The sequence below is a fragment of the Leptodactylus fuscus genome, chromosome 1 (assembly GCF_031893055.1).
Source record: "Leptodactylus fuscus isolate aLepFus1 chromosome 1, aLepFus1.hap2, whole genome shotgun sequence".
NCBI lineage: Eukaryota > Metazoa > Chordata > Amphibia > Anura > Leptodactylidae > Leptodactylus > Leptodactylus fuscus.
The window spans coordinates 187045377-187305750 of NC_134265.1; the positions used below are offsets into that span (position 1 = coordinate 187045377).

Genomic DNA, 260374 nt, shown 5'->3' on the forward strand with positions numbered 1-260374 from the left:
TGGGCTTATTATTACCCTGCTGCCAGCTTTAGCTCAGTAAAAGCTTTTCACGCAGCCAGCAGCCACTGTGCCCAGTGAATGAGAGAGTGTACTGATCTCAGCAGGGTGAATGCCATCAGCACTTTAATAAATTCTGTAGACTAGGACACAGCACCCATAACACCCATGCAGGATGATGTATGACTGACCATAGCAGCCTGTGTCCAGCAGCTCTTCCCTGAAGTTTCCACCAGGGATAGTAGAGCTTTGCCTTTTCTAACCCTTTCACTCACAGCCCTCTTGCAGCTCCCTGCCCTCCTTTCACATCCCTCCCATGTGAACACACCTCCACAAGCTTAACTCTTTCAGCCACTCACTAAGCTTGAGTTGTCCATAGACAAATAGTGACAACTACCATGTATACAGCAGCAAAACAATGCAGTCTATAGATACTCTTTGCTTTTCCTTGCAGATAGATTGTTACAATGTATTTTTCAGTCTGTACGGGATGTATTAATACATAATACATAATAATAATGCATTTTATTTATATAGCACCAACATATTCCACAGCACTGTACACTTTGTAGTGTGCAAGTACAGACAAAAAAAGATACATTACAAAGAGATAGTTACTTCACACAATGGGACCGAGGGCCCTGCTCACAAGAGCTTACTATCTATGATGTATTACATTTAATAGAAAACATTCACATTTCTTACACTATAACTCTTATCTTGGTATACTGCAATGAAGTTGTCATATATGAATGCTCATCTAACCTTTGACAGGCAGCATTATCCATGTAGATGAATATGCACAGGTAAAAACTATTGGGAAAAAGAAAAAAAAAACAGTCTTATAATGTATGGCTGACTACAAAACAACACATCAAAATTCTGACAGCTGTGCCCATTCACATAGCCATTTAATGGGTGGCAAGTGTGGGATATTATCAAGCTAGTCCCATGAGATGTTTCTGGGATGTCTATACGATAGCTGAAAGGCAAAATAAAGTTTATAAACAGATAAGGGAGGAGGTGGCAGGCTCAGGTGTCTCTCAGTATATATATATATATATATATATATATATATACTGTGCTGGCTGGGACTAGGGCTGGCACAGAACCTGTATATGAGGCGCAGCATTAAAAAAAAAAAAAAAAAAACTCCCTGGGAAAAAGTCATAAATAGCAAGGAATCCTCAGCAGGGAAAGAGGGGAGGACAAGACAGAAGCAAGTGCTGGCTATGTAGCTGTGAGGTCTGCCTCTATAGACCTGAGAGGCGGATTCAGCTCCTTATTCCTTCCCCTCTCCAGGCACAGAGTGGGGAGGAGGGGGGATTGTGTGGATGGAGTGGCAGTCCTCTCAATGCTTTCTTGTGGATGTTGCTGGGTGTATGGGAGCTGGATTGGGGTACTCCTGGGAATCCCTCTTATTCCTGCTCTGGGTGGAATGGAGTGACACTTCCTTGTGTTCTTTCCAGCACGGAGCACTCTGGAGGGAGCAGCCTGGAACTTCTATGCGGCTCTGGGGTGTATGACCTGCTTGGCTGTCTGCTGGCATTATTCTGCCCACCTCGGAGGTGATGCCAGTCGCCTCTGCTTCAGAACAAGCTTCGAGTCAGGACTCCAGCTGCTTTACGTCCTGTCACCCGGCAGACAGGCTACGGGACCCCAAGCAGCAGCAGCAGCCAGTAGGAGGCGGTGACAGCGGGGGTGGTGGTGCTGCTGGTGCTGGAGGAGGTGGGCTGTTGCCTTTCCCGATTTGCCTCAATCCCAGCCAGGCTGAAACAGGGGCCGAGGCTGCAGCAGCCACCAGCAGAGAAGCTGGGCTCAGCAGCACCACATTGCTCTCCTCCTCCAACCCCCAGCACCCACTTCTTGTGCAGGTCACCCCGTCTTTCTCTTCCCCTTCCTCCTTCTTCCAAGCTCTGTCCTCTGCTTCCTCTCCCCCCTCATCTCCTCTACCTCCTGGTGCTCCTTCCTTTCTTTTCCCAGCTTTCCTGGAGCCCCCAAGGACTAGATCCAGATCTAGGTCTGGATTCATCATGAACCAACAACACCAGCAGCAGCTGCATGGCATGCCTGGGGTCCCCCACTTTCACCACCACCATCATCACCAGCTTCAGACGCCCCCACCACCTCCTCCTCACCTTATCTCAACTGCCCTGCGTGGGCCAGGCATGGACAGAAATGATAACAACCCCCCAGAGGGAGCAAGGCAACCTCACAGCCCGCCAGTAGTGACAAGGAGGAGGGTAAACAGTCCGACCACCAATGAACACCACCATCATCATTACCACCACCACCACATACGACCTCCGGCAGGTAGGAGCAGATCTTGCTGCATACATGAGCACAGTAAAGCAGACTTCTTGGATATGTCACTTACTGTATATGTTTACAAAACTTTCCACACTCACAGACTGTACAGTGTCACTTGTGACCAGTCTCGTTCAAAGTCCTCAGCATTGGTATCACTGTAAAAATATGGCTTGTACACAAGGGAGAACAACACCATGCACACTTATTAACCCTTGCCTTAGTCCTTGCCTTAGCTCTCCTCACAGTAACAACTCTGAAACTATGAAAACTATGTGGCATTGGCTGGGGACCCCACATGCTAGAAGCTTAGCCACCACCTTAAGAAGGTTACTGACTTGTGTTTTTTGTAACCTGATTTGGTCTCCAAAGAAATACATTCCCCCGCAAATTGACTTAAATTTGTCTGTGGGTGTCAGTGGTGGAAGTGAAGGAGTTAAATAATGGTAAATGTGGATAGAGAAAGACCATTAGGGTGCACTAGAAGTCAATGGTTGTGTTGAGGCTTTCAGGAGATATTGCATGACAGTAGAAACAAAGGGGTTAAATTAAAAGGGCACTGGCAGTGAGGATTGCTAAAGCTGCTTGGGTAAGGACAGTTGTGCAGCTGAATGGGTTAAGGTAGTAGCAAAGGCACAGTTCCTCTCCCTCCTGTCATACATTCCTGTAATGCTGGACACATGCTCTTGTAGGCGGGGGTGAGAAGCAACTTGTAAGGATTTTACTGCTGCTATATTTCCATCACATTCATTTATTATTCTTTATATCACTTTTTTTTCGGTGCCAGTAGGAGACCGTGCCTGCTAGATGTGACCATATCTGAATCAGATGACTAATAATATACAGCCTCTGAGGCTGTATATACCTGCTGCACAGCAAATCCAACTAAATCATACTGACCCCAAGACCTGTTTGGTCTGACTTAAATCAGCCATGCTTGCTTTCATGCAAATGAGCCAGATATCAGTGATGAGTCTGACCACCAACACTGTAATAAAGATCCATAAAGATGTGAAGGCGTACTTATATAGTGTGGACATATGCCACAGCATTATATAGAAAGTGGAGCAAACACATACAAACATACAAACTCCATACAGATGTGCATGGATGATTTAAAACCCAAGATCCAGAACTGAGCCATTGTGCTTCCAATTATAAGAACATCACAATGTGTTAAGAGTGGTTTTGCAGAGAATTTTCGGGTTCTCAGCATATGTGTTACATTGCATTTTTTATATACAAGCCCTACAAATAATATTTTCTTCTCTCAACTTCTATAATAATCATTTAAAACTAATGTTTGCTATTTAGCCCAACAAAAACATCTCCCAACCCTCCCCCCAATAAGGACTTCATTTCCTTTGCTGGAATGTGTAGATTGATATATTCTACTCTCCTAAATCCCCCTTTTTCAGTGTGGAGCGAACTTCATTTTATTTTGTATGATCAAAATAATGATCACATGAGGTTTCTATTGTTGAATTTGTTTGTATGGAAATTCTAATAAAAAAAAAAACTAAAGCAAACAAAGTCTCTCTGAAAACAATTTAAAATATTAATTGTATGGCCAGTTTATGGTTCTTGGCTGCTTTGAAGTAACTATGGAAATAGTCTTTATTATGTCGCCTTAGCTCAGCAAATCTGCTTTAGAAAAAGACACAAATTTGATGTATATAGTAATGCTACTGCTTGTTCCTTGCTCACAACTTCAGATCAGTTTTACATGGAAAAAAAACTTTAATAGAAAGAGCTGTAATTCGAAAGCCATATTCCCTTTTTGTGATTCAATGATATTGTGATATTGTTTGAGTCACAAAAATTGGCAAAGGGCTTGATATACTTTACATAAACTGGCTTATCTGCATTGAACAGGGTTACCCACTGTGCTAAGGAGGCTATATGACTTGATCACAGTCAATTTCTCTCCTGTATTTAGGGAATGCTTATTTGGGTGCTATGGAAAAAAAAAAAAGTAACCTCCACTGATTTCTATCAATCATAGCCCGAGGGGGTGGAAAGGTCGCTGTCAGTCAGTAACATTGGGGTTGTGACTGTCTGGCTGCACTACATTGGTGCTTAGCAAAGGCAATATGAAAATAAATATTTATTGTGTTCAACAAAATATACAGTGTATCTGTAACTTCTCTCTTCTTATAACACTCAACCAGGAAATCATGCCAGAAAAATCTCTTTTCACACGGATATGGTCAGTATATTCTTAAATACTTGATAGCCTTAAAGTGGCTATTCAGATTCTAGAAAGTAAAGTTTAATAGCAAATATATATTTATTTATTTATTTATTTAAAATATGCATTGTAGTCCAGATCTGCATAGTTTCTTCACTCTGATGTTGCATCACGAGATGTAGACAAGCAATGTTGTCTCTTCACTACCTGCTAGTGCTGGGGTGTACATGTACACTGTGCTTCTGTGATAGAACATTGTTGCACATAGAGATTAACATTGCTAGCCATAATTTCAGACAGTTATACTGTACGTACAGCTGAGGCATCACCATCAATCTATTGTCTTGCCAGGGCTCATCAGTAAACAGTAAACTAAATACCAATACCACCATGCAGAATCATATTACATTGAGCGACACCATTAATAATACTCACTAGCAGCACCATAAACCACAGTGCAGCGCAATATACCTCCCCAGAAGCACCACATACCACAGAGCAGCATAAGAATCCACCACTGAACACATGTATATCATGCTACAGCACTATTGTCCTTTCTTTCTACCCTTCCTTACTGGCAGGAGCATTGTCTGTCTTCTCTCCCACTTCCTCTGTTAGCAACATTGTCCCTTCTTCTTGCCCTCCCCATAATGGGCAGCAGCATTGTTCCCTTCCCCACTAACAGAGACATTCCCCCCCCCCATATGGCCGAAATGTTACCCTAGGCCCTTTATCAGCTAGAGCAGTCTTTCTCAAAGTAGGCGATAACGCCCCCTTGTGGGCGCTGGAGGCCTATAGGGGGGCAGTAAAGGGCACAGAGAAGATTGGGGGGCGTTGAAGCGGTTTAGGGGGGCGATGGCTAATTTAAAGGGGTGGTATCATAACAATGATTCTAACTATACTGCTTGTTAATGTGGATTTAAGAATAAGAATAAGTGCTGCTTTCTTATATAAAGCAGTCTAAATCCTACTGGGCTAAAGGACCTGGTCTCTCTGTTCACTAGGATAAAGCTTTATTATATAGAGCAGGCTGCTAGTGGGCAGAGGAGCCAGGTCCTTTAGGAAACTCCGTACAAGGTAAATCCAAGTCTACAGGACCTTTTGATGACATCACAGGCCCTTCAGTCATCCCATAGGATCTTGCTATGTGGTGGGCGGAGCTTCACATTAGATTAGTTTTAAAATTAAAATTGAAATGTTTGTTTTAATAACATGAATAAAAGTTTTCCTAATATTACAAAATGGTGTTTTACATTACCCTCATCAGAAAGTCTTATTTTCACATGACACACATAATTTAATTATTAACATAATGATTGCGATTGTGATTCTTAAGATGTAGTAAAGTAAAAAAAATAATTAATTCTCGAAGTGGGCGGTAGACAAAATAAGTTTGAGAACCTCTGAGCTAGTGCCATGGAAGCTGCACTAATGCATGCCTGCCATTATCAGTGCAGTTTTTCATTTGTGTTTCTACTTTGCGCCAAGGCCTATCACTGGTGAGACCTCACACTTCACACTGTGAGCACTCTCCTACTGTACATAACCAAATATCTCTTCTAGCAAGACTATATTTCATCCACCATCATTGCTAATGGATTTGTTAAACAATGCATGCAAGTATAGTGTGAACTGACAACACTACCAGAAGGGTGGGTCATACTGTATGCTCATTGATTTTCAATGTGGCACTATCATAGAATACCTTTCCTGACCTCTCAGCAGAAATATCAAGAAGCAACAAAAGCTAAGCAAGCCACACACAGTACATAGAAAGGCGTGACTGAATGCCAAAGCAAGTATTGAATAAAAATGATCTGTCCTCAAACTGCTCCTAGGGTAAGCACATGACACCCACTATAGCAGTGGGATCTTCATGGATTTGGTTTTTATGGCCAAGTAGCTCCATACATACCATGTAAAAACCCAGTGTCGTCTGGAATGGCGTACAGTACATCATCTTTAAAGGGGATGTCCAGGCTAAAATTTTAAGAAAAACATACTCACCAGTGCTCCGGGGGCCTCCGCATGGTCTGGTCCTGCAGCTCTGTTCTGGAGGAAGTACCTGCTGCAGGTGGGAGCTGATGCTAATCAGCCGCCTCAAGAAGGGAATCTGGGATGTCCCTACCTGTCACTACCAGGCCGCTGATTAGTCTTATCGGTCTCGTGACTGCTGAGGACAATCAGCGGCCTCAGCAGAAGGAAGCCGGGACATCCCAGCTAGTGAGAAATTCAGCAACAAGAAAGCAGTCGAGCTGCAGAACCAGGACGCCCTGGGAGGACACCGGAACATCAGGGACAGGTGAATTTTTTTTATTTATTTTTTGCCTCCCCGGCCTAATTAGAAAATATTATTTAGTCTGGACAACCTCTTTAAAATCTTATACAGTGCAAATTTATTTTATGACATGAAGAATCACATCTATGTGTCAGTTTGACAAAAAACTTAGGTTTGGTGAATGCCAGGAAAACTCTTCCTGTCTGCATGTGTAGCTCCTTCTGTGACATTTATTAAAAGAGGAATAATCGTCGTCAATCTTTATGCAACAGTGCACATTATTTGGTATTGTATGAATATAACTTGGTCGGAAGATTTTTGGAAGGCAAGCTTTTCTAGTTTCAGAGTGACAATGATCCTGTGGACATAATAATTAAGTGAATTTCGTGTGTTAGACTGCTTGCACAGACTCCTGGCGGGAGTCGGGACTCAAGAGGGAGCCAAATTTTATCCTTCCATACCAATGACTGATGTGTTATAACTCCAAACATAAACCCACCTCCACATTATTGGACAATGCCTTTTAATGAGCTGTAAACTAAGGCCTTATGGATGTGATACAATGTATTAGTAGGTTATAATTTGGAGGAGAACAATCTCCTCTTAGATTATAGAAGCTATTGTAAATTATGTAGTTCTTCACTATAAGGCCTTGTTCACATCTGCGTTGGTAATCTGTGTGGGGAAGTCTGCACACCGCTTGCCAGTGCATTCGATAGTCCGTTGGGGGGGTCCCCATGCGGACTCCCCTAACGGCTTACCGATGCAGATGTGAACTAAGCGTAAAAGATATGGCACTACAGACAACTTTTGTGTAAGAGCACAATGTATGTAGAAAGAAATTATCTCTGTGTATCTTTGTATATATGTCTTGGAAAATAAACAAATACATTTTTTTTCCTTAGTAATTAACTAACGCTTTTGCCCAGGAATGTGCTATTAACATACAGTAAATCAAAATTATGTTCACAATTCTATTCTGATTTACATTTTATGTTAAGGAAAATGGCATTTCTATCTATTTACTTTAAATTATAACCCATTTTTGTGACAATAATGATTTTATGAAGGGGCCACACGGTGGCTCAGTGGTTAGCACTGCAGCCTTGCAGCGCTGGGGTCCTGTTGTTCAAATCCCGCAAAGGGCATAAAACCATCTGCAAGGAGTTTGTATGTTCTCCCCGTGTTTGCATGGATTTCCATTCCATATTGCAAAGACATACTGATAGGGAAAAATGTACATTGTGAACTCTATGTGGGGCTCACAATCTACATAAAAAAAAAAAAGATTTTATGAAGATATGTAAATTATATGTAATGTCTGGTTCCCATTTTTCTAAATATAAATTTTACAGTATATTACATGCACAGAAAACAGCAGATTTACCTTTTTATCTATGTTTTTCATTTATTTTTAATTCCTTTTTATTTACTTTTTTTTATTTCAACAGGATCACAAGCATAAAACACATGTGTGAATACAGTATAAAGGCCAGGTGCAGATGACTGGGTGTCTCTCTCTCTCACACACACCAACTAGATAAATACATTACAGGCTATGGAGAGGTTGACTAGACTATAGTCTTGTTGTTGTTGTGTGTTTTTTTTTTTTTTTTTTTTTTTTTTTTTTTTTTATGGAATTATGGGTAGGAAGGCCAGAAAAGTGGCTTTTCACGTAATCCCTCCTACTATTTATATTTACCTACTGATTTAGAAAATAGTTGTAACGGCTATTTTACTTTATTTTACTATGAAGTTTAATGCTGAGAAAATACAAGACAAGAGAGTGATAAGATGCCCCCTCCTCAAACTGCCAACATTGTGAATACACAATCTAGGATGGGCATGAAGGAAGCGAAGGGAGGGCAAATCATTCTATACATAGGCGTACTTCGCTGTAGTCAGTGGTAATGGCCCGGGCTTATTACCCTGCTGCCTGGCTTGGTTCAGTAAAAGCTTTCCACTCAGTCGGCAGCCACTGCACCCAGTATATGAGAGTGCACTGATCTCTGCTCTCTGACTGTTTTTCCTGTCAGCCACCAATTATCCAGCGTTAGACACAGCACCCATAACACCCATGCATCCTGATATATGACTGTCCATGGCAGCCCCTGACTAGCGGCTGCACTGGTTTTCCACCAGGAGAGCTTGTGAGAGCCTTGCTTAACCTATTCAGTTATTATCTTACTATGCCTTAGTTTTGTAATAATTCCCAGTTTAATGCACTTCCAAAACCTTAACCTTCCCAGCCTCCAGCCAAGTCACTAGGCATGGATGCAAGATTTCTTTAATTCAAATCCAAAAATAACCCCATATTACGATAAACATTTTTCTTACTTGTTGAATGTTATTATTTCTGTGTGATATTTATCTTCCTACTAAAATAATTTCCTATGTATTTTGAATACTTCCAATTCGTGTTTTGGATCACCGTTTTATATTGTGATAACGCCAATAAATTTTTGTCGATCGTATACCTATGTGCTACGTGTTAGATTTTTTTTTTTCTTTTTAATCTTTACTGGTGATAATTCATTATTAAACATACCAGATGTCAATATCATTACAAAATGATTCCATTTATTTTCCAGGATTCCTAGGCCTTTCTTGTTATTTATATACAGTAGCACTGATACAGTAATGACACATTTCACTGTACTAAGAATGTATTGCTCACATCAGTTCATGTCCCCAGTGGGCTTCATAATCTAATCCTCATATCTCAAGCATACACGCAGGGTCTATGTCAACTTAATAGGATGCCAGTTAACCAACTATGCCTGCAGAGCGCCTGCAGAAAATCAATACAGGTACAGGGAGAACATACAAATTCCAGACAGGTATTTCCATTAGACTGGACTCATATTTTGGTGTAGATATGTAAGCATAAGTGAGTAAAAATGAGAAGTATCAATCTCCACATTATACATATTGTAAATTTGACTAAAAAAAAAAACTGAATAAAAAAACCTTGAAAATTAATGTCTAAATCCACCCTTAGATATAAGACCCTTCATTGATTTTTATTTTTTTAATGTATAATTATTTTCTTTAATAATTTGTGCGATTTTAGTCTAAGGCTGCCTTTACACGATGTAATGTGCCGCGTGATCTGGCACGTATAAGGCATGTGAGAGTTTGCACGCCATAAAAGCTCCCATTGATTTCAATGGGAGTTAGGATCATATACGCCGCGTTATTTTGCGGCCGCAAAATAATGCGGAGTATACGATCCTAACTCCCATTGAAATCAATGGGAGCTTTTACAGCACGCAAACTCTCACACGCCGTATACGTGCCAGATCACGCGGCATGTTACATCGTGTGAAGGCAGCCTAAAGGTACCCATACACATGCCATAACAGTAAAGTCAGCCAAATCCCATGTAATTCTCCAGGACTTAGTCTATCATATGTGTATAAGGCCGGGGCTCCACATGGCGTAAATGCCATGGTTTGCCTGTGTTTTATAGTCACAGCAAAGTTAATCCCATCCCCACTTTGTGGAAAAATATGCACAGTGGACACGCTGCAATTTCCAAAACCTCTGTGGACTGTGAAAAGTGCTGCGGAAAAAAAACGCGATGAGTTGTCACCTTGACTTTTCCCGCAGCATTTATTTGCTGTGGGGCCTTATCCTGGAGGTTTTCAAACTATACTCTGATGAATGATGTCTGGCAAAAGCAAAATTGCCATGTTGAATTTCAAAGATTACTTACAGGGTGTGACAGTTGCTTATTCCCTTCTCCCCACTGAGAACACATGCATACTCAGCCAATCCAAGTTTGCATATGGTTGGGGGTTATTAGGAATGACTGTTTGCCTGACAGACATTGAAGGTGTTTGGGTGCCTTATATAGGTCACATTCTAGATCTACATATAACAGATTTCACCATACAATAATTGTGAGGCCTAGAAGACTAAATGATTAAAATACACCTTTTAGCTAACAACCTCTAATATTGCTACATTACTTCTTTTAGCAAATAATTTTAGTAAGATTTTAGTTGGCTGCCATAACAAATTTGTTTATATCAGTGCAGTACGTATCTAATGGAAATAGCCGTCCATTAATGAATTATGAGCCTAAGTGGAGGAAAATCCTCACGTCTCAGCACAGTGTAAGAACTACTATAGGGGAAACCATGTATCAAACAGATTCTCTATTCTGTATATGAGAACAACGCTTTCTTTTTTTATACATTCTTTATTTATAAACACAAAGGAAAAAATTAAACAAAAAGGAAAACAACAAAAGAGAATGAACCAGTTAATAACAGAACAAAACATAACAAAGAGGGCCCAGAGAGCAAACAACGGCCCGTAAACCCAAAGCAGAACATGAAGCGCAAGGACAGGGCCTCTCTACCAACAACGAGAACAACGCTTTCTGTCCAGTGTTACCCTTTATGGTCGGTGAATCGGATGTATGTACGGCTAGCATCACATTAATTCTTAGGATGTATTCTAGAGAACAACTCTTTCTGTCCAGTGTTACCCTTTATGGTCGGTGAATCGGATGTATGTATGGCTAGCATCACATTAATTCTTAGGATGTATTATAGAGAACAACTCTTTCTGTTCAGTGTTACCCTTTATGGTCGGTGAATCGGATGTATGTATGGCTAGTGCCACATTAGTTCTGAGGATGTATTCTAGAGAATAACTCTTTCTGTTCAGTGTTACCCTTTATGGTCGGTGACTCGGATGTATGTATGGCTAGTGTCACATTAGTTCTGAGGATGTATTCTAGAGAACAACTCTTTCTGTTCAGTGTTACCCTTTATGGTTGGTGAATCGGATGTATGTATGGCTAGTGTCACATTAGTTCTGAGGATGTATTCTAGAGAACAACTCTTTCTGTTCAGTGTTACCCTTTATGGTCGGTGGGTCTGATGACAAACATCTAATGTAATGTATGACTAGCATCACATTAGTTCTGAGGATGTATTATAGGACCTGCCATGATCTAAGGGCAGAATATAGTCTTCTACCACAAACATGTCAGCTGATAAAAGCTCAGAGGAAATAAGGATGTGGCCCAGCAGTTCTGGCACAGGGGATGTAGAGCCTGTATATAGTCTGTATATAGAACCTGTACATGGCAGACTCACACCACACACAAGACAGCGCTGAGGGGGATACTTTCATTTCTCCAAGGCTGATGACGTCATAGAGAAGAACTCCCTGGGAACTAGTCATACATAGCAGGGAATCCTCGTCAGGGAAGGAGGGAGACGAGATGGCACACAAGCCAGTGCTGTAGCTGAAGTCTCTGCCTTTCTCCACCTAAGAGCTGGATTCAGCTGTGTAATTCTTCCCTCTTCTAGGCATAAGACAAAGAGGAGGGGACATTGTATGGGAGAAATGAAGTGTTGCTTTCCCCAATTAGCTCAGTCCCAGACAGACTGATACGGGCCGAGGCTGCAGCAGCCACCAGTAAAGAAGCTGGGCTCAGCAGCAGCACATTGCTCTCCCCCTTCCCCCAGCCAGCACTCTCGTCTTGTTCACATCTTTGCCTTCCTGATCCTCTTTTCAGGCTCTCTTCCCTGCTTGCATCTCCTCCTCCTTCTCCTCCTAGGGCTCCTTGCTTTGCTGCTCCCAGCTTTCCTGGAGCTCCCAAGGACTAGATCCAGATCTAGGTCTGGATTCATGATGAACCCACCACAGCAGCTGCATGGCATGGTACCTCACTTCCGCCAGCAGCTCCAGACACCTCCACCTCCTCATCTCATGTCTAATGGCATTCATGGATCAGCTATGGATAGGAACTATAACAACACAGCAGAAGGTGGAAGGCAACCCCACAGCCCCCCAGTAGTGACAAGGAGGAGGTTAAGCAGTCTGACCACCAATGAGCACCACATACGATCTCCAGCAGGTAGGAGCACATTGTACTGCTTGCGTGGTATGGGACCTTGACTTCTTCATGTGTCACCTATACAAAAGTTCACATACTGAGAACCGCCGAGTAAAATGGTGTATGACCTCATCCTTACATCTTATCATTGATCTATTCTAAAAACACCACATACAAGATTACATCAGAGTGTCTTTACTATCTTCTCCCTCATCTTTATAGCTCCTGTCTATTTAACTATGACATCAGCTGGGTACCAACCACATTATGGAGAGTAAAGAGTTGGAGTGTTTGCAACCTGATACAGTCTCCAAGGAAATACATTCCTTGGAAGTAGACTGATGGCAGCGAATTTGTGGGATGTGGTAAAGCAGGAGTTAATTAATGGTGAATCTGACTCTAGACAGCGCGGACCCTTGCTTATACGTTTTATTTTATAGACGCATGGACTGTAAATACTGATATGACAGCTTTATTAGATTTATTAAGTAGATAAGCCCAGCTGTGCTGCTGAATGGGTTAAATCAGAAGCAATGGCACTGTTCCTCTGCCCTCCCTCCTGTCATACATTTCAGTAAAGCTGGACACATGCTCTTGTGGGTTGGGGGCAGCACAGGCCTCATTGCTGTTTTGGAATTAGCACATGTAGTTTGCTCTCAATTACTACATTTATGAATTTTATGTAATGTAATGATGTACAATGACTGTTGGATGTGACAGTAGTGGATAACAAAATATATATTTATATGTCTACTATATATATTATACAGTATATAGTGTAACAATATCAACATTTAGTCTGACGGTATGAAATTTGAATGCTTATGGGGTATGGTGGCACTGTATGGAGTAGCAATTCAGCTAGCACCATTTTAGGGTATTAGTGGCTGGCACTGTTATAAAGTAATGTTCGGGCACTGGTATGGGGACATTGTGGCTTTCTTTGTATGGGGAAGACATCTGAACTGCTTCAAACCTTGCTTGGAAAGTCATTTTATTGAGTCAACAAGTGGCATGTATTACAAGGAATCGTATATACCATGAAAGCAAACCTCTATCTATCTATCTGTCTGTCTAATAATGCTCTCTCTCTTTAACTATTTACTTTCCCTGCCTGAATAAAAGTTTAGTTGCTAATATCTGATGGTTTTAATAGAATATATGGATGGATGTGGAGGTGGCACTATCAGCAGATGCATGTTCTGTAAATGATAGCTTATGCTATATAACATAGGCAATCGTAAAGAAAAACTTAGTATAATTTTAAGAGTACTGTAGATATCATTTGTAGATCTAATTAAACATATCTAAGAATGTTGTTTGATAAAAACAACTTTTATGGCTAATTTATTATGTACTTATTAAGATTAGAATTCTGTATACTTCTATTGTACCTGTATGTTAATATACAATAGTGTGTCGGTATCTTTGATGGTGGTGCCAGAGACAGCAGATGGTCTGTATAGGCTGGTCAACCTTTCCTACTTTAATTGTATCAGCCCACACTATAAATTAATCCAAAAGGTCAAATATTATTAATATTTCTCTATTCATGTTCACTTAGGAACATAAGGCAATAGCTACAGTTATGCATTTGTGGTGGGTTGGGTTTGCAGCTGTTACGTCATGCTTGTCTTTACTCTGAAATAATTTTTTTTTTTTTTTTTCTAACTTCTACGATGTTTAACTAAATATTGGTAAAATCATATCAGCTTTTTTAATGCAATACAAAACATAAAATGTCACTATTATTAATATTATCACTAAATTAATATCTGAAATTTCCACTTAAATTAATATCTGAAAATGTATATCTCAGAGGGAGTGTATTACATCTCTGAAGTACTTCTGAAGATTTCTAAGATACAACTAAGCTTACGTTGACATAGGGCTAGGGCAGAGGCCTAGGGGTTCAGCAAGGGGGGGGGGTGCAAATATCCAAGTGGGCCCCCAAGATTACCAATATACAGTGACCATATAGTGATATATAGCAGCTGTACACAGGGCTCTGCAGAGCATTTGAGTGAATACAGCACGAGAAAAATTTAGTTGCTTACAGGTGACATCTCTGACTGTAATCGGTCACATTTCCGATCTCTACCGTCTAGACTGCTATGACTTCTACCAGCAGTGACTTGTCTCTAAAGTTTTCAGCACAGACATCTTTGACTTCTCACTTTTCCAGGCACCTGACACACATTTTCCTCACCTGCACACCCACCCTGCTGATACCCACAATTATAAAATATATAATATAAAAATCCCCTGGAAATGAGTAATGCATCTTTAGATTAATAATACTTTGTGTGCCCCCTTAATTTATAATACCTCCTGTGTGCCCCCTTAAATTAGTAGAGCCCTGTATGCCCCCTCAATTAATACCTTGATAATTTTGTGCCCTTTAAATTATTAGCGGAACTAAATTAAAAATGCCCTCTAATTAATAATGCACACATGCCACCTTTCAGATTGATGCTGTCCAATTCCCCAGTGGTTAGTATCCCCTAATGCTTCCTTATATTATATATAACATACTGAACAATCTGCTCCCTCATGCCCCCCTTATATTGAATGGTTTGTCCATGATGTAAAAAATAAAAAAAGCATCTCTACTTACCTGAATCCCCTTTGTTCCTGCACTGGGCCAGCCATCTCTTCTGCTACTCTGTATGAATACAAAGTGTCAGTACTGGTGATGTCACATCAACAGGACCTCTGCAGCCATTCTGTTAGTGTAATAAGTGGAGGCCCAGGGGAGGTGAGCAAATATGAAAAACAGTGTTACTCACTTCTCCTGGGCTCTGGAGTGACTACCTGCTGTCTTCTAACTAACGTCAGGGACTGCTAAGGCCTGAAATTGCACAGCTGATCACATGGCATGACACTAGTCACAACTGCTGAGGGAAGCAGAATGTCACGCCAAAGCCCAGGAGAGGTGAGTAACACTTTTTTTTATGTTTGATCACCTCCCCTGGGCCTACCATTGTTATGCTCTGGATTCTTTGTGAGCTCAGAGTATAATAGTAGATTTGGTTTTTCCATGTTTGGTCCAAACGAAACAGCCAGGCGAACCAGGTTTGCCCAACACATACTCATACTGTAAAAGGGATGTGGTTTTAAAGGGACGTGGCCTAAATAATAGCAATTACGGTAATTGTAATCAAGGTAAAATGCTTGATTAATTGCGGTTTTCATTTAGTTCATGGGGGCTATTCATAAAGACACAGGCCATACTCTATTTTTGTCTGTAGACTGTATTGTATGAAGGATACGTGGAAACAACCACCTCTCGGGTGCAAAACAGATGAAAAACTGGACATTTTTCTCACCACGGTCTTGTGAATAATGGCTAAGCCATGAGCTTTTTTTTTTTTAAATTAACAGAAGCAAATTGTATGCAACTTTTTAAATGGTACGCTTTCCAATAAAGTGGAGAAGCGATTGTGTGCTGTAGACAAAGCCAGATTTCTGGTGTAAATGATGGTTGAAATTTATGCCATCTACTCACACAGTCTACCAGAGGATACTCCAAATTTTTGAGACATGTCCCTTGTCGTAGTTTAGACTGATCCGCTGGTGGCACAGGGATTATTAAAATGGGCAAACAATAAAATTGTGACAAAAAATCTGAGGTGCCTTAAATTCCTCTTCATTTTCCATCATCTGAACATATCCTAAGGGTATATTTACCTGCAGCCGATTTGTTGCAGAAATTTCTGCAATAAGAAATAAGTGCCATTCTGTTTCTGCAACATGGGAATGGATTTCTGCAAGCAACATTCAGATTTATGGAACAGAAATTTCAGCAAAAAATCTGCCAAGTGTGAATATATCTTGAAGGAGAACTTGATGTATATTCTAAAATTATTATAAAATCCTAGTGAAGACTGAATCAGAATTTTAATGAATCTGGAAAATCATGATAAGGATAAATTTCAAATCACCCGTGACTATATTAGTGGTCAGTGTTTCACAATCTGCTAAGACTCAGTTCACATCTGTGTCAAGGCCTTCAGTTTTAATGAAACCCCGGACACAGTAACCAATTCAGCGCATAACATAAATCTCCAACATCCAATGGACCTCGTTAATGTTGTCCATCAGTTTGGTAAGAAGAATCGGGCAAATGCAGTTCTATATACTGCTGGAAAGCTGACAGTGCGCTGAATTCAGTGCACTGTTGGCTTTCCCGATCTGTGCCCGGTGTAAAGTGCTATCGGTCCCGGGACCGTAGCGCTTTACAGTCAGAAGGGCGTTTCTGACACTTAGCCAGGGACGCCCTTCTGCCCAGCAGTGCCTATCGCGCTGTACTCTAAGACTGGGGAGGAACGCCTCCTCCCCTCCTGATAATACTCGTCTATGGACGAGCTGTGTGAGCAGAGGGATGAGGCGTTCCTCCCCGCTCACACAGTACAGCGCGATAGGCACTGCTGGGCAGAAGGGCGTCCCTGGCTAAGTGTCAGAAACCCCTTTTGACTGTAAAGCCCTACGGTACCGGGACCGATAGTGCTTTACACCGGGCACAGATCGGGAAAGCCGATAGTGCGCTGAGTTCAGCGCACTGTCAGCTTTCCAGCAGTATATAAAACTGCATGTGCCCGATCTGATGAAAGGTCCTCTTTAAATCTGGTAAAATCTAGTAAGGACAGAGTTTATATCATAAATGTGAACACTGCTTTAGTCAGCAGCCATTCCTGAATACAGCTATGCCTAGCACCATGCGTTTTATTGCTTTATATCAGGGATTCATAGCTCAGCAGTCACATCTTAACCTTTACCTTGTGAAGGAAATATTCTATAGCTGTAGCAGAGAAGCACTTCAGCCGGCAAGGATGTATCTGATATATCCTTACTGTTAAAGACTTGCTTGGGCTAGATCATAGTTATATGTGTGTTATAAGGCGTGTTTTAAACTGGAGCTCTTGTGTCCATTAGTATCCGTTATACGCCAAATCCGTCACTTCTGTTTTTTTCACAGAAAAAAAATCTGACATGCAGGACTTTTGTGTCTGTAAAAAAAACCTTATTTCATGACAGACTTCAAGCGTCCAGTATTTTTTAACATTAAAGTCTATGAGTGACGGTTGGGGTCCATTATACTGTCCGTTATTACTGTCCGGTTTTTTTCTGTGCACACTCAGACAGCAGAAACAAAAAAAAAAGCAAAAAATTGACAGTATAAAAACTGATCCATTAAATGTATAACATTATGGAAAAAAAGTTGAAATTCACAGAAATCACACACATGGTCATCTGCGTGGCGTCCATTTTTAACTGATCTTAAATATTGTTAAATATAGCAGTTTTGTTAAAATAATGGTTGATCCATTCTTCCCTGACATAACAATCCTATCAACCAATCAGGCTGTGCCAGTTGGGAAGACCCATTCCCCTAAAAACGCAAATAGAGCTAGTTCACACGGAGTTCCGCGTGAACACAACAGGATCCCGATGCGGTGCACTGGCATCCCATTGCGGCTTTCCACTCCGGATTAGGCCCAAATGAATGGTTTTTTTTAATCATGTTTTGTATGTTCTCTACTTTATTTTAAACGGCTGATGGGTTAAAAGTTAAATCTTAAATATACCCAAGTGCTGCGGATCCTTCTATCTTTCATTGGAAATTGGTTAAGGTTCGCTTCGTGGAGTCCAGAAGCACGGGTCGTGCACCTTGGGATACATGTTTGAAAGAATCGGTGGGCTATCTCATTTATCTATTTTTTTGTTTTCATCCAAATGAATGGGCCTAGTCCGGAGGATGGTGATGTAAGGTGGACGCCACGGCTGATTCAGCCGCAGAATCTGTCTGAAGAAAGGGCAGTTCGCTTCTTTTTTCCGCAAGCGGGAACAAACCTCTTCTGGAAAAAGGAAAAGACCATTTTCAATGAGAGGTGGCAGGATTTTGATGCGAATTCCGCGTCAAAATCCTGACCATTTTACCCCGTGTGAACTAGCCCTTAGTTCACAGTCTCACCCCCCCCACACACACACACACACATACACACACACACCACTGAAGTTTTGACATTTCTGCATAGCCCATATCCTGTCTATAGCAGCATACAATCCACTGACAGATTCCCTACCGATTCCTGTGATATGCTATATTAAAGCATTTATTGCTAGGGATGAATGTCTATTGCATTTATAGTGAATGGGAATGATTTCTGTCACTGAGAAAAGAGATTTGTCTAGACCTTTGTCATTAGACCTTTGATTGGAATGGGATTTTGAACTGAGAATCTTATACCATTAGCTTCTATTTTAAATGGTTGTCCAGTTTCAGCAAATACATGTTATTGATTGTGTGATATACAGTCCATGGTCCTGTGATATATAGTCCATGGTCATATGATATAAGAGATAAGATAAGATAATCCTTTAATAGTCCCACAATGGGGAAATTCAGTGTGATACGGCATCATGGATAGTACAGTAATATATAGCAAGAGAGAAACACGTACAAGCGCATAGCAGATACAGAGATACTAGGAGTCATAGCAACTAAAAAGAAAACAAAAGACACACTGCAGGATCATTTAGTTCTCTGTGCGAAGTGATGTTGATAATACAGCACAACTACAGTTTGAGGACACAAGGAGGGAGGTCACAGCATGTGGCATAACAGGCAGAAACAGTTTTTTTTTGCAGAGGTGGGGACATATGCAGCAATCACAATTGCATGTGCTAGTTCTTTTGGTAGGTAGTGAAATCTCATGCTCACAGCTGATAGTTCAAGATCTTGCATCAGCACTATTATTCCTTAAAGAGGATCTTTCATGGGTTTGGGAACAGGCAGTTTTATATACTGCTGGAAAGCCGACAGTGCGCTGAATTCAGCGCACTGTCGGATTTCCCGATCTGTGCCCCAGGCAAAGAGCTATCAGTACCGGTACCATAGATCTTTACAGTCAGAAGGGCGTTCCTGACACTCTGTCAGGAACATCCTTCTGCACAGCAGCACCAATAGTGCTAGCGCTGTGCTCTGAGACCGGGGAGGAATGCCCCCTCCCCTCCTGATAATACTCATCTATGGGCGAGCACTGTGAGCAGAGGGAGGGGGCGTTCCTCCCCGCTCACACAGTACAGCTCGATAGACGCTGCTTTGGAGAAGGACATTCCTGGAAGACAGTCAGGAACGCCCTTCTGACTGTAAAGAGCTACGGTACCGGGACCAATAGCTCTTTACCCGGGGCACAGATCGGGAAAGCCGCCAGTGCCCTGAATTCAGCGCACTGTCGGATTTCCAGCAGTATATAGAACTGCCTGTGTCAAAACCCATGAAAGGTCCTCTTGAACCACAAAAATGTCCCAAACATGTCCCATCCGTCGTCGCAAGCCCTCCTCCTATCTTCTTACCTCCCGAAGAAGTCCATGGTCTTGTGATATACCGTCCATAGTCATATGATATAGTCCATCGTCATATGATGAGCATACAGGTGCTCAGCTCGTTACCAGACAGATGTCTGACTACTGTGCTGTAAATGTAACAAGCTGTGCACCTGTGTATCCATCACATGACCATGTACTGTATATCACATGACCATGGACTGACGTCACAACAGATAGAGATCTAGAAAACTCTGAGAAATTGATACAGAAAGTATATTGGAAAATTGTACAACTTTTCAATATAGAAATAATAATATTTATTTGCTGCAACAGGATATCCCCTTATTTATTCCTGCACATGTGAATGTGCTGCTATATGACAGTGAAGTGAAATAACCTACTTGGAAACTGGATATTTTCCATTAAAACAAGCTTCCTTATCTTCTTCTTCTTCCTCAGTTTTAGATTTTTTCCGTTCCAAGCTAGCATCCTGTTGGCATTTTTTTCTCTGATTAGTAATGCTTGACTACATGAAGTAGTGACACACGACTTGAAATGGTGACACCCGGGTCCTTTTCATCTCCACTAGTTGACATGTGTCAGCCGACCATTTTACCAGTGGACCAATAAGAGACTTTTAAGACAGTTGACATTGCAGCTTCTGAGTGTTTCCAGTACCTGTGAGAATCAATGGCATTTTGATTTCTTTCACTATTTGGCAGAGCTCAAACCAAGTACTGTACATGTATTTCCCCCTTTTAAAGTATGGATTATGAATTATTATGGTCATATGATTGTACTGGATCTACAAAAATATATTAAAATATGCGTTCATTGAAATATTCCTACAAAATGCAGCACTGTATGTGACAGTAGTGCAGACGATAACACTGCTTAGTAGGTCATGTGCCATTTGTAGTCACATAGCAACAGAAAATTATGCATAATGTCTTCAATTAAGTTGTTTTTGGTTTGCACAATAATTTAGCTTTTCTTCATAACCAAGTTAACTATGTTAATTCTGAGAAAATGACAGAGAGAGATGCTGAGGCTTGGGTTGTGGAATATCACAGGCGAGTTTGCTGCCAATATTATTTAATTTCAATATGTGACTTTGGCCTCAACTGTAATTGTAATTTTCGCCTTATATCTGTTCTTTCTGTAGAAAACCAATCTGGCTGATTTAGGATAAAAACGACTTTATACCTTTTGAAAATATTTTGGAATTCTAAATATTGCATGGAAAGCAGAAACAGTATTATTGTGATTATTAGTAGCAGTAATATTATTATTATTATTATTATTATTGTAATAATAATGAACAGGAAAAACATTTGTATGATCACATGATTGTTGGTCAAAATTACCCATTTCAGACAAGTACACAACTCAAGGGTGTTCTGAACCGATATTTATAGAGCAAGTCCTATAAAAAAAAAAATCAGGTTGTACATTAGGTTGTGTGCATGAAGTCTTAAAGAGGACCTTTCACCGATTTGGGCACAGGCAGTTCTATATACTGCTGGAAATCCGACAGTGCGCTGAATTCAGGGCACTGTCAGCTTTCCCTATCTGTGCCCCCGGTAAAGAGCTATCGGTCCCGGTACCGTAGCTTTTTACAGTCAGAAAGGCGTTCCTGACAGTCAGTCAGGAACGTCCTTCTCCACAGCAGTGCCTATCGCGCTGTATAGTGTGAGCGGGGAGGAACACATAGACGAATATTATCAGGAGGTGAGGGGGCGTTCCTACTGACTCACACAGCACTGCACGATAGGCACTGCTGTGGAGAAGGATGTACCTGACTGACTGTCAGAAACACCCTTATGACTGTAAAGAGCTACGGTACCGGGACCGATAGCTCTTTACCCGGGGCACAAATCGGGAAAGCCGTCAGTGCCCTGAATTCAGCGCACTGTCGGCTTTCTAGCAGTATATAAAACTGCCTGTGTCCAAATCGATGAAAGGTCCTCTTTAAACTCTAATGTGTATGGATTGACACCTTTAAGAGTCCCAATTATTTTTTCCCTCTTTTCTTCCTGTCTTCTCTTGTGTGGTGTACAGGGTTGGTCTGGGTTGGATTGGATAGGGGATTGATCTTCTTTTCTTTTTCTTTTGTCTTATTTGTATCACTGGATCAAGCAATAACACAATAACAAATGATAAAAAATAGAGTTCCATTGAAACCATACATACTTTAGATGATAAAGAAGAAAGGTCCAAACAGGTAGTTTGAAGGATCCGCAACTCATGGACGTGTAAAATCCAAGTTTATTTCATAGCTTTTTTTAAAATTGAGCCACAATAGGCAAAAAACGCATAACAGCTTGACCAGAAGACATAGTGAAAAAGGTAGAAAAACGTGAATTAAAACCGCTTAGTTAAGCGGTGACACGTAGCCCTACTATAAGGTAACTCTTAAGTTAAATGAACTCTTCTGCCATCTCAGAGGTAGCTTGTACATCATGGGATCTGACAGTATATTGCTGCTTAATTGCCTGATTATTGCTTTCTAACCTATTAACAATTTTGCTTTTTGGTTACAAGAATGCTTGTTGCATATGTGTATGTATCACTTTTAGGCTAAGGTCCCACATGGCGTCGCGGAGCAAAAAAGCACTGCGGGGAAAACCGCAGCCGCAAAGCATCACAGTTCTTCTTGCAGCGCTATAGACAGAAAGTTCGCAGAGGTTTCCTCTGTGGACTACGGAAACCACCAGCGTTTCTGTAGGTATAATAGACATGCCGTGATTTAAAAAAACGCTAGTAGTTTTTGATATGGTTTTTGCAAAAAAACGCGTCAAAAACCTTGCCAAAATAAGTGTCACATTTTTTCTGCCTCCTTTTGACTTCAATGAGTTTTTCCAGGTAGAATCCGCCTGAAGATAGGTCATGTCGCTTTTTTCCCCCCGCTAGCTTAAAAAAACCGGTAGAGGAAAAAAACTGCTAGTGACTCCCATTGAAATGAACAGGAGGTGTTTTTTCTGGCGGATTCCGCCTCAAAATCCACCTGCATAAAACTCAGTGTGAACAGTCCCTAAAACGCAGCGATTTTTCCAAACCCAATTTTTTTGCAAATCGTGGTGTTTACATCCCGTGGGGCCCTGGCCTAAAGTAGTATTGCTACTGGATACAATGAAGACTTCAATGCCCATGAATAGAAAGTCTCTTGAAATGAGAGCTATTGAAACCTAGTATCGCCACCTAGTGTCCATATTTTCATGTACCAGTATTAAAAAACAAAAAGGGAATGGAGTAGTATGTAATCTTCACAGTGGAAAGTACCTAGAATTACTGCACCCCTTTTGTAAAAGTGACAACTCTGGATAATATTTGTGAAAAGTATTTAGTAGCTAGGTACTGGACAAAGGAAGCTGTAATAGGGTTCTTATTTTGGCATATTGCTCCTGGTTTGAGACTGCATTAAATGAATAGCTTCTAGGTATACTGTTCTGTTACTTTACATTAAAATCGCTTTAAAAGATCAATAAGATCTTGAAGACCTTTGACAGTTGTTTTTCAAGGACACATTTGTGGCACATTTTGCTGTACATATGGAGAAGAAAATGTTGCCAACATGTGCTCTCTCTATAAAGCATCTGGATTGCTTTTTTTCACATTTTCTTGTCTGACAGATCTCAGTTTGAGAGTGACGTCTAATTTGTTGGAATAGCCACCAATAAAGTATGTGCAACAATTTCTACACCATAAGACTATGTCATTGCATTTGCCAAGATAGACTGGCTATATACTATAGAAGTGCTCTGTGCCCCTTTCACATGCCCCTTATGTATTTGTCAGACATTATAGACATATTTCACTATTTTACCCTAAATATTGACCTACAGCAAAATGACACGTTTTATAATGTGGCCCATGGAGTCCTGCTATACAGAAAACTGCAGAAATCTTTAAAAAAAAACATCAAAGGGTTAGATTTCAAAGTGGTGAGATAGAGCTGCAAGTCTCATTCCGAAAATATGTCCTCCAGATCCTTGTTTTTAATTTGTTTTAATGAGAGGAAGCAGTATATTGAGTCATAGAATGAAACAAAAGAAAGCTGCACCAGGACTGGAATCTATTCACGGCAGAGAAATAAAGTATTAGATTATATTGAGACAAATTATCACACTGACTTCTGGGAAAAATTCATCTATTATTAATAATAACACAGCCAATTATGCTCATAATTTTCAGCTACAACCTTCAAAATGTCTAAAAACTAAAATCTCCATTCCTTAATATCTATCCATTTATCTCAGGGGTCAGCAAACTTTGGCACCTGTGCCAGAGTCAGCACTTCAGAAATATTTACCTGGCACAGGGACTTGCTCTTTAAACATTGCTGCTTCAGACGGTGAACTCTCAGAGAGGGGAAGTGAGGACGACTTACTGGGGCACATTTATTAAGCTACTTACACTTTGAGGTTTTTTGCATCATTTTCATCTATTTTCCTTGTTTTGTTTTTTTTTTTCCCTAAATGTAGATTGTGAGCCCCATATAGGGATCACAATGTACTTTTTTTTTTTCCTACCAGTATGTCTTTGTAGAATGGGAGCAAATCCACACACACGGGGAGAACATACTCCTTGCAGATGTTGTTCATGGCGGGATTTGAACTCAGGACTCCAGCACTGCAAGGCTATAGTGCTAACCACTCAGCCACCGTGTTGCCCCTTTCCTTTTGATTTTTTGTGCTGACCTTAAAGACGTATTTGTGGTATATTAATAACTTGTGTATTTTTAACAAAAAAGCACAAATGCACTGCATTACATGCTCAGAGTGAAGAAGCCCATCACATCACAGCTTTGGAATCACAATTCCAAGAGTTGCATTTTGCGCAATATTTATGAATCAAGTTTGCCTAAAATACCTAACACATGCCCAACAAGAAAGTGTGCCTACATAATAAATAGACACCACAATAAAACTAGCCTGAAAAAGTCGCACTTGCGAAAAAAGAGGTAAAGAAAATGATGTAGAGGTTTCTAGCTACGTATGGCCTGCATCATGGCCACTACGTGTGTATTCAGTGCTGATCATGATCCAGATATCCACAATAATAATCAGACATCTGCCTGGTAACGAGCTGTGCACCTGTGTGCTCATCACATGACCATGGACTGTAAATCACATGACCAAGGACCGTAAATCACATGATCATGGTCAGAGTTTTATCCACTAGAAGTAACAGAATGAATGACAGCAAGCCGAAATCTAAAAACCTGTGAGGAATAGATACAGAAAGTATATTGGAAAATTGTATATCTTTTTATTGTACATTTGTTGGTCAATATTGGTCTGAAAGTGGCCAACCCCTTTAATGATAAATTTTAATGCTCTTATCTTAAACACATTGGATCTCACTTATTAAAGGCACATATGTAAATATGTATGAGTGTATGTTCTGAAGGTAGAATTAAGAGGGCCATGCTTAAAAATCCTCTCCAAAAAGCGTGAAACCCGTGAAGAAAAGTTAATGCAGAGCCTTGGTCCTTTCCGCTGTGGTGGGTTTGCACATGTGTAAGCCTCATAATGGGGTTAAGCAGTGGGAGGCAATGCACCGTAGATTCTGCAGTAATTCAACTACAGAAACCACAGCAAGACCGAGCAAGAAGCTTCTTTTTTTCTGAATGGGGAACAAAGAAGTGTCCATCACTGTCTCCCATCAAAAACAATGGGAGGCAGATACCAGCTGGTTTTTGGGGAGTATTTTGAAGTGGAAGACCACCTGAAATTCCTCTCCAAATTCTACCATGTGCATATACTTTAAATGCACAACCACCTAAATACATCTTTTAATGTGGTCAGGGGCATATCTAAACTAAAGATGGGCAGACAACAGTGCTGAGAGCCTTAGGAATCCCCACTTTTTCTCTATCCTTGACTCTGTTCTACCCAGGATCTGACTAGAACTAGGGAAAGGTAAGGCAGTGGTCAGATGAGTAAAATCACATCTGCTTTTTTACATTGCTTGGATGCAAAGACACTACTGTCCATTGTTACATGTTATGTCCATGGGCAGTAGGAGACCTTTCAGTGATGTGCTGGAGTAAGGAACTGGTATAATAACAATCTATGTAACACGCCATAACATTTTATGCAATGTTAAAACCTTTACTGTAAAGTGACCGACCCCTTTAATAAGAAATAAAAATGAGGCCAGTGAAATGTTATTGAATAGTAAGCTAGAGTGGGATATCTCTCAGCAGTAATAAGTGCAGATGAATGTAGCATATTTCTTGTCATGTTTTTTTGGTATCATGCACATGGTTACATAATCATCCTCGACTCCTTTCATCCCCTGGGAACAGCTATTTGATTTGAAAGCATATTTATTTTTGGAATAAAGGATGAATTTCCTTACAGAGATCTACACCACATCCATTCAGAAACCTTCCCAGAACACATAAAAGTACTTGTTTTTTTGCTGTGGTAAATCATGACAGGTTTGTTTCTGCTTTGTTTTTCATTTATTATTACAGTCTTATAGATCCGAATGCTTTGTGGGCTTTATAACAGTTGGCAGCTTCAAGGCTTATGTTAACTTAGAATTCTATGGAGAAATTCTATTTTAGCATAGCTTTTTATTAATGTAATGAGACAAAAACAACTATATTTTATTGAAGTCTATTTATCTACTCTATCTATCTATCTATCTATCTATCTATCTATCTATAAGAAAATTCAGACAGCACCTCCTAATGTGAACTGGCTACTACGGTAAAATACATAAGTACAAAAAAGTATAGCAGTGCTCTGACATAGCACAAAGGATATAAAGAACAGAGATAAAAACTGCATTACAGCTATAAAAATACTAATATGGTCGATCTATATCTATCTAACTATAAAAATGTAGCATTCCAGAGTATCTAAGTGAAAAAATGTGGTGAACTTTCATGACCAGTGACATTTCAGTTCTAAATACAAGTATACCTAAGGAAAAGTTCACCTGTATTGCCGGTCATGGAATAAAAGTTCATCACTTTATTTTTTTTTTTCACTTGGATATCTTATATACATGGAGGATCTTCAGCCTTTTTCCTGAAGCTTGCACCCATTTATTTTCTTTCTTTTATCACATAGCGCTGATCTGGACTTTATCTGTCTATCTACAGGAGTGAAGAGCGAGCATACTTAAGGGCTCTGCTATGTCTACTATACTATGCCAATCCAGTACAAGTATACAAGTATTATGCAATCGAACGTCTACACAACTATCCCATCCTATCTGTCTCTCTATCTATCTATCTATCTATCTATCTATCTATCTATCTATCTATCTATCTATCCATCTCAAGTCTATTCATCTAATTTTTTTCTGTGTGTAAGATGTTATCCAAATACATCTGTTGCAGTGGTCTTAGGCCTGGTTCACATCTGCGTTCGGTATTCCGTTCAGGGAGTCCGCATGAGGACCCTCCGAACAGAATACCAAACACATTTACAAGCGGTGAGCTTATGAAAGCACATGGACTTATGGAGCCCGTGTGCTTTCATAAGTGACTGTAATGGGGTCCGTGTGTTTTCCGCGTGGTGTTTGCACCAAACATGTGGACAGAATAGTACTTCATGAACTACTCTCCTCTCCGCATGATTCATGCGGACACCACACAGAAAACACATGGACTCCATTATAGTCTATGGGGTCCGTGTGCTTTGATTGCTCACCACTTGTCAATACATTTGGTATTACGTTAGGGGGTCCCCATGCGGACTCCCCGAACGGAATACCGAATGCAGATGTGAACCAGACCTTAGAGTGAGTAGGCCAGTTTATGTAGTAGCTGGCACCTGTCAGAATGTGTGCAGCACCTCACATATATATTTTATATAATCTATGGAATATCTACATCAGAAATGGATAAAATTAAATTAGATCATCTGTTTACAGTATATGGTTTTCTCTTATTAATGGAATCTAAGGCAGTGCTGCTTCTAGCCACACACCAATGTCTACATGACATTTGTCAGAAAACCCCTTTAAGATATTCTGCACTAAATTCTCCGATGTGCAAAAATGTCTATTCTCCAGTCTGTAGCGGTAATCAGATTACTAACCACAGTGACGATTCTTATCATACAGCTAATTCGTTCATTTGATTCTTGGATATTACCTTGATGAGATTTTGGTGGGATTACATTGCATTCAGAGTATAATGAGATTTATGAAATTTGCACTTTTACTGCCCTGGAAGGAATATTACATTCTTTTCTAAGACATGTAAAATCTGACAAACGTAACTGGCCTAATTAAATGTAGCCAGATTCTAATAGAAAAGGGGTGACTGCAGGAAAGTCAACACAGAGTATCAGTTTTATGTCACATCTCCGTATGTGAATGTAGCTTTGCCCTTCACCCACATAAATGAGAGTTAGAATTAAGACATATGCACTCCGTAATGTGTCTGCTTCTAATAAGTTGTGTGTCACTTTCTTCATCTATTCCACACCACCACGAACAGTTCCGACAGGTGTTAATTTCACTGACTAAAAATGTGTGAAAATAATTTCAAAGTTTCAAGGCAGCTTCATACAGGATTACGTAATATATCACAACAAAGTGAGGATATTGTAGGCTTTCAGCACGTGCCCCTCCACATACACTCATTAACCTTTGTTTCTGATAATACATGAGGACAATGGCTTCTGAAAATGTGATTCCTATTATTTCCACAGATCTCCCAATAATATGTAACAAAATGAGCAGTGCAGTAATTGCTGTAAGCGTCCTTTATACTTTCCGCCGGTTCCTCCCTCTATATTTAGCCTTAAGATATTTTATGTGCTCAACGCTCATATGCTATAATTTACTGCTAGTGTAATAGAAAGCTGTAATAATAGGTAGCTCTGCGTGATCATCACGGTATTCATTCCCATCATCTGTACATTGACTAACGCAGCCACGTGGATGTTTAGAACTCATGGACAACCAAATTTCAGTATCAGTATTATGGTACAGGTTTCCCCGTACTAGATTCAAGTGAATACTGAAATGCTTCTTTTTGGCTGCATTTTGTCTCCTTTTCATCAGAATCTACTCTGCTTCAATGCTTCCATGGGCTGTAACAGGTAAGGGCTCGTTCACATCTGCGTTGTTCGGTCCTTATTGCAGGTTTCCGTTTCCTGCATAAAACAGATGCAGGAGACGGAAACCTGCAGGAGACTTTCTCACCCATTCATTTGAATGGGTGAGAAAGCTGTCCGGCCGTGCGCGGCAGTGAGCGTTTTGCGCTCTCCGCCGCGAAACCGGGTTTTATAATCCGGACACAGAGTCGGACATGCACTACTCTGTGTCCGGATAAAAAAATCCGGTTTCGCGGCGGAGAGCCTAAAACGCTCACCGCCGCGCACGGCCGGACCCGGTCTATGGTTTCCGTCTTCTGCCATGCAGAAGTCGGAAACCATAGTACGGAGACCCTGAACGCAGGTGTGCACCCAGCTTTACTGGTTTTGTTTTCCCCCACTGACTGTTATGTATTTTCATATGGAATCAACCTCTTATTTTCATATATTAATGCAGTCAACAGTTATTTAATGTTTAGGGGTAAATAAAAGGTATAGCGGTTGCAGACATGAGCTGAGATTCTACTGCAATGGCCAGAATTGTAGATTTCTCTGATTTTGCCATTTAACTACTTAGATGCCACTGCAGTATCCAAGTGGTACGACAGAGAGATGGTTCCATCTGTTATCTCATTGGTTCTTTGGACCTAACAATGGTCATAGGGCAGTGTCTAATAGACTGAGCCAGCTGTTCAAACTGTTGCTGCTAAAGAACACATTCACAATGTTTTAGTTTCCAACTATCACCAGTGGAGGGCCTGTTATGGCCAGAATTCACAGTAGAAAATTCATGGCATATGTTTCAGAAGTCTTTATTTATGATTTGTACATGATCCAGGCAGAAGGTAGTAGTCAGTAAATGAATTACTAAATTACAGAGAATAAGGCCTAATTCACACGGGCTAGTGACCGCGTATTTTGGTCTTGGTTTTGCCGCGTCAGAATCGGGACCAAAATGCGCCTGCCACGGCCTAGTTCGGAGGGATCGCCTCAAGATAGGGCAGCTCACTTATTTTTTCCGCGAGCGAGAACAAACCACTAGCGAAAAAGTGAACGCTAGCACAAAGACCTCTATTGTGAGTTGGATTCCGCGCCAAAATCCGCCCCCTCTTGTCCTGTGTGAACTAGCCCTAATACCTGAAATGTTTCGGTCATCATCACCTTTCTCTATAAGTACTCTGTAAGCTGAGGAATGGAGGAAAACCACTTCCTGAAGGCCATCAAATGTGCGCCTGGCGTCTTAGTTTCCAACTATGCCACTTTTTTATTTTTATGTAAATGTATCATCTTCATATACAATGTTTAAGTCCTGAAGCAGAAAAGCAGTCTCCCTTCAATCATCATTAATACCCTGGCATGCCATGGTATTTCAGTGGTCCTATTCCTTCCTGAAACACTGAACTTTCCCTAAACAGTTCAGCAGTGTGCTCTTAAAGTTTGCTGTGTTTTGTTTATGATGCTGATTTTGCTGCTGCTTTTTCTTCCATCTTTTTAGGGCTCATTCACACGGGGGCCGGTGGGGCGGATTTTGGCACCGATAGTAACACGGGGAGCCGCGGGAACTCTCAGGTCAAAACACACCTGACGGCTTCCCCCTCCGGAGTCGGCTCAAATGAATGGGTTGACACCGAAGTTTGCTGCCGCCAAGCGGAGCTGCGGCTTCCGCCTGATAGTGGGAAACATGACGACAGCGGGAAAAAAGAACGCTAGTGGTCTCCATAGACCACCATTGTATGGAGGCGAATTTTGAGGCAAAATCTGCTGTCAAAATCCGCCTCCATGCCCCCGTGTGACCTAGCCCTAAGTCACCCACATTAGGAGAAGACTCCCGTCAATATTTTCCACGCAGGGTTTTGTAGAACATTCAGGTTCCCCGGCCTCAGGAGTTCTCTGGCAGAAAGGTTCACTGTAAGGGTGCGTTCACACGGAGTAACGTGCCGCGTGATGTGGCCGCAAAATAACGCGGCGTATATGATCCGAACTCCCATTGAAATCAATGGGAGCGTATACGGCGCGCAAACTCTCACACGCCGTATACGTGCCACATCACGCGGCACGTTACTCCGTGTGAATGCACCCTAAAAGCAGATGATACTGGTCTCATTTTCAGCTCCTGCAAAAAAAATCCTGCCATGATGTTGATAGAACATTTAATATGTCTGAGGGATTTCATGTGTTTTTTTTTTTAACCTTTTTATGCCCTTATGTTAACTGTCGTTAATCATGCCAATATGGATGTGTAATGATCAGTGTGGTAAATCTGGCTTGGCTGCCATGGAAATGCTGAAGCAAAAAATGCAGCGTTTTACAGTACCTGTGAATCCATACATTGCAGAAAAATATAAGCAGCGATATAATGCTGCGATTTCCAAAACTGCTGTGTTTTTACAAATTGCAGCATCTCCATTATACCTACAGAAACGCTGGCAATTTTCCTGTAGGTATAAGGGTAAGTTCACGTGGCAGAAACCTTTCCCACTGTCTGACTTTTCCGTGCGGCTAGTTGTTGCAGTGCACAGGCATCCCGTTGCGGCATCCTGCTCCTGACTAGGCCCAGATGAATGGGCCTAAGCAGGAGTGTGTCTCAAGCCATGGCTTCCGCGTGAAGATTGGGCAGACCACTTTTTTTTCCCGCTAGCTGAAAATAATCGCTAGAATAAAACTGCGAGTGAGTCCCATTGAAATGAACGGGAGGTATTTTTGCAGGTGGTTTCTAGGCGGATTTCATGTAAAAATCCACCTGCAAAAAACTGTGTGAACATATCCTTATTGAAGCAGAAAGTCCGTGGAGGAAAACTCTGCAGACTTTCTGTGAAGAGCGCTGCGGGAAAAAACATGATGTGTTTCCGCCGTGTTTTTTCCTGCAGCGCTTTTTGGCTGCGGCCCGCTACATGGGGCCTTAGCATTAATTTACGTTATGCATGTTAGCAGGAGTGTTTCAGAATGGAAAAATTATTGCAACAATGCTGTCATAGATGACAGGCTAGTGTCTTGCATGTTCATGGTTGAGGCAAGAGAAATATCAGCAGAACAATCGAGCCAATAGCTATCTCAAGTCTATGGGTAGTTTTAGAATTATTTCCCCTGAGGAGAGTGATGTATCCCAGTCCTATACTTTTCGATACGCTTTACTTTTATCCATTTAATGCTGCATGCTTATCTGCATAAGGCAGGGTTAAATATAGACTCCCTATTACACTTCTGATCTTATTGCTTGTCATTAGTCTCAGAACGAAACAAAATATGTGTAGACTATTAAGGCATAGCCAGTGCCATGTGTATCAGGTAGCTTGAGGGCAAAATAGCGTTTAAAAGCAATAGTTCTGCAAATCTTATTGCTGCACGGAGGTAGTCTCTAAATGAACTCATAGGCGAATTCTACAACAGCATACTCACATTGGGTGTAAATGATTTTGTCATTGCATTACAGAATAGCAGAATACAAACTAAATCAATTTTGTCAGGCCAAGAAATCCCCAAGTCTTTGTGTACAAAATAGCCAGAGGCAATGTGTTAACACTTAAAAGATAATGTGAGAAGTAACTAGAGAGAGCCAGTGCTCTACTCACATAGACAGAAAAGAACATGTGAAGAATACCTAGCGCTGCTTCTTTTCCCATTCCTGCTTTGTTCATAAATCTGCTCTACTACATTAAAATCACCCCGTGCCCGGCTATCCTTCAGATTTCATTGCCATAAGTCAGATTCTCATGTTCAGAAATTAAGCCGTAGAGATCATAATGGTAAAATATACATTAAATATTTGGATCATAACATTTCTTCTTACTTTGTGCTCTTGTGTATAATATTACAGTATTCATCATGCACTTATCTAAAAAGGACGGGAATATTTTTGCAGGCTATGTGTGCCCTTGACTGGGGCCTTACTCTGGAATGGTGCAATCTGTTTAGCTAAAAATAGACTTTATAGTAAAAAAAAACAACCAAACAAAAAAAAAAGCCAGCTGTACTCCAGCAGTTTAGAATGGGAACAAGGTGTGCAATTGTAGAATTGTTCAGACCTTGACCTTGAAAAGAGGCTCCTTCTTGCTAAAGCTACGCAGTTGGCAACAAGGCCAGACGCTGGCATCTCGGTGGCATGCAATGCTTTGTTAAGTAGTTGGCAGTGTATCAGCTCTGGAATCTTGTACCAGGTAGACATAAAACTTTGGTTTATTTCTGAAAGTCATTCGAAAAACAACTACATATTCTATTAAAGGATAGGAACATTGTATAAGCAAAATTAGCCCTTTGCCACTCAATACATGAACATCCACTGGAGCATACCAAGAGAAAATTATTCTATATGCCTTCATATAAAATCAAAAATGGATGTACAGTATAAGCCCATGGCTTAGTGCAATATTATAGTCATGCACACAAATCCAAAAAAATTCACATTTTTTTTTTATCTCAATCATTATTATTTCTTTAGTAATAATTCTTTTTTGCACTTCCACTTGACTGCAGTACATCACCATATATAAAACACAATGGCAAGATTATTATTATTATTTATTCTTAGAGAACCATTATTTCCATGGAGTTGTACATTTGAAGGTTTACATACAAAACACAAAATTCACAAAACAAGTACAATAGTTACAGAGGTCAACTGGAAGAAGGGCTTACAGTCTATGAGGGAAAGGGGATAGAGACAGTAGGTAGAGACAGAAGCTGTTCAGATAATGGTGTGGTGGAAGTAGTGTTATTGAAGTTTGCCTTCTTAAAGATATGAGTCTTCAGGGTTTTCTTCAAGCTTGTGATTGTGAGCTATTGAGTCACCTTAGGCAGTGGACACATAAGGGAGTACTTCCAGAGGGTTAGGTGCTTCCAACTCACCAAGCCCTAAAATTCTGTGATCTACAGCATGGCCGACCACATGCTGCGACTAGGTCACTTTGCACTGAGGGATTTAAACACGCATGGAAATTACCCGCACCTTTCAACGTTTGTAATGGAAAGAAACTTTGGTAGACCTTCAGCAGTTTCTGCAGATGAGATGCAGCAAATGTCCCCCAACTTTGGCTGGCTTTTGACACAGTGTATTTCAGGGGAACTTACTGCCGAATTTCGTTTTGGCCCTAACCTTATGGGGGATTTAAGTTCAACCTAACTGTATCATGTTCGGTTGTAATGGTTGTTTATTGAGCCTAAAATGTAGCTGTATTATGGCCTACTCACACTTTATGGGATAAAATTCATGATTAATTAACAGGAAGTTACAGGATGGCCCCGATACTGGCACTGAAATGAACATGCTAAGGCTTCAGATGGTGACATCCTGACACTATATTGCAATGATGTTCACTGTGAACTTCACTGGCATGCTGACCCTAGAACCCCTGGGTATATTACTAAGTGCCAAAACAAGTACATTTTTTACATTTATCATTATCGTCTCCAGCATTTTCAGGTGCTGCTATTTAGCTGACAAGTGCATAAACTGTTTGGGTATGTACATATATAGATATATATTTATTTGCTTGGGTATATGACTAAATGCCAAAGCAAGTATATATACAGTCCTATGAAAAAGTTTGGGCACCCCTATTAATCTTAATCATTTTTAGTTCTAAATATTTTGGTGTTTGCAGCAGCCATTTCAGTTTGATATATCTAATAACTGATGGACACAGTAATATTTCAGGATTGAAATGAGGTTTATTGTACTAACAGAAAATGTGCAATATGCATTAAACCAAAATTTGACCGGTGCAAAAGTATGGGCACCTCAACAGAAAAGTGACATTAATATTTAGTAGATCCTCCTTTTGCAAAGATAACAGCCTCTAGTCGCTTCCTGTAGCTTTTAATCAGTTCCTGGATAAAGGTATTTTGGACAAACAATTCAAGTTCAGTTAAGTTACATGGTCGCCGAGCATGGACAGCCCGCTTCAAATCATCCCACAGATGTTCAATGATATTCAGGTCTGGGGACTGGGATGGCCATTCCAGAACATTGTAATTGTTCCTCTGCATGAATGCCTGAGTTGATTTGGAGCAGTGTTTTGGATCATTGTCTTGCTGAAATATCCATCCCCGGCGTAACTTCAACTTCGTCACTGATTCTTGAACATTATTCTCAAGAATCTGCTGATACTGAGTGGAATCCATGCGACCCTCAACTTTAACAAGATTCCCGGTGCCGGCATTGGCCACACAGCCCCAAAGCATGATGGAACCTCCACCAAATTTTACAGTGGGTAGCAAGTGTTTTTCTTGGAATGCTGTTTCTTTTTGGACGCCATGCATAACGCCTTTTTTTATAACCAAACAACTCAATCTTTGTTTCCAAAATGAAGTTGGCTTCTCCAAATGTGCTTTTGCATACCTCAGGCAACTCTATTTGTGGCGTACGTGCAGAAACGGCTTCTTTCTCATCACTCTCCCATACAGCTTCTCCTTGTGCAAAGTGCGCTGTATAGTTGACCGATGCACAGTGACACCATCTGCAGCAAGATGATGCTGCAGCTCTTTGGAGGTGGTCTGTGGATTGTCCTTGACTGTTCTCACCATTCTTCTTCTCTGCCTTTCTGATATTTTTCTTGGCCTGCCACTTCTGGGCTTAACAAGAACTGTCCCTGTGGTCTTCCATTTCCTTACTATGTTCCTCACAGTGGAAACTGACAGGTTAAATCTCTGAGACAACGTTTTTTATCCTTCCCCTGAACAACTATGTTGAACAATCTTTGTTTTCAGATCATTTGAGAGCGGGCTGTCCATGTTCGGCGACCATCTAACTTAACTGAACTTGAATTGTTTTGTAGAAAGAAATGGTCCAAAATACCTTCATCCAGGATCCAGGAACTGATTAAAAGCTACAGGAAGCAACTAGAGGCTGTTATCTTTGCAAAAGGAGGATGTACTAAATATTAATGTCACTTTTCTGTTGAGGTGCCCATATTTTTGCACCGGTCAAATTTTGGTTTAATGCATATTGCACATTTTCTGTTAGTACAATAAACCTCATTTCAATCCTGAAATATTACTGTGTCCATCAGTTATTAGATATATCAAACTGAAATGGCTGTTGCAAACACCAAAATATTTAGAACTAAAAATGATTAAGATTAATAGGGGTGCCCAAACTTTTTCATAGGACTGTATATGTATATATAGTAAAAACTCACGTCCATAAGTGTTGGCACCCCTGAAATTTCTCTAGGAAGTAAAGTATTTCTCTTAGAAGATTATAGCAATTAAACATGTTTTGTTATACACATTCAGCATTCGATTGCGACAATGCTTAATCTGTCTTTTATTCTATGTGCCTCTGATTCTATATATGTATTATTGTATGGTTTTATATGTTTGCAGATTCCCTATTGTTTTATTCTTTTTGCTTTATCCTCTCTGTTGGCTACCCCTCACTCAGGAAAGGTTTGGTACAACTTTGGACAATCACAGGCCACTGGGTGAGGTTTGGAGAGTCTAGGTCTCTAGAGAACCGTATGAGCCTTAGTTGAACCTTATGGTAGTCTGACGTGCTCTCAACCGTCCCTGAAGGAGAGGAGAGTCTTGGCTCATGACCAACACCAGACAGCTCTGAGAAATTAAAGATATATCTGTCATCTCACAAAAGACTGGGTGTCAGCCTAGAAGGAGGATAGCAGTCGTTCTTCCTAAGGAACTGTAATCCTGGATCCATTTGTCATTCAGGTATTTGGGCTCCTGGGACTTCCTTGTATTCAGCCCCCAGATGATAATACTAGGCAAACTTTATTACTAGTTTGGCGTGGAGTAAAAGGCTCTCCATCATCATTTATTGTTAATCTTCAAATTTCATGAAGCCTTGCACATAGTCAAGACATCCAGTGCCAGAGTCAGCAAAACAACCCCAAAATCTGTTTGAACCTCCACCATATTTGACTGTTGATACTGCGTTCTTTTCTTTGTAGGTATCATTCTCTTTTTAGTAAACAGTAGAATGATGTGCTTTACCAAAAAGCTCTATCTTGGTCTCATCTGTCAACAAGATGTTTTCCCAGAAGGATTTTTGGCTTACTCAGATACATTTTGGCAAACTACATTCTAGCTTTTTTATGTCTGTGTCAGCAGTGGGTCCTCCTGGGTTTCCTGCCATAGCATTTCATTTAGTTCAAATGTCAAAGGATAGCTCATGCTGACAATGATGCGGTCTGAGACTGCAGGAGAGCTTGAATTTCTTTGGAACTTGAATATGGCTGCTTATCCACAATCGCTAGAGAAGGACTTGTAACCTAGAGGTTGTTGATATTTTTCCACAATTTTGGTTCTCAAGTCCGCAGACAGTTCTCTTCTCCTCTTTCTGTTCTCCATGCTTAGTGTGGCAGACACAGACATACAATGCAAAGATTGAATCAACTTTTCTCCATTTTATCAGCTTTCAGGTGTGATTTTTACAATGCCCACACCTGTTACTTGCCACAGTTGAGTTTGAACGAGCATTACATGCTTGAAACAAAGTTATTTACCCACAATTTTAAAAAGGTGCTAACAAATTTTGTCTGGTCCATTGCTTAGTTTTGTGTGAAATGATGTCTAATTTACATTTTTTCATTTTTATTTTTTTTTTGTGTTCTTCCAATATACTGTATATACCCAAATAACAGTTTTTCTGCTGAAAAAGTCTCCCTCGACTAAATCACTAATTTCCCTAGAATACATACACTCACCGGCCACTTTATTAGGTACACCTGTCCAACTGCTCGTTAACACTTAATTTCTAATCAGCCAATCACATGGCGGCAACTCAGTGCATTTAGGCATGTAGACATGGTCAAGACAATCTCCTGCAGTTCAAACCGAGCATCAGTATGGGGAAGAAAGGTGATTTGAGTGCCTTTGAACGTGGCATGGTTGTTGGTGCCAGAACGGCTGGTCTGAGTATTTCAGAAACTGCTGATCTACTGGGATTTTCATGCACAACCATCTTTAGGGTTTACAGAGAATGGTCCGAAAAAGATAAAACATCCAGTGAGCGGCAGTTCTGTGGGCGGAAATGCGTTGTTGATGCCAGAGGTCAGAGGAGAATGGCCAGACTGGTTCGAGCTAATAGAAAGGCAACAGTGACTCAAATAGCCACCCGTTACAACCAAGGTAGCCAGAAGAGCATCTCTGAACGCACAGTACGTCGAACTTTGAGGCAGATGGGCTACAGCAGCAGAAGACCACACCGGGTGCCACTCCTTTCAGCTACGAACAGGAAACTGAGGCTACAATTTGCACAAGCTCATCGAAATTGGACAATTGAAGATTGGAAAAACGTTGCCTGGTCTGATGAGTCTCGATTTCCGCTGCGACATTCGGATGGTAGGGTCAGAATTTGGTGTCAACAACATGAAAGCATGGATCCATCCTGCCTTGTATCAACGGTTCAGGCTGGTGGTGGTGGTGTCATGGTGTGGGGAATATTTTCTTGGCACTCTTTGGGCCCCTTGGTACCAATTGAGCATCGTTGCAACACCAAAGCCTACCTGAGTATTGTTGCTGACCATGTCCATCCCTTTATGACCACAATGTACCCAACATCTGATGGCTACTTTCAGCAGGATAATGCGCCATGTCATAAAGCTGGAATCATCTCGGACTGGTTTCTTGAACATGACAATGAGTTCACTGTACTCCAATGGCCTCCACAGTCACCAGATCTCAATCCAATAGAGCATCTTTGGGATGTGGTGGAACGGGAGATTCGCATCATGGATGTGCAGCCGACAAATCTGCGGCAACTGTGTGATGCCATCATGTCAATGTGGACCAAAATCTCTGAGGAATGCTTCCAGCACCTTGTTGAATCTATGCCACAAAGAATTGAGGCAGTTCTGAAGGCAAAAGGGGGTCCAACCCGTTACTAGCATGGTGTACCTAATAAAGTGTCCGGTGAGTGTATAAAAGTAGAAAATTACTGTGAAACACATACACATTAGGTATCCCTGTGTCTACTGAATATAGGGTATCTGCAGTGCTCCTGTTCTGTCAGGAAGGGGTTAATAGGATCACTGCAGATACCCTATATTCAGCCAGGCTAAATTCCATGTGAGGGGGAAAAAAAACCCAGTCCTCCAGAACAGGGAAGGGGCAGAGACAACCAAAACACCCCCTCCCCTTTCCCAGCACCCAGCAACTACTGCACCCAAAAACTCCGACCATTTTAATTTTTTTAAATTTTCCAGTAGCTGCTGTATTCTTCCCCCCCTAGGCTTATACTCAAGTCAATAAGTTTTCCCAGTTTTTTGTGGTAAAATTAGGGGCCTCGGCTTATATCGGGTCGGCTTATACTCGAGTATATACAGTACTTCATTTTCTGTAAAATTTCAGACGTGCCTACACTCATGTCCATGACTGTATATATATCTAAATAAATGCAAAATATGTAGCAATCCAGCACCTTGGGAGTCCCACTGTTCCACTGGGTTACCTATTAACTACTATATGTTTTTTTATGTCATCATACCGTATTTATCCATCATTATTTATAGGAATGTTCATTTTGGGATATTTTTTTTTATGAAAGAAGCTACAAAAAATTACAATTTTTCAGCAAACAATGAACATTGCAAATTAAAATGTGTGACAGTGTATTAAGACCTGGCTATATATATATATATATATATATATATATATATATATATATATATATATATTTGGTGCTGTACATTTGAGGGTTTACATACAGTACACAAAATATACAATACTAACAGTGACCAACTGGCGCAGTGGGATTGAGGTCCCTGCCCACAATGTCTGACAATCTATGAGGGAAGAGGAATAGAGACAATTGTTGAGGGTAGAGGCTGTTAGACGGCAGTGTTGGTACAGTAGAGATATTGGAGGTTGTAGGCCTTCCTGAATAGGTGAAAGTTTAATGACTTCTTGAATCTTGTGACTGTGGGGGGGAAGTCTTATGTGCTGTAGTAGTGAGTTTCAAGGTATGGAGAATGCATTGGAGAAGTCTTGGAGACAGTTGTGTGAAGTACGGATAATAGCAGATCAGAGGACTTGGAAGGATTCGAGTTTACGTGTGGGCAGGTAGCAGGGGATTAGGTCAGAGATGTATGAGGCAGGAGGTAGGGGACAGGTTGTGGATGGCTTTGTATGTCATTGTTAACATTTTGAACTCTATTCACTGGGCCAGTGAAGGGATTGGCAGAGAGGAGTGGCCGAAGAACAGGGGGAGAGGTGGATTAAGTGGGAATGGCACAGTTTAAGGTTGACTGGAGGGGGACAAGAGTATTTGCTGAGTTAAAAAGTGTACCCGAATTTAGCAGTGTTTTGAGCTGTTTCTGGGTTTCTTTGGGAGCTCCTGACAACTTCTGTATTTGACTACATGGTGTAGCTTCCTGTTCTTTTATACTATTACCATGATGCATTGCACTCACACTACCTCCACTTCTCACTCACTCCCCCTCCCTCTCTCGCTCCTCACACCCCCTCCCTGTTTCTCTATCTCATCCACTACTAGCCCTTCCTAACTAACTCTGCATATACCTCCCCTCCGCCCCCTCCATCATACTTACTTGTCTTCCGGTCCAGATCTTCTAGACACGGGAGATCACACCTTTCTGTAGGGTTGGGTGTGGGAGGCTGGTAGACGTCAAGAGGTGGAGGAGCTGGCTCCCCAGAAGGAAGTGATCTTCCACGCCCAGAAGATCCGAACAGGAAGACAGGCATGTATGATGGGGTTGGGGTGTGGAGGGTTAGTACAGAAACACGGAAATGGAACATCACTGCAAAATCTGAAAATCTGTCTGGGCATATGGAGAGTTCACCTGATGGAACCAGCAGACCAGTACCAAGTGATCCATGGCCAAGTACTGGTTGGGGACCTCTGAGACAGCCTCACCAAAAATATTGATTCTCTTTACAGAGTTCCAACTAATAGATTGTTTTAAAAGCAGTGTCCCCTGGGAAAAGTATGCAAAATTTTTTTAAAAATTATTCTATTTTCATGTATACACCAAATGATGATCCGTCGAATTTGCTAAAACTGCTATTATTTCAACTATATTTTCAAGTGCTGACTGATGTTGCCAGCTGTGCTGTGACTTCTTGCTGTTAGAGTTAGTGAGCTGCTCCAATTAGACTATGAAATGATCACTATCAATGAGGCATCACATTGATGTTGTTGATATATAGTTCGATCAAGATCAGCAGTCATAGTACTGGCACAAAAATAAAATCTAAACAATACATATAAAAAAAACTCCCATAATTTAAAAACTGCTGTTTGTTCGCCGTTTTGCCTCCTATAAAAATTTGAAAAAAAAGTCATCAGACATTCTCTAAAGTGGTATAAATAAGAAGTAAGTACATCTGAGCCTGCATAAAAAATGCCTTATGCATCTTCATATAAGGAAATATAAAAAGGTTGTGGGTGTCAGAATATAATGACTCCAAAAAGGGGTTAAAAAAAACAACTATATAGATTTGGTATCCCTGGAATCATACCGATCCATAAAATACAGGTGACGTTATTTTGGCTTCACAGTGAACGTAAAAACAAAGCCTGTAAGAAAGTTGAAGAATTGCAGTTTTTCTCTAATTACACCTAATTCTGAATTTTTTTCCAGTTTCCCAGAACATCATATGAAATATTTCATGGTGCCATTACAACATACAATTTGTCAAACATTAAGCTAAGGCTATGGCTTAAAACAGAACAGAAAAATAACAAAGTTATGGGATTTTAAAGGCGGGGAGTCAAAAACGATAACTGAAAAATGCTTTGGCGGGAAGGGGTTAAAATTTCCATTTTGTTCTTAACATTTTGTTCATTATTAGAGTGAATGATAACTTCTGCATCCTTCATTCTATCAACTTTTGTTGTTCTGAAACTATGGTGGACCATAATAATGGACTAAACAAAGCCAGTGTGATCCTAGTTTCTTATTTGGCACTACATGTTATTGGGCAGTATTTTAACACTATTATTCTCTATTTGCCAGTGCATGTGTTTTGTGTGTGCGCCTGTTGGGTGTGTGTGTATTGGGTGTGACAAATATTGCAGACAACTATGACACAAATATCACATAAAGACAGCCTAGTTATAAACAACTCATATTGGTTTTAGAATTAAGTATATTGTGATATAAGAAGACCGTGTGAGAATACACCCTTTAAGGAACAAAAATGTCTCTCCTTTTTATTTGTTTGGGAATACACATGGCTTAGAAAACTAGAGCATACTATATTAAAATGGAACCAGATCAAGGCATTCTCAGAAATGACAAGTTAGAAATTGGCAGTAATGCAAACTATATAACATGACAATCAAGGGAGGAAGAGAATTAAAGAAGGAAGAGAAGTGCTAACATTAAAAAAAATCTTCAATACCTACTGTACCATGCCAGCTGTATTTACCAGAACAGCTTGTTGATGGCACAACTTCCAGGCTGATCTTCAGCTGTTCTTTTTTTTCATTTTTAATATAGTGCTTATTAAAGAGCTGCTTCACTAGTCTTTGAAATTATCTGCACATGGGCCTGACAGTGAACATATACTGTCGCTTGCTTAATATTTATATCAATTCATTTCTGCATGTACAATTTTGGTATTTGGTACAATGGTATTGTATTTAAACAGGAACGGTCACCAAATACAAAATGCTAAACGCCATACTTCATTTGGCTGCCGATATGTCTGACCAATCACTGCAAGGCTACAGTGCTGGAGTCCTGGATTCGAATCCTGCCAAGGACAACATCTGCAAGACGTAGTGATAGGGAAAAATGTAGATTGTGAGCCCTCTGAGAAAAAAGGTTACCGCAGGGGCAATATCTTTTGAAGGGGTGGACTAATTTACATTAATAAAAGCTACATTGTTCAGGGCCACAGCGGCAATGAAATAATGTGTGTCATTAAGCATGTTTTACTTCGTGAGAGGTCCTCTTTAAAAGCAGGACTGGCATTAGGTTGGATTGCGGCCTGTAGAATAACTTTTGGTGACACCCCATCTTTACTATACCCAATTGTATCCAAATGATATAGTGTACTACAGTTACCAGTAAATAAACTTAATAAAGCTGAATCGTGTGAAACTGCTAGAAAGGACAGAATTCGGGTTTGGGGTTGATAGTTCAGATCAAACGTTTGATACAGGTCTCACTTTGATTCTGAATCCCAAGTACAAACACATTGTTTAAAAAAGTTGTGTATAACACTGTAAGGGCTCGTAGGACCTTTTGTACCCCCTTTCTAGCTTTCTAATGCAAAAACAGCCTTAGTAATGTCAAAGTAACAACAATAGATAGGGTTCTGGTAGCTGGTCATAATAAACAGCCCGTTTTAAAACATACTTCACTATTGGATTTTTTTTGCAAGGAAAAAGCTAGGTCAAATTTTACAGTGCCACTTTTCTGTAAAAGATATAAATGAAAGAAGTAGTTTATATAACTTCAATGGGTTTTGTCATTTGCAAGGAAAAAATTGCCAAATTATGGCAAATATGTTTAGAAAAGGTGCCATGAGGTTTTACTAAATTGTATGTTCTGTGTTCTACAGTACAGATTGCACTAGAATATTTTGACTCTGAGAAATATGATTGAGATTGATATATCTGCCGCACACAGTAACACTAGCTCATCACTTTACTGACATACACACAGTCTGACAGACAGAGGGACTCATTTAAATCTTCAATTTAACTTTTCCTCTCCAGTCCAGTCTGAGATACTATCTCACTAATCTCTCCCCATGAATGGAATACCTTCTCTTTCTGCTGGGGCTTTTTATATTGCCTATGAGTCAAAAGTGATCTCTCACCTACAGTCCTTCATGATTGGCTTCCCCCTATCATAATAGCTGCTTGCAATGTATTTTGAAGAAGACAATCTAATCCCTGAGGTCACATGATTCTCTTCTATGCTTTCCCCATGCATACATATGGTGGCACTCTTTTAGCCAGTTCATGCAAATCAAACCACAAAAAGGCTCATCCATAGATGCTGCTCTTGCATAGGTTTGAGCAAAATATCTTAAGTGCACTCTCCAGGTGCACAGGACCAATGTATTCCCTTCCCTGTTCAGTACCACAATTTACACAATACTGCTGCTTTGGCTAGCCCTGTTGTCATGTAACAGTGAGCTCCTGGGTTCAAATCTAATTAGAACAACATCTGCAAGTTGAGTTTTTTTGTCATTCATTAGTTATACTTATAGATTCATTGGCTTTCTTTGACCCTACTCTATATATATGTAAGATAGGAAAATTAGTTTGTGAGACCCATTGGAGACAGTTATTGTGAAGAATGATGGTGTTCTCATTGCTACAGTGTCAATATCACTGGTATATAATAACAGGCTTTGGTTAGTCAATTAGTTATGATTGGAAAATATATAAAGAGTTCAAGATTGGAGACACAGTCGTCAGCCATGACAGTCCTACATGCATACATTTAGGATTTCCTTCATGCTTTTATCATTTTGTACAACAGTTCAGCCTGTGAATAGAAGTACAGTGAAGCCCATAAACTTTGGTTCCATGGTTTATACGACAATCACGGGTGTGTGTGTGTGTATATATATATATATAGATATAGATATAGTTAAACCAATATATTATAGCCATATCTCCAATGCATAACAGTTTAATGAGTAAATTATTGGTTGTCTTTAATTCTCTTCTGCAGTTTAGTATACACAATGTTAATGAAGCATCCCCAATGTCACAATGCAGGACATACCTGCCCATGTGTAGTATTAGCTAGACTGAATTCTCTTCACAGCATTGCACTTTATGTCTTCAGGTAGCAGTGGAGAATGCCGCAGAATACTACAAATTTCTTCTGTTTAGTTGACAATAAATTTTAGGGATGTGAAGAGCTACAAGATTTGTAGTAAATCTTAAGTGCCAGCTATGGTACTTTTTATCTGAAACTATCTATTTTTCTCCTCTTGAAATAACCAAGCGGCCATAAAGTCATACTTTTTGTTTTATTGTAGCTCGTGAACAATCAATGTTTTGCTCTTTTTATGGTACACAAATCATGAGATACTATAATTAAATTTATTTGCACATGATGGCGCCATCATTTTTATAAACATCTAGAATGACTGCATGCTGTGTCTTTAAGATCTGTCAGTACATTACATTTAAAAGAGTCTTTCTCTCTGTCATGAAGAAAAACTAAGCATGATGAAACGGTCTTAGTTACCTCTGTGAAATGTATTTGGGATTGTGCTTTTATTTCTAGATGTATTTTAGATGCCAGGATAACAAAAATGATTTATTTTAGTAAACCGTTCCACTCTTCTCCATAGGATGTATCCAGTGTGCAGTTTAGCTCCGTTTAAAGGGGTTGTTCAACTTATCTATCCATAGGTTGTGTGTCCCCATTTAAAGAGGACCTTTCACGCCCTCGGGCACATGCGGTGTAATACTCCGCTAGAAAACCCACAGTGTGCTGAATTCAGCTTTCCCGTTCTGTGACCCTACTGAAGAACTATTAATGCCGTTACCGTAGCTCTTCAGTGTCAGAAGACGGTGAAGAACACCCCCCCCCCCCCCAATACTAGTCTATGGACTCTACTGTCAGGAATAGGGGTGGTGTCCACTCAGCGTAATGGCTGGGCGGTAAAGAATGCCCCCTCTCACAGTACAGCGCAATAGACTGTGAGGAGGGGCGTTCCTGACAGACTGCCAGAAACTTCCTTCTGACATTGAAGAACTACGGTAATGGCACTGATAGCTCTTCAGTGGGGGCAGTGGTTCCCCTGAACGAACATTTTTTCCCATAGACTGTAATGGGATTCGATATTCGATCAAGTAGCCATATATTGAGGCTCTACTCGAAGTGAATATCAAATCTCAAATATTTCACTACTTGCTCATCTCTAATAATTATGGATGCATTCATGTTTTTATTGTTTTTTATTCTGTTTTTGGGATGGCATACAAGTAACAACCACTATTTTGGCATTTAAAAAAAAAAATAATATTTTACAACATTCACTGTAGGTTGTTATATATAGAGTAAAACCAGATGTTTTTTCATTAAAATTATTATTTTCAAAGCATAAAAGATAGTGAGAAATAGGGTGGGTTTTTTTCGTAATTTCTATTTAAAAATTGTTACAATTTTTTACATAATTTAAAGTCCCCCTAGGGTATTTTACCACTAGAGGTCTCAATTGTTAGTATACTACACTGCACTATATACAGTCCTATGAAAAAGTTTGGGCACCCCTATTAATCTTAATCATTTTTTGTTCTAAATATTTTGGTGTTTGCAACAGCCATTTGTTTGATATATCTAATAACTGATGGACACAGTAATATTTCAGGATTGAAATGAGGTTTATTGTACTAACAGAAAATGTGCAATATGCATTAAACCAAAATTTGACCGGTGCAAAAGTATGGGCACCCTTATCATTTTATTGATTTGAATTCCCCTAACTACTTTTTACTGACTTACTGAAGCACAGAATTGGTTTTGTAACCTCAGTGAGCTTTGAACTTCATAGCCAGATGTATCCAATCATAAGAAAAGGTATTTAAGGTGGCCAATTGCAAGTTGATCTCCTATTTGAATCTCCTCTGAAGAGTGGCATCATGGGCTACTCAAAACAACTCTCAAATGATCTGAAAACAAAGATTGTTCAACATAGTTGTTCAGGGGAAGGATACAAAAAGTTGTCTCAGAGATTTAACCTGTCAGTTTCCACTGTGAGGAACATAGTAAGGAAATGGAAGACCACAGGGACAGTTCTTGTTAAGCCCAGAAGTGGCAGGCCAAGAAAAATATCAGAAAGGCAGAGAAGAAGAATGGTGAGAACAGTCAAGGACAATCCACAGACCACCTCCAAAGAGCTGCAGCATCATCTTGCTGCAGATGGTGTCACTGTGCATCGGTCAACTATACAGCGCACTTTGCACAAATAGAAGCTGTATGGGAGAGTGATGAGAAAGAAGCCGTTTCTGCACGTACGCCACAAATAGAGTTGCCTGAGGTATGAAAAAGCACATTTGGACAAGGCAGCTTCATTTTGGAAACAAAAATTGAGTTGTTTGGTTATAAAAAAAGGCGTTATGCATGGCGTCCAAAAAGAAACAGCATTCCAAGAAAAACACATGCTACCCACTGTAAAATTTGGTGGAGGTTCCATCATGCTTTGGGGCTGTGTGGCCAATGCCGGCATCGGGAATCTTGTTAAAGTTGAGGGTCACATGGATTCCACTCAGTATCAGCAGATTCTTGAGAATAATGTTCAAGAATCAGTGACTAAGTTGAAGTTACGCCGGGGATGGATATTTCAGCAAGACAATGATCCAAAACACCGCTCCAAATCCTCAGGCATTCATGCAGAGGAACAATTACAATGTTCTGGAATGGCCATCCCAGTCCCCAGACCTGAATATCATTATTAATTAAAAGCTACAGGAAGCGACTAGAGGCTGTTATCTTTGCAAAAGGAGGATCTACTAAATATTAATGTCACTTTTCTGTTGAGGTGCCCATACTTTTGCACCGGTCAAATTTTGTTTTAATGCATATTGCACATTTTCTGTTAGTACAAAAAACCTCATTTCAATCCTGAAATATTACTGTGTCCATCAGTTATTAGATATAGCAAACTGAAATGGCTGTTATAAACACCAAAATATTTAGAACTAAAAATGATTAAGATTAATAGAGGTGCCCAAACTTTTTCATAGGACTGTATGTGCTGTAGTGTATGTTTGCTGGAAATGACAAAAAGGCATTTTATTAGATCTGCCTCAGATTTTAACAGAATTACTGAGATTGCAGTCTTTGGGGTTATTGTTAGGCCCCTGGCTAGTACAGCAACCCATTGGCACCTTACAATCACATTGTGCGATGTGTTGGAGCTATTAGTTGCACTCACACACCTTAGATTACACAGTCACTACTGTGACTTCAGAACCATGTTGTACAAATGCATTCAGGTCAGAATGCACTTCAATATTGTTGCTAGTATATGTCTACAGGGTGGCCAGGGCCTTTTTAACACATTGGTGGGCCCTGTGCAAGTGTTTCATAAGTGCCCCCCCCCCCTCCCCAATCACCACCAGTGAGAAATACCTTTCCTGCACAAATTCTAATGACCTGTCGATGGCCCCCACATAGTATAATGCCCCTTAGTGGCTAATGCCTCCCTAGTGGCCCCATAATTCCCCTCATAATGTCCCCCTTCCAGGTTGCCCATACATTTTCATGTCCCCCTCACAGATTCATGTCCTCTAACCCCCTGGTTGCCCCCACATTGTCATGCACCCCCTCAGGTTGCCCTCACTGTCATGTCCCTGTCAGGTTGCCTCCACAGTATAATGTCCCCCCAGGTTGCTCCCATAGTACGTTCCCCACAGTATCATGTTCACCTCCAGTTTGCCCTCACAGTATCATGTCCCCCACCCCTCAGGTTGCTGCCATAATATGTCCCCTACAGTTTCATGTCCCATCCTGTCCTCCCCGGTTGCTTCCACAGTTTCGTGTTCTCCACTGTATATTATAAAAGAAAAAAAACCTCATTACTCACCTTTCCCCATTCCCTGTTCACTCCTCTCTGGTCGCTGAGTCATTAAGGAGTAACAGGCGCGATCTACGTGAGTTGGAGTAGCTCGGTTCCAATGCCCTGGATAGCAGAACATTAAATATAGAATTGTTCCACTGTCCAAAGGGAGCCCTCGCTACCATAGGATCCGGTGCAAGTGCAGCCCTGAGTGTAACCATATCATGTTTTGGAGGTTTTTCTTTGTGACTACTGCATCTTAGTTTCAATAACTGCATTGTGAGTATGCAGTATGATCTTGCATAAGATCGCGTTCCAAAAATATTGCAAGCACTATGGTGGCATGAAGCCTCACCAATAATATGTCCCCTTAAATGTCTATCAATGCTGAAACTATGGCTCTGTATAGTGATAATGGAGCCATGTACATGAAGCCTATTATTAGAGTTTATCTATGTGTCTACTACTAATATTAGTCCTTTTACTTCTGTATTAATGAACCTGGAATTATGTTCCATTAACCTAAAATGATTACTTTATTTAACAGAGATTAATTCAGTCTCTAATACAGTTCCAGGTTATTTCTATATGCGATAGTAAATTAAATAGTTAACACATTTGGTAAAAATAATGGATCTCACAGAATAGACTGTCCGTGTTGTAATCTCCATTCATATAAGAAATGTAAGGAGGTGGTGGAACATCTCAAGATGCGTTTTGTTTCAGGTTTGGGTGGCCCAGATCCTTTTCAGATTGAATAAGTTTGGTACGAACCACAACTTAAATTGGCTTAAAGCATAGTGTAGAACAGGGGTGGGCAACCTTTGGCACTCCCCCTGTTGTAAAACTACAACTCCCAGAATGCATACTTGCAAACACAGCTGAATTTATGTCAAAGTAACATGTATGTCTATGGAACAACGGATGGTAAGCAATGGATGCAAACTTCGAGTTTAACCATACACTGCTCTGCCACTCACTTTTACGTATTTTAACATTTACAACACTCCAAAAATTACCCCTTTTGTCGAAAAGGTCCTTGTCTGTGGGTTTTAGACATGTATAGCAATTGCATTGCAAAAACTAATCGTTTTGTAGAAAAAATTTTGATGATGAAGGAAAATGAGGAAGTGGTGGTAGCTATTTTAGGAGTAGTGGGCAGCATCATAAATACAGTAAATGGAACATGATACAGGAAGATGGTGGCACGTCTATGCAGAGGCATCAGTCGGAGGTGTATGAAAATCCTCACGAATCCATGCAACAGTGTATACTGATATACTGCCCTAGAAACTGGTTGTACCATCACAGTATAAGCTATTTTGCAAGTCTTTAACCCTTTCCCGACATCCGCTGTACTAGTACTGGGTGTTTAACTATGGCCGCTGCTCGGGAGCCAGTATGAAACAGCAGACACCATGCGCTAATGCCCACGGTTGGTGCCCACACCGATTGTGGGCATTAACCCTTCTGGCACCTCAGTCACAGCTAACCGAAGCGCCATTTTCCCGGTGGCGAATGGACGCCGCCATTATGCCGGTGATTACCAGCACCTGGAGCAAGCTCCGGAGCCGACGTCACGTTGGCATGACAGCCGGGAGCCTTGTAAAGACTCCCCGGCCTGTCTGCAGTCACTTTCTTTTGCAGGCTGCTCTATGTAGCCTGCAAAAGAAACTATTTTTTTGCAATGCATTACAATACATTACTGATCAGACCCCCTAGGGGGTCTAATGAATGCAAAAAAAAAAAAAAAATGCAAAAAAAAAAAAAATAAATAAAATAAATTAAAAATGTAACTCACCCCCCTTTCCCTAGAACACATATAAAAGTACTTAAGTACTGTGAAACACATACACATTAGGTATCCCTGTGTCTGAAAACACCCGCTCTTCAAATCCATAAAAATATTTTTCCCATACGGTAAACGCTGTAGCGGGAAAAAAAGTAAAAAGTGACAAACTGCCATCTTTTCATTGTTTTGCCTCTGATAAAAATTTGAATAAAAAATCATCAAAGCAAAAGCAATTCCCCAAAATTATAGAATTAAAAAGTACACCCGGCCCCGCAAAAAAAGACGCCCCATGTATGCTCGTACATGGAAGTATAAAAAAGTTACGGGTGTCAGAATATGCCAGCTTTTAGAAAAATAAGATTTTGGCACAGTTTAGGCTGTTTGTTAAAGGGGTTAATATGTAAACAAAACCATATAAATTTGGTATCCTTGGAATCGTACCGATTCTTCAAATCCACCCCATTCTGAATTTTTTTCCATATTCCCAGTACATTGTACAGAATAATTAATGGTGGCATCATGAAGAACAATTTGTCCTGCAAACATTAAGACCTCATATGGCTCTGAGAGCGGAGACATAAAAAAGTTATGGGGTTTGGAGGGGGGGGGGGAGTCAAAAATGAAATATGAAAATCGAAAATTGCCGTTGGCGGGGAAGGGTTAATGCAGGTAAATGTCTTAAATGATAGCATTCCAATAACTACAGGAGGCTTGAATTCAGCTGTCTCCTTCCCATGTCTTGCTAACAGGAGCTTACCCGGGTTTCTGTAGGTTTTCTTACATGATATTAGTTTATTAAGTCATAAACCTCTTTATGCTAGCTATATTATGACTTAGCCCTTCCTTTCAAGTTCATTTCATTTTACAGTTCAGCTATACTGTGCTGCACTTTATTGGATTCCACAGGTTGAATGTTATTCTGTTGATTTTTTTCTTTTCTTGTCCTTCAGCTTTCCTGGGGATAAAGGTGCAATAACCGAGTCCTATCAGCATCCTGTGAAGGAGCATGCTTATGTTTCCTTATGAATACTGCTCAAAATGTAGCTGGGGCTGAATGCATCATAATATAGCACAAATAAAATAATATTCATTTTATAGACAGAAGTATAAAATCATGATCGCACATGCAAGAAAACAGAATGTCATTCTTAGAGAAAAACTATATTCAGTTTTCATTTGTGCTCACACAAAATCACGTGCCCGTGGGATACCTTGTGTGGTGAGATAATACGCTGCTGCTCATCCCTGGTGGTAATGTAGTGGTAAAGGAAAAGATAAATAAATATATATAGATATATACACATACAGTATGTATACTGGGATTTAGCAGATCGCTGCTTTGTAAGGTAATAGGCGTACAAATCCAATAGGAGTAAATGATCCTTTATTATAGCCACTTGAACTTAAAATGTAAAGAGATTTAGGCTCAGTTGTATTTTGCGCTAAGCCAAGTGCCTTCTTCAGGCCACCTAGGTAGTAACAACAGATATCTGTATATAAATAAATAAGTAAATAAAATTTCAAAAAATGCAGATAAAACCAAGTAAAAACAGAAATGGATAATGAAGAAGGAAAACCTGCATATATAGGGAAATCGTACATAAAAATGGACAGATAAGTGTATTACTCTGTATACTATGTAATAAAAGTTAATTAGCGTATATACTCGAGTATAACCAAATTTTTCAGCACAGTTTTTGTGCTGAAAAAGCCCCCCTCGGCTTATACTCGAGTCAAGTGAAAAAAAAAAAAGTATTTATTTTTTGGGGGGAGGGGGGTCTATGACCAGCCACAATAGTAATTTATAGAATCTCCCATAAAATAGTGGGGGAAAAAAGAAGCTTTTTAAAAAAAATATAATAAAAAAATAAAATAAATAAAGGTTCTAAATCACTCCTTTCCCTAGAATACATATAAAAGTAGAAAATGACTGTGAAACACATACACATTAGGTATCCCTGTGTCTGAAAGTGCCCGATCTACTGAATATAGGGGATCTGCAGTTCTCCTGTTCTGTCGGCAAGGGGTTAATAGGAGCACTGCAGATACCCTATATTCAGCCAGACTGAATTCCAAGTGGGGGAAAAAAAACTCAGTCCTCAAGCTCAGGGAAGGGGCAGACAGACAACCAAAACACCCCCTCCCCTTCCACAGCAACTACTGCACCCAAAAACTCCGACCATTTTAATTTTTGAGATTTTCCAGTAGCTGCTGCATTTCCCCCCTCGGCTTATACTCGAGTCAATAAGTTTTCACAGTTTTTTGTGGTAAAATTAGGGGCCTCGGCTTATATTCGGGTCAGCTTATACTCGAGTATATACGGCACGTTTCAAGGGAGGGGAGAGGACATGGTCCAAATGTTGCTTGTGGAGTGTGTAGGATGTGTAGAAGGGGATGAATATATAGTGGAACGCCATCTTTAGCTGTAGGAAAGTACAGATATGAGAGGGTTTCAATATAGAGGTCTATAGGAATCATTATATAGGGATATATATATATATATATATATATATATATATAAAATAATTATAGTACATAATAAATATATATAATATATATATAAAAAATAATTATAGTACATAATAAATATATATAATATATATATATCTAAATATACACTGGTCAAAAAAAAAAGGGAACACTCAAATAACACATCCTAGATCTGATTGAATGAAATATTCTCATTGAATACTTTGTTCTGTACAAAGTTGAATGTGATGAGAACAAAATGACACAAAAATCATGAATGAAAATCAAATTTATTAACCAATGGAGGTCTGGATTTGGAGACATCCACAAAATTAAAGTGGAAAAACGCACTACAGGCTGATCCAACTTTGATGTAATGTCCTTAAAACATGTCAAAATGAGGCTCAGTAGTGTTTGTGGCCTCCATGTGCCTGTATGACCTCCCTACAACAACTGGGCATGCCCCTGATGAGGTTGCGGATGGTCTCCTGAGGGATCTCCTCCCAGACCTGGACTAAAGCATCTGCCAACTCCTGGAGAGTCTGTGGTGCAGCATGACGTTGGTGGATGGAGTGAGACATGATGTCCCAGATATGCTCAATCGGATTCAGGTGTGGGGAACGGGCGGGCCAGTCCATAGCTTCAATGCCTTCATCTTGCAGGAACTACTGACACACTCCAGCCAGATTAGGTCTGTCATTGTAGGAGGAACCCAGGGCCAACCGCACCAACATATGGCCTCACAAGGGGTCTGGGGATCTCATCTCAGTACCTAATGGTAGTCAGGCTACCTCTGGTGAGCACATGGAGGGCTGTGTGGCCCTCCAAAGAAATGCTACCCCACACCATTACTGACCCACTGCCAAACCGGTCATGCTGAAGGATGTTGCAGGCAGCAGATCGCTCTCCACGGTGTCTCCATTGATGATTTTTGTGTGATTTTGTTGTCTTCACATTCAACTTTGTACAGAGCAAAGTATTCATTGAGAATATTTCATTCATTCAGATCTAGGATGTGTTATTTGAGTGTTCCCTTTATTTTTTGGAGCAGTGTATATTTATTTAATGTTTCTATATTTTTATTATACCTTGAAAAAGAAAAAAAAATTTGCAACCTATTGGCAACAATCCACAAATTCTATATGAAATATTAATAGTAACTTGTCTCAGGGGCCACTCATAAACATAATATATTGATTTCTTGATATTTTTCATAGAAAAGTTACTGTGCATTTCCAGGGATCTGTTTTCCTGCTTGCACGCTTCGCTGTCCTTCCTAGAGGATTGTGCAGCAGGCACAGCATTGCTTGTGAATATTTAGAGGCTTCCTTGAAGAATATACAAATAACTGTAAGTGGACAGAGCGCTCTGACCTTTATGTATCTAATGGGGCTTCACACTGAACCTGAGGTTATGGGATATCAATTATTAATACTTCCTTCTCTACCACTATTATAATTATTTTATTGCCCTGGAGCTCCGAGTTGTCCATGACCACACTTCTCCCCAAGTAATAAATTATACAGGTCTTGCACATTTTAATAAATTCCCCTTCTTTTTAACTCATTGCTCAAAGACACAACTCTCATTGTCTTAGGAGTTTTCCACACCAACAGAACATAATATGACCACAACTGTTAATGGCATGATCTTATGATTCTATGACTGGAACACTGCAGCGATTGGCTCAAAATATTAAGGGTGCTCTATGGTTTTTTACTAAATGTAGTTCAGTTAGAAAAGCTAAGCCTACACATAGTGAAACACAGCTAAAAACCTTTGTGAAAAAAAAAATGTATGTTTTATTTTTCATTTTTGCTCTCACATCATGTATGTCTATGGGTTGATTTACATCTGCTTTTATATTCCGTCCGGGGAGATTCCGTATCGAGACCCCCCGAACGGAATACAAAGGCAATTACAAGCGTTGTGCTGTAAAAGCATACGGACCCCATAGACTATAATGTTAGTGTTTGTTGATGTCACTCTACGACGGCAACGTACTGTGATAATGGTAGTGTGAACACACCCTAAGGCCGGGACCCACATAGTGTAAATGCTGCAATTTTGATACAGTGGAAATGGCGCTGCAAAAATCTCTGCGTTTTACATTAACTGCAACGTGGACAGATTCTGGCTAATCCCATCCATGCATTTCTGCAAATCGTAGCATGTCAATTGTACCTACGAAAACGCTGGGAATTTCCGTATAGCTGTAATGGAAGCAGAAAGTCTGCAGAGGAAAACTGTGCGAACCTTCTATGGAAAGAACCTCGGGAAAAACCTCAATGTGTTTCCTCTGCGTTTTTTCCCGCAGCAATGTTTGGTTGTGGCCCGCTACGTTGAGTCTTAACCTCAGAAAGGAAAAGTACAAGACAACACAGCATGTTGTGCTATTTTTACCCTTCTTGGCTGTTATGAAATGACCTGACACAGTATTGCTGATACAATACTTGATTGTTTATACGTTGTGAAGGAACTTGTTATTTCTGTGACTAGCTTATGTGTGCATAAAAATGGTGCATAAGTATATAGAAAATACTGCAATGATGGTGAATTTTAGTTCATATATCCTGGTCCAACAGACAAATGCTGTCCATCAAGGAACACATATGTAATCCAAGCTGTTCATGTGCTGTGGCATATAGGTGTAAATTTACAGTTTACACTAGCAGCAAGTCAGATTCCTGCCTTATACCTACAGTGCATGCAATAAATGCTAAATAATCCTCACTGTGATACTTGATTCTGTAAAATAAAATTATAAGCACCATTTCTTTACCTTATAAAGAAAAAAATTGCATATCTATAACTATGTCTGAAAAGTATATTAACCCCTTCCTACTGTAGGCATTTCTGAAATTATCATTTTGACCACAGAGCCATATGAGGGTTAATGCTCATGGACACATTGTACTTTGTAATGTGTATGTGTTACATATTATTATTTAACTTTTATATGTGCTCTAGGGAAGTGGTGGAGTTTTTTTATTCTATCTATCTATCTATCTATCTATCTATCTATCTATCTATCTAGCTATCATATTTTTATAACAATTAATGCAATTCATTACAATTACAATGTATTTGTACAGCTTGATGTATTTGTCTGTAAATGTGTAAAAACTGGATAAAATATCACAAAAATTGAAAGAGCAAATTTTGTGAAAAACAAAATTTGTGTTAGTCTCAAAAGTTTTGGCCATGAATTTAGATAGCTAGATAGTGGAGAGACATTTGAAGGCAGATAGATGTGTAATTGAAAGATATGCTAGACTGCACCAGAGATATCCTATATTGCACCAAAGATGCAGAACATGTATAATTTTAGTAAAATGATTTATTAGGCCTCATTTTGTTACACACATAAATTACCATTTCATTTTTGTAACATTTTTATTATACAGATATTATTTCTTTTTTTCATACTATATCATGTTATTTTGGCAGGTTTTTGTCCATTACGAGATTGTCAGTGCCGGTTATACAGTCTTGACACAACAGTGTGGCATGTAGAAGTACATCAGGACATTCGCATATTATATTATCAAGGCGTGGAAGGGATTTCAAATTACAAAGATTGCAATGGGCAGGAGAAGCAGGATGGCTCAGTGGTTAGTACTGTTGCCTGGCAGTACTGGGGTCCTGGGATCCCATAAAAAAAACAAGTGACCTTGACAAGCGTTTCACTGAATGACCTCATCGGAACAGCCAATCACTAGCAGCCATGTGCCCATATGTCAGCATCATCATAGATATGGATAGATGGGATAGATGGGATATAGATATGGATACAAACTAAAACATTGCGCATGTAATAAACTCCAGCCATTTTTCATGTTACTCCGGAGTGCTGCCTTTTTCTCTATTTACAGTTAGGGCCAGAAATATTTGGACAGTGACACAAGTTTTGTTATTTTAGCTGTTTACTAAAACATGTTCAGAAATACAATTATATATATAATATGAGCTGAAAGTGCACACTCCCAGCTGCAATATGAGAGTTTCCACATCCAAATCGGAGAAAGGGTTTAGGAATCATAGCTCTGTAATGCATAGCCTCCTCTTTTTCAAGGGACCAAAAGTAATTGGACAATGGACTCTAAGGGCTGCAATTAACTCTGAAGGCGTCTCCCTCGTAAACCTGTAATCAATGAAGTAGTTAAAAGGTCTGGGGTTGATTCCAGGTGTGTGGTTTTGCATTTGGAAGCTGTTGCTGTGACCAGACAACATGCGCTCAAAGGAACTCTCAATTGAGGTGAAGCAGAACATCCTGAGGCTGAAAAAAAAGAAAAAAATCCATCAGAGAGATAGCAGACATGCTTGGAGTAGCAAAATCAACAGTCGGGTACATTCTAAGAAAAAAGGAATTGACTGGTGAGCTTGGGAACTCAAAAAGGCCTGGGCGTCCACGGATGACAACAGTGGTGGATGATCGCCGCATACTTTCTTTGGTCAAGAAGAACCCGTTCACAACATCAACTGAAGTCCAGAACACTCTCAGTGAAGTAGGTGTATCTGTCTCTAAGTCAACAGTAAAGAGAAGACTCCATGAAAGTAAATACAAAGGGTTCACATCTAGATACAAACCATTCATCAATTCCAAAAATAGACAGGCCAGAGTTAAATTTGCTGAAAAACACCTCAAGAAGCCAGCTCAGTTCTGGAAAAGTATTCTATGGACAGATGAGACAAAGATCAACCTGTACCAGAATGATGGGAAGAAAAAAGTTTGGAGAAGAAAGTGAACAGCACATGATCCAAGGCACACCACATCGTCTGTAAAACATGGTGGAGGCAACGTGATGGCATGGGCATGCATGGCTTTCAATGGCACTGGGTCACTTGTGTTTATTGATGACATAACAGCAGACAAGAGTAGCCGGATGAATTCTGAAGTGTACCGGGATATACTTTCAGCCCAGATTCAGCCAAATGCTGCCAAGTTGATTGGACGGCGCTTCATAGTACAGATGGACAATGACCCCAAGCATACAGCCAAAGCTACCCAGGAGTTCATGAGTGCAAAAAAGTGGAACATTCTGCAATGGCCAAGTCAATCACCAGATCTTAACCCAATTGAGCATGCATTTCACTTGCTCAAATCCAGACTTAATGCGGAAAGACCCACAAACAAGCAAGACCTGAAGGCTGCGGCTGTAAAGGCCTGGCAAAGCATTAAGAAGGAGGAAACCCAGCGTTTGGTGATGTCCATGGGTTCCAGACTTAAAGCAGTGATTGCCTCCAAAGGATTCGCAACAAAATATTGAAAATAAAAATATTTTGTTTGGGTTATGTTTATTTGTCCAATTACTTTTGAGCTCCTAAAATGTGGCGTGTTTGTAAAGAAATTTGTACAATTCCTACATTTTCTATCAGATATTTTTGTTCAACCCTTCAAATTAAACGTTACAATCTGCACTTGAATTCTGTTGTAGAGGTTTCATTTCAAATCCGATGTGGTGGCATGCAGAGCCCAACTCGCGAAAATTGTGTCACTGTCCAAATATTTCTGGCCCTAACTGTATTTTAAAGGGACCTTTTCTTGCCAAGGACCTGGGGCTTACACCCATTTATTCACAGTGCTAGATAGATAGATAGATAGATAGATAGATAGATAGATAGATAGATAGATAGATAGATAGATAGATATTCTTTAGATTTAAATAATACTTTTTTCACTCAGTGTATTATATACACACATATACTTATTTGGGATTGTTAGAACTGAAGGTTGACTATTTCTTGCTAATTGTAGATAGATATTCTTTAGGTTAAATTTAGACATGTTCCCATATAAACTAGCACACTGTATTTATTGTACATGTTCTCATTTTCATGTCTCCACCCAGACGCCTGGTTGCTATGGTAGCACAGTATGCAGACTGTTCAGTAGATGGAATCGCCATTGTTTTAGCTCTTAATTTAGAGTGAAAGGTTGTGTGTCAGAGTGTGAGCCACTGTGTGTGTGCCAGTATGTGTCAGTGTGTGTGTGTGTGTCAGTGTGTATGCTACTGTGTGTGTGTCAGAGTGTGAGCCACTGTGTGTGTGTGTCAGTATGTGTCAGTGTGTATGCTTGTGTGTGTTTGTGTCACAGGGTGACCCACTGTGTGTGTGTCGGTGTATATTTTACTGTGTGTGTCAAAGCATGAGCCACTGTGTCCATGTGGCAGTATGTTTCAGTGTGTATGCCATTATGTATGTGTGTGTGCACCATTATATGTGTGTCAGTATATATGACACTGTGTGTGTCAAAGCGTGAGCCACTGTGCCTGTCAGTATGTTTCAGTGTGTAAGCCACAGTCTGTATGCCACATTGTGTGTCAAAGCGTGAGCCAGTGTGTGTCAATGTGTATGCCACTGTGTGTGTTTGTATCTGTGTGGTATTGTTTGTGTGTCAGTGTGTGCATCACTGTGTGTGTCAATGTGTCTGCCGCTAGGTGTGTCAGTATGTGTGGCACTGTGTGTGTGTCAATGTGTGTACCACCATGTCTGTCAATACACTGTCTACCAATAAGTATTTGGACATCTGTTGTCTGAGCAGCAATTACATCCTCAACTCTGTGGAGTATGCTTTCTACAAGTCCTTGTACGACAGCTAGTGGTATTTATTCCATTCAGCTTGGAGAAGACAGGTAAGTTCTTTCACCGATTTTGAACGGCTGCTGCACCTCTTACTTCAGCAATCCAACTCGGCCCAGACATGCTCGATAGGCTTCAAGTCTGGGCTCTGGGCAGGCCAGTCCAGTCTGTTAACCTGATTGTCACTGTACCAAGCCATGGTAGACCTCGCTACATGACAGTTGGCGTTGTCATCCTGGATGTAACATTGGTCCGACCCATAGAACCGCCATAATGTAGGAAGCACACTGTTATCTAAAATAGTGCAATAGGCGTCGGCGTTGAGTTTACCATGCACTGGGACCAATGGTCCCAGTCCATAATAGGAGAAACACCCCAGATTACCTCCACAGAACTTGGGTGTCCAAATACTTATTGGTAGACAGTGTATCAGTGTATATGCCACTGTGTCAGTGTGTGTTTCTGTATATCAGTGTGTTTAAGTGTGTATATGTCAGTTTCTGTGCCTATGTGTCACTGTGTGTGTGTGTCAGTTCATGTGCCACTGTGTTTGTGTCAGTGTGTTTTCCACTGTCTATCAGTGTATGTGTGTGTCTGGGTGGGCTCCTGTAAAAAAAAAAAAAACTAACCTCAATGAGCATTTCACCAAATGGCTTTCTCTGAAGGTACTGCCAATTTCTAGCCTCAGCAGCCTTGTAGACCCTTTGGCATAAATAATACATAGTATACTGACAATAAACCCTCTTTAGGCTAACCAACATATTGCAGACAAGTTGCATTTTTGTTACCAATTTTGCCATTTTTTTGAGCCAAAGCCAGGAGTGGATTGAACAGAAGGGAGAAGTACTTCCTTTATATTTTCCATTCCTTATATAGCTGCTCCTAAGTTTCCTGCAACATGTGGCGCTAGCCTTAGGCCAGGACCCCATGGGACGTAAACACCGCTATTTGCCCGCACCGGAAATGCTGTGTGAAAAATCTCGGTGATCTACAGTCAGGTCAAAGTGGATAGGATTCTAGCAAATCCCATGCCCACTTGGCGTTTTGGAAATCATGTCAATTATACCTAACGCAGGCAGTTTCCCCATAGGTATGATTAAAACAGCAATGCGGTGCTGCCACAGTTTTTCCCACAGCACTTTATTGCTCCGGGACATCCTGTGAGGCCTTAGCCTAAAACTGATGTAGAGCTGCACTCAAAATTCACCAAGTTGCTACTATATTCCGCCCACAACCTGTCAGCAGACACTATAATATTTTTGCCAATCTCAGTTTGTCTGTAGACTTTATCAGAAGGTACAGCCAATTATTAGCCTCAGGAACCTTGTAGACCCTTTGGAATAAATAATACTTAGTGGTATCTAGAAAAAAATCTGCAAAATAGGGAATAAAAAAGTGAATGCACACATTGCTTTTGTGTATCTCAGTTAGTATTCCCTTGTTGCCTATGGTCTCCCATAGTAATAACTGCTTGTGTAGTAGGTGCATAGTTTCTTATGTAGGACATATTCATTTACAATGTTTAGGACAGCCCTGGCAGGGGTAGTAACATATGGCGAATGCTGAGTAACACAAATAGATACATAATGTATATTCTTCACACATGCAAACTTTGATGAATGGCCTAAAAATACTTTTCCTATTTCATAGTTAGTAAGTGCTTCTATGCTGTACTATGGAACATGTTTGTGCAAGTATTGGCAAGGATTCTGCAAATGGAAGTAGCCTATAGCATCTTCACTAGCTTGTGTATTGACTTATGAGCCATGTATTAAGTAGCACCATACATTGGAGGGCTTAGTCCCAACAGCTGATGCTTCAATTTCAAGACAATTCAAAGCATTTTGAATGCTATGACAGTGAATTTTAGATCCACATAATACAAATCTATATTTGCTATATTTGCAATATAGAGGTAGTGATCCTTGTAAGAAGCTATTGCAGACTAAGAGAAATACTTGTTCTCTTCTTCTCTTAAAGCTAAGGCCCCAAGCTGCAGCCAAAAAGCGCTGTGGGAAAAACCATGGCAGAAATGCATCACGGTTCTCCCCGCAGAGTTTTGCTCTGCAGACTTTCTGCTTCAATTATACCTATATGGAACATGGCAGCGTTCCCATAGGTATAATTGACATGCTGCGATTTATAGTAAATTTTTCAGAATCCCATCCACTTTGCAGGTGTTGTAAAATACAATTTTTTTTTGCTGCAGCGTTTTCGCTACGTGAGGCCCCCGCCTATGGAGGTATTCTCATCTGGGCATCAGACGATTTTTGGAACTCATGTATAAATTCCCAGATGAGGATACTGCTTTAATTAATGAACATTAATGAAAGTATTTCCAAGATGACTATGTACCTGTTATCGAAACCCAAACCGGCTTCAATATTCTGATTGTCAAGTGGTGCCAAATTGTAATCTATCTATCTATCTATCTATCTATCTATCTATCTATCTATCTATGTTGTAGCTCACAGAGAAAAGAAGTGCCCCCCCCCCAATATGCCAATGAATGAGGAATGTAAGCTTCTTCTGTTAAATGCATCTTTATATTTTAGAAAGCCAAGCTAAAACTTAAAGAAACCTCATACTTCCATAGCATACATTACATGCTTACAGTCTTGAGGATCTACATAAATGCTACATACCACTATGTGTTGCATTATTGTCATTTCTCAACATTAGATTTGTTTTAGGCTAAGGCCCCATATAGCTAAATGTAGGTTTTGCTGAATTTGTCTCTGTATTTTTTTTTCTTTCCCTGTTAAATATATAGGGGAAATGCTTGCAGTTCTGCAGATAAAGTTAAAGAGGACCTTTCATGTCCTCATGCTTATGCGGTTTTATATACCTTTAGAAAGCCAACAATGCACTGAATTCAGCGCACTGTTGGCTTTCTCAGTATGTGCCCCAGAGCTGGAGATATCAGTGCCATTAGTTTCGGCACCAGTCTCTGCCCACTGTGAGAAGGGCGGGCTATACAGCCTAGCATCATTGCTGGCAGTACTTCTCCATAGACTTGTACTGGGGGTGGCGTTCCTCACAGTTCAGCATCATCACTGAGCGGTAAGGAACGCCCCCTCTGACAGCACAAGGCTATGTTACAGTACAGTCGTGGGGGCAGGGGGGGGGCTTTCCTCACAGCGATGACACTAGAAATTAATGGCACTGATATCTCCAGCCCTGGGCACATAAAGTGAAAGCCGACAGTGCACTGAATTTAGCGCACTACTGGCTTTCTAGCGGTATATAAAACCGCATGTGCCCAACGACATGAAAGGTCCTCTTTAACATGTGGCATTTTTCATTATAAAGCTTTTCTGTAGCTATCTCTCCCACAACATATAGATGAGAGTAAACAAAATCTCATTCACTATGCTGGTATTGTAAAAAATATATTCCACAGCTGTCAAAAACTGCATTTCCACATTGTAGAGAAAATCCAGTATTTACGCAGGTGAAACTAACATGTTGCCTTTTTCAATAGCGTGTGCACTTTTGAAATCGCAGCATTTTTTTCTGCAACGTGCGGATTCATTCACTTTTCTGGTACTGTACATTTGGACTGGTAATAAAGCATTTTTTTTTTTTTCGGCTACATCAAATATAGAAAGCTAGAGTATATATAAAAAAAAAAGTCTTGTGCTGTAAAGCTATATTTACAAATGGCAGATGATTGTTGAAATTGTGAAACATATTATTTCCTTTCCGTGCTTACCTTCCCCATGAAAGCGGTTATGGCTACTTTGTCACGGTAGGGCACAGCAACTAATGTGCCGATCATTTAACTGTTCTCTGAGGCAGCTCCTGAACAATACACATTAGTACGGAGAACATGAGTGCAAAGATTTTTAATGCTTCATAATGCATTTCACATTCAAAGCTTGGATTGCAAATAAGAACCTCGGGCGCTTGGGGACATTTTATATGTGGGTGCATTCAAAATATGTTCCTACTGCAAACTAAATTGTAATATGTTCTGCTAGTTTTACTTGTCCAGAGAGAGCGCGCATATTTTCATTATTTATACACAAGAGACAATATTATAGACTATAGCATTTCATCAGTATAATGGAGGACCATATCAATTATACATAAGACATAATGCCGCTCCAACACACTGTTAGTTATGAAAATATTAGAAGTTACCAAAGAGTTCTGTGACCATATAGAAGTACAAGGCTTCAGGCCTTGACATCTGATTTTCTTTATCACTATGTAAAGGTGATACATTATTACTTATATTACAATGTTCTCTTTCACTTGATGGACAAGTCTTCAGTATCCCAACTGTGTGAGGACAAAGCTGTGTCAAGTTGGAAAACAATATTATTATTATTTATTTATATAGCACCATTAATTCCATGGTGCTTTACATTTACAATTGGTTATTATTTTTGTAATTTTTATACTAATTTATTGTTGTAATTATTTGTCTTCATAGCATGAAATAGTCATTTCCAATGCAAAGCTGTTGGGTGGCATCTAATAGAAAGCAGATGTGTCTTCGTAAAAAACATTACAGATGGAGCCTTTCTAATCTGTCAATCCTGAGATTTGACTAAAAGCAGGTTAGAGAATGTTTATTAGAGAGGTCCTCTGCTTGAAGGGTATGGCAGTGTAGAGAATTGTGGATTTTGAGAGGTGAAAGGCTAAAGACTTAATCTGGATTATAATGTGTTGGACATTGGTGTTGAATGTGCCCACCATAGACGTGTTTACAGACTGAAGAATAAGTAAAAACCTGTGGTTTAAAATAACTTTAGTTTTTTCTGTATTAAAACAATCTAACCAGTTGATTTTGTTAAAGAGGTATTCCCACCTCACATACTCATCAGTCTTTACTGCTGTAAAATCTTCTTTCTTCCTGGTTTCTTGCATCATTTGGTGGGCGGGGTTTCACAGGCAACCTGCCGTTTAGCTCTGCCCCCAAATTCGCATGTAGCTCCGGCCACCCATATTGGACTATGAAGTACAGGCAGCAGCAAGTCCATTCTGTGTTACATCCAGAGACTGCCTGTCTCTGCCATAATGAACACATCTGAATTAGCTAGCCTGATAACTGGGAGAACAGAAGAAATGAAAGCAGCTCCTCTCCTCTATCTGCTAACAGGAAGCTAGGTCACGTGGTGTAGACACAGGAATAGCTAGATACACAGGCTCGCTCCCGTGCACTTAGCCCCTCCTCCCTGAGAGCAGCAGATACATCACTTGACTCATGAGCAGCTAAGTCAGGGCTGTGGCCACAAAAAATTGAATAAAGTGATATAGTGGACAAACAAACCAGTTTTGCTGAAGCAATGTATTTAGGAAAAGTCTTAAATCCACATTAACAAGCAGTATAGATAGGATCCTTGTGATGGGACAACCCTTTAATGTAACCATAGCACTGTGGTGATACAGAATCGATCATCTTAATATTGAAGAATCCAGCATTGAGTGTCCTATGTAACTATGTAAGATTTGGCTGCTGGTTGAACTCATTGGCCTAGATTTACTAACAATTAGGCCCCATGCACATGACTGTAGATATCCATAATCGTGGATAAAAGTATGGACCCATTCATTTCCATGGGCCCATACACATGACCACATTTTTTTGCAGCTATGTGTCCATGCTATATACAAGGGTCACAAATAAGGAAGTTTGCATTTGTGACACAGACACTTGTAGGGGATTATACAAGTATTTTTGCAGATCTGTGATTGTATATGACATGCTAACATGTTTTTTCCCTATCCATGTATGCAGACAGTAAAAACCACGATGGTTATGTGCATGTAGTTTAGACCATGTAAACTTAGGCAATCTGCAAATACACCAGATTTCTCACAGCGACTGATGCTGAATTATAAGTCTGGTGAAGATTTAGATAGTTTAGTATCAGCTTACACCACCTATTTGCTTTAACTCGGGACAGAATTAGAAGTTTTGATGCAGTTTGGTGCATTTAAGACATGTCCCTTGCTGAGTTTTAGATAAATAATTTCCCATTGCATATTATGTTTTTTGAGCACATATTAAAGTTGTAAGTCAGATCTCTTGAAGAGTGGATGGAGACTACGAGTTGATCTTCCTGTTCTTAGTGGGATCCTTTGGATCCACACTTCATACCAGTGCAGCAATGGATACTTTTCTAGTCGATGTATAATGCAGTTCCACAGACTAAAAGAAATTAATATTTTAATATATTTCCATCAGTGCTTTAGGCTTTTTGCATTGTTTATTGTTGTCAGATAATAGGTTTCTAGATACTTTAGCACTTATTTGTTCTAAAAAGTACTCTTGCATCATTTCCCATTAGAACAGCAAAGCATAAACTATTAAGAGAATGACATAATCTAATAGTTTGTTATCTTGTTTCCTGATAACATTTGATTCATGTGTTGCATATGTTTAATACATTTTATTTATACCATTAAGAGAGCCTTTTAATGCACAGGATTGTTAGACATATATTTGAAACTCTATTGTAAGTCATAACCTATGTCTTTTCCTTTAATATATAAAGATTGTGTACAAATGATCTAAAACAGTTCCTACAGTAGAAGTGAACCAATGTATGTTGGAATAAAATGTAGTTCATGCCTCCTAATATATTTAGCATATGGTAGAAACTGCTAATAGAAATTGTAAAGTGGCACTTCAATTGAAAGGGGTTGTGCCATTAAGGACACCTAACCCCTATCCACAGGACACAGGATGTGTCCAATCCCTGGGGAAAACTGAAAGTCCCCCTGTATCCTCTATGTCAATGGAGTGCCAGTGCACTTTTATGACTGACTCTCCATTTACTTCTATGTGGTTGTGGGCACTGCTGGAGATTACAGTGCCAACAGCCCCTTAAAAGTGTATGGAGCTGTTATTCTATGTGCGAGCCGGCCCGGGTTTTTCAGCCCGGTTCGCTTCCATTGTATAATTATTTATTTATTTATTTTTTGTATGTGTGTTTTACTGTTTCTGATTGTTGCTTTGTTTGGTTATAAATAAAGAATTTATAAAAAAAAAAAAAAAAAAATTGAATGGAGAATCAGTCATGCAAGTGCACTGGTGCTACATTCACAATTGCAATTTAGATCTCAAGAACATATCTTGTAGACCAGTGTTTCTCAACCTGCGGTGTGCATATTCCTGGCGGTACATCCTGTAGTCCCCAGGGTAAAGGCCATGGCTAAGAACCACTGTACTATATTATATGCTGCACTGCATGCAAGCCTACTCTGCCCAGGACAGGCACCTACATATCCTGCCCAGCACCAGCCTTACTATAGAAGAACAATCAGTGCTTTTATCAGTACTGACAGAGGTGTTCGTTGCAATTACAGGTGTACTGGGAGTGAGTGGTGAGCTTCAGTCATCACTCACCACTCTGCTCCCCACTTCCTCTCTGCTTCGGGCGTCGAGTGCTGAAGTCACAGCAGGGCCTGAAGCATGGACTGGGGAAGGGGCACTGTTGGGGCTATTATTACATGTGGTCACCATTGTATTACTTATGGGAGCAATGAAGGGGCCATTTTACTACATGTGAGGGCACTGAAGGGGCCATTATATAACTGTTGTAAGTAATTAATAACAGATTGCTACTTTGTGTGTAATTGGTTTTCCATGTAAAAAAGGCATGTGTACACAAGGATTTGTTCCTCATCCTTGGAAATGCCACTTAGAACCAAATATGATAGCTAGTTTCCCATCACTCAGAAGTCTGTACTGTATTTGCGTCCAGATAGTTTAAAGGGATCCTATCATACAACCCCTTTTTTTTCTGAGTAACACGTAGGAATAGCCTTAAGAAAGGCTATTCTTCTCCTACCTTTCATTGTCTTCTCCACACCGGCATTCCGAAGGAATCCCAGTTCTTGTCGGTATGCAAATGAGTTCCCTCGCAGCACTGGGGGCGGGCCCCAGCGCTCAAACAGCACTGGGGGCGTCCCCAATGCTGCGAGAGAACTCTCTCCAGTGCCACCTCCATCTTGGTCAGCAGCGTCCTCTTCATCCTCTTCTTCCAGCAGTGGCTTGTAACTTCTTGTCCTCGAGCCTCGGGCAGAACAGACTGTGCATGCCCACAGGCCACGAGAAAATGGCCGCTTACAATTCTGTGCAAGCGGCCATTTTCTCGTGGTCTGTGGGCATGCGCAGTCTGCTCTGCCCGAGGCCTAGAAATTACAAGAATAAAAGGATGAAGAGGACGCCGCTGATGGAGGTGGCGCTGAAGAGAGTTCTCTTGCAGCATTGGGGACTCCCCCAGTGCTGTTTGAGTGCTGGGGCCCATCCCCAGTGCTGCGAGAGAACTCATTTGCATACTGACAAGAACCGGGATTCCTACGGAACGGTGGCGCGGAGAAGACAACGAAAGGTAGGAGAAGAATAGCCTTTCTTAAAGCTATTCCGACGTGCTACTCAGAAAAAAAGGGGTTGTATGATAGGATCCCTTTAATGCACTACAGAATGGTTTTGCTATGTAGTTATTTCTAGTTGCGCAAGTTGCTGTGTTGTGCACCGACAATGTCATAATGAGGTTAGTTTACGTTTTTCCGTACAAAAGTTATATTGAGCTTATATGTCGTGTGCACCTTGTTTTTCTATATTTTTGCCTCTTTGGCTGAGTTTTCACACCAGTTTGGGTAAGTGTTCTGTAGCAGAGACTGATGTTGTTATGTATATTCACTGAGCTTTTTATTAGGGCACTTTTGTAGGGTGTCTTAGTAGAGCTTATCTTAAAAGATGCTAATTTTTCCATATTAACTAGGGAGTATTCTTGTTAGCTGTTTCCTAACGTTTTCGGTACTGCAGCCAAAAATAATATAGTCTACATGGTTTAAATTCTGGACCTGCATGTTTTTTTTCCGCCGCTCAGCAAGGTCAGCAAGATTCCTCTCATGCTATGCAGGCCAAGCTTAAAGGAGCAGTTTAGAAGGAAGAGAACAAGACTCCTAAATGAACATGTTGTACTGTATAAAAATAACATCGAAACTACAATCAAGAAAGTGCCTTTAAATTATATCTTGCAGAATTTTCTACCCATATTATTATTCTAGAATCATTGCTCTGGAATAGAGAAGGGCGAACCTCTCAAGATTAGTTTGGGGTTTGGCAGCTTTGGTCTTTGATTCAGTTGAACCACACTTTAAATTGGAGTAGGACACTCTTGGCGCTCCTAGGAACATTTCTTCTTAAGTAATGGCAGTGGTGGTAGGCACTAAGAAGCTATGGCAAATTGTGTGGCAGGGCATAATATGATAGACCAGGCCACAGTGGTGGTACAGGTAGCTATTTAGGAGCAGCAACAGTACAGTACATGGAAGATAATGATAAAGGGGGACAGTGACCACTATTCGGTGGGAATAGTTGGAGGTGTTTGAAAATCCTCACAGATCCATGCCTGATTCATTTGATTAAAAGTAATTGTTTCCTGTTGTGGCTCTGGTTGGTGCTGTGAGCTAAAACATGTTTGCTTCATCATCGTTCAGATACCATACTTGGCCTGGCTGCTTTTTTATTCTCTGACACTTGTGACACTGGCAGAGCAGTTGGAGGTGGGAGACTACCTGGGTACGTGCAAGACTGGCAGTACTCCATGAACGCTGCACGATGGGTATACAGCCTATCCAGATAACTTTCTAAGGGAGCATTCACACGGCGTAACGTCCCGCGAGATTTGGCACGTGTACGCCGCGTGACCCTTTGCGTGCCGTACACGCTCCCATTCATTTCAATGGGAGCGGGGAGCGTATGCGCCGCGCTAGTTTGCGGCCGTGAATAAATGCATGGCTGCAAACTAGCGCGGCACATACGCTCCCCGCTCCCATTGAAATGAATGGGAGCGTGTACGGCACGCAAAGGGTCACGCGGCGTACACGTGCCAAATCTCGCAGGACGTTACGCCGTGTGAATGCTCCCTAAGGCTGCCTTCACACGGAGTAACGGCGGGCTTGTAAAAATCCTCATTCACAGCCGTACATGCGAGCGCTGCGGAAGGCTCCCGAACACTTCCCATTTACTTCAATGGGAGCGCTCATAACGCCGGCTTTATGAGTGCTCCCATTGAAGTGAATGGGAAGTGTTTGGGAGCCTTCCACAGCACTCGCGTGTACGGCTGTGAATGAGGATTTTTACAAGCCCGCCGTTACTCCGTGTGAAGGCAGCCTAATAGTTCGCCCTTTAAGAAGCAGGCATTTTGTTTTTATAGCGAGGGTCTAAGAGCACAGCCATCCAGTACTCATCCCTTTGCTTGATGCTACTAATTGGCTTGTTTCTTTGTAAGCAGTGAAGCACACAGCCTGCCATGCTTTCCAGTGTATGCATAAACCCAGGGGCCTCTCATGATTGGTGGTTTTGACCAACATGGTCGTCATCATCATCATCATCATCATCACCATCTTATTCTTGAAACAGGTAAGGGTCAGTCTCCTCCCCTGACTGTGCCTGTGACATATCAAGGGCCACCTCTGCATCCAAGGGAGAGTCTTCCTCCTCTTTCAGTCTAGGAGTCCCAGTTTCACTACCATAATAAAGTGGACACAGATCCTCCTCCTCCTTCCAACACGGCAATGACATTGACTAAGGAGGTGGAAAATCTTCCAAGGGCTTGAGAAGCTGGCACACTTCCCTCATGACCTTGGAAGTAACACACTTATCTTGAAATAATAGATCGTTCCTGTCGCCTGGAGCATGCAATAATCGTTTACCATCTTCTGCTACTTCCACAGACGCTCTGGCATGTTTAAGGTGGAGTTCCACTGAGCATGTTAATTTTACCTGCAAAAACTCTGCATTTTCCCCATAGACTTGTATGAGGGGAAGCCAGAATGAAAAACGCAACAGAAAAGTAGTAAAAAAATAAGTGCTCCACTTTAGTCCTTTGTATTTTTTCAGTAGTGTTTTAGCGGCATTTTGCATTAAGCCTACACCTAAAGAATAGGATTTTTTCCCCTAATGTTTCTTATATTTTCTATTAAATGCATTTTTGCACAATGTATGGAAATGACAATTTAACATAATGTTTAAATGTACTGTAAATAGCATTATATATGGATAGAATTTTTTTTTACTGAGGTTTTTTTTGTAGAATTCTTTCTAACTCCCAAATGAGAAGTGATAATTTCAAACATATTTCACATTGTAAATTTTCAGTCACTCAGAATTTCTGCATTAATCCACTTCACACACCATAATCGCAAGTGGAATACTAGCTGAAACCTCATGGTTATGGAAGTATGGATCTCATGGGACCAATGTGCCTCGTAATTACAATTTTCGAAGATATAGCAAAAGCTGAAAAAAAAACAAAAGTTAGACATTTACATTTCTGGCATTTATTTCAAAGATTAAGATATACTGAAGAAAAACTACAGCAGTTTTTTTCTGTTAACTTAGTAGATGAATATCAGCATGAACTAGGGACCTACATATTGGTAATGTTTCATTTCCAGGGAGACTATACTTTTAGTCATTTTAATAAATATGTATACTATATGAAATGCGTGATTGATAGTATGGTGTGGAGCCCTAAAGGACCAACCAATGAGAAAATCAATGTTCAATCTATATAGATGGTGTAGGCCGTAAAACATTAATGTATGGAATCTCCCATAAAATAGTGCAAAATTTTAAAAAAATAAATAAAAGTTGTAAATCCCTCCTTTACCTAGAATACATACAAAAGTAGAAAATGACTGTGAAACACAAACACATTAGGTATCCCTGTGTCTGACAGTGCCCTGTCTACTGAATATAGGTTATCTGCAGTGCTCCTGTTCCATCAGGAAGGGGTTAATAGGAGCACTGCAGATACCCTATATTCAGCCAGGCTGAATTCCAAGTGGGGGAAAAAAAAAAAACAGCCCTCAGGCTCAGGGAAGGGGCAGACAGACAAACAAAACACCATCTCCCCTTCCCCAGCATCTACTGCACCCAAAAACTACGACCATTTTAATTTTTGAAATTTTCCAGTAGCTGCTGCATTTCCCCCCTAGGCTTATACTCGAGTCAATAAGTTTTCCCAGTTTTTTGTGGTAAAATTAGGGGGGTCGGCTTATATTCGGGTCGGCTTATACTCGAGTATATACGGTATTAACCGCCGAGATTTACTAAGCTAAATGTGACAAAATCCTGGCATATGAGTTGTGCATCACTCTTTTAGAAAAAAAATTTGGAGAAAATTTCATGAAAATTGAACTGTGATTGGTTACTAAAAGGCCAACACGGAAAACTTTTTAGAGATGGTTTTAATAGATTATGTCCAATTACACCACTGTTATTTAGAGAGGGAGACAGACTAATTGGCTGGAGTATAATAGGGCTGTGTGTTGTTGGAGTGATTTGGTAGTGGCAAGAATAACGTACAAGCCACGGGAGAACAGACTGTGCCAGCACTGTGACCAGGGGACCCTAGAAGACGAGGCCCATTGCCTGCTACACTGCACCAAATACTCAACTGTGAGGGCCGTCTACTACCAAAGACTCTCTGCCCACATCCCAGACTTCATATCTGCAGACGAGAAGAGGAAACTCTACATCCTACTGGGAGAAGAAGAGGCCACTGTGGAGATCGCTGTCCAGCTGTCACCAAACAAGAGGAAGATGAGACTCCACGGACTGTTATACCCCAAACCACCCACCCCACCTCACCTCCCCATATAGCGGTCACCAACTAAGAGGAAGATGAAACTCAACGGACTGTTATACCCCAAATCACCTCCCCCCCTCAACACCCCCATACAGCTGTCACCAACTAAGAGGAAGATGAAACTCCATGGACTGTTATAGCCCAAATCAGCCATCCCCCCCCCCCCATACTCTCCCCCTCGACTCCAACCCCCCCCCCCACTTTACTAGCTTTGTCAATGCCAAATATCTATTCGAATGTGCCAATAAAGCCGATTTGATTTGATTTGAGAACTGCTCAACAGAGGTTTTACATGTATTTTTAACCACACACAAAAATACATAGTAATACCTATGATTGTGTATTGTAAATGTAATGCAAGGAATCGTACATGGACAGGATTAGAATCTTATGAAACAGCTGCTGTGCTCTGCATGTTATTTACATGGTAAATATGCTGACAGTTCACAGATCTGCCTGGAAATTAACTCTCCGGCTGTTTTCATTTACAAGGACGAAAACCAATACCTTCTCATAGTGCCATATGTACCTGACACTGCCATATGCACATTGATGTTGCTGTATTCTTCTTTTATACATTTCCTGGGTAAGACGGCGCGTTATAGTCTGTAAAATGAATCCTTATCCTCAGCAGAAGGCTAAATACAGCAGCCCCCACAGTTTAGGAAAAGCTAATCAGGATAATTGACCACCATAACTGGATGTATGGCCACCAGCATTTTCCATGGTTCTGATTGTCATTGAAAAGGCTGTATTCTAAAAGGGGCCTTTGGGGTTTTGTTGCTATGGTGTTTTGTTTTTTTTTTGTTGTTTTTTTTTGTAAAGCAGAATAGAATATCAAGGCTAAATTCTGTCTGGTTGCTTTTGGCAATGAGGAAACTTTTTGTTCTGAAACCGTTCTGATACTGAAGTGTTTATTATGTACATATATGTGAGTATAATATATATGCATAGATATATATATATATATATATATATATATATTATAGTATAGTATATTAGTTGGCGTGTTTGTACCAGCAGTAAAGCCGGGTTCAGACAGGGTTTTTTTAACCGAATTTTAAGGTCGGAGGCCGCCTCAAACTCCGGTCCAAAAAACGTCTAGCCGCGACTGGATACCAGTGCATCCGGTGGCATTCTGCTCCAGATTAGGCCCAAATGAATGGGCCTAGTCGGGAGGAAGTGTCACGTCATGGACATCCGTGGCTGATTCAGTCGTGGAGTCCACCTCAAGAAAGGGCATGTCGCTTCTTTTTCCCGTGAGCAGCAACAAACCGCTCTCGGAAGAAGGAACCCATTGAATTCAATGGGAGGCAGTTTTTTGAGCCGGATTATTTATTTTTTTTGTGTAGATTGTGAGCCCCATATAGAGCTCACAATGTACTTTTTTTTTTTCCTATCAGTATGTTTTTATAGTATGGGAGGAAATCCAAGCAAACACAGGGAGAACATACAAACTCCTTGCTGATGTTGTTCCTGGCAGGATTCGAACCCAGGACTGAAAGGCTGCAGTGCTAACCACTGCAATCCTGACCAAAAAAAAACCCACGTGAATGGCTTTAGGCTGCCATATACTCACCAACATCTAATCCGCCACAATGTATAGTAGCAGCATAGTGATTTCACATTTCATCCACATGCTGTGAATAAAACCTACAGCACAAAGTGACCTGAGCTGTCAACCTGTTTTACCACCAGCTTTCAAGCTAAGGCCCCACTTTGCAGAAACACAGCTAAAAAAAAACAAAAAAAAAAAACATTGTGTTTTACAGTACCAGCAAAGAGAATAAGATTCTGGTTAGTTTCATCTACACTTTGTTGAAAAAAAGAGCAGCAGAAAAGCTGCATTTTCAAAAAAATTTATATTTTTGAAAAACACAGTATGTAAATTTTAGTATTTTCCCTATATATTAAATAGGCTACGAAAAAGAAGGTATGAGAAACACTGCAAAAGCTCAATGTAAAAAGCTGCAGTAAAGTAGTTAAAGGGGTTGGCCACTTTCAGACCAATATTGACAAACAAATGTACAATAAAAAGATATACAATTTCCCAATATACTTTCTGTATCTATTCCTCACAGTTTTCTAGATCTCTGCTTGTTGTCATTCATTCTGTTACTTCTAGAGGATAAAACTCTGACCATGGTCATGTGATTTACGGTCCATGGTCATGTGATGAGCACACAGGTGCACAGCTGATTACCAGGCAGATGTCTGATTACTGGGCTGTGACTATAACGAGCAGCACCTGTGTACTCATCACATGACCATGGACCATAAATCACATGACCATGGTCAGAGTTTTATTCTCTAGAAGTAACAGAATGAATGACAGCAAGCAGAGATCTAGAAAACCGTGAGGAATAGATACAGAAAGTATATTGGAAAATTGTACAGCTTTTTATTGTACATTTGTTTGTCAATATTGGTCTGAAAGTGGCCAACCCCTTTAAGGCTAAAGCCCCGTGTAGTTTTCCTCTGCAGACTTTCTGCCCTTATTATACTTATATGGAAAGTGTTTCCTTCGGTATAACTGACATGGTTTTTTTTTGAAAATGCGGCTTTTCTGCTGCAGATTTTTTTCTGCAATGTGTGCATGGGATTAGCCAGAATCCCATTCACTTTGCAGGTATTGTAAAACGCAGCATTTTCATAACGTGGAGCTTCAGCCTAAGAGGGTTATCGATCTTATCAAAAAAACTAAAATCAGCTGCAGTTGGCACGACATAAAAAAAAAATAAAGAACCGGTATTAACCTTTATGCAGCCCTGATAATCCAGCGCCGGCTTTCGAAGAGTCCTCTCAGGCCCTGGAGACATCGTGTGATTGTGGCAGCCATGGTGGTCATGTGCCATGTTACTGCAATTTAGGCTTAGTAATGGAAACCATGAAGCCAGTAGTACTAAGACTTGACCAGGTTTAAGGGGATATTGTCACTGCTTGGGGAGAGACCACCATATAGGTGTGTGGAGACTTATTAAGCCTTTAGCACTCCACTTCACAAGGGACCATGGGAAGAATATGCAAATCTGTCTTCCATGATGTAATTAGGAAGTCAGCTGCTGCCTCAGTGTTGCAAACCAATAGAAGGCGCTCACTGGAATGTGCAAGCCTGTCTTCCCTGATGTAGTTAGGAAGACAGAATTTCAGTGAAATAACCCAATAAAGGTTTGCTCCCTTTAGCATCATGCTCGACCTTCCAAGAGGCCTTTGTTTTGCAATGACACTGGGATTATTACCAGGTATAGTCTCTTATAAGGCTTGACCAGTAAGCATCGACCTGGAGGAATGTCAGAAAGCCAGAGCAGGATCACCAGGGAAACAGAGAGGTAAATACAAATTCTTTTTATGTTTTGCCAATTGTAGCAGATTTTATTTTTTAACGATGAATAATGCCTTTAAAGTATACATCCAGTATACACTCTGTATATACAATATACTGTATATCCAGTTGTATAAATAAATGATCTTTGCGATGGAGTGTATAGAGAATGTGCTTTGTCTTTTTTTTTTTTTTTTTTAAAGCATTGCATAACAGATTCTGCTAATACATAGCAGCACATGCAGCTTTACATAATGATCCATGTGCTCTGCCTAGAGCAAGCATCACAGCTTATTGTATAAAATCTTGTGCATGCACTATTCCAGGACCACAGCATGCACATAATGTCTTCCTTCTCAGCTGTGGCATCTACTACAACCCTGCACATCATCAGTATCAGTATACCCGTATCATTTATACTTGCAGAATCAAACACCATTGCTTTAGTCTGGCAAAAAACAGGAATCCAGGGCTCCTAGATAAAAGTGGGTAAAGGCCATGACCTCTTCAAATTTGTTATGGAGATTAATTGTAGAACAGATATTTATGGTACACTCTTCCATAGAATTAATGCTATCACTAAGTAGACAGACATGGCCTATTTGGCAAGTCACTTGTATATTTCCACAACTTGGATTTTAGTTCGCACCCATTGGGCCAGATCATTAGCTTATTGACCCAGAAACTACCTATATTATAAAACATCTTTCAGTTTCCCTAATACAAAGCAAAGTGTGCTACTAGACATTTCACCCCCGGATTTCCTTATCCTGAAATATAGAAGTATTTTTATTACACTAAATAATTTTTTCTATATCTCCCTACTGTTAAGGCTAACAAGTAAATGTAAAATTTTGTTGCATTACAGTGAAAGTACAACCTAGTGAAAAATATTACAGAATCATTGACTGCACGACTTTTGAATACGGTAATTCTACATGATTATTATTATTATTTATTTATTTTTATGTAGATTGTGAGCCCCACATAGAGCTCACAATGTACATTTTTCCCTATCAGTATGTCTTTGGAATATGGGATGGAAATCCACGCAAACACGGGGAGAACATACAAACTCCTTGCAGATGGTTTTATGCCCTTGGTGGGATTTGAACACCAGGACTCCAGCACTGCAAGGCTGCAGTGCTAACCACTGAGCCACCGTGTGGCCCCCTCTACATGATTATTTCTGTCCTGTTGTTATCCTTACATTACATGAATTTATACAGACTTGAAAGACTCTAAAGTTGGGATTAAAAATATATTAAAGTGGATCCATCAGATGGCTATCTACCCTATTTCATTTGCTTTTCATGTTAGAACCTGAACCGAACTGCTATTATTATACTGTGGAGTATCTGCAGACCCAGAAGCATAATAAGCAGAAGCTCAGGGGAGGTGATGAAACATAAACTGTGTTACTCATCTCTCCTGTTTTCAGCACAACTTCCTGTGCTCTTTGCATGTCAGTGATTGGACCTCAGCAGTCTTGTGATGACATAACGTATAGACACATGTGTCATGATACTGCGTGACCTATGTGACCACTGAGGTGATTCACACGCCTTAGCAGTCCCTGACGTCGGAAGAGAAAGGGTAGACGCACCAGAGCCCGGGAGAGGCGAGTAATTTCGATAGCCTTAATGACAATAGTGATAAGGAAAAAGTTTATAGTTTGTGCTATGGAGAATTTTACAGAATTACAACTATTATCTATCTGAAAAGAAAATTTGTTTGTTTTTTTTGTTTTATATAGAAGACAGCGCTGAAAATGCAGAAGCGTCTTCAGTTGCCACTTTTTTAAACATCACAATCTGTAATGTTAGTTATAAAACAGAGACACCTTTTCCTTTTATAATAGGAGTAAGACAACAATTATAAAGTTGGTAGAAGAGCGATATCAAAACACAGATCTCTCAATCCCCGCTTGCATTTCTTTTAACTGAAAGTCTTATGACATTGAAAGAGCTTCTATTAACAATCCTCGCTCATGAAACTAGTTAGTATGGCATTCATTTCCACAAATAACACTGTCTTCTTGTCATCCTGGTATAATGCTGATCACCTTTAGAGATTTCGTCTCACTCTGTGTTCTTCTCTAGTTGAATAATTTATTGTACCTTCATGCTATCAGATCACTTGTTTTCAGGAGAGGTTTTGCATGGAGAGAACATTTATCAAAGTTTAACTTCCCATTCTTTACCAGCCACAAAACTGCACCATGTCTTATCAAAGTTAAAGATGGTAATATAGTTTGTCAACAGGTAATGTCCTAAAAAATAGGAGATTCTCGAAGCACTGCTATTTGTATTCCTGATTCCTTGAATTGTATACTGAGGAGCAGATTTACTAATGAAAATGCACCCGAATTCTGGTTGAATCTGTGGCAAAAAATAGAATCTATAGAAGTGCTAGCTTTATAATCCAGCATCAGTTTCTGTGATAAATTTGGCACATTTTATAACTGTATAGTCAGGAGCACACCAGGCATGAGCTGGATGGCTTGAGGGAATAACAAGAAGTTTCATACTGCACCAGGGACTGGAAAGCACTATGTGAAGGAGCTACTCAAGATGGCACTGACTTTTGTCAGAGAACCACCACAATGGGAGACAGTAAATGACTGGCTAGTCCTAAATCACCACAACTTCAGTCCTTCTCAACCCACTAGTTCCAAACTCCTTTCCTCCTCCAATTCATTGGACTCCATACAGTCAGAAAGGGACCTGCCTCCTTGGGACTCACACCCAGTAAGGCATGCTTCTCTTAGGAACTGGCTACCAAAGTACCCCTCCTCACTGCTGACCCCTTAGACATGATACTTGACAATAGGGGCAGTAGGGATTGAGGCTTGCAGGCAGCAGGGATGATTGCCGATCCCTGCTGCTGATATTGTAATGTATTAGTTGTAAAATGTCAGCAAACAAACTATCATTTGTGTGGAGGATGGGGGGCACATTATGCTGTTCCCCCCATACAGTATAATGTCCATTTCATGCCCACCACTTAATATACTGCTCCATTAGTGCCCACTACACCATATACTGCTCCATTAGTGCCCACTACACCATATACTGGTTCATTAGTGCCCACCACACCATATACTACTCCATTAGTGCCCACTACACCATATACTACTCCATTAGTGCCCACCACACCATATACTACTCCATTAGTGCCCACCACACCATATACTACTCCATTAGTGCCCACCACACCATATACTACTCCATTAGTGCCCACTACACCATATACTGGTTCATTAGTGCCCACCACACCATATATTACTCCATTAGTGCACACTACACCATATACTGGTTCATTAGTGCACACCACACAGTATAATGCTCCATTAGTTCCCCCCACAAAGTAGCAATGTGAAGCTTACAAATGAGGCTTTTTCTGTATGTGCCCTTTATGAGCAGCAGGGTAGACTGTTTTGTAATAACCCCCTTTATCTTCCCTAGAATACCAGTTAGTGAAATAGACCCCTCTATTTGTCTACCAGGAAAGGTTAAATCAATATAATTGTTTTTTGTTTATAATTTTTCTTGTCTAATCCTGGGGAGCATTGTGTAGTCACATGCATCTTATCATCTGAAAAATATGGTAACTAATGTACATACAAATATGGATAGCTGACTCCCACTACTCAGAAATAAATTAGAGAAGGTTTCACTTCTGTTCTCAAAGTGACAAACAAGGGACTTTATTATATACTTATCCTGATGTGGGACTCCATACTCTTTGCTCTTCACCCTAACCAAATTGCATTTTCTGGCAGGAATTAAGCCATAACCTTAGACTTATTGGGCAGACTTTTGCACATTTCTTTTCTGATCTCTATTCCGCCAAGGAAAAGTTTCCTTTCAGACTAGAGTCTGATTTGATTGGCTAATCCAGGCTCTCTAAACTGAAACTTGAGCATTGGGATTTATTGGATAAAACATATTGTTGAAAAAGTTCAGTTGGTTAAATCTGTGAAGCCCTCTAAGGTCCCAGGCCTAGACGGCTTCTCTAACATAAATTATTGGAATTTCCAGACTGTTTTGACTAGTCTCTTGGTTGGTTTATTAATCCTCTACACCAGTTTTCTTGTTTGTCTTCCTATGCAATTTTAGCTTACATATATATTTTACGCAATAAAACAATGAAAAATATTGTCTCATTTACCTTATTAACAACTTGAAAATACTGGTTAAAATCCCAGCTATCCAACTTAATTTTCTTCACAACCTTATATAATAATCTTTAAAGGAGTTATCCAGTTTCTAAGATGGATGGCCTATCCTATATTCCGATACCCCATGCAGATCACCAGGACTGAGGCAGCATGGGAAAGCTAATCTGCAGCGACAAGTGTAGACACTACAGTACTGCCCCATCAATCTTAGAAACCAGATAACCTCAACCAAATATATTGACCTAGTTGATCTCTTGGGATTTCGCTCTTCTGTTTACGACAACTCAGACATCATATGTATTGCCATGGTAGCTAAAGAATAGGAATCTCTGGCTTAGAAGTCCATTTTGGAGCATGTTCTGGGCGGACCGGGCAATATCTCAAAAGTATATGGTCATCTGGTTTCCCCCCTCCATATATAACTAGATTGGAGCAGGAACTGGAGGGCAAGCAATTTTTGAGGAAGTGGAACAATGTAGCAGAGGAGTAGCTTTAAATTATTTATTAATGATTTTCATGTTCCTGGAGAAGGAAGCCTTCAGTTAACATGGTTAATAAGAAATGGGCATCCATTGCTTGGGATCGGGATAAGTTGTATAACACTACCTGGTCCTCTTCGTATAAGTATTTACAGACCATGTGATTGTGAATATCTCTAATTACAGAATGGTGGACTTTTTTTTATCTGCCCTATGTCTTTTCTATCCTTTTTGTTGATCTTTTTTATACTCTAATGTGTGGCAGTGGATGTCTTAATACTTCCAGTCTTGGATGTTGTATGTTTTATTACAGTTTGATATTTATGGTTCCCCTTTTTTCCCAACCGCTGACCCCTGTGTCAACTTATGCTAGGGGCAGTTACTGGCAATAGTTATTACTAGCAATGGCATAACTACCGCCGTAGCAGCAGAGGCAGCTACCACAGGGCCTGGGACATTAGGGGCCCGGCGACAGCCGCTACCGCTGCGTTTTTTTTTTTGTTTTTTTTTTAATAGGCCTGGAGTTACTCCAGACAGTAACGGGCACTATTTACTTACCGATCCTGGCAGTCAGTATAATGATCGGAGGCCAGGGATAGGTAAGAAACATAAAAAACACTGTTACTTACCTCTCCACAATCCGGACAGGCTTCAGGCCTAGTCGTCTGATGTCTCTGACATCACATAACCCCCGGCCTGTGTCCTGGGTCATGTGACGTCTGACGTCATAGAAGATGGACTACAGAGGAGGCCGACAGTGGAGGACTGCAGCGGAGCCGGGAGATAGGTGAATAACAGTGTTTGTTTTTTCTTTTTTTTTTTTTTTTAATCCCCCCTGGGTCTCCGATTATTATACTCTGGTGTCTGAAAAGACTCCAGATTATAATAATTGTTTATGGGTGTCCACAGTGGGGCATAATACTGTGTGTAGGGGCCACTGCGGGACATAATACTCTGTGCAGGGGCCACTGAGGGACATAATACTGTGTGCAGGGGCCACTAAGGGACATAATACTCTGTGCAGGGGCCACTATGGGGGATAATACTGTGTGCAGGGGCCACTAAGGGACATAATACTGTGTGCAGGGGTCACTATGGGGTATAATACTGTGTGCAGAGGCCACTGTGGGGCATAATAGAGCTCACAGGAATGCAGAGGAGGGGGGCGGTCGAGGTCTTCGGTGTCGGTCGGGGGGAGGCCCATGTCAAAAGATCGCCACGGGGTCCCGCCATTCCTGAATTACTGGTAAGGCTTGGTTCACACCAGCGCTTGGTTTCCTTTCGGGGATTCTGTCCCTGAATCTGCTTGAAAAATGTGGAGACAAAAGTCTTAAAAGAATCATTATAGTCTATGGGATCCGTGGATTCCCAAGTGGACCCAGAGAATGGAAACCCAAGCTCACGTGTGAACCTAGAGTAACATTAAAATGTTGGAACTTTTTATTTATTAAGTTTTTGTCAGTATTGCATTACAAGCTTTATTATTCATTTTATTTGAAATTTTGCCAGATAGAGAGATAAAAACACGAGACATTCCATTTGTATTCATCTTCGTGACTACAGTGTTAAGAAAAAGTGGAAGGTCTCTTTCATCGGCCTTCATTTTTTCTTAGATCAATAAAAGTAGAACATGCAGAACTATTCAAAACAAATGTGACATAAAAAATCAGCACAATGAGGTCATTATAATAAAAATAAAACTTAGGGCTCTTTGTTCCATCTCAATGCATCACTCAAACACACATGCTGGACTGATGTAGCTGTAAGTTTTCTTGCATGCTAGTTTCCTATTTTTGTATCTGGTGATTTGTCTTTTTTCCTTTTTTATGCAATATGTTTACAACAAATAAAAGTTAAGTTTCATTTTTATTCTAATGACCTCATTGTGCTGATTTTTTATGTCACATTTGTTTTGAACTTTTTACTTGAGCCAGGTAGGTCTTTTTCGTGCACATGCGGTGGACTGTGTACTTTTTGTTTTTGATGCAGAATTATTATCCATAAAAAAAAAAAAAAAAGTTAATGTAAGGGACTTTCTGTTTTTAATTTAACATTGCTGTCAATGAAGACGGAAAGTGTTTTGTTTGTATCCCTATAGGGAAACCGCCGCAGTTTGGTCTAGTTCACATGGGGATTCTTCTGTCGCGGCTGTCGCGATGCAGTGCACGGCATCCAGTCGTGGCTTTCCGCTCCGGATTAGGCCCAAATGAATGGGCCTAGTCCGGAGGGTGCTGTCGCGAGGTGAATGCCATGGCTGAATCAGTCGCGGAATCTTCCTGAAGAAAGGGCAGCTTGCTTCTTTTTTCCGTTAGCGGGAACAAATCGCTAGCGGAAAAAAGAACGCTAGTGGTCTGCATAGACCTCTATTGTGAGGGGGCGGATTTTGAGGATGATTCAGCACCAAAATCCGCCCCCTCTTGCCTCGTGTGAACTAGCCCTTTCTGTAGGTATAGATAAACAATAATAATAGGTATAATTGACATGCTGCGATTTCCAAAATCGCAATGGTTTGACGCATTTCCGATGCGTATATTTTTCTGCAATTTGTGGATGTGGTTTTTGCTGCTGCGTTTACGACACATGGGGGCCTTGGCCTAAAAGGAATTCAGTTCTCATTTGCTTGCCATACACAGTTCCATGCCAAAATAAAGGCACTCATAAAAGGAGAGCCACCCCCTATACATATGCCATTTTTCCCTTTGTGAGTGAGCTTTGTATTAAAACAGTATGGGGGTAATTTATCAATCGATTTCTGCTATTTTTTAAATAGCAGATTGCAAATCATGTCCCATGACCTATTTGCACAAACATATATGCCTTTATCACTGCTCACCACCTGAGAAAAGTGGACAGGGTAAAATAGAATATTTCCTGCAACTTCTTAACATAATTATTAATAACAAAGATAGAAAATGCCACAAATTTTGAAAGGGTTTCTGGATTAAAAATATTGATGGCTATCCTAAAGATGGATCACTAATATCAGATAGGTGGGGGTCTAACACCTACCAGCCTCCCTCCCCCCCCACACACACACCATCGATTAGCTGCTCTTAGCAGATGATACACAGAGAGACACAAACAGACAGCTGTATTCTTTGTGTAGTGAGTCCAATTGAAGTTAATGCGAACAGACCTGCAGTTACCTGGGAGGGCCACTGCACAGAGAGCAAAGATGTCTGCTTCCTACTCCATTCTCTGTGTATGAGCTGCTGTTACCATATTCTTGAAATGAATATGGCAACAATCACACATGTGAAAATGTCAGTAATCGAGTATAACCTATAAGCTACAATACCATATATTAACAATTGATTATTAGTAAAGATTATTTTTCATAGACTGAACAGTGAGGCAGGATGAGACTTGGGTTACTTGCATCACAAGAAAGAAGATTTATTTGCTGATTTTTTATTTTTTATTTTAAAAGCATGATTTCTGAACAAGAAAGCAACACATGCCCATAAAAAGGTCCCATTACAGTCAGTAGAAAGTGTCCTACAGTTTGGTGTATTTAAAGGGGTTGTCACCTCTCAAGGATCCTATCTATACTGGTAGCTTATGTAAATTTAAGCCTTTTCCTAAATATATTGCTTTAGAAATTCTGCTTTGTTTGCCTCTTATGTGAATTTATCCGTCCCATTGTTTACACTGCGTTGCTATAACCACGGACCTATAGGACAAGTGACGTCACTCACTCACTGCTCTTGCCTGCAGGGCAATCTGTTGAGATAATTGCAGTTATCTGATAAATCCGAGTCTGTTATCTCACTATGTAAATAGACAACACTTTGTTCTGTACAAAAATTTGCAGATTATCTGACCTGCAGAAGCTTCTGTGTCCCGTTCAGCAGGAGGGAGGGGGAGGGAGAGAAATACAGGAAGTGAGAAGCAGACACTACATACAGCCTGGCTTAATGGCTGACATTGGAAAACCCCATTAATTCACAATCGATGCTTCTACAGACAGGCTCCCTTTAAATTTAGGAAGCCACATTTGCCTTAAAAGATGAAATACCTATGTCCAAAAGATGTCTACCATAACACAACTTCACAAACAAGGCAAAGTTAGAGGTGCAGCAACACACAGAAGAGAAAGAAAAGACCTTGTACTTCATGAACTATAGAAATATAGTTTCATAGCTATAATTATGTCAGCGTGACATGTAATGGTTTGTCCTTGTCAGAGGCAGATATTTACAGAAATAGCGGGCTGGAGTAATATGGAGGTTGTCATGCTCACATTTTTAATGACCATCCCAAAATAATCTTACCTTGATGCGTTTTGGTTCTTTTTGCTGAGTCCTATTACGTTCCTATGAGACAAGCTCTCTAGTGGTTCTCATATCTCTGTCTTTCCCATATGTTTTTCTAAACAAGACACAATGCAACCGAATTATTCAAACCCTTCAGTGTTTCTAGTGTCAGATTTCAGCTTTGAGCTCATTAATTAGGCAGCAGAATCATTATGTCTTCTTGAGAGACTGGGGATTTTTGTTTGCCTTTGAGAAATCATTGAAAATCTCACAAAATACAAAAAAATAGGCATAAACTAATTCTGCCATGGAAGAAAATGAATGCTTTTGATTTCCATTATTTCTATGTACTTATTCTAAAGCACCGTATACATTGCCACTGAGTATATTGTAAGCAAATGTAAAGATTTTCACTTAAACAATACAAAACAATACAAATTAATGGTGTGCAAAAATCATAAAAGTGCATTAACCACTTGTGGACTAGTCCGTGTATTCCTGAACATCTCTGCAAAGTCTGTGACTTGAAATTGTACAGTTCCAGGAGAGAAGATTAAACCTTGAGAGATAGCTGGACAATCCAAAGAGAAGGCAGTGACAGCATGCTACCACTTCTGCCTTCCCTATTACTGAATTCATACTTCGCAGACCCAGATCCGCACAACATGCTGGATTTCCCTTGTGACTGAAGTTTATATGTCAGCCCATGTTACAGGAGAAATAATCAATAATATTAATAACAATAAAAAAGAGCATGCAGTCTGGCACCACCCTCCAGCCCACACCAATAAAATGTAGTAAACTCACTATATAGATGGGAGCAAATACACAACCTGATGCCACTAAATTATTACCCTTGGCCTCATTAACAATGAAATGTCCCAACCCTAATACACAATCATCACAACAATAGACAAAAAGTATCAACATATGACACCCATCTAGTCACTGAAATCACTGGAGGGGGTACCGATCACCTCCATGCGTGTTTTGTGTCCCATTCCTAGTGTGGTCTGAAGGGTAGTAATGATTTGTTCATCCCTGTAGTTGTCGGATGTATATATCTTTACTCATCCTGTGTATGATAAGTGGTGGTGGTTTTATTAACTACCAATAAAAAATCTCCAGGGGCCACACGGTGGCTCACTGGTTAGCACTGCAGCCTTGCAGCGCTGGAGTCCGGGTGTTCAAATCCCTCCAAGGGCATACAACCATCTGCAAGGAGTTTGTATGTTCTCCCCGTGTTTGCGTGGATTTCCATCCCATATTCCAAAGACATACTGATAGGGAAAAATGTACATTGTGAGCTCTACGTGGGGCTCACAATCTACATTTATAAAAAAAAAAAAAAAATCTCCAGTGTTTATTTGTCAAACATATATTAAAATAACAGATAAAATGTAAAAAATAAAATAAAAAAATTTATTTGTTTCTTTAATTGTCAACTAATATTAAATATACTAATAAAAAATAAGTAAAATTCAGGTATTAGTACAGTAAACAAAAACACCTCTATCCGGGGCATAGCTGAAGATGGGGCCCCGACCTAATGGTTACTTTTCCTCTCCTCCAATTTTAGTATAAAACTGGCAGAAACCTCAACGGACCCAATTATAGTCTATGGGGTCTGCTAGTAACCGCTTTTTTAGCGGATCGGCTCTCCGTTGCTGGGTCCCCATGTCGTCCGCAACGACAGAGAGACTAATGCTTGTGTGAACCTATCGTCAGTCTCACTGTGCTGAGGGAGGTCTGCAGGCACTTTTGGCTTATGGGCTCAGCTGCAACTGCTGTGATCCCTGTTAATACTCTACTGACTGCTATCATAAGATCCACCATTCACAACAGGTGGTGGTTACAGTTTATCTGCTCCCCCTCCTTGTACAGTGACCTCTGCATGTGTCAGAGAGCATATCTAGAAAACTCTCCCAATGACTCATATCGAGTCTACAGTACTTCTACCTTTGGTCCATGTGGATCAGTTTCTCAAAAACTGTTGATGACCTATCATTTTATCAGCATGTTTATACCGCCATGAAGTGAAATGAAAAGCAAATATTTTGGTTAACAGCTGTAAGGAAAATTGTGCAAAAGTATATTATAATGCGCGACTACTGCAAAGATTTCCAGCCATTCTAGGTTCCTTTTGCCATGCTTCAGAAATAATTTATGAATGATCGTTGCCACCATACAAAAGTACATAAGGAATTCTTCCCTAAAATTGTGTGAAATGTTGTCTGTTTGTACAAACAATATGGTGTATAATTGATCACCCACATTAGATTCTGTCTTTACATTATGCGTATGGATAGCTTAATCTCTATTCTTGTTCTTTCAATCCACTTTTGAATTAAAGAGAGTCAGACACCAGAAATCGTGATATCAAACCAGTCACAGTACATTGTAGGCGGCATCGTGCTGACCACCATCACACCAGATAGATTGTATAGATGATGCAAATGAGGCTCACGTGCAATAAGCGCATGTCAGAGCAAATACCAGGCACACATGTGGGAATTTAACAAGCAATATGATAGCTGCAGTTTAGGAAAAGGCTGTCAATCAAGTGTACAGGATTGGCACTGGGCAAAGGCTCAGACCTGGGGATGGAACCCTTGGATACTTTGGCACACACCCATCTCTTCAAATTACAGTTTACAAACTCATACCAAAATAAGTTATTTTGTATCAGTCGCTTTTACAGCAAATATGTTTAGTTTTGTGTGAATAGTCTAAATATGGAGATGTTTTGCATGGACATTTTTTTTCCTCCTTTATTTCTACTTTAACCCCCCGCATGCCGGCCGCTTCCATTCATTTCTATGGGAGTGTGCTGTGAGCGTGCTGTTCGGAACGGCTGTTCCAAACGGTGTTCGCTCATCTCTAAGTTGTATTTTTGTTACATAATATGTCTTCCAAGGGGTCATAGGAGACTTTTTAGGCTTTTTTACACTTTATTATTTTTTATCTTATTTTGCCATTTTCCACTGGAACTTGGGCATCCATTGGAGCCCTGGTGAAAGGAGAAAACAACGTTTGGGAACCCCAGATACAGGAAAAAAAAAATGCTCATTTGTCAGCACATGATGCAGATTATCATCAGCACCCTGTGTAATAGGAATTGTCTTCCAAGGAAACTGTATTGAGGAGGAACGATCATAGTATTGAACGTTTCTCACCAATGTAAGTTGCATCTTTAACAGGGCTGAAAGGTATAACTGTTAGGGTCAGTGCACACAGAGTTTTTTGACGGTGATTCAGCGTCAAATTCAGCGCCAAAAAACTCTGCGTGCACTGACCCTTAGCCAACCACTCATCTGAAGGTGTATAGTCACCTGAGAGTTCCAGAATAAAGACCCCTCTAAGTAGTTGGATATTGAAAACAGAAAAAGAATTATACGTAAGAAGTTGTACTAAGGTGAGCTAAGGGCCTTGTCTTGTAGTTATGCCGTGTTTATTTTGTGCTGTGTTAGTCTTGGCCGTGTTGAACCTCTTCTATGTTTCCTGTGTGGGCTGGAATGCTCTGCAGCTTGTCACACCTGTCTGTGATCATGGAAGCAGCCAGCATTGCAGGAGTTGGCGGTCTCCCAGCTACGTGAAACCTGGCACTACCCATAGGGGATCATACTTGACCCCAATACAAAGTAGACAGTGCCCTTTATCTGCCAGCTAAAACATAATGTACTATTTCCTGACAAACAGAGTTGCATCGTTGTATCAGAAGGATAGAAATAATATAACTTGAAGTAACCAATATGAATTGGTGTAATAATTTAATAGCAGGCTTCTGTGACGTGTTTGAGTAAGCAGCAGTAATCCTACTTCCCTCAACACATCTTATTAGCAACACTTGTGTCTTGTGTAGGCAGTGTACACTCAATAGACAAGAAAAGAAGTGTAATGTATGAAGACTGCAATCTGCCAAAACAGGCTGGAAAAGCCTTACTTATTAGATTAATATTGACAGCTTTCTAGAGACATTCAGCTACCCCACACTCATTAGATTGACAACAAAGTCCCCCACCATTAATATAATGTGAACAAAAAAGCTAAAGTGGATGCCAGGCTTAGAAAACACATTTTCAAATAAACTATGAGAGTACACTAAATAAATAGACAGACATTTGGGACCTCTATGCCAGTATAAAGACAAGTTCTTTTCTAGTCCCTTCTTGGAAGATGACATATGTCCTGATACACTTGTTTATTGTGTAAAGATGCACTTGTGCAGTGTTTTGTCTATTACAGCATGTGCCATACCTCCCAAATTTCAAAGGACAGAAAGAGAGACAAAATGAGTGGCGTGCTACACATACCATGACAAATTTAGCTCTAGCGCCTACATTTACTCCGCCCATTCTCACCAATTTTTCTTTGTACCTCCACACAGTATAATGCTCCTACAGTGACCCTAACATTATATGACCCCACATTATAATGTTCCCCTCCAATTGCCCTACAGTATGAAGTCCCTCTTCTCGTGCCCCAGTTTAAACTGGGGGGAAATAGAGGGGGACATTAAACTGGGGCAGCTGGAGGGGACATTAAACTGGAGGCAACTAGCGACAAACATGTCCTCCTCCAGCTACCCCATAGTTTAAAGTCCTCCTCCAGTTGCCCCTAATTTAATGGTACCCTCCATCTGCCCCCCAAGTTTAATGTCCACTCCTCCATCTGTCCCCAGTTTAATTGGCCCCCTTCAACTGCCACCAGTTTAATGTTCCCTCCATCTTCCACCAGCTTAATGCCCCCTTTCATCTGTCCCCAGTTTAACTCCCCCCCCTTCATCTGCCACCAATTTAATGTCCTCCTTCATCTGCCACCAACTTAATGTCCCCATTTATCTCTTCCCAGTTTAATTGCCCCCTTCATCTGTCCCAATTTAATTGCCCCCCTACATCTTCCGCCAGGTTAATGTTCCTGCTTTATCTGTCCCTAGTTCATCTGCCACTGGACATAAATGATTTGAATCCAGGACTTACCTCCTGTCAATTCCGGGATTGTCCCGGGATGGTTGGGAGGCATGGTATATGATATTAATATAGAATAATGTAGAGGCTTTTGTATATGCCTTCTATATACCTGTTTATTTGAGCTATTTATCGTTTGTCTTTTATCTATATTCTTTCTTCCCCTCTGATATGCATCCTATATTTTCCTCTGTGCTTCTGGATTTGCATCTCACTATATTTGATCTGCTCTGTGTCTTTTCTAAGACCAGGGAGTAATACAGAAAAGTGACACGGAACTTCTGTCCTCTAAGTCACACTGCAGAAGTTCAGTGTAGTCTATGTAGCTTCATACTGCTTTACACTGCTTAATGTTAGGTGTGATAAGTTTCTCCCAGTCAGCTCTTATGCACAGGAAGGCATGGCAAGCAGCGTGAAACTATATTTCATAGAGATTCACTGGAAATTCTGCATACAGCACACACCAAATTTTATAACTGCAGCTCGTCAGTGTATAGTCTCCTGTACTGTATCACTGCACTCTTGATCCCTTAGATAAGGTATAAGTTATATATTCAGCGGCAACTTACTCATGATAGGGATGTACTGAGGAACAAAGGCAGAGTTTGGTGAGGTGTCTGAAAGAAGGAATTAAATCAGCTATTCAATAAGATAAGATAATCCTTTAATAGTCCCACTGTGGGGAAATTTCAGCATGTTACAGCAGCATAGTAACATAGTAACAATAATCGTATACAATTTATGGTCTATCCTCAGGGAAAAGATGAAGTTCAAACCCATCCTTAAAAGCATACCTGTCATTTCAGGTGCCTTTTTGGGAACAAGCTGCCTTATGTGTGTACTCAAGGAGTAACATTGTTTATAAGATTGTTTATTGTATGCCATCTGCAGACTCTGCCTGTAGCTTGCAGTTATAATTGAGATTGCGGGTGGAGACTAGCGGCCACGCCCAGCAAACAGTAAGTAGAGGAGAATCTGTACTCTAACCTACTCTATTCAACTCTCCCAGGATCAAGCAAAACCACGTAAAAAAACACTGACCTGTATTGAAGCGAATAAAGGAAGTTTCAGTTTTATATGCTTAATTATCTACTTTCAGTCTCTGAATATCTTTAACTGAGCTCCTTCTCACATCCCCTCCTCTTCCCCTGTCTTCTCTTACTTCGATAGACATGTGCAATGTGATACATGTAACGTGCAGTCTTTCTCAAGACATATAGGAGAGATTTCAGAAAGTAAGTTTAGCAAGCATTTTTCTCTGAAAAGCTTCTTATATTTGCCTGTACGTTTTTTTGTTTTAATTAAAGATATCTTTTCAGAGAAATATTTAATTCAATTTGAATTTGCTAAAGTATATGTGGTATACAGAATTAGTATATAGTGTATAAGGACACAGATGTATGCAAGGGAGGCAAGCTACATAAGCAACAGCGCCATAAAATTGTACATCTACTCATATAATATTACGTTTGGCATACAGCTAAAGCTGAGCACAGCTTGGGTAATGAAAATTTATATTTAAACTATTTGTCACTATGAGGAATGTGCTGGGGGTCTGTTATGTGTTTGCGCGAGCGTATGCCCATATTACACATCTGTGCTGTACAGATCCACAGTCTGATGTCAGTCCATACTTCACATTTTGTGCTTCATATTTTATGCAGAAAAACACACATTTTTTTTTTTATTCATAGATATCATGAGCGTAAACAAGAAAATAAATTGAGTCATGATCCATCACATGCCATGTTAGGCATACATCTTACCCTATGTACCCACTCTCCCAAGCATATATTCAACTACTGCTGCCACCGCACTGCCGAGATAAACTACATACCTTTTTTATGTATGTTTCTTTGGTAGATTTGAAGAAAAGCAACTTTGAAGTCTTATGCAAATGAGACAGTGGGGGCATGAAGGGCGGGCCTTCAACCCTAGGAGCACTGCTCTTGCTGCTCAGGTAGGATGAATGATAACATAGCAATGGAAGGATCAACTCTCACTGTATAAGGTGGCAGAGGCAGAAGATGGAAGGGGTCTGAGTGGCAAGAGCAGTGCTCGAGTGAGCTGAAGGCCCACCCCTAGTGCACCAATTGCCTCATTTGCATAAGAATTCAAAGTTGTTTTTCTCCAAATCTACAAAAGTGATACACATAACAAAGGTATGTTGTTTATCACTGTGCTCTGTTCCAAGAGGGTGACAGTTGAATATGCTTGATGAAGGTGGTAGACTCCCATTAAATATGAATGTTCAACTTTAAAGGGGCGCTATCACTTGGAAATCATGTTTTTAGATCTTGATATGCCTGAACAGCCTTTAAAAAGGCTATTCAGGTGCTGCTACTTATATTCTGAAAAGACCCCCCCATTTTTTTTTTTTACATAAAATGAACTTCTCCGCACACCCTGGACGTTCCACAAAGCATTGTGCACCCCCCCCCCCCTCCATCATACCTTTGTAACTCCCCCTTCTTTGCTTGTACTCCAAGATGCCCTCCTCCTCTGTAAGTGTAACCGCCTGTACTGCGCATGCCTGTTTGGGACTGTTTTAATAGTAGCAAAATTATTATTTGTAGAGATGAACGAGTATATTCGAGCGAATACCTCTACCGTATAGCTCCCGGTGCCAGGGAAGGTGGGAGGGGCAGTAAAAATGTGATGCCCCGGAAGTGTTTTTGTACTGGGAGCTATGCAGCAGAGGTATTCGATCGAATATACTCGCTCATCTCTAATTATTTGTATTATGGTAGAATTTTGCGCTTTCCATTAAACAATAGCTGTCCAGCCATCTAAAAACATCATAATAGCAGTGATCAAATGATCACTGGGGCAGCTTGCTACTGTATCCGACTTTGGAGCAACTGTGATGTTCGTAGTAAAGTTTGAGCCTGGGATAAAACAAGGCATTTTACATGATATATGATATATTTTACATACAAAATAGTCAGAAATTAAAGTGGTATCAACATCTCGGTCAAACACAGCCAATATGGTAAGTAATGGCTCCTTCACTTGAGCATATATTCAGGAGTTACGTAAACAGCATATCCCACTATCCTACTTTGGTGCCATAACACCTACTTAACCCCAGAAAATCTCAAAGAGGCGGAGATAGGGCTATTCTAATCCTAATCTCACCCCTTAAAATACTATATTTTTTGTTAAAGCATAACTAAACTGGCTTTTGACTTTTTTCTGATGGTTATTGTATACGGGAGTACGGGACTGTGTAAAATGTGGGAAGCGTCACTTTAAACCATTATCTCTCTGGCGTTATAAAACGTACATATTTTTGGTGTCATAAATAGGAGTAGATTCTCTTCTTTCATATGACACTATGGATGCAGTGCTATCTACATTATTTTCCAAGATATCACTTGGTGAAAACACAATCAGGCTTGGGATATTTATATCATATATATTATACAGATGCATATCAATATTTCGACTGTGTTTTCAACCAGTGATATCTCTGGAAATACTATAAATAGCACTGTGAACGGTAATGTCATATGAAAGAAGAGAATACAGCGAAACAAAGTTGGAGTAGAATAATTTCCAAATATATTGTATTAGGGCGGATTCACACCAACGTCCGATCTCCGTTATGCAGGTTTTCGTTTTCTGTCAGCAGAAGACGGAAACCAGCAATCACTGTCCGCCAGTGAGCGCCTGTGAGTATCTTCTGCTCTCCGCGGCGAAACCGTTTTTTTTATTTATTTTTTTTAAACGGACACAAAGTCCTGCATGTCCGACTCTGTGTGCGGTTAAAAAAAACGGTTTCGCCCCGGACAGCAGAAGACGCTCACGGGCGGACACTTTTCAGACCCATTCAAATGAATGGGTTTGAAAACTGCCTGCTTATTTCCGTCTCCTGCCCAGTTTCTCGGGCAGGAAACAGAAACCTGTATAATGGAGATAGGGCGCTTGTGTGAACCCGCCCTTAGAGAAATATGGAGAGAACGTAAAATCATACTTAGGCATTATAGAAAAATATTCATCCAATATTCATCTGAAATATTGCTACAGAAACCTTTTCTGTCTTTTTGTCATTTACGGAGCTAAGAATACAATGGGTCAATTTTGATTAAGAAAAATGGAGTCTCTAAATATTCAGGAATTTTTCATCCTGGGAAGATTAGATAAGTGACAACAACAATATGAAGAAGACAAGTAAAGTGGATCAAGATGCAGTAAATTAACCTTTAGAAGGCTTCAACAATCAACCAGCTGAAGAGTGTAGTGATTTATATTATGCTAATAAGACAAGTCTATATTTCTTGGAGTAGTCACTTGAAACTGCTTCCTGTAGCAGTTTGTCGATTAAGCACACTGGAATAAGATGTTTACAGGAGCAACGCATAGATCATACATGTGTCTTTAGGTGCAATGTAGTGCAAAGATGAAAATTTGGAATTGGACACTTTCCAGGATACCCAGTGAATGGGTTTATAGCAACCACATTAAAAACATACATCAGGTATACAACAAGATATTGCTAAATTAATAATTAGCTTTTAGAATACGAAACCCCCATTGTTTATCCCAAATAGTTTTTATGTAGCTGACCACTTATATTTTTTGTTAATTAAAATAGCTTTTACTTTTTGTACATAGCCGCTATTTTGCATGAACTGCTGGTCTAACCTGTGAAGAGCAATTCAAAGATTTGCTTTACAGCCAAATGCCATGAAAACTTTAGCCTGACAATAGTTCAATGTCTTATATGAGAAAATGTTATTTGCATGGTCTGTGACTTGTGGGAATAGCAAACTGTATCCATCAACTATTTTCAGTAGCGGATCCTGTTTTATTTGCCTCCAACTATATAAAAGAGGTGTTACCTTTCATTGTAATCCTGAGAAGTATTTACTACAGAACAGTCTATTATTAGGCTCAATGGCAAGTATGAAAATTGCAGTATTTCCAGGTTTGTTTTTTTCTTAAAGGGATATTAAAACAGTACTCGTGTGCTGTCAGGAGGGGGGGGGGACATTACTCACAGCTCAGCACAATGGCTGGGCAGTAAGAAACGCCTCCTCTGACAATACAGAGCTATGGGCAGTACTGTCAGGAGGGGCGATCCTCACAGCCCCTGTAGACATAGTACGATGCCCCCATAGTGGCCCCTATACACACAGTATTATGTCCTATTGTGGACACCCACAAACAATTATTATATAGAGTATAATAATTGGAGCCCCAAGGGGGGATACAAACATAAAAAACGCTGTTACTTACCTATCCCCGACTCCTCTGCAGTCCCTGCTAATGTCAACCATCTTCAATGATGTACGGGACATCACATGACCCGGGCCTGCATCACAACGCATATGGATGCAGGCCCCGGTTGTGTGATATCAGGGATGTCGCACTAATAGGCCCGAAGCCCGCCTGGAGTCCGAAGAAGTAAGTAAATGGGGCCTGTTACTGGCTGGAGTTACTCCAGCCGGTAAAGGCCTATTAAAAAAAACAAAAAAAAAAAAACGCTGTCGCCGGGCTTCTTAATGTCCCAGGCCATGTCTGTAATGTTTTTGGCAGGGAACGGAATGATGCCTGACTACTGAGTTTCCATGCTACTGCTGCAGGCAAGAAGAAGAACCAGCTGGAGAATGAAGAAAGACCCCAGCATCAAAGCACCCCAGGTAAGCAAACTTTACAGAGTGAGGAGCACCAAGCAAAACTGACTTCCCCTTTAACATATTATGGCAGCTATTTGAAGATTTGAATATGACTTGAGGTAAAAGGACTGGGCACCTGTGATATAAATGTCAAATATATTCTGCCTGTTACCTTATTACCTGTTATCAAACTAGTTATAGCGAGCGGGATGAAGAGAAAGATTATTGTAGAAAGAAGCTCGAAAGAAAACAGATGGGCAGAAGTATGGTGAGACCAAAAACTCAGAAAGTGGAAAAGTAATTTCTGTTCGGCAGGCCATGAAATCACTTTTTGAATATTTTTAAATGGAAGAGAAAAGGATCAATGTATATAAAGATATGGCTTGAGAGGACGACGACAATTCTCAGCCCCATTAATGACCACTGTCTCAGAAATCTGCATGTCACATGGACGGGTTTTTTATGTTTTGTCATTTACTGACAGATAAAATAGCAATTACAATAATATTCTTTATTCCACACATTTATATGCAGAGTAGTCTATTTCAATTGTATAATGCAGAACATATTTGTGTAGTATATCAATATTTATATAGTAGTTAAGTCATCTACTCATCGGGATTATCTTAACTCCTTCCTGTCGCAGCCATTTTTTGATTTTTGGTTTTGACTCCCTGCATGCTAAGAGCCATAACTTTTTTATTTTTCCATTCACAGAGCTATTTGCACACTTAATTTTTGATTGCATATACATAGGTTACAGTACAACTGTATTGCAGTCTATGGGAGATCAGCCTCCTATGACAGGCCTGGGAGACTTCATAAGGCTCCTGGTTCTCATAGGACCAAGATGGCTCTCATGATGTCCCTGTACAGGAACCATCCTGTATCAGAAAAGATATGGGGGCAGTGGGACTGGCTCTAGGGGCCTGATCATGGGCATTTTTTTAAATATTTTTTTTATTACTATATATCTATTCACCCAGTAATAGAATTCAGCTAGTAATGCTTCATTTAGTTATTCCTTTCTATTTGAAAGTTCCTGTGATCTTCCCTTTCTGTTGGGCCATGTTATCTCATGGTGGCCCCCTGGGAATTACATGTATTTCTGTACTCTCCTTGGGCTACCTCACCATATGATGAACTTGTGCGAGTCCACAGATTATCAACACAGGAGCACAAACTTCCCAGTTAATAATGATGATTACTCGGGGCGTGGCTTGAACATCTATGTATTCTAAAATACATCCTGTTACCAGCAATTTCTGTCAGTCCCAGTGGACTGTTCTGTCTGCCAAAACTCTCCACCATTCATTCCCACACCTACAGTCCCTGTTATGACTCGACACGACATCGAGAAAAAGAGCAGGGGTGGCAAAGACCATGTGGGAGGCAATATGCACCTCCGCCATAAACTCTAAATAGACACAAGGAGACATTGCTGCCCAGCTAGAAAAATATGTATGCATGTCCAGTAGGAACCCCAGCAGGTGACTCAGACCTTGGGTCTGTGAGGAGGTGGTATTGGATATCACCCTCAGAAATCAAGAGAGAAAGCCCTGTCTCCAAAATGGCACCTGTTCTAGGTACAGATACTGTACTGGGGACAGTGACCTCAGGAGCAGGATACAGGAGAATGGGCTTCTGCACAGTCAAAGGGATTTAGTTTAAACAGTTTTTAAACTAAAAGCACATAGGAATTGCCTTTTAGAAAGGCTATTCATCTCTTACCTTTATGTTGAAGGTCCGCGCCACCGTTTTTGAATTGTTCTTCTTTTGTTCATTATGGTAGTTGTGCTGAGAAAGCAGAGGTGGCTTTCCCCCTGTGCTCAGAGCACAGCGTTGTTATCCATTCCAGCATTGCCTCTGTCTTCTGCGTCTTCTCCTCTTCTTACATGTGACCACCACAAAATGGCCAACATAACAGCTGACTGCGCATGTTCCGTCACCATTTTGTGATGGTCACGTGTAATAGACCATTGCAAAATAGAGAGAGAACATGACTTTTATGCCACTATAAATGAAATAATATATATAATGGTGCTTCATGACTTTTATGCAACTATAAATGAACCTCGATGAGAGTGTCTTGCAGGGATCATGAGGAATCTAATTACAATCACGAGATCTTTCCTACAGCCTCTGATCATTGCTGGAGATGCAACAATGACTGTGGCACTTTTCTCAACGACTGGTGGAATTTCCCCCAGCTTCATCCTTTCTAGCGAACATCTGCAGAGTCATTAAGGAGGTCATTGCACTGAAGGATGACCTGGCATCACGCCTTCTCTCCATTTTTCCCCACAAATTTCGGAAACATACTTTTAAACTGATTGGTTTCCACCTAGTAGCAGCTAGATCTATCATTACCAGCCATCACACTCTGGCTTCAAGAAATCCTGCACATAGGACGCATGGAGGACATGATGGTTGAACTGATAGTGATCATAAAAATCTATGGCTCCTAAGGAACACCTTTTACTTCTTCCCCACCTTTCAGACATTCCCCTCCCCCTCTCCTTCTCAGCTTTCTTTACGCCTACTTCACCCTGATTTCCACCCAACCCTTCCCACATATGCCCCTACTACTCCCCCCTCCCCGGACTCACTATACTCACTACGCCATTTATATACCCACTGGGAATTTAACCCCCTTTTCTTGTTTCCTATCGTTATCCTTACTGATACTTGTTACTTCTTTTTTTTTTTTTTTGCATTTTGAATTATGATCATTGTATTTTGCTTTTTGCACATTTTTATTGGATCTTACACCCCCTAAAGTCCTGTCTCCTACTCCCCCTCTCCTCATCCCTGTTCTGGATTTTACTTGCTTTTTATTATACTTGTACTGTGAATTGTTTTGAAAACTCAATAAATCTTGTAAGGACAATATAAATCTGTAAGGGAGCGTTCACACTACCGTCGGTGTCCGACAGCTAGTGTTCGCTGCTAATGACCGTTCAAGATCTTGTGCGGACATTAGCAGTGGACAATAGCTGTGTCCATGACGTTTTGCATTAATTTAAATGGACATCGGGTGCGTTCTTTTACAGTCCGCGTCTGTCCTTAACTGTCTGTTCCCAAAGATGTCCGACTTTTCAAGCGGACAGCAAAACCCGACATGTAGGTTTGGGCACAGGCAGTTCTATATACTGCTGGAAAGTTGAGAATGCGCTGAATTCAGCGTACTGTTGGCTTTCTTGATCTGTGCCCCGGGTAAAGAGCTATCGGTCCCAATACCGTAGCTCTTTACAGTCAGAAGGGCGTTCCTGACAGTCTGTCAGGAACGTCCTTCTCCACAGCAACGCCTATTGCGCTGTACTGTGTGAGTGGGGAGGAACGCCCCTTCCCTCTGCTCACAGTGCTCGTTCATAGACGAGTATTATCAGTATCATCAGTGTATATATATATATATATATATATATAACTGCCTGTGCCCAAATTGGTGAAAGGTCCTCTTTAAAAGAACTACTGTAGCCCCATAATCTTTACCGACCTCTCAGATCATCAGGCACAAATAAACTGTCTATCCCCAGGATTCAACTGCAATGATTTGGAGCTAGAGTCTTCTTCCATTCAGTCCTTACTCTCTGGAACGCTTTACAAAACCGATCAGAGAGATCTTATCCTTAAACACTATTAAATGAAGACTCATTCACTCTCAAATGTCAAACTGAAGAGATGAATTTTAACACCCTTGATATACATAGAATACTGCAAAATTTTATTATAGTCTATGGGGTCCGTGTGCTTTTACTGCACACCGCTTGCAGTTGCGTTCGGTATTCCGTTCGGCGGGTCCCCATGCGGACTCCCCCAGACGAAATACCAACGCAGATGTGAACGAAAGGTAAGAAGCAGAGCTGTGAGGATACATGAAGAGATAAAAAGGGAGCAGTAAATTGGTTAGAAACCTAAGCGCAATATCATGAGATCCTACAGTTTCCAAATGTGAAGGTAATATTTGCACATGGATACAATGGCGCATTACATGAAAATGGGCTCCAGGGCATATAACAGAGGTATATGTGGAAAATGTAGCATCATCTCTACATGATACTGCAATTACATACCATGGATCATGATTTACTGCTGAGACTCCTTTTAAGGAATATTTTTATACACAAAAAGTACCTGTAGGTATATCTGGTAGTTTTCCTTTAATTTCATAGACAACAATATGTTCTAATATATAACCTTACCTGGGTCAAAGGAAAGATAAAGTTTAGGGAAAAGACATAAAACAGATGGCTCTACCTTTGGGGGTGCTGCACACATTAATAAGAGATAGATTAATTTGTGTAGTGTTCCCTGCTGCTACTTCCATCTGGATTAAAGGTGTTTTAAGGTTATTTTTAATGTAATTTCATTAGTAAATGTTATGACTTCAATATACTGTAAGAAATTAAAGTCTTTGCAAAACTCTTCTTACACTTCTCCAAACTGTTTCTAGGCAACTGCTTAAGAAGAATCCCTTTAGACTGTCACCTTGTGTGGTCTGTTACATATAAAGCTACGTCCAAACCACATCTTACTTTTTTCTGTTCCAGATCTTGTTTACAAAGCTAATATTTAGATGGTTTTAGTTGAAAAAATATAAAATCTCTTATAGTTATTTTATCATATTAAGAACTTCAAGGCATGTACTAATTGGTCAACATGAATGTGTATTTGCTGGAAGGGTGACCCCCCCTCCCCCCATTCATAAGCGGTTCATATATCTGGCTAAGGAGATCCTTAAGTATTAACCCCTTAATAACTAGTCTGTTTTAAGCCTTGATGAACAAATCACTTTTTGCGTTTTTCCATCGTCACATCCCAAGTCCTATACATCAGTTTAACCATATGAGGGCATGTTTTTTTTTGCAGGACAAATGGTAGTGTTTAATAGCTGATTTTGGAGGATAGATATACCCCATGGATTAACTTTTATTAAATATTGCCATTTTATTGCCATTAAATTTTGGCATTGTCTTTTTATGCTATAAATGTTGCTCCATTCACTATGGGGCTTCAATTACATTGATATCAAATTGTATAGTTTTTTTTTTCAAGTCTTACTACTTTAGCAAGTAAAAACCCTATTTGTTAAAAAACTAAATTTTCCATCGCTACTTTCCAAGAAGAATTATGGGAAGGTTTATTTTTTTGTGGGAAGAACTAGCGTTTTTTATGTTTCTTCAGTGGAGACTGGCAAACAACGACAATTCTGGCATCTTTTTTTTACGTATGTTGTGTTTTTATTACTTATATAACATTTTGGGGTAGTAGATTAATGTGGTCTGGTTTAACAGGTTTTTTTTTCATTTTTTTAATACTTTTTTGTCCTCCTAGGGAACTTTAATATGTGATCGTCTGCTTTTATAATGCATTGCACTACCTATGTACTGCAATGCATTATACTGCCTGGCATTTTCTGACCGGCAGTTTTTAGGCCATACATACCTTCATTAGGCCCCCTGCTGCCCCTGGGGTCTATAGCCCCCTCCCTCCAAAATCACTTACATACAGTTTTTGATTTTGTCCACATCATCTATGGGGTTAAACACCCAGGATCAGTACTTTGCCGATCGCAGGCATTAGGAGTAGGTGCCTCAGTGTGCAGGACACCCAACAACTTCTGCCACAGAAGGGAGATAAAAAGTCAATTGCGGCAGAGTAAAGCCCATCATTGACCAACGTAAAAAGTCTATATGTGGTCAGTAATGGGTTAAAGTTAACACATTGCATAATTTCTATTAAAAATACTGCTCTGTCTATGTAATATATGGATAGAGCCAATCTTTTATGCTGCTACTTAATGTTAAGGCCCCGTTTCCCAGAGCCTTTTTAGAAGTGGAACATAAAATAAAAGCTATTGTACGCCACTCTCACCTGTCCTTGCCAATCCCTGCTGCTATTCATTTCTTGGTGTCTCTAAACACACAAGAAATGCATGCAGATGATCTCTATGACTTGCCCCAGGCAGTAAGCTTTGGGGACCTGGGCAGCATCAGACATGGAGTGCCAAGGGACTATTTGTGTAATCCTTTTTTTTTTTTTTTCCAGAATATGTTTATCTCTTTTAAGTATATTTAAGTTTCCCTATAAAACTCTTTTAATGTTTATAGTAGTAGGCAGTGTAATTCTCTTTGAATATGTTGTGATTTGGTGTTTTGAAGGTAAAATATGCAGAAACAAGGCTGTTGTGGACACCCTAGATGTTTTCATGTGTGTTCTAAGGAAACCTGAGGGTGAAGTATGGTATATATTCTGCATATGATTAAGTGTTACAGAGCGGCTTCATCCGTCACTGTGTTGTGAACCGTATGGCCATGGTGTACAGTAACAATCCCGTTTACAGCTAAATAACATGCACACAAATAATCGCTGCTATCTACTAAGAGGCCTGACAACGTTTTCTAGGAAACATTTTCTACTGGGAGTTTCTTCTTCTTTTTCTTTTCTTAAGCACAGTTGAATTTTGGCAAATATTCCCATGTGAAATATTTTCAATTATTTTCATACCTGTATGTGTGCTGGCAGATTCTCTCCTGCAACGATTGTATTGACCTTTCTTTTACTAAAGACAGATAAATTCTGCGGAGCCTGTCACATGCTGTTACAGTATTCTCTGAGTTGATCTGCTTAAAATATCATTTTCATTTTCTGCCCTTTAAAGAAGTAGTGTACCTATCTATGTATGCTTAAAGGGCAACAAAACCCCTAAAATTACATTTTCCTTATAATGTACAAAGGTAAAATATGTTTTTTTTGAATGAATTATATAATACCTACTTGTCTATGCATAAATGTTATAATGGGCTGAAAGATTCGGCGTGCCAGAACAAGAAAATAACATTCATAAAGGATATTATACAATCCATTTTTACTATTGAAATCACCAAATGCTCCATGACAGATTGCATTAATAGGAACAATACTAAAGCTGTTGTATTTGCTTCAATGAATATTACATTATCGTTCATGCTGGCCATGCACTAGAGATTTTTGGTGTTCGAAATGTTTATTGACACTGGTCAGACATCAACCAAAACATATGCCTGAATTACTCAATCTGACATACATAATGTTTTTGGCTGTTTTCTAATGCATTTTTTGGCAATAGTTGGAAAAAAGCTGGAAAACAAGCCAAAGGGACAAAACAACGCAGAGAGCAGTAATATATGACTTACACTTAGGCCTCTTCCTCACATCAGTGTTTGGTCATTTCGACCCTGTTAAAGTCTGTTGTTAAAATTCTTTTAAAATAGTTTTGTTGTACAAAACATTTGGGGGTCAAAGACCCTTCATTTTAACTGTAGGGCACATTTTATAGTAAAACCCTTAGGCCCCACGGTGCAGAAACGCTGCGTGAAAAATTGTGGCGTTTTACAGTCAGGGCAAACTGGATGGGATTCTAATGAATCCCATGCCCACTTTGCAGTGAAAACCACTGTGCGGACACGCCGCGATTTACAAATCTGGCAGTTTCGGAGATCACAGCATGTTAATTATACCTACGAGAATTCCGGCAGTTTTCCCATAAGTATATTTGAAACAGAAAGTCCGCAGTGGAAAACTCTGTGAACTTTCTGTCCAAAGCGCTGCGGGAAAAACCAAAATGCGTTGCTGTTGCAGTTTTTCCTGCAGGGCTTTTTTGCTGCAGGACGCCCTGTGGGGCCTTAGCCTTAAAGAGATTCTGGACTTGTTTGGAAATGCTATTTTATTAGTCAGAAACTTTCCTACTCTGAACAAGTTTGAGAGGCAAAAACATGTAAAAGTACAAATCTTTTCAGGGTGAAACAGGATACACCTTCTGTGTATTGTGTGAGCATAGTCCACCCCATCACCATTGACACTTACACTGTCTACCAATAAGTATTTGGACACCCATGCAAATGAAGATATCTGCTGTCATGATGTATGTCACGCCTTCCGCCGTTAAACAGGAAACAGCATTGGCATTAGTTGCATGCAAGATGCCATAAGTGCAGAGTTATCCGATTTCGAGAAAGGGGTAATTGTGGGGTACCACTGCAATGGTCGATCCTTAAGGGACATAGCAAGCGAACTGAATTACCCAAAATCAACAGTAACCTATGTGATTACGAAGTGGAAGTTGAACAGTGATTGTCGGAATGTGCCCCGAGTTTGCAGACCCCCGAAACTGGGAGATAGAGACCAACGAGTGCTGGCCAGAGAAACCGCACCCAATTGATGTCTCACATACACCAGGAGTTTCACCAGGCATCCGGGAGTATTGTGTCGATCAATACCATCCGTAAGGAAGCATCTGCTGGGCTCTACCAACTATTGAATAGGAAGAAATGATGTTTTTCTATTCTACCACTGGTGTCCAAATACTTATTGGTACGTCTGTAATTTGTGAACATGTGAGGTACGTGATATTCACAAGCTGTACACCACCATTCTAATTTGTGGGTGGTGGGCTTTTAGTGAATGAAAGATAAACAGTTTTTTCTAATAATTTCCTATACGTTTCAATATCTAAAAGCGGACAGCACAGATGGGGTGTCTGTGATTTTCACAGACCCATATACTTCAGTTGAACCCTGAGGTCCCCAAAATGAACCAAAAGAAAGTCTCCCTTCTTTTTCTATAAACCATGGAAAAGAACGAAAGTCATCATGCACCACTTAAAATGAATGAGTCCACATGCAGTCTGTGATTATCACAACCCTCACAAATCCACAGATTGCACAGGTGTGAATAAGGTCTTGATAAGGTAGTCCGCAATTGGACCAATAGGTATATTGGATGGAGGCCAAATTATGTGTAGGCCCGGGCCGTCGAGTGATGCATTAAACACAGAGACAAGATGAATTTGAGCTAAAGCATAAGGTTTATACCCATTAAAGTGGGCGTACATAGGGCATACATGTGATTAAACATTAATCAAGTGAATCAGAACTTTCAGTTCATATGCATCAAATAACCACTCCCCCAAAAAAAGAAAAATTCCCCTCACATGATAGTTTGTGTTCATTTAGTTTGAAGTCATCTTGTTACGTCATTGGTTATTGGGACTTTGACCTATTTAACATTTATTTCTCCATTAATCTTATCAAAATCATTTTCATTCCAGTTTATTATTCTGTTATGCTGATCGTCCCAGACACAAATATTGATTAAGTACTGAAAGCAGGTCAAGATAACAAGCAGGTCAAAATGACCTAAGCAAACAAGCTTAAGAACACAGACCTTGCTGGAGAAATAAGAGTATATACATACAGAAGTATATATATATCTACATACTTCCCCATTGACATTTCAAGGTGTGCAGTTATTTACTCTAGTATATAATTGGCAGCGGCATTGCACTGGGGTCTGACATTGGGCAGGAGATGGGACACAGTTGTAAATTACAAAGCCCATGGTAATAGTTTGGTTGTGAAGGAAGTTATCCTATACTGTGCATATGCTTTTAAAAGATTTTTCACGAATGTAAATGTAAACTTGTAACTCTGGCTATAGACTTAAAAAACTGAAATGAAGCAAAGTTGTTTTATGTAACCATCCTTCTAGTCTTTACTCCTTGAAATGTGTCAGCTATCAATATCTCTTTTTCTACACAGTAATTTGCATATCATCTTGAGTTTACTTTTCATTGTGCATAGAAAATGCTGTATAGTGTCACATGAAAAAATATAGCGATGTGACACAAACTACATTTCTTTTATGCAACTCCTTAAATATATCACTGATAGAATCAATTCCCTTTGAAAGTGATAAAACCTGTATTATGAAAGCTAATGATAATATCTCTTCATTTCCTTCTAAAATAGAGCCTACCATATGGCAATAAGGTAGAATGTCTGTCAATATATCCCTGGCTCCCGGTGTGTCTGACACTCAAATGATAAGGCTATAAAATATATTTCTACTATAACAGTAAAAATTTTTTAGACTGTATGTTACATGGAGGGTATAAGTAACTAAAAACAGTCTTTTTGACCAAGGATACCAGATTTCATTTAAGGGGATACCCACTTTCTAATATTAATGGCCTATCCTTAGAATAAGCCACCAATATACTATCTGCAGGTATCTGACAGCTAAGACTCCCACAGAGCTGCTGTACGAGGACAGCATGGATCCTGGTAATGTTTACATGCTGGGAGTCTCACTGCTCACTCACCAATCGCTTCCACCTAGACTTCAATGGGGTAGTTTTGCAGGACCAAAAGCCACAATCCAATTTGTACAGCAGTGAGCGGCATGGCTCTCTGCATGTAAACAATAAAGAGAGCTGCAATATCCCCAAATAGCAGATCTGTGGGAGTCATTAATATTAGAAAGTGAATAACCCCTTTAGTTTAAGATCCCGCATTGCAGAAATGCAGTATTTTTGCCCGACGTGGAAAAAAATAATGTGCTTTACAATACCAGCAAACATGGGAAGAATATGCAAATCTGTCTCCCAAGATGTAAACAGGGAGACAGTGCCTGTGTTATGCTGCCACAATACGTTATCCCCACAATACCAGCAAAGTGAGGGAGATTCTGGCTGATCCTATGCACACTGCAGAAAAAAATCATGCAATGCAAGCAGCACTTTTCTCTCCGAATGTTTCGTGCGGACACTGAGTCGAAACCACACGGACCCCATTACAGTTTATGGGGTCCGTGTGGTTTCTTAGCTAACCGCTTTTTAATGTGTATAGGTTTCTGTTGGGGGGGTCCCCAAGTGGACTCCCCAAACAGAATACTGAATGCAGATGTGAACTATGCCTTATGTGTACACATCTGTATGGAAGACCTGAGATTAAAAAAATCTGATTGTTACAATGCATGAAGCTAAGTGGTGTAAAACATAACAGATGGGTTTTGAGGTGAGAAACTGAGATAAATGCATTTCATCATTTACAATCTATGTGATCTCAATTATAAGTTCAGTTGTTTTAATATTTCAATGTAATCTGTCTTCATCTCACCAAAATAACAGCCTAAATATTAATGTACTGCATATTGCATCAAAGCAGATGTCCAGTTAAGAAGCTTTATCAACAGGTTCTTGTCAGACAGTTATAGTGAAGAAGATGACAGTGCAGCCTCCCTGTCTGTAGTCATGGTCATAGATTATTTAGGAAATCTAGTCTAACCAGTCTAAACCTAGCAATAAGAGGTGCTACTGGCTCTGTGTACTGAGGCATCATAGGATTGATAGCAGAGCAGACACGCCTGATCAGAAAAAGACAGAAGGGCGACCTGCAGGTGTATGAGTGCAATATACATAAAATGTAGCGAGAATTGCTGGGCTGCTTCTGTAAAAGTAGTGTTTGACGAAACATGAAGATTATCTGTCAGGGAGGTGCATACAACTAGCTGCTGCTAACAATAGATGCAATTGGTTTCCATAGTCCAGTTCTATTAGAAAAGTCTCCTATCTGTAAGCTGATCTCAGGGTATGCTGCTAGGCCCCCGAGTGATCAGCTGGAACATCAGGGGAATTACATGCGCCCCTTGAAATCAATGACCTGTGCATATGATATATAAAAATGCCAAGTACTTCAGTGCTAAACATTCTTTGTAGCAGTTTTCAGCATTTGCCAACAGGTGAGTGTTCTGAAAGAGCATCCTCCTTCTATTGACTCTGGACTTATATATGGCTCATATTGTGCAAAATCGCTGTTTTCACTTCTGTCTGTCTGTCATAGTGTGCTTGTGTGAGCTGTGGCATCTCCTGAGTCTGCATGATCACTGCACCTAGTGACAGATTCTCTACAAGTATCAGTAAGGGCTCGTTCACACGGGGCCAGTGGGGCGGAATTTGGACGTGGAATCCGCCTCCATACAATAGTGGTCTATGTAGACCGCTAGCATTCGTTCTGCTGCTAGTGTTTTTTTGCCACTAGCGAAAAAAAGGAGCGACATGACCTTTCTTGAGGCTGATTCCGCCTCAGGAAATCAATGCAAGTGAATGGGAGGCGGAAAACCGCTAGCGTTTTTTTTGCCAAAACCCCTATGTGGTTTTTGGAGCGGTTTTTGGCAAACCGTTTTATCAAGGCCCAAGCGTTTTGTGCTCTCCGCGGCAAAGCCGTTTTTTTTTTTTTAGGGTTTTTATACTGACTGCCAGATTTGGAGTCGGGAAGGAATTTTTTCCTCTGAAATGGGGCAATTGGCATGAGCCTCATGGGGGTTTTTTTGCCTTCCCCTGGATCAACAATGTAGGGGATTGTAGGGTTATAGGTTGGACTTGATGGACTAATGTCTTTATCCATCCTCATCAACTATGTAACTATGTAACTGTGCTGGAGGGAAAAACTGCACCAAAAACCTCTCCAACAAACGCCTCATGTCCAAAAACCGCTTCCTAATTCCTGAAGCGTTTTTTTTCAATACAAAATATCACCACCCCCTATTCAGGTGTGAACTAAGCCTAATAGCATGAATACCAATCCATATTTTTAGTAGAATCATGTTATTGTTACATTTTGGCATACATTTTATAGGCTACATTGTATGCAGTGTAAAGCAATAGGATATTATGATATCATAATTGGTAACTTTATTGATAGCCGATTGCAAAGATAGATGACCTATAGTACAGCTTCCTGTTATTTTCTTGGCATCTCATGTGTAATGCAGTTTCTTAACTGACTTAATGTGCCTGCTAGTGAGTCTATTGATGTCAAGCTGCACTGAAGGACAGTTCTATAGAAATGTTAGGCTTGTATAAAGGCTAGACAGGATAGAGGACTGAGGTTACCATGTCAACCATGTACAATTAAAAGCATTGGAAACAGCCTGTAAAAGCTATACTGACTTTAAAAACAAGTATGACCCCTTATCACACATATGATATAGCCATGTTCTGAGGCTTGAGTTTTAAAGGGATCCTATCATCCAAATGCTTTTTTTTCTGAGTAACACGTTGGAATAGCCTTAAAGTCTGCCCTGCCCGAGGCCTAGAAGTCTGAAACCTGCGCTGGAAAAAGAAGATGAAGAGGACGTTGTTTACAAAGATGGAGGCGGCACTGGAGAGAGTTCTCTCCCAGCATTGGAGACGCCCCCAGTGCTGTTTGAGTGCTGGGGCCCACCCCCAGTGCTGCGAGAGAACTCATTTGCATACCGACAAAAACTGGGATTTCAGGCGAACAGCAGCTCGGAGAAGACAATGAAAGCTAGGAGAAGAATAGACTTTCTTAAAGGGGTATTCCCATGTACATAATCATATCTATATTTGTAGATAATTAAAAGATAAAAAGTTTTGCAAATATAAGTAATTAAAAATTCTGCAGAGTTTTAAAGAGTTTCTCTACTATCTTAGTGGTGACATCTGTTGTCTTGATCGGTTGCCATAGATACGACCACTAATGCAGACACTTTCTATGGTCTGGGACTTGTCAGGAACCCAGCCATGATTTTCTTATTGTAGCTGGGTTATCAGGCAGGGACACTACAAGTATCAGAAGATATCCCGGCCACAATAAGGAAATCATGGCGGATTTTCTGACCTTATAAAGTTTCTGCATTGGTGGTCGTATCCATGGCAACCGATCAAGATAACAGACTGTCACCACTAAGAAAGTTAGAGAAAATCTTTAAAACTTTGCAGAATTTTTAATTACTTATATTTGCAAAAATGTTTAACTTTTAATTATCTACAAATTTAAAAATAATTATGTAGATGGGAATACCCCTTTAAGAAAGTCTATTCTTCTCCTAGCTTTCATTGTCTTCTCCGAGCTGCTGTTCGCCTGAAATCCCAGTTTTTGTCGGTATGCAAATGAGTTCTCTCGCAGCACTGGGGATGGGCCCCAGCACTCAAACAGCACTGGGGGCGTCTCCAATGCTGGGAGAGAACTCTCTCCAGCGCCGCCTCCATCTTTGTAAACAACGTCCTCTTCATCTTCTTTTTCCAGCGCAGGTTTCAGACTTGTAGGCCTCGGGCAGGGCAGACTGCGCATGCCCATAGGCCACGAGAAAATGGCCACTAACGCAGTATTGTAAGCGGCCATTTTCTCGTGGCCTGTGGGCATGCGCAGCCTGCTGTGCCTGAAGCCTAGGAGTCTGAAACTTGCATCGGAAGAAAAGGATGAAGAGGACTTTGCTGACAAAGATGTAGGCGGCGCTGGAGAGAGTTCTGTCGCAGCATTGGGGACACCCTGAGTGCTTGAGCCCGCCCCCAGTGCTGCAAGAGAACTCATTTGCATACTGACAAAAAACGGGCTTTCAGGGGAACGGCGGCGCAGAGAAGACAACGAAAGGTAGGAGAAGAATAGACTTTCTTAAGGCTATTCCGACGTGTTACTCAAAAAAAAAAAAACGTTTGTATGATAGGATCCTTTTAAATTTACTTGAATTTGTCTTCAAAATGTAAGATAACCTTAGAAAAGAAATAAAGCAACAGTATATTTCAATCATAGCTAAAAATAATATAATAGTTAACACAAAACCCGTTCTCAGTAAAAGAAACAATAAATATATAAATAACTAAATGAACCCCCCATAAAGGGGTATCCCCAACTTGGCATATATGGCAAAAGTTCTGCACCATGGATTTTTGTGTAAATAAAAAATGGACATGTGATGGTTTTTGTGTAAACAGACACTAATGGTCTCTAGTAGACAACAGATAAAATCTTATTGAAATCAAAGGGATTTTTAACAGATTTATGACGTTTCTGCTTGTGTCCGTTGTTAAAATCTCCTTATGCTGGGTTCATACTAGCGCCCAGAGTCCGTTCTCAGGGCTCCGTCTTCTGCATGCAGAAGACGGAAACCTGTCATGCAGAGTCCGGCCGTGAGCGCCGGTGAGCGTTTTGTGCTCTCCGCGGTGAAACCGTTTTTTTAAAAACCGGACACAGAGTACTGCATGTCCGACTCTGTGTCCGGTTTTAAAAAAAATGGATTTGCCGCGGAGAGCATAAAACGCTCACCGGCACTCACGGCCGGACACTTTTCAATCCCATTCAAATGAATGGGTTTGAAAAGATGCCAGCAGGTTTCCGTCTCCTGCCCCTGTTTTGTGCAGTAAACGGAAACCTGCAGAACGGACTCCCAGACGCAGATGTGAACGAGCCCTGACAGATACTAGCAGCTGACACTGCTGACAGTCACCAACAGTTGTGTGAATGCCCCCTAACGTATCAGGTAAAGACTTTGAGCTATATGTTGTTTTCTTCTCCATCCACACCCAAAGTGGAAGTGCAATTGTTATATTGAAATCTGTAGGCAGGTGACCTGGACTCATGCATGTGGTGAGACAGGTTACTTATAACTGTGTAGCTGTCATCTAAAGTAAGTCACCACAATGGTGAAAGGAAGCTAGTCGAATTCGGAACATAGCTTTCGGACTGAAAGGAGAACGAAAAATCAGCATACAAGAATGTAGTATATAGTATTAATGCTACATTTTATATAGGTTCTAACTATGGAGTGTTGTAAATATGTTGTGTGTAAAAGTATTCAGTTAATATTTCACAAGGATACCTTATTTGCTTCTGGTACAGACATTCACTATAGCTCTCAGGATAAAAAGTGCTAGGTGGAAGTTATTATCACAGGCAGCTTTGTGTGAAACGCAATCTGTTGCAAGTCTTTTAAGTTGTCCAGGGAATGAGAACCTTAGACTGGAATGCTAAAGTGTCTGTGTTCCTTCTTGTTCTGTCTGAACATAAAGGATCATTTACGCCCACCAACTCTTCTCCTCCCTCACCTGCTCGCAGTGCAGAACAAGGGCCATGGAGCAGCTGCCATTTACTTTCAACTTCTTTCCTTTTGGACCTCCAGCTGTTGGCCTCTTTATTTAACGTTCAATGATGCTTCCAGAAAAGCAATGCTTATACCACAATGAATCAATTAAACAAAGCAGTTAAAGGATTTTCTGGAAGAAAAAAAAGATTAAAAGTACTCAGCAAGCTGTAGGAAAATTAAAAAAAATAAGCCATATTTAACTCTCACCAATCCCCTACTTCTCCGGTTCTGACGTTGCCTTGTACCTACCAGTCTATACTTCCTGATGTTCCCTAACACACAGGAAATGTCAGGAGATATGCCACTTATTGCCCACAGTGGTGACCTGACCCAACCAGTGAGTGGGTATCTCCAGACATTTCCTGTGTGTATCAAAAGACCAGGAAGTAAAGACCAATGGGGATCAGGCCAGCGTCAGAACCCAAATGTCAGAGCATCAGTGAATATTCTTACATTTCCCTACAGTCTACTTTTAACCCCTTTCCAACATCCAGCATATATGTTTGGCTGTGTTGAAACCACATCCAGTGGGTACCAGCTGTGGTATACAGCAGATACCCACCAAAAGTGTCTGTATCCTAAGGGTAAGTTCACATGGGCTTTTTGGTCCGGAACCTGAGGCGGAGGCCGCCTCAGGTTCCGGACCAAAATGCGGATACTGCGACTGGATGCCGGTGCAGTGCACCGGCATCCAGTCGCTCACTCTGCTCCAGATTAGGCCCAATGAATGGACCTAGTCTGGAGGAGGGTGTGTGTTCAGGCGGATTTGCGAGGCGAATGAGCATGTCCATTCTTTTTTCTGGGAGCCAGAACAAATGGCTCCCGGAAAAAAGACCTGGCAAGCCGTCTTCTTGGTCAGGATTTTGAAGCGGATATGCCTCAAAATCCTGACCAAAAAAACCCCATGTGAACTTACCCTATGATAGCATGGACCATGGACATTTCAGTTTCTGAGAGGTGAGTTAGAGGGTTGTCTCACTTCCACCCTTGATTGGCTCCCTGCAGCAAGCTGTTCAGTTGCAATGGGAGCAAGAAGCCTTCCGTGTAATTTTACAACTAACAATGCAGTTCAGTACTAAATAAAAATACTGAATCCCCATATTGCAAAAAAGCTGCATTCTACAGTACCTGCAAAGTAGATGGGATTCTGTAATTGCAGAAAAAAAATCCACACTGGAAAAGCTGTATTTTCAAAAACACCCACGTTATTAAAAATTGCAGCATGTCTATTATACCTGTGGAAATACTGGCATTTTCCATATAGATATTAATGGGGCAAAGAGTGTGCAGAGGAAAACTCTGTAAAAAATGCAATAAAAAACTGTGGAAAAACATGCGGTGCATTTTTTTTCCACAGGATTTTGTTGCGTGGGGCCTTTGCCTAAAGGGGTTTTCAGGAATTGAACCAACTTGTGTGGAGCAGTCAATAATAATTTGGTGGAGCGTGGAAAGACAAAAAAAAAATACAAAAATTGGTTTGTTGCAGTAGGAAGGGTCTAACCTGGTCTTCTAGTAGCAGAAAATTTCCCCCTCCCCACACATACTCCTCACAGACCTGTGACAGGGTGTAAGACAATTAGCCGGAGCATCTCCACTGCTTTGTCTGAGCTTTAACATGTGACCAACAGACATGATGTCACTTCCTGAGAAGAGGAAGTAGAGCTCACTATGACATAATAGTTCATCATGGTAAGTAGCAGATTAGCTCACCAAGATGTACCATTATGTCATGAATATGGCACCAACTCACCATTAGCGGCAAGTGTCAGCTGACACAAACAATGAAAATCTTACTGCAACACTCCTTAGACAAGGTAGCCAAGGGTTTCTCAATAGTTAAATCCCCTGCACTGCATCGTGTGGGTGCTGATGTCTTTGACACTGCCATAATTAAACAGGTCATAGGTCCTATATGAGCTATCAGAAGACCACACGATTATCAAGTACCATCCTGGAATAAAAGAAAACAATTTTTTTCAGTTTAAAAATATAAAAACATAAAAGGCAAAAATCCCCCTTTTCCCCATTTCAAATAATCATGTAATAAATATAAACTTAAAGGGGTTGTCCAGCGGTCACATGACCGCTGAGGCCAATCAGTGGCTTCATCACAATGGTGGAAGACACCGTGGGAGCAGATGACATGGGAGGTGCGGGAGGACACCAAAGCAAAGGGGAAAGGTGAAAATATATTTTTTTTATTTTTCCACCCCCCCCCCCCCCCAGTTTATTTAAACTTTAAAAGGGTTGCCCATTTTTGCCTGAACAACCCCTTTAATCTTGAAAAAACCCACATATCTGGTGTTTTTCTAGCCATAACATCCTATACAATGAAACAAGTTATTAATCCTTCACAGTGAACACTAAAAAAAATAAAAGCCAGAAATGCTGTTTTATAGCCACCTTGCCTACATAAAATTGGAATGAAACCTGATAAAAAAAAAAATTGTATGTACTACAAAATGGTACAAAACAAATAAGCCTTTGACTAGCATTGTCATTGGAAAAACATAAGGGTCCATTCAGACGGAGGAAAATGCTGAAGAATTTGGTGTGTAATTTTCCACGCTGAAAAAAAAAGCCTCCCATTGATTTCAATGGGTTCTGCTAGCTTTTTTTCCCCACTAAGCTAGCAGAACCCATTGAAATCAATGGGAGGATGTTTTTTTCCGTGTGGAAAATTCCACACCAAATTCCTCACCATTTTCCTCCGTCTGAATGGACCCTAAAGTTACAGCTTTTAGAAGATGGCAAGTTGGCAAGCTATAGCTTCCCCAAAATAATTCCACTGAAATATACAACAGGACTTGCAAAAACGAGTCCTCAAATAGCCATATTAATGGATAAATAAAAAAGTTATGATTTTTGCCATGTCCTGAAGGCCAAAATAGGCTGCATCCTTATGTGAGTACACCCCATCCACTGGCTAGGCTCATGTTATCTGCACGATTTCTACAAGAATGTTAGTTTTAGGAACAAATTATTTTTAGGTTTTGTATTTCTTTAAAATATATCTATTTATGAACAGTTTTAGGTGTGTTTTTGGACATTATTAAACGTGGAATCAGATTGTGCTGTCAAACAATAGTCTATATTCTGAGCACAAGGATGAAAACAAGTATTTGCATTATTACAACTGGTGAGTGATTTGCTGCTATTAACATTAGGTTACTTTGTAGAAACCAATTAGTTTTTGACAGCTGTGAGATTGGATCTTCAACGCCAATCTGCTAACTAAGTGTGCCGGCAATAATCCACATAAGATATCAGCAATTTCATCCCTACCTACAATAATTAGTCCCAAAATATCCTCATTAAGGATACCCTTTGTTGCTTTACAGCATAGGAGGAACTAGTATTATTAGTATTTGCAGGACTTGTTTAGAGCCTTAATTGGGTAGTGCTGACTCACTATGTATACTGTATTATATAGAAATGAAATATAGCTGAAGTAGGTGTAGTGACGGAAAGAGAAATGTTTGGCAGCTTCTCAATCCATCGTCCTGGGTTTTAGCCAGATGATTAGATTGATCCTCATCATTAGGAGTAGTAGGTAGTCCAGATGAGACAGGCCTTGTGAGCAAGGCTCCATCATATATTAGGTATGTGCTATAGGTGAATACTGTAGCCCTCTATGCAATAGTAAGGAACTTGCTTGACCTCTATGTTGGGAAATGGAGAGTTTGAAAGCTTTTGTTGAACAAACCTCTTTGTGAAGCATTAGCCTAAATGTTAATAATATTACTAAAAGACATCTGATAAAATTGCAGCCACAGGCGCAATGTCTTTGTCTCTAGTAATGAATATGCTCTATCCGGTGTTTCTCAGCCTCTTCAAAAACACACTCACTACTCTGTTGGCTTCTTTATGCTTTTCTGAATACAAGAAATGGCCCAAAATGGCTCCCTGTATTTATACACACATGGTGCTATCAGAAGAAGCAGTGGAGGAATGTATCAATCTGTATACCAGTTTTGGGGTGTAGAGGGAAGATATTATGGTGGACATTTTCCGCAAAGACCTTTCTTGCGCCAAACATACGCCACAACCCTCTTTTGCATCTTGCTCAACTCATTGTACGAATGTGGTTGGAGCCAGGCAGGAGCAGAGTGCTGTGGTGTGTACACCTCGGCCCGACATATTTGCTATAACTTACTCCAGTTTTCTGACATCTGTTGTGATGGAAACCCTACACCAGTTCCTTAGTAGTGTAGATGGGCATTCACCTAATAGACAAAGTGGCTGAAGCCTTTTCATAAATCAGGCATGCCCTGCACCTGTTTCAGACTTTGAGACTGTCATACAAAATGACAGTCTTAATAAATCTTCCCCAATAGCTTATACAAGTGTTCTAAAAATTATCCCTATATGGTATAATTTTAAAGAAGAAAAAAGAAGCTGCTTCTACTTCTCCACATCCAACAGCCATACGCAATCCTACTGTTAGGAATTTTCTGTATACTAGCTCCTCTTTGCAGTCACCATCTTAAGGTTTCTATAAGTACCAGACAAACCTCTCTGGCTGGGTCTGCAAAGCCTGTCCGAACTTCAAGGCACCAACCCAGTCTGAAATCTGCTGCATCATTCAATGGAAGCGGTTGGCCACTTTCAGACCAATATTGATAGACAAATGTTATTGTTTGTATAATAAAAAGCTTGGACAATTTTCTGTATGTTTTCTAGATCTCTACTTGTCATTCATTCTGCTTACCTCTAGTGAATGGATTTCTGATCATGGTCATGTGATGGATACACAGATGCACAGCTCGTTATAGTTATAGCAACGTATCAGACATCTGCCGTGTAACGAGCGGTGCACCTATGTTCATCACATGACCATGGACTGTAGATCACATGACCATAGACTGATTTTTATCCATTGGGAATAAGCAGAATGAATAAAACACAGCAATCAGAGATCTAGAAAGCCATGATGAATTTATACAAAAAGTATATTGGAAAATTTAACAGTTTTTTTTATTACACAAACAATAACATCTGTCTCTCAATATTGGTCTGACATGGCCAATCCTTTTAAATATAGGTTGGATATTTAAACCCTGAAGAATTTCCCAGAAATGACCATAGCTAGATTGTTACTTTGTCCTCCAATAACTGTTTTTGTTCTTTATTTTGGTAGTGCTCTTGTTGCCTGCTACTTCGTTTCATGACCTGGGCCCCGAACAGCCAAATCCAACCTGCTTTTCAGTGGGCTCTGGCTAAGTCCTCGGAGGAGCCTAGTTCTGCACTTCAAATAGTGTTGGGCAATAGGGTTGGTAGCAGTTTACTAGCAGAATTCTGAAATAACCAGTTCCTAGGCAAATCCTTATATAATCAAAGACCTTTATACAGTTTCTTGCCACTACGAAACTCATACACCAGATTCAAGTTTTCAGCTGGTCCAGGATTTGGTCAAGAGGGTTCAACACCTAAATAGACAACAAAATTGGGTCACACTTGCATCTGCTGTCCCTATAAAACCCAAAGTTAATCTTCCAGACAGATTTTCCAGTGATTGAAACGTATATGGAAGTTGGTAAAAGATTTACAAACTGTATTTTCTTCTGCAACCCCCACTCTTCAGCAAATGATCAGCAATTGGTTGGCATCATCATTTCTTATCCTACAAAGAGACCCTCCAGCTTAAGCTTTCTCCTTAAAACCATTTGCTCCAGAGCTTTTTTTCTGTAGAGAGGTTTTTTGCAACCCTGAGATTGGTTTCCATCACATTTGTAATATCGGGTTCAATTTGCTTTCCTTTCTCCAAGGCCACAGTTCTGCTGAGGATTACCTTTTTGACTTTAGAAGGTGGTCAGTTAACTCTCAGTGGAATGATCCAGCTGTGTGTTGTCAGTTTCGTCAAGACCTGTCTGAAGCTATTAAGGACTTGTTGGTCAACTGTCTACAATCCACATGTCTGGACAAAACTATGACCCAGGATTTTCATCTAGACCAGCGTTTACAAGAACGCATGAAAAAATGTGCCTTCTTTCTTGTATGCTAAAATTGACAAGTGTGTTTTTGGTATACAAGAAATTACTTTCTTGGATTATATTCTGTCTCCCTGTGCAGTCCGCATGGATCCTGCCAAAGTTCAAGCTATTGTAGATTGGGTACACCCTATCTCTCTCAAAGCCTAGCAAAAAATTTTTGGACTTTGCTAACTATTAGGGTAAGTTCACTGGGGTTTTTTGGTCAGGATTTTGAGGCCTGACCAAAAAGACGGCTCCCATTGATTTCAATGGGAGCTGGTCAGTTGTTATTTCTGGGAGCCGTTTGTTCTGGCTCCTGGAAAAAGAAGTGAGATGCTCATTCTTTCAGGCGGATTTGCCTTGTGACATCCGCCTGAAGACACTCCCTCCTGACTAGGCCCATTCATTTGGGCCTAGTTAGGAGCGGAGTGCGTGAATGGTTGCCGGTGCACTGCATCGGCATCCAGTTGCAGCTACCAGTATTTTGGACCGGAACCTGAGGCGGCCTCCACCTCAGGTTTTAGTCCAAAAAACCTTGTGTGAACTTACCTTTGTAGTTTTCCAAAGCAAAACCCCTAACTGACCATACAAAAAAGTGAGCAGATTTAATAAATTGGGACCCAAATGCTATCTTGTCATTTGAGTCTCTTAAACATAGTCTTGGTTCAACTTGACCTTTCACATCCCTTTGTAGTAGAAGTTGATGCCTCAGACGTGGGAGTAGGGGCAATGTTATCTCAAGATTTCACCTCTATGACTAACTTGCGTCCTTGTGCCATCTTCTCTTCAAAATTCTCTCTTGTTGAGAAGATTTTTATTGATTTTTAGATTAAATGAGCATTTGAAGAATAACATAATATTTTAGAGAGAGCTAGACATAAAATTGCAATTGTCACTGAGCATAAGAACATCATATTTTTAGAATCCACCAAGACTCAATCCCAGACAGACGGAATAGGTGGGCCTTATTTTTTACCAGTTTTGATTATTTTGGTAACCTATAGACCTGAGTCTAAAAAAAATTTCGCTTCTGAAATCTGAAGGAATTAGCAATAAGCCTCTCTGACTACCCCAGTTGGTAAATTTATACTCATTTTAGACTTAAAACCGAATCATGTAATTTGTTCAACTGTGTGATCATCCAGAAATTTCTGGTACTAAAAGACTTGTCTATGGTCTTTACTTGTCTAATGTCTTTACTGGTGGCCAACAGTGTCTAGTGATATCATAGCTTGTGATACCTATAGACCAAGATCCTTCAGATCCTCCCTATGGATAAACTTCTTCCATTGCCAGTCCTTCAAAGGCCATGGACCCACCTCTTGATGGATTTCATTATTGATTTACCTTCTTCTGTAGGGAAGTCCATCATCTGAGTGGTTATTGACCATTTTAGTAAAATTAGCTATTCCATTAGCTGAACTTCTGAATGCCAAAACTCTGTCCAGATTATTTACTGATTATATTATTCGCTTACATGGTATTCCAGATAATATAGTCACTGATAGATTTCAATTTGTTTCAAAATTCTGCAAAGCCTTTAGGACTAAATAGAGATGACCGAGTAGTATTCGATCAAATACCTCCCCGCCATAGGTATTCGTGTAAGCGGCCAAACACCAAGGGGTTAAGCACATCAAATATTCAATGCGTTTAACCCCTTGGTGTTCGGCCGCTTACACAAATACCTATGGCGGGGAGGTATTCGATCAAATGCTACTCGCTCATCTCTAGTACTCAAACACTCAAACAATACCTTAGGTGTTATATTTCTGATACTTAGGTAACCTATGTTCCTTTAGCAGAATTTGCCATTAACAATTAACATCATGTTTCACTGAATACCTTACAGTTTTTTTGTAATTATGGATTTCATCCTCATTTCAGTTTGTTTTCCACTTTTATGGAAAGTCCAGAAGCAGAAGTGGGATCAGAATCAGATAAACTGTGTACAGTTGGGTCTCAGGTTCAGTTGGATCTAAGAAAATACCAATTAATTTCTAAGACACATGCAAATAAAAGACATTCAGCAAGCCCTATTTTTACTGTGGGTGAAAAAGTGTGGCTCTGTACGGAGAATTTTAACTTAAAGGGGCTCTATCACTGGTAAAAGTCATTTTTATCTAAACACATGCTTGCATAGGCTTTAGAAAGTCTATTCCACACTTACCTTTAGTATGTAGATTGCTTCAGTGGTCTCTGAATAAGTCTGTTTTTATTCATATGCTAATGAGCCTCCAGCCAGCTCAGGAAGTTCCCAGCAGTCTCCTCTCTCCTATTATCTTCTATGTGTGCAAAGAGTTGTTGACTTTCGAAGGGGTACACGCCAATACTTAGTACATTGGAAGGATTTTGGACCAGAAGAATGAATTTGGGTATAGACTCATTTAGATCATGCAGATTTGCTGGTTAGAAATTTTCAAAGGAAGTTTCCATTGAAACTTGTTCCAGGGTTTAAGGGACCAAAGGCCCCTCAATAAAAGAGGGGGTACAGTTAGGAATCACAATATATTAGCTCCTATCTACAGGCATCACCTTGAGGTTTCTATGAATATAAGACAAACCTCTCTGACTGGGTCTTCAAAGCCTGTCACAACTTTAAGACAGAGACCCAGTCTGAGATCTGCCTCCTTTATTCAAGTATTTAAGCCCTGCAGAACTTCAGTCTTTGCCTAAGATTGTCTACTGCAAGTTAATCTATCTTGTTCTGCTCAGAGAAGGACTTTTCTTACTGATCCTCTGATTCTGAATGATGGCTATATCTTCTGGTTTACTCCCTTGGCTTCTTACTTGGAATTGGAATTGACTTCTGGCTTGGACTATGCTCTGATATTGTTTTTTGGCTTCTATCTACTTCCTGTTATGACCGTGGCTAGATTGTTACTCCCTTTGTCCTCCTATTAAGTAACTGTTTTTTTCCCTAATTTTCTAGTGCACCCTTTGTCTGATACGCCTTGGTTTCTTAACCTGGATTCTAAGCAAACAGATCCAACCTGCCTTGCAGTGGGCGCTCATGAAAGGGAGCTTTAGATTCACTCCAACATAGTGTTTGGCTATTGGTAACTGTTTTCTAGCAGGAATCTGACCTAACCTGTTCCTAAAGGATTTCAGGGAATACCTCCACCTGGGAGTTTCAAACTGCAACTCCTTACACTTACTGGCAAAGACATGGCATGGATGTTTCTCGAAAGGTGAGATAGAACGTTATATAGAGCCCCTAAACCCTATAAATTAAAGCAAGCAGCCACCAGACTTTAAATGTAGTGTATATAACATAAGTTAAAGTATGCATGGTTTTACTTTACTACTGTGCATAAAGTGTATACATGTATGTATACCTACTTCACTGGGCTGTGGCTTTTGGCAAGAGAAAACAGGTCAATTACACCAGATTTGATTCAAATGTGTGTTGTTGAATTGTCTGTTCTTGATCTTCTTGGACACACAGTTCAGATCAAACTTGACTTTGTAATATGAATTTGTGATTGATTGATTGATTGATTGATGAAACTGCTGTAGAGTCACACAGCCAGTCTATACTGCAGTGCAGGATTCTATACTCTGTACAGTGAGAGTCTGTGACAGACAGAAGACAGACATAAGCAGAGGGACTCACCCTCCTATCCTATCTCCCTCTATCAATAAAATGTAAGTCTTCTCCATTGCTAAGTACACTAATCCTCAGAACCACTATACTGTATTACTGTGTATTATTTCCTATCTCTCTCAGTCTGGCTGTCGCTAACCCTTCCTATTTTTCACTTGTAAATTGGATATGTTCTCTTTCTACTTGGGCTTTTTTCTAGTGCCTATGAGCCATCAGTGACCTAAAACCCATTAATCCCTCTTGGTTGGTTGCCTCCTGATTGAGTCTACCTGACCCGGGTCCTTGATCCTTACCTGCGTTCTCCATGTTTTCCCCAAGGTGGCCACCATTTTAGCCAGTTTGTGTAAATCAAACTGCAAAGAGTTCAGTTTGGTTTGAACCGGAATATTTTGCAAAATTCGTAATGAATTTGGGGAATTCTGCCCAGTTACTCTTTTCTGGTTGGTAGTTTTGTAGTAGACATTCTGTACAACTTATCATTTACTCATTGAAATCTCTGCTCTTTCTATGTTTAGGATTGGCAACTTTTTCGTGTATGACAGCAATGAAAGATAATGGTCACTTTTTAAGACCACCTATTGGACTCCTCAAAATCAGGGATTGCAATGAAGAAACTACAAGTTATACTGAAAGTATTCCCAGAAAATTATATATCAATCTGCTCGGTGTCTCCTGATTTATTATATGATGCCTGTAGATTGAACAGTGTGTACAGTACAATGTAAAAGGTTCTCTTTAATTCACATAGATATGAACTACATGTAAAGACTTGAACATAAGGTCACAGGGCCACAAGACAGCAACTATAACCACTTTCTTTTTGGAAATGTATCTTTTATATGAAGAGTAGGTATAATGAAGAGTAAACTTAGTGCTGAACTAGGGTGGAGGGTGTCTTAAAGAAAGTGAATGAGGGTTTAATACTGCCCTATAATCATTGCTGCTCTAGAATTAGAATTCTCCCTACAGTTTAAGAAGTTTGATGACAGACGTTTGCATGACTCGAAGCATATGGTTACAGCCAAAGATAGAAACCGTTCTCCCACTCTTTTCTGTGAAAAGAACTGTGCTTAGCAGGGTATATTAATATGGGCTGAGCAGCAGCCTTCAAAGCGTCTTGCACTGGCACCTGCACAGTGTGTACAGCCTGAAAACATCTGCAATCCAGTCAGTGGCATCTTCTGCTTATTACCACCTCCCAAGTTTTACACTGTATATTGATATATAGCATACGTTCATGAAACCTTCCACATATGGATACTCTCTTCTATGTTTGCATGCCACACTTGAAGTCAGAGTTAAAATTAACTCCTGTAACCTCATCTGCATTTCCAATATACATCATCCCTCTTTCTTAATCACTTAGAACCAAGTGGCGTACATGTACGGCACTGGTGCTGAGCTTTATGGTGGCACAACGTATAGGTATGTTACCAGCTTAAAGCTGCTGCTCGTGCAATAATGCAGAAGCAGGGCAGGTTTCCGGCTGTAAGCAAGTGACTATTATGAGCAAGGACATTCCTACCATAGAAGTGAACCACACTACTGATTTAGGTCTCAAGGTGAACAGCAGTCAAGAAATTACTCCTTCTTCCTTATTGCTTCTGTGTACATGAGGTTGCCACTAGAGGGAGCTCATTGTAGACAGATTTGTACAACTCCCTATGAGTTCAATGTAATGAACGCTCCCTAGTGGCTGCTACAGGTAACTAGAATTGTATTACATATGACTATATGAAGAACGACAGAGAATAATATTTGTAAAGTAAACTTTCAGGAATGTCAGCATCATATCGGTTTACGGTTGTAGAAGTGTGTTGTTAAACTTGTGCACAGTTAATGTATATCCATTCACTACTAACTGAGTTATTTTACAAGTTCTTGCATTTTCTATTTTCCATGAATTAATCTATAGCATAGAAAAGGCTAGTGACAAAAGTGAATGAATGTTCTTTTATATATGTAGTGTTATTGTTAAATGTTTCGCACAATATGCTATAAGCACAACTGAACAAAGTATATTTTTCTAAACCTTGGATTGGTATTATTTTACTTGGGGAATGTAAATTCTTGTCTTTTACAGTACTGAAGTATAATATATCACATTTAAAGTTATTTCATATAGTAATGTACCATGTTGGTGTATTTTGACTGAAAACTATTTTATGGCAGTGGTCAGATGTGAAATAGCAAAAAACTGAGAAAAAAAATCACTGTGAACACAATATGATTAGAGATGAGCAAACAGTAAAATATTCGATGTTCATTATTCATTCCGAATAGCATCTCAATATTCGACTATTCGAATGATTATCGAACCCCATTATAGTCTATGGGAGAAAATGCTTCGTTTCAGGGGATTCCCACCATTCGACTCAGGAGGGTCACCAAGTCCACTATCACACCTCAGGAAATGATGCCAACACCTCTAAAATGCAACTGGGACAGCAGGGGAAGCATGGCTGGGGCCATTTAACACACCAAAGTCCCTGTATTACCCCACTATCACAGCCTAACAACTACACACTTTCCACATTCAAAAAACCTCTATTGGGTAAGTTCACACTGAGTAAACGCTAGCTTATTTTGTAGAGTAAAATTAGACTTGTAAATTTTGCTATCCCATTGACTTCAATGATATTTTTTACACGTGTAAAAATACACCTGTAAAAATACGCCTGTAAAATGTCATTGAAGTCAATGGGAGTCTTATTTTTACACGTGTATTTTTACACGTGTATTTTGCAAAATTACACGCGCGTTTACTCAGTGTGAATGCAAGTGGGAAAATACATTTAAACCTTCTTTACTCCCCAATTGGATGGACACAAACCCAAATTTAAGCTCAAAAAACATTATCAAGCATCCCTTCAAATCACGTTGCCCATGACAACCACAGATGGAATAGACAATGGGAAATCCAAAAGCCCTCACCCTTAACTGTCTTTTTGAGTGTGTGTGATGTGGTAAGACCTTCCAAAATTCACTTTTCTAGCCCTTAACAGGAGCTCTTCCAAATTAAGTTACAGGCCCTTAAGCTGAACTACCAGTAGAGATTGAGGCCCTTCAGGTGACTTCAGCCTTCTACCTGCAGAGTTTTAGGCCCTTTAACTTAGTTCAGACTTGCACCAGCAGAGATTTGTTGGTTCTTTGGGTGAGTTGAGCCTTTAAACAGCAGAGATTTAGTTTTTGGCCCTTGGCGTGAGTACAGCCTTTAAAAAGCAGTGTTTTTGGCCCTTGGAGTGAGTACAGCCTCGCACCAGCAGTGTTTTTGGCCCTTGGAGTGAGTACAGCCTTGCAGCAGCAGTGTTTTATGCTCTTGGGGTGACTAGAGCCATGCAGCAGCAGTGTTTTTGGCCCTTAGGGTGACAAGAGCCATGCAGCAGCAGTGTTTCATTTTTTGGCCCTTGGGGTGACCCCTAAAAAATTAGATTTCAGGCCCTTGGGGGAGCCCCAAAAATTAGATTTCACCCCCTTGGGGGTGAGCCCTAAAAAATTATTTTGCAGGCCCTTGTGCTAGAGCCCTAAAAAATTGAGTTGCAACCCCCTGGGGGGGGGAGATAATGGAAATATATATTTTTTTTTTACAAAAAATCACATTCAGAAGTAGGGGCTGAGGTTGGAGGAGGAGGAGGAGGAAGAGTAAATTAGATGCTGGCAGCTTCTCTCCAGTACCTGGACTATGGAGTGGATACCCAGCTGGTTATCCACGTCCTCACCCATGTCCCCTGCTGCTGCTGGCAGCCCCTCTCCAGTACCTGGACTGTGGAGTGGATATACAGCTGGGTACCCACATCCTAGCCCACGTGCCCTGCTCATAGTGACGAATGACACTGCTGGCAGCCCCTCTCCAGTACCTGGACTGTGGACTAGACACCCAGCTGGATAGCCACATCCTCGCCCACGTCCCCTGCTGCTACTGACGAGGGGCACTGCTGGCAGCCCCTCTCCAGTACCTGGACTGTGGAGTGGATACCCAGCGGAATATCCACGTCCACGTCCCCTGCTGCTACTGACAAGAGGCAATGCTGGCAGCCCCTCTCCAGTACCTGGACTTTGGACTGGATACCCAGCGGAATATCCACGTCCTCGCCCACGTCCCCTGGTGCTACTGACGAGGGGCACTGCTGGCAGCCCCTCTCCAGTACCTGGACTGTGGATTGGATATACAGCTGGGTGTGCACGTCCTCGCGCACGTAACCTGCTGCTACTGACGAGAGGCAATGTTGGCAGCCCCTCTCCAGTACCTGGACTGTGGACTGGATACGCAGCAGAATGTCCACATCCTTACCCACGTCCCCTTCTGCTACGCTGCATGATGTATTAAGCTCTGAAAAGAGCTGTTATTTCCTGCCTAACCAAAGTTAGAAAGCACTGTATCTAAATGCACTTTATCGCCCTCAGAACAAGCTGAAAATGACACGAATATGGCGGCGGCCTTTCTTATGAATGGGAGGTCACATGTTTTCGGCAGCCAATGGGTTTTTTAAAATCTTTTTCACTGCCTACATTAATTCCTGTCCCACCTGCCCTGCACAGTTATTGGTGCAAAAAATGCGCCAGGTAAGGTGGGAGGGGATACGAATTTATACTGCGTATGTGGCCTTGTATTTGATTGTGAACGAATACATCGAACGCCATGATATTTGATCGAATACCTATTCGATCGAATGGCGTTCGCTCATCTCTAAATATGATCTTTTGGGCATGCCCTAACCCTCAGATTTCTTATGTTTTGTGTCAGTATCCAGAGTCTGTAGTCATAGTCCCCAAGTTCTTCTTGCTGTCATGGGAATACTGTAGAATAAAACTTGACCTCTACCATACAAATGAAGGTATCTCACGAGTGAGGAAAGCAATGAATTTATAATATTGTATAGGAATATAAAACAGAAAGGAACTTATCTAGTTAGACTTCCAACTCACCTGGATCTGTTATAATAAGAGAACCTTGTGGCCTACAGTATCTAACAGTTCTAACAGACTCTAACCCGACCGTATGAGTAATAGAGGTCATATTTTAGTTTACTGTTTCCAAAAACAATCCAGAGACCGTAATAATCTGGGTAACCATTTCATTTGCCTTGTATGGCAGTTCTCTGACGGTCAAGGTATGACAAAGCCACTATATTTTGTGCAAGTCAGGGTTTAGCACAAAAAATTGCAACTTTATTTTCTTTTATGTCTTTTATGGGGAGCAGGCTTGGCCACCAGCCTTGTCAGACTTAGGATGAATTATGCCAATCTTCTATTCAGGATTTCAGTGCTGGCGAAAAGCCCTGCCAGAGGATGTGCCTGTTTTTGGAGAAAACCACGCCTTGTTATTAATGAGGTGCATCAAATGGCACCTCAGGGATTATCAAGATTGGGATACTAAACTCTGGTCTTGATAAATTTCCCCCATTGTGATTATGACTGTGGAAGTCCCCCTTAAAGGGGTTTTCCGATCTCACTGTTTGAGTATTCTGCCTGCAGTCTCTTCTTCTCACTTCCTGTATTTCTGCCCCCCCCCCCCATTGCTAATCAGGCCTGAGAAGTATCACAATACTTATGCAGATCAGATAACATGCACAAGATTGTAGAGAATGGACTCAGTGTTATCTGTGTGTTTACATAGAGAGATAACAGACTCGACTTTATAAAAAAAACTGCAATTAATTGAGCTGATTGACCTGCTGGCAAGAGCAGTGAGTGAGGTCACTTGGCTTACAGGTCCATGGTTATAGCAATGCTGTGTAAACAATGGGAGGAATAAGTTCACATTGCAGGCAAACAAAGCAGTATTTCTCAAGCAATATACATAGGAAAAGCCTTCAGTTTACATAAGCTACCAGTATAGATAGGATCCTTGAGACAGGAAAACCCCTGTTTAGAATTCAATAGCTAATTACTGTAGTTATGGAATATAGTTATTATTCCCAAGCTTCATTATTGTGTTAGTTTTTAGAGTGCCCCTTCAGATATACTCTGTCACCCCATATGGCATCAGCGGAGAGACCCAAGTGTGTATAGAGAATTATAGCTGACAAAGCAATTATACCTTGCCCACCAAGTATTGCATGGGTCTATGCTTATGCTGGGTGTCATATGGTTGCCTCTGCATCTGTACCATCTAGTGAGCAGTTAGGTCTCTCCATGGCTGAAGTCAGACTAGGCAGGAAAGTATGCATGGAGAGACACTTAAACTATTTTATCTCCTTGAAAGACCCTTGGAAATCCCAAGCTAATTTCCTCATAATTTGTTGGAAAGCTTAATAAAAGATAAAAGTAAATGGCTTCATATGTGCGACTATATAAAGGATGTGTGAATTACATTAGATGTAGAGTAATTAATCCATCCAGTTCATGCAAGATACTTTCTGATAGAAGTATCTGAATTTGTTTTCTTTTATTGCTGCTACTTATTCCATGAGCAAGAGCTATGTCAAATTTTGTTACTACATACAGTATATGTGTCAGTTTAATAGGCTACAGCAATCCTACAGGTCATCACTGGAAATAGTCATCAAGCTTATTGTCAGATACAGTCCTCAAAACCAACTCAAATTAACTTTAACGTCTCTCTATATCTCTTTCACTGCACTTTTAGGCTTCATGTACACGACTGTAGTCATGTGCAGGTCTGTGGAACAGAAAACTAAACATCCGCTACACAGATGACATTCATGTGCACCCTGCACTTTCCATGGCCCTATCAATATAATAAACAATACCAAGCTGCAGAAAGGGAATATGACTTTTCCATAGCTTGCACACAGATTTATATCTGTCAAAATCCGCTGTCAAAATCCGCCCCTTTGCCCACGTGGGAACGAGCCCTAAGCGTACAATTCGACCTGCCTTCCTTTCCTTTTAGGGTCTTTCCAAGGACCTCTCCTCTTTACTAATACAAACCATCAGCAGGTTGACTTTCAATACCATCTATTTGCTGATAGCACAAAATTATATACCATACACCATATATACTCTTTCCATGACATTACCCCGTCACTATTACAAAGCACCTGTAATTGTCTGTTTGCTGTCTCTAACATCATGTCCTCTCTCTATCTGAAACCTAACCTTTCAAAAACTGATTCAGCACTCCCTTTGCGTCATATTTGGCTCAGGTCTTTCCTTAAAGGGGTTGTCTGGGATAACCTTTTTTTTTTTTTTGTTTTTTTTTTTGTTTTTTAATATGAGGCCGGGGAAGTTTAAAAAAAAATAAAAAATAAAAATTCTACAAAACTCATACTCCCCTTTCTCCCCAGGTGCTCTGGTGTCTCCTAATGCCAGCTTGGTCCTGCTGCTTGAGGGTCCATTCACACGGAGGAAAATGGCACTTTATTTGGCGTTCAATTTTCAAAGCTGAAAAAAAAGCCTACCATTGATTTCAATGGGGTCTGCTAGCTTTTTTTTCCATTAGCAGAATTTTCCGCTAGTGGAAAAAAAAGCTAGCAGAACACATTGACATCAATGGAAGGCTTTTTTTTCAGCGCTGAAAATTCAGCACCAAATAAAGCGTCATTTTCCTCCATGTGAACTTACTCTTAGTGTTTTCTTCCGGCAGAAGTCCCTGTGAATGTCCCGTGTACTTTCCTTAGGACACTAATTGACCTCAGCAGTCCTGTGACCACTGAGGCCATTCAGTTGCTTATGGAAAGGGACATGGGATGTCACAGTGCGGTGGGGACTTCCGCCAATACAAGACAGCAGAGCAGCAGGACTAAACCACACTGGGAGACACCAGAGCACTAGGAACAGGTGAGTATGTTTTTTTTGCTTGTTTTTTTTTTTTACCTTCCCTTGGCCTCATATTAAAAATGTGGTTATCCCGGACAACCCCTTGAAGCCCCTATATTCAATCACTTGCATGCTTAATCCACATGCACCTCAAAAATATTTCCACAATCTTCCCTTTTCCCTACTAATCAATCTTCCACTTAGTAAACCCTCCCCTTTCCTAGCTATCTTGAACGCAGCAGCCAGACTTTTATTTCTATTCATCCAGTACATGGATGCCTCTAACTGTGCCAGTCACTCCACTGGTTGCTCATCCACTATAGAATACAATTTGGACTTATCACTCCTACCTACAAAACTTTCCATGGTGCTCCCTACATCTTCTTCAACATCTCTTTCTACCAACTTGTTCATCCTCTCCATTCCACAAATGACCCAAGACTAACATCTTACATTGCTAATCTGAAACTTTCACTCTTGTCTCCAGAACTGATCTTGAGAGACGAATAAGCCTGAAGAATGAGCGTGTCCGTTCTTTTTTCTGGGAGCCGGAAAAAATGTCTTCTGGAAAAAAGACCTGACTAGCTCCCATTGATTTCAATGGGAGCTGTCTTTTTGGTCAGGATTTTGAGGCAAATTCGGCCTCAAAATCCTGACCAAAAAACCCCGTGTGCACTCACCCTTAGGGTATGTTCACTCAGACTTTTTTGCAGGCTGATTTTTGAAGCGGAATCCATCTCAAAAACTGCCTGCCATTCATTTCAGTGGGAGTCAGTAGTTGTTTTTTTCCTCTATCTGATTTTTTTCAGCCACAGGGGGGGAAAAAAGCGATATAACCTATGTTCAGGCGGATTCTGCCTTGAAAAACCCATTGAAATCAATGGGAGACAGTTTTTGCTACGTTTTTTTTAAAGGGAAGTTTCAAGCTCTATACAGTGTGCTTGAGCAAAAATAATGTGGAAAAAGCTGCCGCAAAAATCACAACGAGAAACACGACAAAAACCATAATATGTAAAAAATAAAAACCTGAGTCAAATAACGTTTCCTATTTCCTGAAGTAGATCTTTTCAGTTTGCAAAAAACTCTGTGTGAACATACCCTAAAGCTATGTACATATGACATATGGAAAAAAGACCTTAAAAATGAATCCCTTTTTTTTTTACCCTAACATGTAGGAATAGCCTTAAAAAAGGTTATTCTTCTCCTACCTTTAGAAGTCTTCTACGCTCCACTGTTCCAATGATATTCCCGTTTTTCTGTATATGCACATGATTTTTCTTGCAGCGCTGGGGGCGTCCCCTGCACTGAGTCGGCTCTGCCATCGGGCTTTGGGCAGAGGTCACTGCGCACGTCTGCGGTTATTTTTTTGTGGCCGCTTTGGCTGAGGCCCCAAGTTGTTTTTTCAGCCATAAGTCAGGAGTGGTTTAAGTAAAAGAAGTAGAGGTATGTCCCTTACATTTAGCATTACTTTTGTAGCTGCTCCTCAGTTTGGCTCACAAAATGAGCTTTTTCACAATGTGGGACCTTAGTCTTCCTTAGTAAAATAGAACTTAACAGCTGCTATAAAGGAGATATGCTAAATTTATTTCTACTAGGCCAACAGTATGTACATCTTCTGACCCATATTAGGCTGCTGTCTGTATCTGATACTTCAAACACTAAAGCAGTATTACGCCATATTTATTAGCCCCACCACCACCACACTACAGTTGCTCAGTATAAATACATTCCAAGTGAAACACACTGAATATTTTGAACAGCAAACACCCTGAAACCATATCCAAGAGTGATCTCTAAAGGAGTATTTCTCTGTGCTATTTTTTTTTAAACAGAATTCATATTATTAAATTATAACTGCCCTTACCTGTACACAACAAATGTCAAGAAAATTGCTAGTTGTGTTTTCAGAGTGATTTCCCTTTCTATTTCAACAATGTGGAGAGGTTCTTAAATTCAAGGGGCCTCTGATGATCATAGCCTATTCCCTGCTTTAACATATAAATCTATAAAGCAATGTTTGCTGTATTTTTGGCCCATACTACACAGAAGTATAATCTTTGAAGTGTTCTTTTGTGCTATCAGCTGAATGATTTTGTGGGACCAAACAAATCTGTCAGCATTATATGTTCAAACACAAAAGTATTTTAACAAATAGGAATTATTAATGTTGTTTTATTTTATGATGTTGGACCCTGGATCGCTCTTACATCAGTCAATAATAAAATGTAGCAATCTCTCACTTCTTTACTGAGGATACCTCGCCATGTAGTTTGCCATGACTCCTCTTTACTCCAGTTGCTCCTGTCTCCTCTATGGTACCTTATGCTAATGAATAAAAGACCAAGGGAAACAATTTTTTGGCAAATTTGGATTGTCCCAGACTAAAAAGGGTTGGTCAGAGTTTGTCCAAAATCTGCTTGAAAGTTGGTATTTCCAGACAGGTTGGACAGTCCTGGAGGGGGTCTTAAATTCCCTGATTTTTACCCATGAAAATTGCTGTGTGTGTTTCGTCATGCCACATTCACAGTGTAAGAAAATGCAGTCTCTAACAGGAAGTATTCATAATACCTTTTGCTCAATCCACTCCTGACTTTGGCTCAAAAAACCACAAGATTTGCAACAAAAAAAGCTGTGTTTCCGCAATGTGGGGCCTTAGCCTAAGACACCATGATTTTTTTTTCACTCTGGTCCCTCAAAAACAGATTTTCCAAGGTTCTGTGACTGCCTCATACAATTGATCAGAGAGATGCAGGGTGTCAGAACCCCATTAATGAGGTATTGATTGCCTATCCTAACAATTAGCTGTCAAAAAATCCTTTAGAGACCTATTCTATAGAAAGAACCTTGGCAATGTACATTGGGAAGACCAGAGTGAAAGAAAGAACAGCCTTCGTATGGACTATGAAAATGTATCTGCAGTATCACTTTTTATTTAACTCCAAATCTTTTTGTACTTGCTGGAACGGCTAAACAAGCATATGGCCATAAATGAAAATAATTATGTCTAGGACATACTAGTTATGAAACTTTTCCCTGGTAAATGATTTGATCATATAATTTACCATACTTTAGTATTGTCTTCACGCTTTGCATATGAAGGTGTAATACAAATGCATACCATCTCCAGTGATGTTTCTTCAATAGTGTTTCCATTTGAAAAAGCTTATCAGAACAACAGTTGTATGAGGAATATAACTTGACATGTATGATGTAAGCGTCTACACACACACACACATATATATATATATATATATATATATATATATATATATATATATATATATATAGTAAGTTAGCTCAGTGGAAGCAGTCAAGACAGAGACACAAAATGCAGCACACTGGTTTATTTAGAAAAAAAACATGAAAATAAATAAACCTTGACTTCAGGCACACAATCTACATAAAAAAAAATAAATAAAAAAAAAACTTAGGCTGATATAGTTGGACTCTGCCTGTTACCTTCTCACAATATACACACATTTTTCAATGACTTTTCATTGTTTTTGTTGTCTACTGTGATATAAGATATTGCGCTGAAGCAGTTTAACTAATTGCAGAAGTTTGGGTTAACTCTGCTATATCTATACAGTATATCTAAATAGGTCCATGTGTAATTAAAGAGGACCTTTCACCTCCACCACCTATTCTAGTTCTTAGCATCTGTTAATAGGTTTCGTTATTAGAGATGAGCGAGTACTGTTCGGATCAGCTGATCCGAACAGCACGCTCGCATAGAAATGAATGGACGCAGCCGGCACGCGGGGGGTTAAGCGGCCGGCCGCCATCAAAGCGGAAGTACCAGGTGCATCCATTCATTTCTATGGAGCGTGCTGTTCGGATAGGCTGATCCGAACAGTACTCGCTCATCTCTAGTCGTTATATTGATTCTTGTACAGTTGGAATTCTCTCTGTAGACCCCACCTTTCCTGAGCAAGAAGAACAGTTAGTTTTGGTGTCTGATATGCTATTTAACCTCTGTAATATCAGAATTGTGGTGTCAGGTGTGTGGGGGTGTGTGATTCAGAGATCCAATCAGAGGAAGTCAGTGTCAGAGTTCAGAATCACACTCCTGGGCTGCTCCTGCCTGACACCACCCTCCTGACCGTACAGAGCCTAAAAATCCAACAGCATTGATAACTTAGGAACGGTAGGGACTAGAGAAAAAATTCCACCTGCGCTAGAATCAGTGGGTTCTAAAAAGTGGAGTCGGTGGAAGTAGTGAATGGTCCTCTTTAACGTGTAGGGCAATGAAAATTATAATCAAGACTAAGAATATTGTATTTTTTGAAGAGTTCCTTTACAAAAATGCATTCACTATGAAAGTAAGAGATAAGGTCCAGTTGGAGTTCAGCAAGGCATTATTGCCCCTTATCTGCCCTGAGCTTGAAGCCAAATTGGCCTTGAGTTGAAAATTTGAGTAAGCAGAGACAGACTGGTTTCCAGGGATGCACAGCTTACGCTGGGTTCACACCTGCGTTCATGTCTCCGTTGTATGGTTTCTGTCTTCTGCATGGCAGAAGACGGAAACCATAGACCGGGTCCGGCCGTGAGCGGTGGTGAGCGTTTTAGGCTCTCCGCCGCGAAACCGGATTTTTTTTATCCGGACACAGAGTACTGCATGTCCGACTCTGTGTCCGGATTATAAAACCCGGTTTCGCGGCGGAGAGCGCAAAACGCTCACTGCCGCTCACGGCCGGACAGCTTTCTCACCCATTCAAATGAATGGGTGAGAGAGACTCCTGCAGGCTTCCGTCTCCTGCATCTGTTTTATGCAGGAAACGGAAACCTGCAATAAGGACAGATGAACGCAGATGTGAACGAGCCCTTAGCTGAGTTATTAGGTAACATATCCCTAGCAACCAATGTGTCTGACATGACTAAGCCGTTCAGATGGACTGGAACGGTACTGAAGGTGGTAATTAATTTCCTCTAGAAATTCAGAGGTAAAGAACCATTTAAAGACTAACAAATGAAAAGTTCTTTGCTGGACAGCTGTAAACAAGATAATTTCCTTATAATACAAGTCAGTGACATTCATAAATGTCACACGACACATTGTTACAGGTCTCAGAAGAATGTCCAGCAAATCATAGTCTGCTAGAAAGGTCATAGAGAAACTTTGGCTAGTGTACTGTGTGCTGGGTACAGGTTAAACAGATGTTCTACAGAGAGTTGAAATTCAAGTCATTTATTCCTGGAATAAGCTTCTAAAATGGAAACTGAATGCTCGCGTTTAATGTAAACCATTGTTCGTTGCTCATACAAAAATGTCATACTAGATTCATTTAGGTTGTCATACTTTTCATAATTACTAAAATTTAGGCAAACTAACATGCATTACGTAGATCTTCATAGGGATGTTATATAGTCATTGACAAAAAAGTAATGCCCCCAGGTAGAAATGCCGGATTGCTGCAAAAATGCATGCAGTTATTTCTCAGGCAGATGTGTAAAGGATTAGAGTTATGATCTTACTGCATCTTGCCACAAGAGGGCGGAAAATTGCTTCCCCTGCTGCCCTATAGAAAGGCTCTCAGATGTTACTTTTGGGTATTGTATCTCATGGTGAGAAAAGATATGCCTTTATGGCACATTTCAACACATTTTGCTCAATCGACAGATTTTTATAGGGGACACATCATTGGATCGAAATATATCAGATCGCTATTTCTATGAATTGCCTGCCAGCGAGGCTTTGTTGACCTAGCCAGGGGTGTAGCTATAGGGAATGCAGAAGTAGCTGTTGCTACCGGGCCCTGGACCCTTCTGGGGGGCCAAAAGGTTCCTCTCACCCATAAAATATACTACTATCCTATATGGCACAAGATAGTTAGGGCCCTCATTACAGGTTTTGCACTGGGGCTCAGGAACTTCTGCCTTTGGACCTAGCTATTAGGAGGTGTTGGGAGCAGTGGTTACGTGAGGGAATGGGAAACAGGCTCCACATGGCCCAATTAAATCACAATTCGAGAGGATCATTTGATCCACCAACCAGCATGAGCAGCTCCAGCAGTTTTTTTTTTTTCCCACCATCCAGAGACAGGTGGCACTATCATTACATACCCTTGTCTTCCCCCAGGACATTTCCAGCAGAAGGGAGTTTGGTGTCACAGTGCCCATTACGTGTCTTGCCAATGACAGCTAGCCATCATCACCTATGTTTGCAGTGGTGTCGTGAATAAAAACCTTGACTGCCACGGACTGGAACTGTATTGTCTGTAGCAACAGATCCTGATTCTCTTTGGGATCCAATGACTGTTTAGGTTTGAACATGAGTATGAGAGCCTTTTGTTGAGCGCTTAAAAAGTGCCCTTCTGAAGTGCCACTCCATGTAACAGTCAAGACACCCAACAGGCATTTTTTAAGACAATGCTTGCCTACACACAGAAAGGTTTTCCAAGGAATATCTTCGCCATTTTGCAACACTTTTTGGCCTGCCCAGTTACCAGATTTAATACCAATTGAGCGTATATGTGCCAGCTTCAGCAACTTACAAGTGTGCAGGATCTACAGGCCCAGCTGTAATATACAACAAAAGAGAAGCAAGTTCCCCTTTAAAATTCTCAGTCATGCAGTGAATAGTGGAAGCCCCTAGTCATGAGACATCTAGTTTGTGGGTTAAAACCTTTAACACGTATTTCAGTCCACTGCTTGCAAAACCATTAAGTGGGTGCCAAGGCAGATTGTGGTTGGTCTTTCTGCATGCCACTATCTTTATATCCTCTGTAGATCGACGGTAATTAATATTTATATGACATTTTTTAAAAGGTTTCTTCATTATTTTGCTTAGAGCCAGAAACAGGCAGCTGCATACAATGTGTAGTGGCCAACCTTAGTTTCTGTAATCTCAGCTGCCATTTACTTGCATGTATGTAGCTGTGTACTTCAAGTCTCTACTTTTTAGATGCCAGTCTTGATCTTCTTTGCAGAGTGAAAATTGACAAATTTATCAAGAGGCACATCTCTTTCCCTCAGTCTGCCAGAAACGCTGGCGTACAGTTAAAATATAATTTATGCCAGTTTCTGGCATAAACTTCAATAACTTTTCTTGGGCTATGGAGAGATCACATTCTTCCCATCTTTTTCTGAAAAATGCTGTGGAGGGAAAAAAATAGCAAAAATTTGCAAATATTTGTGCACACCATTTTTTTACAGCAGAAAACATGTATAGAAGAATGAGATAAATTCCTGTTTATAAATTGTGTTTTGCCACCTCAGGGGCTGCTAATATCGTGATTGGTTTAAAAGACCTGGAAAACCCATTTAGGCCGGGGTCCCACGGGCTGGAAATGCCATGATTTGCCCGCAGCAGGAAACGTCATAGGAAAAATCATGGTGTTTTATAGTAACTGCAAAGTGGATGGGATTCTTTCGAATCCCATGACCACTTTGCGGTAAAAACTGCGGCGTGGACTCGCCGCGATTTCCAAAATTGGCGCAGTTTTTGAAATTGCAGCATGTCAATTACATCTACGAAAACACTGGCGGCTTCCCCGTAGATACCATTGTAACAGAAAGTCCGCGGAGGAAAACTCCACAAACTTTCTGTTTAATGCGTTGTGGGAAGAACCGCGATGCTTACCCGCTGCCATTTTTCCGTAGCTTTATATCTGAGGGTCATACTGTGGGGCCTTAGCCTCAGGCCCCACAAGACGAAGTGGGCATGGGATACTCTAGAATCCCATCCACCTTACCTGTACTGTAAAATACCACGATTTTTCAGCAACATTTCCATCCCATAGGGCCCCAGTCTTAGTTGTATCAGTTTTTAGCAGGAATTAATGTGTATGTCCTTCTATCAGGGGACAATCGTACACATCAGGGAGAGTGTTTGCCTACATAGGCAGTACGGAGACTTACAAGTCATTCCTGCTCCGCTAGGGATTCTGGGTAAAAAATATGCAAATCTATTCTCCAGGATGGAATTAGGAGAACAGTGAACTCTGTACACCACCCTATAGAGGGCAGCATCCTTAACATCATGCATGACTCAGTTATAAAGTCTTTTAATCATAATGTGGATTTAATTGCCAAATCAGTATTTCTGTTCCTTTTGGGCAATTAAATCCACGTTATGATTAAAAGACTTTATAACTGAGTCGTTCATGATGTTAAGGATGCTGCCCTCTATAGGGTGGTGTAGAGAGTGCACTGTTCTCCTAATTCCATCCTGGAGAATAGGTTTGCATATGTTATGTCCTTATAGTGTAGGATTTACTAGACACATGTTTTAAATGATAAAGATGTCTGCTTCTCTTCTTTGCCAGCTATATCTGCTGGCATGTAGACATGGGCTTATATAATTTCTATTATATATATATATATATATATATATATATATATATATATATATATAGTATGTATAATGTTAATCTGATTGAGAAAATGTTGCTATACTAGATAAAAAAACAAAAATTTGCAAAAGATAAAATTGGAATATGTAATGTATTAGTGTACAGTCAAAACATCGGAAAGGCATTTTCATAACAGTTTTATGAAATAATCTATTGGAATGCAGGCCCAAATGGCTATTCCTGTAAAAGGTAAATTGCAATTGGTAGTGAGAGCACCTTTTGGTCTCAGTTTTAACCAATCGTAATTTCTATTACTAATGAACGCTTTGCTTAGTATGCTACTTGTTTTTTTCCGTAGCTTTAATAGTGTACGCATAGCCTCATTTTAAGAGACATTTGTTACTATGAGTGATATATCTCTTCTATTATTTTTCTTGTGCAGGTCATTTGGGCCCCTCGTTTCAGTGTCAGCCAGTACATCAAGACCACATATGCAACGATGACAGCGAAAAGGTACATGTGCCCTTAAAAGCTCATAAATAACGTGACAACCTTTCACACTTTAAAAAGAAATTCAATAATTGCTCATTACTTAAGCAATAACACATGGCGAGTAGTGCATTAAACATTTCAGCGCACAGCCTGGGAGTCTCAGATGCCTTAAGGAGGACGCTTAACCTTTATTAAAGAATGTTTCTCATGAAATTCAAATATGTGTCTACATATAACCTAATATATTTATTCATGTGCATTTCTGTGTCTGTAGATAAATGCATTAGTAGAAAGAAAATTGCAAAAGAGACACAAAATAAAAAATGCAGCAAACTAAGGTGAAGGTGACATGAATGGAGAATGTATTTAAAAAAAGGAGATGTACTGTACAAGCTTAGCTCAAACACATGTTGGATATTTGGATGCTTGTTGGTTTTGTATGCAATCTGCATATATAGTATTATGTATTAGTATTATATGGTGAACATATGCAAGAGTAAGCAGGAGCTGTGAAACTAGATTGTATGGTATCTCTAAGGCGGATTTTGCTACGTTTTTGAGCCGAAGCCAAGGCTCCAGACAGTAGAGCCATAGTTAATTATGTAGCACTCGGGTTGATTTATTTACATATGTCTTCCATAGCATGGATCTCTCTGCTGTATAAATCTATATTTTCTATGCAAATATCTGTCCCAAAAGCAGGGCGGAATATAGCATTTAGGAAAAGAAGGTCATGAAACAGGTCCCAAAGCAAGGTTTAATTTATTTTATCTTATTTTTTTCCATGATTATTGAAAAGTAAATATACCATTTGTGGATCCAGAATAAAGCAATCTGTTAATGTCATGTATTTTTTTGCGTATGAAATCAGACTTGATGCATTTTGCTACTCAGTATTTTTTTATCAATGTAGGTTCATCTCAAAATAACCAAATGTCCCACAAACCATGCAATTGTTTGTCGTAATGTGAATAATTCTGTACATGCGTCAAGCTCCTATCCGAATCATCTGATTTCATAGACAAAGATGATCATTGTTGAAGCTTATTATAGGTCATATACAAACTTGGACAGGTTAAACGTGACAATTAAAAGGATTAGACAGGGTTCACACAGTGCTTTTTTTTTTTTTTTTTTTTTTATAAACATGTTTTCTGGGATTTAACTTACACGTAGGAATAGCCTTAAGAAAGGCTATTCTTCTTCTACCTTTTGTTGTCTTCTTCGCGCCACTGTTCAGTAGAAATCCTGGTTTTCATCGGTATGCAAATGAGTTCTCTCACAGCACTGGGGGCGTAAGCGGCCATTTTCTTGTGGCCTGTGCTGTTTGAGCACTGGGGACTGCCCCCAGTGCTGCAAGAGAACTCATTTGCATTCCCACAAAGAATGGGATTTCTACCGAACGGCGGCGCGAAGAAGACTTCTAAAGGTAGGAGAAGAATAGCCTTTCTTAAGGCTATTCCTACATGGTAGTCACAAAAAAATTGCATTTTAATGATAGGATCCCTTTAAAATAGGTCATCAATAAAGATAGTGGACAGAAACTCAGACGCCCAGTTGATCAGATGAAGAGGCTGCAGCGCTCGCATGAGCGCTGTATCTTCCTCAGCATTTACCAAGGACAGTGCCATACATTTGAGAGAAGCTGTGCTTGACGTTAGAGCTCAGCCCCTTCACTTTAATGGGACTGAGCTACGAACAGGCCATGTGAGCTATAAACGTGTCCACATAAGCCTGAGAACCTGAAGTGACACTCAGGTTCATCTTCATAGTAAAATATACTACCTCAGTTGAAATGCATAGCAAGATTTGTTATTCAATTAAAAAAGCGTACAGTTCTTCCATAACTGGAAAAGGTATTTGCATGATTTTTCATAGCTTTCTCATAGGAATAGAGTGGAAAAGAAATATCAAGTGACTTAGAGATTTTGTATTTAGAATGCAGATATAAGTAACAGCATCAGCATATATACAGTAATTTAAAAAAGGAAAATAAGTAAATCTTTGATTCTGGAAAAATCACTGAAGAACTGCACCACCACCATCACAACGTGTGTCTAAACAAAACTAAACTAAAAAGATTTTGAGAACACATTGATATCAATATGTCTATTCATGTCTAACAGTTGTCAAAAAACCTGACATGCTCTATCTTTGTACGTTTTCACGGACCCAATAGATATCAGTGGATTCATTTTTAATGGATGTAAAATGGATTGACATACAATTACACCAGTTAAACTGGATCATTAGATTGGGTCAAAAAAGCAAGACCATAAAAATTCATCTGGGTTTTTTTTTTTTTTTTGCTGAAAGTTACAAACTTATGCAAAACGGATGACACTTAGCCACCCATGTACTGTGTATACTCCCAGACCTCGGGGAAGCTAAGGACAGTTCAGTTGGATAGGAGTCTGGCTGCAAATTTCTCCTCTCCCTAGTCAATGCACATGCATTGCTCACTAGTATACACCCAACAGCTATTTGGGTAAGTTCACATGGGGTTTTTTTGGTCAGGATTTTGAGGCCGTATCAGCCTCAAAATCCTGAACAAAAAGGCAGCTCCCCTTGAAATCAATGGGAGCCGGTCAGTTCTTTATTTCCGGGAGCTGTTTTGTTCCGGCTCCCGGAAAAAAAAGCGAGATGCTCATTCTTTCAGGCAGATTTGACTCACGTCATCTGCCTGAAGAAACTCCCTCCTGACTAGGCCCATTCATTTGGGCCTAATCCGGAGTGGAGTATGCGACTGGATGCCAGTACACTGCATCGGCATTCAGTCACCACTACCCATATTTTGGACTGGAACCTGAGGCGGCCTCCAAAAACCCCCGTGTGAACTTACCCTTTAAAGTATATAACCAGCTTAACAATGATATGATTTACCTAACAATAATGAAGAAGAGAGAGAAAGCATGAACTGGTTTACATATAGATAGAATGTCAAGACACAATGTGGAGATGTCAAATGCATACTTTTCGTCCTCGTACTACTCAATGTTTGAAGATCAGAGGAGGATTTTCTTAAAGCTACAATACTGTATTCACTACTTGGATTTCTTGATCTTTTCCCATATTATCTATCATCTTTGTCTCATATCATATATCATCTCTAGGCAACAGCATATTCTGCATGTCCCTAATCCTCACTATAGTAGCCCTGATCCATAATAATACATGGAGAGAACTGAAGGAAAATAGACTTACAACCCCTTTTATTTTCCGACATGGTCTTCTGGTACATATTTTCATTTTCTTAGATGTTTAAGAACTTCCAAGGGTGAATCTAATCTTTAAACATTCGGAATGTGTATTGATATGCTCTGCAATATGTCACCTGTAAACAACTATATCCATCATTTTGGAAAAGTGACCTTCTGTTCTGCAGCAGATAACGGCGATCTCCTTACCTTTCTGGCCTGCAGTCGTGCAACTGCTATATAAAAAGTTTTAACTAGGAAGAAGAGAAAATAAGAGAAGAAAAAGGGGAAAACATGGCGGACTCTCTAGAGCAGGGGTGGGCAATTAATTTTCCCATGGGGCCGCATAAGAAATTGAAACTATGCTAGAGGGCCGTGCCACTGCAAATTTAGCTCCACCCACTTCTATGTTGACTCCGCCCATTCCCAATCATCTTTCCATGTGCCCCCACAAAGTATAATCCTCCTACAGTCACCCATACATTATATGTCCCCACATTATAATGTCCCCTTCCAACTGCCCCACAGTATTAAGTCCCTCACCTGGTTCCTCAGTATAAACTGGTGGAAACTAGAGGGGACATGAAACTGGAGCAGCTGGAGGGGGACATTAAACAGTGGGGGTAGTTGGAGGGGGGGGCAATAAATTGACAGCTGGAGCGGGACATGAAACTGGGGGCAACTAGAGGGAGACATTAAAATCGGGAAGCAGACATTAAACCGTAGGGGTAGCTGGAGGGTGACATTAAACTGGGGGCAACTAGAGACAGACAGGTCCCCCTACAGCTTCCTCCATGGTTTAATGTCCCCCCAGTCTAAGTGCCCTCTTCATCTACCCCCAGTTTCATGTCCCCCCTCCATTTCATATCTCCCTTTATTTTCCCCATTTCATGACCTCCCTCCATCTCTCCCCCAGTTTCATGTCCCCCCTCCATCTGCCATCTCTGCCTTAGTATAACATTCCCCTTCCATCCCTGCCCCTAGGTTGCTGAGACACAGACATACAGATAGACAGACACATATAGACACACACACACATGTATAGACAGACAGACAGACACACATATAGACACACACACATACTCTCTCTCTCTCTCCACCCTGCAGCTCACCTTACATCTCTCAGTACTTTATGACACGCTCCACATCTCCATCTTCGGCCGGCACTAAGACACGCCCCCTAGACACGCCTCCCTAGACACGCCTCCCTAGTCAAAGCTGTGCGGGCCGGACTGAATCAGTCAGAGGGCCGGATATGGCCCGGGGGCCGGGCTTTGCCCAGGTCTGCTCTAGAGTAATAACTCTATGAATATCTTCCTTGTATTATATATCTAAAGGTCTTTTCTCTGACTCAAGATTGCCTGGATATGGACATCTTAGGTTCTTAGGAAATCTTGATATCTGAAGCAATGGATCTGAAAAAATACATAATGTATGGTGATGCTCAGTCACTAGATATGTCCCATTATAAATGATGAAGTAACTTGGTTCATCTCCGTACAGGAGTCTTTCTCAGAAACTTGGTGAAAACATCTGAACAAAGTTGAAAGAAATTGTGCACGAACAAAAATAACTTTACTTCATCATGTGTATTCTTTAATTAGAAATATTGAGAGCCCATGATCAGTGCCATATGTAGATGTCTTTATCCTGATCAAAAAATAAGGAATAACCATTTCCAAAAAAAATGAGCCTACCAGAGGTTTTGGCTATGGTGGTGTTACACTTCGTTCAAGTCTCATTGTTGTCCCATGTTAAATGTATATATTGGGAAAAATGGAAAGAAAAGCATAGTATACATAGTCTTCTTGAGACAACCCCTGTAAGCTACTTCTCAGGCATGAAAGGTAGTTATGTTGAAGTCATGACTCATGAGTAAAGTTTAGTTCAGAAAAAGACAAGTTTTCTCTTCCTCCTTAGAGCTTTTAGGGTTAAGCTCTTTGCCGTGTTGCTGTCAGCAGCACATAGCAGTAAAATCCTGGTCTCTACAGAAATATAATAAAAATCAGAGAAATGGGTTGTGCAGTGAGACGGCACATGGGACTTGCTTGTAGCATGATTCACAAGTGTAATGAATTAATGGTGTTTGTGATCAGTAGGAAACGAGAGACCTTTCTTGTGTAGCCTGACTACAATGAAATATGACTTTCTGTCTAGAATCTTACCATATTAGCAGTGCTTTAGCATAGTACAAAACAGTTTGAAGTTCTTCAGAAAGATGGCAAATTAAGAAAAGAAACATCTGTAAGGTTGGATTCACATCTGTGTTAGAGACTCCACCGCCGAATCTGCATAAAAACGCTGGAGAGAAAAGTCCACCGGTTTCGGTATAAATCTGATGGACCCCACTATAGTTAGTAGCTAACCACTTAAGTGGGCAGAGACTCTATCCTTTAGGTTCCCATAAGGACCTAAACGATGGAGACTTGAATGCTTGTGTGAACCTAGCGTAAGACAATAGTAAGTTACCAATAGTCATCAGGGACATTCTTAAAATCAAATGATTCTACAAAAATCATTCTAGAGATCATTCATTTATACTACTCAGTCCCTTATTTTGGGGAAGGGAGGAATTGGATGTAATAGATTTTTCTAGTCAGATTGTTTTACCCACAGAATGAGAAAACCCACAACTGTCTGGTAGCCAGTTGTTCCTCTCAGCCTCCATAGAAATAGCATGCGTCTTCAGCCAAGCTAAATGTGGATATGAATTGGAAAAAGGCATTTTAACTGCAAACTGAAAGATCTTCCAACCAACAGTTATTTTATGCTTGTGGCCAGCTTTAGTTTTGTATATAATGGAAAGTATTTTATGTCCGCACAGCTTGCTTGCAACATCATTTAAAGCGTACCTCTAGTTATAAACAACTTTTCGTAAATGAATCATGCATTTGACCATAAGAAAATTTGTAATATATCTTGTTAAGGAAATCTTGTTCATTCTTCACTTATTAAACTGTTCTCCTGCTCATTTCTTTCAATCTCACCGCTTGTTTACATAAGATTTGTCTCCATATTAAACCTCACACTTAGAGCTCTAGTGAAAAGTGAGAAGTGGTGTAGGAGACTGCTGCTGGATGGTTAATTGATTTATTGCCTCTTACCTACAACCTAGCAGTGTTAAAAGAGCACAGAACAGCAGAGTGTAGAAGACGCAATTGTTTGAGTTCCTTTTCTATCCCCACTTCGCTCTTGATAGACAAATGTGTAGAAAGTAACTTAACCTAAAAAGTTGAAACGAAAAGATATTTTAAGATATAATACAAACTTATTTCTATTAACATGTACAATTCATTTATGCACAGTTTATAACTGGAGGTACACCTTCATATAAGTTCAATGTTAAAAGCCCAGTCCTAGATATTGTCTCTAAAATGTAACCTGAACAAAATTACAGACAAGATATACAGTGATTACTTCTATATTAACAGATTGAGGGTTTTTTTGTTTTGTTTTTTTAACATTGTGAGCCCCATATAGGGCTCACAATGTACTTTTTTTTCCCTATCAGTATGTCTTTGTAGTATGGGAGGAAATCCACGCAAACATGGGGAGAACATACAAACTCCTTGCAGATGTTGGTCCTGTTAGGATTCAAACCCAGGACTCCAGCACTGCAAGGCTGCAGTGCTAACCTCTGAGCCACCGTGCTGCCCCATTAACAGACTGAGTTTGTGTTGTGTTTAGAGAATTTAAAGCAGCCTTATAGGAGTTGTCTATTTTAAGCAAATAAGTTTATTGTTTCTATGATGAAAAGTTATACAATTTTCCAATATATTTTCTCTATCAATGCCTCATGGTTTTCTAGATCTTAGCTTGCTGTCATTCTGCGCATTTCTAGTGGATAAAACTTAAGATAAGATAAAATAAGATAATCCTTTAAATAGGAAATTTCAGTGTGTTAAAGCAGTATGATAATAAGGATACAGGATAATAACAGTAGTATATTACAGAACGAGACAAACATAAGCTCAGAATAGCAGATAGGAGAAAAATACTAGGAGTCATAGCAGCTAAGATAAAAAGAAAGAAAGAAGACTTCAGGATCATTTAGTTCTCTCTGTTCGCTTGGTCTGATGTAGATTATGTAGCCTGACCGCAGTTGGTAAGAAAGACCTCCAATAACGCTCCTTCTTACACTTGGGGTGAAGCAGTCGGTCACTGACAGTGCTGCCAAGTGCCGTCAAGGTCTCATACATGGGGTGGGATTTATTCTCCCGCATGGAGCTCACCATGGACAGTGTCCTTTTGTCACCCACCACCTGTACTGGGTCCAGGGGGCTCCCCAGGACATGGGGATGTCATGTAGGGTCCCTGGTCATGTGATTGTCACACAGGATCATAGCTCATTAGAAGTAGATATCAGATTACTGTGTTCTAGCTAACAAGTTGTGCCCCTGTGTTTATCACATGATCATGGTCTCTTTTGTAGCCGCTGGAAGAATTTATTTGTTGAAACTGGACAACCCCTTTATAAAAGCCAATTCTTTATCATGGAGGCAGAAATTTTCAGATCACTAACAGCTATATAAGCCTTATTCGGACAGTCCACTTCATCTGTCTTTTGGCATCCCTGATCCTTAAAAAACATAAAAAATAAAACATGGTCTATTTTGCCTAGGTTCAGACCACTGGTACCATCTTCACGTCAAAAAAGTAGGTGCCACGCATATCCTACAATGACATGGCTGAGTCTTGATTCGGTTGTCTGAATATAACCTAAGGCAATTTAGCATCAGAATTGTACCAACCTTCTTTCGGCTAGGTACACGTTCTTCTCTGTTGATAGATGTTGCTTATCATGTTTTTAGGTTGATTTAACATACCTAATGTTAAAAGTGAATGAAGGTCAATTCATTTATTACTCAAATGTACATTACAATATGTTGTCAAAGGCTCTGAATAAGCTCTGGCTCTGATAGATCACTCTAGGAACCATGCTCATAACTCCATCCTGTTGCTAACCACTTGTTAGGATTCCTACATTTTACTATAGGATATACCAACAAACTACAGTGAAACCTACTGGACCACCCAAAAAGAAAAGTATACAGAATGCATGTTAAAGTGTGTAATGACATCAGCAAATATGTACAGCCTGCCAAACCTCCAAATAATGAGGAAAGACATACAAATCATGTATTTCTTCTTCAGCATCTCATCCAGAATCAGGTATCACCACATTACTGAAAGCCAGGTCTAGATTGGAACTATAAAACTAGCCATGGTCCAGTACACTCCAGCCCACACACAATCACAGGGTGGGGGGCAACTCTTTCTTACTCCCAAGGTGACCTTCATGATTCTTAGGCCCCAGCATGGCCTTTCCTCTCTTTCCTAGTCACTTTACCTTCATGTTTACCTTCTCATTCCTTGCCTCCAACATTGTTCCCCTCTCATTCCTATTCCCTAGCACAATACCCCTTTTAAATCTTGGTTCTCATCACAGTTACCCTCCTGAACCCAGCATGGCTCTCTCTCTCATTCCTGGTTCCTAGCAATGGCTTCCCGGTCATTCCTAGACCCCGACACGGCTACCCTTTCCATTTCCCTCCTTTATGATACATTGTTAGGACTGGCGGGATATATTTAAAAAAAAATAATTAAATATATCCTGTGGACCCCACTGGGCTCAGAACTGCAGTGCTTACTGGGGTGAACAAAGACCGACAGTTAACCTCACAGCCGGGCTACACCACAAACTAGGTTCTCCCTGTTACTTCACAGGGCACCTGCCACTGCAGTATAAAGCAGCCGCTTAAACGAATTCAAAAGTCTTGCAGTTACTGCAGTGCAAGACAAACACAAAGTAACAAACAAAGACTGTGTCCTAAACTATAGCTTCAATTTTCGGAAGGGAGACCTACTTCTGTGTGAGCAGGCTATGCGCCCTGTGCATGGACTGAGATGAAAACTGACTCAGTGTGTCGGAATTCATTCTGGTCAGCGCGCACATGCATGATTGATTTGGAGCAGGTGACTGACCACTGAAAGTGACCCGTATTCTGGCGGAGGTCACTACCTCAACACTTCCACAAACATATAAGACACAGACAAAACATACAACAGTGCTGGGCCACACACAGAGCCGCAGCACATGTAACATTAAAGGTTTGCCACAGCCACCTGCTGTGGAGTACCACAGGTCTCAGACTAGCTAGGTAGGAATTCCCTGGGCAATTACTAGGGCAAATTCTAACTAAAGCCCTACCTATCTAAGGCAGTACTCTGCCAAACTAATGTTGTGCACTACCGTGCACCATATGCAATTGTGGTTTGAGATTTGAGGCTAGAGCACCTGGCATCCAAATCAGCCTCCTTAAATGGAGGGAAGGCAGGACCGATCAGCCAGCCCAGGTGCTTCAAGCCAGATGCCGATAGGCTGACACCAGTGTCAGTCAGCAGATCGACCACGCCTGTCGGCTGCAAGGGTATTAACCCCATGCATGCTGGACTGAACAGCCAACGCAGAAAAGGTTGTGACCCCGATATCATGGCCGCCACACCTGCTGCACAGTTCTAACATACATACTGACATTTTATAGGTTTTTAAAGCACACCTACCCTGGGGCGGTATACATAAAACCCATCACTTTTTTGGCCAAGTTGCCAAAACTGCTGTGGCAAAATTAGACCTGTTGGCACCGAAGAGGCAGATTGAATTGACTATGACATGGGCTCTCTGCTGTTGGTGACATTTCTCTTCTGATTTTCCTTACAAGTCACTTGCTGCAATTTTTTCTGCAACTTTTACATTGATAACCTGTCTGAAAGGTCATTGATAAGAAATCAGGAACCCCCACTAATCAGCTAAATGAAAGAACCTTGTGCTCCAGAAAGTTCTGGACATCATGTAGAGGCACCGCAGCCCCTTCATTTAGCTGGGATGGGCTACTGGGAGTTAGAAAAAAAAAACCTTTAAGCTTTACTTCAAAAATAAAGATAAGTGCTGAAGAAGCTGATCTACGGATAATTACAAGGCTAACCACAGAAAGATATATTTTTACTTGTTTGTGTAAAACGTTCCAAAACATTTACAAGGCTGGCAAAATACTTATTATACTAAAGATAAAGAATTTAATCTAAGCAGTCCAAAGCTTTTTTGTGAAGAGTAGCAGGAAAATAGCGTTACTAGATTGTAATTGTGCTGAATGAGTCTCATAAACACAGGAAAGAATTTCTTAAGGGAAAACAAAAAGAAAACATGAAAATAGTTTCAATAATTGTTTTTTATTTTTTCTGAACAAACAGCCTTAGGTTGTGAAAACACAAATACGACGTCTTCATTTCAGTTTTACAAGTCTTCCAATGTAGTAATATTTCCTGTTTCAGGGCTTAAGGAGCCAGACAGACAAATCTTTTGGTTCCTTCTTGAAAAGTATCATGACATGACTAAGCTGTAGGAGGAAGAAGGAAAACCTTTTTCCCAGAAAACAGGTTTTACCAAAGAAAAGGTTTTCCTTCTTCACTCTCCTGGGATCCAAATGAAAGAAAATATGGGGCTGAAATATAGGCGTGTAAATAAGGCCTATGAATTGTCATGTCAGCTAAAAGGATCAAAGCATTCCACTGCAAACACATACCAGCAAAAGAAATATCTGCAACATAATATTGATGACCAGTTACGAGCAGGTAATTAAAAAAATCTCTATTGCTGCCCACCTCTGTAAACCCTATATGGCATTTTTCAGCGTATCTTATTCCAGTGTGTTCTATCCATAACCAATGGCTTCATATATATATAGTTAATATAGAGATGAATTTATATTTTTATTATTATCCTTGTCTCTGTGTCCCAACTTCATAGGCTATTTTCAGATGTGGTAGACTTATGGAAGATTTTGCAATGAAAATCCCAAATTAAGTACAATATAAGGGTGCATTCACACTACGTAACGCCGGCGTGTATCAGAGCCGTACACGCCGGCGTTACAGCAGGGCTGCCGGACACTTCCCATTCATTTCTATGGGAGCCGGCATGCGAGCGCTCCCCATAGAAATGAATGGACTGCTTTTTCCATTCATTTCTATGGGGAGCGCTCGCATGCCGGCTCCCATAGAAATGAATGGGAAGTGTCCGACAGCCCTGCTGTAACGCCGGCGTGTACGGCTCTGATACACGCTGGCGTTACGTAGTGTGAATGCACCCTAACACATATACTGTCCTCCAATAAGTATTTGGATACGCATGCAAATGAAGATATCTGTGGTCGTGATTTATGTCTTACGCTGTTAAATAGGAAATAGCATTGGCATTAGTGCATTGGCATGAGATGCCACGGAGCGCAGAGTTGTCCAATTTCGAGAAAGGGGTAATTGTGGGGTACCACAGAAATGGTCGATCCTTAAAGGACATAGCAAGCGAACTGAATTACCCAAAATCAACAGTGGCCTATGTGATTACAAAGTCAAAGGTGAAGGGTGCTTGTCAGAATGTGCCTGAAACAGGGAGATGGAGACCGACGAGTGCTGGTCAGAGAAACCGCACCCAACTGATGGCTCACACACACCAGGAGTTTCACCAGGCATCCGGGAGTATTGTGTCAATCAATACCATCTGTAAGGAAGCATCTGCTGGATTCTACCAACAATTGAATATGAATAATTGTTGTTTTTCTATTCTACCACAGGTTTCCAAATACTTATTGGTAGACAGTATATAGAGGGTTGTAGCTATAGGGGTGCAGAGATAGAAATAGTTACCAGGCATTAAAGCTTGACTTCCCCCAAAAGTCTTCTCTACAACATAAGAAGACACCATTTCTCCAAAGGTGCTAACCCAATCCAAATTGGACCGACTTTCTTATCACAGAGTGATTGGGGCATGAAACAAAATAAAATACAATTTAATTATCTACTCATTATTAATTAACTACTAATTAAAAGCTGAAAGCCCTAAGCCATAGCTGTATAGCGAAATATAAACAAATAAAAAGGTCTAAAGGCGCAACAAACAACCCCCTTGCTGAAAGCTGAACATAGCTGTTATTGCATAATGATAACTCCTCAGATATCTGCAATGAATCTTATATCTATATATGATGAGAAATGGCAGATCTGAAGTAAATGGCTCAGCCTCAGGCGGATAATGGATATAGGGCCGCCCCAACAACTAGCTATCCAAAGAAGGAAGGATGGTTTCACTTAAACCTATATCTCTATACGTTTAGCTATCCAGCGTCAAGAGGAGATGTTTAGGAAATAAATATATGAACATGCAGCATAGATGAAAAGGTAGAAATTGTGGTAAAAACCACGGTTCCCAGCAGGGGTGGATTGGCCATGTATAATTTCCTGACGGGCTGACTGGGATATGGGCCGCTAAACTGCCTGCCCCGCAGCTTGGCCCTTACCCTGACTTTTGCTGTAGGGTGTAGCCCGGCGGCCCCCACCCTATACCTAGCTAGACGGCACGGAGAGTGTGTGTTGGACAAATGCACAAAATTCACCCAGCGGTTTTGTTCGGATTGCTCAAGTCCTAATCAAAACTGCTATTATTCTCTGGGTTTTTTTTCAGACCTCAGGATATATCATGCCTACGAGAAGTAACAAACATAATAAACAGTGTTACTCACCTTTCCTGGGATACAGTGGGGATCTTCTGGTCTCTTCTGGCCTTAGAGACGCCACAAATGACAGCAGAAACTGTTGAGGCCAATGATTGAGCCTCAGTGGTCACATTGGTGTCATGACACAAAATGACACCGGTGTGACCCACATGACGTTAAAACTGTGAGTGTGATGATGACCTCTGCTTCAACTACAGTTTCAGGGTCACCCTGACCTCACTGCCTATAATTTTAGTTACATAGGACTGCTCCCTTTACATATGAAGCAGGCAGACCTGTGTAACAGAAATATCTGATTTACATGGAGACACAGTTGCAACAATTATTATGGCGACTGGCATTTAAAAGCCGCAAACCCAAGGTGTGTAACTTTAAAAAAAAAATAATATATATATATATATATATATATATATATATATATATATATATATATATATATCCCATTAAATTTCAGCATAGAACATCCTATGGTCCCATGAGGAATAAGCTGCTGGCAAAGAAGCATGTGTTTGACAGAGTTGGGAGCAACAACTGTCAGATGGATCAGCTGAAAGCGAACGTAGCTAAAGTATACAGCCAACTTTAGGCTTTAACTCTGTAAAGGGACACAGTAGATTAGGAGCTGCATAACAGCAAAAGTGTTCTGACCCCAGAAAGATACAAAATGCAGTTTCTATATATAAGACTGTGACCCCCATAAAGATCAGTAACCAACTGTCCACACATTTACCATATATTCATATGATAGTGGATATCGGCCGTGTAATGGCCGTCTTTTTTTACAACTGTTATTAGGCCACATTCATGTTACTGTGAATGGGAGCTATTAACATAACCAATATTTTGATGACCATCAAAATAAAAGTCATGTTCTATTTTTGTCCGTTTTCACAAATCCCTCCATACACTGGAATGTATGAGAGAACAGTGAAAATGGGCGCCACCTCTAGTGCAAAATGAAAGTGAAAAACGGATGCCTTTCAAGGCAGTTTTTACCATCAGTTGTCTGAATGTAGGCCTAGTGTCCATTTGCTCTAAATCAAACCTTTATTAAAGGGGTTCTCCAGGAAAACAAAAAAATAAAAAACAGGTCATTATAAATGAACGTATAGATAACTTTAATAAGCAAAACATGCATGTTTGGTCTTAAGATGGCCGCCTGGTACTTACTGGCAAACCCATCCAAAAATGTAACTATGACTGGTGCATTTGTGTGTGGGAAGGGGGACTGTTCAGTCACGTTTGACAGGTACGCAGAAGCAGTGGCCATGGCTATAGCATATAAGACGTTGGCTGTCAAACAGTCAAAGAGAGATTAACACAGCCTAAAACCAATTTAAGGACCAGACCTCATTTTTCAAACCTGACAAGTCATTTTACGTGGTAATAACTTTGGAGTACTTTAACTTATGAAAGTGATTCTGAGTGTTTTATTGTGAAACATTGTATTTAAGACTCAGTACTAAGTAGTAAATTTAGGTTGGTATGTTTTGTGTTTCATTATGAAAAATAGGAAATTTGGTGAAAATTAAAAAAAAAAATCAGTTTTCAAACTTTAAAATTACCTGCCTTTCATATAGATAGTCATACTATCCAAATTACGAGAGGTGTTCAATAAGTTATCTACCTGAATATGAAAACAAAATTGTATTTATTTTATTTTCAATGTAGTTCCCCTTGACTTCAAAATACTTATTCCAATTCACCTTCAGTGATTGGGATACCATCGGAATAGGAGACTTCTTGCTGCATGCAGGAATCCTGTTACTGCCTCCTTGACTGCATTATCATCAGGAAATCGTTGCTCAGGTCTGGACTGTGGGGTAGATGGTTAAGGGCCATGAAGCCACATTCCCTGATCGCAGATTGTAATTTGCAAGAATTGTGAGTTGGTGCATTATCGTGAATAGAGATGAGCGAGTACTGTTCGGATCAGCCGATCCGAACAGCACGCACGCATTGAAATGAATGGGCGTAGCCGGCACGCGGGGGGTTAAGCGGCCGGCCGGCGTCAAAGCGGAAGTACCAAGTGCTTCCATTCATTTCAATGCGTGCGTGCTGTTCGGATCGGCTGATCCGAACAATACTCGCTCATCTCTAATCGTGAAGCATCCACACACCTGCCAACACCTTCCCATGGCATTTCTCTTGCCTCACATATTGCTTTCCTTGTTGAAGCCTCTGTGTCTCCAGTAATTGTTGTCTTGTGTGGCATGAATATTAGTAATAAAACACTCCAGTAATAAAACTTCTGTAAACGTTGCTATGACCTTTACAGCCGACTGCTGCACAATAAATGTCTTTGTAGTTGGTGACCCCTTGTGCTTCCATTGCATGGGCTCTTGTTTGGGCTTTGGATCATGGTAGTGGACCCATGTTTCATCACCCCTCACAACCCAAGAATAGAAGTCTCCTGCATTTTCTCTGAATTATGTCTAAATTTTATTTGCCAAATTGCTGTTTTTTGCTCAGGCATCTACATTTGTGGCACCCACCAAAAGTTACATTGTAAATCATCATACCATCATGAATAATACTGTTAACTGAGATGCCTAAGGGGGCGTTCACACTACCGTCGGTGTCCGACATGTAGTGTCCGCTCCTAGTGTCCGCTCAAAATCTGTCACGGACACTAGGAGCGGACACTAGCTGTGTCCGTGACACCTGTCATTCATCTCAATGGGCATCAGGTGCGTTCTTTTGCACTCCGTGCCCGTCCTTTCCTGTCCGCAAGTGAAGATGTCCGACTTCTCAAGGGGACAGAAAAACCCTGCATGCAGGGTTCCTTTGTCCGCTTGTGAAGTCGGACATCTTCACTTGCGGACAGGAAAGGACGGGCACGGAGTGCAAAAGAACGCACCCGATGCCCATTGAGATGAATGACAGGTGTCACGGACACAGCTAGTGTCCGCTCCTAGTGTCCGTGACAGATTTTGAGCGGACATTACATGTCGGACACCGTGTGTGAACGCTCCCTAATTCATGAATTATAACATTGACTTTGACCCATTGATCTCTCAAAATCATGGCCTCCTCTTTGTGGCACATTTCTCAGGTCTACTCCATTTATACTGCTTAGCTCAAAACTTTACTTGGTACTAGCACAGTGCATCATCACCATATACAGCAATCATCCTGTCATGGTTTACTTTAGGTTTCTTTTCTTCCTTTGTAAGAATTTAATCACGGAATGATGCTACAAATCCTTCACTTTTTTTTAGACCCGCACCATACTGCACTTGCCATCCTGTCACTTCCAGTGCTTTCATTAGACTGAACTACTACTGTGTGTGTTGTATGTCTAGACCTGCCTCAAACTGCACAGACATACAGTTTTCTAAGGGTAAGTTTACACTGGAAAATCTGGTCCAAAAGACGGCTAGCCGCGACTGGATGCCGGTGCAGTGCATACAGTTGGACCGGTATCCAGTCGCAGCATTCCGCTCCGGATTAGGCCCAAATGAATGGCCTAGTCAGGAGGGAGGTGTCGCGCCGCGGAATCTGCCTCATGGAAGAGTTTGTCGCTTCTTTTTTTCTGTGAGCGGGAACAAACAGATCACGGAAAAAGGAACCTATTAAATTCAGTGTTAGGCGGTTTTTAAGCCGGATTTTGACGCGGATTCCACGTCAAAATCCTGGCCAAAAAACTCCTGTATGAACTTACCCTAATATTGACAGAATATACTGAGGTAGGGAGCTTCTTACACACCCCTTGTACTTTATAAATATAATTTACCATATGTCTGCTATATAAAAGCATCAAACTTTATCACCCTTTAATTATTTTTCCATACATTATAAGGCTTATAGCAGTATACTCTTGTGTCCAGAAGCATCTTATGGCAGCACTTCTGTGTTATGGTTTGTGGTATATGCCTTACATTTATTGCCCGGTACACTGAGGATTTAGATTTTTTTAATGTAAATCGGCACGCCAAACACAAAAAAGTTGCCTACCCCTGGGATAGAGATTTTGTTTAGGATTGTCAAGGTGTGTATTTTCCTGATCCCTCATATATGTATTTTGGGTGATGCCTATAATTTCGTGCCATTGCTGTTCATTCTGTTTGTCATCACTCATTGTCATCACTTCATGTAAAATCATACTTTAGCTTTAGGAACCGAAACATTTGGAAATGGCATCCCTGGATTTCTTTATTAAACTTGCATGAGAGATGAATTCTGGGAGTCCTCTTTTCTTTTTCTCCTCCCTCCAATCATTTGCAGGTGGGCAGTTATGGGTGGGGTGCATGTCCATTGTTGTTGTAATTCTGCTATGAGGTATCATTTTTAGCTTGCTGAGGTGCTAGGAACTCAGCATTCTCTTTGCATCCCCTGTTAGATGCCTAAATAAAAATAAATCTTAAACATTTCTTACTATATTGCATTTTATGGGTCCATTCACACGGAGTAAACGCACGCTCATTTTGGCAAAATACACGTGTAAAAATAAGACTCCCATTGACTTCAATGACCTTTTATTTTACACGTGTAAAAAAATACGTCAAAAAACACGTCAAAATATACATGTAAAATGTCATTGAAGTCAATGGGAGTCTTATTTTTACACGTGTATTCTTTACATGTGTATTTTGCCAAAATGAGCGCGCGTTTACTCCGTGTGAATGGACCCTAAGAGTGAGCCGAGGAATCCAGTTAAGAACTACTGATGGACTTTCTTCTTAGATTCTTTCAATGTGGTGGTGTGCCATATCAGTCAATTTGTCTCACATCTGGTGTGCCATTGCCACTAATGGACAAATGTCAGCCAAATAACATCGGCATACATTTCTGAAAATTGTCTAAGGGTCCATTCACACAGAGTTTTGTGGCGCTGATTCGGCCACAAAACTCATGTAAAAAAGAAGCGCTGTAAAACTGAATCCCATTGAGTTCAATGGGTTCCGTCTTACGCGCGCTGCCCATTGAACTCAATGGGAGGCTTTTTTACCTATTGCATGTGTTAATGCATGTATGCTTAATGCGCGTAACACATTGAAAGCAATAGTTTAAAATGCCTCCCATTGAGTTCAATGGGAAGCGCGCGTAAGACGGAACCCATTGAACTCAATGGGATTCAGTTTTACAGCGCTTCTTTTTTGCATGAGTTTTGTGGCCGAATCAGCGCCGCAAAACTCTGTGTGAATGGACCCTTAAAGACAAACTATTTTATTGCCCATGGCAACCAATCATAGCGCAGCTATCAAACAAACCTTCATACAACATGAAAGCTGAATGGTAACTGGTTGCTATCGGCAACAAAGCCTGTTTTTCTTCACGACCATTAAATACATTTTCCAATTTTTTTTCAGAGTATGTCCATAAAGACTCTATAAAAGATTGTTATAAAGTCACATCATTCATTGCAGCAAAAAATGCTGGGTGCTGTAAACACATGACATGAACTATCTGTGCTCCCCCTCCCCCACACAGGCAAAATTATTCAGATTATGTCAGCAGAATTTACTAAATGAATTTAAGGCTTTCTTCAGAATAACCTGACATTTAATGGAAAGTAGACATTTTACTTCTAAATAACACACATCAGAAAGGCATTCCATTTAAAAATGTGAAGGTGCTTGCGGTATAAGTATCAAGAAAGTGAGGGCAAAATGGCAAAAACCACGTCTTAGCAACACAAGTACTTAGTGCTTATTTTTCACTGTGATGATGTTTTATTATTAGAGTTTTATTACCTTTATAAAAGATAGTGCAGCAACAAAAGGAAACAATACAAAAATAAATACCTGCCCGGCTAGGCTCTAACTAAACATAGAATGGGTTACCTCACCTAGAATAGCAGAAATCAAAAGCCAGTTGAATAATTCAGGACACAGCTCCAAAAAAAAAGCTGAGTCGCTGCCGGAACATCCCCAAAGTGTGGCCTGGAGGGGGGTGGAATGACAGGTCCCACTACCAACCTACCTGTCATCTGCCAGCCCAGTAACCAGAACTTTGAAATAACCCTCAACAGACAGAATTATCTGCTGAGAAACAGTCTTTCTGTAGTTTTCTCATCTCACCCACCTTAGTAGTCTGGGTGAGATGTACACCCCCTCCATTACCTGGCCGGCCATCGGCTTACAATATACAGTATATATATATATATATATATATATATATATATATATATATATATACCTCCAGGTGGTCACCATCTCAGACAACATATATGATACAACTGCTTCATTCCACACATGCTCTCCATTTACTGATGACAATTAGACAGTCCGGTCACATAGTCATATTGAGGATAAGGGTGCATTCACTCGGAGGAAAATGGTGAAGGATTTGGTGTGGAATTTAAGCGCTGAAAAAAAAGCCTCCCATTGACCGATGGGTTCCTTTTTTGGACCCCATTACAGTCTATGGGGTCCATATGCTTTCATAAGCTCACCGCTTGTCAGTGCATTCAGTATTCCGTTCGGGGGTCCTCAAGCGGACTCCCTGAATGGAATACTGAACACAGATGTGAACCAGGCTAACCTAAAAGGCAGGAGAAATGTAGCATTTTCTAGACAATGTTAACATAGATATTCTACTTACATGGTTAGTACCACAGAATTCTAGTCTAATATGCTAAGTTGTGTAGTTATATGAAGTATACTATATGTTACAATAGTATTGCTCGGCTTAAGGTGATGTGTAAGTTAATGTGACCAGCAACCACCCCACCCACTTTTCCCATCTTTCATAAGTGTTGGAGGGATAAAACCAGTGTCAAAGAAGCAAAAAGTATCCATGTTTTATGGATATACTCACAGTAACTGCTGACAAACCTGGAGCCTCCCATTTCCTGGCATTCTGACATCATCAGCTGTGGAAATCCCTTTAAGAGCGCAGATGACTAAGAATGACTGCTTGCCTTTCATTCACTCTTTGTATGTCAGAAACCTCACTTCAGTGTGAACAGATACTGAATCAAATGTGTTGTAGACCTTACACCCAGTGAAAGATTAAAACAGAGTAGGATTACATTGCACTTAAATGTATTTAATGAACCCACTGGACATCTCAGACTTCATACAGTATATTACAAATTTGATCTAGTAATCATTACACAATATCTTAATTTGAGTAATGAATCTAACACCATAGGTCATTACACTATTTGACCTTATGGTGTCAGAGGGATATATAACAGTATACTATATAATAATCGGTGATCGCTGTAGGAGTTAAAAATATAATGGACCTTTCACTCCATGTTACCTTTTGAATTGTGTAATTATAACAATTTTTAAAATGTTTCACTGTAAAAGCATTTCACTGGATTTAATAAAAACTATATCTTACATTTTTGAAATTATTTTTCCACTGCTCTTTTCCTTTTTTCGAGCTCCGTATTTTGAAATCTGCCATAAAGAATAAATAATTAAATAAATGAATAAATGCAAAAAATCTTCATCCCTTAATTTTTCTCTTTTTTTTTTCCCCAACATATCTGCAGTTTTCCACAGGATAGATAATCAATATCGGATCAGCAGGGGTGAGATTCCTGGGACCCCTATCAATCAGCTTATTGAAGGGGTCAGGCACTTAGATGAGCACTGTAACCTCTTCATTACAAAGCATGTAATACATTCTGCATTGGCTCTGCCTGGTATTACGTGTAGCTCTGTCCCATTCACAGCAGTAAGCTGCTGTATGACGCTTAATCGTAAACTCTGTTCTAGTGATATACCATAGAAAGTATTTATTAACTTTGTGCTTAGGAATAAAAAAAAATATTATATTTTTAATTTATTTTGTAATCCTTCTTAAATCTGAAAAGATACTGACTGATCCATTTCAACCCCATATATAAATAAAAGGTGTATTCCAATCGCCTTCTATGCATTGCCCATACCCGTTCCCCGTGTTTTCAGTTTAGTTGGGCCTCCAGACGTAAGCTGTAAGACGTAAGACACTGTGCTTTGGCTATCTCAGGCAGTTCCCTTCAGTTCCATTGAAATTAATGGAGCGGAGGCACACATGCCATTTCTCATTACTGGTGGGACCCCCACTACTCAGAAAGTTACCTCCTATCCTTTTGAAAACTCTTGATAAAATACAATGGCAATTCCATTTCTTTACATTTAACCAAATATGTATCAAAGACATAAATCAAAATGGCATTGTCAAGACTGTCGAAGTCTGCAAAAACTCTGGGGCAGATTTACTGATCCTGTCTAATATTTAGACAGTGTAAACTTAGACCAGGGAATTTAAAGATGAGCCAAGGTTTATCGACGCATCTTACAAGTTTTTGTCTAACTTGATAACCCTGCAATTCTGGTGCATATTTGAGGCCAAATCGTCTTCTTCAGCAAACAGCAAATAGTACCTTGACCACACTATGTGGTACATAGCATGTATGGAGGGGTTTGGGCACAATTATCTTTTTGTTAATGTGCTGTGGGGTATTTGAGTGACCCATAGCCATGCATGTCTAGTTTACTACATTACTGCACCTTCAGGAAGGTCATGCACATTTTTGAATAGTGGAGCAAGAACAATGTCTGGGGTTTTGGGCTTTTTTCCTGACCTCATAGAAACATAGATATGCTTACCCATCTGTTTAAACATATGCCAGTATAGAACGTGGCTTGACTTGCCATGAATTTATGATTGGGGTGGATAGACAGAGCTGTGTTGTGATGCCACATTGGTTTTTACTGTGTACAAATAAAGTTAGACAGGAGAGACATGGGTTTATATTCCAGTTAGCAGAATAATTTGTACGCCAAGTGGGATTGATAGCTGTTCTTAGTGTTTACGTACCAGAACATTTGCAAGTACAGTTAGCTTAAATTGATTTCTTATATGCCAGTGGCAGGGGAGGCGTACATTATATCACTAATGGGCCTCTGAGCCAAATGTTTTCTGAGCAGATGCAGTCCCATGGCATTGGTTGCATTATAAATATCCTCCTGTTATAAGTGGAGTTTTCATTCCTAGATCACAATGACTTCACATGTGTTTCTTAAAGTGGTTGCATGATATTTATAAAGGCTCATACATGTTTGGTCCATGTCTCCTTCATATTTTTGCCAAAAAAAAAAGTAATATATCCATGTAGAAGATATAAAAAAAAAACTGTCCCAACAAACCATGGTTATGAGTACAAACCTTTAGGGCATATGGGTACCATGAAAGAGGGAAGGGTTCCCTGCTCAAGACCCTTCATTAAATAGGGAGCCACAGTGCAGCCATGAAGTAGCCAGCGACTTCTACCATGAATATTAATCACCAGAAGAGCTGCATTTATATGAGGAGTAGTCCTGGCACACTGTATATGAATACACCCACCACACTGACAAAAGCAACCGTAACACCCAGCTGTCCTTTATACATTTTCTGAATATTAGACAACACCATAAAGCTGACTTCTAAGAAAAGCTGCAGAATCGGATAAAGAATACAGTTATTTACCAAAATAGACGTGGGGAGAGCTGACATATCCTTATTATATTACTGGGATATGCTATCAGTTTATGAATGATGAGGCTCTAACCTCTAGAGTCCTAACTGATCCTGGCAACACTGATAGTTTGGCTATTCTTTCCCCTTACTGTTTCTCCTGACACAGCTAGCTGAGCAAGAAAGTGCAGCCCCTATCAAGTCAATGATGCCATGTACAGTTATCTATAGAGCTGTGTGGCCAGGAGCACCAATGTGCAGGGATAACTAAATTCCAAGCTTCTCAGGATGGATGGAGGTCCCATCAATCATAAAGTAGTAGCATATCCTAGCAATATGCCATCACTTTATAAGACTGAAAACTGCTATAGCATGTAGCTATACGATTGCTAGGGTTTACGTTAATAAATCGTGTCCAGCCAGTTGTTTTATACCTAAGCCAGACACAACTGATGCCATTTTTGTGTACTAGTCTGGCATCCATTGGCAGACAAAACTAAGCTAAAGTTGTCAAACATCACAACTGATGAATAGCTGACACAATCTCATAGGAAACAATGTATTTGGGCATTAGTTACTGTTTTGCATTTCTGTGCCATACACGTGTGAACCCAGCATTAAAGGGATTTGCCTGCGATGTATCCCGTAGTCACATAATGGGAGATATGTTGCAGATCAGTTCTGATCCAACCACAGGCACTGATGAGAATGGGGGAGTGTGAATGAAGCAAAATGTGCACAAATGTGCTGCCACACCATAATTTCTAAGGAAGCGCCAAAGATAGGAAAGTCGTCTACTTATCTACCTACCTGGCCTCGTGATAAAATATTGTTATGTAGTAGCACTAGATTATATAATCTGAATATAAACATAAAAAGGGCTGCCATTTCTGGTGAACCCAAACCTAGTTAGCTGTTGGTGGGGGTCGGTGAATACTAAACCCTGCTCATGATTGAATTGGCAGTAGTTTCTGGTCAACCAGGAGCTGCATTTATTATATATATGGCGAGCAGGAGTTTGATCCTCTCCCCGTACTTTGCTGCCAGCACTCTCCTATTCTGGCCGACATCACTGGCAAGATGCAGCTGCAATTGCTAAATAGCGGCAACTGGCCAAAAGCAGACAACTGTTTCAAAAGAGGCAGGTAGTAAAATACTACCAGATATATACGATCATATACAGTATGCCCGCCATTAAAGGGTCCTATAATGCCACAAACATCTATTAAATGAATAAAGGTCACACAGGGAATTAGCATGAGACTAAAAGTAGTGGTTTCCAGTTATATAATCTGAAGTTACTATGCAATGATTGAAAATATAATGTTATTAACATAGACTTCTATGCCTATGGGCAGCTTAAAGGAAGAATACTACTACCAGTGTCACTCCTAATCTACTTGCATGCTGTCAAAGTGTAACCTTACTGCCAAAAAAATGAATTTTTATTAGAGATGAGCGAGTAGTGAAATATTCGATATTCGTTTCGAGTAGACCCTCAATATTCGACTATTCGACCCAATATCGAATCTTTTTATAGTCTATGGGGAAAAAATGCTCGTTTCAGGGGAAACCTCAATTCGACTAAGGAGAGTCACCAAGTCCACAATGACACCCCAGGAAATGATGCCAACACCTCTGGAATGCAACTGGGAAGCATGCCTGGGGGCATCTAACACGCCCAAGTCCCAGTATTACCCCACTATCACAGCCTATCAACTAGACACTCCAAACTCAAAATGGAAAGTGGAAAAATACTTGGAAACCTTCTTTCCTCTACATTAGTATGGACAGAAACACACATTTTAAGCTAAAGAAACATTAGCAAGCACCCCTTTAAATCACGTTGCCCATGACAACCACAGATGGCATAAGCAATGGGAAATCCAACAGCCCCCACCCTTAACTGTCATTGCTTATGTGTGTGTGATGTGGTAAGACCTCCAAAAATTACTTTTCTGGCCTTTGAGGTGAGCCCTTCCAAATCAAGTTAGAGGACCTTAAGCTGAGCTACCAGCAGAGATTGAGGCACTTGAGGTGAGTTGAGCCTTTTACCAGCAGAGTATTAGGCCTTTTGGGTGAATTGAGCCTTTAACCAGCAGAGCTTTAGTTTTTGGCCCTTGAGGTGAGTTGAGCCTTTAACCAGCAGCATCGTTTTTGGCCATTTTGGTGAGTTGAGCCTTGTACCAGCGGTGTTTTAGTTTTTGGCCCTTAGGGTGAGTTGAGCCTTGTACCAGCGGTGTTTTAGTTTTTGGCCCTTGAGGTGAGTTGAGCCTTTAACCACCAGCATCGTTTTTGGCCATTTTGGTGAGTTGAGCCTTGTACCAGCGGTGTTTTAGTTTTTGGCCCTTAGGGTGAGTTGAGCCTTGTACCAGCGGTGTTTTAGTTTTTGGCCCTTGAGGTGAGTTGAGCCTTTAACCACCAGCATCGTTTTTGGCCCTTTTGGTGAGTTGAGCCTTAAACCAGCAGAGTTTTTGGCCCTTGGGGTGAGTTGAGCCTTGTAGCAGCAGAGTTTTAGTTATTAGCCCATGAGCGGAAGTGAGCCTTTAACCAGCAGAGTTTTCATTTTTGGCCCTTGAGGTGAGCCATAAAAAATTATTTTTTAGGACTTTGGGGTAAGCCATGAAAAAATTATTTTTACGGTCCTTGGGGTGAGCCATGAAAAATTTATTTTTAAGGCCCTTGGGGTGAGCCTTAATGGGGTGGTTTTAAATGTTTTTCAATGGTTATGGTGGTGGTGGTGGTGGTGGACGAGGAGGGGAATGAGGAACTTGTGAGCTGGAACAGAAAAATGGAACTGTGTCTCATCATTAGCACTGAGGACGGGACATGCTGGTTGCGGGTCTACAACCACTAAATCATCAGGAGAGGCAGACTCTTGTGTAGTAACATGCCTGGAGGTAGTGGCTGACTGGCTGGTGCAATTGCCGCTGGAAGCAATATCCGCTATCCACTGTAACACCGGTTCCTGGTGCTCGGGTCTCATCAGCATTGTACCCTGTACCCATCCAAGTTGTGGATGAGCGCACTGCTGGCTGCCCCTCTGCAGTAGCCATTGGATCCACAGTAACTCGACTGCGGCCTGGATCCCCAGCTGGATTTCCACGCCCCCATCCTCGTCCCTGTCCCTTTGTGCTACCCTGATGCATTTTCAGATGTGTACAAGTGTTTTTGTTTAAAGTATACACTTGGAGGGTAGATATATTGAGCGTATATCCACTGCCCTGTATTCCAGATGACAGTATACAGGTTTCTTCTCACCCTGTATGGGACAAGCCCTAAAAAGGGCTTTTGTGAAATTTTGGCAGGTTGAGTCTATATACTGGAGGTGTATATAGGTGTATCTTCATGCAGTTTAGCTCTGAAAAGAGCTGTTGATTTTCAGTTTTCCTGCCTAGCAGAAACTAAAATCTCACCAAACCGCATCTGACACGAATATGGCTGACACTATTATAAATCCAAGGTCACCTGATTTAGCCAGCCAATGACTTTTTCCTATTTTTTTTCAATGCCTACGTTTTCCTGCTTCCTGTTCCACCTTACCTGCACAGTTATTGGTGCAAAAAAAGCGCCAGGGAAGGTGGAAGGGGATACGAATTTTACTGCTTTTACCGTGTGGTATTCGATCAGAATCGAATATGTCGAATACCGTAATACTCGATCGAACGGTATTCACTCAACTCTAATTTTTATCTGTAGGCAAATGAGCTGTTTGGTGCATGTGCTTTTTGCTTATGGTTGCCTCCCAACCCTGTCGTGACCAAAGTCAGACGATTGCACTTTGACACAAAAAAGCTATGATCAATATGCCACTAGCAACCCTACACCAGCATATACAGTATATACTCAAGTATAAGCCGACCCGAATATAAGCCGAGTCCCCTAATTTTACCACAAAAAACTGGGAAAATTTATTGACTCGAGTACAAGCCAAGGGGGGGAAATGCAACAGTACTGGAAAATTTCAAAAATTAAAATGGCCGGAGTTTTTGTGTGCAGTAGACGCTGGGGAAGGGGAGGGGGTGTTTTGGTTGTCTGTCTGCCCCTTCCCTGAGCTTGAGGACTGGGTTTTTTCCCCACTTGGAATTCAGCCTGGCTGAGATATAAGGTATCTGCAGTGCTCCTATTAACCTCATCCCGACGGAATAGGAGCACTGCACATACCCTATATTCAGCCTGGCTGTAGTCAGGCTGAATTCCAAGTGTGTGGGGGGGGGGGGAAACAGTCTCAGGGAAGGGGCAGTTAGACAACTTTTTTTTCCCGCTACGGCATTTACCGTATAGGAAAAATATTTTTATAGATTTGTAGAGCGGTTGTTTTCAGATACAGGGATACCTAACGTGTATGTGTTTCACAGTATTAGTTTTATATGTGTTCTAGGGAAAGGGGGGTGGTTTCAATTTTTAAAACTTTTTTTTTTTCTTTTTTTAATTTTTTTTTTTTTTTACATTTATTAGACCCCCTAGAGGTCTTGAACCACAGGGGGTCTGATCATTAATGCAATGCATTACAATGCTAAAATTACATTAACATTACATTGCACTGCCAGGGATTCCCCTCAGCACTTCTGCCAGCTGCAGTTCCCCTTCAGATCCGACGGGTCTTCCTTCAGGTCCGCCCTCAGGCATCTCCGCTGTATCTCTTACAGCTCATGAGCTCCGGCATTACCATTGTAAGAGTTATAGCAGAGGCTCCGGTTGCCATGGCAGGAGCGTGGTGATGCTGTTCATTTCAAACTGCATAAGTACTTACGGTACTTCTGCTAGCAGGACTGGAACGCAGAAACACGCCGGGTGCAGGCCTGAGGTCACGTGGCCACGTCACCCCGCTTGTGAGAGAGCAGTGTGGGGGGTGGGGTCTGCGTTCCGGGCCTGCTAGCAGGAGTACCGTAATTACTTATGCAGTTTGAAATGAACAGCATCGCCACGCTCCTCCTAGGAGCGTGGTGATGCTGCGGGCCTGGCACCCGCCCCAGTGTCTGTATGCCGGGTCCAGATGCCGGGTCTGTAACCGGGTGCCGTAATGACTAGAGTATAAGCCAAGCACAAAAACTGTGCTGAAAAACTTGGCTTGTACTCGAGTATTTACGGTAAATGGTTTAGAACTGATTTTGGCACTTGTAGACTTAAGCTGCCCATAGGCATAGAGATCTGTTTTCATAAAAATAGATTTAATTACATTTTGGTCATTATATGATTTCTGCTATATTAAAACTGTAATAATAAAAACCATTTCAACATGCTGACAGGTCACTGACAATATGTACAAAGTGCTTAGCTTAACAGTGAATCATCAACCTCAGCTACCAGCATTCTACGCAATGCTACCCCATTCACTTACATTAGTGCAAGTGTCACAGTATAACACAGTGATCTATGGTTAAATGACAATAGTCATGTCCAAAATCATAGTGTATCCCCCTGCAGTACTGCATTTTATCATATCGTAGCCATTATATGAGCACAGTAAGCTAATTTGCTAATTTTTTTTACATTTTATAAATTTTCAGCAGAGGATGGCATAGATCAAGCGACAATTACATTTATTTATGTTTACTTATACAGCGCCATCATATTCTGCGGCGCTGTACAGACATTGACAGTAACTGTGCCATATAGGGGCTCACAATTTACATTCCCTATCAGTATGTATTTGAACTGTGTGAGGAAACCGGAGCAAACCCATGCAAACACGAGGAGAACATACAAACTCCTTGCAGATGTTGTCCTTGGCAGGATTCGAACCCAGAACACCAGTGCTGCAACGCTAAACACTTTCTTTTAGCATTGATCAGATTCTTTAATTTAGAAACAATCTTCTGCCCTGCCCATAAACGCTTACCGACTAATGGGATTGGTGAATTGAGATACAATGAGAGGACTGATCACGGTCCTATCATGAGAATAATGTGTTTTTAGAGTAAGGTATTTATAGGATAAGGGCACTTTGGATGCCAAAATCAAGGCTGATAAAAAATAATAATAATCTGTTACAGTACCACACTTGTTTTTGCTTTCAAAAACTTCTTTGTTGAAACCTGAAAGTGTATCCTTAGGCCCTGTTCCCACTTTAAAGTCAGCATGAGATTTTGCCTCCCATTTAGGCAGAGATCGGAGCAGGGTGCTGGAAAAATTAAGCGTCCTGCTGAATGTTGCCACGGATTCCTCGGCTTGAGACTTGCTGCTAGTTACACTCATTCATCTTAGCCTGACCAGCAGTGAAAAGTCACAACAGAATCCTGATACTGCCACTGTGAGCTGGGGCCGAAGATTTCATGGAATCCGAGGTGGATATCTGACTCAAATCCCTGTTCATTTTCTGATGTCTGAATTTGGCCTTATCCTCAGTGACTTTTTTTTGTAAATTTTTTTACCTACAGCTTGAACTAAGACATAAAACAAAGAATATATGAGTACTAAGCTAGAGGTTCATCAAGGGGTTCTCCAAGACACAATATTAATAGTCTATTAATATCAGATCAGTGGACATCCAGCATTCAGTACCTAAACCGGGTCCGTGCACTGTGCAGTGGCCATTCACTATAGGTAATCTATATAGAGTCTTGGAAATCTCCTCTAACCTTTTCAGTACTGGGACTGATGTGGGCCTCAATGCCTAAACCAAAATTTGAGCTTTTGGAATGCTGCATTGGTGAATTATTTTTCTTGGTGTCATGCGCAATTTTTTTTTTTTTGTGGGACACAGGCATTCATGCTATTTAAAATTAGATCTGATATAGGCAAACCATATTGATGAACTGTCCTTATGATAGGTCATCAAAATCAGATCGGTAGGGATCTGAAATCCAGGACCCTCAGCAGAACAGAGTTGGAAGCAAATAGATCTCTTCTCTGAGTAACTTTTAAAGAACTTCATAGGAGCTGAAGGCCAAAAACCGGGTAGCCGTGACTGAAAGCTGGTGCACTGCGCACTCCGCACCGGATTAGGTCTAATGAATGGGCCTAGTCGTGAGTGTCTTCAGCCCAAATTGTGAGGTGAAACAACCTGAAGAATGAGTATCTCGCTTCTTTTTCCGGGAACCAGATCAAACCGGCTCCCATTGATTTCAATGGGAGCCGTCTTTTTGGTCAGGATTTTGAGGCGGATACAGCCTCAAAATCCTGACCAAAAAACTCCGTCTGAACTTACCCCTGCGTTCACACAGAGTTTTTTGGTCAGGAATTTGGTCAGGAAACTGACTCAAATTCCTCCTCCTAAGGCTTAGTTCACACAGAGTTTTTTGGATTGGAATCTGAGGCCCCTTTGTTTCCCACTTCGCCTTCTTATATTATCATCTTAATGATGCACTTTAGTGGTATTCTTATCCATTTTTCTTTAGCGTATATTGTATGATATTGGAATGAGATGGTATATGTTGTATATGTGTTTCAACATATAATCAGATTAGATTAGGGTTGAGTTCTGTTTCGTGTTGCAGAAATGCAGCTTTTTTTTTGTTGTTGCAGATTTTGCTATGGATTTTTGAGCCAAAGAACAAAGGCAATGGGATATATACTTGTCAACTCTCCCGGAGAGTCTGGGACGCTTCCAAAGAGAGGGGTGACCTTAGGGGTAACATTTGTTTGCTCCCTGAAGAGTGCCAGTCACATCCTGAAAAGACACTTTTGCTTTCCCTGTTCACAAAAAGGGGTGAAGCACCCACAAGTATGGTTATACCAGTGACAAGTATAGGCTAAGTTAAGATGGTGATTGTGTTAGTACAGCCAGGTTTGTAATTGAAGACAGGACATAGAACTGCAATTGTTGCTGTGTCAATGTTAGTACATAGATTTGTTATCTAGGAAGTATGCTTTATAGCGTTTACAGAGATCATTATACTTTAAAGCAGGGGTGCCCAATACGTCGATCGCGATCTACCGGTCGATCGCAATGGACGTATGGGTCGATCGCGGGATGCAGGGATCCCCGCTGTCTGCTTCTTCACAGCGCAGGCTGAGAGTTATCTCTGGACACTGGCAGGCTGTGGCTGTGGCAGCCCCGCCTGCCAGCGTCATTAGATGACTCTCAGCCTGCGCTGTGAACAAGCACTTGCAGGCCGCTCTTGGGGATGGAGGGGGCTGGGGTGCTGCTTCTTCACAGCGCAGGCTGAGAGTCATCTACGGACACTGGCAGGCGGGGCTGCCGCAGCCTGCCAGTGTCCAGAGATAACTCTCAGCCTGCGCTGTGAAGAAGCAGACAGCGGGGATGCCTAGGCGGCCACCTCTCATGATCCGCCCGGCCACGCCCACATGCACAGCCCTGCCCACAAACACGCCCTGCCTACAGGCCCATCCGGTCACGCCCACAGGCCCGCCCCGATCCCGCCCACAAGAAGTGGGTAGTCGATCTTAGGGTTTGGTCATTTAAAGAAGTAACTCACATGCTGACAAAGTGTGAGCACCCCTGCTTTAAAGGATGTCTTGCTTAGACAAAACTTTTAGATAAGCAATGTAATAACTACACAATTTCAATTTTCAGATGGTCTCCAAGCAACAGCTTATGGTTTTCACTCACTATTGGGACTGATTTATTAAACTTTTGTGGGGAAGTTAGTATGGTACTATTCCGTTATCGGGCCAGCAGCAGCGCAGTTCAGCAGCAGCTTTCGGGACAGCAGTTCAGCAGCGGGAATTACAATGACATCCGAGGACTGCTGGCCCGATGCTTGTGCCCAGTAACCAGTACATCGATGACCCCCCTCCCCCATCCTTCTCCTCCTGCCAGTGCTGCCCCCCAGCTCTCCTTACATCTTCCCCGTACCCTCTCCCCGCCACACGACTAGGCCTCACCTCAGCGCTAGTACCGAGACCGAAAGGAAAGACACCGGGGCTCAATCCAGGCCCTGACAAGAAACACGCCGACTATAGGAACGGTGAGCTACAGCGAGCCGGAGGGACAAACTTTCTGCAGCGTCCGGCGGCTATCTAGTAGCATTCATTGCTCAAGATTTACGGTGAGGCCTATTACAGGGAGAGGGTACGGGGCAGATGTAAGAAGAGCTGGGGGGCAGCACTGGAAGGAAGAGGAGGATGAGGGCATCGATCGATGTACTGCCTACTACACACAAGCACGGCCTCTATCATCGGGCCAGCATCGGCTTAGTCATGTGGCGGGGAGAGGGTACGGGGTAGATGTAAGGAGAGCTGGGGGGCAGCACTGGAAGGAGGAGGAGATGGAGGGGGGGTCATTGATGTACTGGCTACTGGGCACAAGCATCGGGCCAGCAGTCCTCGGATGTCATTGTAATTCCCGCTGCTGAACTGAACTGCTGTCCCGAAAGCTGGTGCTGAAATGCGCTGCTGCTGGCCCGATAACGGAATAGTACCGTTAGTATGGTAGTAGCAGTGGTATGGACCCAAACAGTCAAGACAGGGACACAAAATATGTCACAAACTGGTTTATTTAGAAAAAAAAAAAAAAACAGGAAAATAAATAAACCTTGACTTCAGGCACAAAATGAGCAAAACAAAATAAATACCTGCTCGTCTGAGCCACTAGCTAAACAGAACAGATAACCTAACTATACGTGTGGCTTACTTCCAGCCACATGATCAACACAGGTGCAATATTGTCTCACCGGACTCAGGATTACAGGACAGAACCATCCACCTCTTTTCACCCCATGGAACTGCACTAGAATGCAGGAACTGCAGCCTTTTCTGGCCCAGTAATGAGCCCAGGATCTACACCTGGGCTGAGGCCTACTCCAGATCCAGCCTGGACCACACATATGTCAGAAACCTGCGGCTGATATATCTGGACTGCAGCACTCTGCCTGTCACCTTCTCACAAATTATACTTGCCAACAACTGGAATATCTGAGAGGCTCCCGAAATAAGTAAAGACCTTCTAGGCCCAGCCAGCTGTCTATTATTTCTCTGTATGTGTCAGTCACATTATAAAAAGGGGTGTGGGACACATTTTTATGCTCAAGGCCCCAAAAGGAAGGGGGGAGTTACATACTGTAAATGGGTGTGTCATATTTGGGGGGAGAATGAGAAATTAAAGCTGTGCTGTGATCGTTTGGTATAGGCAACTAATGTTTTTTTCACGCTAAGGGTGAATTCACACTGAGTAAACGCTAGCTTATTCTGAACGTAAAACACGTTCAGAATAAGCGGCGTCTAAAGCAGCTCCATTCATTTCTATGGGAGCGGGGATACGAGCGCTCCCCATAGAAATGAATGGGCTGCTTCTTTCACTCCGTGCAGTCCCATTGAAGTGAATGGGGAGTGCCGGCGTATACGGCAAGCTCTGCTCATGCCGGAGCGTACACGCCGGCACTCCCCATTCACTTCAATGGGACTGCACGGAGTGAAAGAAGCAGCCCATTCATTTCTATGGGGAGCGCTCGTATCCCCGCTCCCATAGAAATGAATGGAGCTGCTTTAGACGCCGCTTATTCTGAACGTGTTTTACGTTCAGAATAAGCTAGCGTTTACTCAGTGTGAATGCACCCTAAGGCCCCACACAGAAAATTACTGCAAAAAAAATTACACCGATTACACCAATAAGTATGCAGGGGAGGTATTCGATCGAATACTACTTGCTCATCTCTACAGCCTCACACATCAACTGCATTGGCGTTGAATACATAGTAGAGAAGGAAGCCTCTAGCTTACTTCTCTCCTAGTAAATAGCCTATAAGCCACTAGCCACTTCAGGTTTGTGGCTTACAAGCTGCCTTAAGATGTCTGTGTCCTGGCACAGACGTCTTCACGATGACATCACTGTCCTGAGCCATCCACGCCAGGATGCAGAGTAAGCAACTGTACTGGCGGAGGCTCCTCCTCGGGAGATTGGAGGTAGGTGAGTATCATCAACTTTTTTTTTTTTTTTACCCATTTTGGGAATTTTAATTGGGGGTGTAAGGTGGACATAATACATATAAGAGGTCAATTGGGGGCATTGGGAATTTAGCAAGATAAGAGGCCATAACTAATATAATGGGTACAAGGGGGCTTTAATAAAAGAGGATATAAATTAAAGAGAAAAGTCATTGGGGGCTGTATGAATGTAAGGGGATATAATGCTAGGGGGCATTGGGGCACTAATAAAGGGGTTTTCTACGGAATAATAAAGTTTAATAAAGTACAAATTGGAGAAGAGTCGGGGAAGGTAAAACATAAAAATACTCACTTGTCCCCTGGCTACCGATGTCCACAGCCCTCTACTGCTGTCTGTTCAGGCACACACACGTCACTTCCCTGCAGCAAGTACTGCACTGCACATTATTGACCTCATTGGCGGCTAGAAAGCACTCGGTGATGCCACTTATATACATCACTGGGTCCTTTCATGCCAACGATGAGGCCACTTATGGCCTCAGCAGTCACGTATAGCACGTGTCTGAACAGACAATGGCGGCAGACACCAGAAAACTGGACACAGGGAAGGCTGGGTTCACACACTAGCGCTTGGTTTCTGTTCCCAAGGGGACCTGAAAAATGGGAACCCAATCTATTTAAAAGGTGGTTACCCATGGACCCCATAGACTATAAAGGGGTCTGCCTGGTTTCAAGTACAATGGGGGACAAAAATTCCTGAATGGAGATCAAGCACTGGTGTGAACCCAGCCTGAGTGTTTTGGGGGAGTTTTTTGGTTCACCTACTCCGCTTCCACTGTGATTGGTCCACTTCCTGGATAACCCCTTTATTACAAAGAGGTTATTAATAGGCATCTATATAAGGGCATCATTTATACAAGGAGACATTAACAAGAGGGCAATTGGACAAGATTAGATTGTGAGCCCAAATTAGAATATAGAGTACACTGTGGAATATACTGGGGCTAAAGATTAGGGAATATGACAATATGTGTTTTAATGGCAGATCTGAGGTGTGTAACAGTTTAGTACAGCGATACGTATAGTCCATACATTGCCTTGTGTCGTGCCTGTCATACACAATCGTTCAGATCGATAGTGCCATACACGACAGACTCTCCCAGACGAAACATGGCGGCAGCATCCTGTTACGTCTCCTAAACACAGGCACAAAGAATCCGATCCCTCCCATCCTGCAAGCCGTCCTGCCGGCTGACTCATCCCAATGACTCAAACATGCCTATGAGCAAGTGATAAGTCAGCGAGCAGCCAAGTCAGCTGTTGCCCTCCGGCCATTTTCTGGGAGACCACGGCCCATAGAATAAAAGACCGTAGAGAAGATCTAATTTGTCAAGTGTGAACTAGTTCCATACTCTTCCGCTTGGGATCGTGCGTTTTCGAACCACAGCGTCTCCTACTGTTTCCTATTATAGCTGACTTATCCCACCACAGAGATAAAGCCGAGACGTCCTGCGTGGCCGAAACGTCGCAGACATATTTGATGTTGGCAACGCCAATCATTAAACTTCAGCCACAGCATACTGAGCCAGGGCTAGTCAGCGCCTCCTGCCCGTCATGTAGCCGTGTATCCGGCCACAGCTACAGCGCTCCTAGCGACCAACATCAGACATGACCACGCTTCCTGGTGCGTTGAATGGAAGGCCGGGGCGGGGCACGTTCCCGTGACGTCACCGGACCCCAGGCCAAGCATTGGGGGCGGATTTCAGTGCTTGCCCAGGCCCAGATTATACAGTGAGGAGGAGAAGGAGGAAGAAGCAGTAGAGCGAGAAATAAATAAAGAGAATGGAGAGGGGAGGGCGGTCGGCTGGGGAGAAGCAACGGGCTCGGCGCGTGTGAAAACCCTACCCAACCGAGTCTCGTCCGGTGCGAAGAGCGTTCTCCGGTGGTGGCGAAGGAGGCGGAGGCGAGTTGTGTATAACATTATGTACTCTGTATGTATATCTCTCTCCGTGCCTACATCTAGCATGGCGGGTGGGGGTTGTGTACATTCGTGCCTTGTTCTGGGGATGTGTGTGCTTCTCTATAGGGGGAGGGAAGAGGAGACTGGATAATGTATGTGGATATGCCTTGTAGTGTCTGTGTATGTATAGAATATATATGTCTGTGGAGGAGCAGGGGCTTCTTCCAGGTCTAAGTTGGTAACTTGTAATCTTGAGGTTTTGTGAGGGGGCAGCTGTGCTGAGGATGCCACCTAGCTGACTGTGTGCTGGCACAGGAGAGGAGGCCTGCAGCTGCCTTTGTCTCTTCTGCTTGTGTCTTTATCTGCCCATCAGGGGAGATGGCTGGATCTCCTCTCCTCACTGCACACACTCTACCCTATAGATTCTATGCTGCTGCTGCTATATGTCACCCTGCCTATGGCTGGATAATAGACTGCCGGCCTGTCTCTTTGTATGTACTTACAAGAGCGTCTTAGGGAAATTGACACATTGGTAAAGAAGGGCTGAGTTTTCTCCTCAGCATTTATTGCTTTCTGTTCTTCCCATTTTGCTTCTGAGGAGGCTTTTCTCCCAGTATACTCATTAGCCGCACATATTTTACTTTGCAGGTAAGTTTCTTGCCTTGTTCCGCTTTCCTCTGCTTGTGCCGGTGGTTGCAGTTTGGCTTCTGGGGTCAGTAGTCTCCTCTGCCACTTCTCTGTGTCCTGTTCTTTACAAGACTCTGGGATTTTGTCTGCCTCCATAGTTCAGTATTTTAATGCTAAGCAGGGAAATATTTTATTTTTTAGTCATTTTTTTTCTTCTGATAATTGCGGTTTATGTAGTTATAGGATGCTTAGAGTTAAGTGTTGATGGATGTTTCCTGAGTGATACATCATCCGCTTGCTACGTTTATGTTATATTAGGATGTGAGATTGTAGCTATTTAAAGGGTAAACCTTTTGGTTAAAGCTATAGTGTTATGAATCTGCATACACGATAATTCCCTAATGTTCCTATCAGTCCCACCCCCTCTTACCTCCTTGCAGGGCTGTATTGCCTATTGCTCTAGGGCTCCTTCAGAATTCAGACTGCTGTTTACCATAGTCTGTATTCTATGGAGGCCATGGGTGTTGTGAATATTCTGCACTATTGGAAGGAATTATATTGGAGAACTGCTTTTCATGTAGTTCTCCTTATGCAAAGGTTAGCATAATGTGCCATGTTGTGTATTTTTAAGTTAACCAAAGCTGTCAGATTCATTTAGAACTGAATGGCTATGGCAACACACCCCATGATGAGACATACAATTTGCCAGCCACATTGGCAAGTTATTTGTGACTCTTACCAGCTTTCTAAGTATCTGCTAAGCTTCAGGTTGATCCATGTCTCTTGTAATGTGTGCTTTGTGATTCACGCAGTGAGGTGTGGCAGCTTGGCATTTGCATATGTTTTTTGTGCACGTGCTGGTGTACATAGAATAGTGTTTGTCAATAACTCCTAAGGAATAGTATGTGAGTATATGTGACATCTGAGATTTCCGCCATTGTTTACACTGACAGTCATATCTCCTATCAGGACGCTGGGATGTAGAAATACTGTGGTATAAACAATTACATGTGGCTAGGCAAGCTTTACAATATTTATAAGGAGTTCCTGGCAAAGCGTTCTTAAGTATGCTAGTTCCTCTCCTCTGATGTCTAGGTATAAGGTAAGCCTTAATATATTCAGTACAATACAGTGTTTTACAAGTCCTCTGAAAGATGTCACCTGTCTGCTATTGTGCAGATGTTAGGAAAAAGAGACCTGGATTGGAAGTGAAACACAGGAAAGGTGCTGGTTATCCAAACCGGGTGTCAGCATTCCCTGCTCTATCTTACTGTGCAGTTATATGAGCCCATCTGCCCACAGTGACATTGCTTACAGCCGGCTACATGTCTCTTACATGGAGATGTTGTTCTAGTAGGCCATGATAGTTGTCAGGCTCTGGACCAATGTTTCCACTCCTGAAGAACCGCCATTGCCATTCCTGCCTTGATGATATGTATGGATGGATCGTACATTATATACTTGTCCAGGGCTATCATTTGGCTCCTATATCTGTACTTCTTTAGGAGACCTGTGAGCAGCTGAAACACGCTGCTTTTCCTATTGTAGAAATGACTGGTCTTGTTTTTCTGGGAAATCCCTCATCAGGACTCAAGGAACCCCAATGTTCCTTAGTTCTGTATTTTATCCCCCTAGTAGTTCTGAAAGGCCTAGGTACATTGTGGGAATTATACCTACGCTAGTACGGTGCTAGCAGAAATTGTGATCCCAATGTTTTCATTCTCAGGAATTGGTTAGTGACTTCTAAGATCTGATTGCTGTGGGTAACATGCCAGTGACCTTCCTGATGTCTTTAGAAGCAGCAGCTGTGTCTTTATATGATATAGTAACTCATGAAAAGTGCCATATACATTTACGTAGTTAGAAATATTGCAATGTAATGTACAGATGTGTACTATTTTTTGTCAGTCTATTTATTACCTGGTTGTACCTTGGTTGTTTTTTGTTTTTTTCATCTCTGGGAATGACTTCTACATTACAAATATCTGGAGTATGTGTTAGAGACATGAAAGTGTTGTCTATTCATGGTTAGTGTGTGGGCTGTTGCATGTTGTGTATTTATTTTTGTCTTATCAATGGAATTTTATTTTTTAAGGAAAAGCATTTAGAGTTTTACATGAATTTTGGCTTAATTCCTCACCCTCTCCACTATTATTCAGTGTGAGGTAAGCTTTATGTCGATGAGTTAATGTTCATCTAGGGTGGACTGGTCTCCAAACATAGGTTATGTCAGTGCAATGACTAAGAAAAGATGACAAGAGATGAAAATAACTAGATTAGACTTCAAGGAGGACTGTAAGGAAACCCAGCAACATGTGGCTCTTCTGGTGCTGATGATAACCAAGCGTCATAACTCTATTTGTCTGCTCCATGTCTCGATTTCATGCCCTGGTTTCATATCATTTAACAGGAGTGTTTGATGGTAATCTGAGACTCAAAGAGCAACATAACAAATAAGCCCAGATGGGAATTGGTTATGCTTCTGGGTATGGCTGAATCCAATATGGTCTGCAGTCCTTTTCTCTGTGTATACTCTTGGTGAGCATTTTTTTAAATTTCCCTGAATTTATAGTCTTCAACCTATCTTGTGTAGCTCTACATTGGTTTTATAGTATATTCACAAATGCTGTGCATTTAACAAGTGTCTGTGACTAATCCATACATCTAAATGGTTCCTGCACATACTGTATCAATGCAAATGCTGTAGAAATATCTCCATCCAGATGTATGGAAGGGATTTTCAGTCACAAACTTCTCTGCGGTAAATCTGCTGAAGGTGATAAGTTTATATGAATCACTTCATGACATCTTGATTTACCTATCGTACACTCTAAGGCTGAGGCCCCACATTGTGGAAATGCAGCTTTATTTGTTGCAGATTTTGCTGCTGTTTTTTTTATACAAAGCCAAGAATGGCTACAAAAGGAATGGGAAATATATAGAAAGCTCTTATACTTCTACATTCTGCCCAATCCACTCCTGGCTTTGGCTCAAAAAACCTCAGCAAAATCTGCAAGAAAAAAAGCTGCGTTTCCGCAACGTGGGGACCCAGCCTTAGTCTCTAAGGGCAAATTGTAATAGGATAGTAAGGCCCTTTCCTTAGGATAGATCAGGGGTAGGGAACGTACGGCTCTCCAGCTGTTGCAAAACTACAACTCCCAGCATGCATACTGGCTCTGCTGTTCTGGGAACTCCCATGGAAGTGAATGGAGCATGCTGGGAGTTGTAGTTTCACAGCAGCTGGAGAGCCAAAGGTTCCCTACCCCTGGGATAGATCATCAATATCAGACTGATGGGTCAACATCTAGCATGGTAAGACAGTTCGCTGTTTCGAGCAGTTGTTCTTCTCTGACAAGCACCATTTGCATTTTTAAAGGGATCCTATAATTGGATACCCTTTTTTTGTGACTAACATGTAGGAATAGTCTTAAGAAAGGCTATTCTTCTCCTACCTTTAGATGTCTTCTCCACGCCGCCGTTCGGTAGAAATGGGGGTTTTCTTCGGTATGCAAATGAGTTCTCTCGCAGCACTGAGGGCGGTCCCCAGCGCTGAAACAGCACTGGGAGCATACTCAATGCTGCGAGAGAACTCTCCAGCGCCGCCTCTATTTCGTCTGGTGTCTTCTTCCGTCCTGGGTTTCAATCTTCTAGGCCTCGGGCAGAGCCAACTACACATGCCCGAGGCCTTATACAGCTTACTGAGTAAACGGCCACAAGAAAATGGCCGCTTACTCAGTAAGCTGTGTAAACGGGCATTTTCTTGTCAGGAAAAAAAAGTATCCAATGATAGGATCCCTTTAAGTCCTATGACTTTATTTTTTCAGCTCAGTCTCATTCAAATGGGGGATAAACTGCAATATTCGGCACATCCACTATAAATTAAGACTCCGTACTTGGTAGTCATCGAAGAGGTGGCCTAAAACAGCTAATTGTTGGGTATGCCACTTATCTGATATAAAGGACCTATAGTACGGAGAAAACTTCACGATTGAACTGCTGGAAAAGCCTTTAAGTATTAACAGTTGGTTCTGATTTCCACTTCCTTTGGTTGAGTTATATTTGTAGAGTTTGCTGACATTTCAAGAAAATAAATATGAGGCAGTACAAATGCGTGTTTTTTAGGCATAATTTTCCATTTGAAAATATTTTTAAAGGGAATGTCACCGGGAAACTACCTATTTTTTTTGAGCAGTTGTTATGTTAAAAATCTTTTCTTTATAAAAAAAAAAAATATATAAATATATTTTAATCTTCCATTTCAATATCTATATTTCTATGTAGTTTATCACCACCCCTAACATACCGTATTTTGCGGACTATAAGGCGCATTATAGTCCTGCCTAGGTCCATATATAAGGCGCACCGAACTATAAGGCGCAGCGCTGTCCGGTGCGTCTTATATGTGATTGAAAGCGGCGGCCGGCAGACTTTGCCGGCGGCTGCTTAACCCCCCGCGTGCCAGCCGCTTCTATTCATTTCAATGGCACGCTTCCATTGAAATGAATGGAAGCGCTTGGCACGCGAGGAGTTAAAGGGATTCTACCATTAAAAGAACTTCTTCCTTCTTGATCACGTCGGAATAGTCTCCTACCTTTTTACCATAGCCAGCGCCGCCTTCTTCCGCAGCTCCGTCTCTGTCTTCTTTGGGCCTCATGGATGACGCATGCGCAGTCGGCTCTAACAGGCTCTCGCAGCCAGAGCCGACTGCGCATGCGTCATCCATGAGGCCCAAAGAAGACAACACAGACTGGGACACGGAAGGCGCGAACACAACTCAGGGAGAAGGCGGCGCTGGCTATGGAAAAGGTAAGAGACGAATAGCCTTTTTAAGGCTATTCCGACGTGGTCAGGGGGAAGAAGTTCTTTTAATGGTAGAATCTAGAGTTGAGCGAGTACTGTTCGGAAGCGGCATGGAGACTCTGCCGGCGGCCGCCGCTTAACTCCTCGCTTGCCGCTGCTTCAAGCCTTATATAAGGCGCACCAGACTATAAGGCGCACTTTCGATTTCTGAGGAAATCGAAGTATTTTATGTGCGGAAAATACGGTATTCAATTGCTATAACCACATTACAGATCAAATTTAATAAATATACGTAGCAAAAAGTATGATGTTCGTAACTTACCGGTAATCTGCCATTTTACATACTTTTATCCTAATTAATGGTGGTTTAGATCACGCCCTTTTTACAGTATGATTACGTGTCGGACGATCCCCCACGAGATTTGTCTCTAGAGATTCAACCTGTGTTTTCATTCAGACTGAATCAAAACTGCTATTATATTGTGGGGTCTCTTCCAGGGGAGATGGGGAAGCACAAAAGGCAGTGTATTTTTGGAATCTCTGTAGAAGAGACTGCCGCAAAATCCACTTAAAATCAACAGCGAGAAAAGTCCTGTCAAAAGGTTAGCCATTATTGATCTATGGTGTCCGTGAGTTTCAGCATATAAATGCTCTTTAAGCAGACCCGAAGAACAGAAACTTGAACAATAGTGCATTACTGTTCGTGTCAGAGACCACTGAATGGGTCTCAGCATCATGTGGTGTCGTGACACACAGAATCAAGCGTTGCAATGCCACGTGACTTAAGCCGTAAGCGCATAAGGGTGCATTCACACTACGGAACGCCAGCGTGTATCACAGCCGTACACGCCGGCGTTACAGCAGGGCTGCCGGACACTTCCCATTCATTTCTATGGGAGCCGGCATGCGAGCCCCATAGAAATGAATGGACTGCTTTTTTCCATTCATTTCTATGGGGAGTGCTCGCATGCCGGCTCCCATAGAAATGAATGGGAAGTGTCCGGCAGCCCTGCTGTAACGCCGGCGTGTACGGCTGTGATACACGCTGGCGTTCCGTAGTGTGAATGCACCCTAAGACTGCAAGGAGTTGCACTGGATCCCAGAAGAGGTGAGTAACATTTTGTTTGATCACCTCAACCTGGGTCTCTGCTTATTATACTCTGGGGTCTAAAGAGGCCTCACAGTATAAGGGCCCGTGCACACGGAGTTAACGCAAGCGCATTTTAGCATAATACACGTGTATAGAATACACATGTAAAAATAACACTCCCATTGACTTCACGTGAAAAAAAAAAAAAAAAATAGCGCCAAAAAAACACGACTCGTTTTTTTTACACGTATAAAAAATTTCATTGAAGACAATGGGAGTGTTATTTTTACATGTGTATTCTATACACGTTTATTATGCTAAAATGTGCTCGCGTTAACTCCGTGTACAGGCCCTAATAATAGCCATTTGGATTCGGCTGTGTTCAGTTCGAATGAGGCTGCAAATATTGTAATAACTGGCATGGACAAAATCACGTTGGTTATCCAGGTTGACTTTCAGTTATTTTTCGGTTTATCGCCTAGCCCTATTTTGAAGTTTTATGCAAATGAGGTTGATGTACTTGCCCCTCAAGTAGGATAGGTGATGTCATAGCATGGGGGGGGGGTGACGCAGGCAAGAAATCGTAAGGATCTGATCAGCAAGAAGCAGTACTTCCAGAGCTGAAGACCCATCCCCAGTGCACTAACTGCCTAATTTTATATAGCATTTCAAAGTAGTTTTTCTCCAGGTATACAGTGTGTATCAAAATATACATAAGTGACCTAAAACAAAAACATTATGCTTATCACTGCAATGTGCTCTGTAACATTGTGGTGACAGTTGAATATGCTTTTGGAATTGGTAGACTTCCAAAAAAAAAAAAAAAACCCTGCTAGATCCTGCAATTTTCATTATGGCTACTAAGCCTAATAGACAATTCTGTAAAGCATATCACTAGATGCTGTTAACATAATAGAATAGTAGTTCTTTTTTTTTTTTTTTTTTTTCATGAGGATGAGGTTTCCATTTGTGGGGTCCACTTAGGGAAACATTAAAAGTCTATAGATAAATTTCTTGTGTGTATGTCTAGTCAATGTGATTTTTTGGAAAAAAAAAAAACTTTAAAAAAAACACGAGTGGGGTTTTAGGTCCATTTGGTGTGTTGGATTAAATGTTTGCTAATTCCCAAAGCAGATTTTTTTTTTTTTCGCCTGCAAAAAACTGTGTGTGAACATACCCTAAATGGCCTCTTGATTCTGGCGCACTGGTATAGATTTCCCATATAACTCGCACAGTTTGTTGGCGTGTGTTCTTGTAACTTAGCTTGGCCAAGGCATCCCTGCTCTGCCCTATTTCATCAGAATTGGTGAGCAGTACACGAAAAGAGGGAAGTCGCTGTATACCAAAGATGCCAACAACTATTCCCACTTATACCCTCTCATGTGTCACGTGTACATTTTGTTTTTATTAACACTCCTAGAAGCCAAGTGGAACAGCGTATATTGTTGGCCTATATTTAGGCAATATGCCTATGTCCAGGACTGAACAGGTATAGTCATGTGCGTTCTAAGGTGTGTTAGTTACTGTACTTCAGCTCTTTATTTATACATGATGCTTGAATGTCTTGGATGGATTACAAGCATGCAGTGTCTAATGGGATCACTTTCTGCTTCCCCTTAGAAAGTATATTTTCTGGGGAAGTCTCAACTATTCATCTTAAATTGTCTTTTCATGCATCTTTTGGTGAAAACCGCTTCAGGCGGTTTTCCCCTCCCGGACAGTGAATGGACCGTAAAAAAAACGCGTCACATTTTTGCCAAAAACCACGACGTGGTTTTCGCCTCCCATTCACTTCTATTGACTTCCTGAGGTGGAATCCGACTCAAGAAAGGTCATGTCGCTTCTTTTTTGCATGTTGCCTATAGCGGAAAAAAGAACGCTAGCGGTCTCCATAGACCACAGTTGTGAGGGGGTGGATTATGATGTGAATTCCGTGCCATAATCCGCCCAGTCTGTGCCTGTGTGAACAGGCCCTAACTGTAAAGCTTTGTGGAATATGATGGTGTTTTGTAAGTAACAAACAAATAAGGATTGGTTGTAAATATGTATATTCTGGGCAAATTTTATCAAGCTTAGGCTAGGTTCACACCAGTGTAAGGGCTAGTTCACACGTGAACAAAGGGGTGGATTTTGACAGCGGATTTCGCTTCAAAATCCTCCCCTTTACAATGGTGGTCTATGTAGACCACCGGGCTTTTTTTTTCCGCTAGCGGCGGGCTGCTGCTAGCAGAGAAAAGAAAGGACATGCCCTTTCTTCAGGCGGAAGCCGCGCGGCTTCCTCCCCCGGCAGCTCCCTCCTATGTCGGCTCATTCATTTGAGCTGACAGCGGAGGGGAAATCCGCAACCGCGATGGTCGCGGCAGGCGGGTTTTGACAAGAGAGAGACGCGGCTCACCGCATCTCTCTCCGTGTCAAAACCCGCGCGGGCAGTTCACGTGTGAACTGACCCTAAGATCTACGTTCGGGGGTTCAGTCCAGAATCTGCCTTTTGTGTGATTTCTGAATAGCATTATAATCTATGGGGTCCACGGGTAACCACTTTTTTTTTGAGGATTAGGTTTCCATTTGTGGGGTCCGCTTGGGGAAACTTTAAAAGTCTATAGTTAAATTTCTTTTGTGTATATCTAGTCATGTGAATTGTTTTAGATGCTAACTATATGGCGCACATAAGGCTGTAATATGCCAATGTGAGATAGGATTGAATAGATGAATTGGTCCTGAGACCATGTGCATGGCACCTACCTGTTAGATACTGGAAAGTTCCCTTGGCAACTTTCCCACTAGGCATGCAGAATTGTCTCTCCACACCAGATGTGAGATGGGACCTGTGAGAAGGGATTTAACTAAATTACACATTTTTATCAGTCCCAGCATTGTTCTCTTTATAGAACAAACCTCTACGCGGCATATCATACATCCTATCCACAGCCTCCCCCAGCTCCAGTTTGGAACGTACTATGTCATAGAAGATTATCAGATTAGTCTGACAAGGCTGATCTTTCATAACCTCATGCTAATGCTGCGTTATAAGATTATCACTGACATACTCCAGGAAAGCATCTCTTAGAAATGCTTCCATTTTGTCCTGTTTGGCACATAGGAAGTTCACTGCCAATATTCTTGGTATGACAGAACCCATCTTAATAGAATTCTTAAATATTAGAAATAAGGGTCAAAGTGAATGCTATGCTGACCTGGTGGGTAGTCTACTTTAGTGGTTTTCAGGCTGTTCTGCATTGTTCCTGGATAAATTGGTGTCATTTTTTTGAAGACTTTTATATTATCCCTAGTTATGCCATCTGTTTAATGGGAGTCTATCGCTGAAAACCCAGCATGTTAACCGTGGGCTCTTAGATAGGTTTGGGAAAATAGAATTAAACTGTATTTTCACCTGAGTCTGCGCCTGCATTTTCAAGATATTGCTACAAAGGTTAATCTGCCTACTGTCAAAAACAGCATTGAGGGTTCTGGTTGTTCCAGAGAAGTGGCAACGTTCTTGTGATATGGTGATATTTTGGTGACAGACACTGATTCACAAGGGCGAAACACAGGGTCCATTCACACGGAGTAACGTGCCGTGTGACCTGGCACGTATACGCCGTGTGAGATTTTGAGCGCCGTTTACGCTCCCATTGACTTGAAGTCAATGGGAGCGTATACGGCGCTCAAAATCTCACACGGCGTATACGTGCCAGGTCACGCGGCACGTTACTCCGTGTGAATGACCCCTAGGGTTGAACCTAGGACTTCAGCTTGCTGTCCCTTTAATAAAAAGTGATCAGAAATCTGTATATACTCCAAAAAAAAATACCATAGTTAGTGTCATTTTACTGTAGAATGAATATGGACTAAGGATGGAGAGGACTGTGCAGAATGGGAAAAACGTAACTTTTTTTTTTTTTTTTGCACTATGCACAGACTCTCCCAAAAAAATGCTAGTTATGGCTAAAAAAAAAAATAAAAAATATCGGAGCTGTGGCAATTTAATTTACCATTTGTCTACTTTAAGTTGGCCTTCATTACGCGACATGCAAATTAGCTAAAGGTTTTGCTTGTTTTTTATGCATTAGTTTAGTGTATGTGATTGGGGCTATTAACATAACATTTTGTACCACAGTTGTTTGAAAGTAGGCTTGATAAGTCTATCTACAAGCAGAATAATTGAAACCTTGAAAATTTTTTGCTTTTTTTTTTTTTTTTTTTGAGTATTTAGCATATACTAAACGCTAAATATAACAACCAAAATGTGATTAAATAATCACAAATAAGGTTATTCTCTCAAAATGTGACACACAAGATTTGTATAGTAGTTTAGGGTAGGTTCTCTGACAAGTACAGTTAGGGTAGGCGTTCCTCACAGTTTAGTGTCATTGCTGGGCAGTAAGGAACACCCCCTCTGACAGTACAGAGCTGTACAAATACAGTTGGGGGAACGTTCCTCACAGCCCAGCTAGACTGTCAGGAATGCCCTTCTGACAGTGGGCAGAGTTATAACGGCACTGAACTGATATCTCTTGCCCCGGGGCACATAAGGGGAGAGCCGGCAGTGGACTGTATTCAGAGCATGGCTGAAGCCCTGAGCGAGGCTGTGCAGAAGTAAACAAATGCAGAGGATGCCAGGAGCTCCTGGAGAACCTAGAAATCACTCAAAACACTGCTAAAGGTATTTGGGGGTCACTTATTAATTAAACCATTAATAGCACTAGCAGACCTTGTTTACATATTAATTTTGCTCCCTGAAAACCTGTTTTAGGCCAAAGCCCCCACATTGCAGAAACACAGCTGTTTTGTTACAGATTTAGTCGTTTTTTGGGGGGTTTTTTGACCCAAAGCCAGAAATGGCTACCAAAGCAATGGAGACTATATAAAAAGCCGCTTTTCCTCAATGTGGGGCGTTAGCCTAAGGCTGAGGGCCCACATTGCAGAAACGCAGCTTTGGTTTTTTTTGAGCCAAGCCTAGGAGTGGCTACAAAATGAATTAGAAATATATAGGAATCTGTTATTCCTCTACCTTTGTCCCCCCCTCCCCCCCTAAGTAAATTAGAAGTTAGGCAGGGGAGTTTAGGGTCACACTTTTAATTTATCCTGGACAACCGCAATTTTTTGCAAAAAAAAACCATGCAGAAAAAAAAGTGCGTTTTTCGCCTTCCATTCACTTCTATTGCTTTCGGAAAACGCCTGAAGAGAGGTCGTGTTGCTTCTACTAGCTGGCAGTCTACATAGACCACTATTGTAAAGGGGCGGATTTTGAAGTGAAAGCCGCTTTCAAAATCAGCCTCTTTGCCCTGCTGTGAACTAGCCCTTAGTGTATGTGTATACCACCTTTTAGTTGGCTTTATTAGCAGCAAAATTATGTGAAAATGTTGGCCCAGTCTGAGTGGAGGGCAAAATGAAATGTGACATTGTGTGCCTAAAACTAGTTTTTCCCAAAGTGTTGTAGATTGTGAGGTTTAAGCTTTATTTAGATAAAAGTGGATCATTCTTGTAAGTTCCTGCTTTGGGGTAGTGTAGGTGGGACCAGTCTAGCTTCACTTCTCTCTGTGTGTTTGCTGCCAGCTGAAGCCATGACTGTGTGTGGTGACTTGTCTCCTATATTTCTTATTTAGTGCTGCGTTATTGGAGCGTGAGGTAAAACTGTGCAGATGGTGCCTAATTCAGACTCTCCATTGGTACCTGCTGCCATTTGGCCCAGTTTTGGGAGGTTACCCTTAACTTGCAATCTTCTCTTGATGATGCGGCAGTAAAATAGACACATTTACTCGCCTTTGTTTCAGCAATGGCCAGATTGAAATTGGTTTGATGCATTTTCTTTCAGTGGAAAAGAAAGGCGAAAGGCAAACAGGTTTTTTTGGGATTTCAAAGGGCTTGAATTGGTGTTTGCATAACACAATTTGTATTTAAAACGAGTTCATGTAGTGTTCTGGCTTTGACATGCAAATGGTGTTGAAAATTCAATTTGACTAACTTTGATGAGATTGCTGTGCTTAGTGTAATTTCTTCCCAGAGTAGATCTGTCAGATGTGCTGCTTCCAGTGCAGGAAGAGTCCTGTATCTCCTACACAAAGTTGGGTTTGTTTATGGGCTCACTATATCTGATTTTTACATTGAATTTTTCACAGAGGGGCTGCTTATGACACTCGTTCACACTTGCGCCTGCTGTCTGTCCATTGTGAATCCGCCGAAATTGCAGAAAAGCAGATTTGAAACGGTTTGCAAATGTTCAGTTTAAAAACCCATTCACTTTAATGGGTTTTTAAAGCAATTTGCAGATCCTCTCCGCCAGGATTCTGCTTTTTTGGGGCGGACACAAAGTCCTGTATGTCCGTCCAAAAAAAATCGGATTTCCAGCGGAGAAAGACACCTGCGGATTGCTTTAGAAATCCATTAAAGTGAATAGGTTTTTAAATGGAACATTTGCAAACCGTTTCCAATCTGTTTTTCTGCAATTTCAGCGGATTCACAATGGACGGACAGCAGGCGCAAGTGTGAACGCCGCCTTATTTTGTTTTTCATCTTGGGTAACGTTATTAGCTGAATAGGAGGCTGTCTAAGCATACAAGCAAATGGACCAAATAGGTATATTTAAAGGTGTAGGCCTCAGCGGAACAGAAGACCAAATGTGAATTTGCCATATTTATGCAATTTTTCAAATTCTAAAATGGATACACTTTTATTGAACTCTGTTCACATATGTTTTGGGTTTGTTTGGTTTTTTTAGCCGCTTATTCTGCATGTGTATATGTGAAACTTCTGACATTGTCATTACAGTCATATATGCCGCGGCATAGGAAAGACTAGTAAATGATGATTTCCTATGCAGAGGAAAAATAGAGATTCACATATGTACCAGACGCTCTGTGCATAGGGAATTATGGACTGAGTAATTTTGTGGAAACTCAGACATGTTTAAAATAAATAAAATTGTGAACTGAGCCCAACATCTTTTTCATAAAAGTAGATGTTTGCGACCAGGTCTTATAAGTCCAATGACATGTCTCAACTGATGGGCGCCGTCACTCTGAACATTCTGGTGTTTTGTATGTGTCATTAATGTTGGAAATTGGGGTATACTAACCAAGTGTGTGGTAGCAAAGTAGTTTCTCCTGGGTGCTGTATGCCAGCCACTGTTACCACACATTTTGCTAGTATACCCCAATTTGCATGAATGTTAATCAGACTTATATCTTTGGAACAGTTTAGTGGATATGGATAAACAAAAACATCAGATAAGGCAGAGTACTGTGCAAACGCTGTAGACAAAGTTTTAGGTTGCGGAAAAAAAATACTGTAAATTAAGTATGCTTCCAAAAATACTAGTTAATTTTTGTTCCAGACATCTTGTGGATATAGTCTTCCTCAGATTCTTTTGTTTCTCCTTGTAATATGACTGGATGATAATAAGATCAGGGCTCTGTGGGGACTATGTCATCACTTCCAGGACTCCTCCTCCAGGGGGTTGTGACAATGAAGATGGTTTCTCTACATTCTCTTTTCTACAACCACCTAAAACTTTTGCACAGTACGGTTTGTCATTGGACTCTTCAGATCCGGGTACTGGTCTTCTATAAGGCTTTGTGGACATATAGCTTAAGGCAGATTTATTAAGATTGGTGTTTCATATCAATTGGCACTGCAAATCTGTTCTAGAATTGGGTGCTTGAATGGAGATCTACGCTGGTTATGACCTGGTGAAGAGTTCTGTTATAACTTGTGCCAGGAAACTGGTGCAATTTATAAATCTGTTTGGCCAAGGCGTCCCGCTCCACCCACAGTTGTACAAATTAGCGATTTGAGGCTCTGAAGTTGTGGCACACATTTGGCAGCCTTACTCTTGCTAATTTTGTAGGGTTTTCATTTCAGTAGTGATTCCATTTACATTACAAACAAGACTGACACGATCACAATAGAAGTTTGTCATCTCTACAGAGAACACTCATTGTGACCCATCCTTGCATCCACTTCTTACAAAAGATGATGTCACGGGATATCTACTCCCCTCCCTAAACAGATCATGCTTGAAAACTCTCCCATAGACGTCAGTGAGTCAGCACAAGTGTATTTCTGCCTATGGCCATGACTGATGTGAAGCATATCAATAAATGTGAAGCACAGGCAAGATGGCTGCCACCACAATCATGTACTGAAAATAGAATAAAAAATAAAATAAAAATTGCATTCGGAAAAAGTGCTTGAAATAAATAAAATTGGCAGATCCGTTTAAATCTCACATTTTGGCTTCCCATCCCAACAATAAATGATAGTGTAAATTGTATATAGTAGAGGAGACTCTGTTTAGACTATCTTAGATGTGACAGCAGATAAGGGTGACACTGTTCCAGCATTTTATCACAGGTTGCATTTCTTACATTAAATCTTCTGCTGTGCAGCGTGTGTTCACATACATATTACGCTTTTCCAATTTCTGATGCTGGATAATGGCTGCAGTGCCATTATCCATAATTCTTGGGAGCTGCTGCTTGAGCCTGTATATGCTGAAGGAAGGTTACAGTGCAGGATGAATGATGGATAGCTGTCTATGATCACAAGCACCAGAAACTAGCTTTTGTGTATTCTTTTTTTTTTTTTTTTTTTTGCTTTTTTTTTTTGCATTTTTTTTCCCCTGCCATTTCTGTAATATTACAGTATTTTATGAGAGCACAACTGAAAAAAAGCATGCGGTGTTGCATCCTTTGTCATTTATTTACATATTCATGTGTTTCAGAACGAAGACAGTCCCAGTCCAAAAAGACAGAGACTATCGAGTTCGGTCTTTGATTACACCGCACCCTCACCTGCTCCATCACCGCCAATGCGACCATGGGAGATGTCATCAAATAGGCGGCCTCCTTCGGCCCGACCCAATCAGCACCATTTCTCAGGGGAAAGATGCAACACTCCTGCGCGCAACAGAAGAAGGTGACTTGTTGTTTTAAGTTTTGGTACATGAAAGTTGCAATTTGGGTCTGTGCAGTAAAATCATGAAACTGTCATGGGGATTCTTTTTTTTTTCTGAATAATTCTTTTTGTGGTGAATGACTTTGGCTCCTAGGAGCCAGTTGAAAATGTTTTGGTTGCCATAGGGGGGAGTTCACACTACTGTTGGATGTCTATTATGATAGGATTTAAAAAAAAAAAAAAACTGGGTCATAACGGACATTAACTGACACAACTGATGTTAACGTGTCTGTGTTTTTTTTTTTTCTTTGTTTTTTTTTTAACTGATCCATTTAATGTATTTTTGTGCTGATTATGTACCATACCTTTTATTTTTGTATATTTTGTGTCTACATTCTCAGTGTTTATTTCCATGCATAACTCCCAGTAAAAAATTTGTTTTAAAAAAAAGGGAACATTAAAGTCTTATCCCTGCCTTACACTAACGGTCTAACGGTCATTTTCTGAATGACTGCACCACACAATAAAATGGCAAATTTACACTGGATCTCCACTTTAAGCTGTGGGTTGGTCTGCTTTTCTATATCTTTACAATATCTGGACTGACAATGATTGACAGATTAACTTTTCTATTGGCATTTGCTTTCTTATTGTGTGTGTGTGTGTGTGTGTGTGTGTGTGTTTGTTTGTTTTTTTTGTTTTGTTTGTTTTGAATTGTCCTATTCAACTATCTAGACTCTCTAGTAGTGTATGGTGAGCTCTAGTTCCTATATTTTCAGCAGTGTCTTCAATACAGATGGGCAAAACATAATCTCTACTACTATGACTAGGTACACACGATTAATGTTGTATTTCATCTTGTCTACAAGCATAAAGCAGCAAGATGAGCTGTACAACTGTGTACAACTTGCTGTTAGGCTGGGTTCACATCTGCGCTCCGTGTCCGTGTGCTTGCAACGTTTTAAGAGGAAAACGGTTTGGTACAAAAATTATTACAAACTGTTGCACAGCGGATATAAGAATCTGTCTGTTCAAAAAGCATTTGTGTCTGTCTGTTTTTGACCAATCCATTTTTTTTTTCTTTCCCCTGCGCAGAGAAATAAACAGACTGCAAAATGGACACAAACTGATTGCTGTCCATTTGTAATCCACTTTCCATAGTCCTCAAACATGGACTGAGAAAAAGTCCTGCAAGTCTGACTTTTCTCTCCATTGAAAAGAGCGGATACCACCTGCGGATGGTTTTTACAACCCTTTGAAATAAATGACTTTTACAAGGAACCGTTTCAAATCCGCTTTTTCAAAAACTGATTTCATGCGGAGAGGCAAACGCAGACGTGAACCCAGCCTTACTTTGAACCTTTCACCTATCCAGTATGCTAAGACAAACTTGCAGAGCAGCAGGTCATATTGGAAAATTGCTATTATTGGATTTACTATACTTGAAACAACCGTATGAGAAGATATGCTTCTCTCTATGGTTATAAAGGGCTCAAATTAGATCTTGTAATAGCAGACATTGACAGATGTCTGTTTACACGAAGGAATGTGCTGACACCGAGCAATCATTTTTATATCCACTAAAAGATGTGCCAATTGTTTGATCACTGCACAGGTTTAGGGTAAGGATAGGCATGAAGGCTATGACACAGATTAGACTGTAAAAAAAAAAAAAAAAGTATTGTTGGGTTTATTAAACAATATGGAGCTTTGGCCTAAGGCTGGGTTCACACCAGCGCTTAAACTACACCTCTGAACCCGTTTAAAAAATGTGGAGAGAAAAGCGTTTCATGCATTCACTCTGTGTTTTTTGCCCTTTTCGGGACGAAATAAGGCTGACCCCGTTATAGTCTGTGGCCACTGTCGCAGGTAGCCACTTTTTTCCGTTTGATGTCCCCAAGTGGACCTCCCCCTTCATTCGACCTTCATGGGCTTGGTTTTTACAGTGTTCACTGTGTAGCCAAAATGACATGTTTCTTATATTCTGTGGCTTGGTACCATTCATATTTATATACTATTATTTATGTTTTAACCTCTTTTAAAATAAATAAATAAATTCAGAACTTTGCAGAATAAAAAAAAAAAAAAACTTCTTGGAGACACCATAGTTTGACACTCATAACTTCTTCCTATTTATGTACAAGGATGAATAGGGTGTGTTTTGGGTTATTTATGGGCCAGATGTACTTTATTTATACGATTATGAGCAATATCTGTTAACACTTGTGTTTCTTAAAACCACCCACATTTTTGTTAGCAAGTGGAGATGAGCGAACACTATTCGAAAAAGCCGTTTTGAATAGCACGCACCCATAGAAACGAATGGAAGCAGCCGGCACACAGACTTTGCCGGCAGCCGGCCGCTTAACCCTTCCGCGTGCCGGCTACGTCCATTCATTTGTATGGGAGCGTGCTATTCGAAACAGCTGTTTCGAATAGTGTTCGCTCATCTCTATTAGCAAGTATTACAAATGACTCGCTGTGTGTGCACAAACAAAATGGTGACAGGCAGTGCTGGATCTTGACCTCTCCACCACACCTGAAGGATATATGTATTTTCATTATGCAAAACAAGACAATAAGCTAGTTCCAGAGCAATCGGGTAGCATGTCCAGCACCAACAAATATCATTGGCAAACATTTATGTACTTTTCTCACAAAGGGATGCAAAGTGCAGAGAGAGTTATTGAGTATGGGAATTAGTGGCTACCATACATGCACTCATTCTACAAAGGTTAATTGTTTTACAGGAAACCAATTTGTCTAACTGTATACTTTTCACATGTGGGAGGAAACCCATACAGGAAGAATATACAAACTCCTTAAAGATGTTGCTCTTAGTCATATTTGAACCAAGGACTCCAGCACTGCAAGACAACAGTTCTAAACACTGAGCTGCTGTGTTGCCTCTAGGCATGCTGAAATACCACATGCTTGATTTTTGGGTTTTTTTTTCCATTTGCATCTTGCATCTGGGTTTGATTGAAGTCTTGAGTTACATATATGCTACTCGAAGCAGCATGCACATATTCCACTACACAGGCCGCTGGCATCATGCTAACTATATTGTGGCCTATTCACAGTTCCGTTCCATTCATGTGGAGGGGCTGAGTAGCAATCTTAGTCATAGTCCCTACATAATGTATGGCATTGTGATTTGGTACTTTCTCTTCAAAGGGCTGGTGAGGTTCTGATAACAGGACATTCACAATCTGATGCTGATTACTTATCCTAAAGATATCCAATCAACATGCAACTCCCTGAAAAGTCCTTTATACAATCAAGTTATATCTGTGATACAATTAGTGTGTTTGCATATTTACTACACTGAGAGAGAAAACTACAAAATTGGTGAAATAATGAGTCAGAATTTGAATAAAGACATATGTTGGTTTGAAGTTCAGGTTCAGGTGTTTGGGGTTTTTTTTTTTTTTAGGTCACCTGCTTCTGTGGTGTTATCCTCCTTTATTATCTTTAACAGCCCTCCGGTCAGAAGACAAAGAGGAAGAAGGGATAGACTTTCTCGTCACAATTCCATTAGCCAAGATGAAAATTATCATCACCTTTCCTATGGTCAGCAGCCCACAGTAGAAGAACCCAGGGCTTTCCACCCACCGAATGTATCCCCACGTATGCTCCATCCAGCTGCACATCCACAACAGCAAAATGCTGTGATGGTTGACATTCATGAACAGGTATGACATTTATTTCTTATAACCCCAATTCCAATGAAGTAGGAACTCTTGTGTGAAATATAAATAAAAACAGAATGCAAATCCTTTTCAATCTATATTCAATTGAATACACTACAAAGACAAGATATTTAATGTTAAAACAAATAAACATTGTTGTCTTTTTTTTGCATATATTCACTCATTTTAAATTTTATGCCTGCAATACGTTCCAAAAAAGCCAGGGGCATGTTTACCACTGGTACATCACCTTTCCTTTTAACAACACTCAATAAGCGTTTGGGAACTGAGGACACAAATTGTTAAAGCTTTGTAAGTGGGATTCTTTCCATTTTGTTGCTTGATGTACAACTTCAGTTGCTCAACAGTCCGGGGTCTCCATTGTCGTATTTTGTGCTTTATATTGTGCCACACATTTTCAGTGGGAGACAGGCCACTTCAGTACCCACACTCTTTTACTATAAAGCCACGCTATTGTAAAACATGCAGAATGTGACTTGGCATTGCCTTGCTGAAATAAGCAGGGACGTTCCTGAAAATGACGTTGCTTGGATGGCAGCATATGCTGCTCCAAAACCTGTATATACCTTGCTTTCAATGGTGCCTTCACAGATGTGCAAGTTACCCATGCCATGGGCACTAACACCCTCCTCCAATACCATCAGAAATGCTGAGTTTTTAACTTTGCACTGATAACACTGTGCAACAATGATTTTGCTACTGAGAGAAAAACGTGATTTATACTAATATGAGCACGCTGATTCCAAATATGAATTCGGAATTTGCCTCACACATGTAAATTTTAAGTTATATATGTAAAGCCTATTCGGTTCTAATATTAATACATTATATATTGGAAATATTCTAATAGACATACCCAGACCTGTCTGACACCAAAACTTCACACTTTCATCATCGACACACCAAGTTAGCTGCATACTATGCAATGAAAAGCAATGTCTGTTTCTGTACTGATGTACATGGTCTTATGATGGAGTTAGATGGTGCACGTATTCCGGATGAATTGAGGCTAATTGGAAATGATCAAGTACTTAGAACATAAATGGACAATTTGTGCTGATCTGAAAGTGGTATCACTGCTTGGCCTACAGTTAGGGGACACAAAGTATAGGTGTTTCTTGTGCCTATGGGACAGACGTGATGACAACAATCATTACAAAATGAGACAGTGGCCTCTCAGAGTCCAGCACACAGTTGGTCAGTACAGTGTACAACACAAACCACTGGTCGATCCAATACAAGTTTATCTTCCATCACTTTACATTAAAAACATTAAACTTGGTTTAATGAAGAATGTTGTAATTGCACTTGATGGTGATGGAAATGGTTTCCAGGATATGAAGGAGAAGTTTAGCACACCGAAATCTGAGGCTAAAATAAAGGCCAGAATTTCTATTGGCCCTGGAACTAAAGCATGATGACACATTCAGAACAAAACTCAACCCTCTGGACCTTGCAGCTTGGGATGCATTTGTGCTAGTAGTGCAGAACTTCCGTGGGAACAGATGAGACTCTGCTGAATTAGATAACCTGCTTACAGGCACCCAAATGTCATTGAAAATGCATTTCTTACATTCCCATGTTGTTTTTCCCACACAATTTGGGACACGTAAGTGGCGAACATGGAGAGCAGTTCCATAAAGATATTTCTATGGAGAACCGATATCAAGGCCACTGGAATCCCAACATGATGGGGGGACTACTGCTGGTTTTTGCAATGGGAAAATATGACTGTTCACAAACACAAAAGCAGATGCCCGAAGCACTTTTAACAGTCCTGGGCCTTGCTCAAGTAAGACTTTTAAACTGAAAAATGAGAATTTTTGAAATTTTGTTATTCCATTCGATTTCCATACACTGTTTACTAGGAAAACTTTGATGTAGATCTGGAAATTGTTGGAGTAAAACTTGTTTTGGTCAAAATTATTCAATGCTTTCCAAGTTCTTAATTCATTCAGGTATACTTATGCTTAGCAAAATTTCCTGATATGTTACAATAATACTGAGTTTGGATTTGAAATCGGCACACTTGATTTAGGATAGGGTAAATGGTTTTTGCCCAGTAGCAGACGAAAAGTGTTTTTGTTTTTTTGTTTTGTGTTTTTATTTTGTTGAGTGGTTTAACAATACAGACAGTCCTTTTCCTCTTTGGCCCAGAGGACACGACATCCATCATTTCCAAAAAAAAAACATTTCAAATGTGGACTGGTCAGACAACAAGATACTTTTTCCACTTTGCATCAGTCCATCTCAGATGAGCTCGGACCCAAAGAAGCTGGAGAAGTTTCTGGGAGTTAATGTATGGCTTTCGCTTTGCATAGTAGAGTTTCAACTTGCACTTGTAGATGTAGCGGCAAACTGTGTTCACTGACAATGGTTTTCTGAAGTGTTTGTGAGCCCATGTGGTAATATCCAATACATCTAACTGTAGATGATTAGCGTATATATTCGAGTATAAGCCGACTTGTTCAGCACATTTTTCATGCTGAAAAAGCTCTCCTCGGCTTATACACATGTCAAGGCCCACGGAGCACATAAAACTGGAAGGGGGAGGTCCTTTAGTGTTACTGCTCTGTGATTGGCTTGTCAAGTGACTGTGATGTCATCAAAGGTCCTGCAGCCACTGGTATGTAACATCTGCAGATAAGGTTGAGTCTAAATCCTAGTAGCTCTGCCCACACCAGAGTCCGATCACATGGTCATGACATCATCAGAGGTCCTTTGGCACACTAGGATTTAGCATCTACCCTGCAGATGAGTGGCCAGGATTCATTGTGTCTTATGGAAGATGTCTGTTGTATGGAGGAGAGGAAGCTACAGTAACGTGACACACACAGGGACCTTCCTTTTGTTACTCTGCCTATTAATGTCAGGCATTTGGGGTGATTAATTTATTTTCAGTAACTCCATGTGCCTCACATTAATAACAGTTAACCCCATCATGTCCCTCATATTAACCCTTGTGTGCCCCATATAAGGGTTACTAATATGTGAGGGTACTAACATGAGGGTACTAATGAAGGATCTTAATTATGAAGATACCTAATTATTACCTCTATATGTCCCACATATCAGTAACACTTATGTGAGGCACACAGGGGGTTAATGTGAGGGACATGATGGGGTTAATTGCTATTACTATGAGGCACATGGAGTTACTAAGCTGTAATGCACATGACCAGACTTTATCTGCAATGGTGGATTTCCCCCCTCGGCTTATACTCGAGTCAATAAGTTTTCCCAGTTTTTTTTTTTTTTTTTTTTTTTGTGGTAAAATTAGGGGTCTCGGCTTATATTCGGGTCAGCTTATACTCGAGTATATACGGTAAATCCCTAAATTCCCTGCAGTTGCACGTTGACTGTTGGGTTATTTGCTCACGCATTTGTTCTCAAAGTGGTGAACCTCACCCAATCCCTGCTTGTGAATGACTAAGACTTTCGGGGATGCTCGCTCTATGCCCAATCATGGCACTCGTCTGTTTCCAATTGACCTGTTCACCTCGGGAATGCTCTAAGCAGGTGGTTTTTGAGCTTTCCTCAACTTTCCCAGTTTTGTTGCCCCTGTCCCAGCTTTTTTGGAACGTTTTGTAGGCATCAAATTAAAAATGTGTGAATATTTAAAAAAAAAAGTGAATATTTGCAAAAAATATTTTATCCATTTGAACATTATATATCTTGTCTTTGTAGTGTGTTCAATTGAATATAGGTTGAAAAGGATTTGCATATCATCGTATTCTATTTTTATCTATGTTTTACGCAACGTCCCCATTTCATTGCAATTGAGGTTGTATAACTTATTGGATTTAGCTTTTATATAAAAATGAATCTGTTCTTCTTTATGCACACCCAAATTACATGACTAATCTGCTCCAATCTTGGCACATAAACAAATCAGGTGTCTCTAAAGAGTGTAGCTCAGGTGTCTGTTCTGTAAGATTGTATTACTGATGTGTTTACAAAACCACTGGTCTCCACATCAAGGACCTGCCTCCATCACAGGTCCTTTTAGTCTCAATACATGATTATCATTAGGATTGCAATACTCACTAAGTCACTGTTGTCAGAGGAGATATATATATATATATATATATATATATATATATATATATATATATATATACTGTAGAGCGTCCAGAAACAGGGTTCAAAAGGACCCTGACCACAACCATACCGGAGAGAGGGGCTCAACTCCAGAGGGAGTGCACAGATTAGGAGAGTGTTGCTGGTGACCAGCAGGAGCAGGTGTACTGTGGACCAGTTGGAGACAGACAGGAGGGCTGTCAAAGGAAGGCTGGATACTAGAAGGAGCCCAACTTCAGAGAGAGGCAGTGTTTTGCATGTGACCTGCAGGAGTGGGTGGACTAGGCCAATTAGAGACAGACAGGAGGTCTGTCCCAAGAGAACTGGTACCTAGAAGGAACTTTGTTAAGCTCAGTGTGAGCCAGACCGGTGAGAAGAAACCTCAGTAAAGTATCTTGACCTCTGTAGATTAGTCCGGGTTCAAGAAATGAGGTATTGCCCTATGTGTGGGTTAGGCTGTTTTGTTGTTTTTGTTCCTGTTATCACTGACAAGCTGAATAAAGCCATTTAATTTGGTTTATCATTACCTGATCTGCTGTTTATTTGGCACCCAGCGCACCAACACCTCTGAGTCCAGGAAACCGCTACCTTTGATGCTAACTAATAAATGAGTACAGCCCCCTTTTAAAAGGAAGTTTTTAATCAGTGTCTCATGGAATACAAGAACAATTTCCAAGAATTGGACAAGACTGAGCTTCATTGAACATTTGTTTAACCCATAACATTTGGCTAATATAACTTTGATTACTAAATCTTTAGTTTTACTCACATTTAGTTGATGCAAAAATGAAGACCCTTAACATCAAAGACTACCACACATTTAGTATTATGCATGGTCTCCTTCACTTGAGAGATCACCCTAAGACCTATTTCAGGATCACCACTCCTAGTAGTCCGATAATATATATATACACACACACACACACACACACACACCTGTCAACCCAATAGTGCACCAAACACATGGTTTGGCATGTGTTTGGTGCACTATTAGGTTGACAGTTGTGTGTGTGTGTGTGTGTATATATACATATATATACTATTTATCGTTTTATGAAAACTATTGTCAGGACACGGACTACTAGAGTGGTGATCCTGAAATAGGTCTTAGGGTGATGCGTTAGACCCATGCCCTACCTAGTGTATAGGGAATATTTCTAGGAATATGTCCCTTTTCGATATATCCCTGTCCCTGCTTTAATACTATGCTGACATCTGAAACCTCTCCTGCATCTTTGACTTCTATACAACATCCATGGCCGCAACACACGATCTACTCGGTGGTGAGTTAACACGGTTTTATTTTCTTAGAGGCCGCCGTGTCTCAATTGTATTGTATAGGGGTCCTTTTTGCCCTACTACCCGCTGTAGAAGCATACTTGCTTTATATATTTAATAATTTTTTTTTATACTTATCTGAATTGTGTTTTTATGGGCACGCATTAAATGCTATATTTTATTAAATAAAGATTCTTCCTTTTGGATTTATATCATTGATATGTTGGAAACGTTCATAAAACCAAGGGCTCAAAGTGACATCTTCTCTTTCAATATAGAGCAGTAATCTGAGAATTCGTGATGGAATCAATGAAATGCAGCTCCCTAACACCAGGAGCACTCATGCAGCCCCACAAAAGGACACTGCCACCACCATGTTTCACTGTAGCCTCCAGAGTTTCAGTAGTCTTCCTCTTTTTCAACATGGGTCCTGGCAAATTGTAGACAGTCTTTTTTTGTACACAGACTTTAGGAGATGACACCCATGCCACCCCCCTGCAGTTTACACTGTATTGTGTCACGGTAAACACTCCCCTCTGTTTGGTTTTCTACTGTAGTTAACTGCAGTGAACTTGCATGGCAAATTTCTACAACACGTTTTTGTCAGAAGACTCTCCTGTTTAGGTGTTAACTTCTGTGAGCAGCCTGGTTATTTTCTATTAATAGGAAGATGAGTTAATGCAGTATATTTCAAAAAAGTTAGTCACAATAGCAAAAAATAAATAAATAAATGGCTCTTAGTTTTAAAACATGAAAATAATGAATCTTTCCACACCTTCTAACCTAAATTTCCTTTTTTTTTTGTTTGTAACAATCTGTTCCTAAAGACCAATAAAATGCTTTGTTAAAAAGTGGGAGGTGTATAGCTTTTATGGGAATGCTGCCAGTTTACACTCCTTTATTTATATTGTGGTCCTTATGTGTAGTTTTGCCAGCCAACATCCTTCAGTATATTCACAAGTAACATTTTTGAGGGAATAGTCACTGCATTTAGGTTAACGCAAGCAGATATGCTGTGTACTGCTTTTTTTTGCCATAGACTCTCTGTATGAACCCTCTGGATACATGAACACCTGGCTTCAAATAAAACATCAGTTTTTCATTAGTTTCCAACTCTCTTTTCCTGGCAGAGGATGACACTCTGTCATATCTAATCAAGTATGTAAGGTACTGCTGTTTACCTATATTTAGTGAAGGATTTAATCCAGTTGCACACGACCAGGTGCTAACTGGCTGCCTTGAATGAACGAGCAGTGCTTCCGCAGCCCCTTTCATTTAATGGATGCAGGGTCGCAAAATCAGACAGGAATAGGACCTGTTTTTCATATTTTTTGGCCAAAAATTGTCAGCCCGCACACATGGCGGCAGTGTACAGTCTCATAGAAATGAATGGGTCAGTGTGCTATCCGGGAAATACCCAGATAGTACACTGACCATTCATACTGTTGTCTGATTTTGGGTGGAATCCGCCTCAAAAAATACCTCCCATTCATTTCAGTGGGAGCCAGAAACAGATTTTTTTTTTTTCCCCTCTAGCTGATTATTATCATTTATTTATTTATTTATATATATATATATATATATAATAAAAAAATTAAATTATATAATATATTAAAAATTAATTAAAAATTTATATATATATATAATATATAAAAAAATTAAATTATATAATATATTAAAAATTAATTAAAATTTTTTATATATATATATATATATATATATAATTTTTAATTAATTTTTTTTATCACATGGTTTTTACAGAAAACAAAAGCATCAACAGTTTCGTATTCCTGAAGCAGATAATTTCAGCCAGCAAAAAACTCTGTGTGAACATACCCTTAGAGTTTACAAGTTCAAAGGAACTATTGTGAAATGAGTTTATTAATCTGGCGAACGCTCTACTTTTATGTTTTATATGTTTCTTTAAACTTCTAAAAGTATTGTAGTGTGCTTTTCTTATTTGCATAACTTATTTCCTACCTGTTTTGTGCACATTTTTTGCTCCAGATTCACCAGGGCACGGTGCCAGTTTCATACACTGTCACAACGGTAGCACCACATGGAATCCCTCTTTGTACTGGACAGCACATCCCTGCCTGCAGTGCACAACAGGTTCCAGGTTGTTCTGTGGTCTTCAGTGGACAGCACTTACCGGTCTGCAGTGTGCCTCCTCCGGTAAGTGAGATACTCTAATACTGATAATGAGTGTCTGCTAATGCAGTACTTAGTAAGGCGGGCTTCAGAACTGTTCATGGCTCTTGACTAAAGTAGAATATATAATATATGGGGGTCTTTTTTTTTTTGGGGGGGGGGGGGTTAAACTTTACTCTTAGACTGTACAGTAATGACCTATTGTAATTTGGAGGAGTAGGGAAGATGGGAGATATTAAAAGGAACTTGCAGTTGATCTAATGAAATGCGTATATAATATACTGATGTCGCAATATATAGGTCTAAAGATGTTACAAAACTACATCTCCCAGCATGCATACTTACTCTGCAGTTCTTGGAACTCCCATGGAAGTGAATGGAGCATGTTGGGAGTTGTAGTTTCACAGCATCCGGAGTGTCTTATAAGATGCTTGTGCCACTGTGATTCAGTATTCTGGATTATAATTCTAAACGCGTAGTACTGTAACATCCTTATTATGCAAGTCTTTTCAGTAGTTCACCTTGAATACAGTGTTAATTTAACCATTTTCTCATTTACAGATGCTTCAAGCTTGTTCGGTTCAACATTTACCTGTTCCCTATGCTGCTTTCCCTCCTCTTATTTCCAGTGACCCATTCCTGTTACATCCACCTCACCTTTCCCCACATCACCATGCACATCTGCCCCCTCCTGGCCAATTTGTGCCCTTCCAGACACAACAGTCTCGCTCGGTAAGCAAAGTTCTATAGATTACAGTATTTTGTGAAATCTCCCACAGCAGGAAAAAATGACATTCATGGTAGCTCAGAGATTGAATAAATACATAGATTTCTCAGTAAAATAAGCACAATTGACCAGTTCGACCTGTCTAAAAAAAAAGTTTGCATCTGCGTTCCGTATTGCGTTCGAGGAGTCCCCCAAATTGAAACCTATAAACGTTAAAAACAGATTAGCTAAGAAACCACAAAGACCTCATAGACTATAATGGGGTCTGTGTACATTCTGCACAAAACTTGCAGAGAGAAAAGTGCTGCTTGAAGTACTTTTATCTCCACATGATTCGTGTCGACGCTAAGCGGAAACCACATGGACCTCATCATAGTTTATGGGGTCCGTGTGGTTTCTTAGCTAACTGCTTTTTAATGCGTATAGGTTTCCGTTCAGGTGGTCCCCAAGTGGACTCCCCTAACAGAATACCGAACACAGATGTGAACCGGGCCTAAATTGTATTTTTATTTTGAGATAGCATGTGTGTGTTTATACTTGTGGGAGGTTTTCTTCCTTTTATGTGATCTGATGACTATTTATTTTTTGCTATTTTACAGCCTCTACAGAGGATAGAAAATGAAGTAGAACTGTTGGGTGAACATCTACCTGTAGGAGGATTTACATATCCTCCGCCTGCTCATGCACCCACGTTACAACCCTCTGCGCCCTTACAGTTCATAACCCATGATCCTTTACACCAGGAGGTTTCTTTTGGAGTTGTAAGTCTTTTTTTTTTTTTTTTTTTTTCTATTACCTTTATTCTACAAAGTTGTGCTGAAGATGTAGTTGATACTGACTTTCTAGTGACAACTGTTGTCCACAAGAATTGCATACATCTTGGTGTATCCCTTTAAACTGTAGCTGTCTATAGCTTAAGATAATTAGTAGCACTAAAGTCTGTACAACTCTGGCATTACAGTGGTCCTTCAGAGCGAAATCCTATTTGTGAGGCTCCTCCCTGCTCTAATTAGTAAACGTATGTTTCATGTACTAATTTCATAGATCGTATGGACAAGGTTGTGTGAGGAAGCCTTTTGAGTAATGCCTCATACACTCAACAGAATGTGCTTCCATTGTGAAGCCGAGTTTGCAGCAGAATGTACTTGTGAATCTTTTGCACTGGGCCCACCAATGTGATAAAACGGCCCTGCTTGTGCAGGTGTTGCTAAAAAGAACTATGTACCAGAGCTCCAGAGTCTGCTAAATTGTCCTGAAGGTCTTTAGCTGAGGCCCCACGGTGCAGAAATTTTGTTGCAGATTTTGTTGCGTTTTTTTGAGCCAAAGCCAAAAATGGCTACAGAGGGAATGGAGAATATATAGGAAGTTCTTATACTTCTCCCTTCTGCTCAATCCACTCCTGGGTTTGACTCTCAAAAAAAAAATAATAATAATAAAAAAAAAAGCAACAAAATAAGCCGGGTTTCCGCACTGTGCAGGGGTTCTAATTTGCCTTTCTAGCAATCCTATGAGCAGCTGTCTCTGAAATTTTTTCTTGGTCTTCTAGATTTTTTTTTTTCTTGACATCCACTGTTCCTGTTGGCTACGTTTCGAATTGAAGAATCTGCAACTTAAAAACTCTTTCGCTATAATCTTATAACTTTCACCTGCTTTGTATATGCGTGTTTATTTATAATATCATTTTTTTATTTGATTTTTTTTTTTTTTTTTTTTTTTTTTTTTTTTTAATGCTTTCAGCCATATCCTCCTTTTATGACTCGAAGACTAACTGGTCGTAGCAGATATCGATCACAGCAGCCAATACCGCCACCACCTTACCATCCAAGCCTTTTACCTTATGTTCTGTAAGTATGTCATGTACAACAAATTGTGACTCAAGTTAATGAAAAACTGTGCGATTCTCATATAGATTTATTTCAGGGGATCTACTTTAGCTTGCGCATCTGACTTGATATGAATGCATCTTCAGTTTTGTTTAGTTTTTGGGGGGGTTTTGTTTAAAGTTGCCTGCCGGATTGTTCCAATACGTGATGGCCGATAGGAGATCCTCGTCGATTTCTCCCTCACACGCCTGCCCTTGGTTCATCTCCCGGACTGGGCAATTACATACTCTGCTATGAATAATAATAATAAAAAATTATTATTATTAGGTCACTAGATATGTGCCAAGTGCATTCAGCTGCAGTTGAGTGCATATACAGAATTGGATATGGCCAAGAAAGTAGCTACATAGGTTAATCACACAACCACCACCATCTTACATATGTAAGGAGGGTTGCAGCTCTACACAATTTATGTAGATGGGCAGAAAGGAAACGCCAGTGTTGTAAGAGGCATGGTAACAAACATTTGTCAATGCACTCATAATTTTCTAGTGTTCTTAAGAGAAAGACACAATGCAGTGTTATGAGAAAAGCTGTTCTGTGTTTTTATTTCATAAATGGTAAAATTACTTTCTAAAATAGGCAGGTTGTCCAACTTGCATTTATTGGTGACCTGCCCTCAGGATAAAAAAAAGATAAAAGTGTATAGTGTTGGAGGCAATCTATATTGGTCTTTCGCTCTGGCAGTCTGTAAGAGTGAAACAAAACAATGTAAAAAGGTTTTCTTTGTGTTTAGTTTTTTGGTTTTTTCATAACTAAAATATTTTTTGCGATCACTGGTAGTATGGAACTCTTTTGTGTGGGTTGAATCTTCATAACGCATGTGGAGCCATCAAAGACATCCATGGACAGAACAACTGGTTAAAAGTTTTGCCTACATTTGCTACCGTTTACTTTTAGGTTTCCTGTGTATCTAAAATAGAAAGTGGATAAAACTTTTACATTTTCATTAAAAATTCCCAGTGTTTTTTTTTTCTTTCTGTAGGTGCAATGAAAACCTGTGTCAGAACATACAAAGTCTTTGTATTCTGTGTCACCTACTTCTTATTTAATGTCCTGTTTTTGCTTTTTGTTTTTCTCTTTAAGATCAATGCTTCCAGTGCCTCCTACTGTGGGACCAACGTTTAGCTTCGAGTTGGATGTAGAAGATGGAGAGGTGGAAAACTATGAGGTTGGTGTATGTATTCAGAGAAATATATATTTTTGCTGTTGGTAAAATGTAAAATTTCCTTGTCCATATTAAAATTGTTAAACCAGTGAGTGAAAGCTTTGCAAGTTTTTCACTTGTTGTTAAATACATATTCCACATGATGTCTCTTCTGACCATGTATTAAATTCATTGTTTTATTTATTCGTTTCTTTTCCATTGTAGGCATTGCTAAATCTTGCTGAAAGACTGGGAGAAGCTAAACCACGAGGATTAACAAAAGCAGATATAGAACAGCTTCCTTCGTATAGATTTAACCCAAACAACCACCAATCGGAGCAGACCTTGTAAGTTTATTTAGGCAAAGTAATTGTGCCAACCATAACATTTGTATCTCCTTCATGGGCAACTACTAGTTTTACATTACAGCGTCTTCCATCAATTTAAGTTGGTCTAAAAATGGACCCGTAGGATAACTCTCCTCTACCTTATACAGATGATTTCCCCCTCCCCCCATCCTTTATACAACTCAGAAATTTTAATCCATTTAATTTGGGCATTTGTAAGGATTTTATAAGTTTTTATTGACAAAAACATTATGCACTTTATAATAAGCTTTTATGTAACAAGTCATTATTTATAGTGTTAACCCTTATTCTGCAATTCACTTTGGTATGCTGAATATCCTCATCAGGCGTGAATTCTTAATGATAAGGGGGCGTTCACACTACCGTCGGTGTGCGACATGTAGTGTCCGCTCCTAGTGTCCGCTCAAAATCTATCACGGACACTAGGAGCGGACACTAGATGTGTCCGTGACACCTGTCATTCACTTGAATGGGCATCGGGTGCGTTCTTTTGCACTCCGTGCCCATCCTTTCCTGTCCGCAAGAGAAGATGTCCGACTTCTCAAGCGGACAGAAAAACCCTGCATGCAGGGTTCCTCTGTCCGCTTGAGAAGTCGGACATCTTCTCTTGCGGACAGGGAAGGACGGGCACGGAGTGCAAAAGAACGCACCCGATGCCCATTAAAGTGAATGACAGGTGTCACGGACACATCTAGTGTCCGCGACAGATTTTGAGCGGACACTACATGTCGGACACCGACGGTAGTGTGAACGCTCCCTAACACATTCTTACCTAAGTTGTTTTTTTTTTCAGATGTATAATTTTTGTGTGTGTGCATTTTTTTTATTTTTTTTTGTTGTTGTTTGTGGTCCAGCTTTACTGTTGGCATGACACACGACTCATGGTACCGCTCACATTGTATTCCCTGTACAATCATACCGCCACATCTTCCAAACAGTCTGAAAAGGGCTTCAGTAGCAGGGATACACCTGCCATGAAGAATTTTGACCAAGGATATTTTTTCAAATTATGCTTCCAGTTATAAACCACTTTTTACCATTGAATAGTTCAGGTGAAAATAAGAAACTTTGTAATATATTTTATTAAAGAAATATGTTTTTTATTCCACTATTCAGGTATAGTTACTTTCTACATATTAATGTATGAAGAGGAGTGGGAGGAGACACTCTAGTAATTGTGGCTGCTACTCTGCTCTTCTAATATTGTTAGGTTTGTAGATAAGAGGCTACTGGTGCACAGAATAAGGTAATAAAACAATTAACTAGCAGACAACAGCCTCCTGTCCCACTCCTTCCTTCTCCCTAGAGCTATATGTGCAAAACAAAAACAGAGACACCGAGCGCTCAAAATGTGTAGAAAAATTATCTTATGGGGATATAGCAATAAGATGAATGACCAGAAAAAAACTCTCACCTGCGGTCACCTGATACCTGTGAGCACAGGATAGATGGATCGGGTGAGAGTGGCAGCGGTTCCGTGGGAAACACCGGAGGACCGGGAATAGCACAGGAAATGGATAAGGTCAGGGATCCGCGCTCAGAGGTCATACATAGAAATGATAGGTACGAAGACCATATGGTTAAAACGGAACGTTTTTTATTGTAGATAAAACAGTAGGCACAACGCGTTTCGGATTATAGGAATCCTTTTTCAAGTGCAAGAAATCACTGTATGATAAAATAAACAAGAACATAAAGAAACATATAAACGAGAGATCAAAACAAAAGAGTGCCCCTGAAAAAGGGGCATACTCACATCACGCCCCTTATAAAACTCAAAATAAGTGGCCTTGGCAAGGCTTAGAACCAAATTGATAGAAAAAGAGAGCACCAGCAGTGAGATAAAACAATAAATTAGACATATCCATAATAGCTACAAGGATATGTTCAGAGTTCCCAATAAAAAAGTTCAAATCCATATGGAATAAGCATTTGCATACATAAACTGTTGAATAATGGCTATAAAGTGAGGTTGAAATGAATGAATTTGGCCCATATTATAACACATTAGTTTAGAGTAAAAACTTAGGTTTGGCTAAAAATGGATACATAAAGTGTGGATAAAAGCAAAGCTCTTGGTTAACAAGAATGCATAAAGACCAATTGACAGCAGCCAACATGAAAGTAAGTATAAGTGACATACCTAGCAGGTAACGAGGGCACTAGCCCAAATAGATAACATAAAGGTTAGCACAGACAGCATAAAATGCAAACGAAAGGGCACTGGTCCAGATGTACATAGTTCAAATATATACAATCCAATTAATAGAAAGCAACATGAGGATAGGCATAACTGACAGGCAATCGGGGCACTAGCCCAAGTAAATATCATGGAAATCGTCATGAGTGGCATAAATAACAGGCATAAGGGCACTAGTCTGAACGTACATAGTGCAGGTATAAGAGTGGGTGTAGCCGGTAAATACCAAGAGAATAGGCATAAATAATGTGAATAGCAGACATGAAAACACTGGTCATAGTGCAGATGTGGAGATAAATGTAGCCGGTCCACTTACCAGGAGCACGTCGGGCGAGATGCGTGCCTGTCTGGTTGAGGTTCCGTTGTATATAGTGGCGGAGACAGCAGCGCGCGCTCTGAGCTGAGAGCGCGCATGCGCATCGGGCCGCACGTGGACTCTGGGCGCCAAACTCACGGCGTCCCAGGTTCGCGTAGTGCGCATGCGCCCGCGTCTCCGCTCGGACATTGCCTGGACTCAAATAGTTCAGTGTTAAGCGTACTAGCTTGTTCTAGACTAACAGGAGGGGATTGATGTTCTTAATTAGAAACCACCTGAATCCTAAAAGTGTATATTTTGTCTCTAGACTCAAGGAGGAGGAGACCACAGGGATTATGCTTATGCAATTACCAGGGGATATATATAGTAAAAGGTTGTCATTGAGAAGGAAGAACAATAAAGGTGTGCTATAATGGAAAGTGAAATATACGTTGTTTGAGTGTATTATTTATTAGGATGTGAAGATTTTTTTATGAATATGGATGAAGAAGAAAGCTGGGAACTAAAAACTGGGTGAATGACTGAGACTGTGGTTAGGCTTATTGTGAAGAGTGTTAAGCGAAGTTGAAAAACGGGGAGTAGGGACTGTACAAGGAGAATGTGTGGTTGAAAACCTTGTCTGAATAGAGGGGGAATAGGGAAATGGGGAAGAATACGGAAGGAGGGGAGGAAGGGAAAGGAGGGAAAAAAGAAAATTAGGGATGAGTGTATGTGAACATGGTTATTTGGTGACATCTTCTGAGGCAATGTTCAACCCCGCGGGATGAAGTGTGTTGAGACTGTACACCCAGTACATCTCTTTCCGGTTAAGGGTTTTGAGACGATCTGAGGTGGAGGGGGGAACATTATCAATGGGAATGACCCGAAAATTGGAAAAGTCTTTTTGATGATACATGAGAGCATGGCGGGAAACACTATGTTTCTTGAAGCCATTTGTTACATTGCATCTATGTTTGCTGATGCGTTCTCTCAGGGGTCTGGTGGTACGACCGACATACTGGAGGCCGCATGGGCACTCAAGTACATATATTACCCAAGCGGAGGAGCAGTCTAAATGGAATTGTAAGCACCAGCTCCATCACACAGGAAACATTCAATTTACAATTCCATTTAGACTGCTCCTCCGCTTGGGTAATATATGTACTTGAGTGCCCATGCGGCCTCCAGTATGTCGGTCGTACCACCAGACCCCTGAGAGAACGCATCAGCAAACATAGATGCAATGTAACAAATGGCTTCAAGAAACATAGTGTTTCCCGCCATGCTCTCATGTATCATCAAAAAGACTTTTCCAATTTTCGGGTCATTCCCATTGATAATGTTCCCCCCTCCACCTCAGATCGTCTCAAAACCCTTAACCGGAAAGAGATGTACTGGGTGTACAGTCTCAACACACTTCATCCCGCGGGGTTGAACATTGCCTCAGAAGATGTCACCAAATAACCATGTTCACATACACTCATCCCTAATTTTCTTTTTTCCCTCCTTTCCCTTCCTCCCCTCCTTCCGTATTCTTCCCCATTTCCCTATTCCCCCTCTATTCAGACAAGGTTTTCAACCACACATTCTCCTTGTACAGTCCCTACTCCCCGTTTTTCAACTTCGCTTAACACTCTTCACAATAAGCCTAACCACAGTCTCAGTCATTCACCCAGTTTTTAGTTCCCAGCTTTCTTCTTCATCCATATTCATAAAAAAATCTTCACATCCTAATAAATAATACACTCAAACAACGTATATTTCACTTTCCATTATAGCACACCTTTATTGTTCTTCCTTCTCAATGACAACCTTTTACTATATATATCCCCTGGTAATTGCATAAGCATAATCCCTGTGGTCTCCTCCTCCTTGAGTCTAGAGACAAAATATACACTTTTAGGATTCAGGTGGTTTCTAATTAAGAACATCAATCCCCTCCTGTTAGTCTAGAACAAGCTAGTACGCTTAACACTGAACTATTTGAGTCCAGGCAATGTCCGAGCGGAGACGCGGGCGCATGCGCACTACGCGAACCTGGGACGCCGTGAGTTTGGCGCCCAGAGTCCACGTGCGGCCCGATGCGCATGCGCGCTCTCAGCTCAGAGCGCGCGCTGCTGTCTCCGCCACTATATACAACGGAACCTCAACCAGACAGGCACGCATCTCGCCCGACGTGCTCCTGGTAAGTGGACCGGCTACATTTATCTCCACATCTGCACTATGACCAGTGTTTTCATGTCTGCTATTCACATTATTTATGCCTATTCTCTTGGTATTTACCGGCTACACCCACTCTTATACCTGCACTATGTACGTTCAGACTAGTGCCCTTATGCCTGTTATTTATGCCACTCATGACGATTTCCATGATATTTACTTGGGCTAGTGCCCCGATTGCCTGTCAGTTATGCCTATCCTCATGTTGCTTTCTATTAATTGGATTGTATATATTTGAACTATGTACATCTGGACCAGTGCCCTTTCGTTTGCATTTTATGCTGTCTGTGCTAACCTTTATGTTATCTATTTGGGCTAGTGCCCTCGTTACCTGCTAGGTATGTCACTTATACTTGCTTTCATGTTGGCTGCTGTCAATTGGTCTTTATGCATTCTTGTTAACCAAGAGCTTTGCTTTTATCCACACTTTATGTATCCATTTTTAGCCAAACCTAAGTTTTTACTCTAAACTAATGTGTTATAATATGGGCCAAATTCATTCATTTCAACCTCACTTTATAGCCATTATTCAACAGTTTATGTATGCAAATGCTTATTCCATATGGATTTGAACTTTTTTATTGGGAACTCTGAACATATCCTTGTAGCTATTATGGATATGTCTAATTTATTGTTTTATCTCACTGCTGGTGCTCTCTTTTTCTATCAATTTGGTTCTAAGCCTTGCCAAGGCCACTTATTTTGAGTTTTATAAGGGGCGTGATGTGAGAGTATGCCCCTTTTTCAGGGGCACTCTTTTGTTTTGATCTCTCGTTTATATGTTTCTTTATGTTCTTGTTTATTTTATCATACAGTGATTTCTTGCACTTGAAAAAGGATTCCTATAATCCGAAACGCGTTGTGCCTACTGTTTTATCTACAATAAAAAAAGTTCCGTTTTAACCATATGGTCTTCGTACCTATCATTTCTACGTATGACCTCTGAGCGCGGATCCCTGACCTTATCCATTTCCTAGAGCTATATGTGTGAGGCTGAATATGGAGATTAATCTCCTATAAACAAGCAGTCAGATTGAAGATCAGGAGCAGAACAGATTAATAAGTGGAGAAGGAAACAGATATCCTAAATGAGACAGATTACAAAGTTTCATATATTTACAAGCACTATTAATTTATGAAAAGTTTTCCAAGTCCAACATTAGTCTGCTGTCCAGGCTCCAGCCACTATAGACCTTAAGTCCTCAATTTCCAGATTGATATTTGGATACAGTCCTGCTACCTGCATCCTTTTCTTTGCCTTCATGGATTGTGGATCACCTCAAAGGACAGAGGCAAGCGTTAATTTGTAAATTTGACCCTAGTCCAAGTATGCATTACCTGCCCCTAATGCTCAGTAAGTGTTCTGCAAGAGTTCTATTATTCTTAAAGAGGCTATGCCACAAAAAAGGATTTATCCTCTATCTATAGGACTTTCTGAATTCAACCTGACCGCAGCCATACTGAATATAAAAGTGTCGCTTGGTGGACAGCCCTCCCATTCACTTAAATGGGAGAGCTGGAAATAGTCGAGGGCTGTATATTAGCTATCTCAGTCACTCTCATTGAAGTGAAAGAGAGCACAAGTTTGTCTATCAATCGAACAACATTCAGCCTGGTTGCAGTCAGGCGACCGCTCATTTTTCATTTCCATTGCTGGTCTATGCAAATATTGGTGATCTCCTGACACACTATTTCTAAAGCCAATAGTTGACTGCAGTGATCTCCTGATACACAGAACAATCATGTGCTAATATCTGGAGGAACCAGCAATAGAACCAGCTGCTGCTCTTGGACCCAGATGTCCTTTTCCCCAACTATTTATAACAAAGGGGCATCTTTTTAAATGAGTTGGAGAATAATTACTAGTACCCATACATAATGCTAACTGGACTTCAGATGGTCGTCTTGGAAGCTGACCCACCTCGAGTGCACTAGCGTTTCTTTATGCCTGATGTCAGCACAGGTGGAAGACTCTGCTTGGCAACCCCATTAATAACATGTATAGATTATATATATATATATATATATATATATATATATATATATATATATATATATATATATATATATATATATATATAGATTATATGTTTCAGGCTCTTCCAGGCGCCAGAATCTGCTAGTGAATGGGGAGCTTGTGCAGGTTGATCCTATTCAAATAGGAGCTTGCAACGGTCCTGACCACTGCATAGTGGTGACTCCAAGTGGTCACCCCCTGTTCTGCTGTGTTGAGCAGTTGCAGAAGCTACGAGTCTGTTGTTAATACAGCCTGAGTTCATATAAGTGAGGCAGGGACATTTTATTACCATCCCTGCCCTTATGATTGCTGTGTACACAGCTATGGGAGCTGCCATGATCTGGCTCCTCTCTGACCTGACGGTCACATGACTGCTCAGGCTGTGAGTCCTGACCTGCTAAGTCCTAGAAGACCCAGATTAGTTCTAGCTAGGAGGATGCAATAAAAACAAATAATGTAGGAAAAATATATGCCACACACACCTTGCTCATATCACAGGTGTTCTCCTGGCCTTCAGTGACACTATAAAAAGTGTTACCTGTGTAAAAATGACCATAATGGAGAGAGAAAACTAATAAAAAAAAAAAAAAAAAAAATAGTAGCCATAATTATTTAGCACTGAAAAAAGATGCAAAATGTATTTGAATAACCCAAAGAGGAAAAAAAAAAGTTGTAGCCTTTTAAAATCACATGTGCGATAAAACCTGAAAATGTGTTTGGCCATGAACCAGGGAAAATGCCCTGGTCCTGAACTGGTATAACATTCAGTGTTCGTAACATAATAGTGTATAGTACAAAAAGTCAACACTTAGCATAAAGTTTTTGTCAATAAAAGTGTAAAAACTTATGAAATGTTATTAATTGTACGTCAGTATCCTACAAAACTTTTTTCTAACAGATCTAAAAACAATGAGAAAGCAAACGTGAAAAACAAAATTTGTCATTTTTAAAACTTTTGTGCATGACTATACAGTACATACGGAGAGGCAAGTGACCCTGCAATTCTGTGTGGAAACTGGTGCTTTTTGGCACAGAAATTACGAAGTTCTTGTCTACTATTAACAGTTATAACCTATCCTGTCTTTAAGGACATGTTTACAACTCGCTAAATGTTGCTAACATATTACATATTGCCTTACGTATACCTAGAGTGTTTTCTGTACTTTCTAATATGGGGGAAATGACCAGAGACCAAAAAAAATGGAGAACCTGCCTCAAAATCTTCTCCAAATTCTACCTGAAATCTGCCTCCAATAAATTTTCAGTGGAAAGCAGGGACAGATATTTTTTTTGAGTTGGCAGAAAGAGAAGCATCCTGCTCATTCTTCAGGCGAATTCTGCCTGAAACTCTTAGGGTCGGTGCACACAGAGTTTTTTGGCGCTGATTTTGACGCTGAATCCGCCTCCCAATAGAGTTCTGTGTTAACAACCCCATAGGGTGGAAATGGTCATACCCCAATACTCTCAGCGGCAAAGAGCTGCCTTATGCAGATGTTTTCATGGCTACTGAGAGTGTTGTGTAATTAAAAGACTTCATAGAGAGAGCATGCTTTATAGTGGGGTTTTTTTTTTTTATATACTGTAAGTTGACGGTGTCCATCTCTGAAAGAGATCCCCCATTTCATATGAAAGTCATTTTCATAGGCTACTACTTATCATTTACCTATCTGTTTTCACTGGGGGAAGCATCTGTTGACTATAAAGGGAATGGCTCTTTTTAGTACACTAAGGCTCCCATCCACTTGAACAGGTGCTGCGGTTTGTTTTAGTAGTTCTCTATTCTGATGCAGAGGGTAGTCCTAAACCGGGACTGTAGTCAGTCAGAAAGTACTGATTTATATATTAATATAGTATAATTAAAAACACTACGTGCGTTTACTTTCACAGGAAAGTTTAGAAATATTTAACAGTTTTATCAATCTAAGGCATATATTAAACTGACATTAAACTAAATATTTCTCCTAAAGTGTTGTGTTTTTGTTTGTTTGGGGGTTTTTTTTGGCTGTTTATTAAAGGTTCTTATAAGAAGCATCTATTTGTTCCTGCACAGCTTTGACTATGCAATATGGCTTCAGTAGTGGACTCAAAGGTATCGAGACTCCTGAATAAACGGAAATCTGTGGTTGAGAACCCCATTCTTTTTGTGGCTTGTGCTAAGGGGAAGGGGGCAAATCCTATGAGGGGCAATGTCTAACACAATGGCCTCTTTGAAAGCCACCATCTTGGAACCAAAGTGTATGGTTTTTAGTTTCCAAATGGAAAGAGGCACTTGTTACATATGTCACTGATAGAGAGTTTGATGAAGAATTCAGAGAGATGCTTAAATGTGACCTCCTTTATCCCTGCCATTTTCTCTATTACAGGCATAGATATTGCTGCAAGATTAACACACAGGACAGAGATTATGCTGATCTCTGGGGAGCGCTATACCTGAGTCATTGTGGATTTCAAAACTCTTTCCTAGCAGACCATGCATCCACCATGGCACAGTTGCTCACCAAATTTCATCGAAGAGGTTCTGTGTTGGATGTAATAAAACTGTCACAGACAAAGCAATAACAGTGATCATCAGCAAGAGTCCACACGTAACAGTGGTGTCTGTCACAGGAGAGCCAGGGTGAGATGAACCACCATTGAGCAGATACTGGTTAATAACTAATAGCAGCCTTACAAGATCCAGTTGCTGCATCATTTCAAAGGAGAATGTGGTGAGTCGAATTACTATCAGGCAGATACTGGCTGTGCACAAATGGCACCAGTACAAGATACAGTTGCTGCAATCATCTCAATGACGATAGCCCAAATTGACAGGTTGAATAACTTGACCCAAATTTCACAGACACAGTACTTTTTAGTGATGAAACAAACTTCTACATCATTATAAAGATGAACAAACAAAACCTTCGATACTGGCCCAGCACAAGGCAGATCAGCACAATCTTTCCTTTCCTCGTGTGTTAATCTTGCAGCAATATCTGTGTTGAGAAAATTGCTAACGACTTTAACAGGAATAAAGGTATGTCACATTTGACCAGTGATTTGGATTCATCATATTTTGTGATGCATACAATGTCATGCAAAAGTTTGGACAACTCTGGTCAAAATGACTGTTATTCTGAACAGATAAGCAAGTTGAAGATGAAATGATCTTTAAAAGGCATAAAGTTAGATTAAATACATTTGTCTGAGTACAATTTTAGAGTGAAAAAGGGAAAGGAGTAATTTGCAAAAGTTTGGGTACCCTTGTTGATTTGTTTGCTCAAATAACTTAAACCGGTGTCTCAGACCTTCATTAGCCAGTTAGTGTTATGGCATTGTTAGGAAAGGCCAAGTGATGCAAATTTTACAGCTTTATAAATACCCAGCCTCCCCTTACCTTGTGCCAGAAAACAGCAGCCATGAGAAGGTGATAAGAAAATAGAAAAGCGTTTTCAAGTTGCCTTTTCCTCAATTTAAAGTGTAATTAAGAAATTGGAGTTACCAGGAACAGCGGAGGTCGAGATAAGGTCTGGAAGAACAAGAAAAATTTGAGAGAATTTCCAGAGTTGCAGTCAAACAAGGGTTCTGATTTTCCAAAGACCTTCAGGAAGATTTAGCAGACTCTGAAGTGTGGTACATTGTTCTACTGTTCAGCGAGACCTGCACAAATATGGCCTTCAAGAAAACCTCTCCTGCGTCCTCACCTTAAAATTCAGTGTCAGAATTTTGCAAAAGAACATCTAAACAAGCCTGATGCATTTTGTAAACAAGTCCTGTGGACCGATGAGGATAAAATAGAACTCATTGGCCACAATGATCAAAGGTATGTTTGGAGAGAAAAGGGCACAGAATTTCTGGAAAAGAACATCTCTCCAACCATTAGGCATGGGGGTGGATCAATCGTGCTTTGGGGTTGTGTTGCAGCCAATGGCATGGGGAACATTTCACAGGTATGAAATTTCCACAAATTCTTGAAGAAAACATAACACTATTTATGAATAAGCTGGAAATTGAAAATAGGATGACTTCTACAACTGGTTAATGATCCTAGGCACACGTTAAAATCCACCATAGACTACCTAATATGGCACAAGCTGAAGGTTTTACCATGGCCCTCGCAATCCCCTGATCGGAACATTGAAAATCTGTGGCATTGCATTCATGGTGACCCAGATATCTCTCAGAACTGGAAGACTTTTCTGAGGAAGAATGGATGAAAATCCCTCAAACAAGAATTGTAGGACTCTTTGATGACTACAAAAATTTATTTACAAGCTGTGATACTTCCCAAAGGGAGTGCTTCTACGTACTAGACATGCAGGGTGCCCAAACTTTTGCATCGGATTTTTATTATTTTTTTTTTAAACAAGAAAATACATTGGGAATATCTTCAACTTGTTTAACTGTTCACAGTAAGTCATTTTAACTAAGGGTGTCCAAACTTTTGCATGCCACTTTGTCACATGCACCTTTCCATTTGGAAAAATCAACTTGGTTCCAAGATGGCGACTTTCATAAACGTCTCCCATGTTCAACACTGCCCCTCTCGAGGTTTGCATCCTTCCGTATAGCTAAATACCACTCGTGAGTATGGCAATCCCAACCACAGCTTTCCATTTATTCAGGTGTCTCTATACCTTTGACCATACTGTAGATGTAGATATTTGCTTCATTTGACTTTTAGGAAACTCAGGACATGGTTTCTGAAAATTTAGTTATTTTCTGATCTGGCAAAATTCTACCCAATTTCTTCTCACTTGGGCCAGGGTGGTTTGGTGAGAAAATATCTTAGCAGCCACATACTCTGTCCTGGATGCCAGTTGAATGAGCTAAACTAGGAGTATCGAAAGGATGTGTTGTCCTGTAAAGTTCAGGTCATTAGATTTTCAGTAGTAATACCTTGTGTATAATATGGACATTTTACAACAGTGTAAATCCAGCCTAAGGCTTCTTGCTTTGCTATAGATGAGAATTATTCGGAGTTGTAAGTTTGACTTGTTGACTCCACAGCCCCTACTGCCTTATATGCCGTTCATATGTTTTGTGGTATGTTTTATTGGAAAAAGGGCAGGTGGTATCGGTGGAAACATTGCCATTGTGAATGTTATACATCTCACCAATGGTTCTGGTAATATTTAAAATCTAAAAACCTGCTATTTTTGCAGTCAGAAACAGAATCTGTAACAAAGTATATGATGCAGATGTGAACAGAGAATATGTCCACTGAACTTGCCAGTGTAGCAGACGTTGACAGTATGATGTGTGTAAGGGGAGGACAAATACCGGGTAGTTTGATTTCACCTATCTGCCACTGCCAGACATTCTCCCTGAGAACAACAGAATTAAAATGTTCATGTGTGCTCTCTTGTTCGACCAAACATTATTTAATGTGTATGGGCCAGTCTTAATGCACCAAGTGTACTTTCAAGCTAAGACAGTTTACGTACTAAATGATTAGATTTATATATTTCCATACATTATAGGATTGTTTTTCTGTTCAAGCCAATGTATATGGCTGGCTGAGTGAGAAATAACCAACTTTTTTTTATTTGTTTTTTTTTCCCTACCTCAAGGTGTGTAGTATGCATGTGTGATTTTGAGTCAAGGCAACTTCTAAGAGTCTTACCGTGCAACCATGAATTCCATGCCAAGTGTGTCGACAAGTGGCTTAAGGTGAGACTTTTGTTACAAAATATATATATATATATATATATATATATATATATATATATATATATATATATATATATATATATATATTCTAATACTGCATTTCCTATTATTTATTTATCTATCATTTTCTTCTCTTTTCTAGGCAAATCGTACCTGCCCTATATGTCGAGCTGATGCTTCAGAAGTGCATCGTGATTCAGAATGACCAGTCTGAGAGCACAAGTCCAGCTCTGGTGTTCCTAGTCACATGTGTATTCGTGTACTTTCAAATACACATGCACAGCAACCATCCATTGAACTTAACCCGTTTGGCTTCCAGCCTATTCTTTACACAAAAGGGTCGACGGACCTCTTTTTGCACTGTGTGATTTAATCAATTATAAAGCTCCTAATTAGTCTTCACAATTATGGGATTGTTATACTAACCGTGTGATTGGGACTCCAAAGATTATTATTTTTTATATTCCTTAGCTTATTTTGTGTGTGCACTAACATTCCCTGGTTTTCGTGTGATCATTCCGAGTGTTTTTGCTGCAAGATTACGTGGATGTGATCTTTTAGCATGTGCTTTTATATTTAAACGGGAAAAAAAACTAAAAACAAAATACAGTGGTAGCTCCAAACAATTTAGCAATCTACCTTATTATAGAGCCTTCAGATACTGTGAGAGCGGACGGATGGAATGTAAGACTGTGTGCTAGTGGCCATTTTGCTTTTGTAAGTTTGCTTGTGTCAAGCACAAGAGCGTATGTGTGGGTGAGAACATATATACCAGCATGTACTGAGAGCGTATGTGAGTAGTATTACTTATGCTGCAATGTATAATCTTGTGTGTTATTTAAGCAGTACTAGTACTGTACACTGGTTTATTTTCTTGTGTTTGCAGTTGCACACTGAATGCTAAGGGTGTAGCAATCTATAGGCATTTCATATCCCTTCCTTACTACTTCACATGACTTTCATCCATACAGCCTTACCACTTATACTTCCTTTTGCTTATTTGTGCCACTGCAGGGAATACAAGAAGGCGGCTTTTTTTTTTTTTTTTTTTTTTTTAAATTAGAATACTGTATCATGTCTACATTAATTTAGGAACTAAAATAAGCTGTTCATATTTCACCTTATATTAAATTAGATGTCTGTTCTAGTGGTCCTATCTCTTGTGTACGTAAACAAAAAATGGAAAATTCCACCACCGTATTCTAGATTAAACCATTGATTTCGTTCTTGTAAGCCATACTTATAGCCTGCTAATGTTGTCAGGTCCAGTGTAATCTGTACAATTAAAAAAAAAAAAAAAAAAACATTTACATTTTTTTTTTTTTTTTCTTGAACAGATTCACAAAGACAATATTAAATATTGAAAATGGGCCCTCTAGTTATGGGGAATAGAATGAAAATGGATTTTTTTTTTCTCTTTAAAGTAAATCTGTCAGGGCGATTTGAGACACTAAACCACTGGTCCATAAAGACCTGAGTGAGTGATTCGGTGTCCCAAACTGCCCAGTTCTAAAGCCATCCGTGCCTGCAATAAAAATAAAGCTTTATATTCAACCTGCCACTGTATTCCACATGCTGGAGCAGTTCTATACTGAAGCCAGAGGAATAAACCTTGGTTTCAGTGCGCATGGCCCATACTTCCGGCACTTGTGCAGTGAAAGCTGGAGGGTATGTCTTCAGCTATACTGAAGAACTATCAGGCATCGGGAACGCTAGAGATTCTCATCAAACTCCTCCAGCTAAATATAAAGGTTCGGTTGTGTTGGGTTTGGGGTTTTTTTGTTTTTGTTAAAATGCTGGCAAGGTTGTTGTTTGGGAATCTCATACCCAAACCTTTAAGGATCTATGAGTGGTTTAGTGTACCAAATTGAACTGACAGGTTCCCATTAAATAATTTGTCAGACTTATGTTTTATTTGTCTTTTGTTAATTTCATTCTGACCCTTTTTAAAAGTTGTACTCCTTATTGAACTTTGTTTCTCCTTTTTCTATGCCTCTTGGGTATTCCACTGGACTCTATTGTGGTCTCTTTCAATACTGGAATTTCTATTTGGTGACTTCTGTGGCCAAGTTATTGTCTAAGTGGCCATCTCCTCCAGATGGAACCAGGAAATAGGGACCACTTTTGGGAAGAGGGGAATCCAAGAAGTATCATCTAATTGAAAGAGTTGTGGGAATGTTCGAGACAGCAGATTTTTTTTTTTTTTTTTATTTTAATTTATTCAATAAATTATTCTGACCTTTAAAGAATAAATGAATAAAAACTAGTCAAAATAGGAGAACCATTAAATATGAGCAATGTAATTGTATTCCTTTCTAGAGTATTGAAGCTTCAAGAGAAGTATTAGGATAAATGTTTTTTTTTTCCTCATATTTAGTATATATAGGACAAGTATATTGTAAATTTATAAGCACTTGATATAACTCTGCCTCCTAGAGAGGCTCCCATCTCTGGAATTGGTTGGGTGAAAGTCTTCACCGAAACTCACATGATGCATATCAATATGTATTTCATCTAAAAGGTCATAACCTCATAATGATGATTTCCTCTAGTGTTATTGCTGTGTGCCCTTGGCATATGGCATTAACGTCTTACACTGGTAACAAGGTAAATTATGTAACTTTTGTTTTTTTAATGTTCATTCTTTTTTGAAAAATGGTGAGCAGAACAAATCAAAGTTCTACATTATAAGGGTCCATGAACACAGATATTTTTGACGCTGAGTCCGTCTCAAAATCAGCCTCCAAAAAAAGCCTCCCAATAGAACTCTATTGGGAGGCTTTTTTTGGAGGCTGATTTTGAGGTGGATTCCATGTCAAAATAAGAGCCAAAAAACTCTGTGCGCACTGACCTCAAGAAACAAAGTGAATGTGAAGTGGAAAGGATCAAGTATACTTGCAGAGGTTTACGTGGTTACATCACCATTAAAATGATAGAACTTATACCAGCCAAATCCACACCAATATGACTTCCAACTCCAATGTTGTATGAGTCAGTTGCTATAAACCTATTTAGTAGCTCTTGAACTTAAGCAGTTGTACGGTACCCATATTTTTTTGTGAAATTTTTCATAAATCTTGGGGCACTCTATTGGAAACCTGTGATACTCTAAGATATTGCTAACTTTGGTACTAGTGGCCTTGGTGGTTTTTAGATGTCGCATTTTTACTTACACAAGATGAATAGGCAAAAAATTGAGGTATGGAAATTGTATTTCTAGTCTACACTTGCAATTGTTCTTTTATTCCCTGCAGTGCTACTTATTTGTTTGTTTGTTTTTCCTTTGGTTGCAATAGCACAAGCAGCACAAATATTAATATTGCTGTATTTTGCTGCCAGTCCCAGCTTTAAGTTGTGTGTGTGAGTGTGTGTCATAACTTGTGATGCATGTCTGACCCTTGTACTTGTCACAGTTCTGTGTCTCAAGACAGTGTTATTCCATGCTGCTTGTCCTTTATCCGAGCTTGTGGTTTAGTGGACTAAGACAAAAGCACAATTTGCCTGTGGGTTTTACACAATGTTGCCTCCATTGCCCTAAAGTGAAAACACACACTTTTTTTGTGACGGAATTAAACAATACCTGTAAATGCCACAATGTTCTCAAACCAAATGGACAAACGTTGCTTTTACTATCATTTTAAATGAAACTTTGCTTAAACTAACCAGCCACTGGACATCCTGTCACGTTTTTATTAAACTTCTAAAACCATGTAATTGCAGAAGTTGGTTACCACACTCCTCTTATAGTGCTACAAATACTTTTTTATATACTGCGATACTGTTTTTACCTGTATAGACTTAATAACACTACTACACTCAATATTCACTTTATTAAAGCATGCAAGCATCGCACTTTTTCTAGCTTAGACTGACGGATAAATGCAAAAAAAAAAAAAAGCAAAGTCTAGGGTACACATTTAATATGTAATCTTTTCACTTTTTGGCACAATGCAGTTTACGGAATTATTTTCTTTGACCACAAATTGTTTAAAGAGCAGGGTCACCATTCAGAGTTTTTTGTTTATTTTTTCTTTTTCGTTTTTTATTGCACTCTGGAGGCTGGTACTTCTGGAATGTATTTGGAATTTAATTTTTATATAACTTTTTTTTTTTTTTTTTTGCATGGGTCTCTTGCAGACATATGCTGACTTGCCTCCTGTGGTTAATGTATTGAATAGACCTTTATCTATAAAAAGCACACATGCATGTGTTCTGAACTGGCTCGGACTGACTACAAAGTTCCCTTCCTTTCTTTTAATTTTCACTAAAGACCAACATGTCCAGGAGCCAGAGGATATTTCTCAGCTGTTACTGCCATATGTCCTTTATCTGATGCCTCTAGCCCTAGCCTGCAGTAGTGCCTGACCTGCACAAGAATTAATGCATATGTTGGTTGTCATGTCCCACTCCCTAAACTTTTTATCAACTGTTGGCTTCAGCATCTTTATTTTCGTTTTACATTGTCTTTTCATTTTTGCATGAAATCTTTGCTTTTTCATGCTTTCTGGTTCTTGTCTAAGAGTGGTTATCAAGGCCTATAGATGTTCAGGGTTTTATGTGACATTCATTTTGTTGTCTTATGGTCTATTTTTAACATGCTTTACCACTGTTACAGTATTTTTATCCCCCCCCCCTTCCCCATGAAATGTTTTGAACTGAATTATCTTTAGGCCTTACAGGAAGGAGCCTTTTGCTTGTTCTCCCCTCTTGGTACATTTACAGTTACCTCATTTTGCTATTTATGTGTTTTTTCAGATTTGCCAATGAAAGCTTATGAATTTTATTGGATTCATATTTTTCTTTAAATTGTTCTCCATCGTATCATCATTTAACATGACATGTAGTTTTAAATGTATTATAAATATCTGTAACCAAATCATTTGAAGGCTTGATAAATTTTTAACAAAATTTGTACATTTTTTATGAGAGTTACTAGTAATGCTTTACTAAGTAGTGCAATGATTTATTTTTTATTTTATTTTGTTTGGTTTTTTTTACCCCCTGTGTCCAATTTTGGAGTTGAGAGAGGGTTGTTCAGTAATAAATGTATGATGTACACTTAAAACTGCTTTTGTTTATTTTTTATTTTATATGTTTGAAACCGTTCAGTTATTTTTATCTTATATTTCACTACAATAAAGCTCGTGGATTATCCTATGAATTAACCATATGGGAATAAGTAGTATGTGTGTCCTCTAATTAGTGCTGAGGCAATCGACACTAATTAGAGATTGCAGAAGGTCTAGGTAGACAGAACTCTACACTCACCGGCCACTTTATTAGGTACACCATGCTAGTAACGGGTTGGACCCCCTTTTGCCTTCAGAACTGCCTCAATTCTTCGTGGCATAGATTCAACAAGGTGCTGGAAGCATTCCTCAGAGATTTTGGTCCATATTGACATGATGGCATCACACAGTTGCCGCAGATTTATCGGCTGCACATCCATGATGCGAATCTCCCGTTCCACCACATCCCAAAGATGCTCTATTGGATTGAGATCTGGTGACTGTGGAGGCCATTGGAGTACAGTGAACTCATTGTCATGTTCAAGAAACCAGTCTGAGATGATTCCAGCTTTATGACATGGCGCATTATCCTGCTGAAAGTAGCCATCAGATGTTGGGTACATTGTGGTCATAAAGGGATGGACATGGTCAGCAACAATACTCAGGTAGGCTTTGGCATTGCAACGATGCTCAATTGGTACCAAGTGGCCCAAAGAGTGCCAAGAAAATATTCCCCACACCATGACACCACCACCAGCCTGAACCGTTGATACAAGGCAGGATGGATCCATGCTTTCATGTTGTTGACTCCAAATTCTGACCCTACCATCCGAATGTCGCAGCAGAAATCAAGACTCATCAGACCAGGCAACATTTTTCCAATCTTCAATTGCCCAATTTTGATGAGCTTGTGCAAATTGTAGCCTCAGTGTCCTGTTCTTAGCTGAAAGGAGTGGCACCCGGTGTGGTCTTCTGCTGCTGTAGCCCATCTGCCTCAAAGTTCGACGTACTGTGCGTTCAGAGATACTCTTCTGGCTACCTTGGTTGTAACGGGTGGCTATTTGAGTCACTGTTGCCTTTCTATCAGCTCGAACCAGTCTGGCCATTCTCCTCTGACCTCTGGCATCAACAACGCATTTCCGCCCACAGAACTGCCGCTCACTGGATGTTTTTTCTTTTTCGGACCATTCTCTGTAAACCCTAGAGATGGTTGTGCGTGAAAATCCCAGTAGATCAGCAGTTTCTGAAATACTCAGACCAGCCCTTCTGGCACCAACAACCATGCCACGTTCAAAGGCACTCAAATCACCTTTCTTCCCCATACTGATGCTCGGTTTGAACTGCAGGAGATTGTCTTGACCATGTCTACATGCCTAAATGCACTGAGTTGCCGCCATGTGATTGGCTGATTAGAAATTAAGTGTTAACGAGCAGTTGGACAGGTGTACCTAATAAAGTGGCCGGTGAGTGTAATTCTTATGGCCTTTTTGGGGGGGAGAAGGTCCTGATTTTTATTTAAAATTTTAATAGTAATTAATAGAGATGAGGGAACAGTGAAATATTCGTTACTTGTTTCGAATAGCCCCTCAATATTCGACTATTCGAACGAATATCGAACCCCATTATAGTCTATAGGGAAAAGCCGTTTGCTTCAGGGGAAACCCAAATTCGACTCGGGAGGGTCACCAAGTCCACTATGACACTTCAGCAAATGATAACACCTCTGGAATGCAACTGGGACAGCAGGGGAAGCATGACTGAGGGCATCTAACAAGCCCAAGCCACAGTTTTACCCCACCATCACAGCCTATCAACTACACACTTTCCACACTCAAAAAAACCTCTATCAGTGGGAAAATACCTGGAAACTTTTCCTCCCCAATTGGATGGACAGAAACACAAATTTTAAGCTAAAGAAACATTAACAAATGCCCCTTTAAATCACGTTGCCCATGACAACCACAGATGGAATAGGCAATAAGAAATCCAACAGTACCCACCCTGAACTGTCATTGTTTATGTGTGTGTGATGTGGTAAGACCTTCAAAAATTCACTTTTCTGGCCCTTAACATGAGCACTTCCAAATTAAGCTACAGGCCCATAAGCTGAGCTACCAGCAGAGATTGAGGCCCTTGAGGTGACTTCAGCCTTCTACCTGCAGAGTTTTAGGCCCTTTGACTTAGTTCAGCCTGGCGCCAGCAGAGTTTTTTTTTGCCCTTTGGGTGAGTTGAGCCTTGCACCAGCAGAGTCTTAGCCCCTTTAAAATAGCCCTTAAAACGGTGGTTCCAGAACCATCACTCTCATTGTGTTGGATTAATGCAGTGGATTGGACTGAGGACCCAAACATTGACCTTGATTGTGACTGGGAAATTGATAACATTTTGGCATCAAGTCCTGGAGTAACTTTTATTTAGAGGGCCGCAAAGGTGGAGAATTGGCTGCAACCACTACAACCTGTAATGGTCCTCTATTATGGGACTCATTACCTCTACAGGGTTCTGATCAGATGTTAATAGTCCAAACAACATGCTCCAGTACTTTAGCTGTAGATCAGAAACCACTTTCTCTTCCGACACCAGATTTAACAAAGCTTCATCATCATCATCATCCTGCTGAGATGGAGCCACTAAAGGAAACCTTGCCTTCAAAGGCATGTCCTGGAGCTGACTGAGCCAAATCTAAACAGTCCTTTGGAACTGAACAAAATTCACCAGCAGTGTTTTTGGCCCTTGAGGTTAGTTGAGCCTTGCACCAGCAGTGTTTTGGGCCCTTATAGTGAGTAGAGCCTTGCACCAGCAGTGTTTTTGGCCCTTGAGGTGAGTTGAGCCTTTAAACAGAAGGGGTTTTTTTGACCTTCAGATAACTAGATCCATGCACCAGCAGTGTTTTATTTTTTGGCCCTTGGGGTGACTAGAGCCTTGTAGCAGCAATGTTTTATTTTTTGGCCTTTGGGGTGACCCCGAAAAATTAGATTACAGACCCTTGGGGGTGAGCCCTAAAACATTAATTTTCAGGCCCTTGAGGGAAGCCCTAAAAAATATTTTGCAGGCCCTTGGGATGGAGCCCTAAAAAATTGCATTACAGGCCTTTGGGGGGTATCCATGAAAAATTAATGAAGTTTTTTTTAAGAATTACATTAGGGTGAAGGGGCTGGGGTTGGAGGAGGAGGAGGATGATGAGTGAATTGGGTGCTGGCAGCCCCTCTCCAGTATCAGGACTGTGGACTGGATACCCAGCTGGATATCCACTGTCTCACTCACATCCCCTGCTGCTACCGTGCTGCATGAAATGAGACGAAGATGGCCGATACTATTCTTATGAATAAGAGGTCACATGTTTTCGGCAGCCAATGGGTTTTTGCAATTTTTTTTCGATGCCTACATTGTCGTAGTTCCTGTCCCACCTCCCCTGGACAGTTATTGCTCCAAAAAACGCGCCAGGGAAGGTGGGAGGGGATACAAATTTTTACTGCGTTTGCCGCGTGTTATTCGATTGGAATCGAATATATCGAACATCCTGATATTTGACGCAGTTTGCTCATCTCTAGTAATTAATGCATTGTAATATACACTAATTTAAAATACTGCTTGCATTCACTTCTTAGGCTGAGCTCACACGGGTATATTGGTCAGGATTTTGAGGCGGAATCCGTCTCAAAATCCAGACCAAAAAAACGGCTCCCATTGAAATCAATGGGAGTCGGTCAATTCTTTTTTCGTGGAGCCGTTTGTTCCGGCTTCCGGAAAAAGAAGACCGATACTCTTTCAAGCGGATTTGCCTCGCAACATCTGACTGAAGACACTGCCTCCCGACTAGGCCCTTTCATTTGGGCCTACTACGGAGCGGACTGCTGCGACTGGATGCTGGTGCACTGCACCGTTTTTTTTGTTTGTTTGTTTTTTTGTCCAGAATCTGAGGCGGCCTCCGCCTCAAATTCTGGACCAAAGAACCCTGTGTAAACCTGGCCTTATGTGATTGTCTGAAGATGGGGCTGTACAGCGCTGGTATAAATTTGCACAGACTAGAATTCAATCAAAACAGAATTGCATTGCATTGTAACGTCTGTAATACAAATTTGCTTTTTCCACAGTCAAGATTTCCTGGAGATCCAATTTCCCACTTTAGGTCGGGGGCCTCACATGGTGTAAACACCATGGTGAAAAAAAAACAAACTGTGTTTTACAGTCCCTTTACAGTTTCCTAAACTGTTTTGATTTTTGAAATGTATGTCTATTATACTTACTGAAACGCCTGTAGTTTCTCTATAGGTATAATCGAAACAAACTCTGCAGAGGAAACCTCTGTAGACTGTGAAAAGTGGTGTGGAAAAAAATATGATGTGTTGCCGTTACCTGAGCCTTAGACTTAAAGGGGCTGTCCACTTTCAGACCAATATTGAGAGACAAATGTTACGGTTTGTATAATAAAAAGTTGTAGTTTTCCAATATACTTTCTGTATCAATTCCTCACGGTTTTCTAGATCTCTGCTTGCTGTCATTCATTCTGTTACTTCTATAGCAGGAGTGCTCACACTTTGTCAGCATGTGAGCTACTTTATAACATGACCAAGTCGAAAGATCTACTACCCACTTCTTGTGGGCAGGGCTGGGGGTGGGCCTGTGGGCGGGAACAGTCGTGTCTGTGGGCGGGGCCGAGTGGAGCGTGAGAGCAGGAGACAGCGACGTTCTGTGGCCACCCAGGGATCCCTGCTGTCTGCTTGTTCACTGCGCAGGCCCCAGCTTGCCAGTGTCCGGAGATGACTCTCAGCCTGCACTGTGAACAAGCAGCACCCCGGCCCCCTCCATCCCTAAGAGCGGCCTGCAGGTGTCCGGAGTGCTTGTTCACAGCGCAGGCTGACAGTCGACTCTACGGTAGTTATGCCCCTGCTGTACCCAATAGTAAAGGGGGAGGGGTTTGCCTATTCATAAAATCCTGTCTTAAGCCAGTCCTGCGTGAGGACATCTGTGAGGAAAAGGAATATGTGGAGTCCTTATGGGTGAAAATTGTGGGAGGAACAAAAAATAATAAAATACTGATAGGGGTTTGTTATAAATCTCCAAATATAACGGAAGATGCTGAAAATATACTAATAAAACAAATAGATGAGGCCGCAAAGCAGAATAAAGTCATTATTATGGGGGATTTCAACTACCCAGATATCAATTGGGAGGCAGAAACCTGCAGGTCCAACAAAGGGAACAGGTTCTTGTCAGTAATAAAAGACAATTACCTATCGCAACTAGTGCAGGACCCAACAAGAGGCGAGGCACGACTAGACCTAATTTTAACAAATGAACCTGACACACTGTCAAAAGTGGAGGTTGGGGGACATCTGGGTAATAGTGACATAATAAGTTTTCCACTACATCCATCAAGACGGCTACCCAAGGAGGTTGACCTCTGACCCTCTGTAGGGACAGGAACTGAGAGACTCGTTAAATACACCACTCCCAACACCATTCACCAATGTTTCCTGTCCCTACACAGGGTCAGGATGAGAGGCTCTCCTCCGTCTGGGGGATAGGTAAAGTATTACAACCATCTGGCCCTCGGTCGTAGTCAAAGGCGCCTGCCTCCCTGGGCCATTAAGGACACGGGGGTATTGCTCCGGCCTGCCCCCGGGTGGAAAACTCCCCCCTTCCAGCGGTCCGTTAGGGCTAATGCAGGGGGTAGAGTGGATGCCGGCTCCGGCCAGCACACAGGGGAGGAACGGCCAACCTAGGCGTACTGGCGTTCCAGGATGTGATGTACATGAGACAGCCGGGCGCAGTGGCTTGCGTCTGTATTCCCAGCTTCCTGGGAGGCTGAGGCTGCAGGATCACTGGATTCCAGGATTTCTGGCTACACAAGGTGGTGTCATTGTATGAATACTGGGCGGTGAGTGAACTAGATGGCATTCCTGAAAGGTATGTGGTGTATCACGGTATGCTCCAGCATGTTGTTCCCAGAGGCACAGCTGTTGATCACAGATCCCCTGGCTGCTTTCAGCTCCCTTGGTGTTGTATGACAGATACTAAACTTTGTAAGGTAATTAAAAATGAGGAGGATAGTAGAACATTACAGGAGGATCTAAGGATACTGGAAGCATGGGCGGAGACTTGGCAAATAAAGTCTAATGTTGACAAATGTAAGGTAATGCACTTTGGTCGACGTAATAAAATGTATGACTATGTACTTAATAGTAAATTACTGGGTAAGACTGTCAATGAAAAAGAGTTGGGATTTTGGTGGACAGCAAGCTTACCTTTAGTGACCAGTGTCAGGCAGCTGCTGCCAAGGCAAATAAAATTATGGGATGCATCAAAAGATGTATAGATTCTCATGACAAGGACGTAGTTATGCCTCTATACAAATCAGTGGTCCGGCCACACTTAGAATATTGTGCGCAAATTTGGGACCCAATATACAAGAAAGACATAAGTGAACTTGAAAAAAATGCAAAGACGGGCAACCAAAATGATTAGGGGAATGGGTGGATTGGAGTACAACGAGAGATTAACAAACTTGGGGTTATTCAGTTTAGAGAAAAGACGTCTACGGGGAGATCTAATAACACTGTACAAATATATGAAGGGACAAAGAACTTTCTAAGGATATTTTTACTCCTAGGCCAGTGACAGTGACAAGAGGACATCATCTACATCTGGAGGAGAGAAAGTTTCACCAGAAACATAGAAGGGGATTCTTCACAGTAAGAACAGCGAGGCTCTGGAACTCTCTGCCCCAGGAAGTGGTGATGGTGGATTCATTAAACAAGTCCAAAGAGGGCCTGGATGCCTTTCTGCAAGAGAAAAATATTAAGGGTTATGGATTCTAGATTTTAGATATTATACTGACTGCCAGATTTGACTCGGGAAGGAATTTTTTCCCCTGAAATGGGGCAATTGGCATAAGCCTCATGGTTTTATTTATTTATTTTTTTTGCCTTTTTCTGGATCAACACTGTAGGGGATTGTAGGGTTATAGGTTGGACTTGATGGACTGATATCTTCATCTAATGTCATCTACTATGTAACTATGTAACTTTTCTATGTTAACAATTTCTTGCTTTTATAACTGAATGTGGCTTCCAACCACCATTGAAAGTGGTGATAAAATGAAATTGTAGCTAACGTTGTTCAAAAGGTTAGGAACATATGCTTTAGATGGTGTATTTATTGGACATTTCTTTGAAAATGCTGTTTTGTTTTTTAGATTCTTAGGGAAAGTTTGTTTCTTTTAATATCTAGGAATAAAACTAGTTCTTGCTAATACTGATATTCCACCTTCTTTCTCTACTTAGGTTTTAATTTCATGTTTGGAAGCGGGGTAACCCCCCAATACTCCATATGGGAACATTTTATGGTAGATGACCATCTAGATCAGTGTTTCTCAAGCTGCGGCACGTACACCCCTGGGGGCATGTCCAACTATCCCCAGGGGTACATGCAGTGAGTGTCTCCCACTGCTAATCGTAGTTGTGCTACAATTATACTCTGGTTTCTTCAGAGTAGATGATGAAACACAACAAACAATTTTACTTATCTCTCTTATAGATGAGCGAACAGTAAAATATTCGATGTTCGTTATTCGTTCCGAATAGCATCTCAATATTCGACTATTCAAACGAATGTCGAACCTCATTATAGTCTATGGGAGAAAATGCTTTGTTTCAGGGTATTCCCACCATTCGACTCAGGAGGGTCACCAAGTCCACTTTTAAACCTCAGCAAATGATGCCAACACCTCTAAAATGCAACTGGGACAGTAGGGGAAGCATGTCTGGGGGCATCTAACAACCCAAAGTCCCTGTATTACCCCACTATCACAGCTTAACAACTACACACTTTCCACATTCAAAAAAAACCTCTATCAAAGTGGGAAAATACCTGGAAATCTTCTTTACTCCCCAAATGGATGGACACAAACCCAAACTTAAGCTCAACAAACATTAACAAGCACCCCTTTAAATAATGTTGCCCATGACAACCACAGATGAAATAGGCAATGGGAAATCCTTCAGTCCCCACCCTGAACTGTCATTGTGCGTGCGTGCGTGCGTGCGTGCGTGCGTGTGTGTGTGTGTGTGTGTGTGATGTGGTAAGACCTTCCAAAATTCACTTTTCTAGCCCTTAACATGAGCTCTTCCAAATTAAGTTACAGGCCCGTAAGCTGAGCTACCAGCAGAGATTGAGGCCCTTGAGGTGACTTCAGCCTTCTACCTGCAGAGTTTTAGGCCCTTTAACTTAGTTCAGACTTGCACCAGAAGAGATTTGTTGGTTCTTTGGGTGAGTTGAGCCTTTAAACAGCAGAGATTTAGTTTTTGGCCCTTGGCGTGAGTAGAGCCTTTAAAATACAGTGCTTTTGGCCCTAGGAGTGAATACAGCCTTTAAAGAGGACCTTTCACCACTTTTGGGCACATGCAGTGTTATATACTGCTGGAAAGCTGACAGTGCGCTGAGTTCAGCGCACTGTCGGCTTTCCCGATCCGTGCCCGGTGTAAAGAGCTTACGGTGCCGGTACCGTAGTGCTCTATGGTCAGAAGGTCGTTTCTGACCATTAGCCAGGAACGTCCTTCTGCCTCGCGGCGCCAATCGTGCTGTGCTGTGGAGCGGGGAGGAACGCCCCCTCCCTCCCTGATAATACTCGTCTATGGACGAGCTGTGTGAGCAGAGGGAGGGGGCGTTCCTCCCCGCTCCACAGCACAGCGCGATTGGCGCCGCGAGGCAGAAGGACGTTCCTGGCTAATGGTCAGAAACGCCCTTCTGACCATAGAGCACTACAGTACCGGCACCGTAAGCTCTTTACACCGGGCACGGATCGGGAAAGCCGACAGTGCGCTGAACTCAGCGCACTGTCAGCTTTCCAGCAGTATATAACACTGCATGTGCCCAAAAGTGGTGAAAGGTCCTCTTTAAAAAGCAATGTTTTGGGCCCTTGGAGTGAGTACAGCCTTGCAGCAGCAGTGTTTTATGCCCTTGGGGTGACTAGAGCCATGCAGCAGCAGTGTTTCATGTTTTGGCCCTTGGGGTGACTAGAGCCTTGTAGCAGCAGTGTTTTATTTTTTGGCCCTTGGGGTGACTAGAGCCATGCAGCAGCAGTGTTTCATTTTTTGGCCGTTTTGGTGACTAGAGCCATGCAGCAGCAGTGTTTTATTTTTTGGCCCTTTTGGTGACTAGAGCCATGCAGCAGCAGTGTTTTATTTTTGGCCCTTGGGGTGACCCCTAAAAAATTAGATTTCAGGCCCTTGGGGGTGAGCCCTAAAACAATAGTTTTCAGGCCCTTGGGGTGAGCCATAAAATGGCTTCATCGCCTTCGTGTACCAGCTTCTTTCCACTCAGGCTGTTGGCTCTCCTATTAGGCATCGTTACATGGCTAAGTGGAAGGCGGCGGTTGGGAGGGCTATTTCCCTGGGACAGTGGCAGATTGTTTGGTCTTGCGCTCCGAAATCCTCGCAGTGCATAACTTTCAGGGAGACTCAGTTCAAACTCCTGATGCATTGGTACCACACTCCGGCTCTCCTTCATGCTTTAAATCATGCACTACCCTCGGAGTGTTGGCGCTGTAGGGTCGCAGTGGGTACCTTATATCATATCTTTTGGACTTGTCCTCTTGTCCTGGGATTCTGGCGGGAGGTCAAAGCCTTTACGGATTCCCTCTTTTTTGCAAGGGGTCCGTTTAGATCCCCTTACGTACACTCACCGGCCACTTTATTAGGTACACCTGTCCAACTGCTCGTTAACACTTAATTTCTAATCAGTCAATCACATGGCGGCAACTCAGTGCATTTAGGCATGTAGACATGGTCAAGACAATCTCCTGCAGTTCAAACCGAGCATCAGTATGGGGAAGAAAGGTGATTTGAGTGCCTTTGAACGTGGCATGGTTGTTGGTGCCAGAAGGGCTGGTCTGAGTATTTCAGAAACTGCTGATCTACTGGGATTTTCACGCACAACCATCTCTAGGGTTTACAGAGAATGGTCCGAAAAAGAAAAAACATCCAGTGAGCGGCAGTTCTGTGGGCGGAAATGCGTTGTTGATGCCAGAGGTCAGAGGAAAATGGCCAGACTGGTTCGAGCTGATAGAAAGGCAACAGTGACTCAAATAGCCACCCGTTACAACCAAGGTAGCCAGAAGAGCATCTCTGAACGCACAGTACGTCGAACTTTGAGGCAGATGGGCTACAGCAGCAGAAGACCACACCGGGTGCCACTCCTTTCAGCTAAGAACAGGAAACTGAGGCTACAATTTGCACAAGCTCATCGAAATTGGACAATTGAAGATTGGAAAAACGTTGCCTGGTCTGATGAGTCTCGATTTCTGCTGCGACATTCGGATGGTAGGGTCAGAATTTGGCGTCAACAACATGAAAGCATGGATCCATCCTGCCTTGTATCAACGGTTCAGGCTGGTGGTGGTGGTGTCATGGTGTGGGGAATATTTTCTTGGCACTCTTTGGGCCCCTTGGTACCAATTGAGCATCGTTGCAACGCCAAAGCCTACCTGAGTATTGTTGCTGACCATGTCCATCCCTTTATGACCACAATGTACCCAACATCTGATGGCTACTTTCAGCAGGATAATGCGCCATGTCATAAAGCTGGAATCATCTCAGACTGGTTTCTTGAACATGACAATGAGTTCACTGTACTCCAATGGCCTCCACAGTCACCAGATCTCAATCCAATAGAGCATCTTTGGGATGTGGTGGAACGGGAGATTCGCATCATGGATGTGCAGCCGACAAATCTGCGGCAACTGTGTGATGCCATCATGTCAATATGGACCAAAATCTCCAAGGAATGCTTCCAGCACCTTGTTGAATCTATACCACGAAGAATTGAGGCAGTTCTAAAGGCAAAAAGGGGGTCCAACCCGTTACTAGCATGGTGTACCTAATAAAGTGGCCGGTGAGTGTATATACTGAACCTCCCTCCCAGACACCTGGGCAACAAGACTTCCCGACTGTTCCTTCATCTCTGTACGGCTGCAAAGACTCTCATTGCCAAGCATTGGAGGAGTGTGAATCCTCCCTCAGGCATTGAGCTCTTGGTCCGTATTAAGGACCTGAGGAATCTCGAATACTTGACTGCTAGCCTCAATAATACTTTGGATGCCTTCCACTCTGTTTGGTCCCCCTGGGACGCCCATTGTGCATTGATTGGTCTATGACCCCAGATCTCTTTCTCCCTCTCTCTTTCCTTCTTTCCCTCCCTTTTGTTTCTGTTTGTCTCCCCCTTATTTTCTTGTTTTAATATTTACTCTTCCATTTTAGGACTTTGTTCATCATTTAAATTGGGTCTGGTGGTCTCGCCTTTCCTGTTTATCATCACTTTTGTTGGCTCTGTTTCTGTTTTGTTTTGTTTTCCCTTGTTATGTATAAAATTTTTCAATAAAAACTACAGTTGAAAAAAAAAAAAAAAAACCATCCAACCCCCCATACCTATATATTTTCTTAAAGTAGACACCTGCAGCATTGTCAGAATGCCACTTGGTACTGTATACGAACAGGTACCTTCATGCAATTTTGATTTAAAGTGAATGTTTTATGAAAAAATGCAAATAAATGTATATTAGTTGTTAAAAGTGGAAACCAAACAAAAAATTAAATAGACCAAACCTCCTAAAAATAAAAGTTCAACATGTGCAGAGTTCATTCATATCACTATGGCCTACACCCGCATGCACACATCTTCAGAAAATCACCAGAACTGGAAGGAACAAAAATCTGCTTTGAAGCTGGAAATGTTAAAAAAGTAACATCCTGTAAAATGTAGGGATTACACACCGTGAAAAGTAAGTGACCCCCTAAACCCTATATATTTTTTGAAAGTAGACAACCTGAAGATTACAAATGTCTTAATGGGTCATCAGTAGCCACATCCACCTTCATGCAACTTTGCGACAAACATAAATACAACTAGAGCTCAGAATTCCAAAAACCTCAATACAGAAGACAAGCAGGATTTTGCTGTTATTCACTAATATGTTAAAAAAATCTATACTGCACCTACCAAACTGTGACTGTGATACCAAAATCTAACTTTTTTGAGATTGCACAGCATACCATATATAAAAACACCCTTGGGGTAAGTTGAGCCTTTAACCAGCAGTGTTTTTGGCCCTTGGGGTGAGTTAAGCCTTTAACCAGCAGTGTTTTTGGCCCTTGGGGTGAGTTAAGCCTTTAACCAGCAGTGTTTTTGGCCCTTGGGATGAGTTAAGCCTTGTACCAGCAATGTTTTTGGTCCATGGCGCGTGGTATTCGATCAAAATCGAATATGTCGAATACCTTAATATTCAATATAAATACCTACTCAATCGAACGATATTCGCTCATCTCTAATTATCATATGTCCACAGGATAGGTAAAAAATGTTCAACCGGCAATACCCTAGAGATCAGTGTAACACAGGGGGCCTGCAATTTGCCCTAAGTGCTCCATGTGAATGGCAACTGCTCTATTCACTTCTATGAGGCTACCGATGGTCCATCCTGGCGGTCTCATGGAAGTAAATGGAGTGGTGGCCTGGCATGTGCACTTCTGCTCCGTTCACAAGAGGGATCCCAGAATTCAGATCACATGGAGCATACCCATGTCATAACATCTGCGTGCCACATAGTATTGCTGAGACTCAATTACAGGCCTCAGCAGTGCCCAAGTACTCAATTACAAGGCCTAAGCCAGGAGGCTGGAAGATGAATCAGCTCCTTACACAACCGTCTCCAAGTTTTCTCCCGTGCATCTCCCATACTCTGGAACTCCTTACCAAGACACATAAGACTGACCCCTACAATCACAGGCTTCAAGAAGGCCCTGAAGACTCACCTATTCAGGAAGGCCTACAACCTCCAATAACACTACTGTCACCACATCACCATCTGAACAGTCTGTACCCTCACCTTCTGTCTGTATCCCTCTTCCCTCATAGATTGTAAGCCCTCGCGGGCAGGGCCCTCTACCCCACCGTGCCAGTCAGTCAATGTTAGTATTATATGTACCTGTATATTTTGTGTATTGTATGTAAACCCCCAAATGTAAGGCACCATGGAATTAATGGTGCTATATAAATAAACAATAATAATAATAATAATAATGAAGAAACCAGAGAGTATAGTAATAGCACTTTCTGGTTAGGACTGAACAATGTGTTCCTAAAAAAAAACTAGTAGATGAATATTTGCAAAACTACTATTGTGAGGTTCGTCCATTAATCCATTGTTACCTCCTGTCATTTTTGTATCCTCAAGAATTTTGGTATTTTTTTTAAAAAAAAGTTACATTAAAAAAGATAGACTGGTGAGCAACATTTAGAATTTTTAGACCATTCACTCAACTGTTGAAAAGTGGCTGGAAAAGTCGGCGTGGTTAGCATGTGTAACTGTCTGTACTCCAGATTTATCTATTGTCACTTAAAAATACCTCACTCATGTGACTGGGGTCAGGGGATAATCGTACACATCAGGGAGAGTGTTTGCCTACATAGGCAGTACGGAGACTTACAAGTCATTCCTGCTCCGCTAGGGATTCTGGGTATGATTATTTTTTTACTCATGTGACTGGGTGATGTAGAAAGTGGAGTTCCATCGGAGGACAGAACTGTTAGGCTAGATGTGCCAAATTTATCAAATATCATGTGACATTTGATAAATTTGGGGCAAATTACACTAACAAAGACATTAGAAAAACTGACTGAAGTACTGAAGTACAAGTTGCGTGTAATTTACTGCCATTAACCCCTTCCCGACATGCGCCATAATAGTACGGCGCATGTCGGGTCTGTAACTATGGCGACCGCTCGGGAGCCGGTCGGCCGCCATAGCCGCCGGGTGTCTACTGCTTTAAGCAGTAGACAACCGGCTCTAATGCCTCCGATCGGTCCCCGGACTGATCGGAGGCATTAACCCCTCCGGCGCCGCGGTCAAAGGCGCCGGAGGCGCCATTTTCCCGGCGGCGCATGGGCGCCGCCATTTTGGCCGGGATCGCCGGCTCCTGGAGCATGCTCCAGGGCTGACGTCCCGTTGCCATGACAGCCGGGAGCCTTGTACAGGCTCCCAGGCTTGTCTGCAAATCCTTTCTTTTGCAGGCTGGCCTATGCAGCCTGCAAAAGAAAGGATGCTTTTTTGCAATGCATTGCAATGCATTAGCATTGTAATGCATTGCATTAGTGATCAGACCCCCTGGGGTTCAACACCCCTAGGGGGTCTAATAAATGCAAAAAAAAAATTAAAAAAAAAGTTAAAAAAAATATAAAAAGAATTAAAAGTTCAAATCACCCCCCTTTCCCTAGAACACATATAAAAGTAGTTAAAAACTGTGAAACATATACATGTTAGGTATCCCCGCGTCCGAAATCGCCCGCTCTACAAATCTATAAAAATATTTTTCCTGTTCGGTAAACGCCGTAGCGGGAAAAATAGTCGAAAGTGCCAAACCGCTATTTTTTCACTGTTTTGATTCTGATAAAAATTTGAATAAAAAGTGATCAAAGCAATAACATTTCCCGAAAATGGTAGAACTAAAAAGTACACCCGGCCCCGCAAAAAAAGACGCCCTATGCATCCCCGTACACTTACGTATAAAAAAGCTACGGCCATCGGAATATGGCAACTTTTAGAAAAAAAATTTTTTTACACAGTTTTGGAAATTTTTTTAGGGGTCAAAATGTAAATAAAACCATATAAATTTGGTATCCCTGGAACCGTACCGAAACACAGAATATAGGGGACATGTCATTTTGGCTGCACAGTGAACGGCGTAAAACCAAAGCCCGTAAGAAAGTCGCAGAAATGCATTTTTTCTTCAAATCCACCCCATTCTGAATTTTTTTCCTGCTTCCCAGTACATTATATAGAATAATTAATGGTAGCATCATCAAGAAAAATTTGTCCCGCAAAAATTAAGACCTCATATGGCTCTGGGAGCGGAGAAATAAAAAAGTTATGGGGTTTAGAAGGAGGGGAGTCCAAAACGAAAATCAAAAAATGCCATCGGCGGGAAGGGGTTAATATTGAAGCAGTCAGTCAGGAAAAAAAAAGCCTTGTGCAATAAATTTTCCAGATATGTCTAAATATTTGCAATGATAAAAACCTTCTGCAAGTGGTTGTCCTGCAGATTTGTACTTTGTACTGTTCAGTACATTGGTACACTTCCAGAATTCTGAGTTGCGTGCCATATAATGTTCACTCTCAAAGGTTATGTTTACAGAGTGTGTGTTTACTGATATTCCTATCATTGGGTGTGTTCAACAGAATGCAAAACCTACAGCGAATTATATATATATATATATATATATATATATATATATATATTAGGAAGGAAAGGTTATTTGTTGCCGATGCTGCTTGATGAAATGCACACTGACTTGTGAAAGACCAGATAATATTGGAATAAGATCTCATGCACATAGCCAAGTGTGCATCCAATGAGGGGATGAGTTTGCAGCAGAATGCACTTACATGTCACTCAGAGGGATATCTGAGTACATTCCATGATGCACTTACCTCTATGGGGCATCCGATCCGTTCTGTTTTGATAATACAGTGCATATAGGACCTGCTCTATTTTCATTGGAACAGAACAGACCATTAGACGTCCCCTTGGATGTCACACTCGGACTTGTGCATGGAGTCTAATGCTTAGGTCTAGTTAAATAACCATGAGAAAACTGCTGTCCGTGTGATCTATTAGAGCCTATTGACTTAACAGAGGGGATTGATTTACTTGAATCCTACACGTCACAGTGATGAGCTTCTATAGCAAAACCATTGCATCACTGTAATGGGTGGACATCAATTAGGGGTTTGTAGTACTAACACGCTCAGCTGGGCTATTCCATAGTACTACTAACACGCTCAGCTCGGCTATTACACTAAGGAATAGCCGAGCTGAGCGTGTTAGTAGTACTAAGGAATAGCCCAGCTGAGTGTGTAGGAGATGTAGGAGAGCTGGCAGCTATGCAGCAGACTAACATGCTCAGCTTGACTATTCCTAAGTAGTACTAACACGCTCAGCTCGGCTTTTACACTAAGGAATGGAAGAGCTGAGCGTGTTAGTAGTACTAAGGAATAGCCAAGCTGAGCTAGTCGTGTTAGTACAGGAGGAGTAGCTGGAGGGATGGTTGGAGTAGCCGGGCTAACCGCACGGGTCTGCTATATCTCACTATAGAAATGCATTGACCAGCGTTGAATGGCCAGTGTACAGGCATTCGGCCAATCAACCCTGGCCAATATATTAATATGGGAAAAAGTCAGCTTGCGCATATCGCAATCTGACAGGGATCCTGACAAGATAGAGCCCCAAAGAGCTAGGTGAGTGATATTCCCCCCTAAATAAAGGTAATCCCTAGCTAACTCTGCCTGTAGATCTGTTCCTGTCTCCCAGTCACATAGTTCACAGTCCCAAATTAGTCGAATGGTAAATCCACCATTTGTCTAAATTGGAAGTTATCTGTTTCCGGCCGCCAATTCCTTTTTCCGATTTTTTTTTCACTGCCTACGTTGTCGTAGTTCCTGTCCCTTCTCCCCTGCACAGTTATTGGTGCAAAAAACGCGCCAGGGAAGGTGGGAGGGGAATCTAATTTTTAGTGAGTTTGCCATCTGGTGTTCGATTGGAATTGAACACCTCAAACGGCCTGATATTCGATCGAATATCAATTTGATCGAACGCCGTTCGCTCATCTCTAATCCTTATAATGGGTCATCAGATTCATTTGGATCATCATCATCACCTGTTTGATGCAGTAGTGCAGAGTTGGACTGGAATTGTTTCTAGGGGCCCACTGCCAGGACCCTTGCAGATCATCTGTATCAAGACAGAGTGGCTAAAGTAAAAGCATGTCGGTAGCCATGCTACTCAACTGCCTTACAATGTGCATCATTGCAGTACCTAAACCCACTGCTACACTCTATATGGAACATGAACAGCATGGCTCCTAGAATTGTTACCATTACTTGTAGCCGCATTGTCCTGAAAAAGTTGATCTGTAGAAGTCCTGGCTTTCAGACCCCTGCAGATGTAATATTGATGGTCTATTCTAGAGACAATCAGTATTAGAAATATGGATAAATCCTTTAGGCTGAATTCACACGGAGTAAAGTGGAGCGCAATCTGGCACGTATAAGCATGTCAGCAGTTTGCATGCTCAAAAAAGATCCCATTGATTTCAATGGGAGTTACAATCGTATATGCCGCATAATTACCACAAAATTACGGGCGCAAAATTACGCGGCGTATACGATTGTAACTCCCATTGAAATCAATGGGATCTTTTTGAGCATGTAAACTGCTGGAATTGGAGCAACCCATGTGGTGAGCAGGAATTGTAAACGAAAGAAATGAAAAAAAAAAAAAGGCATACTCTCCTGTCTCTGGCGCTTTGTTGTCTGTTGCCAGTGTCCATTCAGTCTCAAGCCAGTGCCTTCTTCCTGGGAGTCTTGCACTTGTATTTTCCGCTAGCAGAAAAAAGTAGCGACATGACCTTTCTTCAGATGGATTCCGCCTGAAAAAAACAACGGCAGTCAATGGGAGGCGGAAATTCCGCATCGCGTTTTTTGGACACGGATTTGGCGCGGAATTGTCAAAAATCGCATAAAAAAACGCTAGCGGTTTTTCCGCCTCACATTGACTCCCATTGATTTTTTTCAGGTGGAATCCGCCTGAAGGAAAGGTCATGTCACTTCTGTTTTCCGCTAGTGGTAAAAAAAAAAACGTCAAAAAACGCGTCACGATTTTTCCTGAGTGGATTTTTCCCGACCAAATTTCTCGCCAAAAAAAAAAAGTGTGAACTTAGCCTAAGGTGGTTAAAGTCTCTGATCGCTTTTAAAGAAATGCCATGTACAGGGTATTCTCTATGGTATTTCCTTAATTACTAAGGAACATTTCATAAGGGTCACTAGATCCATGAAGAATGATCTGTTGGTTTGGAAGGTTTTCCTGCAGACTGACCAACTGGGGAGGGGTGAGGAGCTTTCCTTATGGCTTATAGGGGCAGGGGCATGTCCAGTGTCATTGCTATGCTTGCCTAATGTATGTGCAGGGATTATCCTTTACTTGCTTCCAGTGTTAGGAAATTTTAAAGAGCTGCTTTTATGTACTGGGCTAAATGCTTTAGAACTGTTTCAGAATTGGGGATACCATGGATGCCAACATTCTGCAGATGGGCAACGCCTCTGGGTAAGGGACGTTCCATCAGCTACAGTTTTTATCTATGCCCTGCTTTTTTGACTGAGTGTATTGTAGTTTCTTTATCATACTTTTCTGTGTGCCATATTTTAAAGGTTCCCTCAGGCTGCAGGTCTTAATCTTCAATCGCTCTTTTGTTTATTGGGTGGAAAGGCAAACTGCTCAATGGCCCAAGTGAAGAAATGTCAGTTATTGCCTCAAAAGGAAAGAAAGCTCTCGCTCTCCGAATCAGACCAAAGCCATGTGCTATACTAAAGGCATAGCGGGATTACCCTCAGCCAGTTTACATGCCTCAGTGAGTGCTCTCAGTTCAGCCTCTTGAACTGAGACATACAGTTGTAAGGGGCCATTCACACAATTGACCCATTGACCTCAATGGGAGGCTTTTCTTTTTCTACGCTGAAATTCCACACCAAATTTATCACCATTTTCCTCCCGTGAATGGACCCTAGTGGTTCTGCTTGTTTTCCTTCATGTTCAGTGACCACAGATGTCTTTTTGCAATCATTAATAAATCGTGAGCCCTCTACAATAAACTCAAAATCTGGAATAGCAATAAGTTCATCATCTACATGATCAAACTGTAAGGGAATTGCTAGAATAGCAATTCTACAGTAGCTGCTGGTGAATCCTGGGGGGAAGGGCACAAGAGACAGTGAGCCCTAAACTGAATCCCCCCGCTGTCCCTTCCTGCTTGCTGGTCCTATACTAAGTAATAGGCGACAACTGGTCGATTGGTCCTTCCTATATACGTGTAAACACAGAACTCAGACAAGGCAAACACCAACAGAGGGAGGTCAGCTAGCCAAGCGTCCAGTAACAGTCGTGCAACGCAGTACAGAATCAAAATCCAAGAGATAGCCAGAGGGTAAGCCAGAGGTCAAGAATAAGAATGCAAGTAACAAACAGCAAGAGAAATGGCAGCACCCATGAGGCACTAGCAAGCACCAATGTGAATAGGAGCAAACAATCACACAGGCAAGAGAAACATTAACCACTAGAGGGTCAGAGGGAAAGGAGGTGAAGGAGATGGGTGTGGTGGTAAATCAATTACCAAGGAGAGGGAATAGGGCAGTGTTCAGACAACACAAGAAGAACCCAAAGCAAAGAATCAAAACTGAACACCACTTCTGCACCACAGCTTGTGAGCGGATGTGGAAGAGGTTCAAGCGGACGTAACACAAACCCTACAGTTTCTTGTTGCACCAGTTGAATACAATCGTATTGTTCCATATTGTCATCATCAGGCTTGAGTCAATCAGGAGGGAATTTATTTTATATTGGATGATTAGATGATATGAAAGTGTGCATTATCAACTCTTACTCCCCACCTGAAGATCATATTTCCTTTTTTCCATGATATGTGTACTACTGGGTGATTATACTTTATCATGATCATCTGATTTGTTGAGCTGATTTTAATTTTGTTTACAATGACAAATTTGATAGATCCCACTCAGTTCCTCTGAAGTGAGCTGGCACTCAGCAGAGGGCTATTCAGTCCATTTTCATTAAAATGGAGCTGGTGAATGTTTGGAAAGAGTATAATAGCACCCTCCAGGATTACTCTTATTTCTCCCATGCACACAATCATTACACCAGAATCAATTGGAAATGAATTCTAACTAATACTACTACACTCCCGCGCCTGCTATTTACCAGGCACATTCATTGTACAAGGTCAGACCACAACATTGTTTTAAATTAGGTTAACCTTGGTTTGCAAATCACCATTTTGCCTTTTCGCAAAGGAATATCATCTTATATTAGGGCAATATATAATATGAGTATACAGTGGCGTAACTAGGAATGGTGGGGCCCCGTGGCGAACTTTTGACATGCCCCCCCCCCCTTCCTGACCGACACCAAAGACCTTGGCCGACCGCCCCCCCCCCCCCCGCATTCCTGCGCACTCTATTATGTCCCATAGTGGCCCCTGCACACAGTATTATGTCCCATAGTGGCCCCTGCACACAGTATTATGTCCCATAGTGGCCCCTGCACACAGTATTATGCCCCATAGTGGCCCCTGCACACAGTATTATACCCCATTGTGGCCCCTGCACACGGGATTATGCCCCATAATGAACACCCATAAACAATTATTATACTCTGGGGTATTTTCAGACCCCAGATTATAATAATCGGAGACCGAGGGGAGATACAGACATAAAAAAAAAAAAGTTACTTACCTGTCTCCGGCTCCGCTACAGTCTTTGGTGGTGTTGGCCATCTTTAATAACGCACGGATGTCACGTGACATTTCATGCCCTCCCTTCATCTGCCCCCAGTTTCATGCACCCCTCATCTCTACCCACATTTTCATGTCCTCCTCTCCATCTCTGCCCCTAGGTTAATGTTGTTCCTCAATTGCTCCTCACCACACATACATACACACTCACACACAGACACACACTCTCCATCCTGCATCTCACATCCCCCTCCCCTTCAGTACAATACACAGAGCACCCCCTGACTACTATTAGATAGTCATTAGTAACAGCAATTGCAGGCAAGTCTGAATACAAACAATGTGTAGAGTACAGATCCATCTACTGACACTGACCTCCCCCTCCTAATACACAGATATCAGGACACTTACCTCCCCCTCCTAATACACAGATATCAGGACACTTACCTCCCCCTCCTAATACACAGATATCAGGATACTGACCTCCCCCTTCCTAATACACAGATCTCAGTACACAGACTTCTCCTAATACACAGATATCACTCACAGACCTCTCCTCCTAATACACAGATATCACTCACAGACCTCTCCTCCTAATATACAGATATCACTCACAGACCTCTCCTCCTAATATACAGATATCACTCACAGACCTCTCCTCCTAATACACAGATATCACTCACAGACCTCTCCTCCTAATACACAGATATCACTCACAGACCTCTCCTCCTAATACACAGATATCACTCACATACCTCTCCTCCTAATACACAGATATCACTCACATACCTCTCCTCCTAATACACAGATATCACTCACACACACACAGACACTCTCCATCCTGCATCTCCATTCCCCCTCCCCTTCATTACCTAGCAGCACATCTCTCCTTCTCTTCCAGGACGGCACGGGCTATAGACACGCCCAATTAGTCATGTGATGGATGACGTCACACAAAGTCCTACAATCTTTCCCGCTCTTATCGCAGTTACAACAGTTTGTCTGTGGTAAGCACGGGGGTAGCAGAGGTAGCTGTCACCAGGCATGGCGGTAGTTACACCACTGTGAGTATATATGAGGGAAGTGGGGAAGACAATGTAGCCTAACTAAATTTATCCCAGTGTTTACTCCAATTCAAAGGAACAAGTGTAAATTCCGCATTAACTAAAAGTATATGTACTAGACAAATTCTCAATCTTCAAACCTCATATATTAAATTCCTATCAGCATTTCTAAACCCTATAGCAGTTGTACCTAGTAAATAGAAAGTCTAAATTTGCTAATGTGATTAGCAGTACCTGCAGTATCACCACTGGATGCACAACTCGCTTTGTAATAATAAATATATTAAAGCTGATACAAAATGGACACTTGGGCATGCTTAATATGTGTATTTCATACTTACACTATATTGTTGATTTTTATGTGCAGTACTCATGCAAGGCTTCACGCCTGCACATTGCCTACCTTTAAAGGGGTATTCCCATCTCATGGATTCTATCTATACTGGTAGCTTATGTAAATTGAAGACTTTTCCTAAATATATTGCTTTGGAAATGCTGCTTTGTTTTCCTGCTAGGTGAACTTATTCCTTCCATTGTTTACACAGCGTTCCTTTAGTGCCTGATCTACACAGCATTTCCATAACACCAGACCTGTGTGATAGGACAAATGACATCAATCACTGCTCGCACTGTTATGTACAGCTCTGCCGGCAATCAGTTCAGCTAATTGCAGGTTACTGATAAAGCCATGCCTGTTATCTCTCAATGTAAACATAAAGATAACACCATTCATTCTCTACAAGCATGTGCATATTATCTGAATTTATATTAGATTACTAGTATTGCGTTATTTTATAGTGTCCTGTTCAGAAAGCTGGGAGGGGGTAAATACAGGAACTGAGAAGATTAGACAGCAGGCAAAGCTGCTGAAACAGAGAAATGCGAAAACCCCTTTAAGGACTTAGGCTTTTTTCCAGCTCTGTAAATCCAAGTGCAAGTTTGCACCTGCGCACTGATTTTCTGACTTCCATTGCAACATCATGGTACTGTATACAATGCTTGAAAACCCTCTGTTCCCCAAAATAGTGGTTATCGCCACTGTCACCAATGAATTATATTTATTAAGTCTCTATCAGTAACAGATAAGCAAGAGAATCTATCACTATTGCCCTAATATAAGATCATATTTCTTATGTTGGTTCAGGATGTTAATAAAAAAAATTTTTAACATTAAGAATTTTTATTGAAAATTTTTTTAAGTAAGTATAAAACAAAGAACATTCGAACAAGAAATCAGTAATAATGAGGGGACAAGGTAAAAGGAAAATACAGGGAGACTATGTGGAAGGAAGGGGGAACAAGAGTTGGCATGAAGGAACAGGAAGTGAACACAGGGGGAAGAAGGGGACACGAGCTCAGTCACAGCAGAGCCACATAGTTGGTTCAAAACAAAAAACATATTTCAGGTAGCCTAATAAACAAAGCTAACATCATACCAGAAAGAAAGAGAAATCAGTAGTAAGAGAAAAGAGGAAGAGAGAGAGGGAGGTCAAGGGGACATGGAAGGAAAGGTAGAGTGAAAGTCAGCGGACTAGTAGAACTGGTTCCAGAGGAGCCATGTGCGCTGATGGACGCTGTCATCATATTTCAGCTTTGCAAGCAGAGTTTCCATAGTGCGTGTGCTTAGGATCTCCTGAAGCAAGGACAATAAAGAAGGGGGAGTCATGGATTTCCATAGCCAATGAATAACAGTTCTTGCCGCTACTAGCAGGAAACCCAAATGTATTACCTTGAAAGATGACCCAAAGGAGCAGGGTCATCTTTCAAGGTAATACCAGTAGCCTTCTGTATAACCTGACAAACACCTGACCAAGAGTACATTCCCACCAGATGTGTGCCATCGTACCCCAGCTGACATTAGATCTCTCGCATCGGTCTGTAATGCAGGGGTAAATCTCATGAAGGACGGGGGGGGGGGGGCTCTGTACCATCAAGAAAGGATCTTATAATTTGTTTCCTGAGCTTTGCAGGATATGGAAAACTTGTGGCACGCCTGGAAAGCCAAGGACCACACATCTGGTGGAAACAAAACCCCCAATTCCTTTTCCCAACTATTCATGAACGCCAGTAGATCGTTAGCGGGATCCTCCATTAGAATGCCATAAATGAGAGAGACAGTATGAACTGAAGCCCTAGACGAGAGGCATAAGTGTTCAAAAGGGAGTAATGGTCTGTGGAGATTGTTCATGTCTTAAGAGCAGCATAGAAATGGGTGAGTTGAATGTACTGCGAACGAGAGGCAGTGGAGTCTAGGTGAGAGAGCAGGGCAAGGATGTGGGAGGAGGAAGGAAGTTGAAAGAACACTATGGAGTCTAAAGGAGGGTTGACCCACAGAATGGGAGAGGAAAGGAGAATGGAGAGCAGCAGGGATGTCTGGGTTGCCTGAGATTGGGGTCATAGGGCCATCATTACAGAAGAGTCTCCACACAGCGCCATAACGTCGACAAGACCCAAGAGTCTGTCGCGCAACGTAGATAAGTCGTACTGTCTGAACATAGTCATTTATTTAGCCATGGAAGAGCAGTGAGGGGAAGGGGGCTCAGAGACTCCTCTAGGGCAACCCAGAGCTTGCAGCGTGTACAGTGGTGCCAGTCAAGAATACAGTTCGTGACTGCAGTCAAGAAGTATCCAGAGCAATACAGAACTGCCAAACCACCTCCCCATTTAGGCCTTACTAAGATACTTTTAGCAATTTGCCCTTTGTATCCCAACACACAAGGTCAGACTGGAGGGTGCACAGGATCCAGAGGAAGTTTAACGAGTACGTGTCAGATAATTTATTGGGGAGCTCCACACCCAGGTATTTTATTGCCTTCGGGGACCATTTGAAGAGGAAGGTGTATCGGGGGTTACCAAGTAAGGTAGGGTTCACAGTACCATTGGTTTCCGCACAGAAGGTGTCCATTTAAAAAAAAACAAAAAAAAACAGACACTTATCATAACAGACACAGACATATCAGACACAAACGGACAGTAACTGATGGCTATCTGTTGCCCATAGACTTCAATGTTAAAAAAACAAACAAAAAAAAAACAGACACTTGCTGTCCGTTTTTTCAAATGGACAGAAAAGTCCTGCATATAGGATTTTTTTGTCCACTTGGAAAAACAGACATGGTTATAAATGGAAATTGCAACGGACACAGCTAGTGTCCGTTGCTAAAATCTTGAATGGACAGTAGCTACGGACACTGCTGTCGGACACAAACGGTAGTGTGAACACCCCCTAAAGGTGCAGGTAATAATACATTGAATGCAGTGCTTTTGGACAAGTTAATTTTATAATTACTGAAATAACCATAGGTGCTAATTTCACAGAGGAGGGGTGGGAAAAATGTAATTGGCTGGTTAACAAAGAGCAGGACATCATCCGCAAATGCCAAGATCTTCAAGTGTAGATCACGGTGACACTGAATATCCAGGTTGCTCCTAATGGCCACTAGTAAGTGTTCCATCACCAAAGTGTATAGCAACGGGGATAGAGGAGAGTTTTGCCAAGTTCCATTATGAATAGCAAGGGGGGAGAAAGCGTACCATTCACTTGTATTTACGCACAGGGAGAGTTATAGAGCGAATGAATGCGGGTGAGCATAGTGGGACCAAGACCTCTCTGCTTCAGGGTGGCCTCCAGAAACCTCCAGTCCACTCTATCAAAGGTTTTCTCCGCATCCAGCGAAAGTAGCATTATAGGAATCCGAGAGTGCTGAGCATGGTGGATCACAGGGAAGGTCTTCAACGTATTATCCTGAGCAAGGATGTTAAATTTTAATCAGCTCACGGTTATTTTAGTTGTAAACAACAAAAGCTACGTCTTAGGAGTAGTGTAAAGTCTTCAATGGGAAATTGTGTGTGTGTGTGTGGGGGGGGGGGTTTGTTGCAAAAAGGCAAAATGGTGATTGGTTTATAATCCACCATATTTGAAGGGTCACGTGCAGCATCCCAGAGCGAACTGCTATATGTTTTATGTTTGTCATTTGCACCTGCAGGTTGTCTTGTTTGTCCTGTCTTCCATGTTCTATGTAAGATGTGAAAAATGTGCCATTTTCTGAATATTTTGTACTTTCTACAATATGAACAATGCTGTACTACCTCATGGCCAATCACAGACCACTTGACGGGGTTGAAGAGAGGGTTTATAGTATCCTGTTGGGAGTCATAGTATAGTCCAGTCCAGTTCAGAGTAGTGGTTTCAGCCCATCTGTACATGTGCCCTGGCCGTGTGGAGCAGAGGGAGAACTCAGTTAGGAATCCAGCAGATACCAGTCCAGTCTCTGGGAGGAAGTCTTCTTGTTCCAGGTTCATCCCAGAGACAGTCCCTGAGATAGGGAGAGATTTAGTGCGTCTCTGAGTATCCCAGTTTCAGTTGGAGATATCTCCTGAGATAGGGAGAAAGTCTGATTCATCTCCAAGAGGCATCTGCTTCTGTGCCTGTAGGAGCAACAGAGGTGTCTGACAGAAGTATTTCAGCCGAGCCTAATTTTCAGGTGCTCAGGTCTCTATCAGGACTCTGCCCCGTTTTCATCCCCTACCTGCTGAAGTAGAGACGGATATGAGTGGAGGAGTAGGCGAAGTGTATTACTGCAGAGTCTGTGTCAACCCTGGCAAAAACCTTCTAAGATCAAGGCTTTGGGGAATGAAAACTAAGGGGCCACATGGTGGCTCAGTGGTTAGCACTGCAGCCTTGCAACGCTGGAGTCCTGGTGTTCAAATCCCGCCAAGGGCAAAAAACCATCTGCAAGGAGTTTGTATGTTCTCCCTGTGTTTGCATGGATTTCCATCCCATATTCCAAAAGACATACCTATAGGGAAACATGTACATTCTGATCTCTATGTGGGCTCACAATCTACACAAAAAAAAAGAAAACTGTATCTGTACCCATCTGCAAGCTGCAGGTGAATCTGCTGAGCTGTTCAGTAAAAGAGTTCTTTGGTTTACCCTGCAACACTGGACTCCTGAGTTGTGCCTGCATCTAACATCAAGGGCCCTTCTGAACACCATCACACCGGCTCAGCTAGGAGAGGTCCCATCTCCCAACTAGAAGTGCCCAGGGGTAACAAGACCGCCATGAAATCCATCAGGTAATGCTACAGGACCCCCCTTGACTGCGTCAAAGCATTGGAGAGGGATTGGAATGTGAGAGGAGCATTCGCAGCCTAGCAGGGGGCACTGCCCGTGTCATCTTTACTCTCACTCTCTGGTCTCCTCTTCGGGGTTGTATGCTGTCCAAGTAGAATTATAAATTGTAATCTTGGTTTGAAGATTAAGATCCCATCTAGCTGAGTCATTAATTACTAGGCAACATGTCAAACAAGTAAAGAAACTACTGACCACAGTTGGGCATGGCTCACCCATATTGCAGTTGATAGCCTTAGTTGTCCATCTTCAAAAGGAAAGGACCAAAATCTCAAGATCTACTGGAGGCCAAATTTACCAGATTGATAAGAGCTAACCAACGTGCCCTATGCCGTTATCTGTATAAAGCCATTAAGGACACAAAATTTCAGCTAGATAGAGTGTTTTTAGGCTACACGGAAAAACTGCTATACATGCCCAATAATCCAATAAGCTCTTGGTGAACATGTTTCGTTAGAAACACCACCTCCACCAGTTCCATATTATACAGCTGAAGCCAGGCATTAACCCTTTCCCTGCCAACCATGTATCTTTACATCCTCCCAGGACACTTTTCTAGTGAGTGCTTATCTAATACGTTCTTACTTGTTATGCCAATAGCTAAGGATTTATTAGGGTTATGAAGATGATTTTCGATTAATTTTAAAGATAATATCTTCATGATAGCCCTTACAGATCCAGAGTGATTCACTGTTGAAAATGCTATTTGGCATTGAGATCCCATTGCAGATCTCAATTCCCCACGACATTTTTAACAGTGATTCATTCCGAATCTGTAAAGATTCTCATCTTTAAAAAGAATTTTGAAATCATCTGCATAGCTCTAACCAATCCTGAGATATGGGTCTCTAAAATGTCCTCACCCTCCTGACTAGGGGGTAACCTCTTGAGATGTGCGGTGGGAGGAATGAAGCTGCAGACTGCACAGAGATGATAAATCATAATCTGTACATAACCTGTATGTGACCCCAGAGGGCGGGGGGTAGCATGGTCTTCTGACTATGTTATCCCCTCTCCTATCAATCAAAGAGCATACTATAGTTTTGCCTCTGATTTTCATATAGAGGGATAATGTAATACCCCGCTGAGCCTTATTACACGGGTATTCTTATGTAATACCCCTCGGAACATAACCAGGAAGTTTATTGGCGCTGTCACACAGACGTTTACCATTGTCCAGGTCGCAGCACCAAAAGAGTTGAACAAAACACTTACACAACACACAATGTCATCAGTAAAGTTTACATTTAATCCTATCCCTGTTCTGTCCATAGAGTAAAATACGCCTCTATAGTGGTATCTGTTACACGCTAAAATAATAGTAATAACGATTATCACTAGAGATACAATTTCTACAATTCTTTCTTTATTTTTTAACTGTTTATTAAAGATTTTTTAACCACTTCTGGACCGCCCATAGACTATTTATGTCCGGGAAGTGGTTGCCTTGTTCTGCCAGGATGTACCGATACACCCTGTCAGAACACAGCAGCTGCATGAGATCGCTATGACTAAGAGGTATAAAAACCTCGAAACGCGTCAGCGGTTTTCCTGCACAATGTAGGTCCTTTTTTGTCATGTTTTTTCATGTTTTTTGTCTTGCACATGATTAACCCATTTTTATAATGTTTGGATTACGGTATGTTGGTAAAAGCGCTATGTTTTTATTGAAGCTCTATTAAAAGCTAAGTTTTACAAATTGCTGCATTGATGCTGGATCTATCCGTTTTTGTTTTTTCTGTCCTATTGGTGCACCAGTCCGGGGGGCTGATCCGTGCACCTGAAATCTACATTCAGCTATATATATTGGCTGTGGACTGTTCGTGTTTTTTCAGATTTAGATCGTGCAGCTGCTGAAACTGGGAGCTGGCTGTAACTTCAGCCAGAGCTCCCAGAGAGAAAGCAGGGAAGGTATATTATTCCCTGCCTTCTCGATCACTTTCTATACAGCGCGCCATGAGCGCTGTATATACATCTGCCATGACGGAGCCGCCCTCTGATCTGGCGGTCACGTGATCCGCCGTGCTCAGTGTTTGCAGGAGCTGTTGGGTCCTACAGGACCCAGATCAGCTCTGTAAGTCTAAAGAACAGCATGCTAAAAGGCTAAATGTACCAGCCCCAGCTGCAGGGGAAATCAGCCTCCCTAACAAAGAAAAAAGTAATCAGATGTCCACAAAGGTTTCTTATGACATTATGGGGGACTCCATTTGATGTTTTAAAAAATGTAAATAAAATAATTTAAAAAATAAGTAAAATAATACGCCAATAATTAATAATTTCTCTACAATCTCTGGCATTTTTGATTCAACATTTTAATTCAACATCAGGTTCAACACTTATAAATTGGGGTTTTATAAATTTCTGCAACCCCATCCTGCTACCCCATCAAGTATTTGCTTTTCTCAAAGAAAAGAATAACATATTTAAAGTTAATAGCTCCTTCTATAAAGCTGTATCCTTTCTGACAAACCCACAGAAACCCGTCATATACAGAAATTTAAATATCTCTTTTCCTCTTCATAAATGGATGCTGGATTATAAAATAACTTTATCTATGCCACCATGAGTCATATTACAAATTCTGTTATCGCTAGTACTATGACGCCTTTACACTTGCCACATTGTTTCTAAGCCATTCACCAAACTGCTAGAGAAATTGCAGTCAAGTTCACATTTAAGTCCACATATTTTGGGAGTGTCTCGGCTTTTACTCCTATTCTGGACTTCCCTTTCTAAGCTACTGTATCACGTTACAAAAATACATTTTACCCTCACTCCAGAATTATGTCTGCTGAAACTAGGATTAGACTGAATTCCATCTTCATGTAGGATAGTGGTTTGTCATATATAGTTTGCTACTCTTTCTTCGAATGCCTTGAATTGGAGATCCACAGATGTCCCTTCACTTACCAACATCATTAGAAAGGTTAATAATTCCATTTCTTATGAACATATGTTTGCACTCAAGCAAAATAAAGGTAAAAAATTCTTTCAAAATTGGTGAAAGTTGGAAATCTTCAAAATATGCCACCCTCTTACATATGTAATTATGTACAGATGAATGAATATGGATATACTTAAAGGGGTTGTCTGGGATAACGGGAAATCCCTACACTAATGTAAATACCCTCCTACTTTCTAAATAACCTAATTAATAAAAAATGTATAGTCACCCATATCACCGTCGTGGTGCAGCATTTCTGCCCGTTCACCTAGCAACAAAGGAGGGGTGACAAGGAATGCTGTCCATTATTACTAGGTGAACAGGCAGGAATGCTGCACCACCACTGTGGTAACTAGCCAACCTTGATAGCTATCCCTTGGCTACTTTACCTTGGGATTAATGCACTTATACAATTATAAAATGGATAAAAGAACTTCTGAAGATGCAGGATAGTTGGTGCTCAGATACCTTTTCGTTCTTAAATTCTGCCAATTGGTTTATGGGATTAGGTTTTATGGTAATATTACAGGGAATATTCCAAATATTATTACTGTGTTTTGGTGTCTATTTGACTATAAAGCTTACACTCCGGCTTGTAAAGAAACTTGCTGGAAAGAGACACAAACCCAGTGCAGCTCCTAATGTAACCTGGGTATGAGCTATATTATTTACAAAAGGAGGAAAATGTGGAAGATGCCAGCTTGTGCCAGGGCATGCCTATATCCATTCTGTTTCTTTTGTTCTGTCTTTGTGTGTGTGTTTGTTTGAGCCAGCTCATATACCAATTGTACCAATTTGGACTTCAATACGGTGATACTTAGAGCAGATAGCGTTCACACACAACAACATCCCAGTGGGTTGCAGACATTTTGTGGTCATGGTACCAAGTAGCTTTCAGCCCACAGGTGACAGCAAGAAGGGGCTATGGTGGCGGCTCCGATGGCTCCAACTCACTGCATGAGGGGATTGGAGGTATATGAGTATAATTTTTATAATTTTTCCCACACTTTGGGGGACATTATTAATATGCTGTGAGGGAAATAATGGTATAAAGGGCCTTAGGAGGTATTATTAAAGGGGATGTTAGGGATTTTAAAAAATACGCAGGCAGCAGGGAAGTTGTAAATAAATAAAAATGCATTCATACTTGCTTGCATCCTTCTTTCCAGCACTGTGCCTCCTCCATTACTCTTTTAGCATACAGAGGGGGCTGCAGTGGTGATGTCATATTGATGGGATTGTTGATACAACTCAGAGCAGTGGTCTCATCTATGTGACATCACCCATGCAGCCACTCTGTATATGTACTGAGCAGCACAGGGACAGCCGACTCCGCGAGTGGAGGATGCGGGTAAGTATAAACACATTTTTCTTTTCTTACACCTCCCCTTCTGCCTGTATACATTTTTTTTAATCCTAGACAAACCATTTAATGTAAGATGGGCGTTAGGGAGCAGCATTTATGCATGGGGACATAATATAAGGGGCATTAGGGGGGTATTTACCTATGAGGAATTGGGCATTGTGACACCTGGGCATTATTAATTAGGGTATAATTCTTATCCAGGGGATTTTTATATTATGTATTCTTAAATAGGGGGTAGCAGCAGGATGGGGGCTTTGTGTAGGTGAGAAAAATGTGAGTCAGATCCTTAGAAAAGTAAAGAGCCAAACAGCGTTACAAACGGAGACACGTCACTGCTGGTAGAAGTTGTCATGGCAGTCCAGATGGAAGAAATGACAAATGTGATTGATTACAGTCAGAATTTCCACCTCTAAGTAACTATATGTTTTCTTACTTTATTCACCTAAATGTTCTGCACAGTCCTGTTTAGAGCCAGTATCTATCGCTATATGGTCACCATATAATATTAATATTGGGTTACCTAGGGGGGTCACTCGGATGTGTTGGCTTGCTGAACCCGCTACACCTATGGGACTTTATGCATGTAATGCAACTGCACAAAAACCTGACAGATAAATTTTAATGTTGATAAATGTAAAGTAATACATGTACACCACAATAATAGTATTACCGCATGTACATTAAATGAAATAAAACTGTGGACAAGAAAACAACAAAAGGACTTGGGCTCTTAGGTCACTGCAACACCCCAGGGACCTAGCATTGTAGAGATGGTCAAAGATGGCAACTGCTCGCTCCTTCTCTAGTTATGATGGTCTGACACCAAATGCTCCTGCAGGCCCTATGGAGCACAGTGTTGAGAGAGTCACAATTTGGTGATGTTAAAGGTTCCCCCGAAACTCTCTGCTATGGTTCTTCTGCATGTTGGTGTTTTCAGAGTGCCTGTGAATATTACTGTGAATGAGACACAGTGACAGGTGAAAAGGCAATACTTATGGTGCAGTTTACTTAGGATTTTTCCAGTCACTGTGTAACATGGAGGCACAAACCATGAATCCATGAATACAAGGTTTCCAATATGATACACCAATGGAAATCTTCAGTTGCACAAACAGGCATTTTTCTGAGAGCTGTGGAGTCCATTGACATGGGACTGCCATTTATGTCTTTGAAGGTGCTGTCCAACAAACTACTGCCTTCAACTATGGCTGCTTAATCACAAATGGTCCCAAACACTATAGACTGGGGTTGCCTAGTAATAGTTGACCAACCCTTTTGGAAAGAACATGAACCTGGAAATGTGTAAAAAAAACTGTATAAAACATGCTGTACATCAATACAATGTTTACTACTACGAGTGGCCCTTTTGATGGCTATTGCAAAAGCTAAGCAGCAGTCAAGAATCAGAATCAACTCACTTGGCTTTCTCAGCTTTCACTTTCACTAGGTTGTTGGCCATCAGGTGACATCACAGTATAGTGAATACTAATGAGGAGGTGGCATGGTTATCCACTAATCTATGTAATGTTTTATTCTATTTATATTTTGCATTTGGTGATTTGAACCCATGATAACACCTAGTGATGGTGTATGGATGGTAGTCGTGCTACTGATTGAGCATAATTCTCAGTTGCAAGTAGTGGAAGAAATGGGTTGAACCAAGGTTCAAACTCCCACTCACATCTAATAAGTAGAATAAACAATAAAATATGCTTTGGGAATTTTTTTGTTTTAGCAATTTTTTAAAAAATTGGATTGTATATACTTTAGAAATTACTAAAAAAATTACTGTGGGACACTAAATTACAAGAGACCCATTTTAATAATACACTTTATGAAAGGGGCTCTATCATTGGGATGCCTCCAGCATGCGCCCCGGAAGTTCAGTGAGCACTGTCTGCTGTGTGTATTTAAGGAAGGCTGCTGCTGCTGCTGACTCATCAGCCTCCCTGCATTCAACTCTCCCCCTGTGTATCTATGCAAATATATGCTTAGTTAAAAATGAGTTTTCCACTTTTGCCACAAAATGCCATTTGCAATTCACCCTGGGAAGGGCTCTCCTAGGTTGATGTCTCTGGTTATGATCTTGAACCTCAGGATGGGCTTGGGGCACACTTTATAACCCTCATGAACCAAGACAGCTTGTTTCATCCTTATCATAAGGTCCAATCTTTTGTTTTCTTTCCAGCAGAGATGTGTACTTTGCTCTTTCTTTATCTTGTCCATTTGCACTCTTTCACATACAAGCTGAGAATATTTCAGAAACGAAAGTTGAATTACATAGACACAAGGCATTGCAGCTTTCCCTTTATAAATCTGGAATTGGGAGAATGTGTTATGTAGACTCAATTCAGTGTTCAGGCCATTTTTAGCAATGCTGTGTGAAATAACTCTCTTATCTTCCATTGAATGTTTATTTACGTTGGAAATTCCAGTGTCTTGTACCAGGAGCACACAAAAGAAACACACATAGATAACAGCACCAATTGTTGCTTTTCTAGATTTTGAGGTTGCTTCTCTAGCTTTACATATACAATCCATAGGATAGAAGCCTGGATTTGCAGTAATACTCTTTTAGTTGGCATATTCATTTACAAGGACAATATTATTAATAAAGACCCTTTTACTTGAGCTGACCCGACAGGCAATGACCTAGAACAGTGATGGCGAACCTATGGCACGCGTGCCAGAGAGGGCACGCAGAGCCCTCCATGCTGGCACGCGTGCGGTCGCCCGGATCGCTCACCAACAGGGAATCCGGTACAGGATTCCCCGTTGATGAGCGATCACTGCCTTCAGTTGTATGTGCAAATGCACATACAGCTGAAAGCTGTCAGGGTAGGCCGCGGATCACGCGACCGCGGCCTACACTGGCTGCAGAGTTTGACCTCTGCCCCGACGCGGGCGCGATGACGTCATCAGCGCCGCCAGTGACAAGAAGGTGGATGCCGGCGGCTCTTCAGGGGTGAGTATGAGAGTGGCTCACTGTGTATATGATGTTGGGGGGAGCGCTTATAATACTTGGTGGGGTGTATGATACTGGGGGGGAGTGTATAATACTGGGGGGGCTTATAATACTGAGTGGGGTGTATAATACTGGGGGGAGTGTATAATACTGGGGGGGAGTGTATAATACTGAGGGGGCTTATAATACTGGGTGGGGTGTATAATACTGAGGGGGCTTATAATACTGGGTGGGGTGTATAATACTGGGGTGGCTTATAATACTGGGGGGTGTACTAAAGAGCATATAATACTGGGGGGGGGCCTATTTATAAGCACACAATACTGTGTGTGGATGCCACTGTGGAGCATATAATCCTGTGGGGGGGGACACCTACTGCGGAGCATATAACACTGGGGGGCTACTGTGGTACTGTGGAGAATATAATATTGTGTGGTGGGCCCACTGCAGAGCATATAATACTGTCTGGGGTCCCCTCACTATTTATATCACACAGTATCTGTTTTATAGCAGACGTGATATTAGTACAGGATGTAAGAATATTACACGGTAACTATAAAACAGATCCTGTGCGATGTAAATAGTGAAAATTAATTGTTCAAAGTACCAAATGCCGAGACCTTTACATTTCAGTACAACGTTGTTTGTATTATTGAAAGCTCTGTAAAGCCCCACATGACTGTAATTTTTGGTCAGTAACTGTCCGCAATTGTGGATCCGCATAGTATTAAGTCTATATTGTCGTGTTGGCACTCCGTGAAAATTTTGTGGGTTTTGGGTTGCAGTTTGGGCACTCGGTCTCTAAAAGGTTCGCCATCACTGACCTAGAACATACATTACCAGGAGAGAAGGTCGGACTGGGGTTCTTTTGGTCCCACCAGAAAAATGATTATGCAGGCCAATTGGCAGAGATCCTAAAGACAACTGAGTACCATCATTTCTTTAGGTAGTCCAAATGAGTCTGATGAGCTATGGGGTTGGCCAAAGTGGTAAATAATTATGCTTACCTCTAGTGGCTAAAATTCTGACCATGGTCATGTGATTTACGGTCCATGGTCATGTGATGAGTACACAGGTTGGTGCATAGCTCATTATAGTCACAGCACAATAATCAGACATTCTCCTGGTAACGAGCAGTGCACCTGTGTGTTCACAGACTGCATATCACATGACCTTGGACTGTAAATCACATGACCAAGGTCAGAATTTTATCCACTAGAAGTAACAGAATGAATGAGAGCAAGCAGAGAGTTTATGCATTCAAACTAGAAATGCGTCGGGTTTTCTGTTGTGTCAAATTGGATTCCTGACCTGCACACAAAATCAAGCTGAAATTCAATATTTTCAGGGGTTTGGGTCACTAATTTTAGAAGTTGCATCAGCTAATGTTCTAGGACACTGCCTTTGGGATTGCTCATCACTGGATGATGAGTAGGAGGTGGAGGAGGAAAACTAGAGGAATGGGGCATCTTTCTTTTCTCCTTCCTTGGCCATATCAGTGTCAGAGACTAGGAAGTAATACACCACATCTTCTGAAGCCTTTGGTATGTTTGGGAGATCTGGGAGCAAGGAACATTTTTGATATGTGTTGTGCTTTTATACTTGTATTGAAATTTTATTTATTGAAATATAGAGACCTCTATGTATATATAGTAAAATACTGCTAATCACTGGAAGAAAAAAAAAACGCACTATGAAACTGAGCAGAGAAACCGATCAGTAACGTAGCGCACAAAAAGGCAGCTTGTGCATAAAGAAAATTAACTTTTATATTAAACTGTACTGTAGTAGAAAAAAGACCCGGTCCTAAAGTTACCTAAAATTTTGTGTGTGTATATATATATATATATATATATATATATATATATATATATTATATATTTATCTCAAGTACATCCTACAGACCACAGCAGAACTAGCAGGCCTGAAACGAACCAAACCAGTAAGACAAACCAACAAACAGTCCCACAAATGGTTCGACAGCGACTGCAGAGCACTACGCCATACCCTAAGAACAGCCTCCAACCAAAAACACAGGGACCCCAACAACAAGGAGGTGAGGGAAGCCTACAACAACCTATGCAAGCAATACAAAGGCACCCTCAGAGAGAAGAAACAGAGGTACCTCTCCCACAAAATAGAGCAACTAGAGGACTCCCTCCAGGACAGCTCATTCTGGGAGACCTGGCACCACATGGGCACAAAGCCCAAGAAAAACTCTCTCCACATCCAAAATGGCAATATCTGGCTCAACTACTTCAGAGGTCTCTACAAAAACATCCCAGAAGAAGACCTAACCCCAGAACAGCAACAGATAATCACCAAACTGAGGGACATGGAGAAAGTCATCAAAGACTTCCAGAACCCTCTGGACTCGCCAATCACTATGAAAGATATACAGGAAAGAATTGCCCTGCTGAAAGGCAAAAAGGCCAGTGGCCCTGATGGCATCCTACCAGAGATGATCAAATACAGCCCTCCAGCAATACACGCGGCACTGGCAAAGCTATTCACCCTCGTGCTCAACGCTGGACACTTCCCCGAAGACTGGAACAAAAGCGTCATAACCCCCTTCTACAAGAATGGGGACCTATATGAGCCCAACAACTACAGAGGGATCTGCGTCAGCAGCACGCTGGGGAAACTGTTCAACAGCATCATCAATAACAGAATCCTCACCTTCCTCACACAACACGGGGTCCTCAGCAAGAGCCAAGCAGGGTTCATGCCTAAACACCGCACCACAGACCATATCTACACCCTGCACAGTCTCATCAAGACGCACGTCCACAATACCAGAAGAGGCAAGATATTCGCCTGCTTCGTAGACTTTAAGAAGGCGTTTGACTCAGTATAGCACCCAGGCCTACTCCTAAAACTCCTAGAGAGTGGAATAGGAGGAAGAACGTACGACGTCATCAAGAGCTCCTACACCGGGAACCAGTGCAGTGTGAAGGTGAATGGGAAAAGGACAGCATACTTCCAACAGGCCCGAGGGGTCAGGCAAGGCTGTAGCCTGAGCCCAACGCTCTTCAACATCTACATCAATGAACTGGCTACAGCCCTGGAGGCCTCACCAACCCCAGGCCTCACCCTGAACGACCGGGAGGTGAAGTTCCTGCTATATGCTGACGACCTCCTACTCCTGGCCCCCACTGAGAAAGACCTCCAAGAAAGCCTGTCAGCGCTGGAAAAATTCAGCACCACATGGGCTCTACCCATCAACCAGAAGAAGACCAAAGTCATGGTATTTCAGAAGAAGGGCCACAATAAAGCCTCCACCACCCCACAATTCACACTGAACAGCTCCACACTGGAGAAAACCAACAGCTACACCTACCTGGGGCTGGAGCTCAGCCAATCAGGAAGCTTCAAAGCAGCAATAGAAACCCTGAAAGCAAAAGCCTGCAGAACCTTCTACGCCATTAGAAGACAACTGTACCACCTCAAACCACCGGTGAGGGTCTGGCTGAAGATATTTGACGCAGTCATCTCCCCGATCCTTCTCTATGGCAGCGAGGTTTGGGGCCCAGCCACCTACCCAGACCAGTCAAAGTGGGGTTCCAGCCCAACAGAGAACTTCCATCTGGAGTTCTGCAAATACCTGCTCCATGTCCATCGCAACACCTCCAACATGGCCTGCAGGGCTGAGCTAGGCAGACTCCCCCTATGGATCACCATACAGAAGAGGGCGCTAGCTTTCCAGGCACACATCCAGGGGAGCAAGCCCGACTCCTACCACCACCAAGCTTGGCTAAGCCACCGGAGCAAACCAGACACTCACCATCCAAACAGCCAACCACCAAACCAAAAACACCGACAGATGATAACCAAGGCCGAAATAAAGGCGACCACAGAGGCAAACAGAGAGCGGTACATTGAAGATTGGAGAAACAAAATAAATAACTCCAAGAAACTCACCGTGTACCAATCTCTACAAAGGGACTACACCATGGCCACCTACCTGGAGAGAATACGCCACCCCAAACACAGACAGACCCTGAGCCGGTACAGACTGAGCGCCCACAACCTAGAGATAGAGACGGGGCGATACAGGCAGACTTACAAGCCACGGGAGAACAGACTGTGCCAGCACTGTGACCAGGGGGCCCTAGAAGACGAGACCCACTTCCTGCTACACTGCACCAAATACTCAGCTGTGAGGGCCGTCTACTACCAAAGTCTCTCTGCCCACATCCCAGACTTCATATCTGCAGACGAGAAGAGGAAACTCTACATCCTACTGGGAGAAGAAGAGGCCACTGTGGAGATCGCTGCCCAATACGTGTCCAGCTGTCACCAAATAAGAGGAAGATGAGACTCCACGGACTGTTATATTTATCCCAATACACCCGCCCCACCCCACTCCAACCCCACCTCCCCATATAGTGGTCACCAACGAAGAGGAAGATGAGACTCCACGGACTGTTATAACCCAAACCAAACCACCCCCCCATACCCACCACTCACCCACCCGAATCCAACTCCCCCCCCTCCTGCCCATTTTACTAGCTTTTAGAGCTTTTTTGCTGCAGGACAGTGTTAGGTCTTACCCTTCATTCACATCTGCATTCAGTATTCCGTCCGGGTGAGTCTGCATGGGGATCCCCCCCCCAAACAGAATACCGAATGCAATTGTAAGCGCTGTGCAGTAAAAGCACACGGACCCCATAAACTATACTGGGATCCATGTACTTGCCGCCAGATCTGTACAGGGATCATGCGGGCAGGAAAGTAGTTCACAATCTACTTTCCTGGCCACATGATTCGTGCGGGCAGCGCGTGGCAAGCACACAGAACCCATTATAGTCTATGGAGACCGTGTGCTTTTACTGCACAGCGCTTACAATTGCATTCGGTATTCTGTTTGGGGGGGGATCCCCATGCAGACTCCCCCGGACGGAATACTGAATGCAGATGTGAATGAAGGGTAAGACCTAACACTGTCCTGCAGCAAAAAAGCGCTGCAGGAAAACTACCGGCAGCAACGCATGAGTTTTTCCCACAGTGCTTTTTGCTAAAACTCCACAGAGGTTTCCTCTGAGAACTTTCTGCCTCTATTATATCTATAGGAACACTGTATGTGATTCTGTAGATATAAGTGACACACTGCGATTTCCAAACCCGCAACAGTTTTGGAAATTGCAGCGTTTCCACTGTGATGGAATGGGATTGCACACACTATAACACTATATACCTAAACATTCATAGATATACCATATATACTCACAGATATACATTCATATATGCTCACATATATACATTATTATAGCATATATACATTTATATACATTCATATACCATATATGTCATATATATACTTATATGAATGTATGAATACTATATATACTCACATACATTCACACATACACATTATTATAGCATACTGTATATACTCACACATACCTATATACAACCATACAGTACTCACACGTTATACAAGCCACATACAGTAAAGAAATGTACACACATATACATGTTAAATATACAGATTTTACCAAAAGAATATACTCACATTCTCCAGAAGTAAAGCATCACAGCAGACTGCTCCTGTCCCCACACGCTACGATCTAAGGGATGTCTCACTTGTTTATAAGGAGGGGGGAGTTCAGGCAGCATGGACAAGTCTTTATGAAGTTGCAGCTAGTGGCAGAGATAGCTGAGGCTGGTAAGTGCCTGGAAGGGTTAAAAGACAAGCAGCCATTAGCTGATGCTGCAGAATTAATGATGTCCTCCCGATAGGGAAAGTATGCATTATTATATTGTTAACTGCAGCCTGGGGCCCCCGAGGTTACTGATCCGGCACCTGACACTATTAACCCTCATTTTGTCAATGCAAATGCATTGGTTAGGTGCCCAATCGGGGCCTCTGGCCATCCCGATCGGGCCCCTAACCAATGTATCTGCATTAACAAAATGAGTACTAACACAGTCAGGGCTCGGGGCCCACTGGGGATCCCTGGTTACCCAAGGGGGCCAGTCTGACCCTGTATACACATACACACACACACACATACACACACATACACACACACACGGTGGGCCATTTATATGGATACACCTAAATAAAATGGGAATGGTTGGTGATATCAATTTCCTGAAGTTGGCATCATTAGCATATGGGAGGGGGGAAACTTTTCAAGATGGGTGGTGACCATAGCGGCCATTTTGAACTTGGCTATTTTGGATCCAACTTTAGTTTTTTCAATGGGAAGACAGTCATGTGGCACATCAAACTTGTGGAGAATTTCACAAGAAAAACAATGGTGTGCTTGGTTTTAACATAACTTTATTCTTTCATGAGATATTTACAATTTTCTCTTTGTTTACAGCCATTGACATGTGACAGAGGTTAACATGTGAGGAGTGGATAGAAATTGTCTTGATGTATATGTTAATGAGTCTCCAGACAGCACAGAGGGGGTTTCTCCATGCTTAAACAGCACTGGGGGTATTCCCTGTGCTGCTTGAAAACTCTCCAACACCGCCTCCATCTTCTACAGCCATGCCTTTCCACCACATCCTGTGCGCTGTCTTCTCGCAGCGATCCTGTTTTTGGGATGTAAATTCAGTGCATGTGCAGTCAGCTCTGCCATCAGGCTTCGGGGAGAAGCGATGGCGTATGAACAGACATGCGCAGTTGGCTCTCCCCAAAGCCCAATGGTAGAGCTGACTGCGCATGTGCCAAATTTACACCCCCCAAGACTGGATCGCCAGGAGAAGACAATGCAGAGGACGTGGCAGAGAGGCGCAGCTGTAGAAGAAGGAGGCAGTGCTGGAGAGCAGGGAGAAACCCCCTCTGTGCTGTCTGGAGACTCATTAGAATACCAAGAAAAACTGGGATATCTACAGAATGTCAGTGCAGAGAAGAATTCTAAAGGTAGGGGAACAATAGCCTTTCTTAAAGTTA

At 41.0% G+C, this 260374-nt stretch overlaps 1 protein-coding gene across 4 annotated transcripts; it reads left to right on the forward strand.

The window, feature by feature from the left end:
• The first annotated feature begins 1545 nt into the window (after positions 1-1545).
• Positions 1546-215895, forward strand: RNF38 (ring finger protein 38). Of its 4 annotated transcripts, none has more exons than XM_075280433.1 (12): positions 1546-2310; positions 136522-136592; positions 186727-186920; positions 190381-190594; positions 197978-198145; positions 198683-198853; positions 199448-199609; positions 200586-200692; positions 201818-201908; positions 202104-202225; positions 214531-214630; positions 214773-215895. In XM_075280433.1, exons 1-12 carry the CDS (start codon positions 1569-1571, stop codon positions 214833-214835), a joined length of 2205 nt encoding a protein of 734 aa, XP_075136534.1. In that variant the 5' UTR covers positions 1546-1568; the 3' UTR covers positions 214836-215895. The 4 variants fall into 4 exon arrangements, with proteins under 4 accessions (XP_075136534.1, XP_075136535.1, XP_075136536.1 ...); XM_075280434.1 differs by having other exon boundaries at positions 1547-2310; positions 201818-201902; XM_075280435.1 differs by lacking the exon at positions 1546-2310 and adding an exon at positions 12316-12654.
• The last annotated feature ends 44479 nt before the right edge of the window (positions 215896-260374 follow it).

Excerpts from the sequence above, each read along its gene's own strand:
- RNF38 (XM_075280433.1), top strand. The coding sequence starts at position 1,569 with ATGCCAGTCGCCTCTGCTTCAGAACAAGCTTCGAGTCAGGACTCCAGC. Across the intron at positions 190,595-197,977 it reads TGGTTGACATTCATGAACAG|ATTCACCAGGGCACGGTGCC; the intron begins GTATGACATTTA and ends TTTTTGCTCCAG. Across the intron at positions 214,631-214,772 it reads GTGTCGACAAGTGGCTTAAG|GCAAATCGTACCTGCCCTAT; the intron begins GTGAGACTTTTG and ends TCTCTTTTCTAG.